Source organism: Bufo gargarizans, chromosome 8 (genome assembly GCF_014858855.1).
Source record: "Bufo gargarizans isolate SCDJY-AF-19 chromosome 8, ASM1485885v1, whole genome shotgun sequence".
Taxonomy (NCBI): domain Eukaryota; kingdom Metazoa; phylum Chordata; class Amphibia; order Anura; family Bufonidae; genus Bufo; species Bufo gargarizans.
The window spans coordinates 33917433-34199388 of NC_058087.1; the positions used below are offsets into that span (position 1 = coordinate 33917433).

The following is a 281956-nucleotide window of genomic DNA, read 5'->3' on the forward strand; positions in this document are numbered from 1 at the left end:
TCGGGCCGTGTAAACCCACCATAAGGGGATTTCCATAAGGAGATATAGTGTCCCCCGAATCTCTCATACTAATTATATATTATAATAGTGGTATCGTTATAATGCAGACAGCAAACAAAAACGTATGGCAGCACACCATGACACATGCAAACAATAGAACTAAGGATTAGGGATTATTCTGGATTAAAGTGCTACTATACCTACCAGGAAAAAAAAATGCAAGCTCTTTGGGCACATTTTTGATTAAATGTGTGTCGGGCCCATCTACCGTCAGCCAGCGCTTTACCACTTTAATCCAGAATAATCCCTAATCCTTAGGTCTATTGTTTGCATGTGTAATGTCGTGCTGTCATACGTTTTTGTTTGCTGTCTGCATGCTAGCTTTATGGATGTGCACCTGGGACTATGGATGTGCACCTGGGACTATGGATGTGCTAGTTACAATGTCATTATCCCCAATACATGAGGAGGGAGAGGGATTCTATAATGGGGGGGGGGGGGGGAAAGGTCTATCATAGGACCAGGGTCTATAAAGTCACCATCTCCAATGATGAACGAGGATGGAGAGGGGCTGTATAATGGGGTAGGGGTCTATAATAGGGGAGGGGCTTTTAAATGAGAGTGGGGTCTATAATTGAAAAATCATTTGATAATGGCATAAGGGGGGCTCGATAATCGGGTAGGGGGTCTATAATCAAAAGGGGTCTATAACGGAGTGGCTCCTTCTCTGGATATGATTCTATCATGGGAGAGGCGTCTATAAAGGAGTGGGGGTTTAGATTTAGGGAAGGCACCCTAGTAGGAAGGTGCTCTATACTGGGAAGGGGATCAAGGGAGGGCAGCAGTATAATAGGGGAGGGGCTCTATAATGAACACAATGACAGAACACATGAGTGATCTGCTAGGACCTGATGACTGTGACTTGTTACATTGTATCTGCTCTCCTTCCACTTGAGACAGTTAATTAACCAGTTAATTACTATTGAGTTGGTGACTGGTCCTCATGAGGGTCCATTCACACATCCGTGTGTTTTGCAGATCCACGGATCCGCAAAACACAGACAGCGGCAATGTGCGTTCCGCATTTTGCGGACGGCACATTGCCGGCACTAAGAGAATATGCCTATTCTATAGGACATGTTCTATTTTTTGGGGGATCGGAATTGCGGACCTGGAAGTGCGGGTCCGCAGGTCCAGATCGGGGATGACGTCGTGCGGCCCCATAGAAATGTATGATCCGCAATTCCGTTCCACAAAATGCATAATGGAATTGAGGATGTGTGAATGGAGCCTAAAGGTGATGAGGATTGGTGACTTCATATCGGTTGGAGGACAATGGATTCCAGGGACTGATTCTCTGTGTTCGCTCTTCTTAAGGTTAATTGTATGTAAAAATACCATTAATTAGTAGTGTCAGTATTTACTGTCCCCCGTGGCTCCTTTCTTTACCGTAGACTAGGGATCAGCAACCTTTGGCACTCCAGTCTCCAGCTGTTGTGAAGCTACAACTCCCAGCATGCTCCTTTCACTTCTCTGGGAGTTCAGAGAACAGCCAAGCAAGTGTGCATGATGGGAGATGTAGTTTCACCACACCTGGAGTGCCAGAGGTTGCAGTCCCGTGCCGCAGACCCAATAAGACACATAACTGCTGCCAAGGGAACGCCAGTGCTAAGTGTATAATACACTGAAAGATACCTAAATACCGCCATACAATGCCAAATAACACAAGCCCCTTCCAAGACCACCAATCAAAGGCCAAATATAATGCTGAAGTACTACTTCCACAAAGTATAGTAATACTACTGCAATATAGTGTCTGCCTGTATTTCATAGTATCCTGCCATTCACTTTCCAAATAATGTCGCCATACAATTCCTAAAAAGTGAAGAGGGCAATGCAAAAGACTATTGCTGCTACTGGTCCAGTCCTTGGGGTCCTTAGGACTCTGCAGTCCTCAATGCATGGCATGGGCGGCACACGTTCTTGTGCATGAGCACTTAGGAAGAGGCACCTAGGCAATGCGTCTGTTTGCCATTTGCAGGTTTCTGAATAATCAGGTAGAATGCGGGCAGCTGCCCAGTAACAATCCAGGAATGAACGGGTGACAACCACAAACCCTTCATATTCTGCTGTGGTCCTTGTATCTCCTCCTGGCTGCTTCTCATTTTCTGTCGGCGGTCTAATACTAAGGCCTATCCAATCATCGTCTGGGCTGAAGTTGCATGTGACCTGCAGGATGCTGCACAGGGCACAGTCTGCGGCCTCTCCTGTGCTTTATACAGCTCCTGAGCTCCCCCTGGTGGTGACTGCAGGAAGATAGAATGTTACCATGCAATTTTGGAGATGGAGGATCTGGAGATGTTGAAGTGACCTTGAGGACCCCCAGTGATTAAAGACCACTTTTTACATAAGGCCCTGTCACATCACAGAGGAGATACAAAGAGGCTGTTTGTGATTGTGTTTTGTGCTGATCTATGGCCGCAAATTGCAATGACGCCCTTAAATCGAGTATAAATTGGATTTCTCCACACACCGCCACAGATATATCCCAGCGCCTCATGCACAGAGCAGATTTATACACAGCACATCCAGTAAACTCTCTTATTTAATGCGATTTATGATCTCAGCCAGAACATAAATTACACAGAGAGAAAATACACAACCCAGACGAAGATACATCCAGAGAGGGAGATAAATCCTGACACTGAGGGGTTACAGCTTCTGCTAATGAACTGGGTCTGGAGGAAATGTAAAGCATGGCGTCTTAAAGGGAAATTGACACTGGAAATAAAAGAGAAGGAAAACATGTGATCTCAGTTTGCAAATTGCTGGTGGCTCTTCACCTTCAATGGGGGTAAGGGGGTCCCTGCTCCAGAAATCTGCCCCCAAACCGGAAATATTGCATGCGACATTCTGAACAGTTCGAATATACTTTGATTCTCAATTTTTCACTATTTTCAAGATCTCTGCTGGCTGTCAGCAAATGTGGACATTCTAGTTTGCATTCGGAGGCTGAAAACTCGATTCCCATACGTTACAATGTGTCAGGTTGGTCAGTGCTATCTGGATTGCAGGACAGGAGAGAGATGTGTGCGGCTGCTCTGATTGGCTCACAGACGATTGTTTACAATACATTGATACATTGTAACAAACTCAAATAGTAGTAAATTATATATAAGAAAATACCAAGAGTATGGCCGCTCACCTGGGAGATCCCTACAAGAAGGTGCGCTCCTCAAGGTTCACCCAATTCCAAAAGTGATAGCAGATAAAAGAAAAGGAGGGGCACGCAAATATCCAGGAGCTCTGGACAACCTATGTATAGAAGTGCAATATTTATTAAACACCAATGTATCTCATGAGACACCATTTAGCTAAAATAAATAAAATAGCATAAAATACCATAAAATGCACATAGGGGGTAAATGCAACGTGAATACTACGCCGTACTGGTGAACAAAGTCTCTGGCTCCAATGGTGACCTGATGAAGTCGTTTGGCCAGTTTGAACAGAGTAGCAAGCCAGGACTTACATGGACATTGCCGCGAGCGACTTCCTTAATCTAGGGTAGTCTATAGCTCTTGAATTCGCATAGGAATGTTGACTATCTCCATATCATACCATCTCTTTGGAAGAGCGGAACCAACAAGCGCTACCTTTTTAATACGCGACTGCCTGGTTACGTGGAATAACCGCCAAGTCACGAGAACACTGCGAGACTACACGGGACGCCGCTAGTCAGTCTCGGCGGTGAAACAGAGAGGATCCTGAGCAACCAATCTGCCTCTCGGCGGTAAGATTAAAATTACCAGCGCTAACCAGGATCGGCCTACCATCTGGTGGTGACGTATATTGCTCCAGTTGATGCATGGATAACATTCCACGAGCGTCTTCCTTTATCTACAAGAGCTGTATTACCCACACGTACAGTTTACCAGCTCTACTAGGAACGCTAACACGTCGTACCCACAGTACATTTGGTTCCATTGAAGTATACAAGAGACTTCATCTGGTCACCATTGGAGCCAGAGACTTTGTTCACCAGTACGGCGCAGTATTCACGTTGCATTTACCCCCTATGCGCATTTTATGGAATTTTATTTATTTTAGCTAAATGGTGTCTCATGAGATACATTGGTGTTTAATAAATATTGTACTTCTATACATATGTTGTCCAGAGCTCCTGGATATTTGAGTGCCCCTCCTGGTGTGCTTGCTCGGTGACTTGAATGGCTCTCCATCCACCAGATACAACCAAAGACAGGATCTCATTCACGTCAAGGGGTCGGCATCCGAGCTATGGAGTGCACGTGGCCGTGCTCGTGTGCATGAGCCCTAATAACTGTGCACATACATCATCACTGTCTTGGTGTGAGAAGCCTCTGCTCTGGTTTCCAGTCCTAGTTTTGGGAGAATATTACATTATTTGGTAGTTTTCGTGCTGCTACCGCTCTCTTGTGTATCTGATCTCCTCCATGGGTCACAGGGGTCAGGGGTGCACCGCCAATGAGGCCAGGTGAGGCGATTGCCTCAGGCAGCGCCAGGTAGGGGCAAGAGGGGGATTATCTGCCTCATCTGCAGTATAGTATTGGGAGGCGCAGGGGGCGCAGTATGTGGCGCTGGAATCTCCTGCATGTTTTGTAACGCTAGGTAGGTAGTGTTTTCCAGTACAGCCAGAGGGAAGGGGTTAGGTTAAGAAATTGTCATTGGGGGTCGGAGCGCCGTTTCAGTTTTCACCTCAAGCAGTAGAAAGGCTAGGTGCACCCCTGGTCACAGTGCGCTGCCCCAGCGTAGGTGTAATACAGGGTAGAAGACATTGCAGCTGCTATGGGGCCCAACACTAATCTATGGTCTATTGAAGGACCCCATTCCAAGATTGCTCATGAAGCCCCGTAGTTGCCCGTCCCGTCCCTGCTGTATGCATTCATACTTCCTGTACTGTAACATAGCAATTTGTTTTTGCTCTACTGTGATGTCACTGTGTGCGTTATTGTTGGAACTCTGACATCACTATGTAAAGTATGCTTGTACTGTGACATCACTATGTGCATGATTGATGTGACATCACTGTGTACAATTTTTGAATGCAGTGGCTAATGTGTGCATTTTTCTATGCTGTGATGCCACTGTGTGCGCTATTTCTATGCAGTGACATCAGTATGTGCATTAGTTCCATGCTATAACATCACTGTGTGCATTATTTCTATGTGATGACATAACTGTGTGCATTATTTCTATGCAGTGATAGCTGTGTATTATGTCTATGCAGTAACATCAGTATGTGCATTAGCTCCATGCTATAACATCACTGTGTGCATTATTTCTATGTGATGACATAACTGTGTGCATTATTTCTATGCAGTGATAGCTGTGTATTATGTCTATGCAGTAACATCAGTATGTGCATTAGCTCCATGCTATAACATCACTGTGTGCATTATTTCTATGCAGTGATAGCTGTGTATTATGTCTATGCAGTAACATCAGTATGTGCATTAGCTCCATGCTATAACATCGCTGTGTGTATTATTTCTATGCAGTGATATCACTGTGTGCATTAGTTCTATCACTGTGTGTATTATTTCTATGCAGTGATATCACTGTGTGCATTATTTCTATGCAGTGATATCACTGTGTGCATTATTTCTATGCAGTGACATTAGTATGTGCATTAGCTCCATGCTATAACATCACTGTGTGTATTATTTCTATGCAGTGATGTCACTGTGTGCATTTTTTGTGGTGACATCACTGTGTGCGTTATTTCTATGTAGTGACAACTGTGTATTATTTGTGTTGTGATGTCACTGTGTGCATTATTTCTATGCAGTGATGTCACAGTGTGAATTATTTCTATGTGGTGGGGAAGAAAAGAAAGAACTGAGACATCTCAGCCCATGTGCGACAACTGATTCGATATGTCAGTGCGGCCATGATGGATTCATGTGCCCAGCGCGGCGGAATGATGGGATGGATCTGTTACATGCCCAGATGAGTAATCAGCGGCTCCACAGGCATCAATAGCCGGGATGAGAGCAATTGGCTGATTCGGATTGACAATGTACAGAGAGCACTGGCGTGTGATAAATATCTGGCTGCTCGCTTGTTAAAGGGCCGGCGCACTCAATGTCACAGCGAGATGATTAAAGAGGATTTATAGCCTGTAATCTGGGGCTGACTTCATACATGACATCAGTCTACAGGCTGTGTACACCAATATAACAGGAGGCTCGGGGATCGGGGGAGAATATTGGGGCCCCCCTTAACCCTTCTGTTAGATCCTTGCACTACTATACCATAGATAGATTTTGTCAATTTTTTTAAAGTTCAAGTTAAATATTGAAAAATTCCTTTGACTGCATTCTTAGTGATGTCACCGCTTATCTCTAGTGATAGGATAGGCGGCATTCTCAGTGATGTCACCACTGATCTCTAGTGAGAGGATAGGCGGCATTCTCAGTGATGTCACCGCTGATCTCTAGTAATGGATAGGCTGCATTCTCAGTGATGTCACCGCTGATCTCTAGTGAGTGGATAGGCGGCATTCTCAGTGATGTCACTGCTGATCTCTAGTGAGTGGATAGGCAGCATTCTGAGTGATGTCACCGCTGATCTCTAGTAATGGATAGGCTGCATTCTCAGTGATGTCACCGCTGATCTCTAGTGAATGGATAGGCAGCATTCTGAGTGATGTCACTGCTGATCTCTAGTAAATGGATAGGCGGCATTCTCAGTGATGTCACTGCTGATCTCTAGTGATTGGATAGGCAGCATTCTGAGTGATGTCACCGCTGATCTCTAGTAATGGATAGGCTGCATTCTCAGTGATGTCACTGCTGATCTCTAGTGAGAGGATAGGCGGCATTCTCAGTGATGTCACAGCTGATCTCTAGTGAGTGGATAGGCGGCATTCTCAGTGATGTCACTGCTGATCTCTAGTGATTGGATAGGCGGCATTCTCAGTAATGTCACCGCTGATCTCTAGTGAATGGATAGGCAGCATTCTGCAGTGATGTCACCGCTGATCTCTAGTAAATGGATAGGCGGCATTCTCAGTGATGTCACTGCTGATCTCTAGTGATTGGATAGGCAGCATTCTGAGTGATGTCACCGCTGATCTCTAGTAATGGATAGGCTGCATTCTCAGTGATGTCACTGCTGATCTCTAGTGAGAGGATAGGCGGCATTCTCAGTGATGTCACAGCTGATCTCTAGTGAGTGGATAGGCGGCATTCTCAGTGATGTCACTGCTGATCTCTAGTGATTGGATAGGCGGCATTCTCAGTAATGTCACCGCTGATCTCTAGTGAGTGGATAGGCGGCATTCTCAGTTATGTCACCACTGATCTCTAGTGAGTGGATAGGCGGCATTCTCAGTTATGTCACCACTGATCTCTAGTGAGAGGATAGGCGGCATTCTCAGTGATGTCACTGCTGATCTCTAGTAATGGATAGGCTGCATTCTCAGTGATGTCACTGCTGATCTCTAGTGATTGGATAGGCGGCATTCTCAGTGATGTCACCGCTGATCTCTAGTGAGTGGATAGGCGGCATTCTCAGTGATGTCACCGCTGAACTCTAGTAATGGATAGGCTGCATTCTCAGTGATGTCACTAATAATCTCTAGTGATTGGATAGGCGGCATTCTCAGTGATGTCACTGCTGATCTCTAGTGAGTGGATAGGCGGCATTCTCAGTGATGTCACCGCTGATCTCTAGTAATGGATAGGCTGCATTCTCAGTGATGTCACTGCTGATCTCTAGTGATTGGATAGGCGGCATTCTCAGTGATGTCACCGCTGATCTCTAGTGAGTGGATAGGCGGCATTCTCAGTGATGTCACCGCTGATCTCTAGTAATGGATAGGCTGCATTCTCAGTGATGTCACTAATAATCTCTAGTGATTGGATAGGCGGCATTCTCAGTGATGTCACCACTGATCTCTAGTGAGAGGATAGGCAGCATTCTCAGTGATGTCACCGCTGATCTCTAGTGAGAGGATAGGCAGCATTCTCAGTGATGTCACCGCTGATCCATTCGTTCACTTTAGGTTCATTTACTACCTCTGGGTCTCTTGTTGTCTCTAGCAGCCTGCGGCTGACTGGACATGCTGGGAGTTGTAGTATCGCTATAATGGCAGGGCCAAAGGTTACCAGAATTTTTAACATTATGATTTTCTGATTTCTTCGCTAAGAGGAGACATTTCCACCGCGGTTTATGGGATGCGCCCAGCGGCTGCTGCAGTAAATAACGTGTCGCCTCCGCAAGTTCATTTCGCTTCTCACCTTAGGCCATTTGCTGGATGATTCATTCTGCCGTCTACCGTGTCTCCCCCGCCCCCGATCATTGCTCCACTCAGATGACACGAGTCTGGGGCGACGTGTCACTGCCATGCCTGCCGGGAAGAACATTGGGCTGGATGTGAAGGTAATAGCTGCCATTTAACCTCTTGTGTGTATGAAGGATGCGACCGCCGGGGGATGTTCAACCACTTTTAATAATAGGTTAAATCTGCATCAAAGTCTCAGCAACATTGTAAAAAGTGCGCTTCTGAGTTGTCTTATGCTCCAGTCACCTCCAAAGCTGCATTCAATTGTGGTAGTTGATTTTCAGTGGGCAATGGCCTTTACCCTCAGTACCTATACTGCCCTATCTGTCTACAGCAGTGGGATCTGACAGCAATGCCCTGCACATCAGCAGAACTGTGACTGCAGATCTGGATGTAAAACAGGATATCACTCGTCTGTGTACTTGCTTTATGACCGATTTAGGTCTAAAATTATGTGCTGTTTAATCTCATAATATATCAGTATAAGAGCACAGCCTATTTTTTCTGATGCAGAGCTCCCAATCCCCTAGACCTGGGTCCATGCGTTAATTCTCTACGCCTGCAGTCACCCCTAGGGGGAGCTGAGGAGCTTACTGAAGACAACAGGAGCTGTATAAATAACAGTGCCCCCTAGTGGTGGCTTACACCTTGTTATACAGTGGTAGGTGTACAATATATTAATAAGCATGCAGTTATAGCCCCACCCATCAGTGGTGGCTGTATAATCTTTATATAGAGAGCTCCCTCTAGTGGTAGCATAGTGGCTCAGTGATTACTGGTGACTCAGTGGTTAGTGGTGATTCAGTAGTTAGCAGCTGGTTCTTTGCAGCGCTGGGGTCCTAGGTTTAAATCCGACCAAGGACAAAATCTGCATGGAGTTTGTATGTTCTCCCCTTGTTTGCACGGGTTTCCTCCAGATTTTCCAGTTATCTCCCACACTCCAAAGACATCCTGATAGGGAACTTAGATTGTGAGCCCCATTGGGGACAGTTTGATGCTAATGTCTATAAAGTGCTGCGGAATATGTCAGCCCTATATAAGTGCATAAAATAAATGTAATCTGTATGCAGTGAGCTCCCTCTAGTGGTAGGCTGTATAATCTGTATGTAGCGAGCTCCCTCTAGTGGCGGCTGTATAATCTGTATGTAGCGAGCTCCCTCTAGTGGTGGCTGTATAATCTGGATGTAGCGAGCTCCCTCTAGTGGTGGCTGTATAATCTGTATGCAGCGAGCTCCCTCTAGTGGTGGCTGTATAATCTGTATGCAGCGAGCTCCCTCTAGTGGTGGCTGTATAATCTGTATGCAGTGAGCTCCCTCTAGTGGTGGCTGTATAATCTGTATGCAGTGAGCTCCCTCTAGTGCTGGCTGTATAATCTGTATGTAGTGAGCTCCCTCTAGTGGTGGCTGTATATTCTGTATGCAGTGAGCTTCCTCTAGTGGTGGCTGTATATTCTGTATGCAGTGAGCTCCCTCTAGTGGTGGCTGTATAATCTGTATGTAGTGAGCTCCCTCTAGTGGTGGCTGTATATTCTGTATGTAGTGAGCTCCCTCTAGTGGTGGCTGTATATTCTGTATGTAGTGAGCTCCCTCTAGTGGTGGCTGTATAATCTGTATGTAGTGAGCTCCCTCTAGTGGTGGCTGTATAATCTGTATGTAGTGAGCTCCCTCTAGTGGTGGCTGTATAATCTGTATGCAGTGAGCTTCCTCTAGTGGTGGCTGTATATTCTGTATGCAGTGAGCTCCCTCTAGTGGTGACTGTATATGTATGTAGTGAACTCCCTCTAGTGGTGGCTGTATAATCTGTATGTAGTGAGCTCCCTCTAGTGGTAACTGTATAATCTGGATGTAGTGAGCTCCCTTTAGTGGTGGCTGTATAATCTGTATGCAGTGAGCTCCCTCTAAGGGTGGCTGTATAATCTGTATGCAGTGAGCTCCCTCTAGTGGTGGCTGTATAATCTGTATGCAGTGAGCTCCCTCTAGTGGTAACTGTATAATCTGTATGTAGTGAGCTTCCTCTAGTGGTGGCTGTATAATCTCTATGCAGTGAGCTCCCTCTAGTGGTGGCTGTATAATCTGTATGCAGTGAGCTCCCTCTAGTGGTAACTGTATAATCTGTATGTAGTGAGCTTCCTCTAGTGGTGGCTGTATAATCTCTATGCAGTGAGCTCCCTCTAGTGGTGGCTGTATAACCTGTATGTAGTGAACTCCCTCTAGTGGTGGCTGTATAATCTGTATGTAGTGAGCTCCCTCTAGTGGTGGCTGTATAATCTGTATGCAGGACGCAAAAAATGCAACTAAAGAAAAAAAAATCCCCACAGTAAAAACACATAAAGCTAGTATCTGGCCACAAATGTTTTTGGCTGCAAGAAAACTCAGTGTTTTGTGTATAACGCTGCACCAAAACTTCCACTCGTCAGTAGTGAACGCGCCTGCCGCTCGCCTGTATTCGCCGCTGCGCTGGGACTTCCTGGTCACTGAACGCTTTCAAAAGATACCGTGAATTAAAATCTTACATTTTGCGCCGAGGCTCGGAGCTGATTAGGATTCTGCTGCGCTCGTGAACAGTAATCACATCTGCCAGGATCGGCTCAGTAATTATAATGGGCTTTGTCTGTGCTTACGCTCATAATTCGCTACGGAAACAATTCTTTTCTTCCCGCGTTCATCTCGCATGTGAAAATCAAATCATTACAAGTGACCCAAACGGCCCAATTACCCAGCGGCAGCGCACAAGCCCCCAACGAGAGAAAGATGAAACACGGCTTCCACAGAGCCACAAGCGTATGGCTAGATGCGCATCAAGACAATCCTTTTAACAGGCATCTGATAGTCTGGAATCAAAGCTAATCCAGCAACACTGCTGCAGAGACAGTGTATCTAAACTGATCATATTATACTGGCTGGTGTATCTAAGCTTATCATGTGTGATACTACCTGGACCAAGGCCTACCTTATGTCTGGGACCAAAGAGACACATAGGTCTGCATAGGAACTGTATACGCCAAACGGTCAGAGATTTTTCTTCAAGATTATTTAGAAAATAATGTCGATCAGGAGACTACAAGGTATTGCTCCCTGATTTCAGCCATTTCAGACCGGGTGACATTACATCACATGTGACTGATATCAGCCGCTCCTCTTAAAACGCTCCAGTACTGATATAACCTCCAGACATTACATCACATGTGACTGATATCAGCCGCTCCTCTTATAACGCTCCAGTACTGATATAACCTCCAGACATTACATCACATGTGACTGATATCAGCCGCTCCTCTTATAACGCTCCAGTACTGATATAACCTCCAGACATTTCATCACATGTGACTGATATCAGCCGCTCCTCTTATAACGCTCCAGTACTGATACAACCTCCAGAGACATTACATCACATGTGACTGATATCAGCCGCTCCTCTTATAAACGCTCCAGTACTGATACAACCTCCAGAGACATTACATCACATATGACTGATATCAGCCGCTCCTCTTAAAACGCTCCAGTACTGATATAACCTCCAGAGACATTACATCACATATGACTGATATCAGCCGCTCCTCTTATAACGCTCCAGTGCTGATATAACCTCCAGAGACATTACATCACATATGACTGATATCAGCCGCTCCTCTTATAACGCTCCAGCACTGATATAACCTCCAGAGACATTACATCCCATGTGACTGATATCAGCCGCTCCTCTTATAACGCTCCAGCACTGATATAACCTCCAGACATTACATCACATGTGACTGATATCAGCCGCTCCTCTTATAACGCTCCAGCACTGATATAACCTCCAGAGACATTACATCACATGTGACTGATATCAGCCGCTCCTCTTAAAACGCTCCAGTACTGATATAACCTCCAGAGACATTACATCACATATGACTGATATCAGCCGCTCCTCTTATAACGCTCCAGCGCTGATATAACCTCCAGAGACATTACATCACATGTGACTGATATCAGCCGCTCCTCTTATAACGCTCCAGCACTGATATAACCTCCAGAGACATTACATCACATATGACTGATATCAGCCGCTCCTCTTATAACGCTCCAGTACTGATATAACCTCCAGAGACATTACATCACATATGACTGATATCAGCCGCTCCTCTTATAACGCTCCAGCGCTGATATAACCTCCAGAGACATTACATCACATGTGACTGATATCAGCCGCTCCTCTTATAACGCTCCAGCACTGATATAACCTCCAGACATTACATCACATGTGACTGATATCAGCCGCTCCTCTTATAACGCTCCAGCACTGATATAACCTCCAGAGACATTACATCATATGTGACTGATATCAGCCGCTCCTCTTATAACGCTCCAGCACTGATATAACCTCCAGAGACATGGAGAACAAACATGTCTTCTGCACATCAGCTGCAGTTCTTTCTTACACATTTGGATTCGCGCTCCTCCAGGCCGTTCTGTGTGCGTCATTTCATGGAGTAAACACGACCTATAGCAGCCGGCAGAGCGATGTCACCAGCCGGCAGAGCGATGTCACCAGCCGGCAGAGCGATGTCACCAGCCGGCAGCCGCACGCCCGGACCCCACTGATGTTTATTCGTGGCTGCTCTTAAGCTGCAGAGTAAAAATCTGGTGACATTTTGAAAATCTTCATTAAGCCAAAGATTTTCACGTGATATGGCTGATAACAGCGAGCAGCAGACTGCATTCAGCCTTACATGAACTAATATAGGCCCTTACGTCTAAGCACACAGCCCCCCCCCCCCCCCCCCCCCCCCCCCTCCCAGTGTCATCCAGGCTGTGGGCGGAGAGTTGGGGTACAGTCCCAACATTCGTGACCCCGATAAGCTTCTGTGACTCACAGACGGTCAGGAGCGGCAGCCGCGCAGTATAATCCGTCCTCGGACAATGGGGAATTGCGCTCTGGCAGATGTGACGGTAACATGGGGAACAAAACTCCACGTCCTGAGCCTCCATCTGTTACTGTAAACCTGGCAGACGCCGCACGGAGCGATTCACCGGCAGCAGGAGCCCCCCCGTGCCATCCTCCGCTCTCTGGCGGCACTCCACCCGCCGTTCATGTGCAGTACCCCAGGGAGAAGCGTCACTCTGGGTACGTAAAGTATGTGCACCCCGTACCTGTGCTGAACATAAGCGCTGCCTACATCCCTGGAGACACATAGATCTGCACCAGGGACTGTATACACAAAAGTCTATGGCAGCGATGTCACCCCATAAACATACAGGAGAAATGAAACGCTGACTGCGCGAGCGTCACCGGCGGGAGCAACAATCACAAGGGCGACGTCACTGTTGATTGTGATAATTTATATCTCATTGTAGTAGAAAAATCACATTATTAATCAAAAGGCACAAAACTGGAAAAACTCCCCCGAAATGTAAGGGCAAGCGGCTGATAACTGAGGACAACAGCTCTCAATACGGGAATGTGTTTGGTTTAACTGTAAAAAACGGGTGATGTCAGCATCAGCCGGGCCGAAAAATGGGCGATAACAGAATACAATACGTCTGCTACCCCCCCCCCCCAGTGCACGTCCATCCTTTCATCAGTCCACTGACCAACAGGCAGAACAATGTATTCTACTCTAGTCACATCCACAGCTGCAGTCACAATTCTGCTAAATGATGCATACAGGTCTGTGAGCCGGTGCTGCCAGACATGAGATCTTATAAGGCACTATGTAAACTGCTGCAGTGCAAGAAGAGGTCAGGATTGTGAGCGCAGCTCTGAATGTAACTAATGGACGATGTCAATAAGGAGGAGTGCGACATAAGAAAACAAAAGTGCTCTGAAATCTAACTACCCCCATCATCTCATGTCTACACTGCAACTAGTGAAACCCAGCAAGTAGTGGGGTGGCGGGTCTGAGCGGCAGAAGGTAGCGGCACCCCCTCTCCATAAGTGCCATAACCTGCACACAGGGTGAAGACAGCGGAGATCTAACCAAATTACATTTCTATCGATATCTGAACAGTCACTTGTCAGCAGCCGACGACCCCGCGGGATATAACCTCCAAAAATCTTCTCAATGGATAGAAAGATCCCGAGAACAGAAGAAGATGCAATATACACAGGAAACTTTGGTCTTTACTTCTGATGTTCGGGGACACTTCTCCATTATATCATATCCAGCTGCAGGGAAAAGGAAATGGGTTATATTCACTGATCCTGAGTTACATCCTGTATTATACTCCAGAGCTGCACTCACTATTCTGCTGGTGCAGTCACTGTGTACATACATTACTTATCCTGTACTGATCCCGAGTTACATCCTGTATTATACTCCAGAGCTGCACTCACTATTCTGCTGGTGCAGTCACTGTGTACATACATTACTTATCCTGTACTGATCCTGAGTTGCATCCTGTATTATACTCCAGAGCTGCACTCACTATTCTGCTGGTGCAGTCACTGTGTACATACATTACTTATCCTGTACTGATCCTGAGTTACATCCTGTATCATACTCCAGAGCTGCACTCACTATTCTGCTGGAGCAGTCACTGTGTACATACATTACTTATCCTGTACTGATCCTGAGTTACATCCTGTATTATACTCCAGAGCTGCACTCACTATTCTGCTGGTGCAGTCACTGTGTACATACATTACTTATCCTGTACTGATCCTGAGTTACATCCTGTATTATACTTCAGAGCTGCACTCACTAGTCTGCTGGTGCAGTCGCTGTGTACATACATTACATTACTTATCCTGTACTGATCCTGAGTTACATCCTGTATTATACTTCAGAGCTGCACTCACTATTCTGCTGGTGCAGTCACTGTGTACATACCTTACTTATCCTGTACTGATCCTGAGTTACATCCTGTACATACATTACTTATCCTGTACTGATCCTGAGGTCTCATACTGCAGAGCTACAGGCACAGCTGGCTTCAGAGCTGAAATGGCTTGGCGTTCCCTGCTTGCTCAGTGCCTGCTCTAGTGATTTGTGCTCTGGGAGGTGGCGTCTTTACACCTGGCACGTTACAGTCATCTGACTTCTGCTAAGCTGTTAGGGGATGTAAATCCATAAGCTTGCTGACGGTTTCCTATACTAACCAGCAACATTGTGTCGGCAGCTTGCTTCATAATAAGTTGGGCACTAATGCATCAAACAGCTGAGAAATATAAGATCACAACAGCTTTCAGTCAACAGAAACAATAAGGTTTCCATTCACTGACAGGAGAAGATACTAAGGAACTGGGTAGATAACCAGGTCTTAGAACTTCATATTTTACAAGCCTGACTTACAGAACCCATTACTCCCTCTGCTCATCTCGGGTATCATCCAGCGTCTTACCAGATCGTCGACATCGCCGCCCTCATCCGTCATGGACGTGTCCTCCACCTTCTCCTCACTTGGGGCCAAGAACTGCACGAGATGAATAGGTCATTAGAGGTCATGCAGGTTCAGCACAGCAGGCGATGGGTTAAACTGACCACAGCACAGAGGAAGTGAAGGTATATACCATGTAACCAGCTTATGCTTCCCTCCCCCGCACCTTCCTCACAAGGCTCATGTTCCGGGGTGTCAGGTTTAGGGGGGGACACTCTGTTGTCAGAGAGGACGTGGGGGAGACCTGTGTGTTATTGAGGAGGAGGCGCTCGTACCTGTTTGGCCTCAGCGGAGGTGACGGCGCTGTCTGCAGATTCGTCACCAGTGATCAGGGAGACGTCATCTGCAAAATATAAAATACAGATGACGGGGCGCCCGAAGCAGCGACCACAGCAGAGGCATGAGAATAACATGAGCGCGTTACAGGGCCGGTCATATGGAATCATAGAATACAAAGTTCTGCAACTTTATAATACACTTGGTGTTTCCTGACCAAGACCTCTGCTTGCTATTACTGAATAGAACATTCTCACCGAGATCTAAAGCACCTAATACTTCTCAGAGCTGAGGGGCTGATTCAGTGTGCAGGGGACACTATCAAAGTCTGATACAATGTATCCGTACTGGAAAAATGTATCAGGTTGTTCAACTCCCAGTCTGGATGCAATAGTAACAAACCCTCAGCTGTGAGAAGCATTAGATCTGTACAGATTCAGCCTATGGATGCAAATATGAATGTTCCCGGCCACCTAAAGCAAGCAGAGGTCTTGAAAATAAAAAAAAAGTTACAGAACTTTTGATTACTAAACTTTATTTAGATAGGACTGGACAAGCGCTGCGGACTGACCGAGACCGACCGGAATGACAAGGTGACCAAATGATTATGAGGGGGGGGGGGGGGGGGGGTCGTGTGCCGGCTATGGTGGTTCATGAGAGCCCCCTATTCACAATGAACCTATTACAAACATAAACGTACCCTGAACAACGATTTCCCAGAATTCCTTGAACACGCTACTCGCCGTCCTCTCTTTCAAAGACAGGAGGAAGTCATTGAAGTCTCGGGCATGAGACAGCTGCAGGTAAAATAACAGAGGATGAGACCCCCACATCCATCACACTGAGTGTGTGTGCGGCAGCTCCCGTCCTGAACTCCCAGCACTGACGGGGTCACATAGCATTAGATTGATTTATGATGCTCTGTAACCCTTAGTTCCGGAAATTATTGTAGAATACTGACATAATGCTGTCAGTGTTATCCAATACATTCCAGACCTCTAAGGGTTACATAGCATCATAAATCAATATAATGTTATGCGACCCCGTCAGTGCTGGGAGGTCAGGACAGGCGCTGCTGCATACTCACACTGCGAGTCCGGAGAGTGACACTCGCTCGTCAGAAAGTGGCCTTAAAGAGGTAACACCTACCCGAACAGCTTCGGCTCGGAAACACTTAATGCAGTCCATGCTCTTCATGTAATACGAGGTTTGTTTGATGTCCAGACATTCGTGGATTCGCTGAATCAGCTGTTTACTCACTGAAAAAGGAGGAGAAATGGGGGGTGAGGGACAGATGCTGGAGGGGGCGAAATAAGAAGTATTCAAATAACTGTCAGTGAAACCTGGATAAAAAGTCACAATTATATCCTACACTGCAGTTCACAACCCTCCTGGCTGCTACTGGAAACACATACACTCTTAATAATAATTCAAAGGGCATTCTGTTTTCCATCCTCAAGTTGAAGTGGCATTCCCAAACATCAGGGAAAATATGATGTAAGTGACAAGCAGAATAGTGAGTGCAGCTCTGGAGTATAATACAGGATGTAACTCAGGATCAGTACAGGATAAGTAATGTATGTACACAGTGACTGCACCAGCAGAATAGTGAGTGCAGCTCTGGAGTATAATACAGGATGTAACTCAGGATCAGTAAAGGATAAGTCATGTATGTACACAGTGACTGCACCAGCAGAATAGTGAGTGCAGCTCTGGAGTATAATACAGGATGTAACTCAGGATCAGTACAGGATAAGTAATGTATGTACACAGTGACTGCACCAGCAGAATAGTGAGTGCAGCTCTGGAGTATAATACAGGATGTAACTGAGGATCAGTACAGGATAAGTAATGTATGTACACAGTGACTGCACCAGCAGAATAGTGAGTGCAGCTCTGGAGTATAATACAGGATGTAACTCAGGATCAGTACAGGATAAGAAATGCATGTACACAGTGACTGCACCAGCAGAATAGTGAGTGCAGCTCTGGAGTATAATACAGGATGTAACTGAGGATCAGTACAGGATAAGTAATGTAATGTATGTGCACAGTGACTGCACCAGCAGAATAGTAAGTGCAGCTCTGGAGTATAATACAGGATGTAACTCAGGATCAGTACAGGATAAGTAATGTATGTACACAGTGACTGCACCAGCAGAATAGTGAGTGCAGCTCTGGAGTATAATACCGGATGTAACTGAGGACTGGTATAAGAGAAGCTTTGCAAGTTTGGATGTAAACTTCTTTTAACAATATAGCACCCTTCCTGGTTGCAGAGTTATCCACTGAGTTTATTGGACATGGACTGATATACAGTTAGGGTCCATTCACACAGCCGTAGTGTGTTTTGCGGATCCACAGATCCGCAAAACACGGACACCGGCAATGTGCGTTCCGCATTTTGTGGACTGCACATTGACGGCACTAATAGAATATGCCTATTCTTGTCTGCAATTGCGGACAAGAAAAGGACATGTTCTATTTTTTTTTTCGGGAATGGAAATGCAGCCCCATAGAAATGAATGGGTCCGCAATTCTGTTCCCTTAAAATGTGGAACGAAATTGCGGACGTGTGAATGGGGCCTTATAATGGACAGATGCGAGGTAGCAGTATACGGGGTCGCACATCCTGACACACAGAACACCATGAACTTACAATCCTGGAAGTTTGCGGTTTTCTTCCTGACCAGCACACGGAAGTCCTCGGCCGGGCTCACACTTCCCACCTGAAACAAGGTCACATCGCTGGTCACACAGGACAGGGCACAGCAATACTGCATGCACAGGTTCACTGCTCAGGGCTCTGAGAAAGCTGGGTGATACTCCTGTGAAGGCATTTTTGGGGTGTCACTCATCTTTCTTGGGGCTCCTTTCCCTTTTTTGGACCACACATAAAGTAGCTTTATTATTTGCACAAAGGGGACGTCACTTGTGTGGCCCTCAGGCCGCTGTGTCTGCGGAGAGGATGAGGATCCTGTGTACTCCAGCATCGTCGGGCCGGTCTGCACCAGAGCTCGCTGCACGAGCCTGGCAAGAGGGGCAGCGCCAGGAATACCCCAGCGGGCACAGTATGTTCACCACCCGACCCTGTCTGCGCCCTCAGAGCTCCCACTACCTCTGTCATGAAGAGATGCAGGTTTGAGCTCCGTCTGCAGCTGAAAATTAATTAGTATTAGGGGGGAATGCAACTCATTTTTAGACACTGTAACCTACCCAGATGCCACCGACACCCAGCACCACCACCGATCAGCCGCCAGTGCTGGAACCAATACAGTGGATGAAGCCGGAAGCAGGTGTAGCGGCCATGCTAGTGTGCGGCAGCTCAGCTCCCACTATTAAACATTTTCAAGAACACTGCTTGCTGCCAGTGAAAGAAGAAAAAAAACACCTTGTTTACATTCAAAGGCTGAAAAGGTGCCCAGAATCGTGCACACAGCTGATGGGCTTGTTACAATGTATCAATGTAAAGCCTGGATTACACCACCCGATTCTTCGGCCGATAATCGATAACGCTTGTTAGCGATCATCTTGCAGTGTAATGGTATCGTTTGCAGGCTGCAGATCGTGGTGTCTAATAACAATGTGTCGCTGGCGAACCACTATACAGCATGGAGACGAGCGATGGCAATGCAACAGCAGTGGTCTCCTCTGTTAGTGAGCAGGCCATTGCCGGGAGGGGAACGCTTACCTCCTGAAAACCAGTGTAATGCAGCCTTGAGGTCCAGGACTGGGAGATACATCAGCTGTATGTACTAGATAAGGGCAGGTTTTAACCCTTAAAGTAAATTTGACTGCTTCAATTTACTGACTGCAAGCAGAGAACGTGAACACAGGAAATATTAGAAAGCTGCAGAACCTTTCAGTTCAGTGACTGGGCGTCATTCACACTGGTCTAGAGGAGCCTTTTACGGCAGGATCTTCACATCCACAATCCTATAAATACATTTGCGGGATTTCCGAGCGTCGGTTATCTGGAGGTCTCAGCATATCCGCCTCATTAATGGCACCCCCCACGGATATTCAGCGACTCGTTATGCTCATTAGGAAATCTGCTAGAGCCGTCTATTCAATGCAGAAAACCCATTCACTGATCCCATGCTGGCTCCACATAGGAGAGGAGAGGCGCACATGTGAGGAAAGCTCTCACGTAAAGTGAAACGAACATCATTATATTAGGGAATTGCACTATTAGCGATTCATCATCAGATCCTGTCACACACAGCAGGAGCCTATGACAGCTCGCACTCTGCAAGAGGTCTATTCACACAGTACAGGCTGCCATAGACGGCACAGTCCTTACCTGAACGGAATCCCTGGAGACAAAGAAACTAATCTCCACCAACCCAACCCCCAGGTCTATGCACATTACCACCATGACAGCCATTGTCCAACTGCTTCTGGCTTCATAGCTGGAGCCCTGTTCTCTTCAGGGGTGTACAGTATACAGAATGTATTCCTTGGTCCCTCTTCATTGGTGGATACCATGACACTACCTACCACGCCTTTACGGGCGGAGCCTCCCCGCCCCACACCCTTCATGGGCGGAGCCTCCCCGCCCCACACTCTTCACGGGCGGAGCCTCCCCACTCAGTATCTGCTGGCCTCAATATAAATTAATGCCAGTGACTAGACAGGAATCAGAAACCTCGTTTACGCCAGACATTTCTGAAACTAGAACTCCTAGAATTCTCCTTTGAGAACAGCTGAGTAAGTGTGCATGCTGGGAGTTGTATTTTAAAAGCAACTTAAGTGCTGAAGGTTGCGGATCCCTGGACTAGACTCCGATCGTGTAGAAAAAGATGCCTGAGACTTAATGCAGCAGAATGGAAATCAGACCAAGAAAATGACAGCAATCATGTAAAACGTCAGGTTGTAGCAGTTACGAGGCTTAGGCTACTTTCACACTAGCGTTCGATCGGATCCGTTCTGAACGGATCCGATCATATTAATGCAGACGGAGGCTCCGTTCAGTACGGATCTGTCTGCATTAATAACTTAGAAAAAATTCTAAGTGTGAAAGTAGCCTGAGCGGATCCGTTCAGACTTTCAATGTAAAGTCAATGGGGGACGGATCCGCTTGAAGATTGAGCCATATGGTGTCATCTTCAAGCGGATCCGTTCCCATTGACTTACATTGTAAGTCTGAACGGATCCGCTCGCCTCCGCACAGCCAGGCGGACAGCTGAACGCTGTCCGTGCGGAGGCTGAACGCCGCCAGACTGATGCAGTCTGAGCGGATCCGCTCCATTCAGACTGCATCAGGGCTGGACGGAGGCGTTCGGGTCCGCTCGTGAGCCCCTTCAAACGGAGCTCACGAGCGGACAGCAGAACGCTAGTGTGAAAGTAGCCTTATTATGTCACTGAACGTTAATCAATGTGTCATATAAAGTTCTGCAACATTTTACTATATTTAGGGCGTAATTTGCAAAGACCTTCATTTCATACACAGGTCTTAAAAGTTTGATGGCGTAATATGTGCCAAAATGACAAAGCTAAGCACGCCTCAATCATTCTGGAGCAATGTAACAGGTCCGCGCACCAGAAGCTGAAATCTACACCAGTGGGAGCTGCAGAGATTTCACGTACACCAGTTTCCTGTTTCACTGCTTGATATCAGTGAATGGAAACGCTGTTAATAAGATGAGAACAAAGTGGGAACGAATTCAGATTTTACATTTTTACAAAAACTTCTGCAGGCCAGCCTTCAGCAGCCTGACCTCGCTCCTGTTCTGGACTCCAGGCTCTGTGCTGATACACTGCAGCAAACCCTCATGAGAGGGAGGGATTTCTATTGATGCATGCAGGTTAATGAGGACTGCTGTATTAACAGGACTAAATCGGGGGGGGGGGGATATTTCCATTCACTGACAGAAAACATAGTGAACATTTTGAGGAATTGAAAATACAAAGGCCTATGAATTGTGCAAACACTGGCGCTTACAGATGTGATGTTCCCATCAGCCAACTGCGAGATGCTGAAATCCTCGGCCTCCGTCTTCATTCTCTTGGACTCGGGTTCCTGGTTACTGAAACACAAGAGAAGAAAAGAAAGTAACTAAAGTACAAAGATCGGACTCCAAGAAGAGGCAAAATATAAAAGTCCTTAAATCTCAAGAGACCAGAACATGGAATATTGAGTCTATGAAGATGCGCAGCACAAACATCCAGCACACAAAGAGTAAAGCAGCGGCATCAGCTTTCTCTGCATGAAAAGACCCAATAACTCATCCTGACATGAAACTCTGAGCTTAATAAAGTGTGAACCATTCATTCAGACATTCCTGCTCCTGACCACAAGCCATGACCACGTCGCCCCTTCTGGAGAAAGGCAGACACCGGAGCGGAACCTGCAGGAGCCAGAAAGATCATCTGGACGCAGAGCGTAAATGTACAAACAGTAACTAAAAACCATCTCCACTGCCGTGAACACTGCTCGACCGGAGAACGGAAAAAATGTCATCAATATACCTAATAACAGATACAGCAAGCAGAGGATAAAACCAAAGAAACCTGATGATGAACCACAGTCCAGTCACATAGTCAAAGCATCCAAACAGGTGTTCACTCACCAACACCATTCAACGAAGCTGAATATCTTCGCCATGCCAATTCTTCCAATAATACTATAATACTGCCTCCTATGTACAAGAATATAACTACTATAATACTGCTCCTATGTACAAGAATATAACTCCTATAATACTGCTTCTATGTACAAGAATATAACTACTATAATACTGCCTCCTATGTACAAGAATATAACTCCTATAATACTGCCCCTATGTACAAGAATATAACTCCTATAATACTGCCTCCTATGTAAAAGAATATAACTCCTATAATACTGCCTCCTATGTACAAGAATATAACTACTATAATACTGCTCCTATGTACAAGAATATAACTACTATAATACTGCTCCTATGTACCAGAATATAACTACTATAATACTGCTCCTATGTACCAGAATATAACTACTATAATACTGCTCCTATGTACCAGAATATAACTACTATAATACTGTCTCCTATGTACAAGAATATAACTACTATAATACTGCTCCTATGTACAAGAATATAACTACTATAATACTGCCTCCTATGTACAAGAATATAACTACTATAATACTGCTCCTATGTACAAGAATATTACTACTATAATACTGCTCCTATGTACAAGAATATAACTACTATAATACTTCCTCCTATGTACGAGAATATAACTACTATAATACTGTCTCCTATGTGCAAGAATATAACTACTATAATACTGCTCCTATGTACAAGAATATAACTACTATAATACTGCTCCTATGTAAAAGAATATAACTCCTATAATACTGCTCCTATGTACAAGAATATAACTACTATAATACTGCTCCTATGTACCAGAATATAACTACTATAATACTGCTCCTATGTACCAGAATATAACTACTATAATACTGTCTCCTATGTACAAGAATATAACTACTATAATACTGCTCCTATGTACAAGAATATAACTACTATAATACTGCCCCTATGTACAAGAATATAACTACTATAATACTGCCCCTATGTACAAGAATATAACTACTATAATACTACTCCTATGTATAAGAATATACCTACTATAATACTGCCTCCTATGTACAAGAATATAACTACTATAATACTGCCTCCTATGTACAAGAATATAACTACTATAATACTGCTCCTATGTACAAGAATATAACTACTATAATACTGCTCCTATGTACAAGAATATACCTACTATAATACTGCCTCCTATGTACAAGAATATAACTACTATAATACTGCCTCCTATGTACAAGAATATAACTACTATAATACTGCTCCTATGTACAAGAATATAACTACTATAATACTGCCTCCTATGTACAAGAATATAACTACTATAATACTGCCTCCTATGTACAAGAATATAACTACTATAATACTGCTCCTATGTACAAGAATATAACTACTATAATACTGCTCCTATGTGCAAGAATATAACTACTATAATACTGCTCCTATGTACAAGAATATAACTACTATAATACTGCACCTATGTACAAGAATATAACTACTATAATACTGCCTCCTATGTACAGGAATATAACTACTATAATACTGCCTCCTATGTACAAGGATATAACTACTATAATACCGCTCCTATGTACAAGAATATAACTGCTATAATACTGCTCCTATGTACAAGAATATAACTACTATGGGGGGCGGAGCCTAACAGCCGACCGGGACAGACGCATGTGAGAGAGCTCCTCTCCATGTGGGTCAGCAAACCAGTAAATTCTGCTATCTAGCCGCAAGAAAATGGGCAAAGTGGGTAGATTCATCCCCAGAGACAAGCCAGAACCCTTCAGAGCGGACAAACCCCCGCAAGAAATGGACAAATTCTTTAATAAGAGGCCTCCGGCTGCAAGCGCCGCTAAAATGGCGCCGCCGGAACAAGATGAGTGGCCACAAGATGCGGAGGGAGCAGATGGCGCCTCTTCAGATATGGACTCCCGGGTCCGCACTAACTCGTCGGCACCCATTTCTCGCCAGTTTATTCAGCAAGCGCTGACATCAGCTCTGGCACCGGTGCTACAAGATCTTATGGAAATTAAGGGCGACCTGAAGCACATCGGGCATCGAGTGGAGCGGCTAGAGCAAGACCAAGCGGCCATGTTATCCTTCGCTCACACCCTGGGCGGAAACAGCACAGCAATCACCGCTTCGCTAGATAATGCCTTCGCCTTAAATAGAAGACCAAGAAAACCGTAGCCGACGGAAAAACATCAGGCTACGTGGTCTCCCAGAGCTGGTGCCTCATGACGCACTACCAGAAGCAGCGGCCGCCATCTTTTCCGGCCTACTAGGTGAGGAGAGGGCTGCGGAGATTTGCGTGGAACGAATCCACAGAGCGTTGCGGCCGAGACCAAAAGATACAGACCCGCCGAGAGATGTGGTTTGCGGTTTGCTGCGATACGTAGACACGGCGGCTATTCTTAAAGCTGCCAGAGAGCAGAAGGAGCTGGTCTACGAAGGCGCCAAAATCCTAACGTATCAGGACCTTGCACCCTTGACCCTAAACAAGCGGAGAATTCTGAGGCCGCTCACGGACCATCTCAGGGCAATCAAGATGCCTTACAAATGGCTTTTCCCTTTTGGACTAACTTTTTCGTCTGAGGGCAAGAGATGCACGATACGCACACCAGCGGACTTGCCAGCAGCCTGGTCCCTTCTCCAGACAACTCCACTGGACATTCCATCCTGGCTACCATCAGCTGATACTGGTATCCCCTTGCCTGAACTACCAGAGGAACAGAGGTGGATTACAGCAGCAAGGAAGAAGAAATTTAATCCCAGGCCTTGAAGTCGCTAGCCTTGCTAAGGGAGCCACTTTGCAGAGAGACTGCGATTATCAGAAGCGGAAGGGTCGCACTAGGCCACACAATGGACGCTATGCTGATCCGAGATGCAAGTATACTACAAGTTGTATTTGTTTGCTGTTTGGGTGTCTGTTTTGTGGACGCTCAGCCGCCGCCTCGCGGTCAGGTCCCAGTTGGGCCTGGGCTGCGACGCTGCGTATGGGCCGCCACGGGACGGGCGGTACCAGCTTACTGTTAACTACAGGTTGCGACAGCTCACCCCCTTTAGGGAGCAGGTCTAGACCAAGTATACACCCGTAAGAATAAGTGTCATATCTAGCAGAGGCCTGTGCTCTGTGGTGTTGTTAACTTGCTAGAGGACATCTCAATAGCCTTTTTTCATGGCTGATTGCGACTGAGGGTGGTCTTGGAGCCGACCGGGCTAGATCGTACGCTATTTGTTACACCTATGCCGTTTGCGATGACCCAGGAGATGTGCAGGTTATCCCCCCTGGATTGACATGACCCCTCAATCCCACATGACACTCACCAGGGACTCAATGGCGCAACCCTGGTGCAAGCGCCTCAGTACGGGTGGGCTTGGGCCGTTTGCGCTTTGCCTCATTGTGATAGGCTGCGCGATGGGCACAAGTTACCTGTCTTTCATGTTGGAGTCATACTCCATTTTACACTGGTTCTTACTGTTTTTTCCGTTATTGTGTTTCTCTGGTCACACATGTGATTCTGTATCATTGCTCGCTCTACTGACACTAACTAATACGTATAATGGCACTGATTAAATGCTCATCACTCAATGTCAGAGGGTTTAACACCCCGCAGAAGAGGTCACAAGTTGTATCTACAAGGAGGAAGTTGCACACTGATATCTGCTTCCTACAGGAATTGCACTTTAAGTCAGGGCGTGTTCCTACCCTCCCCAAAACATATTTTCGGCACTGGTTTACCAGTAAATTTAACAAAGCAGCCAGAGGGGTGGGCATTGCTATATCGAGGAATGTCCCTTTTCAATTGACGTGTAAGCAAGAAGACCCAGAGGGGCGCTATATATTTATAAAAGGCTCAATTGGTACCCAGGTAGTGACACTTGCCAGTTTATATTGCCCTAACAGGGGACAAGCAAAATGGCTCATCAACACCCTAAAGAAGTTTACTTCCTTTGCAGAGGGGATAAGATTAATAGGAGGGGATTTGAACATGACACTTAACCCCTTAGTAGATGCCTCTGATAGCACCTCACAATTAACTCAGGCAGTCTTAGGCAGGGTTAATAGCTACCTGGCAGATGCTAACCTGGTGGATTCGTGGAGACTGCTTCACCCTGTCGATAAGGATTTCTCTTTCTTTTCAGCACCACATAACACCTATAAGAGGCTGGATTATATCCTGATTTCTGGCAGTTGTGCGGACAGGCTGGAGCGGTCCACCATTGAACCCATTACGGTTTCTGACCATGCCCCGGTGACTGCCTCACTCCGATTCCCAACCCTACCAACTCAGGATAAGGGTCCATTCACACGTCCGTTTTTTCTTTCCTGATCTGTTCCGTTTTTTCAGGAACAGATCAGGACCAGATCTGGACCCATTCATTTTCAATGGGTCCTGGAAAAAATCGGACAGCACAATGTGTGCTGTCCGTTTCCGTTGTTCCGTTCCGCATGTCCGTTTAAATATAAAACATGTCCTATTCTTGTCCTGAAAAATCGGATCCTGGTACAATACAAAGTCAATGGATCCGCAAAAAACGGATGACATTCGGATGTCATTCCGTATGCCATCCGTTTTTTGCGGATTCCGTTCCTGGAAACACATAACAAATTTTTTTTTTTTTTTTTTTTTTTTTTTTTTTTCAATTTTTTTTCAAAGAAATCCAAACAACTTTATTTGATTATTGAAATGTATACATGCTCCCGTTTTTTGCGGATCCGCAAAAAACGGATGACATACGGATGACATACGGAAACATTTTCAGGAACAACGGATCCGCAAAAAACGGACCGTTTTTCAGGATGAAAAAAAACAGGACGTGTGAATGGACCCTAAACAGTGGCGTCTAAATGAGACACTCTTAGATAAACACTCAGACCTAGATAACCTGAGCCAGAAATTGACTTTATTTAAAACTGCACAGAAGAAATGCCACTCACAACCGTTTGGGAGACGCATAAACAGGTCATGAGGGGGGAGCTCATTGCGCTGGGCAGCAGAGTTAAAAGGGATAGGCAGGAGCACCTAAACAATCTACTTAAACAAATTGCTGATATTGAGACGTTACACAAAAGATCTAAAGCCATAGAAGCCAGAGATAAGCTAACCGTTTTACGGAAGCAACTGACTGATCACTTAAACATAGGCTATGCGAAAACGTATCAATATTCGCAGTTCCGCTTTTATTCACACGGAGATAAGGGCACTAAACTTATGGCCTCTCTGCTTAAGCAAAAGAAAGACTCCATGTACATTGCAGGAATAGACACTAAGGATGGCAATACCCTACACAAAACGTCGGACATAGCCACTGAGTTCCAAAAATTCTATAAAGACCTATATGGCCTTCCAGAGGAAGTGGTTGGATCCTCGGAGGGAAGAGACTCCCTCATGGATAAGTTTCTTAGCCATATACATTTACCCACCCTGACTGAGGAAGAGAGCCAGGCGCTACTGTCCCCTGTCACTGAGGAAGAGGTTGCTAAACTGTTAGGTTCCATGCCACAAGGGAAGAGCCCGGGTCCAGACTGCTTCCCGGTGGGATATTATAAAAAATTCTCAAACATACTGACTCCCCACTTGGCTGCCTGGTGCAATGAGCTTCTGACAGGTTCCCAGTTGCATAAGCAGTCCTTGGAAGCCACAGTTACTATCCTTCCCAAACCGGGGAAAGACCCCAAGCAATGTGGCAGCTATCGGCCAATCTCGTTGCTAAACGTCGACATTAAGGTCTGGGCGAAACTCTTAGCAACTAGAATTAGTGTTCTTCTACCCAAACTCATAAATCCTGAGCAAAGAGGTTTTGTCCCCGGTAGAGAGGGCAGTCACAACTCATGTAGAATCCTGTCCATTATGCAGTTAGCTCTTAAAAGGAAAACCCCACTGGTTATGTTGGGCGTGGACGCGGAGAAGGCCTTCGACCGGGTTAATTGGTCCTATATGATGCGTACGCTGCAAAAATTTGGTTTTCCCCGGCAGTTCAGAAGTGCTATTATGTCACTTTATGGCGACCCAAGCGCCCGGATCCGAGTTAATGGCACGCTGTCGCCCCCTTTTCCCATAAGAAATGGGACGCGGCAGGGTTGCCCGTTATCACCTGCTTTGTACATTCTTGTAATGGAAACATTGTTACAAGCTATTAGGGAACATCCTGACATTAAAGGTGTTAAATTGGAAAATAGCTCCACCGAACACCTCACTGTGGCATATGCTGACGACCTTCTGGTCATGGTATCTAACCCGGTCGAGGCCTTCCCGCGTCTGTTGGCTTTGTTCGAGCAATACGGTCAAGTGTCTAACTTCAAGGTAAACCACACAAAGTCAGAGGCTATGAACGTATCCGCTCCAACCCACCAAATTAACCGTCTCAAATCCTCTACCCCTTTTATATGGCAAACATCTCACCTGTCCTACCTGGGTATCAAACTTCCTTATAGATTGGATAAATTATTCCAACTAAACTATGCGACATTGATAAGGGACATCCAACAACAGCTACACACCCTGCGGATTCCATATGTATCGTGGATGGGCCGGAAGAATATGCTAAAGGCATTCATTATGCCTAGACTGTTATATGTGATGCAGATGTTGCCTGTCTTTCTCCCCTCTTCCTTCTTTACGCAAATCAGACGACTTTTTAGCACGTTTCTTTGGAGGGGGAGGGGAGCGAGACTGGCACACCGCGTGTTGGTATTGAGGAGGACACAGGGAGGCATGGCTCTGCCGGATGCTCAATTATATTATCATGCCACACATCTGAAGAGATGGTTACAAATCCACGCCCCGTGGTCCAACATTTTAGGTAGAGAATTGGAAATTGCACAACTAGACAAGAAGCAGAGAGCCGGTCTGTGGGGTCTGAACTCCTCTTCACTACACTCCCATGTGCTGCTCAAAGGTACAGCTGCCGTTATTAGGCAATTGAACAAAGACAAAAGTTTATTATCTGCTCCGTCACCCTTGATGCCAGCTGACCTTGCCCCGTTCCTAACTAGACCTAAGGCAGACACTATATCACAGACGTGGAACAAAATACGCCCTTATACAGTAACAGAATTCCTGGAAGGGGCATCAGGGGCTCTCTGTGATCAACACCCCATAAATAGTGTCCTGTCAACCTGTAACTTTTTGGACGCCATTGAATTTAACTCTGTTAGCAAGTCCCTTCTAAAAGACAGACAAGGCAAAACTGAACCCACTTGGTTCGAGAAGCTGATGCATTTGAAGTCCCCTCCTACGAAACTGGTCTCCAAACTGTATCTAGCACTTAACACACAAAACCCGGTAGGGATTCCTCATTATCTAAAAACCTGGGCTACAGAGCTAGATTTAGAATTCTCCGAAACTGATATCTTGCGCATACATGCGCACTCACACGGGTTCTCTAGATGCGTGAGAGTACAAGAGCATTCATACAAGTTATTGACACAGTGGTATCACACCCCGAAACAATTATTCACTAAAGGCCTCAGCAACTCTGACTTGTGCTGGAGGTGCGGTGAGGGGAGCGGATCACAAACACATATATTCTGGTCCTGTCCGAAGCTGCGCGAGTACTGGGAGGGAGTGTCTGCATCGATAGATAGAATTATGCATAAACATTAGGGATCGACCGATTATCGGATTTACCGATATTATCGGCCGATATTCAGGATTTTAAACACTATCGGTATCGGCATCTATTTTGCCGATATTCCGATAGTGTATGGGGAACACAGATCGCGCTGCTGACAGCGCTCTCCGTGTTCCCCTCAGCAGCACAGGGGAGAAGGAAGCAGTGTCTCCTCCCCCTGTGCTGCTGCTGCCGCTGCCGCCAATGAGAGGACAGGGGACAGGAGGAGGGGAGGAGCTATGGCCACTGCGCCACCAATGAAGATTAATCTATCATTCATATACAGGAGGCGGGAGCTGCAGGATCACATAGCCGGCTCCCGACCTCTATGAGCTGTAGCTGCGATCTGCGGTAGTTAACTCCTCAGGTGCCGCGGATCGCAGCTACTGCTCATAGAGGTCGGGAGCCGGCTATGTGATACTGCAGCCAGCTCCCGCCTCCTGTATATGAAATTAAGCTTCATTGGTGGCGCAGTGCGCCCCCCCAAGCCCCCCAGTATCAGACATTGGTGGCGCAGTGCGCCCCCCCTCCCCCCCAGTATTAAGCAGTGGTGGCCCACCCCAGTCGCAGTGCGCCCCTCCACAGGATCCCCTCTCCCTTGCTCCTCCGATCGGAGCCCCAGCAGTGTAATGCTGGGGCTCCGATCGGTTACCATGGCAGCCAGGACGCTATTGAAGCCCTGGTTGCCATGGTAAGCTCCATGCTGCTGTGTGCACAGAGCACACAGCAGCAGGGACAGTGTGAGCTCCTATTCACCCTGATAGATCTCTATCAGGGTGAATAGGACAAGGGTTCTAGTCCCTAAGGGGGCTAAAAGTTAGTTAAAAAAAAAAAAGTTACAAAAAAAATAAAAACACCAAAATATAAATGAAAAAACGAGATTTTTGTATAACTTACCAGTAAAATCTCTTTCTCGCTCTTTCCTTGGGGGACACAGAAGACCTTGGGTATAGCTCATCTCCATAGGAGGCGTGACACTAAGTGAGAACTGTTAAGCCCCTCCTCCACAGCTATACCCTCAGCCTGGAGAGAGAGACTGCCAGTTGCGTGTCCAAATAGTGAAAAAAGGCAAAGTCCAAAAGTGGAACCAACAAGCCAACTACCCAACGGGTAACACAAACTCGGAAACCGTGTAGAGAAAAACAAATGAATGGGTGGGTGCTGTGTCCCCCAAGGAAAGAGCGAGAAAGAGATTTTACTGGTAAGTTATACAAAAATCTCGTTTTCTCGCCCAGTTTCCTTGGGGGACACAGAAGACCTTGGGACGTTCAAAAGCAGTCCAAAAGGGGAGGGACCACAGCACCAAGGCGAAGCACACGAAGGCATCCAGGAACCGCCGCCCGCACACCCAGGCGGGCCAAGGCAGCATCCGCCGAAGCCAGAGTAAGCCCCCTGCAGAACTCGGTAAGGCGTGCAAGGAAGACCAGTGGCCGCCTTGCCCAAATGCATGGCCGAAGCCCAATGCCTCCGGCCCAGGAGGCACCGACCGCTCTGGTGAAATGAATGGTGACATCAAAGGCAGACCCCTGCCCCTGGTGCGGCAACCTCAGCAATAGCCAAACTGATAAAGCTGAGAAAAGCCATCCCGGAGGCAGTCAACCCTAAGCACGGACCGCCTGGAAACACAAGAGACCGAACGTCGACAAGAGTCGGAGATCTCCAACCAAAACTGCAAAGCCCAAACAACATATAGGCAAACACCACCTTCAGAAGGAAGGAAGACATGGGATGTAGAACAGCCCTGACCTGGGGAAAGACAGAAGGCTCGGAACAAGAAGGGCCGCCATTCAGGCACCCGTCCGAGACACGACGGCTACGGAAACAACCGTACAGGACAGAAGAGGTAGAGAGAACTTCTGTAACGGCTCCAAGGGAAAGATCGGAGCGCCGAGAACTCAGCATGCAGCTCCCAGGGCGGTACCGGAGGACAGTACAGAGGAACCAAAGAGCCACTCCGAGGAAGAAGGTCTGGACAGGCCCCGAGGGCCGGGGAACGCTGGAAGAGGAAGGACAGCGCCGACACTTGACACTTCAAGCAAAAGAGTCCTAGTCCCAGGTCCAGGCCGGACTGGAGAAAGACAGAACCATGGGGGGGGGGGGGGGGGAGAAGGGCAGAGTGGGGAATGCCCAGCTACCCACAGACACCCAGACAAAAAAACCCTAAGTCCAACGACAGATCCTGGACGAAACCCAGCCAGGAGCGAACAGTAGCGAGCCCGCTGGAGTCACCTGGGCAAGCTGGTAAAAACCCAATGTGACCAGGCGCAGACCAGTAACACGGGCAGAAGGGTCGGCAAAACTGGTCCCGTCGGCCTCCGAGCAACGTTGTCCCGTATCCACCCGGAGTGGGGGAGCAGAAGGACAGATGGAAGGGAACCGAAGGGTCCGCCCAGCATCCGCCAGATGCCAGGACAAGACAGGCTAAAGTCCATGCTGATGTAGCCATCACAGGAAGACTATCTACAGTCCTGGTGTGGGAGATCTAAGGACGATCTGGACCGAAGGGCAGTCCCCCCAAGTTACCAGAAGGTAAGTCTACAGCAGGACCATAGCCTAGAATGGAAAGCGCAATCTGCACCCAGCGGGAGGACAGAACGCGGTAGACCCAGCAAGAGGCACACAGCTAATACAGCCAGTGTGAACAAGGGAGACAGTACGAGACCAAAGGAACACCGGAACCATCCACATGAACAACCATGCTCCCCCCAGAGGGGAGGACAGTGAAGGAACAGCCTCTGAAGCCTGGCCGGGGCAGAAGCCACATCGGAGTGATCTGTACCGAACGGGGAGCCAAACAGAGCCGGCGAGACAAGGTAGTCGAGACAGAGGCCGGCATCACACCCTCCAACCGAAAGGAGGAGTGGGCAGCAGGGAAGCCATAGGACAGCCCAAAAGCAGAACCCTGCTACACTGTGAGACGCCCGGTTCACCGCCTCGCAGAAGGCAAATACCCTGAAGAACCCAAGGTGGAGGTCCTCCGGACCTGGGTAATCGAGCATCCAAGAGAAGTTGGGTGATCTTCCCGAGAAGAGTGGCCCGAACCTGGTAGCAGATCAGACCGAAGCGTAGAGGGCGCCAAGAGGAAGGACTCATACCACACTGCATCCGAAGAGGAGGAAATGGTAGTAGGCGAAGGAACCATAGTCCCGACAGAGCCAACGAAGAATCCGAGGGCGCTGCAGACAACAGCACGCATCTAGGAACCACGAACACTTCCCGGGGGGAAGGGCCAACGAAATGAATGAGTACCACCCAGCTCGGTGCAGTAGAGAGCATAGAGCCCTCCGGGTCAGGTGGACAGAACGATCTCTGTAGAGACGAGTGCAAGGCTTGCGGCAAGTAACCCAAGAGAACAAAGGGATGTCGCAGGAAGGAGGGGAGGCATACGTACGAGCAGCCCCGTAAGCAGTGAGAAGGCCAACCCACCTACGGGAGGAGAAGGCATAAACGGCCCAAACAACGCACAAGAACGGCCGCTCCCTGCAAAAAAGCCACTCAGAGAAGAGGGCCAGCCACAGAGTGCCCCAGCATCTATGGAAGTGCAAAGTGCAACCTGAAAGGGAGTTATGCACAAGCCTAGCATGGCACGCGATGGAACGTAAGCAGTCCGCCCCGAAAGGGGGGAATGTACCTGGCAAACTGCAGTCGGCAAGAGTGCAAAGGCCCACCCCAAAAAGGGGATGACGCCTAAGGCCGTACCTACTCCAGAGACATAGGACATACCATATAATCCAGCAGGAACGCAGGAGGTCCACCTAGTGGAAGGGGGACATGCACAGGGTGATCCTAGCATTAAGAGAGCGTGCAATAATTCCCCCAACACCGAACTTTGTGAGAGTGCAACCACTCCGCCAATGAAGGGGACATGTACAAGTCCAGCACAGCACGTACAAGGACAGCCGTGAATCTCATGAGCGTGCAAAAGTCCGCCCATGGAATGGGGTGGTCACGCACAAGGCCAGCACCGAATCCAATGGGAGTGCAAGCGTTCCACCCATGTTAGAGGCCATGCTCATGGCCAGCAACGTATCCGGCTAGAGTGCAGTATGCCGCCCGGAAAAAAAAAAAGGGGGGGGGGCAGCATCTCATCCAGGGAGAGTGAGAGCACCCTGCCATGTACGGGAATCATGCACATAGCCAGCAACGTACTGGCGAGAGACAAACACAGTCAGTGAGAATGTGTGTATGTCGCCTGAGGAAGGGAGGCATGCCCATGGCCGGCAGCGAATCCAGTGAGAGTGCGTACACCGCCCACGGAAGAGGGGCCATGCATATGGCCGACAGCGGATCCAGCGAGAGTGCAAGCACCCCGCCATGGAAGGGGTTCATGCACATGGCCAGCAACGCACCGGCGAGAGAACAACCACAGACAGAGGGACTGTATGTATGCCGCCTGAGGGAAGGAGGCGTGCCCAAGGCCGGCAGCGAATCCAATGAGAGTGCAGCATACCACCTATGGAAGGGGGTCATGCCCATGGCCAGCCGCGAATCCAGTGAAAGTGCAGCGTTCCGCCTATGGAAGCGTGTCGTGCACCTGGCCAGCACCGCATCCGGTGAGAGTGCAGATTTCCGCCTAAGAAAAAGGGGGACATGCACATGATCGGCAACAAATCCAGTGAGAGTATAGCGTTCCGCCAATGGAAGGGGGTCACGCAAATGGTCGACCGCGAATCCAGCGAGAGTGCTGCGTTCCGCCAATGGAAGGGGGACGTGCACATGGCCAGTACCGTATCCGGTGAGGGTGCAGTATTCCGCCTATGGAAGGGGGTCACGCACACGGCCGGCAGCGAATCCAGTGAGAATGCAGCGTTCCGCCTATGGAAGGGGGACGTGCACATGGCCAGCACCGTATCCGGTGAGAGTGCAGTATTCCGCCTATGGAAGGGGGTCACGCACACGGCTGGCAGCGAATCCAGTGAGAGTGCAGCGTTCCGCCTATGGAAGGGGGTCGTGCACATGGCCAGCACCGTATCCGGTGAAACTGCGCAGCCCACAAGAATCTGTTAGACATCTGTTTATTCATTATTATTTCATATTTTATCTATTTCTTTATTTTATTTTTTATTTATTATTTATTTTTTATTTTTTTAAACAGCCTCTCTGAGGCTAAAGGGGAACCACCAAATAGGGGCACAGATTCTCTTGAGGCAAGAAAAAAAGGGGTGGCCAACCATACAGGCCCATTGGGAGCCGGCCTGCACCCAAAGTGTTAACAGGGAGCCGGCCTGGGGGCCGGCGCTGCGATCCACTGGGGGCGGAGGAAGCCCCAGGCGGGAAGAATTCGCGCCGGGAGAAGTACCCGCCCCCTCCAACAAAGGCCAGAATTTCGCGGCCTAGTAGGCCGTAAAGCCGGGGGCCTAAATTTGTGCGGCGCCCGGCCGACCGGGGCCGCATAGTATTATATACCGCCGGGACTGAGGCGGAGCGGCGCATTAAACCGGCCGCGGGAGGCCACCCCGCAGGCCGGAAGAGTCAGGGGCCCAAATGGAGTGCCGGGACTGAGGCGGAGCGGCGCATTAAACCGGCCGCGGGAGGCCACCCCGCAGGCCGGAAGAGTCAGGGGCCCAAATGGAGTGCCGGAATTGCGGCCCCGCAGGTCATTGCGGCGCCCGGCCGCACCGGACTGTCCATGCCGGCCGGAGGCGAGGTCTGTCAGGAGCGGGCCCCCAGGCCCTGAGCAACGCTCCGGTAAGGAGATGGGGGGACCCTGAGATCGGGTGCCCGCGCAGTATTATATACCGGCGGGACATCAAAAGATAAAGGGGGACAGCAGCTGCCTGTCCTATGGGGGCCAGGGGGGGGGGGGGAAGCAGGGAGCAGATTGCCGCCCTGCGACACCCCAGGGGCCAGCCTAGATCCAGCAGTGGAAGGGTTAAGGTTTGTCCAGGGATTCGAACTCATGACCTCTGCCATCAGAGGCAAGGCATTCACCCTCACAGCTATGAAAGCTGTTCAGAGAGGCACAGTATGGGGGTCAGGCCCGCAGGAGACCGGGTGGTGGTGGTGGAAAGGGGGGGGGGACGTAGGGCTGGAGAAGCCAATCTCTCACCATAGCCGTCTTCACCCTCGGTCCATTCCAGCAGGGTCGCCCCTTCAGCTACTGGCACCGTAGTGGCAGGACGCTGGAAGAGGGGCTTGGCGTGCGGGCGACCCTTGCGCTGGCGGGATACAGGGGAGCTGGGCTGCCCTGGTCCTCCTTGCCTTCTGTGGGGGAGGCAGCAGTGCGGGTGACCGGCACTGGCGCAGCTCGACCCCGGGAGAAACAGAGAGGTCAAGTGCGTCTCTGTTGTCCCTGATTATCTGGAACAAAAAGAAAAAGTAAAAATCAAAAATTAAACAAGGAGAAAAGAGCCCTGCAGAGCAGGGAGTGTCTTGCCTCCTTGGACACTAAGCAAAAACTGGCAGTCTCTCTCTCCAGGCTGAGGGTATAGCTGTGGAGGAGGGGCTTAACAGTTCTCACTTAGTGTCACGCCTCCTATGGAGATGAGCTATACCCAAGGTCTTCTGTGTCCCCCAAGGAAACTGGGCGAGAAAGAAAGATTTAAAAAAAAAAAATACACATTAACAATAAACATTAATTTTGAGCAGATTTGTGGGAATTTTTATTTTTTTTTCAAAAATGAAAATTCCCAGAATATCGGTATAAATTATCGGCTATCGGCCTGAAAGTTCACAAATTATCGGTATCGGCCCTAAAAAATCAATATCGGTCGATCCCTAATAAACATATTCAACTATCCCCAGAACTGGTGCTTCTCTGGCTTCCCACGCCTAGCTTGTCTCCATCCAAATCAAACTTACCTACGCATCTAATTCAAGCTGCAAGGCTTCTAATTCCACAGAAATGGCTCAGTGACGAACCCCCTACGCTGCCACATTGGGAAGCAAAGGTGGACCAGATATGCAGAATGGAGGAGCTGGCTGGCTGGGAGGTCAGACGACACGACAAATATCTCAAATTATGGACCCCATGGTTGACCTATAGGAAACAAGAGATTGACCCCCAGACCCCTGGGACGCGGGGATAGCAGATTAGTCAGTAGCCTGATTTCTGTTACAACTAAAATCTTGCAAGGCCTAGTAGAGTGTACACAGCCAGAGCTGATAGGAAAACATGTGTAACTCGTGTGTGCAGGAGGGTCTCTCTAGGGAGACCTCATCATCCCAACCCCCTTATACTCCAAGTTGTTGGACTATTGTCCGGTTCAGTTAGGAACTTTGTGTTTTCTGACATTATAATGTCTGGTGGATATTTGCATTTCACCTACCTGCGCAGGACAAGGGCGCAATGTACATGCAGGACATTTTGCACGTAGAGAGCAGAGCGTAAAAGCCTCCGCAAACAGTCAACACTGGATATCACTTAATGACGTGACCTCATGTATTTTGTATACTTCTGCTTGTATCCCATTCCACTGTATAATTTGAATGTGTAAAGCTCTGTCTTGCGTGGCAGAATGGACACTCAACTGATGTGTTGATACCTTTTGCTTTACTTGCCAATAAAAAGAAATTTGACAAAGAATATAACTACTATAATACTGCTCCTATGTACAAGAATATACTATAATACTGCCCCATATTGGCAGGAATATCGGATATTAATCTTTCCTGGAGATTTCAGTGTTTCGGAGGGTGTTCTCAGGTAGATAATATAATTATTACGCTCCTCTCCCCCGGTTATTCGAGGTACTATTTTGGGGGGTACCGCACAGTGTCACTTCTATTGTATTCCACAGGTTCCTATTATCTCCTCATCTGCAGGTATCAATCTTCCTGGACGCAGCCGCCACTTGAACCACAGTAATGTGCGGTCTCCCGGTATCTCGCCGCGCTGCCTGCCGCGGTCTGGAGGGGAGGGGGGCGCTCACGCCACAAGTCAGACAGCAGCAGGACCCTCCTTTGTGCTCCAGGGCAGAAATCAATAATTTGCAATCAGCTAATCACAGCGCTTGTCAGGGATCTGGGCTGTAATCAAACAGGGACATCTGCAAATGAGAAATCCAGCCCGCCACGTAATGGACGAGCCTGGCCTCAGTGGCAGAGCACCATTAACCAGTCATCTGCTGGAGAGGCACGTACGGCTGATGCCCGGGACGCGTCTCGCCTGCCAATTACTGTGACTTTTTATCTCGGAGACGGACGTCACTGAGATTAACAAGAGACAGCGAGCAGCATTTTGTAATACAAGTGCCAGACCCGTGTAATTGGTCTGTGACATTTTCCCAAGTGGCGGCTAATTATACGCCCGCCGCTCACGCTGCCAAATGCCTGGATGTCAACAGCGGCTGCAGAACGCCAGAGACGGATGATCTGGAGCTGCCGAAGAAAAAGCACCCTGCAGATGGACCCGTCAGATCTCACGCACCAGCGCTAATGGGACGCACTGAGGCTCGGTTCACATGGCGCTTTGTAATTCCCAGCTTATACCGCTGTACACCTATATGGTGGCATATGTCTGATGTTTATAACGGGGGAACGTGAACAGAGACTAAGCACAGATCCGGCCTACAAGGTCTAAGCTCGGGCACTGACCTATGATGTGATAGAAGACGTACAGAGCCCCCTTAAAGGGACAGTACACATTATATGTTATAGAATTGTTCTATCACACCTCTGAAGTTTTGGCCGCCTTGACGACTCCTGTTCTATCCTCTCTTCAATCAGATCTCCCCCCAGTGCAGTGAACCCAGTATAATCTGAATAGAGACATTCAGTAAAAGCGACGTGGCTGTGACAACCTGACAATCATCCAGAAAAAACAAGAAGGGTGTCGGAGGCGAGGACTTACTTGTCTGTGAAGACATGCTGGGCTGTTATCTGCTCCTTCTTCTTGCTGGACTCCTGCAGTGTGAAGCAGCCCTTCACCTTCGCTAGTGCGGCTTTACAGCGGGCCTTCACTGGTGCCGGGGTCTGCAGCAGGTCCAGGAAGTGCTGCTCTATGGCTGGGAGGGGGTCATCCGGATGGAAGGCCTTGTGTTGTAGGCACTGTCATACAGGAGGAGACAGATCAGGCGCTGCAGCTGCTACAGGTGTAGAGACAATAGAAAGGCAGCTCCACTTAGTGTAATACCTGTGACAGCCAGCAGGGGGCACTGTCACCTCTCCTCATACACCGACTGCCGCAAATATCTACCCCTCAAAGATGTCAACAATATTAAGTACGCCTTGTGGTAGATCACACCGTGTCTGTAACATGGGGTCAGGTACATAGCTGCGCAGCTGATCTGTTCTGTAGACTGGGGTCAGGAACATAGCTGCGCAGCTGATCTGGTCTATAGACTGCAGTCAGGCACACAGCTGCGCAGCTGATCTGGTCTATAGACTGCAGTCAGGCACACAGCTGCACAGCAGATCTGGTCTGTAGACTGGGGTCAGGCACACAGCTGCCCAGCAGATCTGGTCTGTAGACTGGGGTCAGGCACACAGCTGCGCAGCTGATCTGGTCTGTAGACTGGGGTCAGGCACACAGCTGCACAGCAGATCTGGTCTGTAGACTGGGGTCAGGCACACAGCTGCACAGCAGATCTGGTCTGTAGACTGGGGTCAGGCACACAGCTGCACAGCAGATCTGGTCTGTAGACTGGGGTCAGGCACACAGCTGCGCAGCTGATCTGGTCTGTAGACTGAGGTCAGGCACACAGCTGCACAGCAGATCTGGTCTGTAGACTGGGGTCAGGCACACAGCTGCGCAGCTGATCTGGTCTGTAGACTGGGGTCAGGCACATACCTGCGCAGCAGATCTGGTCTGTAGACTGGGGCCAGGCACACAGCTGCACAGCAGATTTGGTTGCAGACTGGGGTCAGGCACACAGCTGTGCGGCAGATCTGTTCTGTAGACTGGGGTCAGGCACATAGCTGCGCAGCAGATCTGGTCTGTAGACTGGGGTCAGGCACATGCTGCGCGGCAGATCTGGTCTGTAGACTGGGGTCAGGCACACAACTGCGCAGCTGATCTGGTCTGTAGACTGGGGCCAGGCACACAGCTGCACAGCAGATTTGGTTGTAGACTGGGGTCAGGCACACAGCTGTGCGGCAGATCTGTTCTGTAGACTGGGGTCAGGCACATAGCTGCGCAGCAGATCTGGTCTGTAGACTGGGGCCAGGCACACAGCTGCGCGGCAGATCTGTTCTGTAGACTGGGGTCAGGCACACAGCTGCACAGCAGATCTGGTCTGTAGACTGGGGTCAGGCACATACCTGCGCAGCAGATCTGGTCTGTAGACTGGGGCCAGGCACATAGCTGCGCGGCAGATCAGTTCTGTAGACTGAGGTCAGGCACACAGCTGCGCAGCAGATCTGTTCTGTAGACTGAGGTCAGGCACACAGCTGCGCAGCAGATCTGTTCTGTAGACTGAGGTCAGGCACACAGCTGCGCGGCAGATCTGTTCTGTAGACTGGGGTCAGGCACGTAGCTGCGCGGCAGATCTGATCTGCAGACTTGCTCATCTGCATGAAATACTCACCTCTCAGCAGATATTCATCATCCGTCCTGTGTCATGTGACTCGTATCAATCCCAGATAATTCCCATATATCATTCAGTTCCCCTCTTCAACTACACACATTACCAGCGTAACCCTTCACCCTATTGCTCCGAATCCCTCACTTCCCTTCACACAATCAGAGAAATAAATAATAAACCACTAGGAGGAGTCGAGGAAAAAACTGAAGATGGATTCACCAACATCAATGGGAACTGCACACAGCTGGATACTGAGAGCTCCCCCTAGTGGTGGCTGCAGTTTTCCAGGACTTACATTTTGACCACCTATCCTGAGGGTAGGTCATCAGGATCAAAGTCCTGGAAAACTCCTTAAATAAAAGGATAATAGATTTTTGTGCCATAGATTTTACCTGGAATAACCTTTGGAACTGAGGATTTGGGATTTTGCTTGGTTTGAATAAATCTTCGACGCCCTCGTCATCTTCATGAACCAAACTCATGCTGTCAATCAAAGAGTCCACCGCTGACAGCTGGGTGTCTGCAAAGAAAGGAAGTAGGAATATGAGCAGAGCATACAACAGAATGACAGACAGGGGCGTCCAGAGGTAAGAAACGCCCTACCGGTGGGCCTGAACTTCTTGTTGTTGTTGAGTGAGGAGAAGAGATATTGCCGCAAATCCTCCATGTACGGCAGCTGCACATAAACCAGACACTGGAAGGAGAAGAGCGTAACAGTGTGTCAGCGCAGAGAAGACATAACATAAGAGACTGTTTTATATTCCAGAGCTGCACTCACTATTCTGCTGGCGCAGTCACTGTGTACATACATTACATTACTTATCCTGTACTGATGCTGAGTTGTATCCTGTATTATACTCCAGAGCTGCACTCACTATTCTGCTTGTGCAGTCACTGTGTACATACATTACTTATCCTGTACTGATCCTGAGTTACATCCTGTATTATACTCCAGAGCTGCACTCACTATTCTGCTGGTGGAGTCACTGTGTACATACATTACTTCTCCTGTACTGATCCTGAGTATCATCCTGTATTATACTCCAGAGCTGCACTCACTATTCTGCTGGTGCAGTCACTGTGTACATACATTACTTATCCTGTACTGATCCTGAGTTACATCCTGTATTATACTCCAGAGCTGCACTCACTATTCTGCTGGTGGAGTCACTGTGTACATACATTACTTATCCTGTACTGATCCTGAGTTACATCCTGTATTATACTCCAGAGCTGCACTCACTATTCTGCTGGTGGAGTCACTGTGTACATACATTACTTCTCCTGTACTGATCCTGAGCATCATCCTGTATTATACTCCAGAGCTGCACTCACTATTCTGCTGGTGCAGTCACTGTGTACATACATTGCTTACCTCGTATTTTTCCTTGATGTGTGGGAATGCCACCCCAACCTGAGGATTGGACCGTCTGTCGTAGGCGTACCGCACAATGGCGACCATCTCCATGTCATGAAGTGCGTGGATTAATGCAGAGAGCGCAATGGTAGCAGACTAGAGGACAGAGCCAGAAATGTGTAAGAGAAGTGGTTTCAGTACAGGGGAGCTCAGCTGCTGCAGAGGAAAGCTTCGGGCTGCACCATTATATCTCATGCCCAATTGCTGCCAGCTCCTGCACTATTGTAATCTGCCCGCTTTAGGTTTACATCCCCTTTAAGCAGCTGGACACTTACTTCATCATCTTTTGGAGCAAAGACCTTCAGAACCTGGTTCCCCATGAAGTGAGTCCTCTCAATCTGAAAGTAACATCACAGATAGGTGATTATCGAATACAGACCACATGGAGCCTACTGGACGGTATAAGGTCCTGGACTGATCTCTCTCATCCTCCACTAACATCCAGAGCTGTATTCAGAATTCTGCTGATTGGCACTCAGGCCTCAGGACCTCGTATCTCTGGCTCTGCCTGTGTTCAGTGCACAATGTGTGGGAGGTTTCAAAATGGCCCCTTCAGAGCAGTGTATTGTGAGATATGAGAATAAATGCAGCTCTGGATGTGATTGGAGTACATTGGATAAGGTCAGGCGTCCATTCAAGTGACGGTAACAACAGACGCACCTGCGACGCCTTTGTGAACCCCAGAACGGAGAAACATTTGGACTCTGTTTTGTATTTCATCTGATCCTGATCCACTTTTGAGAACGGAATAATGTCACTTCCGTATCTGAAACCTGTTCCGGGAAAAAGGGAGAACACGTGTTACGAGATATAACAGAGGTGGAAAGCTGTGTCGAACTATCACCCCCCGCATGCTCTGCCAGCGGCAGTCAGGTGGAGCCCACCGTTGCTGGGTGTGACCTCATTTAAAGTAAAGATGTGCCACCTCTATTTAAAGCAACAGCACCCTGTTTCTATAGCTGCAAATATCTTAGAGCGTGTATGGCCCTTTAATTCTCATTACAGATGGCCGCCTTCCTCCCTCACCTTGTATGGTGTCGTCTTTCTGAACTTCAGTTTCCTCGTCGTTATTCAGGCAGAAAACCGTTTCCTTCTGAACATCGTCCTTTTTCAGGGATTTGGAGTCCACGGTCGTCCAGGTCTTCTTCACCTTCTCCTCCGTGACCTGAGACGGCATGTAAAGGGTTAAATCATTCACGTGACAAAGGGTCAATGGGGAGGAAGCTCTGGAACTTACTGACATCCTTTGTGTTACTATTCCTCATCCTTTTAAAGGGTCCTCTCACTTCAGCAAGTGGCATTTATCTTGTAGAGAAAGTTAATACAAGCCACTTACTAATGTATTGTGATTGTCCATATTGCTTCCTTTGCTGGCAGGATTCATTTTTCCATCACATTATACACTTCTCGTTTCCATGGTTACAGACCATCCTGCAATCCATCAGTGGAGGTCGTGCTTTCACACTATAGGAAAAAGTAAAAGTCTCTCTGGTGGCCCGGACCACGGGAGCGCAGATAGGCCAGTGCTTTTTCCTATAGTGTGCAAGCACGACCACCACTGATGGATTGCAGGGTGGTCTGTAACCATGGAAACGAGAAGTGTATAATGTGATGGAAAAATGAATCCTGCCAGCAAAGGAAGCAATATGGACAATCACAATACATTAGTAAGTGGCTTGTATTAACTTTCTCTACTAGATAAATGCTACTAAGGGTACTTTCACACTTGCGGCAGGACGGATCCGACAGGCTGTTCACCATGTCGGATCCGTCCTGCGGCTATTTCGCCGTGCCCGCGGACCGCCGCTCCGTCCCCATTGACTATAATGGGGACAGGGGCGGAGCTCCAGCGCAGCACGGCAGTGCACGGAGAAAGCCCGCCGGACTAAAATTACTGCATGTCAGGCTTTTTAGTCCGGCGGCTTTCTCCGTGCACCGCCGTGCTGCGCAGGAGCTCCGCCCCCGTCCCCATTATAGTCAATGCGGACGGAGCAGCGGTCCGGCGGCACGGTGAAATAGCCGCAGGACGGATCCGACATGGTGAACAGCCTGTTGGATCCGTCCTGCCGCAAGTGTGAAAGTAGCCTTACTGAAGTGAGGCAACCCCTTTGAGGATCTCTGCTTGCTGTCAATAAAAGGAAACATTATATACACAATTATTGATTGAAAACAGAACTAGTACTTCTCACAGCTGAGGGTTTGTTACAATTGTCTCCAGTCCAGACAGTCCTTGGTGAGCTAAACACATCATTAGCACACAGCATGTCCCAATAGTTTGTTACAATGTAGCAGTCTGTAACAGGATGTTTATCTTACAGGAATTTGCATAATTTGGATACAATTGTAACAAACCAGTTTTTATAAACATTAGTTCTGTGCAGGGAATCGGTATCTGGATGTAAGAGTGCACCTATTCACTCACAGCAAACAGAGATCTTGAAAACAGTTAAAGTTCTTTATTTTCACAGCCATGGCGCGTTCCACATGGGCAGTGATTCTGTAGAACTGTAATTCCCAGCATGCCCTGAACACTGCAGTTGAGGGAAACAGGGTGGATTCTGATCCTTCCTAGAAGGTGGTCAGGGAGGTTAACAGCTGTCGGCAACAGACGGGCGCCGTTCACACGCAGAACCCGTCTATGGCGCTGGAAAGGAGCCGATACTTACAGACTTGTATCCCACGATGCGTATGGAAATGTTAGACCCGATGGTCAGCATGCACGGCCAGGCCATGGGTCTCCTCTCAATCTTCTTAAACATGGAGAGCTTCTCCAGACTGTCCCTGAAGCCCAAAACAAGAGACAGAGAAACATCACTGAACTGTACGCAACGTCTCCTTCAAGCTCGGTGACTCCAGCTCAGCCGCACTGTCTACTGCAGTCTCATCAGAGCTTCAGGCTGCGGCTCTGTCCATTATGCTTTACACTGCAGCACTGCTTGATCAGATTGACTGCTGTGTGTAAGCACAAGCAGCGAGTCTGAAAACGGCTACACACATACTGTGGGCGGGGCCTCAATAAAGGGGCAGAGCTGGGAGATCAGTGACTACAATGTGTCATTACCTGAATGTGTACACTTCGTCCAGGCCGCCTTCACCCTCCAGAGAGACCATGATCTGCCTCACCATCTGGACGCCAGCCTTCTGCTGATCGGAGAGTCCTTTGCCCAGACCATGCCCTCTTCCACCATCTTGTCTATCTCCGGCTCCGCCCTCATCATCATCATCATCAACGGGAAAGGGCAAACTGCAGACAGTGAGATGGGATTACAATGTATCATTCTTTATAATGTACATCATTATTATTAGCTTGTGTCATAGCCGTGCGCTGATCTGACAAGCCATACACTTTTTGATTCCCATAAAAATACAATCTGTAAATGCTTGCTGTCAGTGAATGGAAACTTTGCGGGCTTAAAAACTGGTCTTTACATGCAGGTGCTAGGGTTTCTACAATGTAGAAATCTGACGGTGAGCCGTGTGCCACCGATTTGCCGGTGTAATTGCTGTGGGCCAGCATGCGCCATTCAAAGTGGAAACTGCATCAAAAGGTTCCTATACTGCAGGGATCAGCAACCTCCAACACTCCGGCTTTGGTGAAACTACAACTCTCAGCATGCACGCTTGCTTGGCTGTTCTCGGAACTCCCATAGAAGTGAATGGAACATGCTTGGAGTTGTAGTTTCACCACAGCTGGAGTACCTGAGGTTGCTAACCCCTGCTACATTGCAAAACTATGCAGATTGTCTATCAGGATGGTTCTATTCACTGAGGGCAATCAGAGTCAATGAAAACAAGGTATCTTATACAGTTGCAGAATTTTCATTGTAGGATGATTTAGGGTACTTTCACACTTGCGTTGTGAGGATCCGGCAGGCAGTTCCGGCGACGGAACTGCCTGCCGGATGCGAAAATCCGTATGCAAACGGATATCATTTGTAGACGGATCCGGATCCATCTGACAAATGCATTGAAATACCAGATACGTCTCTCCGGTGTTATCCGGAAAAAGGGATCCGGTATTTATTATTTTTAATTTTTTTAAAGGTCTGCGCATACGCAGACCGGATCTGTCAATGCGGCAATTTTAACTAATACATTTCAATGGAAATTAATGCCGTATCCGGCATTCCGGCAAGTGTTCCGGAATTTTGGCCGGAGAAAATACTGCAGTATTTTCTCCGGCCAAATACCGTAAGAGGGACTGAACTGATGCATCCTGAACAAATCGCTCTCCATTCAGAATGCATTAGGATAAAACTGATCAGTTATTGTCCGGTATAGCGCCCCTAGGACGGAACTTAATACCGGAAAAGAATAACGCTAGTGTGAAGGTATCCTTAGATGGAAACAACGCCTGCTAATGTTTTGTGTATGGAAGTGCTGGGAGATGTAGTTCCCCAGCATCTGCAGTCTCTGGGGGACGTACAAGAACTGCAGGGTGATGCCGGCTTTCTTCAGGTTGGCGATGATGATCTCCAGCTGGTCCTCGGTGAAGGGGCTGCTCAGGTCTGTCAGCACCGCAATGTGCAGCTTCTCGTATTTCTTCCCTCTATAATAAAAAGAAGGTGATTTCTCAGACTCCTGAAGGTCATTATATACATACATATACACAGAAGGGGTGGGTAATACCGTCATATACATGTACTGGTCACTTACAGCGTCTCCTTCTGGAGGATATCCATGCAGACAATCAGGGCATCCAGGACTGGGGCAGATAAGGAAAACATGGAGGAGAGTGGTCACAGGAAGACACAGCCCCACGCCGCCCCGCACAGGAGGGCGCGGCCCCACGCCGCCCCGCACAGGAGGGCACGGCCCCACGCCGCCCCGCACAGGGCGGGGAGGGCCAGACAGATTAAAGGATACAGTCGGCTTGCTGGGCACCGGGCTGAATAACACTCTGAATCTCCTCCAGCAGCTGGAAGTCTGGGAGCATGAGATGTCTCTGCACCGTGATGTTCTGATACTGATCCTTAGAAGCCAGGGCATTGTCTGTGCCGTCTGTGCCAAACAAAACCACCGCAATCTCATCCTTAGATTCGGCAAACACCTGAAACAGTGAAACATCGGGTTAGGGTACGTGTGTATGTGCGGCAGAAGATCCGGCATTAACAGATTCAACAATTCATCGCCAGATCCCCATTGACTATAATGGGGGCATGTGGTGATCCGGCTGCTTTCCTGCATACGTGCCGGATCAGAGATGCTGCAGATGCGACCGTACTCATACATACGTCAATGTCCAGTGGCTCACCTCAACCTATAATAATAGAATGGGGGTGCTCTACAAGTGACCTACCCAGTGTCAGAGAGCATATATAATACAGGAAATAGTAGACCCCCCCCCCCCCCCCCCACCACCACCAGTAACCAGATGCAAACACCAGTGGAGTATTTTGAACCATATATTTACTAGTCACTAAAATAACTGTAAGAGGAGGGCCCTTGCTCTACCTTAAAAGTAAAAGTAAAAAATGTACAATAACACTGCAACAAATTGGAGTATAGAAGGAGTTACAAACAATCAAGACCATATAATCTCGTCTGTGTACCGGCACTATGTGCACATCAGTCCTCCGCGCATTCATATAAGATCAATGTCGTTGAATCAGAAACAAACAGTCATAATGTTGCCAAATGTATCGGTGCCAGCAAACTAGTGCCGCTTCTTACCACCCTACTCGTGCACTTGGACTTAGGAGAGATCACAGTCACGATCCAACTTGTATGTCCACTTTATGTCCGTTAGTTCCTCTGCTGGGTGGCGGCCGGTAAGTGGTCCGGTATTAGCCGCGGTTTGAGCAGCGTCTCCTGCCGGTGAAGTGTCACAAATATAGATTCCTCGTGAGGATTCACTGATAGGAATGATGTGCACAGTGGAGATTATCTGGTCTCATATGAAGGACACTGATTGTTTTTAACTCCTTCGATATTCAATACTTTATTGGGGTGTCATTATACATTTTTTACTTTTTTCATTTTCCTATTTTCATTTGTTCCTCATCGTTTCAAGATCTCTGCTGGCTGTCAGTCAAAACAAATGTTCTAGTTGACACCCAGAGCCTCAAAAACCAGAGCTGAGGGTTTGTTACAGTTGTATCCAGTGCAAAGAATCCTCTGTATTTAAACACATCAGCAGCAAAAACCTCACTCCTGCCCTGATAGATTGTTACAATGTATCAGCGCAGGTAAAAAGTATCAGTCTGGAATACAGGATGATGTTTAAAGGGGTATTCTGGCTGTTTAAAGTTATCTCCTACCCACGGATAGGGGATAACTATCAGATCGGTGGGGGACCTACATCTGGGACCCCCACGATCACAGGAACAGGGCCCCGTACCCCCCTGAAAGGACCAGGATGGCAGGTTGCAATTGCACAGCCGCCACATTCATTTCTATGGGAGTTCCGGAGATGGAGATGTTCTTGTGATTGCGGTGGTCCTAGCGGTAGGACCCCACCAATCTATAATAATAATAATAAAAATGTTAACCAACTGGAATACCCCTTTAACTCAGAAGGGATTCTCTACACTAGATACAATTGTAACAAACCCTCAGCTGGAAGAAGATTCTTCCCATTAAAACTAACAATGGAAAATGGTGAAAAACGAAGACACAAAGTGTCGCCTCTTCTGCAGTCTCTTCTCTGGTGACCTCTGCTGCTCGGGCTCCAGACGTCTCCTGCCTTCAGGCTCTGGAAGTAGATCCCTTTAATTGATCCCCCCCCCCCCTCCTTGTAGTCAGTCACATCGGGGCCTCTCCACAATACCTGTCTTTGCACGAAGAGCGTCAAGACTTTCTTCGCCTGTTCGTACGCACTCTCCTCGCCCTGATTGGAGTGACTCATGGCGAGCCCCACGTCCATACACAGGACGACCGCAGTCTGCGGAGACAACAGGATGACACGTTATCCAGCCCACCTCCATGTAAGACTGAAAACCCTCAGATTGTTCTCAATCCCCGTCGACCAGCGGTATAAAGAGGTGGCGGCGCTCTGTAAGCCACTGACGTCCCGTTTGTTGGTCACATGAAAGCTGTGCTTTCTGCTGCAGCTCTCTCCATGTAACTGCCACAGCTTCTAACAGAAGATATGTAAAAGTCGCCTTATTTGCACTAGAAGTGATGAATGAAATGCTAGCAGTCTGCAGTAAGGGTACAGAGGGGCGGTAACCAGTTGGGGGTGTGTCCCTGCACTGACTGGAAATGTCAGCACTGATTGGATAGAGCCAGACTGTGCAGGGACACGCCCCCAACTGGTTACCACCCCTCTGTACCCTTACTGCAGACTGCTAGCCATTCATTCACAACTTCTAGTAGAAATAATAGAGGAACGGCACAACATAGACATATAAGAATAGAGGCTCCAGAATTGTTATTACACGGGGAATGCATGAAGCTATTAACACTGGAATGTCAGGAGCGGGGAGAGGTCCCCTTTAATGACCCGTCGGGAAACCCCTTGAAACGTGAACATGGATCTGGCAGATTTCCTTCGTAGAGAAGGCTCTACTAGTGCATCCATCAATGTTACAGCGACTGAAGCCTCCACGTAGCGTCTTCCTACCCAACGCAAGTGACAATAGTCTCCAGAGGGAATTTTATAAACTTCACAGAGTAAACCAGTTCTAAGACAACTTCATGGCCCCGGATTTTATTTTTCATATTACATTTTTAAATGACAATGGATAAAAAGAAAAAAAAAACATGAGCGTGAACGCAGCCTTTTAGTGACACTGTAGAATAGTGGGGTGACAGGAAGCCGCGGCGCTAGCAGTTGTCACCCAGCTTTTCCAAATAAGGATAAGGGTACTTTCACACTTGAGGGAAAAGGATTCCGGCAATCCGGACGCAAACTGATGGCATTTCTCAGACGGATCCGTCTGACAAATGCATTGAAATATCGGATCCGTCTCTACGGTGTCATCCGGAAAAATGGATCCGGTATTATTTTTTTGCATTTTTAAAGGTCTGCACATTCGCTGACCGGAAAGCCGGATCAGTTTTGCCGGAACACTTAATGCCAGATCTGGCACTAATACACTTCAATGTAAGGGCACTTTCACACTGGCGTTTTGACTTTTCGTTTCTGAGATCCGTTCAGGGCTCAGCGGTCCAAAACGGATCAGTTTGGCCCTAATGCATTCTGAATGGATAAAGATCCGCTCAGACGCATCAGTTTGCCTCCGTTCAGTCTCCATTCCGCTCTGGAGGCCGCCTTCAGCGTTTTGATATCCGCCTGACGTTGCGGAGCCAAACGGATCCGTCCTGACACACAATGTAAGTCAAAGGGGACGGATCCGTTTTCACTGACACAATATAGCACAATAGAAAACGGATCCGTCCCCCATTGACCTTCAATGGTGTTCAAAACTGATTTATTTTGGCTATGTTACAGAAAATACAACCGGATCCGTTCTGAACGGATGCATGCGGTTGTATTATCTGAACGGATGCGTTTGTGCAGATCCATGACGGATCTGCACCAAATGCAAGTGTGAAAGTAGCCTAAATTAATTCCGGATCTGGCAAGTGATCAGTATTTTTGGCCAGAGAGAAAACTGCAGCACGCTGCGGTATTTTCTCCGTCCCAAAAACGTAAGTGGGACTGAACCGATGCATCCTGAACGGATCGCTCTCCATTCAGAATGCATGGGGATAAAACTGATCAGTTCTTTCCGGTATTGAGCCCCTAGGACGGAACTCAATACCGGAAAAGAAAAACGATAGTGTGAAAGTAACCTACATATTGAGCCCCATCTAGTGGCATCTTGAGAAGGTAGACCGATCCTCTAGGTGCTAATGACGCCCCCATAGCACCTAGAGGGTCATTAGCATATTAATAAAAGTTCTTTTTTTAGGTAAACGGCTGCCCCAGTATCAGGAACTGCATGGACACAACTTATAATGGAAATCAGACACACTAGCCATCTAGTGGAGAAAAGCGGAACTGCACCCTGAGAGAACTGCCCGGACTTGTCAGTGTCACCTACGTAATATCTACCTCCAAAGCGCCTGCCACCTACACAGCATGATCAGCTTTGTCACACATGCATATCAGTATTATATGTGGAGGTGTGACCTGCTCCACACGTATAACAATAATACACCGTGTGAATACGTGCGATAATGCATAGTCGGGCTGTGCTCCACGCCCTCTGCAGCCGGTAAGCTCATATTGCCGCTTCTCATACCTTTGCCGCCCGCGCCATGTTTCTCCTTTATTTTTCTGGTTGTGTCTCTTCTTATTCTTCCCCTCCGCTACAGTGGACGGAACTTTAGGTTCCGGGTCTATGAAAGGCGGTCAAACAGCGGCCCCTAGTGGCCAGTCTGGGAATGTCTACATTTATCTCACACTATTCAGATTGCTCCCAGCAGGAGGTGATCCACACTGACAACTCTCAGCTAAGGGCAGGGATCTGAAACTGCTGGGGTGTCAGATTTAGGCCTCATGCACACGACCGTTGTGTGCATCCTTGGCCGTTGTGCCGTTTTCCGTTTTTTTCTGCGGTCCCATTGACTTTCAATGGGTCAGTGGAAAAATCGGAAACTGCACCGTTTGGCAGCCGCATCCGTGATCCGTGTTTCCTGGCCGTGAAAAAAATATGACCTGTCCTATTTTTTTCACGGCCAACGGTTCACGGACCCATTCAAGTCAATGGGTCCGTGAAAATCACGGATGCACACAAGATTGTCATCCGTGTCCGTGATCCGTGTCCGTTTTTTCCTATGATTTCAATGGCAAACTTGACTTAGATTTTTATTTCATTTTTCATGTCCGTGAATCCTCCAAAAATCACGGAAGACCCATGGAAGAAAAAACGGACACGGATCACGGTACAACGGAACCACGTTTTGCGGGACGTTAAAAAATACTGTCGTGTGCAGGAGGCCTTACTAACAGTTACTGATCCTGCACCATCAGAGCTCCTTCACACGTGTATCAGTCCCTACTGAGAGGATAGTTATTGTGGATACAATGTAGCATACACAGGATCTATCAACCTTAGGCCCCATGCACACGGCCGTTGTTCACAGCCGTGTGCGGGCCGTGGAACCGCGGCCTGGATCCCTCCTGAGAGCAGGAGCGCACGGCGTCACTGGTTGCTATGACGCTGTGCGCCCCCTGCTGCCGGCACAGTACAGTAATACACTGGTATAGATCGTACCAGTGTATTACTGTACTGTGCCGGCAGCAGGGAGCGCACGGCGTCATAGCAACCAGTGACGCCGTGCGCTCCTGCTCTCAGGAGGGATCCAGGCCGCGGTTCCACGGCCCGCACATGGCTGTGAACAACGGCCGTGTGCATGGGGCCTTAAAGGGTTTCTACCACTTGGATTTCACATAATTAGGTGTCAGACACTAGCGCTCCGATGACGTCATCGGCGCAGGCGCAGTGGAGATGTCTGAGCAGGGAAGCGGTCGGACATTCACTGCGCATGCGCCGAATACAGCCGCGCATGGCGCATGCGCGTGAAGTCGTCCGTTTGATGCATTCCGAAGCAGATGGGCGGGCTGGAGGGAGGCGCTGAGCGGCGGCATCTTGAGAAGGTAGACCAATCCTCTAGGTGCTAATGACGCCCCCATAGCACCTAGAGGGTCATTAGCATATTAATAAAAGTTCTTTTTTTAGGTAAACGGCTGCCCCAAAATCTATTATAGCAGGATAGTTTGGCAGAGCAGACACTAGCGGAGCGCTAGTGTCTGACACCTAATTATGTGAAATCCAAGTGGTAGAAACCCTTTAAACCTCCAGGACTAACATACTGATGGTCTCTCAGGTACTTTCACACTAGCGTTTTTCTTTTCCAGCGCTGAGTTCTGTCCTAGGGGCTCAATACCGGAAAAGAACTGATCAGTTTTATCCCCATGCATTCTGAATGGAGAGCGATCCGCTCAGGATGCATCGGTTCAGTCCCTCTTAAGTTTTTTTGACCAGAGAAAATTCCGCAGCATGCTGAAGTTTTCTCTCCGGCCAAAAATCCTGAACACTTGCCGGATCCAGCTTTAAACTTATATTGAAATGTATTAGTGCCGGATCCGTTCTTCCGATCGGCGCATGCGCAGATCTTTAAATCTGTGAAAAAAATAAACACCGAATCCGTTTTTCCAGATGACACCTGAGAGACAGATCCGGTATTTCAATGCCTTACATAAGCACAACCTCGAGCACCAATGTAAACTCTCTACCGCCGCCTACCATGTGCCATTTATAATGCTGGTGCCTTTGGGCCCCTCGGGGACCGGAGTCAGATGTAACTGCTACAGAAAGCTATGTCCCCATTGTCTTGGTTTCTTTACAAGGTTCATAGAGGTCATCACCCCATTGTCTACCGTCCATGTGTGGGATATTATCTGCATTGTTCACATTCAGCATTCCTCTGCGCAGCTGTACCCGTATACTCCAATCACCTCCAGAGCTGAATTCAAAATTCCACCCTCTCCAAGCATTCCGAATAGGTTTAGTGTCTGCCCAAAGCTTGCTCTGGTAATTGGCTTTGGAAGTTTTGTCTTCACTGAGTGCTCTGTATGTGTCTGGAAACAAGCTTGCTGTTGTTCTGAATCCCCGTCGACCAGCGGTATAAAGAGGTGGCGGCGCTCTGTAAGCCCCTGACGTCCCGTTTGTTGGTCACATGAAAGCTGTGCTTTCTGCTGCAGCTCTCTCCATGTAACTACCACAGCTTTTAACAGAAGATATGTAAAAGTCGCCTTATTTGCACTAGAAGTGATGAATGAATTGCTAGCAGTCTGCAGTAAGGGTACAGAGGGGCGGTAACCAGTTGGGGGTGTGTCCCTGCACTGACTGAAAATGTCAGCACTGATTGGATAGAGCCAGACTGTGCAGAGACACGCCCCCAACTGGTTACCACCCCTCTGTACCCTTACTGCAGACTGCATTCCGAATAGGTTTAGTGTCTGCCCAAAGCTTGCTCTGGTAATTGGCTTTGGAAGTTTTGTCTTCACTGAGTGCTCTGTATGTGTCTGGAAACAAGCTTGCTGACTGTTTCCAGCAACAACTGCCAATCATGTGGCTTTACCAGCAGAATAGTGAGTGCAGCTCCGGAGAATAATACAGGATGTAACTCAGGATCAGTACAGGATTAGTAATGTAATGTATGTACACAGTGACTGCACCAGCAGAATAGTGAGTGCAGCTCTGGAGTATATTACAGGATGTAACTCAGGATCAGTACAGAATAAGTAATGTATGTACACAGTGACTGCACCAGCAGAATAGTGAGTGCAGCTCTGGGGTATAATACAGGATGTAACTCAGGATCAGTTCAGGATAAGTAATGTACAGGATAAGGCCTCGTGCACACGACCATATGTATTTTACGGTCCGCAAAAAAATATGGATAACGTCTGTGTGCATTCCATATTTTGCGGAACGGAACAGCTGGCTTCTAATAGAACAGTACTGTCCTTGTCCGTGATACGGAAACGGAATGCACATGGGGTAACCACCTTTTTTTTTTTTCTTTGCAGACCCTTTGAAATTAATGGTTCCGCATACGGTCCGCAAGAAAAATAAATAAAACAACAACAGAACAGACATGGAAAGAAAATACGTTCGTGTGCATGAGGCCTAAGTAGAATAGTACGTAAAAAAGTGAAATAAAAATGTGTTCATGGTCCATTTTAACAGTTTTAATCGTAAAAAATGGATGCCGAAAAGGAATTTTATACATTATATATTCTAATTTATCAGCATCTTTAAAATGGTCGAATCAATGGCCTCTTTATTCTTGGAATGAAAGCTACAAAAAGCAACTATGGAATTTAGCCAAACGTGCGCTCACAGAGGCTGCGGCTCCTCTGTGCAGGGACTGACTATTTACCTCCTGTTCACCCGCCTAGTAGCAAATGCAACTGAACAGGAAAAGAAGCGGCCACATGCGGTCGGGAGCCCGCAGCCTGTGTCAGTGCAACGGAGACGACGGCATCACGGAAGAGACGGACGGGTTAGCTCTAGACTGTGTAAAACATCTTTCTTCCGCAGGTTATTACAAAGTGCTAATTAAGTTACGTGGCCGGAGACCCTCTTTAACTTGTGTCCGTTGATTTCAGGTTGGAAGATGAAGTATCTTTCTGAATACTTTCAAATATTGCAGCAATTTTGGGATGCGAGCTGATCTCGGACTGGAAGACACCCATGAAGGGGCTCTCGGCTGCCTCAGGAATGGTTAAAACTTCTTCTGCGGTCTTGTGCTGTATTCCGAGACATCAGATTTGTAATGGGGCGAAGGTTAGGACTGGAGCACTGGGGATGGGGTTAGGACTGGAGCACTGGGGTTCCTAGGCTGGACAACCCCTTTAACTAAATGTTAGGTATGGGGCCGTTCTACCTCTAGCAATATCAGGAGAGCCCAGGTGGTGGCACAGGTAGGGTATGCGGACGATAGACAGTGGGCCTTGGCATCCCTAGACATTGCCAAGGCATTTGATTCCATTGAATGGGAGTTCCTGTTACACACCCTAAAATGTTTTGGATTTGGCCCCATTTTTATCAAATGGATTAAAGTGCTTCATCACCGTCCTACAGCTAATATTATGATTAATGGATCCCGGTCCCCCACATTTCCTCTACACCGCGGTACCTGGCAGGGATGTCCCTTATCCCCATTGCTATTCGCGGTGGCGATTGAACATCTAGCCATTAGAATACGCCAAGACAATATCTTCAAGGGTGTGTCAGTGGGAGGATACACTAGGGTTGTATGCCGATGATCTTATTCTATTCATGGATGATGTAGATTCGTCCCTGCCGCGGGCGATTGAATTGATCGATCAATTTGGTTATTTTTCCAGCCTACGCATTAACTGGTCCAAATCGCCCCTTATGCCCTTGTGGTCCCCGCAATGGCCTCCGGTTTATCACAATCTTATGGTGGTGGAACATTTTAAATATTTGGGAGTCATCATTACTAAGACCCCTACGAAGTCACATCAGCTTAACATTACCCCCATTTAAGTCATGGGCCACACTGCCTCCATCAGTTATGGGCAGATTGAATCTTGTCAAGATGGTTCTCCTACCCAAAGCATTATACCTACTGGGACACGCATGCACCCCAGTTCCGAGGAGATTCTTTGTACGGCTGCACTCCGCTATAGCGAGATTTGTCTGGGGTAAAGAAAGGAGGAAGCTGGCTATTGATAATCTGCAGAGGGGTTGGCAGCAGGGAGGAGCGGCTATGCCGAATTTATTTTTGTACTTCTTAGGTCAGCTTAGATTCTTAACTACATGGGTTTCGCAGTCTGCCATACCGAATTCTGAATTTTAATTAAGAAATCATTTGGGTCTCTCAACTTTGTAGCCGGTTCTAGAAAACATACAGTCAATGGAGGGCCGACTTTTGCCTTTACACAGGTTAGCTCACCAGGTCTGGAGAGCTGCCAAGCTCCAACAATACCAAGACCTACCTGATGATATCGTAGTGTGGAACAATCCCATGTTTCCCCACCTGCGGCACTGCGAAGGCAGGGCTGTTTGGGAAAGTTACGGCATTTTCACTTTAAGGGATCTGTACGAGAAGGGTGTTCTTTACTCATTCTCTCAGCTCCAGGAGAAGTTTGGGGTACTGAGGCCCCATTTTTACAGGTACCTACAGCTAAGACATGCTCTCCAGGCTCAATTTCATGGGGAGATAAGGAACATTTCCAAATACCCACTGATAGGCATACTCAGGACGCAGGGGCAAAAGGGGATGGTCTCGACTTTATACACGCATCTTCTAGATCTAAAAGTACGCTCCAAACCCCTGCTGGTGGAGACTAGGTGGAAAGAGAGGGTGCCTCAGCTTACTGATGAGGAATGGGCTGAGGCTTTGTGTGCGCCATCAACTGTATCGCCTTCTCTCAACAATAGGCTTACTCAGTTATTCATTCTCCACAGGAGTTATTTAACACCTACCAGGTTGCGCAGAATGGGTAGGCTAGACCACACGAGATGCCACAGATGCGCTCAGGATATTGCGGATTTCTGGCATCTTATCTGGGACTGCCGGTGCGTACAACCCTTTTGGAGGAAAGTAGTGGATATATTGTCTACTCTGATCACGAGGCGATTCCCTGCTGAAAAAAGATCTGCCTTTTGGGGATAGTGGATAGTGACTCACGCTCCCTGTATATCTGTACCTTCCTAAGAGAGTCCCTATTCCTAGCTAGAAAAGCTATAGCCTTGCGGTGGATGGTGGACAGGCCGCCGACAATAGGCCAGTGGAAGGCGCTGGTGAACCAAATTTTGCCCTATGAAAAAGTAATGTATGATAATAGGAAGTGCCCTCAGAAATTTGAGAAAATATGGGGTTCTTGGTGTTCACCAGCTACTGCCATGCCATCTCATGTGCACTCAGTGCAACCCACATAATAATGCATATTTAAATATGTCATGGTGTATGCTGGATGGGGGGTGAGGAGAAAGGGTACTTTACCAGTAGGTTCCTTTTTTTTTTTTGTTGCTGCTTTTACTGCCTTCAAGACGACACTCTGACTGCATTGTACTATTTCATGGCAATGTATGTAAGTAATCATGTATGATTCAAGATAATGTCATATGTATAAATGTACCAATTTCGGTTGATATTCTCAATAAAACGAGTTTAAAAAAAGAAATAAAAAAAAATATTAGGTATGGAAAGGATCTACTGTGTTAAGGAAGTATATCACACACACACGGAAGCTACAATAAATTTTATGAAAAGGAAACACAGAAATGTGAAGAAAAGTAAAACAAGAAAAATATATATATATATATATATGTTTAAGAAATAACATAAAAAGACAACTGTGTTCATCCCAAGATTGTCTGAAAGGATTGGCATGGTTCAAAGTATCTGGAATGCAGTTATGCATTATGTGGCAGCATATCAGGATGAAATTTCTTCATACATTACATAATACGTATAGTACAAATACATTTGTGTGAAATGTTTTATCTGTGCATGTGATCCCAGTTAAAATCTAAAAAATAATATTTATATATATTTATGTATAAACCATCTAGCTGTTAGAGCCAGGTTTGGTCCAGGTATTACCATTGATATATGGAAGGCTTTAGCTTAAGTCTCTCTCCCTCCCTCTATATATATATACACACATATATGTATATACACAACTCGACTTCCAAAAAAAAAGTTGAGACACTGTGTAAAATATACATAAATGTAAAATAAAACAGATTTCGATGATTTGTAAATCCCTTAGACCCATATTATATTCATAGATCACATGATGAAAGTAAAACATTTTACCATTTCATAAAAAATATAACTTTAGTTAGAACTTGATGGCAACAACGCATTCCAAAAAAGTTGGGCCAGGGCCTTGTCTCCCATTGTGTAGTGTCCCCTCTTCTTCTAACAACAGTCTGTAAATGTCTGGGAACTAGGGAGACCTAGCGTTTTGGGAGAGGAATGTTGCTCCATTCTTCTGTGAAGTAGGGTTCTCCATGCTCTATGGTCCGAGGTCTTCTTTTGCCAGATTTTCAATTTTCTATTAATGAAAGGTCTGGATGCAGCCGACCGGTTCACCACCCGGACTCTCTTTCTGTGAAGCCATGCTGCTGTGATGGTTGCAGTATGTAGTTTAGTCTTGCTGAAATATGCAAGGCCTTCCCTGAAAGTCTGGATGCAGCATATGTTGTTCTATAACCTCTAGATACTGCTCAGCCTTCATAGAGGCTTTCTAGATGTGTAAGCTGCCCACGCCATAGGCACTAATGCAGCCCCATACCATCAGAGGTGCAGTACGCTGATAACACGCTGTACTCTGGATGGTTCCTCTCCTATTGTGTCCTCAGAACACCGCTTGAACACAGAACAGTTTTCCATTTTGCCTCTGTCCATTTGAAATAAGTTTTCACCCAGAGAGGATGGTGGCATTTCTGGATCCTGTTGACATATGACTTCTTTACATGATACAAAGTTTTCCTGAGCCCATGCAGTGATTTCCAGCACAGACTCAGCCTGTTTATACTGCGGTGTCACCTGAGGGCCTGTAGGTCACAAGCATCCAATATTGACCGTCTGCCTTGTCCCTTGTGCACATGGATTCCTCCAGATTCTCTGAATCTTTTGATGATATTATGTCCTGTAGATGGTGGGATATTCAAAGCCGTCACACTTTTACTTTGAGGAACATTTTTCTGAAATTGGTCCATCAGTTTTTCACAGGTTGGTGAACCTCTGCCCATCTTTGCTTCTGAAAAATTCTTCCTCTGCAAGTTGCTCTTCCAGCTGTTTTTTTTTTATTAGTACCACTTACTTTTCAACCTTTTGTTGCCTCAGTCCCAACTTTTTTGAGATACTTTGTTGCGATCAAGATCAAAAGGAGTTCATTTTTTTTTCATGAAAAAACATCTGATATGTGAATTAAATATGGGCCTATGAGATTTGCAGATTTCTGAATTCTGTTCTTATTTACATTTTACACGGTGCCCCAACTTTTTTGGAATAGGAGTTGTATATATACATATATATTCAGCTTATACATTGCCTTAAGTGCTTCATGTTTGCTTATAGTTAACACATAGTTATGCTAGCAGAAATGTATTCCTTTATATTATTCTGTTAAGCACTCCCGCAGCTTTTCTAAAGTGTCGTTCTACTGTATTTACATATATTTCCATTTAATACATATTTGCTACTGATGAATTCTAGAAAATATAAAGGATATCGGACTTCTAATGAATACTGCATTGCATTTATAAACAAAATAAAAAAATTACATTTTCAACGCTGACTCTTAGCAGGGTGAAACATTATTTTTTTTAAAACATTGATTTTCTTTTTTCTCTCCTAAACATATTTCCTCTTGTAAAGATTTTAGAGTGTTACTTTGTTTTATAGCAGGTTATAACAAAGCCTGCTCTCATTATGAACTATATATAGTGTAGCAATGATTGTCAGACAGTTTGTTTCGAATCTGAGTGTATTTAGCAGATAACGGGTACTCCATCGGTATTGAAGATCATTCCTGTGGTGGGTTCATAGGTCCCTGCCAGGTAGTAGAGATCTTCGCTGTCCTGATACTTCTTTTTCCTTAGCATCTGTTCATACTGATCGAGAGCTACGACCAGACACTTGTGAGAAACAGTCTGCACATCGTTTTCATCCACATGCGAGGACTGGTACAAAGCACGCTGCCGCAAAAGATAGACAAGATAGTGTTAGGTTTTAGAATTTAACCCCTTCAGGACCCTGCCATTTTTCACCTTAAGGACCAGGCCATTTTTTGCAAATCTGACACGTGTCACTTTATGTGGTGATAACTTTAAAATGCTTTTACTCATCCAGCCCATTCTGAGATTGTTTTCTCGCCACATATTGTACTTCATGACACTGGTAAATTTGAGTCAAAATATTTCATTTTTATTTATAAAAAAAGACCAAATTTACAAAAAAAAATGAAAAATTTGCAATCTTCAAAATTTCAATTTCTCTGCTTTTAAGGGTCCATTCACACGTTGCGGATCCACAAAACACGGACAGCAGAAATGTGCGTTACGCATTTTGCGGACCGCACATTGCCGGCACTAATAGAATATGCCTATTTTTGTACGGACAAGAATAGGACATGTTCTATTCTTTTCGGGAACGGAATTGCGGACCTGGGAGTGCGGGTCCGCAATTCCGTGTCCGGGTAAGCACATCGTGCTGCCCATAGAAATGAATGGGTCCGCAATTCCGTTCCGCAAAATGCGATACTTCCTAAAATAGTTATTACTTTACATTTCCCATATGTCTACTTCATGTTTGGATCATTTTGTGAATGACATTTAATTTTTTGGGGGATGCTTAGAAGTTTAGAAGCAAATCTTTACATCTTTCAGAAAATTTCCAAAACCCACTTTTTAAGGACCAGTTCAGGTCTGAAGTCACTTTGTGGGGCTTACATAATAGAATCCACCCAAAAATGGCCCCATTTTAGAAACTACACCCCTCAAGGTATTCAAAACTGATTTTACAAACTTTGTTAACCCTTTAGGTGTTCCACAAGAATTAAAAGGAAAATGGAGATGAAATTTCTGAATTTCACTTTTTTCGCAGATTTTCCATTGTAATAAATTTTTTCCAGCAACAAAGCAGGGGTTAACAGCCAAACAAAAGTCTATATTTATGGCCCTGATTCTTACAGAATCAGGTTTACAGAAACACCCCATATGTGGTCGTAAACTGCTGTACGGGCACACGGCAGGGCACAGAAGGAAAGGAACGCCATATGGTTTTTGGAAGGCAGATTTCACTGGGATAATTTTAGGTTGCCATGTCACATTTGAAGCTCCCCTGATACACCCCTAGAGTAGAAACTCCCCCAAAAATTACCCCATTTTGGAAACTATGGGATAAGGTGGCAGTTTTGTTGGTACATAAGATTTTTGGTTGCTCTGTATTACACTTTTTGTGAGGCAAGGTAACAAAAAATAGCTGTTTTGGCACAGTTTTTATTTTTTGTCATTTACAATGTTCATCTGACAGATTAGATCATGTGGTATTTTTATAGAGCAGGTTGTTATGGATGGGAAAATACCAAATATCAACTTTTTTTGGTTGTTTCAGATTTACATATTTTTTGGGCGACTTATGTAGGGGCTCATTTTTTTCGGTATGAGATGACAGTTTGGTACTATTTTAGGGTGCATATGAATTTTTGATCGCTTGGTATTACACTTTTTGTGATGTAAGGTGCCAAAAAATGGCTTTTTTGACACCCCCTTATTTTTATTTTATTTTTTTTACAGTGTTCACCTGAGGGGTTAGGTCATGTGATATTTTTATAGAGCAGGTTGTTACGGACACAGCAATACCCAATATGTGTACTTTTTTACATTTTAAACAATAGAAGTATTTTTGAAACAAAAAAAAAATCATATTTTAGTGTCTGAGAGCCATACTTTGTTTATTTTTAGGGCGATTGTCGTAGGTAGGGGCTCATTTTTTTGCGGGGTGTGATGACGGTTTGATTGGTACTATTTTAGGGTACATACTACTTTTTGATCACTTGGTATTACATTTTTTGTTATGAAAGGTGACAAAAAAATTTTTTAGCACAGTTTTTATTTTTATTTTTTTACAGTGTTGAGCAGACAGGATGGATTATGTGATATTTTTATAGAGCAGGTTGTTACGCACGTGGTGATACCTAATATGTCAGATTTTTTTTTTCTTTCTATTTTTACAAATGTCTCTTTTTCATAGGAAAGGGGCTTTTTTTTATTTATTTTTTTACTGTTAAAAACACTTTTATTTCACTCTTAATATTTTTTATTTTTGTCCCACTATGGGACTTCAACATTATAGGGTCTGATCCCTGTTTCAATGCAGCACAATAATGCATTGACTATCAGTGTATTACACAGTGTAATACATTGATAGTTTGCCTATGAGACCTAGGCCTTGGAATGGCTTGGGGCTGCCATGGCAACCATCGGGTCCCCACCACCGCAGCATAGGGACCCGAAGGCTAAGGAGAGGAAGTGCAAACCTCCCATATGACGGGTTAATCCACCGGCATCGGTGATAACGTCAGTAACTGCCGAATCCGTGCGGCCGATTGTCGGACCGCTCATGGGGGGGGGAGGAAGGACCGCAGGATGAGAATGCTCATCCTGGGGCGCAAAGTACTGGCCATTTAGGATGAGCATTCTTGTCCTGGGTCCTTAAGGTGTTAAAGTTCTGGTGCATGTAATTTCATTTAGTATATAGCGCTGACATATTCCGCAGCACTTTACAGACATTTGCATCACTTGTTGTCCCACAGAGGAGCTCACAATATAAGTTTCCTATTCGTACGTCTTTGGAGTCATGGGAAAAATCTACAGACTAGTTATTTATAAATGTATATTTAAATTCTTGTAAATATGATACATGACATCCACATGTCCTCCACATTTTCATGCACTATTATGCCTCAAAGAGCATCTGTCAGCAGTTTTGTACCTATGACACTGGCTAACCTGTTACATGTGCACTTGGCAGCTGTGTTGGTCCCATGTTCATATGTGCCCGCATTGCTGAGAAAAATTATGTTTTAATGTATGCAAATGAGTCTCTAGGAGCAACGAGGGCGTTACCATTACACCTAGAGGCTCTGCTCTCTCTGCAACTGCCGCATCCTCTGCACTTTGATTGACAGGGCCAGGCATGATCACATTTAATATGGACACATGTGGCAACAATTAAAGGGGTTGTCTCACCAGCAAGTGGCATTTACAAGACACTTACTAATGTATTGAGATTGTCCATATTGCCTCCTTTGCTGGCTGGATTCATTTTTCCATCACATTATACACGGCTCTTTTCCAGGGGTTATGGACGCCATTGCAGTGCAGTTACGAGGTGGTCGGGACAGCAGCTGCTTACCTATGCACTCGTCTCGGCCACCAGAGATGCCGGCACTTTTTCCTACAGTGCGCAGACATGACCACCTCTGCTGAATTACAGGGTGGTCGTAACCTGGGTCGGAGCAGTGTATAATGTGAATGATGAAAACCATTTTATTTCTCATCTATATCTTACCTCCATAAAATCTTTCCTCTGGACGGAGATCTGCAGACAAGGCGTTCTATTTTTACTTAGTTGCGAATCCCAATTCTATGGAGAAAAAAAAAAAAAAAAGACAATTTATGTTTATTTAGCGGTCAATGTATTTTTATGACAAAGTGTTTGAATGTACCAGATGTGGTTTGTGGTTTGACGACCAACACTGTATTACAGCACAGAGACGTCCAGAGCTGAATATGTCATTTAGAGGGGTTTTCTGGGATTTTTATACTGATGAACTATCCTCAGGATATGTCATCAGTATCTGATCGGTGGGCGGCCGACACCCGGGAAGTAATTTATTAATTCTGAAGCAGGAGACCATACACATTGCCTATGCAGTAGAGATAACTCTTGGTCTGGCGTTTCTGTGGAAATCCTCACCTACGGCTATGGCCTATGCCCACTGCTCCTCACCTGCTCCTCCACCCATGGGGTCCAGTGGTTTGGGACCCGCTGTCCTCTCTGCTTAAAGGGCCAGTGCCCATCTTACTCTTTGCAGCTGTCTGGACCAAATAAGATAGGGCATAAGTGGGGTACTGTCATGGTGGTGGTCCGTGCATGCCACCACACTCCACTTTCCGCAGCAGATACAGCCACTGCTTTTCTCTTCCGCTCCTCCACTCGGCGGTCCGGACCTTCTAGCTTCCCTTCCCTACTGTCCAGCGGGCCCACCTGCCGGAGTAGCTGTGTGTTCCTCGCATGCAGGCTGCTGCCTGCTTCCTGCCGGCAGTGCCTCTCCATGCCCTTGGGGTAGGGGTGCGCATGCTCCCTCTGGTTCTTGACACCGTCACACATTTTTTCGCGCTCTGGAGATCAGACAGAGCCTGAAATAAGGCATGACCCCCTCTGTGCCTCTGATGCCTCAATTGTGCCTCCTGCAGCCCTTTGTACAGTCCCGTCTCTCTACTCTTTACTTAATTTGATGGCAGCGGCTCAGAAACGGAGCCACAGTCATCTTGAACATTTCAAAAATTGGTTCCAAAATTCTAAACCTTCTAAAAAAAATGTAATTAAATTTACAAAATGATGCCAACACAGAGTAGACATATGGGGAATGTTAATTAATAACTATTTTGCGAGGAATTACTATTTGTCTTAGGGCTCATTGCACACAAACATATTTTCTTTCTGTGTCCGTTCCGTTTTTTTTGCGGACCGTATACGGAACCATTCATTTCAATGGGTCCAGAAAAAAAAACGGAAGTTACTCCGTGTGCATTCCGTTTCTTTATGTCCGAATTTCTGTTCCGCAAAAAAATTGAACATGTCCTATTATTGTCTGCATTACTGACAAGGATAAGACTGTTCTATTAGGGGCCGGCTGTTCCGTTCCACAAAATACGGAATGCACATGGACGTCATGCGTATTTTTGGCAGGTCCGTTTTTTGCCGACCGCAAATCACATACGGTCGTGTGCATGAGGCCTTACAATCGGAGAAATTCAAATTTTGAAAATTGCAAATTTTTCTAAGTTTTCTGCAAATTTGGTATTTTTTTTATAAACAAAGGTAAAACATATCAACTTAAAGTCACCTCTAACATGAAGTATGATGTGTCATGAGAAAACGTTCGAATCGGATCAGTAAAATCATTCCAGAGTTATTACCAGATAAAGTGACACGGCAGATTTGAAAAATGGGGCTCCGGCATTTGTTCCAAACTGGCTTTTACTTGAAGGGGTTAAAAGGCCAGCAGGCGTGTCCTAATCTTCTCCAGCCAATGACTGGCTACCTTGAGGGAGGGTGCCTGAGCGGGAGGTTCTAGCTCGCTAGTGTCCTGCAAAGGTGTGCCGTTTCTACATTCGTCTGCCCGTGTACTGACTTTTGCCTGATCACCACAGCTGTTGCAGTTTTCCAGACTCTCTGAGCTGCATCTCTTACAGTGATGCACGGTTTTCTTTCTTTGCTTAGGTAAGTTGTTCTAGTCATATTGTGGCCTACTAGGACCAGAAAGATCCAAACAGGACTATTTATGAGCCTCCCAACTTGTTGACAGTGTTAGGCTACTTTCACATATGCGATTTTCTAATTTTTAATAAAGACCAATTGAAAAAAAAAAAAGAAAGATTTTTAGCTCAAAATGAGTACAATGTGCAGTGTATACAGTGTTAGGAAATATTTTTACACTGAAAGAGTAGTTGAGGGTTGGAACAAACTCATCAGATATGGTTGGGAAGTATCTACAGTAAGTGAATGTAAACCTGCCTGCTATAAACATGAGGGCAGGTTTACATTCTAAGGTAAAAAGAAAAAGAAAATCCTGCAATATAAGGGCAGACGAGACGGACCGCGCAGGGTTTTCTGCTGTCATGGTACCACAAATAAGCTTGTGGTGGATTAATATACAGGATTGTAATTGTGAGATTTTGTCGCAGCTTACCCTGGGCTCATTAAGCTTCTTTCCTGGACTGGTCTCCTCTGGATGGTAAAACCATTTGACTCTCACAACCATGTTGTTTCCCCAGGACTCCCACATGCTCTGAATGCATCCAATGTATGGTAAATTTGGGCGTCCTGCTGACAAGAACACTGCGCAGTCCCCAATCCGTATTATTTCTTTTCCACGGACAATTGCTTTGTAAAATAGCTTCCGGGCTTTACCTTTCATTCCTCTTCTCTGAAAAAACAATAAAAAAACAATTATGTAACTACTCCCCAAAGCAAATATACATACATACAAAATGTATTCTGTAAGGCTACTTTCACACTAGCGTTAACGGATCCGCTCATATTAATGCAGACGGTGGCTCCGTTCAGAACGGATCCGTCTGCATTATAACTTAGAAAAATTTTCTAAGTGTGAAAGTAGCCTGAGCGGATCCGTTCAGACTTTACATTGAAAGTCAATGGGGGACGGATCCGCCTGAAGATTGAGCCATATGGTGTCATCTTCAAACGGATCCGTCCCCATTGACTTCCATTATAAGTCGGAACGGATCCGCTCGCCTCCGCACGGCCAGGCGGACACCCGAACGCTGCTTGCAGCGTTCAGGTGTCCACTCACTGAGCGGAGCGGAGGCTGAGCGCTGGCAGGCGGATGCATTCTCAGTGGATCCGCCTCCACTGAGAATGCATTAGGGCCAGACGGCTGCGTTCAGGGCCGCTCGTGAGCCCCTTCAAACGGAGCTCACGAGCGGACACCTGAACGCAGGTGTGAAAGTAGCCTTAAAGGGGTTGTTGCACCAAAAATATTCTACGGGTTTCAAACCAGCAGCTGGATCTGAATACTTTTATAATTGCATAGCCAGTGAGTTATTCAATATAATGTATCCGTATAGCGCCACCTGCTGTTTGCTCTTTTTCTTATTTCTTTGTCCGTCTCACTGAGATGGTCGCACATGCTCAGTTTCATTCTTCAACTGCCTGCTTAGCTGTGATAGGGAGAGAACTCCAGGATACAAGACACGCCCCCTGAGCTGTGATAGGGAGAATTGAGACACGCCCCCCTGAGCTTCAGCAGAAAGAACACACCCCTGAGCTGTGATAGGGAGAGCATGGACACGCCCCCTGAGCTGCAGCAGAAAGGACACACCCGAGCTGTCAGCGTGATATAAATCTAGCAGAGCAATGGATGGGGAGATCTCTGGATCCATGTGAGGTACAGGGCTGGTTCTGGCTTTGTTAGATAATGATAGCCATGTCCTATACGATGTCTTATTTTTCATTTTAAACATTAATCATGGGAGAACCCCTTTAAGTTATTATACTTCATTAGGGCTGTCCTCTTATCAGTGAAATGAATCTTGACTCCAAGATGTGCACCTGGCTGTTTCTCCTAACAGAGAATGGCCAGGCATACATTGCCACTTCTCAGTCCCAGCAGAGAACCACCACCTTCTCAGAAACTAGTTGACATGGGCAGATTGGCCATAGACCCTACATGGAAATTTCCCAGTGGGCCGCTGACCAGGGGCCACTCAAGCCTTCTTGATGGCCGCAGACCAGGTACATAATGATCTGATGCTCAACAGCCACAGCTGCCCTCCTGAACTCAACTGCGATACAGATGAATACTGTGGTTGGGGCGGCAGTATTTTGTGCTGTTCTTTGGTTCTGCGGGGGGTGGTATTCTGTGCTGCACTACGGTATTGCAGGCCACGCCTACTTCGGTTGTCTCTGCCTACTTGTTTTGTCCCGTCTACTGTCAATTTGGACCCACCTACAACATGGGGCCACTTTTAGTTTTTTTTCCAGGGCCACTTTAAGTTCCCAATTCGCCCCTGCTAGTTGATATGCCATAAAAAATAAATAATAATTAAAAAACATTTTAATGTCCTCACCCTTTAAACTTCGGCACTATTACGCCATTGTAGGTATTGTGATCTCTGACTGTGTCTTGTCATCATAGCACGATAACATGTGGACTCTAAGGGGTCAGAAAACCCATTTAACTAAAATATCCACCCTATAATTAACACCTTTAAAGGAGTTATCAGTATTCAGGTAGGATATTATGGTATTCTGAGATAAATGAAAGGGGTCCATCATTTAAGACCCCCATGTGTCAGCCGGAGAGTACAAACAGTGGCTTTTGCTCTGAAGGACATGGTTACACATGGACGTTATTTCTCCTGTGGAAACTCTGCTGGAAAATGGTGCCTTGCTGGCAGTTTCCCCAGCAGAAAACAGCTGATTACTGGGGGTTCCAGCAGCCGACAACATGTGTTATGTTAATCAAAAGGGCCCTCCTACTCTTCTTAACAATGGTATTGCCCAAAGAGGACAATTTTAAGGAAAGAACAATTGAAGGAACTGGATGATTTTTCAGTGCAATTTAAAACGAGTTTTAAAAACCTCATTCACATGTAGCAGTCTTTTTGTTCTGGGTCTAAAACACAAGCTGCACATTTTAAAATCCTTGGCGTGCCTAACCTCCTGCAGGTTTCCCACAAATTTCACACTTTCCGTCTGCAGCAAATTCAAAGAGTAAGTTGTGGCAAATGTGATGTCACCCTTAGGGTTTGTGCGTGTTTATACATTGTAATAATTCAACTGTAATGTTCCATAGTTCTGAAATAAAACTGTTGATACTAGTTTTATCAATTTTAATATAAAAACATAAAATAAACAATTGTCTAAAGGAAACATTCCCTTTTATACATATGTAAAGCAGCCCCAACAAAGCATTTACAAAAGGAAGACGATAACAGATCGTATATTTTATACCAATATCTTGAGGGATGATTCCTCTGGATGCAGAGGCCTGTCTCTCGTACTAAAAATAAAGAATTCTGCTTGCTTTTTAAATTTCTTTATTGTTGTGTTATTATTATTATCACATTATATGATTATATATTATTATTATTTATAGTCTGTATTACATTTATTTAAATTCAAAACTAATTTGAAAATCATGGTAAAGAAGCACTCCCACAAACGTTTTTATTCTCTGACCTGTTAGATTACATGATGTAAATTGTAGTGAAGGCAGGGGCGCACCGCCAAGGAAGCGAGGTGAGGCGATTGCCTTAGGCAGCATCAGGTAGGGGCGATAGGGGGGCAGTAGAAAGGTCATGGGCAATGAGCGCTTTCATTGTGGAAATGCTCATCTCTACATATTCATCTGCATCTCTGTATTCAGGACAGCAATACAGTTGAATGCTGCGACGGGGCACTGGAGCGATGTCTCCCTGGCCCACCGATTCCTCTAATAGGCTTTAGTCCTAGTTCCTGTATCCCATCAGAGGCCGGTGTCATCATTATCGCGCTGCCTTTGCCGGGCTGCATAGAGCTCGGGGCACAGACTAGAAGAGGTCCGTGTCCTGCACTGCATCGCTGACCGCAGAATGGAGGTAAGTATTTGAGTTTATTATTTTTATTCGGAAGCATGGTGTTGGGCCACAATGGGCCAGGGGTCATTATTTTGTAACTGAACAAAGTACTATGGGAACATTGTGGCTGTAAAAAGCAGCATTTTTGTACTGGCATACATTCTAAGGGGGCCACTATGGGGACATTTGTTCTACAGGGGGCACTAAAAGTTTTTTTTTCTGTACTGGCACATGTTATAAGGGAGCATTTTTTGTATTGGCACACATAAGGGGGTATTTTTGTTTGTGTCACTTCTTTCAGAGATCAGTTATTTTTGACGGGAGAAAAGCATGCAGGACTTTTTCTTCTGTCTAAAATAACTGATCTTTGATAGAAGTGACACTGATCATAACTGATGCTCAAAAAGAGACGGATCAGTTATTTTAAAGGCAAACTGAAGCTAACTCAGCATAACTGATACTCAAAATAACAGATCAGTTTTTTCCTTTATTTTTATGTTCAGAAGAACGGAAAGCTAGACGCTGATATGAACTCAGTCTTAAAGGGAACCTGTCATCATGATCTTGGACTATTATCTGCAGTACTACATGAGTAGTACTACACTGCGGTGCGGAGGCACGGAGAGAAACTCCACAGTGCTTCCGTGCCTCCGTTCTGCACCGGCCTTCCGGATGCAGACCCATTCAAGTGCCCGTATAATGTGGACCCACTGTTTGAGGGCCGCAAGAACAACGGTCGTGTGAATGAGCCCTTACTCGGATTCCGATAAACCCATAGAAATTAATGAGCACACTACGCCAGCTCTCCTTCACTTCGGCGGCCCTGTTCTCTAGATAGCAGTGGGTCCCAGAGGTGGGGCCCACACGAATCTGACATTGGTAGCATATCCTAGGAATATGCCACCACTGTCTGAGGTTACACAACCCAAGGCTAGTTTCAAACATGCAGCACAGCAATCTGTCAGGCTGTCCCGGCAGAGTTCTCCGAATCCGGCATAGCTGAATAGTGCCACATGCCCGCTATAATGGGATCCGGCTGCTCCCCCTGCATAAATGCATGCAGAAGTTTTTATCTGGCTGATTCCCAGCATTTATGCCGGGGAGTGGCCGGATCGCCACTGGTTCCCATTATAGTCAATGGGTCCAGCCACAGGTGTGAAAGTAGACGAAGTCAAAGTATATAAAATAGTTACCTGTGTAGGTTTACCAAACCACTTCCAGAGCTGTCTGGCATGCAGGAACGCAGCAATTTTTGGCCTATTCTCCACAGAAGGTAGCCTTTGCCTTTTGGCTAGTTCCTTGGTTGTAGGCAGATGAATGCCCTCTCTCTTTTTTGGTTTGCATTTACTGCCTCTTTGCTGCTCTTGCTTTTGTTGTTTAACCTGCATGATAGGCTTCGTTGTACTGCAAGATTTCACACATTTGCGCAGCTTCTTTTGAGTGTCTGAAGGGATGGAAGCAACATTTGGAGCATCATCTTCTGAGCTGCTTGAGGAGGCATCATCTGTTAAGGAAGAAGATGACGAGGAGGAGCTGGAACTAGAAGAGGAAGATGTTGAAGATGAAGAATGTGAGGAAGATGAGGACGAAGAGGAAGAAGAAGATGAACCAGAATAAGAAGAGCTGCTGCTACTGCTGCTGGTAGAGGCTGAAGACTTAGATTTTGAAGATCTTGAACTATTAGAGCCGTGTTGTGCTTTGTTCTTCCTTTCCTTAGTCTCCACATCTTCCTCTGACTCTGAACTGCTGTTGTTGGTCTCTGTCTGACCTTCATTTTTTTTCCTTCCCTGTTTCTGTTCAGAAATTATTTTTGAGGCATTGCCTGCAATTTTTATTGAGTCAGAGCTATAAAACGTCTCACTAGTCTCAGACTTCAGTCCAGAACGTTTCTCTTTCTCCCTGCTGGGACCTCTCTTAGAGTAACATCCACCAGTTGTTTTCTTGCGAACTTTCCTTCCTGTATTCTTAGAAGATTCAAGTCTCAGCATTGCCTCTTTCGTTTCCTTAGTCTTTGGAGACATAACACCTTCATGGTCCAATTTTACCATCAGCTGTCCATCATTTTTCCGATAAACGTCATCCATTGGCATAGACTCTTTCTTTTCTTCTTGCTTCTGTCTCGGCTTTGCTTTTATTTTCCTTTTTAAGGTAGTTTGGTTGATTCCATTATCAGCTGGTTCACCATATAGATCCCCACTTCCCACATCTATAAAAGGGGGATTAGGGTAAAGTTTTTTTGTAATTTTCAGTGTTTGCTGCTTTCTTACATTTGCTGATGTAGACACCTCTGACTCAGTTTGACTACTATCTCGATCTGTTATTTTGTTTGCATATGTCACATCCACGTGGTCGTCATCGATGGCGCTAGCTGTCTCCACAGTCTCTTCTTTTGTCTTTTCTTTTGCTGATACTTCTTCTGAAAAAAATAAATAAAAAAAAGTGATTTGTCATATCATAAGCGAACCCTCTGGTATTGCCTGAATTTCTTAATTGATTAATAAAAAAATGTGGCCTGGTTCTTACCCAAGTCACTATTAGGCTAGGGCTACACGGTAACATGTGTTGTCGTGCCATTTCTTGTCGCAGAGAACTCGCAAAACTTTTTTTTTATTATAGTCAATGGTGTTGCTGCGATAATCCATCCAAGTTGGATTTCTATGCAACTGTCATGTCGCAATGCGACACCATTGACTATCATTACAAAAAGTGTCATGCCACATATGTTGCAATGTAGTTGTGCCCCTTTAGTCACGTGACACATGTCGCCGAGTAGCCCAAGCATTATAGGTGAATGCAAACAGCTGTACTCTTCATGCCTTTCATTATTCACAATGAGTAAACATCCACAGTGCAGATACAAAATGTAAGTGAACCTCTAGATTGTCATCAATATCAGGAAAGTGGGGATCCAACTCCCAGCTCTCCAACCGATCAGCTGATTAATGGGCTTCTCCAGAGTTACTTTCAGGGGCACGGCTGGGGAACAGTAGGAGGAGGCAGGACTGACTTCACCCTGATATGGGAAGAAAGGGAGTCCCAGGAGGAGCAAGGTCGCTGCACTGATTCAGGGGGAGGGGTAACTGCAACAGGGCCCACTCATGAGATCTTTGCACTAGGCCCACCAATGTGTTAAAATGGCCCCGCACATGGGGATGACTGAGCAGACATGGACATAAATCCACAGTCTGAGAAGCCTAGGAGTCGGAGCTCTGGATGGGAGAGAGGCCCTGCACAAAAGCCAAATCTCACAGAGCTCAGGAGCAGCCTTCAGTCCGTCTAGCTCTACTTGCTGCTAAGGATGAGATTTACTTAAGGGCCCTTTACACGGGCCGAGAATCCTATAATAGGAACGCTCGTCGACAACTATCTGGCGGTCTAAATATAGCGATCTGCTGCCGGCAAACAACTAGTCAGTATGGGGAACAGACATTGCATTAGTATTCACTACTCCCCATACTGTGGATGTAAACACAGCGGTCTACTCTGCAAGCGATCAGCAGATTGTCAAAAAGGATTTTAGGGTGCATTACCTGAAAATGTTCAGTCAATGTAACCTGCAGATTTGTTCAGGATCACATAAAGTAAGTGACCAGTGGGAATAAGTTTGAAAAGTTATTAAAAGTTTAAATGTATATCTGAATCACAGTGGGATAGCATTTATGGAAATGTCAAACATTGTACTCCAATTAATTCTAACCATTGTCTTATACAATTCAATACTATTCACAGATTGTACTGGAAGGCTATTTTTAAGGAAATTATACAAAAATTTGGTGTGAATTCTAACAATGCTAATGCAGTACTGGATCCACAATATAGGCAGCCAATAGGCTGAAACTAATGAACGGCATTTACCTGAAATCTGCTTGATACTTGGTTTACGCCCCCTGGGTTTTCTGTTTACTATAATTTCTTCACAAACAGGTTTACAGTCTTCCTTTACACCATTTTTCTCTTTGCTTGGCTTACGAATTTTTCTTTTCACACTAGGCACCAACAAAGCAGGCGAAGGTTCTGCACCTGAAAGATTACAAAAGGCATAATTATGTCTTGTTTTGTGTGTGTGTGTGTGTGTGTGTGTGTACATATATATTTTAAATATTCAAAGCAATCACTGCACTGACTTTAAAGGGAACCTGTCACACTGAACATGGTGTCTCAGATTCAGGCAGCATGTTATAGAGCAGAAGAAGCGGAGCAGATCGATATATAGGTAGTGGGAAAAGATTCAGTAAAACTTTTATTTTGTTAATTTAGATCTGTGCTTATTTTGGAATATGAGGTCCAGGAGACGGTCCTATCAGTGACTGACAGCATTCCCTCTATAAGGAGGAGGTCCTATCAGTGATTGATGGCCTTCCCTTTATGAGGAGGTCCCATCAGTGATTGACGGCCTTCCCTCTATAAGGAGGAGGTCCTATCAGTGATTGACAGCCTTCCCTCTATGAGGAGGTCCTATCAGTGATTGACAGCCTTCCCTCTATGAGGAGGTCCTATCAGTGATTGACAGCCTTCCCTCTATGAGGAGGTCCTATCAGTGATTGACAGCCTTCCCTCTATGAGGAGGTCCTATCAGTGATCGACAGCCTTCCCTCTATGAGGAGGTCCTATCAGTGATCGACAGCCTTCCCTCTATGAGGAGGAGGTCCTATCAGTGACTGACAGCCTTCCCTCTATGAGGAGGAGGTCCTATCAGTGACTGACAGCCTTCCCTCTATGAGGAGGAGGTCCTATCAGTGACTGACAGCCTTCCCTCTATAAAGAGGAGGTCCTATCAGTGATTGACAGCCTTCCCTCTATAAGGAGGAGGTCCTATCAGTGATTGACAGCCTTCCCTCTATGAGGAGGAGGTCCTATCAGTGATTGACAGCCTTCCCTCTATGAGGAGGTCCTATCAGTGATTGACAGCCTTCCCTCTATGAGGAGACGGACCTATCAGGGACTGACAGCCTTCCCTCTATGAGGAGGTCCTATCAGTGATTGACAGTATTCCCTGAGTGTGTAAAAAAAGAGAGCTGTCAATCGCTGATAGGACCCTCCTGGACCTCAAATCCCCAAATCAGCACAGATATAAATTAACAAAATACAAGTTTTACTGAATCTTTTCCCACTAACTATATATCGATCTGCTCCGCTCCTCCTGCTCTTTAACATGCTGCCTGCAGATTATTTTGTGTTTTCATGATGACAGCTTCCCTATAAGCATGAGCGTTACTTACACTGTATTGTATAATCTGGAGGTAACAGCCTGATATGAGACAATGGAATTCGCCCGGTATCACCATCATCAAACTCTACAGACACAAGATCCGTATCGTCATCCTCATCTAAATTTCCTAAAAAATAAAAAAATAAAACTTTAGATAAAAATGTTTATACTTGAAGCCAGTCTCCAGGCATTCATTAACCCTTTGTTGCAGCCTATTTTGGCTCCCAGGCCAAAGCATGTTTTTTTCATCCATTTATTCTTTCTTTTGCTTCAACGTACAGATAGCCACGAGGCCTTGTTTTGAGTTGTATTTTTTTTATGGCCCCATTCTGGGGTACATAAAATATAATGTACTGAAACGCATTTTCTTTTTTTTTTTTGGGGGGGGGGGGGGGGGGTTTGTTGTTATAAGAATGATGATACTAATTATAAATGTTTATTCTTTTTACAATAATAATTTTTTAAGTTTTGAGTTATTTTATTTCACTTTTTGTTCTACATGTGCAGTCCATTAGGGGACTTGACCATGTATGAGCCTGATCGCTCATATAATACACTGCAATAATTCTGTATTGCCGTGTATTATGCCAGTCGGCTTAATGCTGATATGCATCTTATTGGGGTTTGTGGTAGGACTTAATAGGTGTATAAAGATTGTAGACTTAGGGGCCTTCATTACACCCTTGGATGCAGTGCCAACCCATCAGCAACCTGCAATCGCATTGGAAGAGGCAACGTCTTATCACTTAGATGCCATGGTTGACATTGACTGTGGTATCTGAGTGAAAAACTGCCGTGTGATGGCTGTTTGGTAACGCCCATCGCACGGCCATTTTTAGAAATTAACTAAAATCTATGAGGCTATTCACATGGCTATTTATTAATGGCCATTGATTAGTGGCCATCCAAAAAACGAGATTTTTGTATAACTTACCAGTAAAATCTCTTTCTCGCTCTTTCCTTGGGGGACACAGAAGACCTTGGGTATAGCTCATCTCCATAGGAGGCGTGACACTAAGTGAAGACTGTTAAGCCCCTCCTCCACAGCTATACCCTCAGCCTGGAGAGAGAGACTGCCAGTTGCGTGTCCAAGTAGTGTAAAAAGGCAAAGTCCAAAAGTGGAACCAACAAGCCAACTACCCAACGGGTAAAACAAACTCGGAAACCGTGTAAAGAAAAAACAAGAATGGGTGGGTGCTGTGTCCCCCAAGGAAAGAGCGAGAAAGAGATTTTACTGGTAAGTTATACAAAAATCTCGTTTTCTCGCCCAGTTTCCTTGGGGGACACAGAAGACCTTGGGACGTTCAATAGCAGTCCAAGAGGGGAGGGACCACAGCACCAAGGCGAAGCACCCGAAGGAATCAAGAAACCACCGCCTGCAGACCAGGCGGCCCAAGGCAGCATACGCCGAAGCCCGAGTATGCACCCTGTAGAACTCGGTAAGGTGCGCAAGGAAAAAGTGACCGCCTTGCACAAATGAATGGCCGAAACCTAACGCCTCCGCCCCAGGAGGCACCGACCGCTCTGGTGAAATGAACGGTGACACCGAAAGCAGAACCCTGCCATTGGTGCGATAACCACAGCAAAGGCCACTCTGAGAAAGCGGAGGAAGCCACCCTGGAGGCCATCAACCTTTGCACTGACCTCCTGGAAACACAAGAGACCGAACGCCGACCAGTGTCGGAGATCTCCAAGCAAACAACCGCAAGGCCCCACAACCTCCAAACGATAAGCGACCGTTCCCGGCGATGGGAGGAAAAGGACGAAAGCCTCGTTGACAAGAAGGCAGATACCACCGTCAGAAGGAAGGAAGGGACAGGACGGAGAACAGCCCTGTCCTGGAAAAGGACAGAAGGCACAGAACACGAAGGGCCGCCAATCAGGCACCCGTCAGACATGATGACAACAGAAACACAACTGTACAGGACAGAAGGAGTAGGGAGAACTTCCGCAACGGCTCCAAGGGAAAGATTGGAGCGCCGAGAGTTCAGTATGTAGGTCCCAGGGTGGAACCAGGAAACGAGAAAGAGGAACCAAAGAGCCACTCTGTGGAAGAAGGTCATGACAAGGCCCAGGAAACGCTGGAAGGGGAAGGACAGCGCCGACACTTGACACTTCAAGTAACAGAGTCCCAGTCCCAGGGTCAGGCTGGACTAGAGAAAGACAGAACCAAGGGCGAGAAAGGCAGAGTGGGGGAATGCCCCGCTACCCACAAAACCCCAGGTAAGAACCCTAAGTCCGACAACCAAACCTGGACTAAGCAGTCGGGAGCGAACACTAGCGTGCTCGCAGGAATCACCCAGCAAGCGGGAGAAAACCCAAAGCGATCAGGCGCAGACCAGCAACACGGCCGAAGGATCGGAAACCACGGTCCTGTCGGCCCCCGAACAACACAGCCCCGCATCCAACCGGCGTGGGGGAGCAGAAGGACAGACGGAAGAACCCAGAAGGGTCTGCCCAGCATCAGACAGATGCCCAGACAAGACAGGCCAAATCTAAGTCGATGTAGCCACCAAAGAAGGAGTTCTACAGCCCCGTGTGGGAGATCCAAGGACAATCTTGACCGAAGGGCAGTCCTCCCAAGTCACCGAGAAAGTAAGTCCCACAGGACCACACGCCCAGACGGAAAAGCAATCTGCACCCAGTGGGAGGACAAAACGCGGTAGGCCCGGCAAACAGCTAGCACTACCAGCGAGAACGAGGGAGATGGTACGAGACCGCAAGTAACACCGGAACCATCCAATTGAACAACCATTCCCACCCCAGAGGAGGGGGGGGCAACGACGGAACAGCCTCTGAGGCCTGGCCGGGGCAGAAGCCACATTGGAGCGACAAACCCAGAGCAGAAGCCCAAAAACCGAGCCGGCGAGGAAAGGCAGAGTCGAATCCCCTCTACTCTGTGAGACGACCTGCACACCGCCTCGCAGCAGGCGAATACCCTGAAGAAACCAAAGTGGAGGTCCCCAGGACCTGGATAATCAAGCACCCAAGAAGAGTTGGGCGATCTACCCGAGAGGAGCAGTGTGAACCTGGTAGCAACAGACTGGAGCGAAAAGGGCGCCAATAGGAAGGACCCACACCACACTGCATCCGAGAGGAGGAAATGGTAGTAGGCAAGGTAGTCCCGCCAGAGCCAACGTAGAGGTCGAGCGGCACTGCAGACAACACTCTCGACCCCGACCGGTTGCGTAGGGAAACAATGTCACGAGATGACGAATGGGTACGCATCAAGGAACCCCGAACACTCCCCAGGTGGAAAGGCCAACGAACATGGTGGGTGCCGACAACAACGGGACCACACCGGAGAATGGGTACCACTCAGCTCAGTGCAGTAGCGAGCCAGCAGAGCTCGTCTACGTATATACAAGATATACAGCTGTGAATACATTGAGCATTCATTGTTGCGTGTTGGACAACAACACCTTAGGCTCACAAGTGGACAGAAGATCTCCACAGAGAAGAGTGCAAAGCTTGCGACAAGCAACCCCACCCCAGAGAGAAAAACGTATGTCGCAGGAAGAAGGGAGGCATACGTACTAGCAACCCTGCAGGCAGCGAGAAGGCCAACCCACCCACGGGAGGAGAAGGCATACACGGCCCAAACAACGCACAGAGCGCAAAAATCAAAAAGTGAAACAAAAGGAGAAAACAGCCCTGCAGTAGCAGGGAGTGTCTTGCCTCCTTGGACACTAAGCAAAAACTGGCAGTCTCTCTCTCCAGGCTGAGGGTATAGCTGTGGAGGAGGGGCTTAACAGTCTTCACTTAGTGTCATGCCTCCTATGGAGATGAGCTATACCCAAGGTCTTCTGTGTCCCCCAAGGAAACTGGGCGAGAAATAGGACATGTCCTATTTTGCAGTTTTTTAAATCAATGGGACCATTTTTAAAGGGCATTTAGACAGGAGTGCACTAGTCTATTAACTGTAGCCTTTCAGGGGTTAAAATAAAAATAATACTCACCTCATGCACTTACATGTGTGGGGACACTAGCTACTCATGGGATACAGCAGGATCTGTGCTCCAAGCATGATGACATAACCACGCTGGCAGCATCTCCAATGAAGAGCGAGTGTCCCCACTCAGTAAGGTCTCATGCACACGACAGTTGTTTTTCTCCCCCTACGGTCCGTTTTTTTGTGTGGATAGGTTGGGGACCCATTCATTTCAATGGGTCAGCAGAAAAAATGCTGATAGTTCATCCGTTTGTGTTCCGCGTCCGTTGTCCGTGTTTTCCTTCAGCAAAAAAAATTGTGCATGTTCTGCTTTTTCACATTTGCGGACAAGGATAGGCATTTATTACAAGGGATCTGTGGAAAAAAATGATCCTCCCCAAAAAACGGATGCCGCATCCGTGCATGAGGCCTAGAGTGGTCGAGGGGAGTATTATTTTTTTCCACATAAACAGAATGGGGACTACTACAAGGGGGGCATTATTCTTACTGGAAAGCACTAAGAGCGGGTATTATTCCTAGTGAGGAGAACAAAGTAAGCCATTAATCATACTGGGGGCACTGTGGCGGTCATTTGATGTTGGGGCGCACTATGTATACTGTGAGGTTACTGCAGGGGTTGGGATGTTAAAAAAAAAAAAAAACAACAACCCAAAACAATGAAATTAATATGTTTTTAATTGCTGTTTTGAACAGGCGTTAAAAAGGATATAAAAGGCCATTAAAAACATATAGACAACAGGAAAGGGGATGCACACACGGTTACAATATGGCCATGAAAAACTGTTGTGTGAATGTAGCCTAGCAGTATTTTCTACCTGAAGATTGACATTACTACTAATTACATTGGTCAGGACCTCTGGGTGCCTTTCACTGAGCCACGTCATTAGTTTCAGCCTCATATTTTTTCAAATATCAAAAACGCATCTTATTTAAATAAAAAAATAAAATAAAAAAAAGGCTGCAAACCCTTGCTCTGCAGTTATCAGTTCACTTATTTGGTAAGAAATCCTGTAGAAGGATGAAACAGATGTAATTTACACCGATATGTCCCTCCATTTACCTTGCACAATGGTGCCTGGATACAAACAGCGATATTGCTGACTCCAGTACGCTGCAATTCTTGTTCCTTCAGAAAGATAGCGGACAGAGGGCGGCCTTACATCTATGATCTAGTAATAACCAAAAACAGCAACAATAGTATCAGTCTCCGCATGTGAGCAATCAGAATCCAGAACTTTCTAATGTTTTACCTTTTGTAATTTTCAATACTTCTACACTACCTGTACTATACTACTTCTTATTCAGAAGTATGTGGGCCAAAAACTGGATAATACTCTTTATACACAATGTATCTGTTAATGTAACAAATTTTTAGCTGGTCATGTGACTGAAGAGCTGCTCCATAGAAAGGTCCATTTACATGTGCTGATTGGGTATGAATGTTCGTACTAATACTAACTTCACAGTCATCGGCCACAGTATCTGATGGCGCTGCACCTACAGCGTAGGGTGGCGCTAGTTATACGTACAGTGTATGGTGGTGTTAATTATACGTACAGTGTATAGCGGCGTTATACGTACAGTATATGGTGGTGGTAGTTATATGTACAGTGTATGGTGGCGTTGATGAAGCCTGGCCTTGTCAATCAGTGAGGAACAGAAAGTGACTAAGACTGAAATGTGGACACCTCAGATGACACGTCCTTTCTGCTGCAGCTCTCTCCCCCTATAACTGTCACAGCTTTTAACAGAAGATAGGGCTGGTGGCAGTTAAAGGATGGAACTGAGGATGTTCGTCCACATCAACGAGTTGGACAGAGAAATAAGAAAAAAAAACAGCAGGTGGTGCTATAACTGATATATAACTGTGCTTGTGGGAAAGAAGCGCGGCCGACACCCAAGACACATTTATCTTCATTTACAGGAGTTTTCTGGTGCAAAGGAACCAGAGATCTATGGCAGCTCTGAGCTTTCCTAGATTTCTGGTTAAGAGCATGGACTTCGCCTTACCAGAAAGAAGAGAAATTAGCTGATGTAGCCAGTGCTGAGGAGCTGATGTAGGTGGTGCCAGTGCTGAGGAGCTGATGTAGGGGGTGTCAGTGCTGAGGAGCTGATGTAGGGGGTGTCCAGTGCTGAGGAGCTGATGTAGGGGGTGCCAGTGCTGAGGAGCTGATGTAGGGGGTGCCAGTGCTGAGGAGCTGATGTAGGTGGTGCCAGTGCTGAGGAGCTGATGTAGGGGGTGTCAGTGCTGAGGAGATGGTGTAGGTGGTGCCAGTGCTGAGGAGCTGATGTAGGGGGTGTCAGTGCTGAGGAGCTGATGTAGGGGTGCCAGTGCTGAGGAGCTGATGTAGGGGGTGCCAGTGCTGAGGAGATGGTGTAGGGGGTGCCAGTGCTGAGGAGATGGTGTAGGGGGTGCCAGTGCTGAGGAGCTGGTGTAGGGGGTGCCAGTGCTGAGGAGCTGATGTAGGGGGTGTCAGTGCTGAGGAGCTGCTGTAGGTGGTGCCAGTGCTGAGGAGCTGATGTAGGGGGTGTCAGTGCTGAGGAGATGATGTAGGGGGTGCCAGTGCTGAGGAGCTGATGTAGGGGGTGCCAGTGCTGAGGAGATGTGTAGGTGGTGCCAGTGCTGAGGAGATGGTGTAGGGGGCCAGTGCTGAGGATGGTGTAGGGGTGCCAGTGCTGAGGAGCTGATGTAGGGGTGCCAGTGCTGAGGAGCTGATGTAGGGGGTGCCAGTGCTGAGAGCTGATGTAGGGGGTGCCAGTGCTGAGGAGCTGATGTAGGGGGTGCCAGTGCTGAGGAGCTGATGTAGGGGGTGCCAGTGCTGAGGAGCTGATGTAGGGGGTGACAGTGCTGAGGAGCTGATGTAGGGGGTGCCAGTGCTGAGGAGCTGATGTAGGGGTGCCAGTGCTGAGGAGCTGATGTAGGGGGTGCCAGTGCTGAGGAGCTGCTGTAGGGGGTGCCAGTGCTGAGGAGCTGCTGTAGGGGGTGCCAGTGCTGAGGAGCTGCTGTAGGGGGTGCCAGTGCTGAGGAGCTGCTGTAGGGGGTGCCAGTGCTGAGGAGCTGCTGTAGGGGTGCCAGTGCTGGGAGCTGCTGTAGGGTGACAGTGCTTAGAGCTGCTGTAGGGGGGTGCCAGTGCTGATGAGCTGATGTAGGGGGTGCCAGTGCTGAGGCAGCTGATGTAGGGGTTGCCAGTGCTTGAGGAGCTGAGGTAGGGGTTGCCATGCTGATGAGGCAGAATGTAGGGGGTGCCAGTGCTGAGGAGCTGATGTAGGGGTGCCAGTGCTGAAAGGAGCTGAAAATGGAGGGGGTGCCAGTGCTGAGGAGCTGATGTAGGAGGGTGCCAGTGCTGAGGAGCTGATGTAAGGGGGTGCCAGTGCTGGGAGCTGATGTAAGGGGGTGGCCAGTGCTGGAGGAAGCTGATGTAGGGGGTGCCAGTGCTGAGGGGAGCTGAATGTAGGGGGTGCCAGTTGCTGGAGTAGCTGATGTACGGGGTGCCAGTGCGTGAGGAGCTTGATGTATGGGGTGCCAGTGCTGAGGACTGATGTAGGGGGTGCCAGTGCGGAGGAGCTGAATGTAGGGGGTGCCAGTGCTGAGGAGCTGATGTAGGGGGGTGCCAGTGCTGAGGAGCTGATGTAGGGGGTGCCAGTGCTGAGGAGCTGATGTAGGGGGTGCCAGTGCTGAGGAGCTGATGTAGGGGGTGCCAGTGCTGAGGAGCTGATGTAGGGGGTGCCAGTGCTGAGGAGCTGATGTAGGGGGTGCCAGTGCTGAGGAGCTGATGTAGGGGGTGCCAGTGCTGAGGAGCTGATGTAGGGGGTGCCAGTGCTGAGGAGCTGATGTAGGGGTGCCAGTGCTGAGGAGCTGATGTAGGGGGTGCCAGTGCTGAGGAGCTGATGTAGGGGGTGCCAGTGCTGAGGAGCTGATGTAGGGGGTGCCAGTGCTGAGGAGCTGATGTAGGGGGTGCCAGTGCTGAGGAGCTGATGTAGGGGGTGCCAGTGCTGAGGAGATGGTGTAGGTAATGCCAGTGCTGAGGAGCTGATGTAGGTAATGCCAGTGCTGAGGATCTGATGTAGGTAACGCCAGTGCTGAGGAGCTGATGTAGGTAATGCCAGTGCTGAGGAGCTGATGTAGGTAATGCCAGTGCTGAGGAGCTGATGTAGGGGGTGCCAGTGCTGAGGAGATGGTGTAGGGGGGTGCCAGTGCTGAGGAGATGGTGTAGGGGGGTGCCAGTGCTGAGGAGATGGTGTAGGGGGGTGCCAGTGCTGAGGAGATGGTGTAGGGGGGTGCCAGTGCTGAGGAGATGGTGTAGGGGGGTGCCAGTGCTGAGGAGATGGTGTAGGGGGGTGCCAGTGCTGAGGAGATGGTGTAGGGGGGTGCCAGTGCTGAGGAGATGGTGTAGGGGGGTGCCAGTGCTGAGGAGATGGTGTAGGGGGGTGCCAGTGCTGAGGAGATGGTGTAGGGGGGTGCCAGTGCTGAGGAGATGGTGTAGGGGGGTGCCAGTGCTGAGGAGATGGTGTAGGGGGGTGCCAGTGCTGAGGAGATGGTGTAGGGGGGTGCCAGTGCTGAGGAGATGGTGTAGGGGGGTGCCAGTGCTGAGGAGATGGTGTAGGGGGGTGCCAGTGCTGAGGAGATGGTGTAGGGGGGTGCCAGTGCTGAGGAGATGGTGTAGGGGGGTGCCAGTGCTGAGGAGATGGTGTAGGGGGGGTGCCAGTGCTGAGGAGATGGTGTAGGGGGGTGCCAGTGCTGAGGAGATGGTGTAGGGGGGTGCCAGTGCTGAGGAGATGGTGTAGGGGGGGTGCCAGTGCTGAGGAGATGGTGTAGGGGGTGCCAGTGCTGAGGAGATGGTTGTAGGGGGGTGCCAGTGCTGAGGAGATGGTGTAGGGGGGTGCCAGTGCTGAGGAGATGGTGTAGGGGGGTGCCAGTGCTGAGGAGATGGTGTAGGGGGGTTGCCAGTGCTGAGGAGATGGTGTAGGGGGTGCCAGTGCTGAGGAGATGGTGTAGGGGGGTGCCAGTGCTGAGGAGATGGTGTAGGGGGGTGCCAGTGCTGAGGAGATAGTGTAGGTGGTGCCAGTGCTGAGGAGATAGTGTAGGTGGTGCCAGTGCTGAGGAGATAGTGTAGGTGGTGCCAGTGCTGAGGAGCTGATGTAGGTGGTGCCAGTGCTGAGGAGCTGATGTAGGTGGTGCCAGTGCTGAGGAGCTGATGTAGGTGGTGCCAGTAATATCCTAAATTAGCAGAATGTAGATATGGTCCAAGCCAAGTTAAATAAAGTAATGTGAACAAGGCTCTGGGTCTAGATGGATTAGACACAAATTCTTTAAGAATTCAGTTCAGTTATTATTGTGCTTATGTTCATAAGGTTTACAGATTCTCTAGGGACTGGCACAAGGCAAATGTGGTTCCCATATTCAGAAAGGGCTATAGGTCTTCCTCGAGTAATTATAGACCCGTAACCTTAACTTCAGTTTTTGGAAAAATATTTGACGGACTCTTAAGGGACTTTATACAGGAGTACATGGACATAAATAATATAATTGATAGGCAGCATAGGCTTAGCAAGAACAGAAGTTGTCAGAATGAGCTGATTTGTTCTAATGAGGAGGTGAGTAAAATCCTGGAAAGAGGAGATATAGTGAGAAATAGAAGCCTGGACAGAGGAGCGGCTGTGGATGTAGTGAGAAATAGAAGCCTGGACAGAGGGGTGGCTGTGGATGTAGTGAGGTGAGTAGTAGCCTGGACAGAGGGGCGGCTGTGGATGTAGTGAGGTGAGTAGTAGCCTAGACAGAGGGGCGGCTGTGGATGTAGTGAGGTGAGTAGTAGCCTGGACAGAGGGGCGGCTGTGGATGTAGTGAGGTAAGTAGAAGCCTGGACAGAAGGGTGGCTGTGGATGTAGTGAGGTATGTAGAAGCCTGGACAGAAGGGTGGCTGTGGATGTAGTGAGGTATGTAGAAGCCTGGACAGAGGGGCGGCTGTGGATGTAGTGAGGTATGTAGAAGCCTGGACAGAGGGGCGGCTGTGGATACAGTGAGGTAAATAGAAGCATGGAATGTGCTTCCTAGCTCTGAATACTATTTGCGGGAATTCCTGCAGCTCCCCACCCTATGGCCTGTACTCGAGGGCCGATCATCTGTATCAGGCTCGCTCCTTCCGATCCATAAATTGGCGCATCAGGTGTGGGGAGCTGCAAAGTTGCAGCAGTACAAGGATCTACCGGAGGATATTCCATTGTGGAACAACCCATTGTTTCCGCATCTAATGCAGAGTGAATGGGAGGTGGTATGGAAGGGATATGGTGTATGCTATCTGAGGGATCTGTATGAAAATGGTACCCTATTTTCCTTCCCCCAACTGCAAACTAAGGCTAGTTTCACACTAGCGTTCGTCGGTCCGCTCGTGAGCTCCGTTTGAAGGAGCTCACGAGCGGACCCGAACGCCTCCGTCCAGCCCTGATGCAGTCTGAATGGATGCGGAGCCGCTCAGACTGCATCAGTCTGGCGGCGTTCAGCCTCCGCTCCGCTCGCCTCCGCACGGACAGGCGGACAGCTGAACGCTGCTTGCAGCGTTCAGCTGTCCGCCTGGCCGTGCGGAGGCAAGCGGATCCGTTCAGACTTACAATGTAAGTCAATGGGAACGGATCCGCTTGAAGATGTCACCATATGGCTCAATCTTCAAGCGGATCCGTCCCCCATTGACTTTACATTGAAAGTGTGAACGGATCCGCTCAGGCTACTTTCACACTTAGAATTTTTTCTAAGTTATTAATGCAGACGGATCCGTACTGAACGGAGCCTCCGTCTGCATTAATATGATCGGATCCGTTCAGAACGGATCCGATCGAACGCTAGTGTGAAAGTAGCCTAAAGTGGGTGTTCTGAGACCGCATTTTTTCAGGTATCTGCAATTGAGACATGCCCTCCAGGCCCAGTTAAGGGATCTGAACAGGCCTGTGTCAGCCTATCCTCTGATAGGGGTCTTCAGGACACAAGGTCCGAAGGGATTGATATCCGCCATTTATACGCATTTACTTAACCTTAAGATTTCAGCTTCTCCATTGGGTGCGGAACGTAAATGGAGAGGGAATATACCTACTTTGACGAATGAGGAATGGGGAGAGGCTCTGGAGGCTCCAGTGGCTGTATCTCCGTCTCTCAATAACAGATTGACACAGCTCTTCATTTTGAATAGGTGCTACTTGACCCCGACCAGGCTTTTTAAAATGGGTAGGAGGCAGCACACGGAGTGCCATAGGTGTTCACAGTTGAATGCGGATTTTTGGCACCTGATGTGGGATTGTAGTCACATACAGTCGTTTTGGAAAGAAGTGGTAGAAGTAGTCTCCTCCCTGATTCCGGACTCATTGGTGGTTTGCCCTAAATCTTGCCTTCTGGGAAGCTCACGTTATACACTTACCTTCATTAGGGAGGCCCTATTTATGGCCAGGAAGGCCATTGCCCTTAGATGGATGGCGGACAGACCTCCTACGGTTGGCCAGTGGAAAACCATGGTTAACAACATTATTCCCTTTGAGAGGATTATTTACTCTCGCAGGGGTTGTCCTCAGAAATTCCAGAAAATTTGGGGGCCTTGGTGTGCTTCCCCTCTGACTGCTACGGCGGCCCATCTACATTCGGTGGCTTAATCAGTATGCTCAACCTGTTGCGTGTTCTCAGGTTCTATTGATGTGACTTGATTGATAAAGATGAATCACAGTATGCACTGTATTGAATTGACTAATGATGTTTATTTGCATGATGTACTAAGGCTATTGGGTCTTGTTTACTGCTTTCTGTAATGATACGGATTGTTCACTCTTTCATTACATTCTTTACAGTATTGTACGACTCTGCTCACTGTAACACTCTTTGAATGTACTGTTACATGTCTTGCTTGCCATTCTTCAATAAAGCGAGTTTAAAAAATAGAAGCCTGGACAGAGGGGCGGCTGTGGATACAGTGAGGTAAATAGAAGCCTGGACAGAGGGGCGGCTGTGGATACAGTGAGGTAAATAGAAGCCTGGACAGAGGGGCGGCTGTGGATGTAGTGAGGTAAATAGAAGCCTGGACAGAGGGGCGGCTGTGGATACAGTGAGGTATGTAGAAGCCTGGACAGAGGGGCGGCTGTGGATACAGTGAGGTAAATAGAAGCCTGGACAGGGGGGCGGCTGTGGATACAGTGAGGTAAATAGAAGCCTGGACAGAGGGGCGGCTGTGGATACAGTGAGGTAAATAGAAGCCTGGACAGAGGGGCGACTGTGGATACAGTGAGGTAAATAGAAGCCTGGACAGGGGGGCGGCTGTGGATACAGTGAGGTAAATAGAAGCATGGACAGAGGGGCGGCTGTGGATACAGTGAGGTATGTAGAAGCCTGGACAGGGGGGCGGCTGTGGATACAGTGAGGTAAATAGAAGCCTGGACAGAGGGGCGGCTGTGGATACAGTGAGGTAAATAGAAGCCTGGACAGGGGGGCGGCTGTGGATACAGTGAGGTAAATAGAAGCCTGGACAGAGGGGTGGCTGAAGATGTAGTGAGGTAAATAGAAGCATGGACAGAGGGGCGGCTGTGGATGTAGTGAGGTATGTAGAAGCCTGGACAGAGGGGCGGCTGTGGATACAGTGAGGTAAATAGAAGCCTGGACAGGGGGGCGGCTGTGGATACAGTGAGGTAAATAGAAGCATGGACAGAGGGGCGGCTGTGGATGTAGTGAGGTATGTAGAAGCCTGGACAGAGGGGCGGCTGTGGATACAGTGAGGTAAATAGAAGCATGGACATACAGGTGGCTGTGGATACAGTGAGGTAAGTAGACGTCTGTACAGAGGAACGGCTGCATCTTTCTATCACAGCTAACCTTGTGCTACAGTAGCTCTTCTATGGGTTAGCCTTCACTCCCTATGTGCATCAGTAAGTATGGGGCACCCATGGCCCTGCTGGCTGTCCTTCCTTTGACCACAGTTTGTAGGTACTAGCCACTGTATACTGAGAGCACTGCACAAGATCTGCAGTTTTGGAGATGCTCTCACGCAGTTGTCTAGATGTTACAATTTGACTAATATCAAAGGCCTTCAGATACTTCATACCCATTCAATTGTTCAAAACTGGCAATAGCTTTGCTGCTGACATTCCTTACACATTCCCAGAGTGACAACTATCCACTGGATATGTGATAAGCGTCTGATTGGCGGTGGTCTGACTTTTGGGACCCCCAGCGATTATGAGAAAAGGAAAGCTGCAGGGCACATCTGCAATCATGCCCGCCTCTCCATTCAAACAGGGGACATGGGCCCTCATCCTCCATGACTAGTGGCAGTCCCAGCGGTCAGACCTACACCGATCAAACACTTGTCACCTATCCTGTGGAGGAGTGGTAAGTTTTTGTTTCAGAACAACCCATTGAAGGCATCTTCACAAAATTGTTAATCATCTCTTCAGTTGCTACTTCTTGTGTAACACCCCAGAGTGGTGTTACTACTTCTGCACCTTGCTACAGTCTTTATTGGTCTAACCTCATGTCATCTTATGTATTTATTCCAGGTCCTCCACACTGTGCATTTCTAATGTTATGTAACTGTTCAAATTTAATGTGCCTGGTTCACCAGCAGGTGGCAGCAAACCCGGCAGATCTATACTTCGATAGAATGGAACTTACCATTCCATTCTAACCCCCCCTCTGTGGAGAAGTGGGCTAGTCCCACTTCCTGCAGGAAGGGTGGGGACCAGTTTCTTGTTTAGTCTAGCTTACCCCCTGCTAGGGGAAGGGTGTATCGGGGCACGTCTCTGCTGGACATGCACAAGCCAGCCAGAGCACCCCAAGCTCTGCAGTGCCATGGAGGCCAAAGCCTGCAGCCTCAGGAGCCAGAAGGAAAGTTCCCTGGCATAACAGAGTCAGACTACAGAGAGAAAGTGCAGCATACAGAGGAAGCCAAGTTACCTATTCAGCTTATCAGTACAGCAGAGAGAGAGAAAGCAAGCAGAGTTATTGAAGAAGCCTGCCAGTTAAATGCTAAAGCCTGCTGGGACTAAGACAAAGCTTGAAGACTGTTTCTGATGAACGTTTATTCAAGTAAAGCTGCTGTTCAACATTATCTCAAGGTCTGGACTCAAGTTATTCTACTATCCCTCAATTATTCCCCCTATTTACTGCTTTGGAGCCAAAGCCTCGGGTCCAGCCGTATGCAGGTAGGAGCACCGTGACACACAGAGAGACATTTTAGGCCGCACTATACCACTCGGCATTCCTATACCTGGGTCGCATTACATAGAGGGCCCTAGGAGGAGGCGCCCGTTGCACTTGTTTATGGGGAACTTACAGCTTCCTGTAGAAGTTGCTCCTGGCTGTAGATATGCGGACGGTTTCCTCGCTCGCCCTCTATAATCACACGATATCTTGAAAATTATACAGAGAGAAAAATAGGATTAACAACATGAAAAGGTGAATTATATAACTGGATTCTTTATTACCTGCATTAGCTTTAAAAATCCTGCTGCTAATTATTCATGCTGCCATAAATCATCATATTAATGGGGTTGTGCGAGTCATGGAGAAATGTGGCAAAAGCAGGACTGGTCTGTAATAACGTAATGAAGGAACCAATACTCACTCGCTGGACACCCTGCTAGAGACCCCACTCCTCTGCCTCCCTGCGGTCTTTCTTTACCTGGCTTCAGCAGTGACACATCTGTATATAAACATGACTGCTGCAGCCAATCACTGACCTAAGTGATATATGGCACACGGTCATATATTTATATAGACACAACACCATGCTGTGGGTAAGGAATGGGCATTTGACCTTCATTAACTCGAATACCCTAAGGCCAGTTTCACACGAGCATGGGCGGTCTGGTAGATATGGTCTGTGTCAGGCATCCTCAACCTGCGACCCTCCAGCTGTTGAAAAACTACAACTCCCAGCATGCCCGAACAGCCTACAGCTATCAGCCTACAGCAGGGCATTGTGGTAGTTGTAGTTTTACAACAGCTGGAGGGCCGCAGGTTGAGCATGCCTGGTCTGTGTGACGACCGCATTTCCTGGATTGACCCGAGTTCAGACTTCAGTTCCTTGCATCATAGCAATCATCACATCAGGACCACATTTCCTGGACCGCACATGTGTGAAACTGGTTGAACAGGGAGCATGATAAGGCATTTTGTAAATTGGACAATTAACTCTTTATTACGACTCCAGCCAGACTGAGGTGTAAAATGAGCAGGAACACTAATGCTGGATTTACACACCTTGTCGGACTGAAGTCCGTTGGGCCCACCAGATGATTGAGGGTCCATTCACAGGTCCGGAAAACACGGACACCTGCTATGTGTGTTCCGCATTTTGTGGACCACTATAATAGAAATGCATTTTCTTGTCCGTGTCTGCGGACAAGAATAGGACATGTTCTATTTTTTTGTGAGTAAGTGTGGATGCGGACAGCACGCTGTGTGCTGTTCTCATCTTTTGTGTTCCGCAAAATTGGATGTGGATACGGACCCATTTTGCGGATGTGTGAATGGACCCTGATTCTGAGGTTCCACCCTCTGAGTATATAGGACCTTAAGGGGCCTGTTTTATTAGGGGTCCAATACTGTCAGAGTTTGGGCCCATCGGAGGAGCCTCTGGTTCGCCAGTCCAACCCTGTTTACATGGCCCAATTTTCGATCCAATTATCAGACATTCCTACGAACATTTGTTCCTGATAATCTGCCCGTCTAAAGGTGCCGCAGATCATATTGCGCGGGCACCTCAACTTTTTGTGCTTGCAGCTCAATCATCATTTCTGGGCAGCAGATCATGCAGTGTGAATAGCGCTCTGCTGCCCAGAAACAATGCAGCTGTATGAGGATGAGCGATCACAGTAGCCATCGTTTGTCATCATACTGTGGAGGTGATTGCTGCATGTAAATCACTTCACCTCCACTAACGAGCAGACAATAGTCAGGAAGGAACGCTTCCCTCCCAACAATCGTCTGCTGATCAGTGCAGTGTAATTACACCTTTTTTGCAGATTCCACACAGACCCACTCTTTTATACAGGTACCCCCCCCCCCCCCCAAAAAAAAGCTAATTATAGAACCTGTTCTATTCGTGTCTGTTTTGCAAACAAAAATAGGCTTTTTACAATGGTTCCTGTAAAAATTGCGGGATGCACACGAACCACATGCATATTTTGCAGATCCGCTTGCAAAACATATGAGGTCATGCGCGTTCCTGGGAGCCGTCCTACTCACAGAGCTAGAGACAAGTGACTGGGCAGGGAGCTACTGCACATGTCCTAGCAATGCGCAGTCCCAAGATCCCGGCCACCCTCATAGTAAAATGCACAGAGCAGTGCGCAAGCGCGGCCACCACTGCTGGACTGCGGTGGTGGCTGTAACCATAGAAGACAGTGGATATCTAAAGAGTGGGGAGAAGGGGGGACTGAATCCAATCTCCATAACAGTACACAAACGAAAAATAAGGGTCGGGCTACACAGCGACAAGAAAATTGTGCAACATTTAGTGTAATGTATTTCAATGGTGCTGAAATACCACAGGTCAGATTTATTTTAATTTTTTTAGTGACTGCCGTGTCGCAGTCACAGCATGTCACATTGTGACCCCACTAAAATACATTACATGAAATGTCACCATGTAGCTGTACCCTTTTGTATCATGCGACTTTTCTCCGACTTGCTGTCACATGTCGCCATGTAGCTGTAACCTAAAGGCATTTGAAAAATCCATATATTTACATTAGTCAGGCTATTTACCTAGGATTACTATGACGGGATACCCCTTTAACTTAAGAATGCAAGAACACTGACTCACATATCTGGGGAGTGAACGGTTTGTACATGGCCCGCATACAGTAGTTTGTCATCCATTGGAATCAGAACGCGGAGGCCATCTTTTAATTCATCCTTGTCAATTATACAAGAACGAGGTGCTGAAAACAAAGGGAAAAATGTATGACCAGTCAGTAAACAAAAGCCTTGTAAGAATCATTACATACAAAGCATTAAATGGACTAGATTATGATATGACATGGATACTCACCTGGTGTAAGCGGTCTTTCTGGGTTCACAGGAAGGGAAAAATTCTCATCCTCCGAGAAACTGCTGTCCTGACTAGGTTCAAAGTCTTCTTCAGCAGCCATACTCTCCATCAGCTTGCTGACAGCTCCACACTTAGTCTGATATTAAAGTATTAATAAACAATATTTAAGCAATCATTTTTTGGTGTTAAGGGCCCAGCAGACTTTTATCACTTATTACTTTACACCTTATATTGTTTTTCTGTCCTCGCCATTTCCAAATTCCAGAAAAGGTGTATTGTGTTTGGGGACTGACTACCAAGCCGCATGCCAGACAATTGTCTAGGATTTAGGGAGTCTTGAAATTTAAAAGGGATGCTTCCATGAGAAAGGGATATTTTTTTAAATGGCAAACAATTTTTGTCTGTCCTTCTCTTTCATTTTGCAAGTATCTATGACAATTACAGTATTTTTTGGGACTATTATATACTTTTTTCAGTTAGAAACTGTACTACCATCTTCTGATGCGTCTCATAGTCAAAATCCTGGCATTAGAAGCAGGCGAGCTCCAATTAGTAACTGAAAAGATACTAACTATAAAATGATCTTCTCCTGACGGACCGCACTGACTATAAAATGATCTCCTCCTGACGGACCGCACTCACTATAAAATGATCTCCTCCTGACGGACCGCACGGACTATAAAATGATCTCCTCCTGACGGACCGCACGGACTATAAAATGATCTCCTCCTGACGGACCGCACTCACTATAAAATGATCTCCTCCTGACGGACCGCACTGACTATAAAATGATCTCCTCCTGACGGACCGCACTGACTATAAAATGATCTCCTCCTGACGGACCGCACTGACTATAAAATGATCTCCTCCTGACGGACCGCACTCACTATAAAATGATCTCCTCCTGACGGACCGCACTCACTATAAAATGATCTCCTCCTGACGGACCGCACAGACTATAAAATTATCTCCTCCTGACGGACCGCACGGACTATAAAATGATCTCCTCCTGACGCACCGCACTCACTATACAATAATCTCCTCCTGACGGACCGCACTAACTATACAATAATCTTCTCCTGACGGACCGCACGGACTATAAAATGATCTCCTCCTGACGGACCACACTCACTATAAAATGATCTTCTCCTGACGGACCGCACTAACTATACAATAATCTCCTCCTGACGGACCGCACTAACTATACAATAATCTCCTCCTGACGGACCGCACTAACTATACAATAATCTCCTCCTGACGGACCGCACTCACTATAAAATGATCTCCTCCTGACGGACCACACTCACTATAAAATGATCTTCTCCTGACGGACCACTCTCACTATAAAATGATCTCCTCCTGACGGACCGCACTCACTATACAATAATCTCCTCCTGACGGACCACACTCACTACAAAATGATCTTCTCCTGACAGAACACCCTGACTATAAAATGATCTCCTCCTGACGGACCGCACTCACTATACAATAATCTCCTCCTGACGGACCGCACTAACTATACAATAATCTTCTCCTGACGGACCGCACGGACTATAAAATGATCTCCTCCTGACGGACCGCACTCACTATAAAATGATCTTCTCCTGACGGACCGCACTAACTATAAAATGATCTTCTCCTGACGGACCACACTCACTATAAAATGATCTCCTCCTGACGGACCGCACTCACTACAAAATGATCTTCTCCTGACTGACCGCACGGACTATAAAATGATCTTCTCCTGACGGACCGCACTCACTATAAAATGATCTCCTCCTGACGGACCGCACTCACTATAAAATGATCTCCTCCTGACGGACCGCACTGACTATAAAATGGATCCTCCAGTACAGATGTGATTCACTGTGTAGGAGCTGTATAGGGAATTTTATTGTGTGGGGGCGCTAAGGGGGCATAACTACCATGTGGGGGCACAAGGAGGACTTGGAAGGATTGGGTGTGTATAGACAGGCATTGAGCGCTATGCGTGCAACTGCTGTCCTCCCTTGGAGGGAGTTATGATCATTGGGAGTGTTGCTATAGATGTTCATTCCTGATCATTGCCTGCTCGTTAGTTGTATCTATATACAGTGATCATTGGGCCTTTAGGCTACTTTCACACTTGTGGCAGAGTGATTCAGCAAGCAGTTCCGTCGCCGGAACTGCCTGCCGGATCAGACAATCTGCATGCAAACTGACAGCATTTGTTGTAGACGGATCCGGATACGAATCCGTCTCACAAATGCATTGCAAGAACGGATCTGTCTCTCCGTCTTTCATACAGACAAACGGAACAGTTTAAAAAAAAAAAAAAATCCACATTTTTATCAGTGTGCGCATGCGCAGACCGGAGGGACGAATCCGGCATTCCGGTATTTTTAATGTCAGATCCGGCACGAATACATTTCAATGTAAATTAATGCTGGATCCGGCATTCCAGCAACTGATCCGGAATTTTGGACGGAGAGAATACTGCAGCATGCTGCCGTATTCTCTCCGTCCAAAATGCCGTTCAGTGACTGAACTGAAGACATCCTGAACGAATCGCTCTCCATTCAGAATGCATAGGGATAAAACTGATCAGTTCTTTTCCGGTATTGAGCCCCTAGGACAGAACTCTATGCCGGAAAAGAAAAACGCCAGTGTGAAAGTACCCTTATGGGGATGAAAGATTGTTACTACAGTTGTTCGTCCCAAAAGAGTTTTGTCAGTGGCAAGCAAGAACAGAACTGAGTCTTCATACAAATGTTCTTTCCCAACAATTTCCCTGTATTAATGGGCCTTTAGGCACTAGTTATATTACATATCTGCCCTCTGTCTATCTTTCCAGATCAAAGGGATCAGAGCATGGCGCAGGGGTGGGGGAGGGAAATATTCCCTAAACTAATATCTTAGGCACTTTCCTTTTATCCATCTTTCAATTATGATTTAAAAAGATATAGAGGAGATTGGATCTCCTGTATGTGATTTGGTTGCAGCTGTTGCTTTCACCCCTAGGAATGATAAAAGTAGAATTTGATGGGCATCTGTAATTTCCCCAAACTACATAACCACAATTGATTTTACACAAATCCTACCCAATTCAATCAGTAGCTGAAAATAATATTTGACTTCCCCACACCTTTCCTCTTCCTAATGTATTTATTTGCATTCTTACCTCTTCTTTCAAACCTTTAGGCTTTAGCTTCAGTTTATTTTTTCGACTATAAGACATGGAGTTGTTTCCACCGAGCTGATTCTGAGACAAAGAACCACCTGTATCTGAGGAGGCCAAGATGGAAGTCTCCTTAAAGTTTTTCTTCTGAAGAATAATTGGAGAAAACGCTACATTAGTAACATACACATTCAGACCATCAGTTAAAGGGATTCTGTCATCAGAAAAAAAACAATTAAACTAGCGCTGATGTGCTAATGTCGGCTGAACCTAACTAGCCTATTGCTACTTGTATCTATGCCCCGGTTACGCCAGAAATCTAACTTTTATAATATGCTAATTAGCCTCTAGGACCGGGGGGGGGGGGGGGGGGCGTTGTTCCTAGAGGCTTCGTTCTCTCACCTCTGGACTGGACGCGCCCCGCTGCACTTGATTGACAGGGCCAGGCAGCTCGTCCTTCAGTCACTGTGCCGAAAACTAAACAAGACGGCGCAGGCGCAAGATACATGGCAGACAGGGCCGGCAGGAGGAGACCAAGGCTGGCTAGCCCTGTCAATCAAGTGCAGCGGGGCACGTCCAGAGGTGAGAGAACGGAGTATCTAGGAGCAGGAACAACGCCCCCCCCCCCCCCCCCCCAAAGAGGATAATTAGCATATTATAAAAGTTAGATTTCTGGTGTAACGGGGGCATAGATACAAGTAGGAATAGGCTAGTTAGGTTCAGCCGACATTTGCACATCGCTAATGTCTGCTAGCTTAATAGGGTTAATTCTGATGACAGAATCCCTTTAAGTTGACATTGCATCACAGTGAGTTTTCTCATGTTTGTACTGGCACAGCCGCTTCTACTGTGATTTCTTTATCCAGCTAAATAACAATTGTTACATAGTTTAACAAGACTTTCTTTATACCCACTGCCAAGCAAAAGGGGTTGGGGCTGTGTCCCAACCTGCCAACGGATGCAGTGGCACACCAAATGGCACAGGGACCCACTTAAACAAAGTTGCTGTACACTTGGCAAATGGATTTATAAAGCTCAATCAAAATGAATACTTAAAAAATAAAAAAATAAAAAATATGATGTTATAAGTTTTTTTGGGGGATAAAAGTATAAAAGATATGTGATCCATGGCCTTTTGTCTACAGTTTAATACGGTTGTCACCCCCCCCCCCCCCCCCAACAATTATAAACTAAGCCATGCCTCTATCTATACACACCTAGTCCCCACACAGTAATAATCTCCTCTTAGTGCCCCATTAGAATAGTGTTGTCCCCTCACAACAGTGCTGCCCCCTTAGTGCTCCCCTCACAACAGTGCTGCCCCCTTAGTGCTCCCCTCACAACAGTGCTGCCCCCTTAGTGCTCCCCTCACAACAGTGCTGCCCCCTTAGTGCTCCCCTCACAACAGTGCTGCCCCCTTAGTGCTCCCCTCACAACAGTGCTGCCCCCTTAGTGCTCCCCTCACAACAGTGCTGCCCCCTTAGTGCTCCCCTCACAACAGTGCTGCCCCCTTAGTGCTCCCCTCACAACAGTGCTGCCCCCTTAGTGCTCCCCTCACAACAGTGCTGCCCCCTTAGTGCTCCCCTCACAACAGTGCTGCCCCCTTAGTGCTCCCCTCACAACAGTGCTGCCCCCTTAGTGCTCCCCTCACAACAGTGCTGCCCCCTTAGTGCTCCCCTCACAACAGTGCTGCCCCCTTAGTGCTCCCCTCACAACAGTGCTGCCCCCTTAGTGCTCCCCTCACAACAGTGCTGCCCCCTTAGTGCTCCCCTCACAACAGTGCTGCCCCCTTAGTGCTCCCCTCACAACAGTGCTGCTCCCTTAGTGCTCCCCTCACAACAGTGCTGCCCCCTTAGTGCTCCCCTCACAACAGTGCTGCCCCCTTAGTGCTCCCCTCACAACAGTGCTGCCCCCTTAGTGCTCCCCTCACAACAGTGCTGCCCCCTTCGTGCTCCACTCACAACAGTGCTGCCCTCTTCATGCTCCCCTCACAACAGTGCTGCCCTCTTCGTGCTCCCCTCACAACAGTGCTGCCCTCTTCGTGCTCCCCTCATAATAGCGCTGCTCCCTTAGTGCCTCCTCAAAATAGTACAATAGTGCTGCCCCATTACAATAGTGAACGCTCTGTAGTTTAAATAAAATGAAACAGTAATACTGTCGATGAATGGAGCGCATTACTTCATGGCCTGTGTGCGCTAGTGTTGAGTGCAGAAGGCGTGAAGAGGTTACTGCATTCCACCAGCGAAGGAGAGCACAGGCTGGGGATGGTGGAGCTGACTGCTCCCTGCTTTACCATTGTATTCAGTACATCTGTGTCCTCAGGATGCAGATACAGTTGAAATCAGGACATACCACAGCCCTCCCAGGACCGTAGGACAAATGCTGAAATCCATGATTGTCCCACCAAATCCAGGATGGTTAGGAGATATGTGGAAGTGCAGAAAAAGGGGGGACTTTATCAAGCCCTGCATTCCAAAATTTTGGCTTCAAAAAGTCACAAAATAGGCTCCTAAAAAACAGGATCCGTCACCATTGACTTACATTATTTTCAGTGACGGATTAGTTTTTATGATCGGACACAAAACCGCAGTTTGCAGTGGTTTTGTTTCCAGTCACAAAACTGAATGCTGATGGAACGCAAGACATCCTGAACATATCTCTTTCCATTCAGAATGCATGAAGACTAAGGCCCCTTTTACACGAGCAAGTTTTCCGCGCGGGTGTAAAGCGTGACATGAACGCATAGCACCCGCACTGAATCCTGACCCATTAATTTCAATGGGTCTGTGTACATGAGAGTGTTTTTTCACGTGTTGCGTGAAAAACGCAGCATGTTCTATGTTCAGCGTTTTTTACACAGCCCTGGCCCCATTGAAGTGAATGGGGCTTCAGTGAAAAACGCATTGTATCCAGAAGCAAGTGCGGATGCAATGCGTTTTTCACTAATGGTTGTTAGGAGATGTTGTTTGTAAACCTTCAGTTTTTTATCACGCGCGTGAAAAACGTATCAAAACGCATTGCACCTGCGCGGAAAAAAAAATGAACAACTGAACGCAATTGCAAACAAAACTGACTGAACTTGCTTGCAAAATGGTGCGAGTTTCACTGAACGCACCCTGAACGCATCCGGAGCCAATCCGTCACGCTCATTTGAAAGAGGCCTAAAGAAAAATATTTTTTCCGGTATTGAGGTCCTCTGCTGAATCTCAATACTGGAAAACAACAACGCAAGTGTGAAAGTAGCCTTAAAGGGGTATTCTCATCTTTCCTTTTTATACTTACCTTCCTTGAGCGCGACGTTCACTTCCTGGATTCTTCTCCCGGCCGGGCCGCGCTTGTGCAGAAGACTGAAGATTTTCTTCAGTCTTCTGCGCAAACGCGGCCCGGCAGGATCCGACAGGAGAGGTGGCCGTAACCAGGGGAGATCAAAGATAACATCAGGTAAGAGGGGACTTATTTTCTAAAACAAGGGTGGGAATTAAGTAATAAAATGTATTTAGAAAAATGATCACTGTCAAATCATTAACAGATTTAACAGTGATCATTAAGAGGAGAATACCCCTTTAAGGAAAGCCACCATCTTCCTTAGGCAATACCTGGAAACAGTTTTTAATAGATGATGGGAGAGATCTCTGTACTGCCCCTGATATATGTGCCATGGTCGGCTAATAACTTAATAGAATAAGAGAGTTTTGATAAATGGTGGTACTTGAGGAAAGGGATAAGCAGGGATATCTGCTGGGCAGGATACATTTATATTAGTGGCACAACCCCTTTAACCATTGCCTGATTGGTCCAGTTATACTGTATTTATTGGTTCTTCATTTGGAGAAACACTAAGACGAGGCGTTGACCGGGACCGCCCGCGGGCACCACAGACCGGTGATACTGGCAGGATTCAGTGATGTGTATGGACAGCTTTAGTAGGTGAACGTACCTTACAGTTATCTCTTGGTTCCCTTCCCTTCTTGGGACTTGTCATCTTGCTGTAGCGAACAGTTTTAGACACAGAGGTTTTACTTGTGGTGACATCAGTCAATGCGGATGGAGAAGTGATCGCCCCATGGAGAAAGATCCGTTCGCTTCTGCGCCGACTCCAGAGATCGTCATCGCTTCCTTCTGCTTCATATTCTTGGCTGTGGTCTTTTGTTGGCTTAGTTTTATTTAATTTCTGTGCTTGATCCATTATTTTTTCATTTTCTGACTGAACAAGAATAGTGTCCACGTCCATCGTATCTACGGCCAGTTTAGAATCCCCTACTTTCTTGGAGTTCGTGAACTTTCGGTCAAGTAAAGACATGGCTTGATCATTTTCTTCCATTTCCGATTCTGTTTCCTCAGACTCTGTACCTTCATATAGGAAAACATGCAAAGGAACACATTACATACATGTAGCATTAGTTGCACATAAAAATTATGGGGGACATTTACGAAGACTGGCGATATAACCAGACTTTCAGTTTACCTTGCAATCCATTTGTCTAGCTCCTATGTGGGCCTGCAACACTCAGAGTATCATGGCGCCTGATCTTCCCTCACAAAACTTCAAAGACTACAATCCCCACCATCCCTCGCTTTCCTGCTGTGAGTGTTGATGTTTATTGATTGGCTGCCTGATGTACAGTCCGGCCACGCCGCAGAACACTGGAGAATCGATAGCAACGCACTGAGCATGCTCGACCTCACAGAGGCTCCGAACTACAGGTCGATGCCATGTAATTTATGAGGAAACACAGTGGGCGGCCGAGGAAGAAAACTACTTTTATAACTACTGAACGGTAAATATGTGAAATTTACATTATATTAGCTAATTATTGACGAATAATTAGTCTAAAGCATAAGTTATATTTATCGTAACCGGAATACCCTTATAAGTCATTTTCTAAAAACAGGCACGGAGAGTGATAAATGAGACGGGTTGGCCGACCAGCCCCCTTTTCCCACCACCTTGGAAAAGTGTTGCAAGCAAGGAAAAGTCAAAGATTTGCCCACAAATGTGACCGAATCTGCGAAAAAAAGTATTCCAAAAAGCTGCGTACTTCGCATCATAAATTACTCCCTATGTTTCAAATTAGGCTACTTTCACGCTGGCGTTTTGAATTCCGTTTGTGAGATCCGTTTCAGGGATCTCACAAACTATTCCAAACGGATCAGTTCAGCCCCAATGCATTCTGAATGGATAAGGATCCGCTCAGAGTGCATGTTTGGCTCCGTTCCGCCTCCATTCCGCTCTGGATGCGGAGCAGCGTTTTGGTGTCCACCTGATGATGCGGCACCAAACGGATCCGTCCTGACTTACAATGTAAGTCAATGGGAGCGGATCAGTTTTCACTGACACAATATGGTGCAATCGAAAATGGATCCGTCCCCCATTGACTTTCAATGCAAGTCAGGACAGATCAGTTTGGACTTTGTTCTTCATAATGCAAACAGATCAGTTCTGAACAGGTACAAGCGTTTGCATTATAGGTGCGGATCAGTCTGTGCAGATACCAGATGGATCCGCACCCAACGCAGGTGTGAAAGTAGCCTTAGAAGTTCAAGGTAAGCAAGAACATGTTTCTAACGTGGAATGAAAAACTACAACCATATAGTGTCTAATGAAATTACTTAAGATATTTGAAGGGGTTGTCTGAGATGATAAAATTCGGACAAGCCGCTTAATTACCTAAAAAATCTGGTTATACTCACTCCTTTTCTCCAGTGCCGTCCTTTAGTCCAATGTCCCTGCAGGTTGTGTGTGTGTGTGTATGTATGTATGTGTATATAGGACAACTCCTTCAAAAGGGATTTTGTAGGGTCACAATATTGCTAACTTATTCTCAGGATAGGCCATCAATACATTGGTGAGGGTCTGACTCTGGGCACCCCTGCCGAACAGCTGATTGAAGGTGCTCTGTAGCGGCTCTGCAAGGTATGGCAGCGTTGTCTGAATCCCGTGAATATTGTAAACCTGGGAAAGCCCTATAACACATCCTTGTTTCCTCTAGAATTCATGCATATAGTTTCTAGTCCATTACAAACTCTTCGGAAAATACTCTAAATTCCACAAAATGTTCTACAATATGTGGATTTTTTTTTAAACTGAATAGGAAAAATCCTGATTATTTATAAGTGAAATGTTAAAGGGGTTGTCCGAGTGTTTTATACTGATGACCTAGCCCCAGGACCTGATTGCTGGTGGTCCAACACCTGGCAGATCAGCTGTCCTAGGTCAGTAATATCACATTAATCCATTACATGAACTAGGCGCAGCTCAGTCCTGAAGTGATGGGGCTGAGCTGTGGTACCAAGCACAACCGCTATACAATGTACGGCACTGTGCTCGGTAAACTACGAGGAGGCTGCAGAGCTCACTGGAGCAACATGGCCTTTTCACACAGATGGTCGGTGGGAGTGTCAAGAATCGGACCCCCACTGATCACAAACTAATGAACTATCCTGAGGATAGGTCATCAGTATAAAACACTCAGAAAACCCCTTTAATGCCAATTTCACTTAAAAGGAACTTGGTGGCTACAAGTAAATATGTTTAATCCCTTGCTCTTGTCAGAATGACTGATCGGGTTTACACAAAATACAAAGACCGCTACTTTCACTTGTCCATTTGTATCAACCTCCATGAACCATCATTTCTATAGATCTGTCCTAGTAACATGTTGTATCCAATAGGTCTGTTTTCACATTCTACAAGGATACTAAAATGTTTATGCCAAAGAATGAAAAGAATTTGTTCGGACGATCAAGCATGCAAAACGTCGGAGAGGAACTACAAGAAGTGAATCCTTGAAAGAGCATCATATATTTCTTTAAATATCTTCCAGTGTTGTACTGAGATGAGAAATTACGGTACGTTTTGGAGGAAGGGTGTGAATGTGCAGCTAAAAAAAGGAAAGCCCTTCGGCAGGGTTTTATCACCTTGTCTGTTCAGATCGTCACAACAACAGAACTAAACATGGTTATCGCAGACCGGATTTTCTCCTTGCGGTTACAGGCGCTGCAATGTTTGTAAATATATTTCTTTTTTTTTTACATAAAACATATACAATCAAATGATTTTTTAATTGGGACTCTAATCAGGAAGATTGTTCACTGTACAAAATGTTCTCTTTTTTTATGTGGGTTTTTACCAACTGAAACTTCAATAGCCCAACAGATTAGCTATGGGAGTAAAAATCAAGTAAATGCCTCTGGTGTTCCATATAAATTGTATGCTGTGATTAAGCGCCGATTATGCGAAACATGTTGATTTTGGGACCTTTAGGTCCCTTTCACACGGGCGAGTATTCCGCGCGGGTGCAATGCGTGATGTGAACGCATTGCACCCGCACTGAATCTGGACCTATTCATTTCTATGGGGCTGTGCACACGAGCGGTGATTTTCACGCATCACTTATGCGTTGCGTGAAAATCGCAGCATCTTCTATATTGTGCGTTGCGGTGCGATAATCCACGCAATGCAGGCCCTATAGAAGTGAATGGGGCTGCGTGAAAATCGGGATGGAGACCCGATCATTTTATTATTTTCCCTTATAACATGGTTATAAAGGAAAATAATAGCATTCTCAATACAGAATGCATAGTAAAATAGCACTGGAGGGGTTATAAAAAATAAAATAAAAATGTAACTCGCCTTAATCCACTTGATCGCGCAGCCGGCATCTCTTCTGGCTTCTTTCTTTGCTGTGTGGAGGAAAAGGACCTGTGGTGACGTCACTCCGGTCATCACATGATCCATCACCATGGTAAAAGATCATGTGACAGACCATGTGATGACTGGAGTGACATTACCACAGGTCCTTTTCCTCCACACAGCACAGAAGACAGACAGAAGAGATGCCGGCTGCGCGATCAAGCTAATTAATCCATACCCCCTGAGCAAAGATTGTGACTTTGGGGTTTCATAAACTGTAAGCCATAATCATCCAAATTATACCAAATAAAGGCTTGAAATATCTCGCTTTGCCTGTAATGAGTCTCATATGTTAGTTTCACCTTTTAAGTTGCATTACTGAAATAAATGAACTTTGCACAATATTCTAATTTTCCGAGTTTCGCCTGTATATCTGCACACAGCATTGTCTTCGGTGAATGACTAGTCAGAGGACTGGAATGAAATATCGCAGTATGAATACTTGAATGAACGTTACGTGAGCAGGATGAGTGAACTGAACACCAGTACAGTAATTACACATGGGAGCCCAGATAAAATCCTTTAAAGGGAACCCGTCACCTGGATTTTGGGTATAGAGCTGAGGACATGGGTTGCTAGATGGCTGCTAGCACATCCGCAATACCCAGTCCCCATAGCTCTGTGTGCTTTTATTGTGTATAAAAACCGATTTGATACATATGCAAATTAACCTGAGATGAGTCAGAGCTTGAAAATATGACTCTTCTCTGGTCACACAAGTAAGATATGACTCTTATGTTAATTTGCAGATGTATCAAATCGGTTTTTTTTACACAATAAAAGCACACAGAGCTATGGGGACTGGGTATTGCGGATGTGCTAGTGGCCATCTAGCAACCCATGTCCTTAGCTCTATACCCAAAATCCCAGTGACAGGTTCCCTTTAACCTTTAAAATCTCCACACACCAGCAATTAAATATAATCACAACTCACCCATTAGATTTTCTTTATCCTCCATTTGTTTTTCATCCAAATGAACGGTGGATACAGGTGGAGACAAGATAGGATTGGACGGTTCATTGGCTGCGAAGCGCGCAAGAAGACCCAGCCCGCTATCTTCTACATACGGACAAGGCAGGCGATCGATATCATAGCTGATATAATCTTCCTCGCCTTCAGAGCTAACATCTAAAAATGTAAGTAAAGATATGACATGGAAGATTACGCTGCTTCAAGCATTTTAATATAACAGATAGAAATGATATATTATTACCACCTATTCACTATTTCTACTGGTGGAAAAAGGGAATGTTGTATACGAAGCGCAGGGGTCAGCAGTTACAGGCGTCTAAGGCCTTAGCATAAAATAGGCTTAAAGGCTATGGACCTCCGTCAGGGTAATTATTTATGATTGCATTTTACTAATTTTGGGCTAAAAATATATATTTTTCATTTGGTCTTTATTAAAAGAGGTTCTGCACTTTGTTTAGGCTACATTCACACGACCGTATTTTTGGTTCCGCAATTTTGCGGAACGGGTGCGGACCTATTCATTTCAATGGGGCCGCAAAAGATGCGGGCAGCACACAATGTGCTGTCCGCATCCGTAGATCCGTTCCGCGGCCCCACAAAAAAGATAGAGCATGTCCTATCCTTGTCCGCAATCGTAGATAAGAATAGGCATATCTATCATAGGGCCGGCTACATTCACACGGCCGGTATCCGTGTTTTGCAGATCCACAATTTGCGGACCGCAAAACACATACGGTAGTGTGAATGTAGCCTTAAACTGATGATCTATGCTCTGGATAGATCATCAGCTTCTGATCGGAGGGGGTCTGACACCCAGGACCCCCGCCGATCAGCTGTTTGAGAAGGCAGCGGCGCTCCAGCAGCGCTGTGGCCTTCTCACTGTTTACCGCTGGCTGCTGGAGCGCCGCTGCCTTCTCAAACAGCTGATTGACGGGGGTCGCGGGTGTCGGACCCCCGCCGATCAGAAGCTGATGATCTATCCAGTTTAAACAAAGTGCAGAACCCCTTTACTTTAAAACATTTTCAGCAGTTTTTGTGATCTATGGGGTTAAAAATCTGTCTATTTGCAGACTGTCCTTTCTGGGTTCCTTCAGCTGGCTTATGTGAAGTCTTATCTCTGGTCCCCTGTCCTTATTAGCCATATTCTTATCAGTTTGATAAGAGTTTAGGGAGGTCAAGAGATCAGAGATAAGGCTTCACATAAGCCAGCTGAAGGAACTCAGGAGGGACAGTCTGCAAATAGACAGATTTTTAACCACATGTATCCCAAAACCTGCTGCAAATTTTTAATAAAGACCAATTGAAAAAAATTATTTTTAAACCAAAGTGAGTAAAATGCAAATCATAAAAGGTGTCCATAGCCTTTAAAGGACTAAATAATTAAGGCATAATATGACCAAAAATAAACAAAGCTGAACGGGACCGTTCTATATCTTAACTGGTGAATTATTTTGAATTTTAAAACTTAAAAAATAAATGACAGAAGAGTAAATCGCACAATGGTGCATATATAGTATTGCACAGGCCTAGGGCATACAAGTATGTGAAAGTAAAAAAAATGACTGTATAAGCTACGATACGCGCTATAAAACATGATCATGCTGTCTCCTCACAATACAGGCCTGCAAAATGGTGATTTCCACGATGCCCCACTGAGGTCGCACATGTAGGCTATATTCTGTTATCAGTTTCAATCACTCCCTGGGAGCACAGTTTTCTGCTTTTAGCAAAAAATTAAAAAGAAGAATGTTCATATCTCTGACAATAAAGCATTGATTGTTCCTGCTTTAACAGGGACCGAATGTGCACGGATAGCTAGCAATTTAGCAGCCACACATAAGTGTACATATGGGAAATAGTTTATATGTGAAGGATCTGTCAGCGTACTAAAGGTATCCAAAGAAATGAGAGCTTGCCAGGAACAAAAACAAAAAGAGACAAAAAAGGTTAGCTCATGCTGAATTGTAGCACAGTTAATCAATACAAGCGGTGAGGATGTTATATGCTAAACGATGGAATTATCAGAATGTAATAAGTTATCAAACACGGACAAACAGGATGATTTTTGAAGCGCTCTAGCGAGGGAATCAAAGATATACAGACAATGAGCACACAGACCCATTAAAAACCGTGGTACATGTTCTATCACAATGTCAGGCAGAGCATACAAAGCAGGCTAGATGAAGGCAGACCATAGACAGCTGCAGGGTCGTCTCTCATATCCCTACCCTTCATCATAAGAAACAGCTCAAGCCCACGGAGGGTACACCGACGGCGCTAAAACAGGAACTATATACTACACAGGAATCTGAATGTGCTTCTTACCGCTGACCTTCTGCATTGAGTATATCCATGCCTTCCCTGTTCCTACTTAACGTAATTGGTTGTAACAGAATTAACTGTTTCTGAATATAAGCATCTCTCTCGTTAATAGGAAGGTGTCATCAGGAGATTACCTATTGTTTAAATCAAGGTTTTTTTTTATGGTTAAAAATATTTTTAAAGAATTGTTGGTGAATTTATCTTAAAATATTTCCATGTCACTGTCTACTGTACATTTTAAAAAGTCCTAAAATCCTGCAGTTTTTGCGCTAAGTCTAATAATAGGTGCCACTTCTTGGTCTGTAAAGATCACTATTCATCATTATCATCATAGGCAAGATTACAATGACAGGTAACACCTATATATATATATATATTGATAACATGGGAGCCACCTTTCACAATAAGTGATTGCACAGATCACAAAACATGCCTAGAGAATTAAAGGAGGTCCCCTCCAGTCTATTGTCTATGGTGACTGCAGTAAAGCAGATGTCTAAATGCTGTTAAAAAGAGCTCAGGCAAGATGGCTGCCCCCATAATATAGTTCAGGAAATGGAATTTAAAAAAAATCTACAAATCAGGAAATAAAAACAGCTTAGAAAAAAACATGCGTCTCTATCTGGTCTTAACTAGCAGAAAAAAAAACCATAGATGACAAATTCCCTTTAAAGCGGTTGTCTGAGATTTATAAATTGATGACCCGTCCTTAGGATAGGTCATTAATATCAGATTGGCGGGGGTCCGGCACCCGGCACCTCTGCTGATCAGCTGGTTGAAGAGACTGCGCTCGCCGTGCCAGCACTGCCGTCTCTTAATTGTTTACCTGCTCGCCATCACAACAGCAGTGAGCGGCATAATTACAAGGAGCCGTCCCATTCACCACAATGCAATACAAGTGTATAGGAAGGAGCCGTCCCATTTACCACAATGCAATACAAGTGTATAGGAAGGAGCCGTCCCATTTACAATAATGCAATACAAGTGTATAGGAAGGAGCCGTCCCATACACCACAATGCAATACAAGTGTATAGGAAGGAGCCGTCCCATACACCACAATGCAATACAAGTGTATAGGAAGGAGCCGTCCCATCACAGCAATGTAATACAAGTGTATAGGAAGGAGCCGTCCCATTCACCACAATGCAATACAAGTGTACAGGAAGGAGCCGTCCCATTCATAACAATGCAATACAAGTGTATAGGAAGAAGCCGTCCTATTCACAGCAATGTAATACAAGTGTACAGGAAGGAGCCGTCCCATTTATAACAATGTAATACAAGTGTATAGGAAGGAGCCGTCCCATTCAAAGCATTGTAATACAAGTGTATAGGAAGGAGCTGTCCCATTGACAACAATGTAATACAAGTGTATAGGAAGGAGCTGTCCCATTCACCACAATGCAATACAAAGTGTATAGGAAGGAGCCGTTCCATTACAAGTATATAGGAAGGAGCTGTTCCATTCATAACAATGCAATACAAGTGTATAGGAAGGAGCCGTTCCATTTACAACAACGCAATACAAGTGTATAGGAAGGAGCTGTCCCATTCACCACAATGCAATACAAGTGTATAGGAAGGAGCTGTCCCATTCACCACAATGCAATACAAAGTGTATAGGAAGGAGCCGTTCCATTACAAGTATATAGGAAGGAGCTGTTCCATTCATAACAATGCAATACAAGTGTATAGGAAGGAGCCGTTCCATTTACAACAACGCAATACAAGTGTATAGGAAGGAGCTGTCCCATTCACCACAATGCAATACAAGTGTATAGGAAGGAGCCGTCCCATTTACAACAATGCAATACAAGTGTATAGGAGGAGCCGTCCCATTACAAGTATACAGGAAGGAGCCGTCCCATTCATAACAATGCAATACAAGTGTATAGGAGGAGCCGTCCCATTACAAGTATATAGGAAGGAGCTGTTCCATTCATAACAATGCAATACAAGTGTATAGGAAGGAGCCGTCCCATTCACCACAATGCAATACAAGTGTATAGGAAGGAGCCGTCCCATCACAGCAATGTAATACAAGTGATTAGGAAGGAGCCGTCCCATCACAGCAATGTAATACAAGTGTACAGGAAGGAGCCGTCCCATTCACAACAATGTAATACAAGTGTATAGGAAGGAGCCGTCCCACTGAAATGAATGGGAAGCCTTAGTTGTAGCTACAGCTGCCCAAAGCTGCTGTTGCGATGGTGAGCAGGTGAACAATGAAGAGAAGGCAGCGCTGGCATGGAGTGCTGGGAGTCAGAACCCCGCCGATCTGATATTGATGACCTATCCTGAGAATATATCATCAATAATAAAATAACTGACAGCCCCTTTAAGAATGCTCACATATTTCATTATCTAGTGTTTTTTTTGGACTTAACAAAGACTCCTGCCATTACTAATAAAAAAAAACAAAAAAAAACCTGCATTTAATATCTAAATTCAGATGCTGTAATTACTGCACACAAAACTGATGCTATTCTATGGGGACAATAATCTTGAAATTGTGGAACTTAAAAAATAAATGTATTTTTCCATTGTTCTTGCCTTGATAATTGTCTCAGAGGTCGATGCCTTATGGCTGGTCGTTCAGCTACTGGACTGGATGCAATGAATCATATTCAGAGACGCAGATACTACGTAATCCAGTAATATGCTAACGGAACAGAGGATTAACGGTAAGGCTGGAAGGTTTACTGATAAAGAGGTGGATGTTCGGAAGTTACCTACTTTACAGAGATCAAGGTTCTGATGGCTTGCAATCTGACCCACGCTGTGCGTTGTCTGCCCTACTCCAGCCAATCACTTTGCTTCCTTAGAGCAGCGTAAGAGCAAATGCAAGAAACCGATACAGACATTCAAAGCATCATGGGTAAGGGTCAGGGGTGAAGGAATGCTCAAGCAGCTGCAAGGAAAAAGCAAGCATTCTAGAAAAGTTTGGTTAATTTCTGCACATTTTTAGTATTACAGCGAGTCTTGGCACTATCCACTTCTCAAATATCCCCCAGGTTTAGTAAAAACGTATGACTCCAGGAAGTTTACTGCTCTCTGGTAATAGGGAGGTATCTTGTCATTGTTTTATCATGCGCTGTATAAAGAACATTGGATAGGTTCATATTTCTCTATATTATGTTTTTCAGAATGAGTTAAAGGGCAACTACCCCTTAAGACAAGTTTATTTAAAAGTGTTCTAAATGCCCTGAAATTAACTGTTCTAATATACTTTTACAGATTTTAATGTTTTACTAAGGAAATAGGCACCCGACGCTCTGGATGTGTATCACGCTTTGGAATCAGTACAGTCGTACATGGCTGACATGTCAGTGGTGTACAGATATACAGATCCCACTGTACTGCTGGAATAGAGGCTGCAGCACATCGCTGTGCCCGCTGCGCTCAGCTCACATCCGTGCAGGGTCTCCTGTACCCATGTGCTGTGCCAGGATTTAGGTGAACATAGTGGGGTCCCAAGTGTGCCCACTCCGCTCAATGCTCTGCATTGCACATCGTTGCAAGTGCCAGAGTCTCCTGTACTGAGTGGTCATACCAGGATGTAGCTAAACGGAGCAGGGTCCTGCCTGTGCCCGCTTCACTCAATGCTCTGCAGAGCACATTGTTGCAGGTGCCATGGTCTCTGGTTTAGTTGAACGTAGTGGGGTCCGGCCTGTACCCGTGATTTGTGCTCCTGCCGGTTCAGCGCTTGCTGCAGCCCCTATTCCAGCAGTCAGCGGTGCACGAGTGTACTGATTCCAAAGCACCATAGACACACAGAACGTCAGGTGCTTATTTGTTTAGTAATACAGTAAAATCTACAGTAAAAAAGTATATTAGAAAAAACAATTTCAGGGCATTTAGAATATTTTTTTATAAACTTGTCTAAAGGGTTAGTTGCCCTATAAAGGAAACATGCAGCAGTGCAATCAGTCCTTACAGAAATATAAAGTAAAGAACAGCTTTACAAACAGTCTTCATCTGAAAACACTGGATCAGATTTACTAATCCTATAGTTGCTGTAAACATAGCCCGGCTGTCTAGCCCTGAACCAGATTTATCACAGTGGCTCATGCTGGATGATAAATTTACTGCAGGGCTAGACACCTCTGTCCGACTCTATACTGAGGGGTGTTTGGCTTAGGGCTCATGCACAAAACTGTTGCCCGATTTGCGGTCTGCAAATTGCAGATCCGCAAAACACGGATACCGATCGTGTGAATTCTGCATTTAGCGGAACAGAACGTCCTGGCCTCTACAGAACAGTCCAATCTTGTCCGTAATGCAGACAATAATAGGATATTCTATTTTTTTGCAGAACGGCCGTGCAGACATATCGACATAGAATGCACACATTCAATGTTTTTGCGGTCCCATTAAAGTGAATGATTCTGCACATGGGCCGCAAAAAAAAAAAAAAAAACAGAGCGGAAACAGAAAAAAAAACATGTTAATGTATACACCAGAATTGTGGCTTATTTTGGGCACTATATCCACTATATGTTGCCTATTAGGCTGCACCTCCTTTCCCATAAGCCACACCCTCTTGTCGGATTTCTCAGTGACCGCTTATGCCCAAAATGAGCCAAATTAGACTAAATTTTAGAGCAGTTTACAACAACGTCTAGATATTAGTAAATATGGGCCATTACTTTTTTTTCAGTCTACGGTTTCTATACGGACTTGTGTTCCCAAGATTACAGAGTAGAAACGAACTCTGTGTGTAATCTTTTCCTGAAGTCGTGTGTTTCTCCACTCCTTTTGCCTGATCTTTTAAATTAATTATTTTTGGTCTGTGTCCGATCCGCATTGTTTGCCGATTGTACGCAGACACTTTCATTTCTAAGATGCGGATAGCCCATGGACATTATCCGCCTGCCGTGTTATCCATTCTTGTATGTTTTGACAAAGGGATGCAGGACGCACGCGGCCAGTGACCACATTGTACAGACCGCAAAATGGATAAGGCCGTGGCAATGTAGCCTTACAGACAAAGGACAAAGGGAAAATGGACCCGAGCAACATATGACTGCAGGACCTGACCACATACTGTACAAGGCTTGTTGGGATCTGTGACCATGGACAAGTCTGCATAGGAGCTGTAGATGAAAAGCAGTAATCAGTCTTATTTTAGATGCATTACAGCAATGGTTGACATACCCTATAAATTTGATTATTAGAATCAACTATACAATAAGATATGTTTTCTTGTACCCTTGTAGCAAGGAGGGATATTTGAAACATGAACACTGCAGGACCTTGTAAGCAACGTGATTATCCTTGGAGTGATGCAGAGGGAAGGAGGAAACGGAAAATAGGCAGAACAAAGAAAAAAAAGAAAGCGAAAACTATATTAACAATTTAGAATGCATTGCAAGAGACACAAAGTACACTGGCATTATTAAAAAATAAAATTGGTATGTTTAATAAGACGTTATAATACAAACAAATCACACACTCACACTTTCTCCAAATACAAAGACTGTTTCTCAGATGGAACCTTCATGCCAAGATTAAAAGGAAAAGGCGGACTGATGAAGACTAAAAGAGCTCGCACAACGAGCCAAATAGAGAAACACTATCAACTGCAAAGGAAAATAGTTGAAACTGCAGAACAGACAGATAGCCAAAAAGAGATCACCGTGAACAGCGGAATTCCCTGTCTGGGGCTGAACGTTTGCTTTGTAAAACTAGTAACCTTGGTCCATTGAGTCCTCCGTTGAATCACTGAAAGAAGACTCGGCCTCCTGATCAGGTAGCAGTAAACAGAGGTGTCTATTTCTGTGTGTCTGCTTAGGTTTGGGAGTCCTATAGAATGAAGACATGCGATGAGGCGACGGGGATCTTCCAAGGGTCTTCATATTTTGTGTCAGCATATTGCACATGCTGTAATGCAATGGTTTGGGTTGGGACAGCCACTCATTTCTTATTATGTTGTCGTCATCTTCAGAGTCTGTATCTGTAATTAAAACAGAGGTAAAAAAACATTGTACTTTCTATAGTTGTACAGGACGTGCACTGATGAGGTTTCCTCTACAATTCTACTGGCTCATGTTTTCCCTAAAAAAAAAACCAAGGTATAAATAATAATTGCTTAAAGGGGTTTTTCAAAACTTTAATACTGATGACCTATATTCTGGATAGGTAATAGTAATATTCAGAGCAGCACTCGAAATCGTGGAGACATAAGCTGGAATGCATCAGCACATCACGACCTCAGATCCACTTTGGTCCTCCGATCAATGAGAAAAAGCAAATTGACGCCAGCATCTCCAAATTGATTAACAGTGGGTCCGTAAAAAAAGGTGCAACGTTTCAACTAGCAAGTAGTCTTTATCATGCTTGATAAAGACTACTTGTTAGTCGAAACGTTGCACCTTTTTGGCGATTTTTGCATGTTTTTTATGGACCCTGTGAATCAATTTCACTTCTGGAGATGCTGCCGTCAATTTGCTTTTTTTCATCTATATTCTGGATAGGTCATCAGTATCCGATCAGTGGGGAACCAACGCCCCTGACCCCTGTCGATCAGCTGCTTGACATGGCACTGGCACTAACAGTACCGCTGCGGCCTTCTCCAGCTTTTCCTACGCTGTGTGACATCACATTCATCAGTCACATAGTCTAGGAGCAGCTCAGCCCTATTGAAGTGAATGTGGCTGAGCTGCGATACCAAGCACAGCCGCTATACAATACGGAGAAGGCCGCAGCGCTCACAGGAACACCGCGCTCACAGCTGACTGGCAGAAGACCCGGTGTCAGACCCCCCACCAATCATATACTGATGACCTATCGAGAGACTAGGTCATCAGTAAAAAAAAGCCCTGGAAAACCCTTTTAAATCAGACATAGAATGTCCTAATTCACCTTGTCTGTATTGGGGGCTCATAATCTAAATTCCAAGTTGGAATATCCTGGGAGCAGGGAAGTCAAGGCCAGGAAGAGAAGGAACCAGGAGCCAGCACCTGGAAGCGGGTAAGGCTAGCTTCATACCTGCGGTTTCATGGGATCCTGCACTGCCAGATGCTGAGGGAATGCCCACCGGCCCTATTAAGTATAATGGGGTCAGGAGGAGATCCGGCCACATTCTGGCAGACAATGTGGAGGATCGGCTGGACACAAACCGCTGTATGCTGTGATTTGTGTACAGGCGATTCCCAGCATCATCTGCCAGAACAGCCCGACGGAATTTACAGTGGATGTGTGAGACTAGCCTAAGTATGCTTCCCTTAAAAGGTCTGCCAAAGAGAGGGGGTTTACTAAAACGCCCCCCAATGGTGCACAACCTCTTTAATGCCCATTCACTTTTATATAGTGAGATTATTTAAATATAATAAAATCTTGAATATACCTGGGTTGCAATATTTGGTATAAAAATTAGATGGCTACACATGGGATGTCATGCATTTAGACATAGGCTTTCCTGTTTTGTTTTCCCGCCTGGAGTATCCTGATTGGGTCCAGATGCATACTATGAGGATATATAAGTCACTCTTTGCTAAAACACGTCACAATCCTATTGGCTCCTTTTCATTTTTCGATTGCAAGGGTGACACCCAGGGCTTTGCTAATAAAGAGGGTCTTCTGCGGTTTGGCGTTTAAAGAGGCGTTTGAAGACTTAAATACCACCATGAGTCCTGTCTTCTCATTCTTTTACCCCTAGACTGACTTAAGATGTAAAGCACTTGTTCAGGGATCATACAAAAATTCTACTGTGACAGTTTTTGCGGGCTGTGTCTGGGACTCCAATGGCTGTCCAGAGGGATGACTTCAAATAGACACCCAGAGCGCTCTGAAACTGCAAGATTTCAAAAGCTTCTTTCAAACACTCCCCAGAAAGTGTGATGCTATATTATTCAGTACCAGGGCACTGACACTAAAGAAAGTGCTGCCCAGCTTTTCCAGGTGCCTGAATGTCAAGTTTGCCTATATAACCAGGAGGGATTTCTCACTGTCTGGTTAGGCAAATATGGCATTTTATCAGTTTGGGAAAGCCGGATTACTGTAGCCATACACACAGCCCATATAATGTTACCCTTACATTGTGCAGGTTACCTTTCCTAGATTCCTAAAAGGCATATCTGCCTAGCTATGACACTATTTAGGAGTGGTGAGGGGGATTTATCTTCGTAGATTTAGTATTCCACTGTCTCTTTTATAGTTCCACTTGGTTTTAACCCAGCTTTCCCAGGGTTGTGAAAGGCAAATCTGCCTAGCTATGACACTAGAAGTGAGAAGGGGACTTTATCTTGGTAGATTTAATATTCCTCAGTCTCTGCTACAACTTCATGGCTTTGACCCAGCTTTCTGGGGACTCTGAAAGCCAAATCTGCTTAGCTATGGCGCTCATTGGGAGTGAGAAGGATTTATTTAGATAGACTTAGTGTTTAGCAGTCCCTATTAGCGTTGAGTGAAGCAAGCTTCAGATGTTACATCCAAAGTCGCTTCGTTCAAAACTTTGGATTAATACTGTACTGGGAGACCCATCGCCATACAGTATTAGAATGTATGGTCTCCGAAGAGCCAGTTAGTTATTCGCAAAGTCACGCGAGACTTAGTTGAATAACTTTCATAAGAGATTTTTAAAGTGGAAAAACACTTTCAAACTTGAAACTAAACTCTGGTTCGGTTCCGACTGGTACCTCTACTTTCACACTGGCATTGTGCTGTCTGGTTTGGCACCTACGTTTTGTCCCTATTCGTCGTCAATGGGGACAAAACTGAACAAACCGGAACAGAGTGCATCAGAATGCATTCCGCTCTGGTTTGTGAAGCTCAAAACCGGACAGCAAAAGAGCAGATATGAAAGTAGCCTAAAACTTTGCACTGTATATACTTTAGATCGCAGATGTGAAGGATAGTTGCTTGGTTGAAATGCATCTCCAAAGCCGGCCTAACACTTCTGAGAGTGGTTTCTCTTGATTCCCATATACATGTATGCTCAGCCAAGTGTGCATGTATACTGAATGGGATAGGATCAGAGGAAAACAGGAAATGATGGTGTACCAGACCCAGTGCAGGACCGTCATCAACTGTTAGAACAGGCAACAGGGCGCTGCAGCTCCTTCATTGATTTCCCCTGCTGTGCAGGGAAGGACGATTGGGGAAATATTTTCAACCTCTCTCTTTAGCAAATAAAAAAATTAATAAAAATGTTGTAAGTTAAAAGGTAATTTTTTTGGTTTAGCTACTTTGCACAACATTTTGATCTACCTTCTTTGGAAACAATCCGGGAAAGCTGAATTCTATGCATCTGCCGGAAATCTGATTTTCTTCTTCGGCTTCTTAAATTTCTCTGCTTTTCTTGACAATGGTCTGTGAACTTATAAAAAAAAAATAAAAAATATGATAGTCAACCTTTATCAATTACAAAACCAACTATCAAACAGTTCTTAAAAAGAATCTGCCGCCACAAAATGCAATACAATCTGAAATCACCATGTTAGAGAGCAGGAGGAGCGGGGCAGATTAATATATAGTTTTGTGGGAAAAGATTCAGTAAAACCTGTAAATTATAAATGTATATCTTTGCTTTTACTATCTCCTGTGAACAGCTATTGGTACAGGGAGGATGTGTTATCAGCGACTGATAGCACTGTGTGTATAAGTAGGTATACAGCCAGTGGCGTACATAGAGAAGTAAGGGCCCCATGGCAAGGATCAAACCAGGCCCCCCACACAGGACAGAAGGGTTTCCGCCTAAAACCCTTTCAATAAACCTTGGACCATTTTTCCACTGCCTCATTTGCTAAAAGTTGTTCCTTTAGAGCAGGGGTGCACAACGTTTTCTGGGTGGGGGCCACATTGTCAGACTGAAGGAATAACAAGGGCCGAAAATAAAAGTTAAAGGGGTATTAACAAGTGAAATACTGTATTTATTGCGTATTGTACACACAGTTATATATCATAAATGTCTAGTTACACCTCCAGGACTCCCATCTAATGGAAGAATACATGAAAAATGCATGTGAGCAGCCACAAGACATAGGCATACATGTCTGTTACCAGATGGCTGGGGGCCGCACAAAATGGTATCAAGGGCCGCATGTGGCCCCCGGGCCGCAGGTTGTGCACCCCTGCTTTAGAGGGTCCTGACCAAGTTTTCACCTCCAGTAGAAGAGGAGATGATCCCAACTAAGACTGGGCCCCATAGCAGTCGCCTGGTCTGCCGCAGTGGTAGTTATGATAGCTGTCGCTGATGACACCTCCTCCCTGTACTGATAGATCTTCACGGGAAGTGGAAAAAGCAAAGGTATAAATGTATTAGTTTTACTGACTCCCACAAAACTATATATCAATCTGCTCAGCTCCTCCTGCTCTATAACATGGTGTCTGCATTGCATTGCATTTTGTGGTGATAGGTCCTCTTTAAAGATACACGTCGACAACCAAATTTTCATTTTTAGTGACCCAAAGTATCTACAAAAAAAAACAAAACAAATGAATCAACTTTGCAAATAGGTTTGATTTACATGTTCTACTGTTTTTATTTCTACAGCTCCTATGCAGACCCAGGTATCTCATAGGTTAGGGCATGTTCAGATCTGCATTGGAGGCTCCGTTCAGGGTCTCCATCGCAGATTCCACCAAAAAGAGTGGATAAAAAAGTCCTGCATGCAGGACTTTTTTTAATGCCAAAAAAGTGGGTACCCAAATGGAAACCGAACTAGCCCCATTAGAGTCAGTGAGGTCTGTTTGACTCCATTTGCGTCAGTTATGTGTCAGTTTTTTTCATTGTTCAGCCACTCACAGAAATAACTAGTGCTAATGTGAATGTGCCCTTAGGCAGAGTTCAGAAGCGACTGATTAGCTCGGATTTCCGTGCAGCAAATCAGCAGCGTTGAACAGTACCAGCAAAATGAATGAGCTTTTAGCAATTCTCAGTAACAAATGGCAGAAAAAGAATTTGCAGCAGAAACCCAGCTGTGGTCACATCAATAGTAAGTCAATTTACACCACAGATTTCATTGCGGATTTCACCGTTTCCAGTGCAAAGAATTAAATCTTTGTCTAATCTGCAGCATTCCTGCAACAAAATCAGCAACAAAAATGCACCATGTGATGCAGTTTTTTTGCTGCAGAAAATCCACAGCTGTGAACTAGCCTTAGGCAGTCATACTCCGTTTCTATCTGTCCCCCATTTCTTGCTTACCTAATGAATGTATGTAGTGGACAGATAGAAGGGCATCAGACCACACAGGGTTTGTTGCATAGAAGCTGTGGAAAAAAATGGGAGGATTTGTTTTTGATCAACACCTACTGCAAAGTCTATTTATTACCAAAAATTACTGCAAAATGTGCATAGCCATTATTTATTTTCTTTCCAAAATTACTTTTAGCCTGTGAGAAACAATTCAGATGTTTTTATCAAGAAACTAGAAATTATCAGTGCCTTTTCCTTATGTTAGAAATCTATCCTTGATAGATCCTGACTGTTAAATAATGAATGATACAATGTATTTATTTTATATATGACATTTTATTTACCTCATGCAAGTAACTTGATGCACTGCTGTGATCCCCCCAATCATCTATTCCACTTTTTCTCTCATTTGCCAACTCCTCAACTTCTGATATGTTGAGTAGTGTAGTTTGCAGACAGTCACCCGCCTTAGTCTTCTCAGAGAGTAAAATACACTTGCTAAGCCTGCAAAGGGTAAACCAAAAAACAAGAAAATAAATGGCAAGTTGTGGTGACCGCTCAATAACCAAGACATTTTGCGTGGGTTAGATGCGGACCCATTCACTTCCATAGGGCCGCATCCATATGTCCGTTCCATTGCACCCACAAAAAAATAGATACAGGATAGAACTGTTCTATAGAGGGCAGAATGTTCCATTCCGCAAAAAGAGGAACGCACACGGCTGGTACCGTGCTTTGCAGATCGGCAATTAGCGGACAGCAAAACAGTCCGCAGTTGTGTGCATGAGACCCAAGCGACAGAGCAGATATCGAATATGGAAGCTGGAAAGTCCACCAGAATTAACAGAATAAGCTTATTTCACGTGGCAGATTCATATCACCCTATATGCCTATTGAACCGTGATACTGAACAATTAATAGTAATACATCATCTAATTAAAATTAATTCACTACTTAACAAATTTAGCACCAAGTTTGCTAAGGGGTACAGCCCAAAAAAGTCCTCTGAGTAAAATTCACCCAATACCTGTCCAGCAAAAGGGCAACGTATGATATTATTAATTCTCATGTACTAGCTGTGCAAAAGGTACCTCTGGTTAGAGCCACAGGTTCCGAGATTACGAAGGGAAGGACACCCAGATTGAACCCCCTGAATGTCCCTATTCTAGGAGTTAGTGGGAAAATAGCATGGGACTTAGTGCACCCACTGCTGGACAAGGGTTACCACCCCTCTGTGGATAACTAGTACACCACTATTTAAGTCCCTGAGATACTGTAGCTTGTGGGTTACCACTTAATTTGTCTCTTCAAATGCAACATAGCACCTGGAAACCATTTCCACAAACTGTGCCCTCCAAAAGCCATATAGCGCTCCTTCCCTTCTGAACCCTGCGGTGTGCCCATACAGCAGTTTATGATCACTTATAGGGTTGTTGTCATATTCAGGAGAAAACTGGTAAAAAGTTGTGTGGTGCTATTTTACTTGTTACCCCTCGTGAAAATGCAAACAAATTGGGTTAAAGCAACATTTTCTTCAATAAAAAATAAATAAAAAGTGTTTCTAAATGATATGAAGAATCTCTGGGGTCAAAGTGCTCACTACACCTCTTGTAAAATTCCTTGAGGGGTGTAGTTTCCAAAATGGGATCACTTTTTGGGGGTTTCCAATGTAGGGGTATCTCATGATCTCTTTAAATGTGACATGGTGCCTGAAGACCAATCCAGAAAAATCTACCCTTGAGTTATAAACACCAATCATAGTATACAGTCCATGTGGCAAATTTATTAAGAGCAACTGGCCTTTTACTAAATTTGGTGCATTTCCAGGCAGTCCGTGTGCAAGACTTTCAAATCTACAGCAGCTATGAGGTGTAGGTTAATTATCTCTGTCATTATAATCAGAATACAAAAAGACACCAAAAATCAATTTTCAATTTTCCCCATGAAAAAATAGACATAACTGGTATTTTACCATGTCCATGACGATCATGAATATAAAATTATGAACACTACGTTCGAGAGAGAGAGGGGAAAAAAAAAAGAAGCTTTTTTTCATTCAGCATCCCAAATAAATGTGATCAAAGCTTCTGTACTTTACGTTACATCCTTACTTCCTAATGTTACTGTTTTTCATCCTTTCTTGGTGATGAAAAGGAGGTTGTATTCCATGTTTCCTCTTCTTCGGTCGACCAGGACCCCTTCTTATTAAGGTTTTAATTTTCTCATCGGATTTTTCTCTACAAAGAATATTATGAACCTAACATGAATCTGTTTGCAGATTACATTAAAGGAAACCTGTCACCATGATTTTGCGCATAGAGCTGGGGACATGGGCTGCTAGATGGCCGCTAGCACATCTGCAGTACCCAGGTCCCATAGCTCTCTGCGCTTTTATTGAGTTAAAAAACTGTTTTGATTGATATGCAAATTACCTGATATGAGTCCTGTAGCTGGAGATGAGTCAAGCGGAAAGGAGCCCAGCACCGCCACGCGTCCTCCGAATCTCCTCCTTGCTGGCTGACGTCACTGAGCTGGAGCGCCGAAATCTCGCGATGCGCGAGCTAGCGCATGTGCAGTTCGTTCCCTGTGCTGATGCCAGCACAGGGAATGAACATGATGCCGACACTGCGCATGCGCTAGCTCGCGCATCGCGAGATTTCGGCGCTCCAGCTCTGTGACATCAGCCAGCAAGGAGGAGATTCGGAGGACGCGGGGCGGTGCTGGGCTCCTTTCCGCTTGACTCATCTCCGGCTGCAGGACTCATATCAGGTAATTTGCATATCACTCAAAACAGTTTTTTAACTCAATAAAAGCGCAGAGAGCTATGGGACCTGGGTACTGCAGATGTGCTAGCGGCCATCTAGCAGCCCATGTCCCCAGCTCTATGCGCAAAATCATGGTGACAGGTTTCCTTTAATAAGAATGCAATAATAGGACACAATGAAAATACTTTGTATGTTAGAGAGCAGAAAATGGCAAAAATAAGAGGGCTACCAAAGCGAGAGGACGCTCATAGGGTAATTATATCAGAACAATAGGTACATGGTGATATCTGATGAACAGATCCTCTCCTCTCATAGTAGTGCAAGCTCAGGCACAACACTAGTGGACTGCATGCGATAAATGAACATGATGTCCGGAGACCCTCTTTGGGATGGTGCCAGCTGCTTGGAGGGAATGTCCTGTACAGACAACCTGGAAGTACAGAAACTCAATGTAGGATATTTGCATATGAGGGGCAATCGTGGCAGCGCAAGAACCATCACAATGGAAAGATTAAGAGAACTGTATCCTTTATTTAAGTTTTGCAGCGCTCAGGCTCCAATTTTAAGTTGACAAGACAGGGCCTGCTGGTTCAGAGCTGACACTCAAAAGTGCAACAAACGGTGCCAAAAGAACACTTAAGCCACCCCAAGGGACGGGGTTACATTATGTACATTACATATGTGAAATCAGTTAGAACAAATAAACAGGGGTGTGAACGTTGTGAAAACTGTAAAACCAGAGGTGTGGACCTCTGATCCCCGACGTGCTCTTACTTTTCTTCCCGCTCCGAACTCTGACAGGAATAAGCCGGTTGTAGAGACAGAGTCGGAGCAGGGAGCGCGCCAGTGGCAGGGGCAGACTGGGCATGCGCTGCTCTTACTAGGAAAAGCAGAGCATGTGCAGTTAGAATAAAGCCATGGACAAGCTTTCTCTAAAGCTCCTCCATGTCGCCTGCAGCCATGGACAAACTGGCTGCACGCAGAACGGGGCGGGGGTCATTATAAAGACATTATTATTCAGATTTTTTGTGGAAAGTACTTATGTAGTGGCCAACCCCTTTAATTTATCAAATAATAAGAAAGATATTTTGTTCACAGTAAGATGCTCTCATCATTCTGTTTCTATTCTGCTAATGCAATCATCTGGCAGACACCGCTCGCATGTCTGCATCATAGTGGCAACAGTAAAAAAAAAAATCTGCAAGCCAAGTCCATCTTTGGGCAGATTTAACACATTAGCATCTCCACAAGCAAATTTAATTCTATTCTGAAATTGGGTGGTCAATCTGTGCATGAAAGTCCATTGCTTAGATTGGGAGCCCCATTGGGGACAGCCCGATGCTAATGTCTGTAAAGCGCTGCGGAATATGTCAGCGCTATAGAAGGGAGTATAATGAATAAATACTCACTCAGAGTCCCTCTTCCTCTGTAGCTTTGCCAGCTCCTTTTGCTTCTCTTTGTATCGTCTCTGCAGCTCGGCAAGTCTTACCCTACAGTCCATCTCCACTGAGTCCATGTCCTCAAGGGCAGATGCGATTGAAAAATGCTGCACAAAAAAAGTTCAGAAACTTTGTTTTTCAAACTGAGAAAAATATTTGTGTATTTTAAGGGAAATGTGTCACAATAACAAATTTTTCTGCCAGTTTATACACCAGTGAGACATTACTTTTTTCTAACTGTACATGTTTTAAATTATTTTTCCTGGAAATGATTATGGGGGCAGCCATCTCACCTGAGCTGTTCTTAAGGCTCCTTTCACACGAGTTTTCCGCACGGGTGCAATGCGTGACGTGAACGCATAGCATCTGTACTGAATCCTGACCCATTCATTTCCATGGGTCTGTGTACATGAGCTGTTTTTTTTTTCACATATCAGTTCTGCGTTGCATGAAAATCGCAGCATGTTCTATATTCTGCGTTTTTCACGCAGCCCTGGCCCCACAGACGTGAATGGGACTTCAGTGAAAAACACATCGCATGCGGAAGCAAGTGCAGATGCGATGCGTTTTTCACTGATGGTTTTAGCAGATGTTTGTAAACCTTCAGGTTTTTTATCACGTGCGTGAAAAACGCATCAAAACGCATTGCACCCGCGTGGAAAAAACTGAACGCAATCGCAGACAAAACTGACTGAACTTGCTTGCAAAATAGTGCGAGTTTCACTGAACGCATCCGGAGCCAATCCGTATCGTTCGTGTGAAAGAGGCCTAACGGCATTTAGAGATATGCTTGATAGCAGCCCCATGGGCCATAGACACAATGGACACATTGACTTCTTTGAAAGCTTTCTAGGCATGACTGTGGCCTGTGCTGAGGTCAGGAGGGAGCAGACTTTGAATGGTGGACCCTGTGTTATTTTCACATATAGGTGATATCGGTCATAATAATCCTGTCTGTAATGATAAGCAGATGACTGCAGGAAAGTGATCTGCAAAGACCAAGAGTGCAGTGTGAAAATTGTAGGATTTTATTTTTTTATATTGATAATGACATGGAAAATTAAACAATTATAAATTACCCAAAATTTTAGAAAAATATATTTAACAAAAATATGATTTAAACAATAGGGCATTTTCTCATGACACTCCCTTTAAGGGCTCACGCATACGAACAAGCTGCGTTTTTTGGTCAGCAAATTGCAGAACGGGCGGACCATTATAAAAGTGCCTATTCTTGTCTGCAAAATCGACAAGAATAGGAGATCTATAATTTTTGCGGGGCCACGGAACAGAGCAACAGATGCGGGTCCGCATAAGATGCGTCTCGGATGTGGAACAAAGTGTTATGGCCATATTGATATGTGTGATATAAAGAGAAAAAAAAGTGTTATGGCATCAGCTAAACAAGTCATACAATTGTGCCAACTTTGCAATTAACAGGGTAGGCTGCAGGTTTTTAATTCCTACGATAAAATCTGCAATGTGCATAGGGTTGCCCCCTGCCGGGTAAACCAACGGCCTAGCTGGTATTCCCATCAGGAGGCTGATGCTGGTGTTTAATTTCTACCAGCTACATTAACTGCCAGTAATATTCCCTCCAGTAGCCAAGCAGGTATGAAATATTTCCTTGCTACAAATGGCACTCTCTCAGACTGTATGAGGTCTTGTTTTAAAGCGGATATCAGAGTTAAAACAAGACCAGGATTGCAGTGCTTGTTGCCGTACACCCAAAGCTAGTCTGGAATGGTATTACCTGCAGATCTCACTCCTCATCTGGTTTCTAAACGTTCTACCTCTAACTGCTCTACAGCCTAAGGGCTCATTCAGATGGCCATATGCTATCTGCAAAAATGTAGATAATTTTATTTGCAGATTAGATGCTGACCTATTCATGGGGCCCTTTTCTATTCCATGGTTCCGCAAAACATATGAAACATGTCTTATACTTGCCAGTGAAAATCAGAACATGGCCCTATTAAAGTCTATGGGTCGGCAAAAATACTGAATGCCATCCGTTTTTTTGCGGATCCACAAAAAAAAAAAAAAAAAAGGATAGCATTCAGTATTATTGCGGACAGCATACGGCTGTCTGAATGAGCCCTTAGAGCAGGTTGAAGTATGGCTATGAGGAGGGCAGTGGGGGACGTGCTGACAGGCTGCAGGGAGAGGTATAGATCATCCTGTCCCCGTATAAGTGTACATGACTTCAGGTGGAGGTAACATGGACTTATGTGCATGTTATCAATCCTCCCATCAATCATAGGTAAGAGAGAAAAAAAGGGAGGCAGCGCCTCATGTGTATTATCATAAGGCTAACACTGTTTGCATATTAGTTGGTAATGTGTTTACCTTTTCTTGTTGTGAATGTCACAACACCTTAATGGCGTGAGGTTTCTCCACCGCACAGCAAGTGCGTGTTCGGGGCTGCAGCCTAGGTTCTACACTGGCCGAGTTACAGGAGTCATCAGCTGGGAATTCAAGGATAGAGTTTCAGTTACAAAAGAAGAGCCATGTTCCAGGCGCTATCACCATACAGGCAGGCATACATCTAAACAACAAATCCTTTATTTATGCAACGCATTTCAAGGGCAGATAGCCCTCTTCAGCTTCCACAGTATATGACATAAATAAAGGATTCTTTTTTTAGATATATGCCCGACTTTGAGTCTATGGTGGAAGTGGCTGGAACACTGTTCCTCTTTTGTAACTTAAACCTCTGACCCATTAATTAGAGCATAATTGCTCTCTAATTGTCACATATGTCAGTGTTACATTTTCTGTTCTTGTGTTTTATTGTATGCCGTGTGGGCTGGTTGCCAGATGCTGGTGGTGTGTATCTGGGGCCATGTGTCAGTGTGGCAGTGCGCTGCTGCCTCTGTCTCGTGCAAAATGGCCGCAGATACTTTGTGGGGTGAACAGGACTATTGTGTACTGTAGGTCTCTCCACTCTGTTCATTTCAGCAAGGCATGGGTTAATTGCCCTTGCTTGCTGTGTGTTTTAGGCTAATGAGCTCAGCTACATGTTGTGTGTGTGTATCCCACTCCTTGGCTGAGCAACAGCAATAGTTCCTGTATCCGAGTCTGCAGTTCTGTTTTCTGTCCAGTCCTTGCCAGTCTGTATGTCTGACCTGTTCCTGCCGTGATCTGTCTGTGTTCCCTGCTCGACCGGTCTCGTTTCATTTCTCTCCATGTTTTATTATCCTGTTTGGTGTTTATGCCCTTGTTCCAGTTTGCCTGTTGTGTTGTCCAGAGACCTGTGTTTTAGTCTTCGTTCCTGTTCAGACTGTGCCTGTGGTTTTGTGCGTTTCCTGATCCTGCCTGTGCTCCTGAGTCCGAGGGTCAGCTGCCAAGTACACCAAGACCATCCTAGGAGGTAGTGGTCTGGTCGCCAAACCGCAGCAAAGTCTACATCCCTGTATAGGGGTTAAAGGGTGAATACCAGGGAGGCGCCAGAATAACACCCTTAGGGTTTGGCCTAACGGCAAACTGGTTACTGGGCACAGCGGTTCCACATTACCACTGATCCGTCTTGATCCATAATCAGTGGGTCTTTTATTGCAGAAAATAAAATCCCCTCTGTGCCAATGTAGTGGGAAGCTGGAAAAAAAATTCTAATTGGAAAAATAACTCAGTTCCGCCACAGTTTTATGGGTTTTGTTTTTACCACGTTCCTTATGTGGTAGAACTGATCCTTGCTCTTCATTCTTTGGATCAGTACGATTACAGCAATACTGAAAAAAAAAATGACTTTCGAAGAAATACATTTTTTCTTTCTATCTCTAACTTTTTGGTATTTACATCTGTGTAACTGTTTGAGTGCTATTTTTTTTTTTCGGGACGATCTGTAGTTTTTACTGATACCATGGGATGTGTATGACTTTAATAATTTTTTATTCAAATTAATTTTTTACTTTTTTTTTCTGTTATGTCATTTGCCCTATGGGATAAATATTTTTATATTTTAGAAGTACGGGCATTTTTGGACACGGCGACACCAAAGATGTTTATTTTTATTAATTTGAGGGAAAGGGGTATGATTGGAATTTTTTTTTTTTACTTTTTTAAACTTTTTGTTGAGGCAGCGGCCTAACAACATGCAATCATCAGGTTTCTGTTTCTAGTCAGGCAATTTATTAGGCCATGCTTGTGGCACAGCGCCTAAGGCCTCGTTCACACTTCAGTGTTTGGTCAGTGATTTCCATCAGTGATTTGTGAGCCAAAACCAGAAGTGGAGCCTCCACAGACATGAGGTAGAAGGGAAAGATCTGCTCCTGTTCTGTGTTTAGAGCCGCACCAGGTTTTGGCTCACAAATCACTGATGGAAATCACTGACTAAACACTGAAGTGTGAACGAGGCCTAAGGCTGCTATGGCAATGCATCGGCACTGTGTGAACTTGTTAGCAGGAGGCCGATGGCAACAACCCTCTAAGTGCCTAGGTGCCGTGGTTGCTATAGTCATAAATCAAAAGTAGGACAGTTTGTAGTTCTTCTCTCCTTTCCCTGCCTGCAGCCTATGTGTAAATGTTCACAAATCTCTGTCTCTAAAACTTATCCAATTCTGGCCTTTCCACAAGATAACTGATATGCCAAGAACTGTGCACTGATTTTTTTCGGATTTTTTTTCTGTCACGTGTATTGCATAGAATTTTCAGTGAGTGACTAATTCACCATTTGGCGTTAACCCTGCAATAGATGGGCACTGTCTTTTCTTAAAAAACTGCATAGGTCAACACTACATGTGAATATAAGAAACATTGTAATATATCTTAAAGATAAATGCCTTTCTCCACTTACGAGCCTTTTCTACTTCTCCCCCTGCCCTGATCACTCACCCTCAATTCACTGCTAAAATCCATCTTGAGAGAGGAGATGGATTATGAACTCACTGAGTGATCAGGTTACATGCAGGACACAGAAGCCTATGGAGAGGAGAGGGGTATGAGGAAGCAACTTTAGAGAGAGAAAGGGAGAGAAACACACACAGACAAGGCTGAAGGCTACTGTAAGTTTTCTGCCTCACCCCAATGCTTGATTTACAACTACACTGCTCATTTCTGATAAATAATGTACTCTATTCTCACTGTTTGTAAGATAATGGAGCAGAATCTCCTGGTTTCTCTGTGTGCTGTTTAGGGGAGACATCGTAACAGCCAGCCTCCACCCTTCCCCTGGGAAAACTGACAGCTAGAGATGGAACTTTCAGAAGGGAAAACGGATTATAAATGTCATATACACTACAAGTCATATGATGGCCACAAATAGTGCTACTGCTCACATACAAAAAGCTTTTTCTGAAAAACCCTTGAAATGACAGGGACGCTCTAAATACAGAAGTAAAATAACGTAATATCTAGAATGTCATAGCGTTCTTTCCCAGCACAAGGCAATATATTGTGCAAGTAACATTTTCCGGTCACCAATTCACCCTGCTGTAATACAACCATATGTCAAAGGGGATTTCACAAAATAACATTGGCCCAGGCTGTGTACGCCTGAGCAACAGATGCTCTTTGTTAGAGGCTCTCCATGGTGGCACACAGAGGACGTACCCGGCGGGGGACAATTTTCTATTATGTCATAGGCAATAATAAAGCATATAGATGGTGGATGTCTTTGTGAGACAATCCCTTTAAGCAGCAATGACCAAAAACAAACATTATAACAAGATTTGTAAATTGCGATTGTAAATACTTTACTATTTATAAGATAAGAATATGCAGGTTATTGTGCTCACACCATATAAATATATGACCATTTAACCATTGCTGCATCCTACAAATACCCACTCACCTGTGCGCTTGCGTCTAGTTTCCAGCTATATTTTTTATTCGGGGTTAGTTCTCGCGGCAGTTTAATAGATTCGGCTTTCAGGCGATCCAAAGTTGGTCTAGAAAGCACCTCCATTAACATTTGAGAGCTAGCAGCCAACAGGCTTTCAAGGGAAGGTCTAATGTGGCAGCTCTGCAAATCTGGTGAGTGAAGACAAAGAAAGACTGACATTGACATATGCTTCCAAGTCTTATCTTTAGGCCACATTCACACGACGAGCGCACTGTCAGGTCTTCATGGCCATTTTTCAACCATTTGTACATCTATTTTCTGGCCGTCTGGCTGTTAAAAACGGACATTAAAAATTGATGAATTTGATGACAGCTTTTTTTTTTTATCCCAACCCCTGCAGTGCCCTCATAATGCCCCCGGACATCAAATGCCTCCCCACCGTGCTCCCAGTGCAAGAATGCTCCCCTTTGGCACCCATTCTGCTGGTATAAAAACATTAAATAAAAAAATACTCACCTGAACCACCTGCACATATGGGACATTTGCCCCACATTGAATGCAGCAGGACCTGTGCACCCAGAGTGGTGATGTCATCACACTAGGCATGCAGGTCCTGCTGCATTTAATGAGGAGTGAGTGTCCTGCTCGTCCAAGTGGTTGAGGTGAATATTTAATTTTTACCATCTTAACCACTGAATGCCTTAAAAAAAAAAAAAAAAACTGTGGCAGCCATTTATTATTTTTTACGCCGCTTTGTGGCGTATTAAGGTCGCAGATTTTGTTGCAAAGGTGTTTTGCGACAAAATCGGTGCCTTTACACAAGTCACTCCACTTTTCTGAAGTGGCAGAAAAAGGGGGCATGGCGTGGGTAGGGATGAGGGCAGGACGACCGACACATTTCAGTCATTATTTTCCACAAAAGTTTATGGCGTGAAAAATAGACTTAAACAGCTCCAGCAAAGGAGCCGGTGTAGATTAAAGCGCATCGTACGGCCTGCGCTTCTACATAACGTTGGCGCATCTGCCGGCAGCACAGAGAGATTAAGACTGGTGTATAAATTGTCGGTCTTAATAAATGTCCCCAGTTTTCAATGGCCGCACTCCTGTCCCTTCCGATTTCAATGGGGCCTGTCTGGCCATGAAAACAGCCAAAATAGGCCATTAAAAACTGCCATATGAATAGCCCCATAGATTTCAGTTGGTCCTAACCAATGGCCGCCTGACGGCTTTTACTTAACTGGTCCTCACACGGCCATTTTTCCCGTTCGTGTGAATGCAGTGTGTGTGTGAGTCACCGGTCATTGCAGCCTTTATCCAAACTTATTAAACACACAGAAACTCACCGTCCGTCTGCGTTCTTCTCTCGAGCTCGGTCTCAGCCATTTCACTCAGCAGCACAATGCCTTGGAATAGTGAGCTGTCCGCTGCTATATCAGGCACGAGGACTGCGCTGCTTCTGGGCGGCAGACAGCAAGCTTGAGGCATTTCCGATGCGGCAATTAACACATTCATCCCGGCCAGTGGATCATTAATGAATCGGACATCAGACGGTTGAAAACACATGTCCTCCTCCTTACAGGTAGCAGGTTCAGAAGGTGCACTGCCTGCGCATGCTCGTCTAGTCATCATACTTAAATCCTGGACCTCGTCTGTTCTGGGGGATTGCTCAACGTTTTGAGGTTTTGTTACCAAATCAATTTCATTATTTTGAGACTCGAACGTGTTGAAGTCCGTCTGAGTTGAACATGTTCCTTTTCCAAAGCCGAGATTAATTTCAGAAATGCAAGGGGAAAGACTTTCCATTTCTCCTTCATTTTCTATCTCACCTACGTTTGGAGGTTCTGTTTCTGGAAACGAAAACTGTTGGCATTCCACGGGCGCTGTACAAACGTCTCGGGCATAAGAGATCTTACAACTTGCAACGATAGGTACATTTTCCGTTTTAATTGAGTCAGTCGGCGATTCTGCAGCCTCGAGATCCTCAGATACATGGACGGATTTAAGGTTCAAGGGGGCTTCAATGTGACAAGCCTTTGATTCAGAAACAAAACTTTCTGCATTTTCAACTTTTGTTGATTGAGTCACATAAGAGAGCTGGTGCTGCACCGAGGGTGAGAGACACTGCATGGAGTATCCATGTGCGGGATCTAAAATGAGAAATACATTGTGATCAGCATGGACCCGTCCAACAGATGATCAGCAGTGGTGGCACAAGTTGGAACACCACCGATCTAGTATTGATGACCCATCTGATGATCTGATTGGTGAGGGTCCAACACCCAGGACCCTTGCCGATCAGCTGTTTAGGTAGGCACTGGTGCTTTCTCGCAGCTTAGCCTGACGTCCGATGTGGCCTAGGCACAGCTCAGTGAAATGGGCTGAGCTCTGATACCAAGCATGGCCACTATACAATCTACGGGGCTGTGCTTGGTAAGCTGTGAGAAGGCAGCGGTGCTCACAGGGGCGTCGGTACCTTCTCAATTAGCTGATCGGCGGGGGTTCTGGGTGTCGGACCTGCAATGATCAGATACTGATGACTTATCCATAGAATAAGGTCATTAGTATAAAAGTCTCCTAAAACCCCTTTAAATTCACAGAAATCTCCTTTAGCTCCTCGTTGCAGCAACTTTTTGTGTTTGATTTTTATTTTTATCCTTGCCTTCTTAAGGGCTTCTTATTTTTCTGTCTATGAAACCATATGAAGGCTTGTTCTTTTTTTTTTTCAGGACAAGTTGTATAGTTTAATGACACCATTTTGGGGCAACTATAATTTATTTCATTTTCACAACATTTTTGGAGGGGTGGAATGGAAAAATAATAAAATTCTGCCGTTGTTTTTTGGGTTTCATTTTTACAGTAAAAATGATGTTAACCGTTTTACTACTTTAACAATACTTTGTGTCACCATATTCTTCCACCCATAACTTTTTTTTATTAATTTTTTATTTGGAGGATGAGCCATTGCTTTTACAGGTACAATTTTGAGGTACATATGACTTTGTTATGTCATTTTATTAAATTTATTACATTTTTGTAAAGCCATAATGACCGAAATACTTTTTTTTTTTATCAGCGAAGATCATGCAGGATAAATAACGTGATATTTAATTATTATGTTTACATTTTTCATGTAGCAAATGGAAAAAAGGGCGTTAAACTTTGAACTTTTTTTTTTTTTTTAAGAATGTTACTAAATTTGAATATTTGATGACATGATTGCTTGAATAATACACTGCAATACTTCTGTACTGCTGTGTATTGTGCTGGCACCTCACCTCTGGAACAGTACGTTGACAATCATGGGGGACTGACAACTGTCAGCACCCCAGAACTACATTGCTGGAAGAACGAGGGGGGGCGAAATCAGTTGACACGGGGAGCCCCTTTCCTCTGTCTACCTGCTTAGAAGCCGCAGTCACTATTGACTGGGACATCTAAGGAGTTAATACTGGGATCGGATTTATCTCTGACCTCTGCCATTGCAGACAGATATCTGCTGTGCAAGACAGAAGGCAACTGACTTGTATGGGAAGGGGTTAATATTATGTAGGTGGAAATATGGGTTTATCCCAAAAGTTGTCAGGTGATTTTATTCACCTCTCTGGAAGGAGTAAAGAAATGTTTCCTGTACTTCACAGAAAACAGCAGTGACTTGGGCCTGCCCTCAGTGCACTTAACTGTTTATTTGCACATGGACTTAAAACACTTTTTCTCCAGAATGAAGCAATGGATCACTAAGTGATGAGCTTGTGCTACAGGACACTATGTCTGGTGTAAGTGAATTGCCTGCTGACAGGTTCCCTTTAATACATTAGCACTCAGCAATTTACAGCAAAGCTCAATATCTAGACACCAACCTTGAAGTGGAGACGTGTCGCCCTCCATCATGTCTGCATCTTTCACAGACCCCACAATAACTTCTACTTTTGCTGGTAATGCTGAGGCAGGTGTCACGCTGCTGAACGATGGCTCCTCGGAGGCGCGCTTATCGGACTCGTCCTCCAATTTGTTTGTTGCAGAGAAGGAGTTGAGATGGAGAGGCGAAGAGCCGAACCCTTTACTGCAGGAATCGGATGGCGAGCTGCACAGAGAGCTTTCCTTACACAAATGTGGAGACAGAGGCACAACTTTTTCTTGCCCTGGTTTTATCTGCTCGTAAAGACATAAACAGACACAAGGTCTTCAGATTAGAAAAAATATAATAGTATTGCTGAAAAGACAAAAATGTTTAAAAGCATTTCTATAATTCTAAAAGAGTAATGAAAATCCTGCAGGTAGTACTTTTTCTGATCTCTGACAGAAGTGACAAAAACTGACGCAAACTGATCATTACTGAAGCTCAAAATAAATGTTTTTTTTTTTGTTTTTTTTTTCAGTTTTTCTGATAGATCAGGAGAATAGAAAGCTAAATGGTGATCTGAATTCAGCCTTAGGCTTACATCACGTTATGAGCCCCACGGCGGAGGCATATGCCGAGAGGACTCCTAAGGCCTACCTCATATAGAAGGCTGCAAACAGCTTCTTTCCCAATCGTCTTTCCCCATGGTCTTCACCGGGGCCTGCTACTTATCAGCTTGTGGCCAGATTGTGACGTATTGCGTTTTCTTGTTAGACTGAATTGTAATAAATTGCAGTCTTCATAGTAGCTCTCGACAGGGGGCTACTGGGCGGCTTTCTATCTTCTTAGGGAATATCCACTGATGTAAGAGCCCATGTTGTGTGGGGGCACATAGGGCGACTAGAGCTTGTCCGGAATAGATAAAAGCAGCCGGGGTTCCCCTCTGTCCAAATAGTCCAACTGCATTGAAGACTGCAATTTATTACATTGTAATCTAACAAGAAAGTGCAACGCTGCCTCTGGACACAATGGAGTTTAAAGGTTTTACCCAATATCTAAAATATCCCCCCAATGCCCGTGCCCCTTGTATGGATCACTTATCTGCTTCCCGGCATCTGCGTGGCTCCGGATCCCCGTCTCTTGGATCAAAATATCCGGCGACAGGGGAGCAGCCAATAGCAGGCCGTGATGGGGACGAGCCTCAAGGGGGATGCAGCTGCGGCTATGCAGGGATCCGGAGCCACACAGGTGCTGGGGAGCAGGTAAGTATAATCCATACAAGGGGCCTGGGAATTTGGGGGGAGATTTTAGATATTGGATGACCCCATTAACTGGACTCATTGAAGACGTCAGAAGGGAGCTGATAAGCTGTGATATCACCTACTCTGAATGGAAGAACCTGAGCGAAAAAGGCCTCTTTCGTTGGCACTGTCAAAAGATCTTTGAACGTGCCCCTTTACTCTTTTATCCATTTGCATCGAGCTACAGACCCTTCAACTATTTCTCTTGGTGCCTGACTCCAGTAGGACCCATCTAATCGTTTTACATGTACGTATGTATGTTGTGCCCTGGTGCATAACAGAATAAGGTGAGCAGTAGTGTATTCTGTATTACTGGCAATCCCACACATTGGCCCTCTCCATCCTTTTTCCTTTTCCTTTTGTTGTATTGGATGGTGGAACCTGTGTTATCTATATATAGGTGTTTGTTGTCATTGTAGCCGGTGGCAATGATGATAATGGCTGCTGAAAAGTTACCTGTATAGATAAGGAAGTCATGACCTGTTATTAGGCCTAGTGTGAAAATTGCAGAATTCTAAACGTTTAAATACAGATACTAATATATATATATTACTATGCAACTACAAAATCCTGACAGTACATGAATGGAAAAGAAAATATATGTATATATAAATATCTAAGGCCTCACCAGACGCCGTTCATTTCTGTGACATTCTTGGGTCTGGTGCTGGGTTTTCCTTTGGAATTCTTTTGCTTCCAGTTGAGCAGTTCTCTGTAGTTCCAAGATGTCAACATTTCTCTGTAAATCTAGAAGATCTGGCTGTTCAGTTCTCGGTGGCTCAGCACCATCTAGGTGTGCGCCCCTATGTAGATTTGTAGAATGAGCTGCTTCCTGTTGCAGTAACATATATAGTTCATGTTGTCGCATTAAATGCTGCTGAGAGAACAGCTGAAGCTGGTGTGCGTGCTGCATCGAAGTATGTGCCGAAGAATACATGGACGGCCAGAGGGGAGAAGTCAGGTCCAGTAATTCTGCTGTGAACCACCAAAAAAACAAAGTCTGAACACACCTCACAGCAATTAAACACAGAATGCAGTAAATGTGCTCTTGTCATTGCTATACAGTCTGACTAAAATCTATCAAAACCATAAATTATTACTAATTATTTTATTATAACTGTACACTAAGCGGCTTTTAATAATTTTTGCTATGATGGGTCTCAGATATAGAAACATAATTGATCACACCTAATCGGAGCATAAGCTACAATGATAGCTATATCATTTTGTGTGTGTGTGTGTGTGTGTGTGTGTGTGTGTATGTGTGTGTATATAACGAGATTTTTGTGAACTCACCTTGTAAAATCTCTTTCTCGCTTTATTCATTGGGGGAGACAGGACCATGGGTATAGCTTGCTGCTGCCACTAGGAGGCGACACTAGGCTGAAAGCTGTTTGCTCCTCCCCTGCAGGCTATACCCCCTCCAGCCTGGAGAGAGCATATCAGTTTGTGCTTCAGCAGTAGGAGAAAACATACCGAAACAAAACAAAACAGGAAGACCACAGTCCAACAAAACAACCGAACCTGACCTCAGTCCCAACCGGCAACTTGGACCACTGGTCTCAGTAGAAACCAACAACAATGGGTGGGTGCTGTGTCCCCCAATGAATAAAGCGAGAAAGAGATTTTACAAGGTGAGTTCACAAAAATCTCGTTTTCTCGCTCATATCATTGGGGGACACAGGACCATGGGACGTCCTAAAGCAGTCCCCAGGGTGGGAAAACCGCTGGCTCCACCTCCACAGTCGAGCCACTACACTGCGGCCTGTAAGATCCTACGGCCAAGAGCAGCATCCGCCGATGCGAACGAATGCACTTTGTAAAACTTGGTGAAGGTGTGCAACGAAGACCAAGTCGCTGCCTTACACAGTTGAGACGCCGAAGCGTGGTGAAAGTGTGCCCAAGAAGCCCCGACCGCCCTGGTAGAGTGAGCCGTGATACCAGGCGGAGGAACCCTGCCTTTGGAGTGGTAGGCCTCGTGAATGGCCAATCTAATCCACCGAGCAATCGCCACCTTGGATGCCGCCAAACCCTTCCGAGGACCCTCCGGAACTAGGAACAGAGAGTCCGCTCGCCTAAAGGAGGCTACCGCGGCCAGGTAGATCCGTAAGGCCCGCACCACATCCAGACGATGAAGCGCCACTTCCCTAGGATGGGAAGGTTTAGGGCAAAGCGAAGGGAGGACAATGTCCTCATTGACATGGAACGCCGACACCACCTTCGGCAGAAACGACGGCACCGTCCGGAGCACCACCATATCCTGATGGAACACCAAGAAGGGCTCCTTGCACGACAGTGCTGCCAGTTCCGACACCCGACGTATGGACGTAATGGCAACTAGGAATGCGACCTTCCATGACAACATGCGGAGGGAGACTTCTCGCAGGGGTTCAAACGGCTGGGACTGAAGTGCCACCAGCACCAAATTCAGGTCCCAGGAATGCAACGGTGGCCGATATGGAACCGCGGTGTGCGCAACACCCTGCATGAAGGTCTTGACGGGCCCCAGCACCGCCAGTGTACGGTGGAAAAATATGGAAAGGGCCGAAACCTGCCCTTTCAACGAACTTAGGGCCAGACCCAGCTCCAAACCCGCCTGAAGAAAGGCCAACACCGTAGGGAGGGAAAACCTCCTAGAGGGGAGGTCCCTGTCCTCACAGAATTTCAAGAACGACTTCCACGTACGATAGTAGATCCTCGCGGAGGAGGGCTTCCGAGCCCTGATCATCATGCGAACGACCGCATCCGAGAAACCCCTTTTCTTCAGCAGGAAGGTTTCAATAGCCACGCCGTCAAACGCAGTGTATGTAAATCCTGGTGGAAGACTGGGCCCTGTGAGAGTAGGTCGGGCCTGAGTGGAAGAGGCCACGGCACGTCCCCCAGGAGCAGAACGAGCTCCGAGTACCAAGCTCGGCGCGGCCAGTCTGGGGCAATCAGGAGCGTTTGAACACCCTCCATCCTGATTCTGCGAAGAATCCGCGGTAGGAGCGGCAGCGGCGGGAATACGTACAGAAAACTGAAGTCGTCCCACGGTGCCACGAGTGCGTCTACGTCGTAGGCCATCGGATCCCTTGCGCGAGACAGGAAGCACGGGAGTTTGTGGTTCAACCGAGATGCCATTAGGTCCACTTCCGGGCGACCCCACCGGAGACAAAAGGTCCTCGAACACCTCCGGGTGGAGAGCCCACTCCCCCGAGTCCACCGTCGTTCGGCTGAGGAAATCTGCCGTCCAATTGTCCACGCCCGGGATGAAGATCGCCGAGACCACCGGGACATGGGCTTCCGCCCACTGCAGAATCCTCGCGGCCTCGTCCATCACCGGTCCGCTGCGCGTCCCCCCCTGGTGATTGACGTAGGCAACCGCTGTGGCGTTGTCCGACTGTATCCTGACCGGACGGCCCTGCAAATCGGTGGTCCAATGGCAAAGGGAGAGGTAGATGGCCCGGAGCTCCAGGATATTGATAGGTAGTTTGGACTCCGACAGAGACCAGACACCTTGGGCTGTCCGAGTACCGAAGACCCCTCCCCAACCGCGGAGGCTGGCGTTGGTCGTAATCACCGTCCATGACACCGGCAGGAACGACTTCCCTGACGACAGGTGGTCCGGAACCATCCACCAGGCGAGAGCCTCGCGAACGGACTGAGACAGCGAGATCCTGAGGTCCAGTGAATCCCGGGACTTGTCCCAGGATGACAGGATGAGCCGCTGAAACTCCCTGGTGTGGAACTGGGCGAACGGTACCGCCTCGAATGAGGCCACCATCAGCCCCAGAACTCGCATGCAGTTGCGAATCGATACCTTGCGACGCCGGGTGAGCAGAACCACTGCATTCTGAATGCCCGATCTCTTGTCCAGAGGGAGACGCAGCACGGCAGCCTCGGAATCCAAGGTCATACCCAGGAACCTGATCCGAGTGGTCGGAGACAGGCATGACTTCCTGCGGTTGAGAATCCAACCGAAGCGAGTGAGCGTGCTCATCGTAATCCGAAGGCTGTCTGCGCATTGCGACGCTGACGGGGCTTTGACTAAGATATCGTCCAGGTATGGGAGAAGGGTAATGCCTCTGGACCGCAGAATCCCCAGAAGGGGTGCCAGAACCTTCGTGAACACCCGCGGGGCCGTCGCCAGACCGAATGGCAGAGCGACGAACTGGAAGTGATCCGACTGGATGGCAAATCGGAGGAAACGTTGGTGCGTGGTAGCGATAGGTATGTGGAGATACGCATCTTGCACGTCCAAAGACGCCATGTGCTCCCCCTGCACCAATGAGGCCACAACGGAGCGAAGAGATTCCATTCTGAACCTCTGAACCCGTAGATAGCGGTTCAGGAGTTTGAGGTCCAGCACCGGTCTCACATCGCCCTCCTTCTTGGGGACCACAAACAGGTTGGAATAAAAACCTGTGAAACGCTCTTCTGGAGGTACCGGAGAAATCACCCCCCGCAGAAGTAGGGACTGGACGGCGTTCAAGAAATCCGCGGCCCGGACGGGATCCCTGGGAGGCTGGGAAAGGAAGAAACGGTTGGGGGGGAAGGGACCTGAATTCTATTTTGTAGCCCGAAGAAACTACCTCGAGCGTCCATGCGTCCGGAATGTGGGCGTGCCAAATGTCCTGGAACAGGAGAAGACGCCCCCCCACCTGAGAGGGTGGGGACAAACCTTCATGCGGAAGGCTGCTTACTTGGCGCAGTGCGAGGTTGCTGGGCACGCGGACGCCAAGCCTGCTGGGGCTTAAAGGACGGGCCCTTCCGCCGATCCTGGTTGGGTGGTCCCGCCGTGGAGGTGGGAACTGAACGGGTGCCCGAGAAACGGCGAAAGGACTGGAAGCGTGAAGACGCAGATCTGGACTGAAAAGGCCGCTTCGCTTTGGGTTGGGGCAGATGGGTGCTTTTGCCACCCGTAGCTTCTGAGATTACGACATCCAGTTTCGGCCCAAAAAGCCGAGCCCCAGAAAACGGAAGTTTTAAGAGAGAGCGTTTAGAGGAAGAATCAGCCTTCCAGGCCTTGAGCCACAACTCCCTGCGGACAGAAGTGGTGAGAGCTGAGGCACGGGCAACCATCGACCCAGCATCCAGTGCCGCTTCACAGATATATTTCCCCGCATGGGAAATTTGGAGCGCAGACAACTCGAGCTCAGCCGGCGGGAGGTTGGACAAAATGTCCTGGCTTAACCGGAGGGACCACTCCGAAACCGCCTTGGCTACCCAGGCGGATGCGAAAATCGGACGCAGTGCCGAACCGCTCGCCGTAAAGATTGACTTGGAGAGCGACTCTACGCGACGGTCCACCGGATCCTGGAGTGAAGAACCATCCGCTACCGGAATGGTCGTAGATTTCGCCAGGCGAGCCACCGGCGGATCCACCTTCGGCGGGGAGGACCATAGTTCCACGGACTCGCGTGGAAAGGGGTAGAGAAGGTCCAGACGTTTTGGGATAACAAAACGCAAACCCGGCTGGTCCCAAGCCTTGTTAACCACAATAGAAAAATCTTCGTGCAACGGGAACGCCTTGGGGGCCTGTTTCGCACGCAGAAACGACACCCCTTGTTGGCTAGTGGAGGGAAGATCCTCCTGAACCCGGAAGGTGTCCCTTATCGCCGAAATCAGGCTATCCACCATGGAAGCAATCTGAGAAGAGTGCTCCAGATCCATATCCGCATCCGAATCCCCAAGCTCACCCTCTGACAGTGCGTCGCCTAACAGGGAGGACGCCTGTGACTGGGATCCAGGAGCAGGGGGGGATGCTGAGGCGTCAGAGGAGGAACGGTTGCTTGCTCTGGGGCGCTTACCAGGAGGTCTGCCTCTGGTTTGCGTGCAATGCGGTTGTGCGGATTGCACTGGTGGCGATTTCTCCACTAAACGACCCAACAGTGAAAGGGTGGAATGGGAGATTTTAGAGAGGTCCTCCACTGCCCGTGACAGAGACCTTGCCCAGTCTGGTTCCCCCTGAACAGGGTGATCTAAGGCTTCTGCGGGCTGCAGTGTTCTAGGGGGATTGCCCTGCGCAGGCTTCTGACAAGCCGAGCACAGTGATAGTGACTGGCCCCGAGGGAATTTAGCTGAACACACGGAACAGGCATAGTAAGTGGTCCTACAGGTAGTCTGAGGTGGGTCAGTGGCCGGGTCAGACATGGTCAGAACTTTCCTGCTGGACGGGGTATCTATCGCCTACCAGAAAAAACGGAGAGGGATCCCAGGTCCTGTGTCCTACCCACGCTGCGCTGGAAGGAACAGGAAGATGTAGCAGGGCGGGAGAATAAACCACGCCCCCTCAAGCCCGGGAACGGCAGTCTGAATGAAGAGGGAACACCGCGGCCCGCCCCCCTCCGTGCACGTGACCGCAGCTGCGGCCAGCGCGCCTAATGCTCCTCCCCACAATGTCCGATCGTGGAGGCCCCCTTCCTGATCATCGCGTATGATGTGCCTGAATGCCGACTGCAACCGCACCGAAAAATGTGCGCGGCGCAGTGGCGAGGTAAGCGGCGGAATCGGGAGCGGACGGCGGACAGCAGGAGGCGCTGGACCGCCCGATGTGGCGGAGGCTGACAAGCCTAAGTTGCGCGAATAAAGCCGCGCGGTGGAGGGGACGGAGTTGGGAGGTCGCCCTGGGAGGCTGGTCGGCTTACTGCAAAAGTCCGTTGTAAGCACTCCTCCCGTGAACGATAACTGAGAGGGGGGGACTGGATAGAGGGGGGCGCTGAGGGCGAAGATCCACTCACCTGTCTTCATCTGTGATCTTCACCCTCAGTTGAATCGCCAGCAGGGTCACCCTTAAACCGCTGGCACCAGGCGACAGGGGTCCGGGCAGAGGAGGGCTGAAGGGAGGATGACCCTGTAGCAGGAAGCAGGGGAAGCAGGCTGCCCTGGTCCACATTACCTTCTTGGGGGGGGGGCAAGGTGGTGAACGAGGTACACCGGCCAGCCTCCCGGGGATGCAGGGACGCAAGCGACCCTGAACCCCCATCCGGAATCTGAAAAAATAAAAATAAAAAATAAAAAATTGAAATGCCACCCTGCACAGCAGGGAGGTCTGCCTCCTACGACACTAAGCTAAAAACTGATATGCTCTCTCCAGGCTGGAGGGGGTATAGCCTGCAGGGGAGGAGCAAACAGCTTTCAGCCTAGTGTCGCCTCCTAGTGGCAGCAGCAAGCTATACCCATGGTCCTGTGTCCCCCAATGATATGAGCGAGAAATTATATATCTATCTATATACACATACATACACACACAGTCCATATAAGACCACTTGAAAAATGGCAAAAAAAATCCTATTTAGCATGGCTGGATCTTAACAAGGTTCCAAGTAGAGCTTCAACATGCAACAAGAAGAAATGGGAGCGAGACAAAACATTTTTTGAGCATTCAATTTAATGAAAACAACGAATAAACTGAAACAGGCTGTTTTTCAGATGATCAAAAGTTTCGGACCACACCTCCAAAAAAAAACGAAACCCCCCCCCCAAAACAGAAATCCAACTTCCAAACATGAACTCAGTAATGAGTAGCTCCGCCGTTATTGTTTATCACTTCAAAAAATTGTTTCAGCATGCTTGATGCAAGCGTTTCCATGAGGTGAGTGGGAACATTTCTCCAAGTGGTGAAGATGGCCGCACAAAGGCCATCTACTGTCTGGAACTGTTGTCCATTTTTGTAAACTTCCCTTGCCATCCATCCCCAAAGGTTTTAAATTGGATTTAGATCAGGGGAACACGCAGGATGGGCCAAAAGAGTGATGTTGTTCTCCTGGAAGAAGTCCCTTGTCCTGTGGGCATTGTGTGCTGTAACGTTGTCCTGTTGAAAAACCCAGTCGTTACCACACAGACGAGGGCCCTCAGTCATGAGGAATGCTCTCTGCAACATCTGGACATAGCCAGCGGCCATTTGACGCCCCTGCACTTCCTGAAGCTCCATTGTTCCACTGAAGAAAAAAGCACCCCAGACCATTATGGCGCCCCCTCCACTGTGGCGCGTAGAAAACATCTCAGGTGGGATCTGCTTGTCATGCCAGTAACGTTGGAAACCATCAAGGTTACATTTTTTCTCATCAGAGAATAAAACTTTCTTCCACCTTTGAATGTCCCATGTTTGGTGCTCTCTTGCAAAGTCCAAACGAGCAGTTCTGTGGCGTTCAAGGAGACGAGGTCTTTGAAGACGTTTTTTGCTTTTGAAGCCCTTCAGTCTCAGATGCCGTCTGATGGTTATGGGGCTGCAGTCAGCACCAGTAAGGGCCTTAATTTGGGTCGAGGATCGTCCAGTGTATTGACGGACAGCCAATTGGATTCTACGGCTCAGTGCTGGTGAAATTTTTTTGGGTCTTCCACTTGACTTTTTTGTTCCATAACCCTCAGGATCAGTTAAGAAATTCCAAATGACTGTCTTACTGCGTCCCACCTCAGCAGCGATGGCGCGCTGTGAGAGATCCTGCTTATGCAGTTCTACAACCCGACCACGTTCAAAAAGGGAGAGTTTTTTGGCCTTTTCCATCACAACGTGTGACTACCTGACAGAGAATGACAATGAATCCACATCTTTGCACAGATTTGGGCTTTTAAAGGCATGTGGTCCTAAACTTTTGATCAGCTGAAAAACAGCCTCTTTCAGTTTATTTGTTGTTTTTATTAAATTGAATACTCAAAAAATGTTTTGTCTCACTCCCATTTCTTCTTGTTGCATGTTGAAGCTCTACTTGGAACCTTGTTAAGATCCAGCCGTGCTAAATAGGATTTTTTGCCATTTTTCAAGTGGTCTTAAACTTTTGATCAGGACTGATATATATATTTTATATACATAAATTTTTTACCACATACAGTGTACACTAAATATATTCGGGTACTTTCACACTTGCGGCAGAGGATTCCAGCAGGCAGTTCCCTCGCCGGATGTGTCAAAACGTATGCAAACTGATGGCATTTGTCAGACGGATCAGGATCCTGATCCATCTGACAAATACATTGAAATGCCAGATTTGTCCCTCCGGTGTCATCCGGAAAAACGGAACCGGCATTTATTTATTTTTACATTTTTTGCGGTCTGAGCATGCGCAGACCACAAAAAAGGATCCGTTTTGCCGGAATACACTGGGCCAGATCCAGCATTAATGCATTTCAATGGGAAAAAATGCCGGATCCGGCATTCCGGCAAGTATTCCGGAATTTTGGACGGAGATAAAAAGACTGAACTGAAGACAGTTCAGAATGCAGGGGGATATGCCTGATCAGTTAATTTCCGGTATTAAGTCAGAATGCAGGGGGATATGCCTGATCAGTTCTTTTCCGGTATTGGGCCCCTAGGACGGAACTCAATGCCGGAAAGAAAAACGCTAGTGTGAAAGTACCCTGAGCTTTGTCAAAAAGATCAGGCCGGCCCTGCGCTTGCACACTGCGACTTCAGGAAGGGGCGCACTGCCTGTGAGCTGCTGCTACACCTCAGAGACCATTGGAGCTCCGGTACTACAGGGGAAAGCTGTCGGGAGGTCCCTCTGAATTGCTGTCTCTCCAACATTCAATACTGGGGACCGAGCTGGGCACGTGGCCGCCGCCATCGTGAACCCCCCTGTTAGAGGAGAGGGGAGTTACTGCACTGCTGCATATGCTGGATGTCTGGAACGGTGACTAAAAGAAAGGTGAGAGACACCCTTGAGATCTACTGTAATTTAAGGCAAAGGGGAAAGGGAAGTGGACCCCCTACAACTTTATATCTCAGACCTCAAATACATGGGCCGCAAGACAGGCACTTCCACTACTACCTCTAAAGAGCTGGTGGATGTCATGAGCCAAACAGAAGAGATAGGGGAGGGTGGTTCGATTGACCAAGTGTAGATAGATCTGAGTAAAATAATGTCAGCCATTACGAATTGCCAGTTCGCACTTAGAGCTAAAATAGATCACCTTCAAGCAGATCTAAGCTGCCTCCGCCATGATACTGATAAGGTACGAGGCAGAACAGCAGAGGTGGAGAGGCGACTGGGAGACGAGGAAGATGTGGCGCACGGAGTAGAAAACCATGTAAGGGGAGGGCCAGCAGGTGAAAACATTGCAGGCGAAGGTGGAAGATGCAGAAAACCGAAATAGGCGCAATAACATACGCATTTTGGGTCTTCCGGAAAGGGCTGAGGGTCAATCACCTGAGGACTTTGCGGAGCAACTCATTACACAAAGTCTGGACCGATCAACCCGTCCCCCAATTTTGTTGTGGAGCGGGCACACAGAATACCCACCAGGCCCTTACCACCAGGGGCTCCTGCAGGCCCGTTTATTATGAAGGTTCTGAATTATCGGGATCGAGACACTATACTAGCAGCAGCTCGCCAGATGAAAGAGATAATGTTTGAAAACACTAGAATCTCATTATACCCAGATATCTCATCAGAGGTCCAGAGGCGGAAGTTTACAGCGGTGAGATCACGTCTACGAGAGACGGGCTTCAAGTATGCTATGCTATATCCTTCGTGTCTCAGAGTTCAGGATGGGGAATCTGCAAAATTATTTTCTACCCCTGAAGAGGCATCCGACTGGCTGCACGAGAGAGGCCGATTATCCGTGGGTTCCCAAGTACCTGTGACACTACACACCCTACGGATGGCCGATTTATGGGCGAGGAGCTTCAGATGGACTGGACACCTTCGTTGACCCTTCGATTCATTCGACAATACCGAGGACTTGGTGACTGTCCATGTTCTATGTGTCTCCCTGTGTTTCTAAGGGAAGGTTAGCGTATGGACGGTTTGGGATGCCAGGCTCAGATAAGTTGGGGGGGGTCTGGGCAGGGTGCGGGGTTATTTCAAATACTGATATGGGTTAATCTGTTATGTTCGTCTATGTCCTGTGTCTTGCGGAGTGAATGTGGGTATGATTGGCCTGGGCACTCTGGGGTCCTCTTGTGTCGCTTCATAGGGTTCCTCTTTTGGAATGGCCACCTGTAGGTTTGTCTCCTGGAATGTCCGGGGGCTTAATGACAAAGTGAAAGGATCCCTTGTCTTCAACTATCTGAAGAGATACAACCCAGATGTGGTTATCCTGCAGGAGACTCACCTAAGAGGGCGGAAAATATTACCTCTAAAACGACCGTGGGTGGGTTCTGCCTACTACAAAGTATATAGCAACTATGCTAGAGGGGTCTCCGTGATTATAGCTAAAGTGCTCCCTTTCCAGTTCCTCCTCTGGCCGATACGTCATTGTTTCTGCTGCGGTGCGGGGAACAGATTATGTTATAGTGGGGCTAGATATCCCTCCCCCATTTCAGCAAGGCGTATTAGACGACATAATGGGAAAAGTGGCGATCCTACCGACTGCCCCGCTAATTATGTTGGGTGATTATAACGCTGTCTTAGATCCGATTGCAGATATACTCCAACCCAAGGCAACCCATAATAGATCCCTCAATAGCTGGGCAGAGGCCCATGGAGAGATGGAGACACATACATCCTAGGGATCGTCAGTATTCATGTTACTCAGCATCATTTGTTACACTCTCTCGTATAGACCTTGTCTTTGTTATTAGAGACCTCTTGCCAATGATGACTAAGGTGGAATACCTGCCAAGGGGTATTTTGGATCATGCCCCCTTGCTTGTGATCCTGACCCAACCGATTGCACCCCCAAATAGACAGTGACCATCAGACCCTAGTGTTGAATGGGAGGCTTTCAATGCGGTTTTGCGGGGCACGCTTATTCACGCTATAGCGACACATAGAAAAGAACTTGGGATTACTAGAGCTAGATTGTAAGCAGAACTAGTGCTTGCGGAAGAAGTTTACACTCAGTACCCGAGCGATGATGCACGCAGGGATTGGGTGGAAGCACAAAGACGCCTCAACCTCCATTTAGTGGAATATACGCAGAAAAAGCTTTTATTCCAAAAATAGGTTGTTTTCTTGGAGGGTGACAAGAATGGGAGAGCACTAGCCTATTTAGCAAAAACTGAAACGCCGCAAACAGTGGTTTCATATATTACTAGTATAGAGAGAATTCAGATAAATGAGCCCGGAGAAATATGTGATCAGTTTGCCCGATATTACTCTGATCTATATGAATCCAAAACATCCCCTACCATTAGTGGCCTGCAGAGTTTCCTGAAGGCCATTCCGCTCACACCGCTATTCCCAGTCGGACAGGAACTACTTGGCCTCCCCAGTGACGGTGGGAGAGATGAAGACTGCAATAGAGAGCATGGCAGTCGGGAGATCCCCTGGTCCGGACGGCTTCCCTCTGGAGTGGTACAAGCTAGTTGAGGACATGCAATGTGCGCGGCTCATTAAACTGTTTGAATATGCTTTTGAATACAATAGGCTCCCCCCCATCTTTCATGGAGGCGACTATTGTAGTGATCCACAAACCTGGGAAGCCCCACGGACCAGTGCAGTTCATATAGACCAATTCCCCTTCTGAACATTGATACAAAAATTTTAGCGAAAGTTCTGGCTGTTATACTCTCGGTGATAGACCCCGATCAATCCGGCTTTATGCGGGGTAAGACCACGGATATAAATCTCAGGAGGTTATTCACAAATCTGCAGGTTAGACACGAGAATGTGGGAGCCCGGGCGATAGCCTCCCTTGACAATGAGAAAGCGTTCGATTCTGTTGAATGGCAGTTCATGTGGGAGACACTGAACTGGTTAAAATTTCCCCTGCGTTTCAAACGGCGGGTGCAGTTACTATAGCAGGCCCCAAAGGCGAGAGTAAGGGTAAATGGCTACCTGTCACGTCCCTTTAGGCTACATAGGGGTACCAGACAAGGGTGCCCCCTGTCGCTTATGCCATTTGCCCTAATCATGGAACCTCTTGCCCAATTGATCAATAACAGTATGCGGATAGAGGGATGGACAATAGCAGGAATACAAGAGAAGTTATCGTTGTATGCAGACGATATGTTTGGCAGATCCTGGTCCCTCCCTAGAGGCACTCCTGGTTACGGTAGACAGCTTTGGAAACCTACTCGGGACTCCGGGTTAATTGGGCGAAGTCCAGCCTGTGCCTTGTCGACAAAGTGGAAAGAACAGACGTCTCCCCACTTTCTCGATTAGAGGTGGTTGATAGCTTTGTATACTTGGGGATTCGGATACACAGAGACCCCAGTCAGTTTTATCCATTGAATGTGGTTCCTACCATGGAGTATATCACCCGTAGAATCGAGGCCTGGGAAAACCTGCCACTGTCACTGGTGGGCCGAATAAATATTGTCAAGTATGACGGAACTCAATACTGGAAAAGAATAACGCTAGTGTGAAAGTACCTTGAGCTTTGTCAAAAATGTACTGCAAATATTGTCACAGATTTGGTTCCTTCCTTGAAGGAACAGATGAAAGATGTGATTAGGCAGGAGATGCGGTCAGCATTGGCAGATTTTGCAATCTCTGAGTCTATACCATCTGCCTCTAAATGTAAGGGGAGCAAAGTAGTTCTGCATCTTTTTTTCTCCGATTCTAAACTTTTGCTTCAGGAGTCGCATTCTGACTCTGAATATAAAAAATATTTAGTTTCATCCATGGCTGGTTGTAAAAAGTTGGTTCAGGATCTTTGAAGGCGCTGCTGGGACTCCGATAAGTAAAACATCAGGAGTGATGCCAGTAATAAAGGATGATATTTTATTGTAGTTTAGTCTACGCGTTTCGAGGGCTGGATTAGCCTCTTCGTCAGGACTTGATACAAAACGCGTAGACTAAACTACAATAAAATACCATCCTTTATTACTGGCATCACTCCTGATGTTTTACTTATCTAAGTGCCGGCAGCGCCTTCAAAGATCCTGAACCAACTTTTTACAACCAGCTATTTAACCTGTCGATTGCTTCAAGCATCGCAGAGGACCGCGGCCACAGCCCTGGATAACCGCCCACTGGTCGGGATTTTAAATAACCAGCAGTGCAATTTACAATTGTTGTGACTCCTCACAATACGATCTGGTAACTCTTGCCTCTTAAACTCGCATCTAAACAACTGATACCAGACATGTGGCGTCCCACTCTTCCTATTTTTATCTCTACATAGTTTCATCCATGGACACGAAAGAGTTAATTAAAGCTGTACATACTGATATGAATTTATTGGATGAAAGGTTTAGTGGCCTAGAAAAAAAAGAAAGAATGATTTTTATTTTTATGTGGAGGAAAAAACTAAATTTTTTCCATTAAAAGGGAATGCAAGGTTCCAGACAGAAAGCTATAAAGAGCAGACGGTGGGGACGACTCCATTCTTATTAGTTGTCCTATAGTTGATCTATCTCTTGCAGAGTCAAGAGTTATAATGCTCTTCCTTTTGAGGTTATGGGGGGTCTTTAAAAAAAGACCCAATGGATCTTGAAAAAGGCCTCCGATTCAAAAAGTATTTTCTAGGTTTCTAGGTAGACAGAAAGAGAAAATGTCCTTTTCAGAAATATAAGAAGGGGTGTTTCTTTCTGTCCAAATCCCAGAAAGAAGGGAAAAGTAGAAGGTTTTTGTTCAACACAAAGACCTCTGAAACCCCTAAACAATGGCAGCAAAATTCAAGTGGTAGGAAGGCTCAGAAATGTCATTGTACAATGGGGAAAATCACATTAAATCGGTTGATTCTAAGATCTGTCCTCCCCTACCACTGCAGAGTTCTCCATTTCTTTAACTATAGGCATTTTGGATTTATTGTCAATAATGGTAATAACTCAAGTCCTGCGAGATCAATGGGGACAGGGTTATTACTCTCTGGTGTTTTTGGTAAAAAACAAACAAAAAAAAAAAAAAAAAAACAAAGAAGCCCAACGGAACCTGAAAGAACTAAACAAATCCATATAATACGAGAGGTTCAAGATGGAATCAGTGAAAGGAGACTTCATGACATCTCTGGAATTACAGGATGCCGTCATGTTCCTCTTTGCCAGAGAGACCAGACATCCCTGACGTTGGTGGTGCATCACTTCCAGTTTCAGGTCCTTCCATTTTGAATCACTTCAAAACCCAGGGTATATACAAAAGTTCTTCTGGAAGTGGTGGCTCACTGGAGGAGACTGAATGTAGTTATAATTCCCTACTTAGATAATCTCCTCATAAGTGGGCAACTCTGAAAAACAATGTGCTTCTGACCTGCCAGTTATTATAGCATCTGGGATGGATAATAAATGAGAAAAAATCCAGTCCTTAACCCTCTCGAGAGATTGTGTTCCTAGCAATCATCTTGGATTCCAAAAGTCAAAAATATTCAGGTGAAGAAGTTTTTTTGGGCCAGCAGTCTTGTTCAATCAGACAGGCAATGCCCCTTTTAGAGTCCTTTATAGCATTTATCCTGGCAGTGAAGTGGGCTCCATTTCACTCATGAACCCTTAAGTAACCAAAGGGTTAAAGACCTGGAGATAGTCACCATGGATGTGAGTTTTTGAGGTTGGACCCCCACTGGTATCATCTCTTGTTTCAGGGAGAATGGTCAAAAATCCACACAATAATGTTCTCGAATCGGAGAGAACTAACCGCAGTCTGGGAAGCCCTAAAATCTTTCTTGGCAGAATTGACAGGGAAGGATGTTCAAGTAAAGTCGGAGAGTATGACGGCAGTTGCATATTTGAACCACCACAGGGAGGCAATGAATCTTCTGTTACAGGAAGGGAATCTTCTGTTCCCTGGGCAGGGAATCATGTAAGGTCTCTGTCTGCTGTTTATTTAAAATGAGGTGTGAAAAGAAAAGCGGACTTCCTCAGCAGAGCGACGTTATGCCCAGGTGAGTGGAGTCTAAATACTCAAGTATTCAGTCAGCCAACAGACAAGTAGGGCGTCCTGCAGATAGATTTGTTTGCCTCGGTAAAAAATACAAAACTTACACCAATTTATCTGGTATATCTCAGCATAATGCCGCCGTGGAGGAAAACAGGATTACACTTACCAGTAATTTCCTTTTCATGAGTCCTCCACGAATTCCCACCCGATGCGGTTGACTCTCTAGGCGGTCTGCATCCAGTAAGAAACTTAAGAGCTGGAGGAGGCTACAATTTATTCTTCCTCTCCCTACTTGGTTGGAGGAGAGTCATCTCAGCACAGCAACATCATGGAGGACTCATGAACAGTAAATGATCATTAATAGTAATCAAGTTTTTTTCCCCAACCCATGCCCAATGTTTTAGATCTCAGAAATCCAATAAAGACAAAACAAAAGATTTGCTTCAATCTAAAGATTTGCTTTTTAAGAAAATAACAAGGAGAAGCAGTGTATTTCTGAAAATAGAATATGGGTACAACAGTCAAACGTGTCTCTTCACAGTTTTCTTCTTTTACATACCAAAATGTGATATATGTTCGGCTGGAATGACCACAATTTGGCCACTGCGGGGTTCTCTTGCAAAACTGTAAGCGGATGGCAATGATGCAGCTATTCCTGGTGGAATTGAAGGGTTTATTCCCTCGTGAAGAGTGGGATGAGCTAAACCTGGAAAAAAAAAATACAGAAGAAAGTCAATTGTTTAGAACACCATACTACACAGATTATTGACACGATTGGAGTCTCCTTTGCCATAATTTGTGCAAAATTTATCAAATGTTGCACAATGTTTAAAGGGGATGTGGAAGAGTTTCGCAAACCCGCCATTCTGCTGGACCTGCAAAAGGGACAATAACATACTTCTGGGTGCCGGCTCACCACTCCTTCTCCTACAGACCTGCAATGCTCGCTGGGCTCCAGCGATGTCAGCATCCGGTTAGACATTGCCATAGCAAATCACTGGCTGCAGCAGAGTCCGGCTCCCCTTGCATCATGACAAATGGTAACATGATGCAAGGGGAGCCAGACACCGCCACACAGCAGGTAAGTTGTCTTCCCTTTGCAGGTCTGGCAGAATGGAGGAGGCGGGTTTCACCCCCCTCCCCCTCCATTCTTGTACAATCCCTTTAAGTCTAAAGCTTTTGTCCTGAGATGTCCCTATATACAACCCTTTACTAGAGCACAATCACAACTTTTGGCGACTTTAAAAAAAATCTTGCTTTAATCAGCTCAACAGTCTTCTACTTTTCAAAACTGGAGAGATTGGTGTAAACATGCTAAATTTAGCAATTCTTTTTGTTGCAAATGATGTAAAAAAGACAAAATAAAAAAAGTTGCAACTTTTTGAAGCCATTATTCTAGAGCGCAGACCTTGATAAAAGTACCCACATGGTGTATGATTAATCTGGTGATGACATGGGATGAGTATGCTCGTCCTCAGCAGCAATCCCCAAAAAGAGGCCTACAATTCTCTTTCCAAGTAAGCATTGCAAGATTTCACAGACTTAGCAGTTCCTATTATTAGCATGTAAATGGCAGGGTTTTTATCCCTCCTCCAAAAAAAATCTACTTTAATTGCCTTTCCCAGACTTTGAAGTTCCTATATACTAGACTGATAAGTGCATTTCACCAATTCCATAAATGGGGTTGTCTCACTTCAGAAAATAGCATTTATTGTGTAGAGAAAGTTACTACTTCCTAATGTATTGTGATTGTCCATATTGCTTCCTTTGCTGGCTTGATTAATTTTTCGTATGCACTCTCCCGCAGTCCCGGCCACCAGAGAGGCCTTTTCCTATAATGTGTAAGCACAACCACTGCTGCTGGATTACAGGGTGGTCGTATCCCCTGGAAAAGAGCAGTGTATAATGTGATGGAAAAATTAATCAAGCCAGTAAAGGAAGCAATATGGAGAATCGCAATACATTAAGAAGTGCCTTGTAGTAACTTTCTCTCATAATAGATGCCATTTGCTGAAGTGAAACAATCCCTTGACGTCTCACGTAACGATCTGGTGGGAGGTGGTCATCCTTGAAAATTATCTGAGGCTAGGCTTGGTGTATAATGGTCGCTTGAATTTCAGTTCTACCAAATACACATTGGGAGGATAATAAGTTTATGTTCTGTCAGTATTCTGTGCCCACCATTGCTCCTCTCCTTCTGGTGCGAATGGCTGGTTTAGGGTTGGGTCCCAGAAGCTCGGACCATTCGGCGTTTCCCTCCTCCTAACTTGAGGGTCTGGCCGCTGGAATATTGCTGCCAGCTTCCCTCTCCTCCATGCAGGCTTAGGCCTGCTTCTGCTATGCTCACAGGGCGTGCATACACCCCAATCTTTCCCAGCCAATGGATGGCCACCTTGGGGTACTTAAGGCACCTTCCCCTGTGGGAATGTGCCTGAGCAATCTGCAAAGTTCTACCGTTTCTACTTTTGCCTGCCCGTGTACCGACTTCTAACTGTTTCCAAGACTTGAACCTTCGCTGTCTGACCTGAACTCTGCCTGATCACAGTTCTGATCCTGAACTGCCTATTCTGACCTCGGACAGTTTATTGGATCGCTCTGTGCTCCACACCAGTGTCTCTTGACCTTCACTTGAACAGAGATTACTATAAGGGGTAGTGGTCTGGTGGTTCCCCTGCACCTGAGTCCTGATCCCTGTATAGGGGTTAAAGGATAAAGAAAAGGGGAGAAAGGCAATTAGAAAATGACCTCAAGAGTGGCCCGAAGCCAAATCTATTCAAGTGACACAGCGGCTCCATATCCGCTTCGTAACAAGAGGCAGTGAGAAGCTCTTAACTGAAAACTTTAACACTGTAATTCATGTCTCAATATATTTAAATGTGAACCATTAAATTATGAGAGGTGAGCAGAAACTGACGGCAAACAGCCACCCCCAGTCTTTCACGTACACATATCTTGGCAGACACCCCTGTGTCTCTTGCAGGGATGGATAAGACACAATGATTGATAAGACTCTTACTCTTCAATGATTGTGATACATAATTAAACATAAGAGACCATTAGGAACAAACCAGGAGGGAAGCTCATCTGAACAGATGTTGTAGAACCATACTGCTCTCCTTACCCTTCTACAGCTGGGCGATTACTGAATCTGTTCATTGTACTTTGCTGCGCTGTGCTACTTATGTATTTTATGTACTGCTTTATTTTTACATATAATAAAGTTACATTATTAATCACTTAGCTATTGTGTTTGACATCTTTATAATTTATGTAATTGTCTTTTTTGTTTACCCGTGATCGCAGGGTTCCAAAGGGTTACCATGTTTGCCATCGATATCTGCCCATAATGACTGATTTACACGCTCTGACCTGCAGCTAATTATTGGGAAGGAAGTGTTTTTCCCGATAATTACCTGCTCGTTAGTGGAGATGAAGGGCAGCTCTTACATGCACCGATCTCCTCCACAGTATGAGGATGAGCGATGGCTAATAGGATTCCTCGTCCTCATACAGCTGCATTGTTTCTGCCCAGTAACAATGACTGGGGAATCTGCACTAACGATCATTTCACCACATTTTGCTTCTTCATCGGATGATCAGCGGCACCTTTAATCGAGCACTATTAAATACTATGTATTATAGGATTATGCATTACATGTGCTAGAAAAAAAAAAAAGAGCTGCAGCAAGGAATTAGAAAAAAAATAAAATACAGTAAATCCCTTTTTCATTAAGAATGTTTAATTTTATTTATTTTAAAACCGTTCACCAGTACATAAAAAAAAAAAAAAAAAAATGATATATATATACACACACACACACACACACATACACATTTGTAATGATCTGTACAATGAAAATAAAATTTTATTTATAGTGCACATCATATGGCATAAAAAGATAACATCAGAATTAGTTTTTTTTTCCATACCACACAAAAAAAAATATATTACATATAACAAGCCCTCACAAAGCTACAGCGATGGGAAAATACAGACGTTATGACTCTTAAGAGTGTGACAAGACTAAGGGGGTCATTTACTAAACAAATACGGGGTATTTCTGGCGCAGATTGCGGCGCAATGGTCTTCTGCGGTGTAATCTTTTCCCCACTCATGTCAGATGTAAAAAAGGGGGTACGGCGTAGGCGGGGACGGGCCAGCAGGCCTGTCTCATTTACCATTTTCTATGCCTGTTTTAGGCGTAGAAAATTGTGCCTCTTCATAACTCTGGCGTATCCAATGCCAGCTATAGGGGATATTCAGACCGGCATCTAAAACGCCGGTCCTAATAAATGACCCCCTAAACGTTGAAAAAACGGCAACCATGAAAATGCAGTGCAACCTGCAGGCAGCAAACAGACCACAGTTTTGTGAGAAAAGATTCAGTGCAACTTGTATTTTATTCACTATAATCTCAGCAGATTCTGAGCTCAGCAGCGGGAGGTCTCATCACTGACTGACCGCTATCTATTTATACACGCTTAGGCCTCACGCACACGACCGTATACATTTTGCGGCCAGGAAATTGTGTATCCACAAAATACGGACACCGTCGTCGTTGCTTCTGCATTTTTGGCAGACCCATTTACAATGGGTCCACAGTTCTATCTTTTTGCAGAAAGGACACAAATCATCCATGTGCTTTCCGCATACATATGTCTGTTCCTTCATTAAAGGTGAAACCTCTGAAAAATATTACTAAGCAACAATTTTGCTATAATACTTGGACGAAAATCACAGCCATCCAGTGCACTATATACTGTAGTTATAACATGACTCTAGAATGATTGCTCCACATTTTGGCGACAGATGCTCTTTAACTTACCATAGGGGTGATCAGCATGCCACATACAAGGCATAATTCCACTAGATAACCAGGGATGTGCAGCCAAATGTGAAGTGGAGTCTGGAACCCAAGGTCTGGACAGTGCAGTCCCTCCAGTTACCATCAGGTTAGGGCTCAATCCAATGGCAGCACATCCCGACGAGTGCATCTGAGAGAGATCTGCAAGTTCTTTGTTTTCTCTGAAAGACAAATGTGAAATAATTACATTGGGACCGTAATACAGTTGAAAAAAAGACACAAGTCCAAGAAGTTCAACCAAGAGATGGACGGGGATGTGAATTTTAGAGAAGGAGGGCGAGACTTCTACACATTTACATTAATCCTATCTCATTTTAAGCCATTCATCTAAGCCTTTTTTAAATAACGTTCCCAGTTCCTGCCGTCCTGAGGAGACTATGGCACAGATTACCAGCTCTTAGGCTACATGGCCATGAAACGCTCTTTTCACAAGCATTTTGCGTCCATTTTCTGGTCGTCTGGCTGTTTTTAATGGCCATTAAAAAATGGATCATTAAGGTATATAGTGCTAATCTTAAATTAGATCCCAAACTGTGCATATTAGGCTTGATACCAGAAAATAATCTGCAATCTGTTCTAGTTACTGGAAAAGGGAGGATGTTATATCAAGCTAGGAAAACATTGGCAGCAAAGTGGATCCAATCCATACCCCCTGATATATCAGAGTATGTTGCTAGATTAAATGTGGTGATTAGATTAGAAAGGGAAGTCTATCAAAAAAGAAAGTGCCTGGCCAAATTTGAAGCGATCTGGGGTAGCTGGATCGATAATTACTGTGTACTAGGTGAGTGTAGTGAAGATGGAGGATACATATGATACTGAAGAGAATCCGAGAATGTAGGAGAGAGGGGGGAGGCCGCAGTTGGTAGTGTGTGTGTGAGATATATACTGAAGCCTGCTGGTGACTGGATTACTTGGAAATCGAGGTGTGGCTGTATGTGTAGCTGGATGGTGATGCTCTATGGATATATAGGGAACTGGAAATTGATGCTGGAGGATGGTTTACTAATAAGTAGTATGGTGCCGACACCCCAGGAGTGTTGATGGAGAAAGGCTGGTATAAATATGTCCTGCTCTGGTAGGGTTTGGATGGTTTTTGTGATCACATTGAAGGTGTCTTTGATACCGGTGTTTCTATGTAGATTCATGTCATGGTAGATATGTGTTGTATAATGCATATAATATATATGACTGATAATGTATATGTCTTCTGTCTACAAAATAATGTCATGTTGTGGTTATGAAAAATGACTAAAAAACTGATAATAAAAGATATCCGATAAAAAAAATAAAAAAAATGGATCATTCTCACACAATGTCCCCCATCATTAATAATGCCCCCCCATAGCGGCCCCCATCATTAATAATGTCCCCCATAGCAGCCCCCAGCATTAATAATGCCCCCCATAGTGGTCTCCAGCATTAATAATGCCCCCCATAGTGGCCCCCAGCATTAATAATGCCCCCCCATAGCGGCCCCCATCATTAATAATGTCCCCCATAGCGGCCCCCAGCATTAATAATGCCCCCATAGCAGCCCGCAGCATTAATAATGCCCCCACAGCAGCCCCAGCATTAATAATGCCCCCACAGCAGCCCCAGCATTAATAATGCCCCCACAGCAGCCCCAGCATTAATAATGCCCCCCATAGTGGTCTCCAGCATTAATAATGTCCCCACAGCAGCCCCAGCATTAATAATGTCCCCACAGCAGCCCCCAGCATTAATAATGCCCCCACAGCAGCCCCCAGCATTAATAATGTCCCCCACAGCAGCCCCCAGCATTAATAATGCCCCCACAGCAGCCCCCAGCATTAATAATGCCCCCACAGCAGCCCCCAGCATTAATAATGCCCCCACAGCAGCCCCCAGCATTAATAATGCCCCCACAGCAGCCCCCAGCATTAATAATGCCCCCACAGCAGCCCCCAGCATTAATAATGCCCCCACAGCAGCCCCCAGCATTAATAATGCCCCCACAGCAGCCCCCAGCATTAATAATGCCCCCACAGCAGCCCCCAGCATTAATAATGCCCCCACAGCAGCCCCCAGCATTAATAATGTCCCCCACAGCAGCCCGAGCATTAATAATGGCCCCACAGCAGCCCCCAGCATTAATAATGGCCCCACAGCAGCCCCCAGCATTAATAATGTCCCCCACAGCAGCCCCAGCATTAATAATGTCCCCCACAGCAGCCCCAGCATTAATAATGTCCCCCACAGCAGCCCCAGCATTAATAATGTCCCCCACAGCAGCCCCAGCATTAATAATGTCCCCCACAGCAGCCCCAGCATTAATAATGTCCCCCACAGCAGTCCCAGCATTAATAATGTCCCCCACAGCAGCCCGAGCATTAATAATGGCCCCACAGCAGCCCCCAGCATTAATAATGGCCCCACAGCAGCCCCCAGCATTAATAATGTCCCCCACAGCAGCCCCAGCATTAATAATGTCCCCCACAGCAGCCCCAGCATTAATAATGTCCCCCACAGCAGCCCCAGCATTAATAATGTCCCCCACAGCAGCCCCAGCATTAATAATGTCCCCCACAGCAGCCCCAGCATTAATAATGTCCCCCACAGCAGTCCCAGCATTAATAATGTCCCCCACAGCAGCCCCAGCATTAATAATGTCCCCCACAGCAGCCCCAGCATTAATAATGTCCCCCACAGCAGCCCCAGCATTAATAATGTCCCCCACAGCAGCCCCAGCATTAATAATGTCCCCCACAGCAGTCCCAGCATTAATAATGTCCCCCACAGCAGCCCCAGCATTAATAATGTCCCCCACAGCAGCCCCAGCATTAATAATGTCCCCCACAGCAGCGCCAGCATTAATAATGTCCCCCACAGCAGCCCAAGCATTAATAATGTCCCCCACAGCAGCCCCAGCATTAATAATGCCCCCATAGCAGCCCCCAGCATTAATAATGCCCCCCATCATTAATAATGTCCCCCATAACAGCCCCCAGCATTAATAATGCCCCCCACAGCAGCCGCCATCATTAATAATGTCCCCTATAGTGGCCCCTAGCATTAATAATGCCCCCCATAGTGGTCTCCAGCATTAATAATGCCCCCCATAGTGGCCCCCAGCATTAATAACGTCCCCCATAGTGGCCACTAGCATTAATAACATGCAAACTGCGCTCATGCTGGTGACGTAATCACGCTAGGAATGCAGGTCCTCTAGGATTTAAGGGGAGCACTGCCTGTGTGTGTGTGCGCAAGTAAATGAGGCGAGTACATTTTTTTTTTAACCCCGAAACAGCCATTTTTCACTAGTGTACCTATTTTTAAAGGCCATTAGACAAGTTCACTCATGCCTAACAGCCGTTCTAACCGATGCCATTTATTTTAGTGAGGTCGGTCTGGCTGTGAAAATGGACAAAAATAGAACATGTCCTATTTTCTGACAGCCCCTATTCACGGGCCATTAGAAAAACAGCCATTTGAATAGCCCCATTGACTTCAATTGGTTCTAAAAGCGTTTGTGTGACGGTTGTAGCCTTACAGTAAAAGCTTTGACACTTCTGGAGACTGAACTTTTTCTTCTCCAGTCGGAGGCAGCGCCCCCTTGTCTTTTGAGGGGATTTCTCATGGAACGGGTTTTCACCATATTTTTTTGTACGGCCGATTTATATATTTACACAGGTTAATCACGTCCCCCTTTAGAGCCTCTTCTTAAGACTAAATAAATGTAATTCTTTTAATCTTTCCTTATAACAGACCCTCCAGGCCGACGTGCAGGACCAAGCAACGACCGGAAATGTTTAGCTGCAGGCGTCAAACCAGATACTGAAAGCAAGGGTTCACATACTTTTACCACTCACAGATATCTGATATTGGATCATTTTTCTCAATAAATAAATGACCAAGTCTAACATTTTTTACTCGCTTGTTTGATTTTTAGGACTTGGGTGACAATCTGTCATTTTAGGTCAAATTTATGCAGAAATATAGAACAATTTTAAGGATTCATAAATTTTCTAGCACTATTGTATATAGTTAAAATGGTTGTCCGGGTTCAGAGCTGAACCCGGACATATCCCCATTTTCACCCCGGCAGCCCCCCTGACTGGCAGTTCATGCTCCGATGCTCTCCTTTGCCCTGCGCTAAATTGCGCAGGGCAAAGGCATTTTCTGGCGTTCCGGTGACGTACCGGGGTTCTTCATGGGGCTGCCAGGAAGCCCGGTGATGTCACCGGCACTGATAGGCAGGCTTTAGCGCTGCCCTAGCCAGTACAAAACAGCTAGAGCCGGTGACGTCACTGAACACACTGTGTGTGATTATAAACAAAAGAGCTCTTGACCTGCGCGATTTAGCTCAGGGCAAAGGAGAGCATCGGAGCATGAACTGCTCCGGTGCTCAAGTCAGGGGGGCTGCCTGGGTGAAAATGGAGGGATGTCCGGGTTCAGCTCCGAACCCAGACAACCCCTTTAACGAAGATATCCAGACACACTGGAAAACTCAGCCTTAAGCTGGATATACACAGCCAATACCTTGTTTGGCCGACAGCTATTTTACCAGTATGAATCAACCATAACCATGAACACTGCATTGGCTCTCAGTACATATGTATTGCAATGGGGAGAGGGGAATAAGCTGCTGACAGACTTCTGCCTTAACCAAGGGAACAGGACTTAACAATCTATGTTTTTGCAGCCAATTTCCTTACAGCCAGACAAGACTGGGAAAAGGAAGAATGGAAAGGAGACGATCTCCTGGGACACAGATAATTCTACATATATTTTCATTTTGCTTGCAATGTGAGGCAGGGCCGCATCAACCCAGAGGCCAGTTGAGACTCTGGCCTCAGGCAACAGAAAAGCAAGGTGCAGCTCTGATGTGAACAAATTAAGACGAAAGTAACTGGTGGAGGAACTGATAGGATTGTTAATTTTGAGAATGTTCTGTTTCATATTCCTTCAAGGGAAAGCGAATGGCAATCATATCTTTTTACAAATGCTTTTACAATCCTTAAAATGGCTTTTTAAAACTAGTCTGAAAGCAGAAAACATGTTAAAATAACTATTACTTACCTAGTAAACCCCCCACCACTCCAGCACGGCTGCTTCGGTGCCCCCACCAGTCTATACTTACATGGCTGAAGCAGTCAGGCACTGCCCTAAGTGTTGATGCCTGCACAAGACTACTGGGGTGTAACATACAGGACTTACCAGGGATGTATCAGGTGAGTAATTGTTACTTTGTTACTTTATTACATTCTTTGTTTTCAGACTATTTAAAAAAAAAATCCTGGACAACTCTTTTAAAGAGGTTGCCCCATTAAGACACCTCATCTCCAATCCAAAGGATAGGGGATAAACATCTGAACGGCGGGGGTCAGTCTGCCAATCGCAAAAACAGGGGCCATTTCTTCCGTTTGAATGGAGCAGTTGTAACGCATGCGCGCTGCCGCTCCATTCAGCGCTATTGGGCTGCTGGAGAGCCAAGCCTTGCTTGTCTGGTGCTTCAATCAAACATGGAGCATGGGCCTCCATTGGTCGGACCCTCACCGATAAACTTCCTGTGGATAATAAGTTGTCTTAGGCTAGGGCTACATGGCGACATGTGTCGCACAACATTTCATGTGCTGTGACTGCAATGCAACAATTGCTAAAAAATACAGTAATGTTGGATTTTGCTTTGCTAGTGGCATGCCACATTTTCTCCATTGGGGCCTGGGCTACACTGTGAATTTTTGTAGCGCAACTACAGTCCACGGGATTGCATTCAGCTGAATACTTTCATTTGGACTGCAGCTGTAGTTCAATAGTTAAAGTCAATCAGTTGTGCTACAGATAGTCGCAGTGTAGCCCCATTCTGCCTTCAATATAAGTTGCACACAACACACGACTCACTTGTGACTTGGCTCTCATGGCTCAAACTGTTACGCAACAAAAAGTTGCAGACAAGTCGCACACAGTTTTGTGCTGCTGCGGACATATGCCACTATGTAGCCCTAGCCTAAATGGGACATCCCCTTTAACTGCCATCAGAACATTGCCTTATTGAAGATTCAAGCAGCATCATAATGAAGGTGCACAGTACAAATGAAGGACACGAATACCAAAGGATAAAACAGACATCATAATTCTATAGAGACATTAAAAAAAAAAAAATCTTTCAAAAGCTCACCGAAGAAGCTTTGCATGCTCCCTGTCAAGTCTCTCCAACAGCAATCTCTCATTGCAATGTCGGATCCTTTCATCCACACTCTCCTCCCTTGTATGACCTATTAATTAAAATAAGGTGAAATATTCATGGTAAATACATTTATTTATTTTTTTATGTTTCTTCCGGTTTACAAAGTCAAGTATTTACAACCGACTGTAAGAAACTTTTTAACCCTTCACCCTCTTTTTTTTTTTTTTTTTTTAACGATTTTGTTTTTGAAATTTATGAAAAGTTTACCTTGGTGAGACCAGGACAGCTGTCTGCTCACTGAAGGATCATGTTACATCATCCCATACAAGTGTATGGGGATGGGAGCAGGGAGCAAGAGATGAGTGAGACAGCAATCAACCAGAAACACCAGAGACTGCTGCTAAAATAGGAAGTTTATATCCCAGCCCAAGTGTTTTATTCATATCCTTACAAGTAAATACTTCTGTCATGTCCTTCATGATCCTAACCTGGCTTATGAGTTAATGTGAAAAAGCAGATACTTCTCTACTTGGATACCAATTATGTATATTTTTTGTTAATTTATTTGTAAAATGTGGAAAAGGGGGGGGGGGGGGGGGGGTGATCCGAATTTTTATACTTTTAAAAACTTTTTTTTTTTTTTACTTTTATTTTTAGTTCCCTTATTGGACTTCAACATATGATCAGCTTATCACATCTACTATAGACTTCAATGATTTACCACTGCAGTGTATGGGAGAATTACTCCTTATCAAGCGCAGCCAGGGGCAAACCTTGATAGGAACTTCTAAATAGCAGGCCTCGAAGCCTTCAGAGGCCCCAGGCTACCATACCAAAGTGAACTGTTCCTGCAATATCCTGGTAATTGCCAATGGCCTCGGGGGTTAAAAGTCATTGATGAGCGATGTCACAGATCATGGACTCTGGGCAAACTGGCAGGCACTTTGCAGCTATGGTGCCCGCTCGACTCCTTAGAGGGCACCATTTTTCATGACCCGAGATCCGCCATACATGTTCGGCAGATGTAGGAAAGGAGTTACTCTTTGCTCCGGAATTGGCGCTTCATAAACATACTAATCAGGACGTTGGGCAGGTTCAGCGACATGAGCAGAATGCTATTAATTTTTTGGAATAACTAGAAGAAGAGAATGAAGTGAGTGCAATAAGGAGGTGTTCCCCTGCCTTTAGCCCGCGGAGACCTCGCTGCTTCCCCTATAGCTATGCCCCTGACAATAATTCATTAGTTCACAGTAACCTTACATCCATAGACAAAATTGCCTTAGATCAATTATGTTCATATCATTGTGAAATCCTTGGAAAATGGGGGCAATGTGGTTGTGAAGGATTGTAAGGAATGCATCCAGAGGGTCATGAGATTACCAGATGATCGAAATACGTATCAAATATAGGAGCAACATCTCTCTGAACTAAAAATTATACTACAACCCCCAACCTACACTGGCAGCCTTTTAGGCTTTGCCAAAGATTCATATGAAGAGTCACTCTGTGCCCGGCCGACCCTATTGTGCCAGGCGATGAAAATCTCACACAGACTATAAGCATAATACATTGACACCTTTTAGTCTCTCCTGGCATGTTTGGGGGAGGGGTGATGCCACTGCAGACAATTGCTGGCGGTGACCTGTTCCCCTTGCATCTCGTGACCATTTGACATGATGCAAGGGGAGCAGGTCAATGCTGCAACCAGCAATAGGCTGCAGAAGGGTCAAACTGGAAGTTTACATCCAGGGACCTGAGCGGCCAGAGAGCACAGGAGCCAGCATCAGGAAGCAGGTAGGTATGGTTCCTTTCGCAGGTCTAAAAACAACCCCTTTAATGGCAAATTTTAGCATCAAGTTAACCGTTTGTGCACCCACGTTTGCCCATTTATTTTTCGGGAGATGTGTTTTTTCAGAAGTCCTTTGTCTTTATACTAGTCACATTTTGTTTTGGGACAGATACATTGATGATATTCTAATCCTGTGGGATGGAGATATGCCCGTCCTTCACGATTTTGTCACCCAATACACTGGCATGAAATTCACCTTTGGCCTTACCACTATTACTTTTCTTGATTTAATGATTTCATTGGAGCCTAGCAGCGGTGTCCATACAGAAATATATTGCAAACCTATGGCAACAAATAACTTTTTACATTGGCACGGCTATCACCTTAAGGGTTTCTACCACCAGAAATACTGTTATGTAGCTGACTGACATTAGCGATGCGCCCATGTCAGCACTACATAACAGTATGTTTCTAACGTTAGTCCCTGCAGCCGTTTTTGTTAAAAAAGCACTTTTATTATATGCTAATGAGCCTCTAGGTGCTATGTGGGCGTAAAATCAGCACCTAGAGGCTCCGTCCACTCAGCCTGTATTCCGCCCAGCTCCTCTTGATTAATGCCACTGTTCCCTGCATCGTTGGCGAAATCCCGCACCTGAGCCGTTCACTTCCGTCTTCGGCGCAGGCGCAGAGAGTGAAGGCCGCTCTCCTGATGCCAGCTTCCTCACTGTGACGTAGTCGGCGCAGGCGCAGTGAGGAAGCCGGCAACAGGATCGCATCATTCACTCACTGCGCCGAAGACAGAAGTGAATGGCGCAGGCGTGGGATTCCGCCAACGATGCAGGGAACAGTGGCATCAATCAAGAGGAGCTGGGCGGGCACAACACTGGACCTGGGCGGAATACAGGGCGAGTGGACGGAGCCTCTAGGCAGGGCTGTGGAGTCGGTAGATAAATGCTCCGACTCCGACTCCTCAGTTTTTTGTACTTCCGACTCCGACTCCTCTGTATTTAATATGCGAATGTATTTTATACATTCCTTGAAGGAAAGAAAGAAGTTCTTCTAAGCTCTTCTAGCACAGAGAGGTAGTTGGGCAGAAGCTGCTGCCTTCTCCTTTGTGTGCTGATCTTCTGCTGAAGACAGGGCAGTGGGAGGATCCAAGAAGGGACATTTATTGTAAAACATGATTTCCCTAGAAGAATCCCATAGTCATGTTTAAAGTTTAAGATAATATTCTGAGTTTACACGTTTTATAGCCTTAGCTGAATGACAGCAGTTTTTCCAATGGTTTACAGCAGGGATGTCAAACTCGTGGCCCTCCAGCTGTTGCAAAACTACAACTCCCATCATGCCTGGGCATACTACAGCTATCAGGGAATGATGGGAGTTGTAGTTTTGCAACATCTGGAGGGCCATGAGTTTGACATCCATGGTTTACAGCTTCAGTCTTGAACTATTGACCCTCCATTCCCTTCACTTATACAAGTGTCTCTAGTCCTGCAAAACACATATTTACTTAATCCCTTATCAGTGAGAGGCAGGTAAACCATGGGCATTGTGTTCCCTGTAACATCAGAACACGACACAATGGAAAGTATATGTATTGCCACTCCTAATTGTGCATTGCGTGCCATATAGTGAAGCATATGAAAAGCATGCTTCTTCACATCACTGAACGCGTTTGTTTTGCGGTTACGTGAGGCACTGCATGCATTGGCCTTTATTCTTACAGTAGAGAAGTCATTAATTATAACCGTTTATGAATTCGGACATTTAAACTTGCTTTTTTATTCCAATTTAAATTTAGTAGGAGTCGGAGTCGGTTCATTTTTTGCCGACTCCGACTCCAGGTACCCAAAATTGACTCCGACTCCACAGCCCTGCCTCTAGGTGCTGATTTTACGTCCACATAGCACCTAGAGACTCATTAGCATATAATAAAAGTGCTTTTTTTTAACAAAAACGGCTGCAGGGACCAACGTTAGAAACATACTGTTATGTAGTGCTGACGGGCGCATCGCTAATGTCAGTCAGCTACATAACAGTATTTCTGGTGGTAGAAACCCTTTAAGGGTCCATTCACACGTCAGTATTTTTACCTTTCCAGATAAACTTTCTTTTTTTTGCGGATCCGTTTTTCAGTACAACCTTCTGTTTTTTTACTAAAGTGCTTCCGAATCCGTTCAGCGTTTCCGTTATTCAGTTGTTTTTTTTTCATCCATTTTCCTGTCAACGGATCCGCAAAATCAGATGACATTCGGATGGTTTTGTGCATGTCATCCGCGATTTTGCGGATCCATTGACTTGAATGGACAACGGACCCGAAAAACGGACAGAAAGTAGGACAAGCTTAATTTTTTTTCAGGATCCGCATACTCGAAAATAGGAAAACGGAACGGATTCAGTGATTCGGACAGCACTATGATTGACTATGCAAAAATGCGGACACCAATTGAAATTAATGGATCCGAAAAAACGTTCCGAATAAAATCGGAACGGAAACGGAGTGTTATGACGGACATGTGAATGGACCCTAACTTGCGTGCTAGAAGAAACTGTTGAGATACATCTTCTTTCCACCTTCTATACTGACGTTTTCGTGACGGAGGACACCATAAAATCGTCCTACACAGGGCCTATACCATTGCATTTACTACACCTTGGTTATGGTTAGACTTAAGTTTTTCTTTAATGTGGCAGTCATCACATTGGCTGCAAATATGCAGCACCCACACAACACATTGAGAGACAATAAATCATGTGCAATTGTAAAATAAAATATGTTATTACAGTAGAACAACTCCTGGACTGTCAGACAAGGCGCCTACTAAAAACCAGTGACAAAAATGCAGAATACACGATTTAAAATAACAATAGTGCAACTATGCCACAGAGGGGGGAAGGCAAACTGCATAGGTGGTGCACGTATTAAGTACTGATCGTACAATAAGTGGGTTATGGCAGATTTTGTGGTTTACTGTACTGCCTTCTGGAGGATGGGAATAAGCAGTGGGTTTGGTGACCCGCTGGTCTGCCTCCTCACCATGGGGGCTTCTGCCTCCTGTATACCCAGTAAAAACAGGAAATAAAGATAAAAAGTACAAATGTCTGCCTCCTACAGACACTAAGCTAAAACTGATGAGCTCAGTATCTGCAGGAGGGGTATAGCTTGTAGGAGGAGCTAACACTTTCTTTTTTGTCTTAACGTCGCCTCCTAGTGGCAGAATGGTCTGCCGTGTCCCACATGTGTCAATCTGAAATCTCAAGCACAAATTCTTGACAAGTGCTTATAGGACTTGTGGCTCAATTTGCACAGGCTTAATAGATGAATATGGTAAAATGAATCGCCTTCCTAATGTAACTACCATCACATAATACCAAACATGCGCCATTTCAAGTTTTATTATTGTGCTTCTTCATGGAACAGAATTGGGCAAAATGTATCAATGTAATTGTGCCTGCTTTGTATAGAAGTCATAGAGGAAAAGAAATTCCCAAAATTATAGTTATAGTACTGTGTATAACAAAAAAAAAAAAAAAAAAAAAAAAAAAAAAAAAAAAACACACCAGTTCATAGCACAAGTTTCTTATCCCCTCCGGTAGTTATGGATAAAGAGTGCAAATAATTAAAGGGGTTCTCCAGGCTCTCCTATATTGATGATCTATCCTCAGGAAAGGTCATCAATATCAGATCGGCGGGGGTCTGACGGCACAGTGTCTATCGCAAAGCAGCAGCGAGCAGGAAGAGATAATGGGGACGCCATGTACATACTGCACGCACCGTCTCCTCATCTAGCTGATCAGATGTCGGACCCCTACCGATCTAATATTCATGACCTATCCTGACGATAGGTCATCAATATAGAAGACCCCGAAGAACCCCTTTAAATTAAGTGGAATTGGAGCTACAGAGAAAATAATCCAAAAGTTAACCCTGATGAACACAGAACTATAAAAAATAAATAAAAAAACGTAGCAGTGGAGGCAGCGGAGGCCAATCCTTTCCCAGAGATGCTCTCAGCTACATCCAATTTCTGGGAAAAGATTGTACAAAGCAGCAACAAAGTGCAGCAGATTCCAGAGAACTGCAGCTGAAAACATCTCTACGTAGTCACTGGATCATGTGCTGGACGGCGGCAGGTCACCGCTGAGATCAGTTACTGGCCACAGCGATCATGTCGGTCAACGGGTTGTTGATTCCCAGAGAACCAGGACCTGCGGATGCACGATGCAGCCGTATTCCAGCGGCAGGGACCCACAGTGGGTCCAGCCACTCTGAAGAGGTCAGTTTAGTCTTGGATAACCCCTTTAAGGTGGCCATACATGATAGTTGATCAAAGTGGACAATGCCAATGAAAACAAAACGTTCCCCAGTTGAAATTTAAAAACAAGCAATAGTTTTGGCCGACAGATGATAGACCATTATCGTTTGAAAAAGTCGGCCATGTTTAATATTTGCGTCGGACAAAAGATCCTTCATGAATGAAAGATCTTTCTTTGAAAGAACATTCCCAGAAAGATCTTTCATTCATCGTCAGTTTGAGCAGTTTGAATAACGGTAACGGCCGATATGAACTGACGTGTGTCTGCAAAAGGAAGAGGTTTGTTCAACTAGTGTTCAACCATCAACCAACTTGTATCTAATTGAAAGACAACCGTGCTGTTCTTCTACAGGCCTCTCTTTCCTACACTTACCTTTAGAGGAGAGCATTTTATTTCCACCACTGTCCTTTTGTCGAGCCACAGCCACAGCTATGCCAACTGGTGGATTCCGGACTTCCATTTCCCCCTGAAAGCTTAAGGAATCTTTAGCCACTGTTTTGGCACTATCGGGTGTATCAGGATCTCTTTTGACCTCTGCCTGTGACAAACCATGGACTTTACCATCTTTTAATGAAGCCTCATCCAACCTCATGTTGCCAAGACCACCAAAAGGACTCTTTTTGCCGCTACTTTGCCAAGCAGTCGTCTCCTTCTCAAAGTTTCCACTATACTTAAGAAGATTCTGCATGGCAGAGCGCTCACAATGGCCGGATGGATGTTTGGATTCCATGTTGTGTTTTCTAGAACCCATATTTTTTGATTCAATACAAATTTTAGATCCTTCCTCTTCCTCGTGGATTTGGGAGTGTTGTGTCGCTAAAACAGGCATCTGCGATTTGTTTTCTAATTGTATAGGTTTCTCTTCCGGGTGCTTTACAAAGTTATTCCCTGGGTTTTGTCGATGAAAATCAATTAATCCAGACATCTTGCATGTCTCTTTGACACAGTCTTCCTGCGCACAATGGATAGGTTCGGCACTAGAAGAAAAGATCTTTTTCTCCGTAGGTACATGGTCATGATTGCTCAAGAAAGAGTCGGATACACCTTGGCTTTTTAGGGAGGAATTACAACAGATTACAGATCCTTGCTCTCGAGTTACCTCACGTTTTGTTTCATTTACTGAAAATTCCTGAGGACCAAGAGAATGAGAGAACTGTGCCTTTTCTTCAGGCCTCCTCAATTCTTTGCCATTCAGATTACATGCTTGAGAACCAACTTTAACATGGTCTCGGTGTTCATCAGAAGTTTCGATAGTCGACACAAAATTTGGTGCTAACGTTTTTAGGTCATTGGTACGTTCCTTGGATTGTTGGGCGATGCTGTACATGGAAGAGTGGAGAGGCTGTGTAGAAACGGGCGTAGTGGAGGCTACTTTACAGAAAAAGTTTACAGGGTGAGAGGACGGACATGTGCATTGTGTAGTCAAATTTTTTTGTGGTGTCACAACAGAATCCCCAAGTTTATTTTGAGTTGAGTTTGTGTGGCACAAAGGCCTTATATTCTCCTCATGTCTACTTGGTTGCTTATTATACCCATGATTAAGAGAGGTCTGTAGATGTTTGGACTTTGTTTCAATGTTTCCCGACCAGCGGTTTGGCATAAACTCAGATGACATAAAGGACGAGTGATGTTGCCCCTGTTTAGGTACCCTATAAAGGCCAATTTTCTTCCTCTCCTTTTCAGCTTTACTGTCCAGCTCACGGTCACTTAAGTCTACAGAATGTGTCTCTTCCGAAAACCTCCTATCTTTTTTGGCTGTGCTCAGAAAGGAAGGCGTAAGCAAGATTTCACTTCTGAAAACTTTTTCCTTAGAGTCTTTGGAAGTCTCTTTGGAATTCTTAAATGAATGACACACCGAATCATTTTCATGCAAGCTTTGTGGCTGGTTAGCGGATGTCTTTAGAGCTGATGTCTGTGGATAATATGCTGACTGTTGACCGGCATAGCAATATCCATCTGGAAAAAAGAAGGGAGATGTAAGCCGGATTGCAATATGTTACACTTTATGTTTATTTAGGCAGTCTAAATAGTCTTTGAGTATGTCTGCAAATAAAGTGATCCAGCACCCACATCAGCAAGGTGGTAACGGCATGTTCACATGTGTCACAATGTGCAGACTATCAAAGATCCACCAAATTCTATGGGGCTAATCCATTGGCTTTTCCGTGCAGGATCCTGGAGAAAAAAAAGTAGCATGCTACATATGTTCATAAAACTTCCTTTTGCAGTGCTTGTGAATGGGAATACAAAAACCTCATCCACATGCATTAGATGTGGATTTTTAGCTAATTTTTTTCAGGATTTCAGAGCTGAATCCACATGAAAAATCTTCACTCACCAAATCCTGAATGGGTGAAAAAAAAGTACATCTATAGAAACAGATATGGGGAGAGAAAGAAAATTAAGTAGTGTACAAAATTGTGGTCAACTTGCCACATTACATGGGCCATTGACTACATCAGAAAGACCCCCATTACATTTAGCCAGGACTGGGATGCACATATGCAGGGCTTCTTTACATCATATTTGCTGTCTGCATTTCCTCCATATATTTTAAGATGATAAGATCTGTTCTGTTTATACATTAAATTACTGATCCCCAAATTCAGCAATGCAGATCATCCAACAAGCTTGATAGTAAGTGATCATTTCCCCCAAACATCACTCATCTTTGCAGAGTTTGCTGTCCGGACATATGTGACTTCTCAATTTTCCAGCACCTTCCCCACCTATACCCACCCTCTACACAAACATCCCATATTTCAGCCTCATTAACTGTACCACCCTAGTATCACAGATTGGGAACCAGGAATACGAAGTAAAGGAGAGAGATGTGGCGGCGCTGTTGGAAAAGAGAAGTCTTCAGATGGTGTACATCCAAGGGGCAGCACACCATCTGAAGACTGCTCTCTTCCAGCCGCCCGGTCAAATCCCTCTCCTTCTCACGCTCCCCAATGCTTGGAAAGTCACGCAGCAGCTCGGTTGACTTATCCCTGCTTTCTCTAGTGTTGTGCATATGGTTAGCACAATCACTGAAGGCGAGCACCATCCCACCCACGATTGTGAGATCCTATATGTCCGTCATGTTCCGCCTATTACCCTGCAAAGTTATCCAGAAGGCGGCAAAAACACACGAGGAAGAAGAAGCCAGTTTTTTCTCATCTTAGGGGGAAAATCTTTCCCGACTCCAAATCAGAATAACTCCCTGGATCAACAACCCATCTCTTTTAGTGAATTCACCATCACCACCTCCTCAGGCAGAGCACTCCACAGTCTCACTGCTCTTACAGTAAAGAATCCTCTTCTATGTTTGTATAGAAACCCTCTTCCCTCTAGAGGCATGATGTCTCCTTGTTACAGACCTAGGTATCAATAGATCATGGGAGAAATTTCTATATTGACCGTTGATATACATACCTATCAGGCCACCACTCATCTTTTTTTTCCAACACTTACATAACCCTAATTTTGATAGTCTTTCTAGGTACTGTAGTCCACCCAAGCCATAAATCACTTTAGTTGCCCGTCTTTGAACCCGCTCACCCTCTCCTACCTCTTTCTTGTGCACTGATGTACAGAACTGTAAATACTTCATGTGCACTCTTACCTTTTAAAGTTTTAATGCACACCTTGATCTTGTTAGCCTTGGCTGCAGCAGTCTAACTTGCTAAAGTTACATTCACTGTCAACTAAAATTCCTGGGGCCTTTTCCTTGTCAGTTTTACCCAGTGTCTTCCACTTAGTATGTACTATTGTGTGTGCATTGCACACTGAAGACCTTTAGGACGGGCTAAGAGAGGCCAGGAAACTAGAAAACTTCTAGGCATGCATCAAAGAGCTCAGCTCCACTGAGGACATCAACAGGGTAAGATGTGTCTTGTGATTACCACCTCTCTTTGTATCATACAGGCATCAGCCAGACACCATGTTGGAAACTGGTCAATGAGGATCTCGCTCATTTGTTCACGGCTTAGGTGGCTGTTATTTACTTCACTCCATATGTTATTTTCTGTACATATCTTTTATGTATTATACTGTAGTTTGATAAACTTTGTATGCATCCAAGCATGGTTAAACCTATCTTATTCCCAGATCTGGTGACATATTATGGCGATATCTGTTCATGTGTTCCATTGTATGCTGTGTGGGCTGGTTCGCAGATACTGGTGGTGTGTATCTAGGGCCATGTGTCGGTGTGGCAGTGCGCATCTGCTGCTGTGTTGTGCGTACTGGTCATGGATACTTTGTGGTGTGAACATGACCACTCTGTAGGTCTCTCCTCTCTGCTCAGTGAGGCAGGGGTTAATTGCCCTTGTTTGCAGTGTATTCTGTTTCATGTAGAGGTTAATTCCCCTTTTCTGTTTGTTTGCACAAGTTGAAGCTTTGGGCTAATGAGCTAAGCTACATGTTCTGTATGTGTATCCCACTCCTTGGCTGAGCAACAGCAATAGTTCCTGTATCCGAGTCTGTAGTTCTGTTTTCTGTCCAGTCCTTGCCAGTCTGTATGTCTAACCTGTGTCCGTTGCCATGTCTGACTTGTTCCTGCCGTGATCTGTCTGCGTTTCCCTTTTTGTTTGGTCTCCGTTTAGTTCTCTCCATGTGTTGTCATCCAGTCCGGTGTTTTGCTCTTGTTTCAGTCCGCCTGTTGTGGTGTTGCAGAGCCCTCTGTTCTAGTCTTCGTTCCAGTTCAGACTATGCCTGTGGTTTCATGCACTTTCTGATCCTGCCTGTGTTTCTGAGTCCTAGGGTAATCTGCCAAGTACACTGGGACTATCCCAGGAGTTAGCAGTCTGGTCGCTAACCCACAGCAAAGTCTACATTCCTGTATAGGGGTTAAAGGGTAAATACCAAGGAGGCAACAGAATAACACCCATAGGGTTTGGCCCTAAGAGCGTAGCAGTATACTCACCACCTTGACCGTGTTAATTACACAGTTTAGTATTGTCTACCAAATTGATAGCTTACTGTGCAGTCTCTAGTGCATCCTCTAATACTGTGCCTGTTGCTGAACCTACTGTCCCTGTAAGTTAGTGCCCTGCACCATAGAAAACCCCTTTGTGACCTATACTGTTATAGTGCCCCCAACTGTGTCCACACACAGCAAAAACCTCGCCTAAGTGCCCTAATCTCAAAGTCACTGTGTCACTGTACCAAACCAATCTGAATTCCGTTCCCAGAGCCTTGTAGGCCTATCAGTGACCCTCAGTCTACAGGAGGCTATGCTGGAGCAGAGAGCCAATGGCTTCCCCATCCACCATAGTACTCTGCTGCGTTTGCATCATACTCGACAATACAATTATGGGTCACGGGGGTCAAAGGGATGGTTTAAAACCGTGTAACTCTTCCCTTCTGTATTAGCCTAAATGCTCCATGGTCATTTTGACAAGCAATTTAAGGATGGTTTTTACATGATTTATTCTGTTTCCTGTGTAAAGAACAAATTACAAAAAAAGAGGAATGTACCTTTCTGATGGTCAATCACACTATGCTGTCCCATACGTGTTAACAATGGGGTAACACCACCACTGGGCTCCAGGTGACTCACTGGAATATAGGAATGATAGACACTTCTGGACAGATGGGGAAAGCCTAAAAACAGACAATAAAGCATTGTTTTACTGCACCACAATTAAAATATGAATAATAATATTTAATTTAAAAGAGAAAAAAAATTGCATTACACTATTAAATCATGTACAACGGGCAGATACTGTATGCAGGGGCATATGCAGCTGCTATGGGGCCACAGCAGGAGGACTGTTTACTACAGGACCTGCCATGGTGGACTCTGCAGGAAACACCTGCCCGCTGGCAAATGCTGCTGCCTGTCGATCTATAGAATATACGTAAGCAGCACAACACTCACCACAGGCTGACATTGGATGAAGGCCGCAGCAAGGGACAAGATAATCTTGATATTACAGTCATCTCGCCCCTTGTCTCATATCACTGTGGCAGCACCTCGGGGCCCATCTTCTTCCACTGTGGGCCCTGCCTCATTTACAAGCTGTGATAGTTGCCAAAGGGGGTGCTACTAGGTACTAATCATGCAGGGTGCCCAAACTTTTGCTTCGGGACCTCTTACTTTTTTGTTATTTTGAAAATGTAATAGATGAAATTAAATTAAAAAAAATGTATTTTCTTAAAATACAAAGGAAACGTGTCATCTTTAACTTTATGCCTTTTGGAGATCATTTCATTTTCAACTTGCTTAACTGTTCACAGTAACAGTAATTTTGACCAGGGGTGCCCAAACTTTTACATGTCACTGTATACTTGTATAGAAACTGCCATTTTCTTACACTATTGGCCTGTCCTACCGATACATGCCATTAGTTTATAAAAGCAATACAGAGATAAGCCGCACTCCATAGCTGGCATACAGTGTACAGTATCAGAGTGTTAAAGAGGTTATCCAATCCCTATAATGCCCAGGCCCCTCATATAGGTTATACTTACCCCATTCCCAGGCACCCGCGTCGCTCCTGATGCCCGCCGCTGCATCTCTCCATCGCGTGGATCAAAACATCCGGCGATTGGGGGAGCAGCCAATAGCAGGTCGTAATGGGGACGAGCCTCCCTAGTGTCACGGGTGAGACTAGGGAGGCTCGCCCCAGTCGCTGCCCGCTATTGGCTGCTCCCCCAGTCGCCGGATGTTTTGATCTGTGCGATGGGGAGATGCGGTGGCCATGCGGGTATCATGAGCGACGTGGGTGCCTGGGAACTGGGTAAGTATGACCTATATGAGGGGCCCGGGCATTTTAGGTGGAAAACTCCTTTAAAGAACATCTGTCTGCAGAATTGACCCCATTAAACCAGGCATAAATCCTAGTAGAGTTGATCTTGATGAGTAAACCTTCCTCATCTACGTTCCTCCGTCATAACAATTGCTTGCTCTGGTCGTCTGTTAAAAGGATTTCTGAACATTTCTGTGCAACTGCTTAGTGATTCGAGGTGCTGCAGGCTGGTGAGGCCTGATCTGGATGTTTCACATATGATCAGCGCAATGCAAGTGGTATATACTGAAATGCATCAATAGCTCTGCCACCTCCAAAGAATAGAGACGGCAAGATGCCACTTACTGTCGGCAATGAGAGGATACCTAGGCAAGCGCTTATTTTAGCTTTTTAGAGGGCAAACTCCTAGGTGGGCAGAGGAGGGAACCCTGCTGGAGTACTTGAGGTTACTTATTATCATATGTATAGCAACTGATATTCAGCAGCACATTTGTCCAAACCTCAATCTTCCAGTAAAGGTTGACCTTTGCCTAGAGATAAATATTCTATTCTTCTTCTTCCTTCTGCACTGAGAGATTACGGAACTACCAAATGTAATTGTGCCAACTCCCATAAATCCTCAAAAATGTTTTACCTGACTGTGAATGCAGTCCTAGAGGCGACGGGTAACACTTTGCTGTGCAGAATGGTGGTAACTGCCCTGTAGATGGCATAAGGCGCCCACCAGTATTTCTAGTCGAAATACGCCCAGCGTCCAGGGTCAGACCCGACAACCCCAAGGGTGGCATATTTACAAATTCACGGCCATCCATCTTTATACAGGATACTTGTATCGCACCATAGTCCAGAGACCCACTGAGGGAAAAAAAAGGGGGGGAAAAAAGATTAGGCCATTTCAGTAAGATAGAGGTAAAGGTGCCAGCTAAGGTTATTACTACACAGCTGGGCTGCAAGACTTTGCTGCCTAATCAGCAATATGGGAGTGTGAAACAATGTGCCTACATCACATGACAAGGCCACAAGCACTTATACATATTTTATGACAAAACTATCGTAAAGAAATAAGTAAAATATATCACCAGACATAAAAAACATAAGGAATACACAGAAAACAAAGACAGCAGCCATGTAGTGTAAAAAACAACAACACTATTTTATAAACACTAGTAATATATAAATTAAATAAACCCCTTCTACTCCAGGCGATTTTCTGTTTTTTGACTGTCTGCCGTCCCAGAGCCATAACCTTTTTATTTTTCAGTTCACATAGATGATTGAGGGCTTGTTTTTTGTAGAACTGGTTGCATTTTCTAATGGCTGGGTTTCTTCAGACAGACCCAGGCTATTACCAGAAATGAATGGCGCCCCAATCTCTGTGCGGGGGAAGCCGTTCAGGCCTTGGGATTGCAGTGCTCTAGGGGGAAAGCCGCCTCAAATGCTGTGGTCATAACTGACCACGGCATGAGGGGTTAAAAGTTTGCAGTTGGTGTTATCGCCAATCTCAGACATTAGCCCCAGGTGTATGGAATATAATAGGCGACTGACATCAAGGGAGAGGCGCTGGAATCGGCTTGAAGCAGCGGGGTTTGAGCACTTCGGAAGCGCAAACCTGTTCACATGAGCACTTTGTGCCTAACCTGCATATAGATTAAATTTGTATCTGGAAGATAAAGACCGGATTTCAACTGTACATGCACAGCGGAGGTCAGAAAAGGGTAAAAAAAAAAAAAAAAAAAAAAAATAAATCACTGTACTTTCATATAATCTAATTTCATTTAATAGAGAGCATGGTGTAATTAGCAAATTTCTAAAATCACTTCATTTAAAAAAAAAATCTGCCTGTGTCCACCTGAAAAAAAAGCTGTAAAGTCCTGGCCACTAGGGGTCTCACTTCCCCCTAATTTGCAGTCCGCTGCCTGTTGTCAGGCAAGATTCCTCCCAATTAAGGGCTGTATTACACCAACAGATTTTCTGACCAATCATTGGTTACATGGCCATTTACAGATCCTTTGTTATATACACCAACTATTGGTCTGATTGGACAGAAACTGGTCAAATAATCTGTTGGTGTAACAGAGCCCTAACCGAGACTCAGAAGTCGGCAGAGAGGAAGGGGGGGGGGGGGGATTATAGGAGTTTCCTGTGTGTCTCTAAGTGTGATGTCTCCCTCCTTATCTGTTCTGAGCTCCAGAGCGGAAGACAAGCATAGTGGGAAGTAAAGGACAGAATGTCACAGCAGTACAGTGTTTCTCAGAAGGCAGATGCCCCTGCTTTGAGAAATGCATTTAGCTGTGCAGCTGAAAGTGAATAATATGGCTGAAACTTAGATTGTGAGCCCCATTGGGGACAGCTCAATGCTAATGTATGTAAAGCACTGCAGAATATGTCAGTGTTATATAGATAAGTAAAATAAAATAAACAAAAAGACATTATGGAATCCCCAAAAGGACACATACCTTCCCAGTAATAACTATACAAAGAAGCACAGCCATTCTGCAATATATTTATTTTTTATCAGGTATGCTTTAAAGCCTTGTCAGGGCATTTATGCTATCTTATAGCAGTATAGGATACAAGTGGAGATGATGAACTTGGGGATATTATCTTTTCAATAACTTAAGGGGAACCTGTCACCTCCAAAAAACAGCCAAAGCCGCCAGCAGTACCTGACAGTAGCCAGCAGCGTGTTTCCGACGATAATTTTCTTCTTAAAGGCTGATGCAGCTAAAGCTAAGAAAACGTTCTTTTACCCCCTGCCGGCGTGCTTCTCTAGTCATGCTTGAAGTCAAGGGGGCAGCGGCCTCCTTGCTTCAAGTCAAGATAACCACGCCCCCTTCCCTGCCCCTTTGCTGTGTGTGCGACAGTGTGTGTGAGTCTGGTGGCTCAGCGCCGGGTGGAGAGGGTATGGGTGGGCTCAGGACGGTATGGGTCTGCCCCCCCCCCCACTCCCGCCGGTCGCACCCTCTGCGACCGCGATAGTTACGCCCCTGGTGCTAAATGTTTTACACTGCAGACACCATGAGGCAGAGTCCATGATTGGAGACACCGAAAAGCACTGACTTTTAACCCATCAGATAGCGTTGTCGGGCAGAAGCGCTGCCTGATGCATTCTGAAGGCTCTGAGGCCTGCCATAACAAAGTGCCTATCACAAGACTGGCTTCTTCTATAGGCTGCAGTGGTAAATCATTGCAGTCTATGGTAGAACCGATCAGACGATCACATGTTACATTTATTTATAGTCCCCCTAGGAGACTGTATCACCCCTTCCCCATAAAAAACTTAAATAATAAAAAATAAACATCACTGGTATCACCATATCCAAAATGGCCAAGTAATTAAAATATGAAAGTGTTTTGAACTGTCGCTAGAGTAATGGAAAAAAATGAATCACTTCCCCCCCCAAAAAAAAATTATAAAAAGGTGATCAAAAATTCACACACCCGAAAATGGTTTAAATGAAAAATGTGGCATCTCTGTAATTGTACTGACCTACAGAATGAAGTTAACATTTTTACTGCATAGGGAATACCATAAAAATGAAACCCATAAAACTGTGGTGGAATTTTTATTTTATTTTAATTCCCCACCATTTAGAATGTTTTCCCAGCTACAGTACAACTTGTCCCACAAACAGCTATGTGAACAGAAAAACATAAGCAGTTATGTATCCTAGAGTAAAAAAAAAAAAAAAAAAAAAAAAAAAAATGTGCTGCATCAAGAAGCGGTTAATCTGCCCACATGTTTATTTTTACATAGAGAGCCATCAATGCAGAAGTCACATTTGGTCACTATCTGTACACAATCTTACATGTGCCAAGCACTGACAGGTTGTAAAATCTTTGCATAATAAATATCTGACTTTCATTCTTGTGCAGTTCTGGAGACAAATATCAGGACCAGATGGCGCTCAATAAGGCACTGGTTTCCTAAGGACTGAAACCGCTCTCATGGAAGTGGTTTGTCCACATCCAAACCCAAAAAATATAAATACTATGACCAGCTGATGTTTTTAGCACCTTCCAGAAATTTGAGACAATAACATAACTACCTAGGTATTATTAATCTTTTTAAACCTATTGATGTAATTTTTCAGCGTCCAATCAAATTTGGATTTTACTGTAGATGATGCACATGCCGATTCTGAAATGACAACCAATGCTGTATCTAGCAATGACCAAATACACTTCGCTGGAAAGGACTAGGATCCAGAAGTTGAAGGTCCAGAAGAGTCCAGTGAATCTGACTGCAAGGCACACAATTCGGGACATTTATTAACTGTTTTACTCCACTATTGACATAAAACAAGTCGCCAATCGTGGCGCACTCTATTTTACGAGCTCACCACGTTTTAAAGGGAGCCTGTCACCAGGATTTTGTGTATATTGCTGAGGACATGGGTTGCTAGATTGCCGCTAGCACATCCGTAATACCCAGCCCCCATAGCTCTGTGTGCTTTTACCGTGTCAAAAAAAACAATTTAATCCATATGCAAATTACCCTGAGATGAGTCCTGTGTGGGAGATGAGTCAGGGACAGGACTCATCTCAGGGTAATATGCATATGGATTAAATTGTTTTTTTGACACAGTAAAAGCACACAGAGCTATGGGGACTGGGTATTGCGGATGTGCTAGCGGCCATCTAGCAGCCCATGTCCTCAGCTCTATACACAAAATCCTGGTGACAGGTTCCCTTTAACCCCTTCCCACACCATGCCATAAATGCACAGCATGGCAAGTATTACTTTCCCACACCATGTAATACATTCACGACATAACGATGGTGCCGACTGAGGGACTGAGCTGCAGCCATCAGCAATGGGTATCAGCTGTAACATACAGCAGACACCCTGCTGCAATGGCCGAGATCAGAGCTAGTGTCAATCCAAACTGATTAACGCCTTAGATGTCACTGTCAGTAGTGACTGTGGCATCTATGGGGTTTACAGAGGGAATGGGCTCCCTCTCTCGCTCATCAGGCCCCACCACGACACTCTCCTATTCCGGTTCCTCAGGGAAAACAACAGAGGATTAAAGCGGTCAAGATTAATAAGTCCTAAGTTGACATCTTATATAGGAAACACTGCCCAACTCCGGAATATACCCAAGGAATATAAAATGTTACAATAGCCCATGTGTCGGCAACCCGCGGCTCTTTTAAAACCTTTGCCGCGGCTCCGGCATGGGCGTAGGAAGCGGGTGGGACGGATCCCCCCCCAGGAAATAATGCGGGGGGGACAGGTTTGATCAAATCCCCCCCAAGCCAGCGGCAGTGTGTGAGCGGCGGCGGCTGGGCAGGCACCGAGATGAGCGCTTCCATTGTGGAAGCGAAGCGCTCATCTCCATAGTGATCTGTTTGTATCGCCGTCCTCAGGACAGCGATACAAACAGAAGGCTATGCGGAGGAGTGTCCCTTTCCTGTTCCTCTGATAGGCTGCCGGCACTAATAGGCCGGCAGCCTATCAGAGGCCGGCGTAGGCGGCACGATGACGTCATTGCGCCGCCTGAGCCGCACAGCGCTGGAGTCGAGACACAGGCCGGAAGAGGCCTGCATCGCATCGCTCCAAAGAGGTAAGTATAAGTGTTAATTATATATATTTTTTTTAACTGGCAGTCTGGCACATGATTGGAGGGGGGGTCTGGTATTACTGGCACATGATTGGAGGGGGGGTCTGGTATTACTGGCACATGATTGGAGGGGGGGGTCTGGTATTACTGGCACATGATTGGAGGGGGGTCTGGTATTACTGGCACATGATTGGAGGGGGGTCTGGTATTACTGGCACATGATTGGAGGGGGTCTGGTATTACTGGCACATGATTGGAGGGGGTCTAGTATTACTGGCACATGATTGGAGGGGGTCTAGTATTACTGGCACATGATTGGAGGAGGTCTAGTATTACTGGCACATGATTGGAGGGGGTCTAGTATTACTGGCACATGATTGGAGGGGGTCTGGTATTACTGGCACATGATTGGAGGGTGGTCTGGTATTACTGGCACATGATTGGGGGGGGTGGCTGGTATTACTGGCACATGATTGGGGGGGGGTCTGGTATTACTGTCTGATGAGGAGGTTCAGGAGCAAAAATTCCATTAACCAGGTAAATTAAATATTTTAATTAGCTATTAATTTGCAAAAATATATTTTACACTGTTAAGTGAAAAAGTCCTTTTTTTCTTCAGATTGACAGCTGACTGCACGATCCTGTATATAGCATTAAGGTAAGAAACAATATATGCAGTGTTATATTTGTTTTAAATGTCGCAATGGTTTTGCGGCTCCCAGGTTTTTTTTTCCTACGGAAACGGGTCCAAGTGGCTCTTTATGTCTTAAAGGTTGCAGACCCCTGCAATAGCCGATATATAAAAAATTGCAGCTAATACCCTAGGGTGTAAGTACCACTAATGATAAGCAATTCATAATCCATATCCACGTAGGCAACAGAGACCAATACTCACCATGTCCAGCGACTGGGATGGAGGTATGGTAGTGAACCCCAAAAATAAAAAAACATTTACAGAATTGCAATTTTTTCCTTCCTCACCTCCCCAAAAATTTAATAAAAAGCAATCAAAAAGCCAAATGTACTCTAAAATGATACCAATAAAAACAACGGTTTGTCCTGCAAAAAAAGCAAGCTCTCACAGAACTCAACAAAAAAAAAAGTCAAAAAGTTATGGCTCCTAAATCCATTTCATCAAATTCCCAGATGCGGTTCCTTCCCCTCTGAGCGCTGCCGAGTTCCCAAACAGCAGTTATGACCATATTTAGGGTATTTTCGTACTCCGGAGAAACAGCATAAAAAATTTGTGGTGCTTTTTCTCCTTTTAAACCTTGCAAAAAAAAAGAAAAGTTTGGTGCTAAAGCAACGTACTGTTAGAAAAAAACAGATTTTTTCAATGTTAATAAATTCTATGAAACACCTGTGGGTTAGACTGACATGCAGTTAGAATGCAGTTTTGTACTGTAGCTAGCTGACATTAATTAAATTATTTCCACTATGCAGAACACTAGGGGTTAAACGAGGCTGCTAAACTGGCTAAATTGAAAATCGCATCCTGAATGCATGTCAGAACTGCACTGTGTGCATGAGGCCTTAGGGCTGTTTCACATGAGCGAGTCCATTGCGGGAATCGCGCTCCGTGTGGGTGTGATCCTCCGCTCTGGACTTGCAGGAGCGCACGGCATCATCATGATTTATAATGCTATGCGTCTCAGCATGGCCTTTTTTCCACAGAATCATAGTGACATAAAGCTGTCAGTATGATTCTGTGGAAATAAGGTCAAGCAGAGGCACATAGCATTATAAATCATGATGATGCTGTGCGCTCCTGCATGTCCAGAGCGGAGGATCACACCCACACACGGAGCACGATTCCCGCAATGGACTAGACTCGCTCGTGTGAAACAACAGGCGTTGCGGGAAAATGGTCGGGTGCGTTGTGGGAACACCCGCGATTTTTCCGCGCGAGTGCAAAACATTGTAATTCGTTTTGCACGCGCGTGAGAAGTTCGGGTCTGGGATCGGTGTTCTGTAGATTGTATTATTTTCCCTTATAACATGGTTATAAGGGAAAATAATAGCATTCTGAATACATAATGCATAGTACAATAGCGCTGGAGGGGTTAAAAAAAATTATAATAATTTAACTCACCTTAGTCCACTTGCTCGCGTAGCCGGCATCTCCTTCTGTCTTTATCTTAGCTTTGTGTAGCAACAGGACCTGTGGTGACGTCACTCCGGTCATCACATGATCCATCACCATGGTAAAAGATTATGTGATGGATCATGTGATGACTGACGTCACCAAAAGGTTCTTGTTACTACACAGAGCTAAAATCAAGACAGAAGGAGATGCCGGCTACGCGAGCAAGTGGACTAAGGCGAGTTAAAAAAAAAAAAAAATAATTTTATCCCTCCAGCGCTATTGTACTATGCATTCTGTATTCAGAATGCTATTATTTTCCCTTATAACCATGTTATAAGGCAGGGCTCGACAAATCCCGGGCGCCAGGTCGCCATGGCGACCAGGAATTTGGTCCTGGCGCCTTGGGTATTTGCCATGGCATGAAAAGATAATGCAAAATAGGCCCAGCACTCCAGCAGCCAGACGGGCGCAGTATCTCTTTAAGTTCACAGTAGACGCGGCGTCACGCACGAGTCCGCGTCTGGTAGGTCCGCCCCTCCCGCTTCCCGCCACAGACAACAGTAAAGAGGATCGCTACTGCCTCAGGCTCACTGCAGTTAAGAGGACCGCTACTCGCACAGTCTGTCCTGGTCCTTCCTTACCGCTTCCCCTGTGTTCTAATGGGCCCCTTACACAGTCCATGTTCCGCTGGCAGTCACAGTCCCTGCTTGCAGCCTAGAGCGCTTCTGTCCGCTGGGTGCTGGTTGATTTGCTAGCTAGCCGTGCACCCAGCAGAGGAACTTGAGCCGGCTGTGCTGCGGGACTATTGTTGCTGCTGGCCTTGCTGTGACCTGACCTGACTGCCGTGACCACGAACCATCATCACCCTCCAGACACCAGTCATCCTGCAGAGAGAGTGACTTATCGTCTCCTCCAGGATTCAGTTTGTTTGAAGATCTACTCTGCCTGCCGCTATGCCACACAGTGACAGCAACAGCAAGTGCACAGTAAGTTAGCAGCAGTGTGCACTGAAATGCCAAAGTTCAGAGTTGGGGGCAGACAGCAGGCACAGTCCATATGGAGGGGCTAAGGTGGCACTGGCACAGTTCATAAAGGGGGGCTATGGTGGCACCTCCTTATGAACTGTGCTTGCTGTCTGCTTATGTGCACCAAGCCACCACTATTTTGAACTGTGCTTGCCGCTGTGCTGCCTATTATATAGTGTGACACCATAGCCGCCTTCCCTCCCATACAGCTTTAGGCTCCATTCACACGTCCGCAAAATGTGTCCGCATCCGTTCCGCAATTTTGAGGAACAGGTGCAGACCCATTCATTCTTTATGGGGACGGAATGGATGCGGACAGCACACAGTGTGCTGTCCGCATCCGAATTTGCGGTCTGCAACTCCGCAAAAAGATAGAGCATGTCCTATTCTTGTCCGTAGCTTGCGGACAAGAATAGGCATTTCTATGGGGGTGACGGGCTGGTGCGTTGCGGACCTGCAATTCGCTGGTCCGCAACACACCACGGACGTGTGAATGCAGCCTTATGAGGTTAAAAAAAAAAACTGGCTCCTAACCTTTTTAGCTGGCTCCTAGATTCAAAGGAAATTTGTCGAGCCCTGTTATAAGGGAAAATAATAATGATCGGGTCTCTATCCCGATCGTCTCCTAGCAACAGTGCGTGAAAATAGCACCGCATCCGCACTTGTTTGCGGATGCTTGCGATTTTCACGCAACACTATTCACTTCTATGGGGCCTGCGTTGCGTGAAAAAACGCACAAAGAGGAGCATGCTGCGATTTTCAAGCAACACACAAGTGATGCGTGAAAATCGCCGCTCATGTGAACAGCCCCATAGAAATGAACGGGTCAGGATTCAGTGGGGGTGCAATGCGTTCACTTCACGCATTGCACCCGCGCGGAATACTCGCCCGTGTGAAAGGGGCCTTAGGGTTTCTGTTGCATTGGTACCTCAGGGGTGACATGGCACCGAAACCCATACCAGGAAAATCCAAATGCTACTTCCCTTCTGAGCCCTGTTGTTTCTCATGTTAACCCTTGTTAAAAAAAAAAAAAAACTGAGCTAAAACTACATATCAATATTAACATGCAATTTTTGATTTTTATGCCCCAACCCTAGTAAACTATGAAACACCAGTAGGGTCGAAATGCTGACTGCACCGCTATAATACTTCCTTGAGGGGTATAGTTTCCAAAATGGGACCTTTTTGGGGGTGTTTCTTATGTTCTGGCACCAAAAGGCCACTGCAAACCTAAAATAGTGCAGGAAAAACTCCCTAAAAACAGAGACCCCAACATCTACAAAAAAAAAAAAAATGTATAAAAATTTTGGAAATATGCAAAAAATATAAAAATGGAATTTTTAAAATTCACTTCTATTCTGCATTAATTCCTGTGAAACACCTAAAGCAGGGATGTCAAACTAGTGGCTCCTCCATCTGTTGCAAAACTATAAACTTCCATAATGCCTGGACACCCTACAGCAAGGATGCTCAACCTGTGGCCTTCCAGCTGTTGCAAAACTACAACTCTCATCAGGCCTGGACACCCTACAGCAAGGATGCTCAACCTGTGGCCCTCCACCTGTTGTAAAACTACAACTCCCATCATGCCCTGCTGTAAGCTGATAGGTGTAGGCTGTCCGAGCATGCTGGGAGTTGTAGTTTTGCAACAACAGGAGGGCCGCAGGTTGGGCATCCCTGCCCTACAGCTATCAGGGCATGCTGAAAGTTGTAGTTTTGTAACAAGCTTGAAATCTGTGACCCAAAGGGTCAAACTTCCTAAATACCATTTTGAGAATGTATAAAATTGCTGCTAACCTTGTAAGCCTTTTAACCTCTCCAAAAAAATAAAAAATAACATGATTGAAAAATGAGGCCAACACAAAGTGGACATATGGTAAATTCTAATTTGGACATTTTCCAAATTTTCATTCAATTTTGGATTTTTTTTTATAATAAAACACTATGTTGACTGAAATTTACCACTATGGGGGGGAATTTATTATAAGGGTCATTTTTTAAGCCAATTTTCCTTGAATCTGCACTGGAATACTCTGCGCCAGATTTATCAAATGGTGCACGTGGTTTATTAAATTTGGCTTAGCTTTAAACTTAAAGGCTATGTAAACCTTTGGTGGCATTTCCTTTTATTTTTGCATTATACTCATTTTGAGCCAAAAAATCTTTTTTTCCCGTTGGTCTTTATTAAAAATGACGAGCCGTTTTCCCTGCACAGCTTTGAGTTTATCTACTAGCAGCATCTGTATTTTCTCTCTGCTCTTTCAGGCAGGGAGCTGACGGGCTCCTTATCTCTGCTCTCTGACCTTATAAACACTCAATATAGCTCAGTCCTTATCTTACTTAGGCCTCCTGCACACGAACGTGTGCTGCCCGTTGCCATATTGCGGACTGCATTTGCGGATCTGCAATATACGGGCACAGTTTCGTGGGCATTCCGCATCACGGATGAGGACCAATTCACTTCAATGGGTCCGCAAATCCAGAGATGCGGAATGGTGCCGAAAGGAAGCACGGAACAGAAACCCACGGAAGCACTACGGAGTGCTTCCGTGAGGGTTTCGTCCCGTACTTCCGTTCCGCAAAAAGATACATGTCCTATCTTTTTGCGGAACGGCCGGATCGCGGATCCATTAAAGTGCGGCTGCCCCACGGTCAGTGTTTGTGTGCAGGCGGCCTTATACGAATGTGGCTTAAATAAGTGTTTATGACCTTTTAGCAATTTAGAGATAAGGTTTATTAGATGACCGGCGCAAAGTAAAAGTGAAACACCAATTGAAAAGACTATTTTTAGCCCAAAATGATTAAAATGCATCATAGGAAAAAATAAAATAAAAAATCCCCAAAAGGTGTACATAACCTTTAACACTTTTTTCTAGAAATGCTAGGCCAGTTTTCTACACCACCCCCTATTGGAGTGGCTTTGAGACTTTTTTTGCATCTTTTAAAAAAAGTTTAAATCTGGAGTAAAACTTATACAAAAAGAGCCACAAAAGTTTTGTGCAAATGACTGTGCTTTGCGACTATTTGAATACAGAATTCTGGATTGCTGGGTGTGATTAATTTGCCCCTCCCCCAATACGTCCCAAAAATATATTTTTAAATTGCTTGGATATGAAGTAAAAGCATTCCAAAGTTATTAGCACATAAAGTGACACGTCAGATTTGAAAATTGGGGCTGCATCCTAAGGACCAAAATAGGCTTTAAAAGTGGTGAGAAAAGGGTCAGGGTTTAGCGGGAGGAGTGTGGTCTCATACAGTCCATCAGATTTAGGGTACCCTGACAGGTGGTAGTTGCAGATTTTTTAGTGTGAATTATGGTGCGGATTTTGTTGAGACTTCCTTTATGAGAATATCTCCATTAAATTTGATGGGAAGTCTGCAACAAAGTCCACATGGATTTTACTGCAGCGTTTTCCACTGCAGAATCAATTTCCCATTGAAGTGAATGCAGAGACTGTCATACAGGAAATTCACGACACAGCATTATTTACAATGTAGAATGTAAATTCCGCAGCGGAACACAATACAGGGAGAGGGAAATGTCAGCCCTTAGGAGAACATGAGGAATGTCTTGATGTTGCGGATTTTCTGGCAGACTTTTCTGCCACATGTGAGAGCACCCTTACTATAACTATCAGAAGCTGGCTCCTAGCTCCTGTAGATTTCAGTTTCTTGCACACGGAAAGCCAGAAGATGCAGCAAATGTATTAAGAGGCCCGAACCAATCTTAGTAAATCTGCCCAAATGTCTCTGGTTCCATGTTACCTCGTGTTACCAGGCAAGCTACACTGATTGTGACACTGTCCACAAGTCATGATACAACTCAAGACGAGGCAAATATCACATAATATGTTACCAAATTGAGAAAGTCAGAGTACATTCAGGACTCGGACATCCAGAATGTCAGGACTCTTGAGCGTCAAGCTCAAACAGAGCAAGACATCAAAGTTCAGAAGATGTGGTTGATGCTCTTACCAGAACAGTGTTACCACCATATCATTCACCTTCTGCTCCACTGCTTCTAAGTGTAATAGAGGACCAAACCGCGGTCCGCAATACGGCAATGGGCAGCACACGTTCATGTGAATGAGCCCGTAGGCAGAGAGATGTGGCTCCCTCTGTCTTCCGTTTGGAGCCACCGCAGTGAAATTGTGGGGCTCCAATTGGTTACAATGGCAGCCTGGACGCTTCTGAAGCTTCCCAGGATGCCATGGTAAACTCCCTGCTAAGCTCTGCACGAAGCTTAGCAGGGAGCATGTCAAAAATCATATTCACTCTAATACATCTCAATTAGGGCTCAGGCATCTCTTTTTTGGGGTCCGCAAAAAAAAAAAAAAAAAAAAAAAAAACTCGGAAGTTACTCTGTGTGCATTCCATATTTCCGTTCCGCACAAAAATAGAACATGTCCTATTATAGTTTGAATTACGGACAGATAGGACTTTTCTATTAGGGGCCAGCGTTTCAATTCCGCAAAATACGAAATGCACACAGATGTCATCAGTTTTTTTGCGGATCAGTTTATGCGGACCGCAAAATACATACAGTCGTGTGCATGAGGCCTTACACTGACATTTTGAGTGTTAGACCCTGCTCTGTCACCCAAATATGGCAGACCGAGAGGCCTTAGGCCCCTTTCACACGGGCGAGTATTCCGCGCGGGTGCAATGCGCGAGTTGAACGCATTGCACCCGCACTGAATCTGGACCCATTCATTTCTATGCGGCTGTGCACATGAGCGGTGATTTTCACGCATCACTTGTGCGTTGCGTGAAAATCGCAGCAAGCTCCTCTTTGTGCGTTTTTTACGTAACGCAGGCCCCATAGAAATGAATGGGGTTGCGTGAAAATCGCAAGAATCCGCAAGCAAGTGCGGATGCGGTGCGATTTTCACGCACAGTTGCTAGGAGACTATGGGGTGGGGACCCGATCGTTATTATTTTCCCTTATAACATGGTTATAAAGGGAAAAAAATTGCATTCTGAATACAGAATGCATAGTACAATAGCGCTGGAGGAGTAAAAAAAAAATTACAATTTTTTTTTAACTCGCCTTAATCCACTTGTTCGCGCAGCCGGCATCTCTTCTGTCTTCATCTGTGAGCAATAGGACCTTTGACGTCGCTGCTTTCATCACATGGTCCATCACCATGGACCATGTGATGAAAGCAGCGACGTCAAAGGTCCTATTGCTCACAGATGAAGACAGAAGAGATGCCGGCTGCGCGAACAAGTGGATTAAGGCGAGTAAAAAAAAAAATATATATATATATTTTTAACCCCTTCAGCGCTATTGTACTATGCATTCTGTATTCAGAATGCTATTATTTTCCCTTATAACCATGTTATAAGGGGAAATAATACAATCTACACTACAACTAACCCAAACCTGAATTTCTGTGAAGAAGTTCAGGTCTGGGTACCAGAGTCTGTTTTTTATCACGCGCGTGCAAAACACATTGCACCTGCGCGATAAAAACTGATGCATCTTGAAATGATTGCTCTCCACCCAGAATGCATGGGGATAAAACTGATCAGTTCTTTTCCGGTATTGAGCCCCTAGGACGGAACTCTATGCCGGAAAAGAAAAACACTAGTGTGAAAGTACCCTAAGGGGTTAAAAAGCCACAAGGTGAGTTATCCAGACAGAAGCCTGGTTGTCAGTCACAGCAAGTCCCCTGCAGTGTTCATGCAAGCACAGCTGTGCCGATCAGATCCCTGCAGCGTACGAGTATGGCGTTTTCTGTGAACATATAATAAAATGTTGTAACAAGCAAGTGTGGTTTTAAACTTCCTGACCTTAGGGCATTTTTTTCACGTGTCACAATTGCAGCACTTTGTTGATTGGCATGCCATGGACATAAATAGATCTCTCATAGGTTAAAGGAATGGGAATAATATTTTTTTACTTTATTGGAATCTGGGGTGTTTAAAGGGCATCTGTCACCAGTTACATAAAGACATCTGTGTTAGTCCCATGTACATATGTGCCCACATTACTGAGAAAAATTATGTTTTTATTGTATGCAAATAAGCCTCTAGGGGCAACGAGGGCGCTGTCATTACACCTAGAGACTCTGTTCTCTCTGCAACTGCTGCGCCCTCTGCACTTTATTGACAGGGTCAGGTGTGAGAACGTTTTCATTGCCGGGTCCTGTCAGAGTTACAGGTCAGCCAGTGCGATAGGTAAATCTGCTGACGGATGGTAGACTGATGCAATTTGAAAATACATCACGTAAAAGATAAATCCCTCAGCCTCTTGGAACTGTGAAGAATGGAGCAAGTGAGAAGGTTTTTTCAATTTTGTTTAGTTTTCCTCCAGCACGGCTTTTGGGTTTAGGATGGGGATAAGGGATAATTCTTATGTATTGCATTTTACTATATTGTAAATTTGCATATTTTTTTTATATTGTAAATTTGTATATTTTTTTACTTTAATAAAGAGTTAAAAAAAAAGACTAACAAGCAAAATGTAGCAGGACTGTCATTTGTATGTGATTTGTTGAGTGATTTTTCCGCGCGAGTGCAAAACATTGTAATGCGTTTTGCACGCGCGTGAGAAAAATCGGCATGTTTGGTAGTTCGGGCTTGGGATCGGTGTTCTGTAGATTGTATTATTTTCCCTTATAACATGGTTATAAGGGAAAATAATAGCATTCTGAATACAGAATGCATAGTACAATAGCGCTGGAGGGGTTAAAAAAATTATTATAATAATTTAACTCGCCTTAATCCACTTGCTCACGCAACCTGGCATCTCTTCTGTGCTGTGTACAGGAAAAGGACCTGTGGTGATGTCACTCCGGTCATCACATGGTCCATCACCACAGGTCCTTTTCCTGTACACAGCACAGAAGAGATGCCGGGCGAGTTAAATTATTTTATTTATTTTTTTAACCCCTCCAGCGCTATTGTACTATGCATTCTATATTCAGAATGCTATTATTTTCACTTCTAACCATGTTATAAGGGAAAATAATAATGATCGGGTCCCCATCCCGATCGTCCCCTAGCAACCGCGCGTGAAAATCGCACCGCATCCGCACTTGCTTGCGGATGCTTGCGATTTTCACGCAGCCCCATTCACTTCTATGGGGCCTGCGTTGTGTGAAAAACGCACAAAAAATAGAGCTTGCTGCGATTTTTACGCAACGCACAAGTGATGCGTGAAAATCACCGCTCATGTGAACAGCCCCATAGAAATGAATGGGTCCTGATTCAGTGCGGGTGCAATGCGTTCAACTAACGCATTGCACCCGCGCGGAAAACTCGCCAGTGTGAAAGGGGCCTAAGGCTAGTGGTGTTCTTCTGTCCAATTCTCTGCATTTTTGCCGGGTTGCGGCCGGATCTCCGCCGATCCCCATTATAGTTAAAGGGGCTGGACGGAGACATTCAAGCTTCCGGCAATGCAGAGAGATCCAGCAGGCTGTTTGCCGGATCTCTAGAGCTAGGGTGAAATAGTACATTTCATTGCCAGCTGACCATCTCTGTTAGGTCACGTTCACATCTGCGTTGCGAATAGTCTGTTCAGCATAGCCGGATACCATTTTGACTATAATGGCATCTGGCTCTCCGGCATATTTTCTGGCTTTCGGCTTTACAAAAAATTAAGCATGTAGGGCTAGATATATCATTAGGCAAAGTCACTTTTGTGGAGTGGAAAAGTCGCAAAAAAGTCCCAAAGGCTAAAACTGCGCACAAATTTGCGACTTTTTTCTGCTCTGCACTATGCTCGCCAGTTTTCTGAAAGTGGGCGTGTTTTCTTATGAAAATGAATCTCTAGACAGATTTACTATTGGGACTTTTTTAAAAAGTCGCAAAAAAGTCGCAACTTCACTCCAGTGAGGACCATGCTTATCTTATGAGACTTTCTAATAGAACATGCGACTTTTTCATAAAAACGTGCGACTTTTGTAAAGCTGCTTACTGACGGATAAACTGCTACCGTCAAACCACATTTATTACAGTCTTAAAGGGGCGATCATAAATCTGACTTGGCTAAAACTGACTTTAGCCATATGTGAAAGTGGAGTGAACTGTCAGAGTCGTGATAAATCTGGCCCGTAGTATTTTTGTCTGTCCGACAGCTGACATATATTCTGGATAACAGAGTGCTGGAGTTTACAACGCAGATGTGAATTTGGTCTTACCTGGCAGGAGATGGCGCACAGCGTCTCCTTGCTGGCAATTGACCTTTGCAGACTGAGCAATCGCAGCCCAGAAGACGTGGGAGACGGGGAGATTCCTCACTTAACAGTTCTGATCTCATTTAATAAAATACCAAAAATAAAGTTAAAAAAATAGTTATAGTTTGTAATTTAGATTGGCGCATAAGCGTTGCATGGCAGTTGGCTCTAAAAAAAAAAAAAACATTTTAGTTAGCAATTTAGGAACTGGGTTAGGGTTGGCATGTCTGTTGGCACCGTTAGGCCTCATGCACACGACGGCCTTTTAACACCAATGAAAGTCTATGGGGCAATTCACATGACCGTTTTTTTAACGGCCAGTGAATAGCGTCCGTCCAAAAATAGGACATGTCCTATTTTTGTCCGTTTTCACTGTCAGACAAACCCATTTAAACGCCCGATTGACGTCTAACGGCTGTTAAACGGGTACACTTTACCTAGGAGGGATAAAAAATAAAAAAAAATGGACATGCAAAATGGACATTAAAAACGGACACATGACCAGAAAAAAAAAACTGATGTTTTTTTTCACTGTTGTCTGCATGTAGCCTTAGAGAGATTTATATATACAGTACAGACCAAAAGTTTGGACACACCGTCTCATTCAAAGAGATTTCTTTATTTTCATGACTATGAAGGCATCAAAACTATGAATTAACAAATGTGGAATTATATACATAACAAAAAAAGTGTGAAACAACTGAAAATATGCCATATTCTAGGTTCTTCAAAGTAGCCACCTTTTGCTTTGATTACTGCTTTGCACACTCTTGGCATTCTCTTGATGAGCTTCAAGAGGTAGTCACCTGAAATGGTCTTCACTTCACAGGTGTGCCCTGTCAGGTTTAATAAGTGGGATTTCTTGCCTTATAAATGGGGTTGGGACCATCAGTTGCGTTGTGGAGAAGTCAGGTGGATACACAGCTGATAGTCCTACTGAATAGACTGTTAGAATTTGTATTATGGCAAGAAAAAAGCAGCTAAGTAAAGAAAAACGAGTGGCCATCATTACTTTAAGAAATGAAGGTCAGTCAGTCCGAAAAATTGGGAAAACTTTGAAAGTGTCCCCAAGTGCAGTCACAAAAACCATCAAGAGCTACAAAGAAACTGGCTCGCATGTGGACCGCCCCAGGAAAGGAAGACCAAGAGTCACCTCTGCTGCGGAGGATAAGTTCATCCGAGTCACCAGCCTCAGAAATCGCAGGTTAACAGCAGCTCAGATTAGAGACCAGGTCAATGCCACACAGAGTTCTAGCAGCAGACACATCTCTAGAACAACTGTTAGGCCTATTGCACAAGGCCGTTTTTTTTTCCCGTTTACTGGCCGTTTTTTGCGTTCCGTATACGGAACCATTCATTTCAATGGTTCCGCAAAAAAAACGGAATGTACTCCGTATGCATTCCGTTTCCGTATTTCCGTTCCGTTTTAACATAGAACATGTCCTATTATTGCCCGCAAATCACAGTCCGTGGCTCCATTCAAGTCAATGGATCCGCAAAAAAAACGGAACACATACGGAAATGCATCCGTATGTCTTCCGTTTCCGTTCCGTTTTTTCCTGAACCATCTATTGAAAATGTTATGGCCAACCCAATTTCATCTATGTAATTACTGTATACTGTATATGCCATACGGAAAAACGGAACAGAAACGGACACACCACGGAAACAAAAAACGGAACAGCGGATCCATGAAAAACGGACCGCAAAACACTGAAAAAGCCATACGGTCGTGTGCAATAGGCCTTAAGAGAAGACTGTGTGAATCAGGCCTTCATGGTAGAATATCTGCTAGGAAACCACTGCTAAGGACAGGCAACAAGCAGAAGAGACTTGTTTGGGCTAAAGAACACAAGGAATGGACATTAGACCAGTGGAAATCTGTGCTTTGGTCTGATGAGTCCAAATTTGAGATCTTTGGTTCCAACCACCGTGTCTTTGTGTGACGCAGAAAAGGTGAACGGATGGACTCTACATGCCTGGTTCCCACCGTGAAGCATGGAGGAGGAGGTGTGATGGTGTGGGGGTGCTTTGCTGGTGACACTGTTGGGGATTTATTCAAAATTGAAGGCATACTGAACCAGCATGGCTACCACAGCATCTTGCAGCGGCATGCTATTCCATCCGGTTTGCGTTTAGTTGGACCATCATTTATTTTTCAACAGGACAATGACCCCAAACACACCTCCAGGCTCTGTAAGGGCTATTTGACTATGAAGGAGAGTGATGGGGTGCTACGCCAGATGACCTGGCCTCCACAGTCACCGGACCTGAACCCAATCGAGATGGTTTGGGGTGAGCTGGACCGCAGAGTGAAGGCCAAAGGGCCAACAAGTGCCAAGCATCTCTGGGAACTCCTTCAAGACTGTTGGAAAACCATTTCAGGTGACTACCTCTTGGAGCTCATCAAGAGAATGGCAAGAGTGTGCAAAGCAGTAATCAAAGCAAAAGGTGGCTACTTTGAAGAACCTAGAATATGACATATTTTCAGTTGTTTCACACTTTTTTGTTATGTATATAATTCCACATATGATAATTCATAGTTTTGATGCCTTCAGTGTGAATCTACAATTTTCATAGTCATGAAAATAAAGAAAACTCTTTGAATGAGAAGGTGTGTCCAAACTTTTGGTCTGTACTAATATATATAATATATTATACATACATATACACACACACACACACACACATACACACTACGTGCAGAATTATTAGGCAAATGAGTATTTTGACCACATCATCCTCTTTATGCATGTTGTCTTACTCCAAGCTGTATAGGCTGGAAAGCCTACTACCAATTAAGCATATTAGGTGATGTGCATCTCTGTAATGAGAAGGGGTGTGGTCTAATGACATCAACACCCTATATCAGGTGTGCATAATTATTAGGCAACTTCCTTTCCTTTGGCAAAATGGGTCAAAAGAAGGACTTGACAGGCTCAGAAAAGTCACAAATAGTGAGATATCTTGCAGAGGGATGCAGCACTCTTAAAATTGCAAAGCTTCTGAAGCGTGATCATCGAACAATCAAGCGTTTCATTCAAAATAGTCAACAGGGTCGCAAGAAGCGTGTGGAAAAACCAAGGCGCAAAATAACTGCCCATGAACTGAGAAAAGTCAAGCGTGCAGCTGCCAAGATGCCACTTGCCACCAGTTTGGCCAGCTTGCCACCAGAGCTGCAACATCACTGGAGTACCCAAAAGCACAAGGTGTGCAATACTCAGAGACATGGCCAAGGTAAGAAAGGCTGAAAGACGACCACCACTGAACAAGACACACAAGCTGAAACGTCAAGACTGGGCCAAGAAATATCTCAAGACAGATTTTTCTAAGGTTTTATGGACTGATGAAATGAGAGTGAGTCTTGATGGGCCAGATGGCTGGATTGGTAAAGGGCAGAGAGCTCCAGTCCGACTCAGACGCCAGCAAGGAGGAGGTGGAGTACTGGTTTGGGCTGGTATCATCAAAGATGAGCTTGTGGGGCCTTTTTGGGTTGAGGATGGAGTCAAGCTCAACTCCCAGTCCTACTGCCAGTTTCTGGAAGACACCTTCTTCAAGCAGTGGTACAGGAAGAAGTCTGCATCCTTCAAGAAAAACATGATTTTCATGCAGGACAATGCTCCATCACACGCGTCCAAGTACTCCACAGCGTGGCTGGCAAGAAAGGGTATAAAAGAAGAAAATCTAATGACATGGCCTCCTTGTTCACCTGATCTGAACCCCATTGAGAACCTGTGGTCCATCATCAAATGTGAGATTTACAAGGAGGGAAAACAGTCCACCTCTCTGAACAGTGTCTGGGAGGCTGTGGTTGCTGCTGCACGCAATGTTGATGGTGAACAGATCAAAACACTGACAGAATCCATGGATGGCAGGCTTTTGAGTGTCCTTGCAAAGAAAGGTGGCTATATTGGTCACTGATTTGTTTTTGTTTTGTTTTTGAATGTCAGAAATGTATATTTGTGAATGTTGAGATGTTATATTGGTTTCACTGGTAAAAATAAATAATTGAAATGGGTATATATTTGTTTTTTGTTAAGTTGCCTAATAATTAGGCACAGTAATAGTCACCTGCACACACAGATATCCCCCTAAAATAGCTAAAACTAAAAACAAACTAAAAACTACTTCCAAAAATATTCAGCTTTGATATTAATGAGTTTTTTGGGTTCATTGAGAACATGGTTGTTGTTCAATAATAAAATTAATCCTCAAAAATACAACTTGCCTAATAATTCTGCACTCTATATATATATATATATATATATATATTTTTTTTTTTTCTTTTTTTATTATTATTATTTATTAATAAAAAATATATATCTTTCAGAAAATGGAAACAAAAAATATTTATTAAAAAAAATGTTTGTGTAAATCTAAAGTAAAATTAAAATATAGACTTATTAGGTATCGCCGCATCGTTACGACCTGCTCTATAAAAATATCACGTTATTTACTCTGTCAGGTGAACATTGTAAGCAAACAAATAATGAAAACTGTGCCAGAACAGCCATTTTTTGGTTACTTTCCTCATAAAAAAAGAGGAGAGATAGATTAATTATATATCTATCTATCCATCTATCTCTACTCTTTTTATGAGGTCATAAAAAAAAAATTTGGTAATAAACATGTATGGGCAGAAGAGAAAGCGCACCATGTGCATTCAGGCCTAGTGTGACGATTTCTACAGCACTGGCCGACAACTGCTTCAGAGGCTCTGAGGTTAAATAACGAAAAATAACCCTTCCACCCCCATTTTATAATCACACCCTTCACAGAATATACCAAGGAGAGTAGTGAGCATTTTGACCCCACAAAATGAATGCACAGAAGATGGAGCAAAGTGAAAATTTTAATTTTTCCACAGATCTGCCATTTCGGTGCCCAATACGTTATGCCCATTGTATTGTCTTGTGTGAGGGCTCTTTTTTTGCAGGATCAGTTGATGTTTTAATTGCTACTATTTTGGGGTACAAACCACTTTTTGATTGCTTGATATGATTTTTGGGAGGCAAAATGACCCAAAAATGGTTGTTCTGGCATTTATTTATTTTTTCATCTTGTTCACCCGACATGGTAGGTAATGTGACATTTTTATAGAGCCGGTCGTTTTAGACGCAGCAATACCTAACATGTCTTTTTACAATAGTAAATGGCTTGGAGGGGAAAGACTTTTTTTTATTACTTTTTCCTTTAGTCCTACTAGGCGCTTATACAATCCACAATGTATTGTAGTGACTGGCACTCACGCCCATCAGACCCTGCCTTTATAAGGCCTCCAGCTGCCACGGCAACCATCGCACCCCATCACATTGCAGGGAGCCGATGAAATGATGGAGTGAGGGACATTCCCCTCTCCCCCCCCCCCCCCCCCCCCCAGAAATCACTTAGATGCGAAGGTCAGCATTGAACGCTGCGTCTAAGGGGTTAATCTGCTGGCAGAGTGTTTTTGTCGATGCTGTCAGTAATTGCCAGCTCTTGTCCTGATCTAGCGAGCACTATATATGTACAGTGGAATGCCGGACCTCCATGCTTGTGGTTCATGCACAGCATGTGTTGAGAAGGGGTTACTCTTGCCTAAATAAAAAGGTACACTATATTTAGTTACATAATTTGTAACATTTGTTGGTGTATTTTACATATTATGTATGGAAAAATTAGTCTTTTTTTTTTATTTCAATAATTTTCTCATTTTTTTTAAACTAAACAAACCAAATCAACCAGAATTTAACAGCACCAGGAAGTACTATATTTCCACAAAAAATACATCAGGATTACTTGTATGCACTAAAGCATTACTAAGTTATTCCCACATAAAGTGACACTTGTCAAAAAGGAAAAATCTGGCTGGGTCCACAAGGCCAAAATTTGATAGGTCTCGAAGTGGTTAAAGGGGATATTTTGGTTGCTATGACAACCTCAGGGCTCTGAAGGCTCCTGTCATAGCAAAGTACCTATCAACCCCTCACACAGCTCTGTGTGGTGATTAGAATCTGGAAATGCAAAAATTTTTTAATATATATAATATATAAACCCCTTAGAGACGCATGACGTACCGATACGGCATGTTTCCCGAGTCCTAAAGGACCCATGACGTACCGATACGTCATGAGTTTAAAACGGCATCGCGGAAAGGCAGGAAGTAAACAACCAAAACAAAAAAAAATAAAAAATGTGGTCATAAATATCCGATTGGTGGGGGTCTAACACCCAGCACCCCTGATGATCTGCCATTGCAAAGAGGCTGCGGCCTCCTCGCAGCTTACCATGCACAGCGCTGTCTATTTTATAGTGGCCGTGCTTGGTACTGCAGCTCAAGCCCGTTTACTTAGGCCACGTGACCGATGAATGTGACATCACAGGCCAAGAAAGAGGCCACGGCACTCAAGGAGCGCCACAGTTGATAAGAGTGGTTTGTTGGGAGTTGGACCCCCACCGATCAGATATTGATGCTCTATCCTCAGGACAGGACATCAATCCTAAACTAAAAAAAAACCTTTAACCATTTCAGGACCCTGCCATATTTCACCTTAAGGACCAGGCTGTTTTTTGGAAATTTGTCCTGTGTCACTTTATGTGGTAATATCTTTGGAACGCTTTTAGGCTACTTTCACACTTGCGTTCGGGGCTCCGCTTGCGAGTTCCGTTTGAAGGCTCTCACAAGCGGCCCCGAACGGATCCGTCCAGCCCTAATGCATTCTGAGTGGATGCGGATCCGCTCAGAATGCATCAGTCTTGCACCGTTTGTCCTTGCTTGCAGCGTTCGGGTGTCCGCCTGGCCGTGCGGAGGCAAACGGATCCGTCCAGACTTACAATGTAAGTCAATGGGGACGGATCCGTTTGAAGTTGACACAGTATGGCTCAATTTTCAAACGGATCCATCCCCCATTGACTTTTAATGTAAAGTCAAAACGGATCCGTTTGCACTATCATGAACATTTTTTGTTCATGGTAATGCAAACGGATCCGTTCTGAACGGATCTAAGCGTTTGCATTATAGGTGCGGATCCGTCTGTGCAGACACCAGACGGATCCGCTCCGAACGCAAGTGTGAAAGTAGCCTTACTTATCCAAGCCATTCTGAGATTGTTTTCTCGTGACACATTGTACTTTATAACAGTGGTAAATTTTAGTTAATATATTTCGTTCTTATTTAAATAAAAAAAAATCCCAAATTTACATTTTTTTTTAAAAAACTTGCAACTTTCCAAATTTCAATTTCTTTGCTTTTAAGGCTACTTTCACACTAGCGGTCGGGCGGATCCGTTCAGAACGGATCCGTCTGCATTAAAATGGAAAAAAAAAAGCTAAGTGTGAAAATAGCCTCGGATGGATCCGTCCAGACTTTCAATGTAAAGTCAATGGGGGACGGATCCGCTTGAAGATTGAGCCACATTGTGGCATCTTCTAACGGATCCGTCCCCATTGACTTACATTGTAAGTCTGGACGGATCCGCACGGATCCGCACGGCCAGGCGGACACCCGAACGCTGCAAGCAGCGTTCAGCTGTCCGTGCGGAGGCGAGCGGAGCGGAGGCTGAACGCCGCCAGACTGATGCAGTCTGAGCGGATCCGCTCCATTCAGACTGCATCAGGGCTGGACGGCTGCGTTCGGGTCCGCTCGTGAGCTCCTTCAAACGGAGCTCACGAGCGGACCGACGAACGCTAGTGTGAAAGGAGCCTAAAACAGATAGTGATACCTCATATAGTTATTACTTTACATTTCCCATATGTCTACCTTATGTTTGGATCATTTTGTAAATACCATTTTATTTTTTGTTTGACGTTAGTTGGGCTTAGAATTTTAGAAGCAATTCTTACATTTTTTAGGGACCAATTCAGTTATGAAGTCACTGTTGGGCTTACATAATAGAAACCATACATAAACGGCCCCATTTTAGAAACTATACCCCTCAAGGTATTGAAAACAGATTTTACAAACTTTGTTAACCCTTTAGGTATTCCACAAGAATTAAAAGAAAATGTAAATGAAATTTCAATTCCACTTTATTGGCATATTTTTCCATTTTAATCCATTTTTTTCCTGTAACACAGCAAGGGTTAACAGCTAAACAAAACTCTATATTATCCAATTCTGTAGTTTACAGAAACACCCCAAATGTGGTCGTAAATTGCTGTACGAGCACATGGCAGGGCGCATAAGAGAAGGAGCAATATATGGTTTTTGGAGGGCAGATTTTACTGGGATAATTTCAAGCTGTCCATGTCACATTCGAAGACCCCCTGATGCACCCTTACGGTATAAACTCCCAAAAAGTGAAATCATTTTGGAAACTACGGGATACGGTGGCTTTTTTGTTGGTACTATTTTGGGGTACATATGATTTTTGATTGTTCTTTATTATGCTTTTTGTGAGGTAAAGTAACAAAAAAATGGCTGTTCTGGCACTGTTGTCATGTCCACCTGACAGATTATAGAGCAGATTGCTAGGGACGCAAAAGAACCAAATGACTCCTTTTTTGTTTCCGTTTTACATAATAAAGCATTTTTGAGAAAAAATAAATAAATCATGTTTTTATATCTCCACTTTCTAAAATACATATTAATTTATTTTTTCAGGCGATTGTCTAATACAGGGACTAACATTTTGCGGAATGAGGTGATGGTTTGATTGACTATTTGATCACTTGGTATTACAACTTTTGTGATGTAAGGTGACAAAAAATGGTTGTTTTAGCAGAGTTTATTTTTTTTTTTACAGTGTTGGGGTGAGGATCACGTGAGATATATAATATATATATATATATATATATATATATATATATATCTCTATCTATCTATCTATATATACACATACACACACACGTCTGTTTTTCTATTTTCAATTTTTTTTATTATGGAAAGGGGCTTTTTTTTCTTGAAATTTTTTTATTGTGAAAAACACTTTTTAATTTTTGTCCCACTCTGGGACTTTCAACTTCTGAGGGTCTCTGATCCCCTCTGCAATGCATTACAATACATGACTGACAGGGAGCCTATGAAGCCCAGCCTAAGGGGCTGGATGTCACAGGCTTCCGTAGCATGGAGCTGCTATCTCAGCCATTGGGTCCCCGTCACTGCAGCGCAGGGACCCAATAGTGGACGAGGAAGCAACCCGCACCCTCTGCAAACCCCCTGCATGCGGCGGTCAGCTTTGACTGCGACATACAGGGGGTTAATATGCCGGCATCTGTGTTTTTATTGATGCTAGCGTATGCAGCAGGGGCCCGTCTGTCAGTGACTGGCGAGTCTGTACTGCTGATCGGCACTCGCCTGATCACTTAGCCATAACTGTACGGCGCTGGTCCTTAAGTCAAGTGCACCAGTGCCGTACATGTATGGTGGGGGTCCTCTACAGGTAATATAAGTTTTTAGAAATTCAAGACAATGGGGTTAGCTGAGAGGAGATGCAAAAAGCACAAAATGGGTTAATAAGGTCTCTGCTATATGAAGTACTTGTGACTGTCAAGAATCATCAGATGACTTCAACGGCACACAACAGACATGCACGGTCATTGATGCCTATTATTCATTTATACAAAATCCCCAAGCCAAGGCCAGGCAAGACAAGTGACAGGCACGGCAGAACATAGCCACTAGAAAAAAAACAACTGGATGTTTTGGTCACCAAGGACCTTTCCCAACGGTGTGCTTTGTGGCAAATGCAGTGGGACTTGAGACACGGGACCCGACCACTGCATTGGCCACAGACACACACTGCTGAGAAAGGTCCGTTTAGTTTGTTTCCTTGTTTGTCCGTCCACATAACACGTCTCGCCCTTTCCCGGCTCCGATTTACGCTTGTGTAAATAAATAACACATTGTTACTGTGTGCTGTGAATTCCATCTGACGACTCTTGACTGTCACGAGCCCTAAACAGAGCACCACATGATGAACAGAGCAGATGGCATCGCTACATATATACACTGTATAATGTATATCAACCATAGGGGAGCACAAGTAGGAGAAATGTGTATTACGAGTTGCACCATATTTATCATGCCACATGCACCCTTCTGCTAAATTCGTTTGTTAAATCTGGAGTCTCTTTAAACCCATCACTTCTGTCTAGAAAAGCCTTATTTTGCGCCTTTTTGAAGACAGAATTCTGAAGCGCAGGGCTTCAAAAATCCCCTCCATTAGTTCCATTCCCAGGTGTGTTTTGCCAGTCAAAATGACTTCAGTCAAAGAACTCAGAAAACATCCACGCAAGTCACAAAATACAGTATAAAGCATTGCGCACACTGCTGCCTTACACCTCTCTACAACCTACAAGTGCAGACGTGTCCTTCATCACCTTTCCTCTTGGCCACTGATGTCCCAAGATAAAGGGTGCAAAACGGCCAGCTTTGGAGCAAAAAGGTGCATTACTCACAATGTGCAACAGAGTAAATTAATTTGTTTTAAAGCTGCTCATCCCACGCCGCTTAGGGTACTTTCACACTTGCGGCAGAGGATTCCGGCAGGCAGTTCCGTTGCCAGAACTGCCTGCCGGATCCGTCAAAACGCATGCAAACTGATGGCATTTGACAGACTGATCAGGATCCTGATCTGTATGACAAATGCATTGAAATGCCGGATCCGTCTCTCCGGTGTCATCCGGGAAAAATGGATCCGGCATTTTTTAATTCACATTTTTTGCAGTCTGAGCATGTGCAGACTGCAATGCCGGATCCGTTTTACGGCATTAATGCATATCAATGGCATTCTGGCGGGTGTTCTGGATTTTTGGCCGGAGATAAAACCGCAGCATTATGCAGTATTATCTCCGTCCTGAAAAGGCAAAAAGACTGAACTGAAGACATCCTGAACGGATTGCTCTCCATTCAGAATGCATGGGGATAAAACTGATCAGTTATTTTCCGGTATTGAGCCCCTAGGACGGAACTCTATGCCGGAAAAGAATAACGCAAGTGTGAAAGTAGCCTTATCTCAAAATATATTAAGCGATTATGAAAGGTACGCTGACTTCAGTAAGACCAGAAACCTTCTAATGTGTAAGGGGTGCAGACTTCACCCCAATAGCAGATCTATAGGGAAAGAAGGATCGGGTAGATGGATTTCAACATGCACAGTCTTTTTGTTCCCAGGGAGATAAGCCGCACAGATTATGGCTCCCTAGACCCGATGTGCATGAGGGGCGCCGGAAAAGATAGCTGTAGGCTAAAACGCACAGCCAGTTTAAGTAAGGACACACAGTATATATGGGGCCGATCAGCGCCTCTGCATAATGTCAGTTTTATACAAAGACATACAGAGAGGTTTTTGTCCTATCCATACAGAATACTATATTACATAATGATAGGTCTCCCTGCCCTTGACCGCCTGTCTGCGTATACTGTAAGAAACCTAAATCAATATCAGCCCCTCCAGCCTCGGGTTACTGAATGAACCAGAAACTTAAAGGGGAGCTTCATCTACCCCATATACCAGTTTTCCAGGGTAAAAAAAAAATGCTAAATGTAGTCCCAATTGCTGTTTCTACACCACTTTTGCGGCATTCCAAATAAGTGGGTATGGAGAGGGCAGAACGTGGGCATCAGCCCTGGCACATTTATCACCAGTTTTCTAGCTGAAGTCTATGCCAGCTACAAGCCGGTGTAGATTTCAATCAGGAGCATGGACTACCAGAGGACGACGAGGAGTGCGCCTCGTCATACACGTAATGAATCCTCTGGAGGTGTAGCACGTCCCAGTCTTGAGAAATCGCCCCATTGTTTACAACTCTGTGACCTACTTTTTTTTTTTTTTTATTTCAAGCACCTGCAATAAAAAAAACATTAAGTAATTGACCTGATTAACCCATTCCCAATGCAGCCATTTTCCATTTTTGTGCTTTAGTTGTTTGTTTTTTACTCTGTCTTCTAAAAGCCAAAGCTTTTTTTTTTTTTTTTCTCTTCACATAGCTTGTTTTCTTGCAAGACAATTTGTACTTTCCAATGGCATCATTTAAAGGGGTTCTCTGGGATTTTCATATTGATGGCTTATACTCTGGATAGGTCATCAATATAAGACTGGTGGGGGCCCAGGAGTCACCCATGCCAATCTGGGGAGCGCGTGGCCTCCTCAAAGCTTAAAGGGGTTGTCCAGGTTCAGAGCTGAACCTGGACATCCCTCCATTTTCACCCCGGCAGCCCCCCTGACATGAGCATCGGAGCAGTTCATGCTCCGATGCTCTCCTTTGCCCTGCGCTAAATCGCGCAGGGCAAAGGCATTTTTCTGAGTTCCGGTGACGTACCGGGGCTCTCTATGGGGCTGACAGGCAGCCCGGTGACGTCTCCGGCACTGATGGGCGGGATTTGGCTCTGCCCTAGCCAGTAAAACGGCTAGGGCAGAGCTAAAGCCCGCCCCTCAGAGCCAGTGACGTCACCGAACACACTGCTGGGCGGAAGTTACCGCCCGGCAGTGTGTTATTGTAAACACAAGAGCCTGTGTCCTGCGCGATCTAGCGCAGGGCACTGGAGTGCATCGGAGCATGAGATGCTCCGATGCCAGGCTCAGGAGGGCTGCCGGGGTGAAAATAAGGGTATTGAACCCGGACAACCCCTTTAATCAAGCACAGCCAGGGACCCAGGAGGCAGGTGAATGCTTTTTCCCCTTAGGTACAGCAGGTGGGGTTTCAAATCTAAAAAAGGACCCAAAGCTGGAAGAACCCTTAATGCAAAATCATGTGCATGTACATCATTATCATTTAGGGGGATGCATAGAATGGGCTCGTGAGCTGAGCTTGCTTCATACATGGCAGGTGCCGGCTGTATAATCGGGACTGCATCAGCCATGAGGCGGGGTGAGACCCTCGCCTCAGGCGGCAGCCAACCAGCTTCTGCGGGGGCGGCAATTTCCAGTGTGGCGAGAGGACCCTATGGCTCCCATCTCCGCTGTTCTGTCTCATAGGCCGCAGGGCACTAGGCCTGAAGCCTATGAGGCAGGAGGCAGTATAATGGCACACAATGTCTCAATAACATTATGCTACCTCCTGCAACGGGTCTGGAGTGGCCTGACACAGGTGTTTGAGACCATCTCATCACACCACCCCAGATTTGGTGCAGGAGGTCACAATTTAATATATTTATGCTGAAACTACTGGTGGCACTAGTGTGGGAGGGAGAGAATTATACAGGGGCACAATATACTAAGTGGGGGACTACAGGGATGCAGCATACTACAGGACACATTATATATAGGGGCACTGCAGGGTGCATTATATTACAGGGGTGATAGAGTTGAGAGAATGCTACAAACTAGGACTACAGGGGGGAAAATAATACTGGGGGCACTGGGGGGGGGGGGGGGACATTATCCATACTGGCACTACACACGGTAAGAGGGGACATTATAATACAGGCTGGAGCACTACAGGGGGCATTACAGGGTTGAGCATTATAATTAAGGCCAGAGGACTACAGGGGGCATTATGCTACAGGGGGGCTCTACAGCAGGATTTTATAAATACTGGAACTACTATAGGGGGCATTCTAAAAAGGTCTGAAATTACTACAGGGGGCATAACTAAAGGGGTGCCCTATATAGGGGCCTTTTTCCTATAGGTGGGCTTTATTTCCACTGGGGGCACTATGGAGGCATTATTACTACTGGGGGTACTGTGGAGAAATTATTACTATGGGCCACATAATTGAGGGTATTACTACTAATGGGGTAGTTTTGAGGAGCATTTATGCTTTTAGGGGCACTGTAAGGGGCACCATTACTAACGAAGGCGCTATGGGAGAGAATTATTACTATTGGTAGTACTTTAGGAATTACTATTGAAGGCAGTCTGGGAGCACTATTACTATGGGTAGTATATTGGGGTAGCAGCAGGATAACAATTTTGGGCATCAGGAGGAGAGGATGACAGAAAAGTGAGATGTCTGTGAGGCAAACTCTGCAGGGATGAGATGCGGCTGAAAGAAGTGATCAAGGCGGTCAGGTCCGAATAGAGAAGATAAGGAAAGAGAGTCTACATAAGAGGAGACATCACTGGATGGAGGAGGTATGTAGTGCTGTATTTTCCTGCATGTTTCATAGCACATGTATGTTATGTCCATCCACATATGTTTGTAAGAGGAGGGCTGGTATGAGAATTTGGCTGGGGGCGGATAAGAAGCACCAATTTTCGTCTCATGCAAAAGGCTAGGCGCATGTATGGTGTGAATCGGAGACAACGCCAATCCCGACCATTTAATCCCATAGATGTCACAGTCTATAGTGACTGCAGCATCTGAGCAGATAAGATAAAGAGTTGTAATTGAAGCCCGGGCTGCCATTTTACCCCTCCTATTACATCCTGCTAGAAGCAAGGTTTAATAGGATAAAGCTGAAATCACAATACACTGCAGTACAATACTAAATTGTATTATACAAGCAAACAAGTGATCACATAGTAAACTTCCCTAGTAGGACTAAAAAAGTATAAGTAGAAACAAAAAGTTTTTAGTAAGAGTTCGGAGAAGAGCTACTAAACTAGTACATGGATTGCAGGATAAAACTTACCAGGAAAGATTAAGGCCCCTTTCACACGAGCGAGTATTCCGCGCGGATGCGATGTGCGAGTTGAACGCATTGCACCCGCACTGAATCCGGACCAATTAATTTCTATGGGGCTGTTCACATGAACGGTGATTTTCATGCATCACTTGTGCGTTGCGTGAAAATCGCAGCATGCTCCTCTTTGTGCGTTTTTCACGTAACGCAGGCCCCATAGAAATGAATGGGGTTGCGTAAAAAATCGCAAGCAAGTGCGGATGCGTTGCGATTTTCACGCACGGTTGCTAGGTGACGATCGGGGTGGGGACCCGATCATTATTATTTTCCCTTATAACATGGTTATAAGGGAAAATAACATAATTCTGAATACAAAATGCATAGTACAATAGGGCTGAAGGGGTTAAAAAATAAATAAAAATAATATTATTATTATTATTATTATTTTAACTCACCTTAATCCACTTGCTCGCGCAGCCCTGCTTCTCTTCTGTCTTCATCTTTGCTGTGTGCAGGAAAAGGACCTGTGGTGACGTCACTCCGGTCATCACATTATCCATCACCATGGTAAAAGATCATGTGACGGACCATGTGATGACAGGAGTGACGTCACCACAGGTCCTTTTCCTGCACACAGCAAAGAAGACAGAAGAGATGCCGGGCTGTGCGAGCAAGTGGATTAAGGGGAGTTAAAAAATTTATTTAATTTTTTTAACCCCTCCAGCGCTATTGTACTATGCATTCTGTATTCAGAATGCTATTATTTTCCCTTATAACCATGTTATAAGGGAAAATAATACCATCTACAGAACACTGATCACAAGCCTGAACTTTTGTGAAGAAGTTCGGATTTGGGTACCAAACATGACGATTTTTCTCACGTGCGTGCAAAACGCATTACATTGTTTTGCACTTGCGCTGAAAAATCGTGCATGCTCCCGCAATGCACCCGCACCTTTTCCCGCAACGCCCGTGTGAAAGAGGCCTAAGGGACCTTATCATGTAGAGCTTGGAAGAAAGAAGAGGCAGAGGGGAGATGAGAGAAACTGCTAAATACATAAAGGGAATCAACAAGGTAAAAGAGGAGAGAATATTTAAAAGAAAATCTGCTACAAGAGGACATAGTTTTAAATTAGAGGGGCAAAGGTTTAATAGTAATATCAGGAAGTATTACTTTACTGAGAGAGTAGTGGATGCATGGAATAGCCTTCCTGCAGAAGTGGTAGCTGCAAATACAGCGGAGGAGTTTAAGCATGCATGGGATAGGCATAAGGCCATCCTTCATATAGGATAGGGCCAGGGGTAGAGATGAGCGAACTTCTGTTTTAAGTTCGGCGTCTAAAGTTCGGGGGCGGGTTAGCGGAGAATCCCGATCTGGAACCGGATATGGATTCCGACTTCCGTTGTGGTCCGTGGTAGCGGAATCAATAATCGGCCATTATTGATTCCGCTACCACGGACCACAACGGAAGTCGGAATCCATATCCGGTTCCAGATCGGGATTCTCCGCTAACCCGCCCCCGAACTTTAGACGCCGAACTTAAAACAGAAGTTCGCTCATCTCTAGCCAGGGGCTATCCATAGTATTTAGTATATTGGGCAGACTAGATGGGCCACATGGTTCCTATCTGCCGACACATTCTATGTTTCTATTAAATGTTTTACCCATTTTTTTGTAAATTTTTTTTAAACATAACTGATTTAGCAATTTCCATAAAAGTACAAACTACTAAAACATAACATTATTAATGTTGCATAATAAAAACTGTAAAAATAAATAAATACCTATCTGCTTCAAAAATGGAAAAAAAAAAAAAAAAAAAAAAAAAATTGTATATAGGACGTGCTGATAAAAACTACATCTCACTCTGCAAACAAGCCCTCACACTGCTCTGCAGATGGAAATATAAAAAGGTTACGGCGTAATAAAACATAAAAATGATATATACATTTGCTATTGCTGTAATCATACTGACCTGTAGAATAAACATCATTTGCTCCTGCACAGAGCATGCTGTAAAAACAATGACGGAATTGCAATTTTTTACCATTCAACCTGCCAATTTTTTACGTTTCTTAATATATTACATGGTATAATACATGTCACCGTTAAAAAAAAAATGGTATAATACGTCACAAAAAAAAAAAAAAAAAAGCCCTCTATACAGCCAAGTTGACAAAAAAAAAAAAAAAAAAAAAAAAAAAAAAAAAAGAAGAAGGATGGCTCCTAAATGATAGTGAGGAAAAAAAAAAAATATGAAAAAGGTCTCCACCAAAACTTTGTCAGAAAGGGGTTAAAAATTTTGCAGAGAGGTCTGGCAGCAGCTTACTTCACTCTCTGCACTGAGCAAGGCATGCATGTGTGCGGGGCCACGGAGGATAGCAGCTGGCCAAATGGGTGACCGGCCAACAGCTATTGAACGTGTATGGGCACCTTCATAACCACCGCCCCAACGATTCTGTGGCTCCTCGCTGCTGAGGACAGACTTCTAGACCTCCTATAGAGCCCGTCCTCAGCAGCGAGAAGAGAGAGCGCCCTGCGTAAGCGTTGGGGCCTCGGCACTCAGACCTTCGATGTGTCACCAGAAGTTTTCTTATTTCAGAATTTTTAACATTACCTTTTTAACTTTTTGTAGCGCGCGACTTGATTGATTTTAACTATTTAATGACAGCGGCAGTCCACAAGATCGCATTCAACTGAATTCATTCATTTTAGACGCAGATTCAGTTTAATAGTTAAAAAATCAAATCAAAAAGCCCGGGCCTGAAGGCCGACGACGTCCATCAGACACCCAGGCAAGCTTACCGGTGTCAAAAAGTTTTTTTTGCAATATTTGCCACTTTCCCTGAGTGTGTGTGGAATGGGTCGGTGCAGGGTCAGGCCTAGAATTTACATGACAAGATTGTCCTATATTCTACCTTGATCGACGCCAGCTGGCATAGATTTCCGTTCTGATGCTGGCACTTGCCAGGCTGCACCACAATCGGTGAGAGCCGGGCACCTTTAATAATTGTGTTAATTATTAACACCTATGAAAAATAAGGGCCAACAAATAACCGCGGTCAATACCGCACCAAGAAAAGCAAAAATAGCAACAACAATAATTGTGGCACATTTTAATTTTTTATTTTTTTTTGCATTAGCGCAGAGGGGGGGGGGGGGAGACATTTGACTATTTGCCTCAGGCAGCATAAAGGCTAGGTACTGATCAACTGACAGAAAAACCTCCTAAAACACCGGGGCATCGATACCAAGGAATCACTGTCGCCGACAGAACTTTTCCCGTCCCCGCACATTACTGAGAAAAAGGAACATTTTACAATCGTTAAAACGTCCCATTCAGATACAAGCGACAAAGAAGCCGCAACAATTATTTCCAATTTAAAAAAAACAACAAAAAAACATTCTGCAAAGAGCTCTGATACTACGCCGCCTCTGCAGCAACTATTTATTTATTTTTTATTTATCCATTTTTTTTAAATAAATTATAAAGACAAAAACATCATGTATTTTGCCCAGCCCCCACAAGCTGGCACCTGTGACTTCCAGGGGCTGAAGGCTGAACTGCTCTATTCGGGGATGGCAATCTGGGCAGCAGGGAGCAAAAATGGCTGCGTTTCTTGAAGCGGTAAAAACCTCCCCTGTCACGGCTTCTCCTCCACAGTGCACGTACGCGGATAGGCAGAGGCGGCTTTCCTCCTCCACCAGCCATCATACACGGACATAATACGGACGAGCATTTACCTTCAGATGATTCCTGCGGTTTCTTTCTCCCGTTATTAGACGCACCGCCCCGGCTGACGGTGAGGCCTCCCGCTCCTCACACGGAGGACGTCACATTGTCATTTACAATCCACAAATCCCCGCAATGTACGAGCGAAGGCAGAAAAGACGCATCTTGCGCACGACGAGAGGCTGCGCCAAAGCCCTGAGGAGACTGACTAGAACTGAAACCAGCATTGTGTGCAGCCCCGTGACGCGCCCGCAGCCGCCCCGCCATTGGTCCGCGCCGCTGTCAATCACCGCCGTGTCAACACTTTGGCTCGCAGCCATTTGCATCGAGCCAGTTATGGAGTAAGAGCCGCTTCTGTTTCAAGGCCTCCCCAACGTGACTGAATGGTTCAAACGGGTGGTGAGAATTTCTGGAGGAAGGTTTCAAGGCCCCCCCGGGCCCGGACAAACTCTCGTCAGATAAAATGCAATTCTTTGCTGCTGCTGTCAGGCTGTGAGGGCATTGCCCCCTCTCTGGGCCGGTCTGAGGCTTTGTGTGGAGCTCTGCTTCCCAGGGAGGTTGAAATGAGTTGTGCTAACTAATGGGAACATTAACAGCCTCTCAGGAGGCCTAAAAAAGAGCGCCCTTCAAAATAGTCATCCCTCCGCGTCACGCGCGCAAAACAGCCACACCAGTTCAGCGTAAACCGCGTTATTTTCTGTTGCCAATTATCGCCCTGAGCGAAAAGTAACGTTTATTTTATAGTAAACGAATTTGAGTTAACAGTAGTTTCAAGTCGCCCCTCGACCAAACCCATAATGGCGGTTTCAAGACACCCAGTCGACTGCGGACTGAAAGCTGGGGATGCATGAAACGCGTCATATACGTGGAAGGATATCGGGTGTGTGACGTATGCAGAACATACACACGTGGTGTGGAGCATACAGCAGGGAAGTGCGGCCCCACACTCGGACAGCGCCACATCGGAACCCGTCCACGGTGGGACATATTCAGTCTTGGGGGATACAATATAATGTTATATAGGAAGAAAGTGTCCAAACGAACAGCGTCAAACTAGAATACAGAGCTGGAGGGCAGGGGGTGAAGAACTGGTGACCGGCTACGGAATGGGGCCTGAAATGCGTCAGAGCAACGTGTACATCACATACGTGGGAGCAACGCCTTACCCTATAGATAAAGCCAGAGACAGGTCAATCGGGATGAACTACACGCTTTATTAAAACCTGTTCTAAATGTGATGGAAATGATTTTTGTAATATACTTTCATTATTAATATTATATTTTTTTTCCTAGGTCTGAAGTTTAGGTGCTTATTGCACTTTAGAATCCGTGCTGTCGGACACCGTTGCACCAGAGCTGCTCCTCTAAAGGCTCGCTGGCGCGGATGGGTCTGGAGGTGTTCGACCGGTCACCTCCGCCGGCTCCCTGGGGATAACCATAGCATCTGAGGCTTTAGCAGAGAGATATGGGAGCGCCTGTGCTGGCTCTGCTCATACACTGCACTGATGTGGGCTGCAGGCTGTTATCAGAGCGAGCGCAGTGCAGGAGCTCCCATGTAAGGGTCCATTCACACATCTGTAGTGCATTGCAGATAGAAACATAGATTGTGTCGGCAGATAAGAACCATTTGGCCCATCTAGTCTGCCCAATACACAATCCGCAATACACCCGGCCGGCGCCCCCATAGAAATGCCTATTCTTGTCCGGACAAGAATAGGACATGTTCTATTTTTTCCGGAGCTGCGGACCGGAAGATCGGGGGCTCGCTCCGGAAATGCCGATGCGGACAGCACACCTATAATCAATGGGTCTGCACGCGTTCCACAATTTGCGGACCCATTCTGCGGACGTGTGAATGGACCCTAACATTGTTGCTCTGCCTGCGCCCGTTCTGCTAAAGCCTCATTTTACCTTCATCGTGCTCCTCACTTTCTCAATACAAACTTCCTATCCTGGTGCCCCAATATTGTCATCCTGCTGCTACCCCCAATACTGTGCCCGCTGTGCTCCCGAATGTCCCCAGACACTATACTGCAGAAAAAACAGTGCCATACAGACAGTCCCCGCATAGAAACAGTGCTCCCCACCAATAGTAATGATTCACCCCGAGAGTACCCTCAGTACTAAATAGTGCCCCAACAAGTGATAATGCCCCCAAAGAGTGTCCCCCCTGAAATGAGAGTAAAAAACAAACAAAAACATACTCCCCTCATCCATTTGCTCGCACAGAGGCCGTCACAGCAGTGTTGGACTGGGAATCCTAGGGCCCACCAGTGGAAGTGACTTTGGGGGCCCAACCTACAGTTGCTTGCAAATATTGCTAGTTCATTGTTAGGCCTTTATGACACAGGAATTGTACACAGAATTCCAGGACACATAACTTTTTAAATAGTTAAACCGCTATCATTACATGGCTTTTCTATTGCATTAACAGTGCAGTATAAATAACATTATTAAAAAAAGATTTGTAGAGATTATTTCATATTTTTACTAATTTTGGACTGTAAAAGCATGTTTTGTGGAGAAAGAGTCATTTTTAGGTCTTTGTATTCCAAGAGCCATAACCTTATTTTTCTAGCAGTGTAGCTGAACGAGGCTTGTTACGGTTTTTGTTACCACCATTTTGAGGTCCATAGAAGTTATTGTCCTTGGAGTACGTGTTAGTAAAGTTAATGCCGGGCAACATATCCATATGATATATACACAAAATGATCTATATTATCCTAAGCTGCTACTTAGATATGCTAACCGGACTAGGTTCAGCAATAAGATATGGTAACAGAAATAAGCTTTAAACATGGATATGGCAGAAGAGCCAAGTACTTAGACCCAGTAATAGAACCAAGCTCAGTACTAACATACAATATCAGAACCAAGCTGAACACTAAGGCCCCTTTCACACGGGCGAGATTTCCGCGTGGGTGCGATGCGTGAGTTAAACGCATTGCACCCGCACTGAATCCGGACCCATTCATTTCTGTGGGACTGTTCACATGAGCGGTGATTTTCACGCATCACTTCGATAGAAACTGAATAATGAAACGCAATCGCAGTCAAAACTGACTGTAATTGCGTACCTACTCGCGCGTGTTTGCCGCAACGCATCCGAACCTTATCCGGACACGCTCGTGTGAAAGAGGCCTAAGAAATGCTAACAGAACCATGCTCAGAACTATCATACACTAACAGATGGCATCATAATAAGCTTTGTACTTGGATAAGTCAACAGAACCGAGCTCTGTGCAAAGATACAGTAACAGAACCAAGCTCTGTGCAAAGATACAGTAACAGAACCGAGCTCTGTGCATAGATACAGTAACAGAACCGAGCTCTGTGCATAGATACAATAACAGAACCGAGCTCTGTGCATAGATACAGTAACAGAACCGAGCTCTGTGCATAGAGACGATAACAGAACCGAGCTTTGTGCATAGATACGATAACAGAACCGAGCTCTGTGCATAGATACAGTAACAGAACCGAGCTCTGTGCATAGAGACGATAACAGAACCGAGCTCTGTGCATAGATACAGTAACAGAACCGAGCTCTGTGCAAAGATACAGTAACAGAACCGAGCTCTGTGCATAGATACAATAACAGAACCGAGCTCTGCGCATAGATACAGTAACAGAACCGAGCTCTGTGCATAGATACAGTAACAGAACCGAGCTCTGTGCATAGATACAGTAACAGAACCGAGCTCTGTGCATAGATACAATAACAGAACCGAGCTCTGTGCATAGAGACGATAACAGAACCGAGCTCTGTGCATAGATACAGTAACAGAACCAAGCTCTGTGCATAGAGACGATAACAGAACCAAGCTCTGTGCATAGAGACAGTAACAGAACCGAGCTCTGTGCATAGATACAATAACAGAACCGAGCTCTGTGCATAGAGACGATAACAGAACCGAGCTCTGTGCATAGAGACGATAACAGAACCGAGCTCTGTGCATAGATACAGTAACAGAACCGAGCTCTGTGCATAGATACAGTAACAGAACCGAGCTCTGTGCATAGATACAGTAACAGAACCGAGCTCTGTGCATAGATACAGTAACAGAACCGAGCTCTGTGCATAGAGACGATAACAGAACCGAGCTCTGTGCATAGATACAGTAACAGAACCGAGGTCTGTGCATAGATACAGTAACAGAACCGAGCTCTGCCCATAGATACGGTAACAGAACCAAGCTCTGTGCATAGATACAGTAACAGAACCGAGCTCTGTGCATAGATACAGTAACAGAACCGAGCTCTGCGCATAGAGACGATAACAGAACCGAGCTCTATGCGTAGATACAGTAACAGAACCGAGCTCTGCGCATAGAGACGATAACAGAACCGAGCTCTGTGCATAGATACAGTAACAGAACCGAGCTCTGTGCATAGATACAATAACAGAACCGAGCTCTGTGCATAGATACAGTAACAGAACCGAGCTCTGTGCATAGATACAGTAACAGAACCGAGCTCTGTGCATAGATACAGTAACAGAACCGAGCTCTGTGCAGAGACGATAACAGAACCGAGCTCTGTGCATAGATACAATAACAGAACCGAGCTCTGTGCAAAGATACAGTAACAGAACCGAGCTCTGCGCATAGATACAGTAACAGAACCGAGCTCTGTGCATAGATACAATAACAGAACCGAGCTCTGTGCATAGATACAGTAACAGAACCGAGCTCTGTGCATAGATACAGTAACAGAACCGAGCTCTGCGCATAGATACAGTAACAGAACCGAGCTCTGTGCATAGAGACGATAACAGAACCGAGCTCTGTGCATAGAGACGATAACAGAACCGAGCTCTGTGCATAGATACAGTAACAGAACCGAGCTCTGTGCATAGATACAGTAACAGAACCAAGCTCTGTGCATAGAGACGATAACAGAACTGAGCTCTGTGCATAGATACAGTAACAGAACCGAGCTCTGTGCATAGAGACGATAACAGAACCGAGCTCTGTGCATAGAGACGATAACAGAACCGAGCTCTGTGCATAGAGACGATAACAGAACCGAGCTCTGTGCATAGATACAGTAACAGAACCAAGATCTGTGCATAGATACAGTAACAGAACCGAGCTCTGTGCATAGAGACGATAACAGAACCGAGCTCTGTGCATAGATACAGTAACAGAACCGAGCTCTGTGCATAGATACAGTAACAGAACCGAGCTCTGTGCATAGATACAGTAACAGAACCGAGCTCTGTGCATAGATACAGTAACAGAACCGAGCTCTGTGCATAGATACAGTAACAGAACCGAGCTCTGTGCATAGATACAGTAACAGAACCGAGGTCTGTGCATAGATACAGTAACAGAACCGAGGTCTGTGCATAGATACAGTAATAGAACCGAGCTCTGCGCATAGATACAGTAACAGATCCGAGCTCTGTGCATAGATACAGTAACAGAACCCGAGCTCTGTGCATAGATACAGTAACAGAACCGAGCTCTGTGCATAGATACAATAACAGAACCGAGCTCTGTGCATAGAGACGATAACAGAACCGAGCTCTGTGCATAAATACAGTAACAGAACCGAGCTCTGTGCATAGATACAGTAACAGAACCGAAGTCTGTGTATAGAGACGGTAACAGAACCGAGCTCTGCTCATAGATACAGTAACAGAACCAAGCTCTGTGCATAGATACAATAACAGAACCGAAGTCTGTGTATAGAGACGGTAACAGAACCGAGCTCTGTGCATAGATACAGTAACAGGACCGAGGTCTGTCCATAGATACAGTAACAGAACCGAGCTCTGTGCATAGAGACGATAACAGAACCAAGCTCTGCGCATAGATACAGTAACAGATCCGAGCTCTGTGCATAGATACAGTAACAGAACCCGAGCTCTGTGCATAGATACAGTAACAGAACCGAGCTCTGTGCATAGATACAGTAACAGAACCGAGATCTGTGCATAGATACAGTAACAGAACCGAGCTCTGCGCATAGAGACAGTAACAGAACCGAGCTCTGTGTATAGATACAGTAACAGAACCGAGCTCTGCGCATAGATACAGTAACAGATCCGAGCTCTGTGCATAGATACAGTAACAGAACCCGAGCTCTGTGCATAGATACAGTAACAGAACCGAGATCTGTGCATAGATACAGTAACAGAACCGAGCTCTGTGCATAGATACAGTAACAGAACCAAGCTCTGTGCATAGATACAGTAACAGAACCAAGCTCTGTGCATAGATACAGTAACAGAACCGAGATCTGTCCATAGATACAGTAACAGAACCGAGCTCTGTGCATAGATACAGTAACAGAACCGAGCCCTGTGCATAGATACAGTAACAGAACCGAAGTCTGTGTATAGAGAAGGTAACAGAACCGAGGTCTGTGCATAGATACAATAACAGAACCGAAGTCTGTGCATAGAGACGATAACAGAACCGAGCTCTGTGCATAGATACAGTAACAGAACCGAGCTCTGTGCATAGATACAGTAACAGAACCGAGCTCTGTGCAGAGACGATAACAGAACCGAAGTCTGTGCATAGAGACGATAACAGAACCGAGCTCTGTGCATAGATACAGCAACAGAACCAAGATCTGTGCATAGATACAGTAACAGAACCGAGCTCTGTGCATAGATACAGTAACAGAACCGAGGTCTGTGCATAGAGACGGTAACAGAACCGAGCTCTGCGCATAGATACAGTAACAGAACCGAGCTCTGTGCATAGAGACGATAACAGAACCGAGCTCTGTGCATAGAGACGATAACAGAACCGAGCTCTGTGCATAGATACAGTAACAGAACCGAGCTCTGTGCATAGATACAATAACAGAACCAAGCTCTGTGCATAGATACAGTAACAGAACCGAGATCTGTCCATAGATACAGTAACAGAACCGAGCTCTGTGCATAGATACAGTAACAGAACCGAGCCCTGTGCATAGATACAGTAACAGAACCGAAGTCTGTGTATAGAGACGGTAACAGAACCGAGGTCTGTGCATAGATACAGTAACAGAACCGAGCTCTGTGCATAGATACAGTAACAGAACCGAGGTCTGTGCATAGATACAGTAACAGAACCGAAGTCTGTGTATAGAGACAGTAACAGAACCGAGCTCTGTGCATAGATACAATAACAGAACCGAGCTCTGTGCATAGATACAGTAACAGAACCGAGCTCTGTGCATAGAGACGATAACAGAACCGAGCTCTGTGCATAGATACAATAACAGAACCGAGCTCTGCGCATAGATACAATAACAGAACCGAGCTCTGTGCATACATACAATAACAGAACCGAAGTCTGTGCATAGAGACGATAACAGAACCGAGCTCTGTGCATAGATACAATAACAGAACCGAGCTCTGCGCATAGATACAATAACAGAACCGAGCTCTGTGCATAGATACAGTAACAGAACCGAGGTCTGTGCATAGATACAGCAACAGAACCAAGATCTGTGCATAGATACAGTAACAGAACCGAGCTCTGTGCATAGATACAGTAACAGAACCGAGGTCTGTGCATAGATACAGTAACAGAACCGAGCTCTGTGCATAGATACAATAACAGAACCAAGCTCTGTGCATAGATACAGTAACAGAACCGAGCTCTGTGCATAGAGACGATAACAGAACCGAGCTCTGTGCATAGAGACGATAACAGAACCGAGCTCTGTGCATAGATACAGTAACAGAACCGAGCTCTGCGCATAGATACAGTAACAGAACCGAGCTCTGTGCATAGATACAATAACAGAACCGAGCTCTGTGCATAGATACAGTAACAGAACCGAGCTCTGTGCATAGATACAGTAACAGAACCGAGCTCTGTGCATAGATACAGTAACAGAACCGAGCTCTGTGCATAGATACAGTAACAGAACCGAGCTCTGTGCATAGAGACGGTAACAGAACCGAGCTCTGTGCATAGATACAGTAACAGAACCGAGCTCTGTGCATAGATACAGTAACAGAACCGAAGTCTGTGCATAGAGACGATAACAGAACCGAGCTCTGTGCATAGATACAATAACAGAACCGAGCTCTGCGCATAGATACAATAACAGAACCGAGCTCTGTGCATAGATACAGTAACAGAACCGAGGTCTGTGCATAGATACAGTAACAGAACCGAGCTCTGTGCATAGAGACGATAACAGAACCGAGCTCTGTGCATAGATACAGTAACAGAACCGAGCTCTGTGCATAGATACAGTAACAGAACCGAGGTCTGTGCATAGATACAGTAACAGAACCGAGCTCTGTGCATAGATACAGTAACAGAACCGAGCTCTGTGCATAGATACAGTAACAGAACCGAGCTCTGTGCATAGATACAGTAACAGAACCGAGCTCTGTGCATAGAGACGATAACAGAACCGAGCTCTGTGCATTGATACAGTAACAGAACCGAGCTCTGTGCATAGATACAGCAACAGAACCAAGATCTGTGCATAGATACAATAACAGAACCAAGCTCTGTGCATAGATACAGTAACAGAACCGAGCTCTGTGCATAGAGACGATAACAGAACCGAGCTCTGTGCATAGAGACGATAACAGAACCGAGCTCTGTGCATAGATACAATAACAGAACCGAAGTCTGTGTATAGAGACGGTAACAGAACCGAGCTCTGTGCATAGATACAGTAACAGAACCGAAGTCTGTGTATAGATACAGTAACAGAACCGAGCTCTGCGCATAGATACAGTAACAGAACCGAGCTCTGCGCATAGATACAGTAACAGAACCGAGCTCTGCGCATAGATACAGTAACAGAACCGAGCTCTGTGCATAGATACAGTAACAGAACCGAGCTCTGTGCATAGATACAGTAACAGAACCGAGCTCTGTGCATAGATACAGTAACAGAACCGAGCTCTGTGCATAGAGACGATTACAGAACCGAGCTCTGTGCATAGAGACGATAACAGAACCGAGCTCTGTGCATAGATACAATAACAGAACCGAGCTCTGTGCATAGAGACGATAACAGAACCGAGCTCTGTGCATAGATACAGTAACAGAACCAAGCTCTGTGCATAGAGACGATAACAGAACCGAGCTCTGTGCATAGAGACGATAACAGAACCGAGCTCTGTGCATTGATACAGTAACAGAACCGAGCTCTGTGCATAGATACAGTAACAGAACCGAGCTCTGTGCATAGATACAGTAACAGAACCGAAGTCTGTGCATAGAGACGGTAACAGAACCGAGCTCTGCGCATAGATACAGTAACAGAACCGATCTCTGTGCATAGATACAGTAACAGAACCGAGCTCTGTGCATAGATACAATAACAGAACCGAAGTCTGTGTATAGAGACGGTAACAGAACCGAGCTCTGCGCATAGATACAATAACAGAACCAAGCTCTGTGCATAGATACAGTAACAGAACCGAGCTCTGTGCATAGATACAGTAACAGAACCGAGCTCTGTGCATAGATACAGTAACAGAACCGAGCTCTGTGCATAGATACAGTAACAGAACCGAGCTCTGTGCATAGATACAGTAACAGAACCGAGCTCTGTGCAAAGATACAGTAACAGAACCGAGCTCTGTGCATAGATACAATAACAGAACCAAGCTCTGTGCATAGATACAGTAACAGAACCGAGCTCTGTGCATAGATACAGTAACAGAACCGAGCTCTGTGCATAGATACAGTAACAGAACCGAGCTCTGTGCATAGATACAGTAACAGAACCGAGCTCTGTGCAAAGATACAGTAACAGAACCGAGCTCTGTGCATAGATACAATAACAGAACCAAGCTCTGTGCATAGATACAGTAACAGAACCGAGCTCTGTGCATAGATACAGTAACAGAACCGAGCTCTGTGCATAGATACAGTAACAGAACCGAGCTCTGTGCATAGATACAGCAACAGAACCAAGATCTGTGCATAGATACAGTAACAGAACCGAGCTCTGTGCATAGATACAGTAACAGAACCGAGGTCTGTGCATAGATACAGTAACAGAACTGAGCTCTGTGCATAGATACAATAACAGAACCAAGCTCTGTGCATAGATACAGTAACAGAACCGAGCTCTGTGCATAGAGACGATAACAGAACCGAGCTCTGTGCATAGAGACGATAACAGAACCGAGCTTTGTGCATAGATACAATAACAGAACCGAAGTCTGTGTATAGATACAGTAACAGAACCGAGCTCTGCGCATAGATACAGTAACAGAACCGAAGTCTGTGTATAGATACAGTAACAGAACCGAGCTCTGCGCATAGATACAGTAACAGAACCGAGCTCTGTGCATAGATACAGTAACAGAACCGAGCTCTGTGCATAGATACAATAACAGAACCGAGCTCTGCGCATAGATACAGTAACAGAACCGAAGTCTGTGTATAGATACAGTAACAGAACCGAGCTCTGCGCATAGATACAGTAACAGAACCGAGCTCTGCGCATAGATACAGTAACAGAACCGAGCTCTGCGCATAGATACAGTAACAGAACCGAGCTCTGTGCATAGATACAGTAACAGAACCGAGCTCTGTGCATAGATACAGTAACAGAACCGAGCTCTGTGCATAGATACAGTAACAGAACCGAGCTCTGTACATAGAGACGATAACAGAACCGAGCTCTGTGCATAGATACAGTAACAGAACCAAGCTCTGTGCATAGAGACGATAACAGAACCGAGCTCAGTGCATTGATACAGTAACAGAACCGAGCTCTGTGCATAGATACAGTAACAGAACCGAGCTCTGTGCATAGATACAATAACAGAACCGAAGTCTGTGTATAGAGACGGTAACAGAACCGAGCTCTGTGCATAGAGACGGTAACAGAACCGAGCTCTGTGCATAGATACAGTAACAGAACCGAAGTCTGTGTATAGAGACGGTAACAGAACCGAGCTCTGTGCATAGAGACGGTAACAGAACCGAGCTCTGCGCATAGATACAGTAACAGAACCGAGCTCTGTGCATAGATACAGTAACAGAACCGAGCTCTGTACATAGAGACGATAACAGAACCGAGCTCTGTGCATAGATACAGTAACAGAACCAAGCTCTGTGCATAGAGACGATAACAGAACCGAGCTCTGTGCATAGAGACGATAACAGAACCGAGCTCAGTGCATTGATACAGTAACAGAACCGAGCTCTGTGCATAGATACAGTAACAGAACCGAGCTCTGTGCATAGATACAATAACAGAACCGAAGTCTGTGTATAGAGACGGTAACAGAACCGAGCTCTGTGCATAGAGACGGTAACAGAACCGAGCTCTGTGCATAGATACAGTAACAGAACCGAGGTCTGTGCATAGATACAGTAACAGAACCGAGCTCTGTGCATAGAGACGGTAACAGAACCGAGCTCTGTGCATAGATACAGTAACAGAACCGAGCTCTGTGCATAGATACAGTAACAGAACCGAGCTCTGTACATAGAGACGATAACAGAACCGAGCTCTGTGCATAGATACAGTAACAGAACCAAGCTCTGTGCATAGAGACGATAACAGAACCGAGCTCTGTGCATAGAGACGATAACAGAACCGAGCTCAGTGCATTGATACAGTAACAGAACCGAGCTCTGTGCATAGATACAGTAACAGAACCGAGCTCTGTGCATAGATACAATAACAGAACCGAAGTCTGTGTATAGAGACGGTAACAGAACCGAGCTCTGTGCATAGAGACGGTAACAGAACCGAGCTCTGTGCATAGATACAGTAACAGAACCGAGGTCTGTGCATAGATACAGTAACAGAACCGAGCTCTGTGCATAGAGACGGTAACAGAACCGAGCTCTGTGCATAGATACAGTAACAGAACCGAGCTCTGTGCATAGATACAGTAACAGAACCGAAGTCTGTGTATAGAGACGGTAACAGAACCGAGCTCTGTGCATAGAGACGGTAACAGAACCGAGCTCTGTGCATAGATACAGTAACAGAACCGAAGTCTGTGTATAGAGACGGTAACAGAACCGAGCTCTGTGCATAGAGACGGTAACAGAACCGATCTCTGTGCATAGATACAGTAACAGAACCGAGCTCTGTGCATAGATACAATAACAGAACCGAAGTCTGTGTATAGAGACGGTAACAGAACCGAGCTCTGTGCATAGATACAGTAACAGAACCAAGCTCTGTGCATAGAGACGATAACAGAACCGAGGTCTGCGCATAGATACAATAACAGAACCGAGGTCTGCGCATAGATACAGTAACAGAACCGAAGTCTGTGTATAGAGACGGTAACAGAACCGAGCTCTGTGCATAGATACAGTAACAGAACCGAGGTCTGTGTATAGATACAGTAACAGAACCGAGCTCTGTGCATAGATACAGTAACAGAACCGAGCTCTGTGCATAGATACAGTAACAGAACCGAGCTCTGTGCATAGAGACGGTAACAGAACCGAGCTCTGTGCATAGATACAGTAACAGAACCGAGGTCTGTGCATAGATACAGTAACAGAACCGAGGTCTGTGCATAGATACAATAACAGAACCGAGGTCTGTGCATAGATACAGTAACAGAACCGAGCTCTGTGCATAGATACAGTAACAGAACCGAGGTCTGTGCATAGATACAGTAACAGAACCGAGCTCTGTGCATAGATACAGTAACAGAACCGAGCTCTGTGCATAGATACAATAACAGAACCGAGCTCTGTGCATAGATACAATAACAGAACCGAGCTCTGTGCATAGATACAATAACAGAACCGAGCTCTGTGCATAGAGACGGTAACAGAACCGAGCTCTGTGCATAGATACAGTAACAGAACAAATCTCATTTAGATAAAGCAACAGAAGTCTTAAATATGAACACAATCAGACCAACCAGCACATAAAAATAGTGATACTGCAGTGAGTACATGTGTTCTAGTAAATTGCATGCAACTGCCACAGAAACTTCTCATTTTGATGCAAAATTTGTCAGCTGTTCCATACAACTCATATATTGTTTCTTATGAAATCACATTTGGGAGATTGTTTTCTCTTAAATGTTTTTAGATTAAAAGGGGGACTGGAGTGCATGAAATGTGGCTAGCACATGAATGAAAAATACGGCCGCTCGGATGTGGACCCATTTACTTGAATGGGTCCGCAATTCAGGAGATGCGGAACGGAGTCACCCGGAAGCACTACGGAAAGCTTCTATGGTGTTTCTTTCCATTTTTCCGCACCGCGGACAGACTACGGACCCATTCAAGTTCAATGGGTCTGGCCTGCTGCACGGATGTTGCCTGTTTATTGGGGACTGCAATTGCGGCCGCCCAACAGCCATGTGCATGAGGCCTAAGATGCATGTTTTCACACACACATAAGCAACTTGCTCTGTTTTTACACACAAGCATACGTTTATATGCAATAATTAGTATTTTTCCCCAGGCTGCAATAGTGACGTATTGTTGTGGTTGCAGCTGTCAAATGGCATACACCACTGAGTCCAGTGATTGGCTGCAGCGGTATATGGGACATCACCACTGCAACCACAACAGTATCTCAGTGTTGTAGCCTGGGGAAGAACAGGACGCGGTAGTGCTGGATTGGAGAGCAGTGGGAGGGTGAGTTTATTTTATTATTTTATTAATGTTCCTGCCATTGCCCCCAAAAGAAATATAACTTGGAAAACCAGTGTAGCACGCTACTTACTATTTTATGGTAGTGCATTTATGTTTCTACACATAAAGGCACACTTTTATATACAACATGCACAGGCAGGCGTTTTTACCCACATAGACACACATTAAAGCTTGGGCTACACAGCATCATTGGCCTGTGACACATGTTGTACAGCAAAGCGGAGCTACAGTTAAGTGAATTGGCTGACTGTCAAGTCACAACACCATTCACCTTCATTAGTTGCAATGTAGCTTTGTGTTGCTGCAATTTTTGGCAGCACAGTGTTTGTTGTGAGCCAAAGTTGGTGTGTAGCACAAGCCCTAACGCACTTTAGAGGCAGGCACACTTTTACACAAGAAGGCATGGTTTTATACCCACTTTTAGGCCTCTTTCACACTTGCGTTGTCCGGATCCGGCGTGTACTCCACTTGCCGGAATTACACGCCGGATCCGGAGAAACGCAAGTGTACTGAAAGCATTTGAAGACGGATCCGTCTTCAAAATGCGTTCAGTGTTACTATGGCACCCAGGACGCTATTAAAGTCCTGGTTGCCATAGTAGTAGTGGGGAGCGGGGGAGCAGCATACTTACAGTCCGTGCGGCTCCCGGGGCGCTCCAGAATGACGTCAGAGCGCCCCATGCGCATGGATGACGTGTCCATGCGATCACGTCATCCATGCGCTTGGGGCGCCCTGACGTCACTCTGGAGCGCCCCGGGAGCCGCACGGATAGTAAGTATGCTGCTCCCCACTGCACTTTACCATGGCTGCCAGGACTTTAGCGTCCCGGCAGCCATGGTAACCATTGAGAAAAAGCTAAACGTCGCATCCGGCAATGCGCCAAAACGACGTTTAGCTTAAGGCCAGATCCGGATCAATGCCTTTCAATGGGCATTCATTCCGGATCCGGCCTTGCGGCAAGTGTTCCGGATTTTTGGCCGGAGCAAAAAGCGCAGCATGCTGCGCTATTTGCTGCGGCCAAAAAACGTTCCGGTCCAGAACTGAAGACATCCTGATGCATCCTGAAGGACGGACTGTCCATTCAGAATGCATTAGGAAAATCCTGATCAGTATTCTTCCGGCATAGAGCCCCGACGACGGAACTCTATGCCGGAAGAAAAGAACGCAGATGTGAAAGAGCCCTTACATATGAAGGCACCCTTTAACACTGCACTACATACTGGACAGTATAGATTTCCCTTACCTACTTCATATGGTGGCCCTCTCTGGCATGTGTATTGTGGCTGCAGCATCCTGTTGTCTCCTCCTCTCATAGCAGCAGGGCTCCACAGTGGTGTCAGCAGTGCCTCTATACTGAATAGGAAGGCTGATAAAGCGGAGGAGAGCCTGTGAGTACTTTTAATTAAGGCTACTTTCACACTGGCGTTTTGGCTTTACGTTTCTGAGATCCGTTCAGGGCTCAGCGGTCCAAAACAGATCAGTTTTGCCCTAATGCATTCTGAATGGAAAAGGATCCGCTCAGAATGCATCAGTTTGCCTCCGTTCCGTCTCTATTCCACCTTGGAGGCTGCCTGCAGCGTTTTTCTGTCCGCGATGTGGTGCAGAGCTGACACACAATGTAAGTCAATGGGGACGGATCATTTTTTTCTGACACAACGCATTGCAGCAGCGCGATAAAAACTGAACAACACAATCGCAGTCAAAACTGACTGAAATTGCGTGCGCCCTCTCGCGGGTTTTCCGCGATGCATCTAGAGCAAATCTGGGACGCCCGTGTGAAAGAGGCCTAAGAGCTGTTTCACATGAGTGGATGCCGTGCATGTCATCCGCAGCGTGAATGACAGCCAAGCCCCGCACTGGACAGCAGAGACACACAGCAGTAACATGATTGGTTTTGCTCCGTTCCTCTCTGTGATCTTTTTACTACAAAATCACAGTGAGATAAAGTTGTCACCGTGATTTTGTAGTAAAAAGATCACAGAGAGGCAAAGAGCAAAATCAATCATGTCCAGTGCGGAGCTTGGCTGTCATTCATGCTGCGGATGACACGCACGGCATCCGCTCGTGTGAAAAAGCCCTAAGGCCTTATGCACACGGCCGTTGCCTGGTCGTTGCCGCATTGTGGCCCGCAAACAGCAGATCCGCAATATGCGGGCATCGGGTGTGTGCTCCCCACATCACAGATGCGAACCCATTCACTCCGTTGTGGAACAGAGGCACGGAAGCACTACGGAGTGCTTTCGTAGTGTTTCAGTCCGTGCCTCCGCACCGTAAAAAAAATAGAACATGTTCTATTTTTTTACGTTGCAGAATGTTCACGGACCCATTCAAGTTGAATGGATCTCGATCCGTCCTGGCCACCGCATGAATGTTGCCTGTGCATTGGGGACCGCAAGTTGCGGTCCCCAATGCACTGAATGGCCGCACAACGGCCCTGTGCATGAGCCCTAAGGCTGCTTTCAGACGAACGGGTGTCACACTCCAGATTCGCAGCACCGCACCCATCCTGACCTTCCAGCACCAACGGAGTCACATAGCATTATATTGAGTTATGATGCTATGTAACCCTTAGGCCCCTGTCACGCATTGCACCCGCACTTAATCTGGACCCATTCATTTCTATGGGGTTGTGCACATGAGCGGTGATTTTCACGCATCACTTGTGCGTTGCGTGAAAATCGCAGCATGCTCTATATTCTGTGTTTTTCACGCAACGCAGTCCCCAAGCAAGTGCGGATGCGGTGCGATTTTCACGCATGGTTGCTAGGAGACGATCGGGATGGGGACCCGATCTTTATTATTTTCCCTTATAACATGGTTATAAGGGAAAATAATAGCATTCTTAATACAGAATGCTAAGTAAAATAGGGCTGGAGGGGTTAAAAAAATAAAATAAAAATTTAACTCACCTCATCCACTTGTTCGCACAGCCCGGCTTCTCTTCTGTCTTCTTCTTTGATGATCTGTGAGGAAAAGGACCTGTGTTGACGTCACTACGCTCATCACATGGTCCTTCACATGATCCTTCCCCCAATGACTCATTATCAACAAAGTCCTCCTGTATAACGCTATGGCCATTTATTCAAACATATGTGGGATGACGGGGATTGTAATGCATTGCCTGTTAGTGTATTACACTGAGTCATACACTAAAGGCTCATGCGCACGACCGTATGCTGTGCGCATCGGGCTGCCCACGGGACTATTGTCCCGCCCTCATATGATATTATGAGTGCGGGACAATAGTCCCGCGGGCGGCCTGATGCGCACAGCATCATAGTAACCTATGATGCTGTGCGCTCCCGTGCACACGATGTATACCGCTCCAGGACATATGGCCCGCTCACGGACCGTATGTCTCGGAGGGCAAGAATAGGACATGTTCTATTTTTTTGCGGGGCCGCGTAACATGCGGACCCATTCTGCGGACATGTGAATGGACCCTAACAGTTTGCCTAGGAGACCGGGCCTGGATCCCCTCGGCCCCCGTAGAAGGCTGGTCCTGTTGCCGTGCAAGGCATTGGGCAGCCTGTGCATGGCATCGGGCTGCCTTGTCACCCATCGGGTCCCCGCCACAGCAGCGCGGGACCCGATGGGCTCCCTCACCCGACGCATGCCCCTTCTATGCCGGGGTCACCGCTGACCGCGGCATAGAAGGGGTTAATCCGCCAGCATCACTGTATAGCAGGGACCTGGCTATCAAGGACTGCTGGGCCCCTGCAGTAATCGGGCACACCCCGCTCTGGTGCCCGCCCGATTACCATGAAGTAATAGTACTTCAAAATGCGGCAAGTCACTTGCCATCATGATGTACTATTACGTCATGTGTCGGTAATGGGTTAATGAGAAAAAGCACCTCCAAAATTGGAACACAGAAGGGAAGGAGCCACATTTGGATTTTGTAATATGGAATATTATCTGAGGTCTAATGAATTTTTTTTTTTTTCTTATTCTCCGCTTCTAAAACCGAGGTGCTAGTGTTGAGCGAAGCGAACTAAGGATGCTTCATCCGAAGTCGCTTTGTTCCAGTCTTGATGAGATTCGTCTCCGTACAGTATTAGAATGTATGGGCTCCGATGAGTCAAAGTTAGCGATTCACAAAGTCGTGCGTGACTTCGTTGAATAACTTCGGTAATTGATTTTAAAAGTAGAAAACCACTTTAAAACTTGAAACTGAATTCGGCTCGTACAATACACTGCAATAGTCATCATTTGGATGTACTTACCTGAGGAAGAGGTCCAACCCCGAAACACGCTGTATTCTCATCAATAAAATTGCGTTCTTCTCTGAACAAGGATTCCTTGCGATTACCGGAACCTTGAGTACCGGCAGGAGGGCTTCCAGCGGCAAGCATCCATTCAGCGATAGGCCATTGTGGTTGTTGTGCATCGAGCACAACGTTTCCAGGTGAGACGCTCATCCCTTCCTGTCTCACCCCCCGTTACCCCGGTCCTACACACCCGGCTCTCCTGTGTTCTATTAGTGTATTGTGATCTGTCAGTTTTAAGCCTCATGCACACAAGTGTATGTTCAGTCCGCATCCAATCCACATTTTTTTCACATTGCACGCAGACCCATTAATTTCTGTGGAAACCTCTGGCAGGCCCTGGTCGGTTTCAGAACATGGCAGGCCTTTATGAGGCCCGCGTCTGTCATAGCAAACATCGGGACACTGTGGTCACATCGCGGGGGCCCGATGGGGGGAAAGAGGGAGATCGCTTCCTCTGTAAACCCGGGGTAGCTGCCTCAGTCCCTTCTGATGCTGCGATCAGTAGAGACCGAGGCAGCTGCCCCGGGTTTACAGAGGAAGCGAGCTCCCTCTTTCTCCCATCGGGCCCCCGCAATGTGACCACAGTGTCCCGAACACACACGGCTAGTATCTGTATTTGCGGACCACAAAACACTTACAGATGTCTGAATATAGCCTAATAGAGATCTATAGGGGTGAAATGGATTCTGACACTGTCCCTGCTGAGCTGTGCCTCATGCGCAGAGCAGTAGGGGGCTTACCATGGCAGGCCTGGAAGGCTTCAGAAGCGTCTAGGCCAGGGATGGCCAACCTGCGGCTCTCCAGCTGTTGCAAAACTACAACTCCCAGCATGCCCAGACTACCTACAGCTATCAGCCTACAGCAGGGCATGGTGGGAGTTGTAGTTTTACAACAGCTGGAGAGCCGCAGGTTGGCCATGCCTGGTCTAGGCTGTCCTGCAATTTCATTTCGGAGACACTTATACATATGGAGCAGTAGGAGATGAGCGCTTCCATATTCATCTGTATCGCTGTCCTTAGGACAGTGATACAGATGCCTGTGCTGCGGCAGGGGATGGAGAGGCGTGTCCCTCCCCTGTTCTTCTGATAGGCTGCAGCCATAATCGCGCCGCCTGAGCCGGGCAGCACACAGCAGGGACACAGGCCGGAAGAGGCCTGCATCGCATCGCTGCTGATGGAGGTAAGTATCAGTGTTTTCTTTATTTTTATTTTTTTTGGAGAGGGGGGAGCTGGCACTATGGGGGCATCTGACAATTCTTACAGCCCAATTTTTTTGGGGGGGTGGCACTCTGGGGGCATTTCTTACTGGCACATTATTGGGGGGGCACCATGGGGGAGAGGAGCATTATGGGGGCATCTGGGGGCTCTGAAGGGGCTTTTTTTTTGACACATTATTGGGGGGCACTATAAGGGAGAATGTGCCGTTCAACATTAGAATGTCAGCTGTACAGTGTTTGTTGGGAGTGGCCTATTATATGTAGGAGGGGCTTTTAATAATGGGCAGGGCTAAAAAAATTGCGGCGCGCTGCATTGTTCTGTTCCTACAGGGCTTTTAGAATGGCCAAGTAAAAGAATCAGCGTTGCCCCCCCCCCCCCCCCGCGCATTTTTAAATATAAGAGGGGCTTTGAAAAATGGGCAGGCAAAAGAATTGGCACAGCGCACTACACGTGCCACATTTTTTTTGCCTTTCGGACCCCCCCTCCGAAGACAAAATTTCTGGGTGCTCCCCTGCCTGCACACGAACGTATTTTCTTTCTGTGTCCGTTCCTTTTTTTTGAGGATCGTATACGGAACCATTCATTTCAATGGGTCCACACAAAAAAAACAGAAGTTACTCCGTGTGTATTTGGCTTCGGTATGTCTGTTCCGCAAAAAAATAGAACATGTCCTATTATTGTCTACATTCCGGACAAGGATAGGACTGTTCTGTTAGGGGCCAGCTGTTCCGTTCTGGAAAATAAAGAATGGACATCATCCGTGTTTTTTGTGGACTTAAAGCTTTGCCTGCAATTCTACAAAAAATAAAATAAAAAATACTAAACATATTTGGAGCAGTCTGTAAGCCTGGAGTTAAAGCTTCTCCTGCCCCTGACTGGAGTCACTCCGCTTTTAGGCTAGGTCTACACGACGACATTTGTCGCGCAACAAAAAGTCGCGCAACAGTTGTCGCGCGACATTTTGTTGCACTAATGTTGCGCGACAATTTTTATAATGGCAGTCTATGGTGTCGCACTGAAACATGCGACATGTTGCGACTGCGACGCGACAGTCGCAGAAAAATCCATCTTGAATGGATTTTCTGCGACTGTCGCGTCGCAGTCGCTGCATGTCGCATGTTGCAGTGCGACACCATAGACTGCTATTATAAAAATTGTTGCGCGACATTGGTGCAACAAAATGTCGCGCGACAAATGTCGTCGTGTAGACTTAGCCTTACACCTGCTCTCTGTAAAAGTGCCGGCCTGATGTCCCGCTCCCATCACTCCTAACTGGTGAACGCAGCGCAAAAACACATGTGCGACATCATATTGTCACATAGGCTTTTGAAAAATTGCAAAATGGGTTCTTATGGCTTTTTTTTTTGTACCAGAAAACTGGCATAGCAGGCTTAGTAATGACCCCCATTGTGTGAGGTAAAATTCACCTGATAAACCTCATTTACAGCAAACGCCTCCCTCACAAATATGCCTCTTACAATAAGATGTATAATGTAATGCAGAGGTAACATTCTGCTGCTAGGTAATGGTGCCCAAATGCACAATAACAAGTTTTTCTGCCCGGCTAAAGGTACTTTCACACTAGCGTTTTTGTTTTCCGGTATTGAGTTCCGTCACAGGAGCTCAATACCGGGGAAAAAACGGATCAGTTTTACCCCAATGTATTCTGAATGGAGAGCAATCCGTTCAGGATGCATCAGTTCAGTTCCGCTTACGTTTTTTGGCCGGAGAAAATACCTCAGCTTTCTCTCCGGCCAAAAATTCGGATCACTTGCCGGAATGCCGGATCCGACATTAATTATCATTGAAATGTATTAGTGCTGGATCCGGCATTAAAATTTCCGCATTGACAGATCCGTTCTTCCAGTCCGCGCATGTGCGGTAAAAAAATAAATACCGGATCCGTTTTTCCGGATGACACCGAAGAGACGGATCCGGTATTTCACTGCATTTGTCAGACGGATTTGCATCCGGATCCATCTAACAAATGCCATCCGTTTGCGTCCGGCTTGATGGAACTGCCTGCCGGAATCCTCTGCCGCAAGTGTGAAAGTACCCTAAAGCGCCCACAAAGTTCTAAGGGAAGGTTCACACTGAGTTTTTTGGAGGAAGTTTTGAGGCAGATTTTTCAGCCAAAGCCAGAAGTGGATATAACAGGAAGGGGCAGTCTAAGTCCTGCCTTTATATTTCCAGTTCCTTTTTAACCCACTTCTGGCTTTAGGTAAAAATCCTGCAGGAAAATGTGCCTCAAAACCTTCTTCAAAAACGCTCCATGAAAACCTTCCCTAAGAGCCTCCTTCACTTCACAGCTCACAAAATGGCGCTGAACCAGTGAGACAGCACAGAGAACAGAGCAGACGTCAGAGCGCAGGAGCCTAGCGGCACCTAGTGGTGGGACGACTGCACTGTGTACGTCTGAGGAGGGCGGTGACTGGAATGGAAATGGTCCTGGTAGGTAATGATGTCACAGGAAAAGGCGGAGATTCCCGTCTAATGGGCGGGGCTTCCCAGGTCCGAAGGAACGTCAGTTTAGGTTGGTGAAGAGGGGGCAGTGTGCGCTGCAGGTCGGAGCGGAGCCTGCATTCCGAGGGGAGGGATGTTATTTACATGGGACTGTATGTTAGAGAAGACTGAAGGGAGGGAAGGGAGGTAATTTACATGGGACTGCATGTTAGAGAACACTGGAGGGAGGCGAGTGGTGCTTTTTACATGGAACTGTATGTGGGAGGAGGCTGAAGGGAGGGGAGGGATGTTATTTACATGGGACTGCATGTTAGAGAAGACTGGAGGGAGGCGAGTGGTGCTTTTTACATGGAACTGTATGTGGGAGGAGGCTGAAGGGAGGGGAGGGATGTTATTTACATGGGACTGCATGTTAGAGAAGACTGGAGGGAGGCGAGTGGTGCTTTTTACATGGAACTGTATGTGGGAGGAGGCTGAAGGGAGGGGAGGGATGTTATTTACATAGGACTGTATGTGGGAGGAGGCTGAAGGGAGGGGAGGGATGTTATTTACATGGGACTGTATGTGGGAAGAGGCTGAAGGGAGGGGAGGGATGTTATTTACATGGGACTGTGTGGGAGGAGGATGAAGGGAGGGGAGTGATGTTATTTACATGGGACTGTACGTTGGGGGTGGAGCTGTTCTGCAGAATGTATGTCGGTCCGTTGCTCCGGATGCCGAGCTCGCAGGGTCGCTGATGATTGTGACTTTTCCCGGTTTTCTCTTCCCTCTTGTCTCTTCCGCCCACTCTATAATCCCCCTCTATCATCCCGCTCTATCGATCAATCATCCCGCTCTATCATCCCGCTGCGCCGTTACTTGAAGATGAGGTCGGTGAGCCTGATAATCGCTGACGTACTCGCTGGACGGCGGCCCCCAGCGTCCTCCCTGTATTTATACTGTTAGAGCGTCTGTCGCCCTGATCTTCCCCATTAAAGGGGCTCTCTGGGATTTTCATATTTATATTAGTATTTGATCAGAGGGGGTCTGACTCCCAGCACCCCGATAATCAGCAGTCTGAGGGGTCCGGGGAGCTTTGGTCAGCACTGTGGCCGCCTCGCTACTTACTAAGCACAGGGCCGTCCATGTGATAGCTATTTTTGTTTTCCTACTGCCCCCTGTTCGTCCGCTGTCAGCGCTCAGAGTACACCGCCCGCGCGGCCGTGACTGCTGATGGGAGTCTGCTCCGTTACGTAAGCACGGGGCCACACTGTATCTCGGCACCTCTGTGCTGACAGTGGGGCAATGGAGAGGGCAGCATTAGGGAATAAAAGTGATCTGCAGTATTATATGTAGTGCTGCACATAATAGCGCCAGATCGTGCTGATAGGTTCCCTTTACAGCAGGCATACTGCCTGGTAGGGCTGATCATAGTGCGTTAAATGAGCCCACTATTACCACCATATGTATTTTCTATTCTTATTCAGATGAGGTGCTCGGAGCACTGAGGGCGGGCCTAGCCCCTCGGAGCACCACTTCACCTCCTCTTGCTCCGTCGCCATTCCCATGATGTCATAGGCGCTTGCACAGCACAGATCGCGGCGAGAAGAGCCTAGGAAGCTGAACTGCAAGTGTCGAAGAAGTCTTGCTGATCCAAGTGAGATTTGTGGGGCAGGGATCTAAGCAGTGAGGATGCCTGGCCCTGTTAATCAGGCCATGAGAGGAATGGCAATTGGGAAGAGGAGGTAAAGCGGTGCTCCGAGGGGCTAGGCCAGCCCCCCGGTGCTCTGAGCACCTTATTTGAACAAGAATATAAGTAAAGATTTTGCTGCAACCGCACATCACTTTGCAGTAATAGAGGGCTCGTTTAATTCTCCAGGCAGTATGCCCGCTTTAATACGCTTGATCAAGGTGACAGATATTTATACATATTTCTATTTTACCAATATGTGGTTTGTGGTAATGTAGTTCAATAAAATAGTTTGACGAGAAAGTTTTGTTTTGTTTTTTGCAATAAAGCTGGAATGAAAATGAAAGAGGTTCTCCGGGATTTTAATAATGATGGCCTATCATCAGGATAGATGAGATTGGTGGGGGGGGGGGGGGGTCTGACTCCTGGCACCTCGCTGATCAGCTGTTTGAGGAGGCTGCAAAGCACAGCACCGTACGTTGTATAGTGGTCGTGCTTGGTATTGCGCTCGGCTCCATTCACTTGAATGACCTGCACCTGGGCCACATGACCGATGAACTTGACGTGACATGGCTTAGGAAGAGCCCAAAGCACTCATGGAGCACGGTGGCCTCTTCATACAGCTGATCGGGGGGTTCTGGACGTCTATCCTGAGGACAGACCATCAGTATAAAATGAGCTTGATAGGCCCCCCTTCCTCCGCACTGACTGACGGTCTTGAGCTTGATCCATCGTTGTTACAATGTTTGCATACACCAATACACTGTGCAGTTTTAAAGGGGGTGTCCAAGTGTTTAATGCTGCTGACCTATCAGTATAGGACATCAGTATGTGATCGGTGGGGGTCCGACTCCTGGCCCCTCTGGTAAGCAGTGCAGCCTCCTCGCAGCTCACTGAGCACAGCGCCATACATTGGATAGTGGCTGTGCTTGATATTGCAGCTCAGCCCCATTCACTTCTGTGGGACTGAGCTGTGCCTAGGCCATGGGACTGATGAGTGTGACGTCACTGGCCTAAGAAGAGGCCGCAGCACTCACAGGAGCACAGAAGTCTCTTCAAAAGACTGATCAGCAGGGGTGTCTAGGGTTGGACCCCCACCGATCTAATACTGATAACAGGTCATCAGTATTAAGCCTCATTCACACAGTCAGTGTTCGGTCAGTGATTTTGAGCCAAAACCAGGTGCGGCTCTAAACACAGAACAGGTGCAGATCTTTCCCTCATACCTTATGTCTGTGGAGGCTCCAGTCCTGGTTTTGGCTCACAGTCACTGATGGAAATCACTGACGTGTGAATGAGGCTTTAAACACCCGGACAACCCCTTTAACGCAGTCAATCAGGGGAAAGGACCAAGTCCTGATGACCACGTTCCCCATTGCCAAGGCAAATAAGAATGGACTTCCTTGGCGAGTTCCCTCTTGCGGAAAGGAGGAGGAGGACAGAATGCAATTTACAAAGACGCTGCAGCTTTGAGAGGCTTTTATTAGAGCAAATCTCCAAGGCTTATTAAAATTAAGAAAAAAAGAAAATTTACCTTTAAAATATCCCGCAGCTTCAGAGCCATCACTCTGATCCCTGTTGGACTTGTACTGATGACGTCAGGTTCCTTAGTCCCATGAGCATCACTGGCCTCAGTTGCGTCCTAGGACCGATGAACAGGACGTGACTGCTGTCGGCCCAGCACAGGACATGTCAAAGGGAATCTGTCACCTCCTGCAACCTTTATGATTGCATTTTGGGCTAAAACCAATTTTTTCAATTGGTCTTTATTAAAAATATTAAGCCAGGTTACCTGTTTTACTAGCTGTGTGACTGATACTTTTACATCTAATAATCCTTATCTCTAAGTTACTACAAGGTCATAAACACTTATGGAAGCCACAATATTATCAGTTAGATAAGAATTGACCTATAATAAGTGTTTAGAAGATCAGAGCTAAGGAGCCATCAGCTGAGCTGTCCGACAGAACACAGTAAAAATACAGATCCTGCTACTAGAGAATCTAAAGTCTGCACAGAGACAGGGGTTCAAAATGTTCAATAAAGACCAATTGAAATAATTATTTTTAGCTCAAAATGAGTACAATGCAATAATAAAATATATATATATTGCCCCCAAAAGTGTACATAGCCTTTAAAGAGGACCTTTCACGGGTCCTGACATTACAGAATAAGTACCTTGCACTATTAGATGTCATGGCTGTCATATTTTTTTCAGATCGGCTGCTCTGTTGCCCTGCTGTGCCTCCCATTCTGGTTTTGCGACCTGTGTGCTAATAGATAACATTGGTACAGGGATGAGGAGAAGCCGCCATCTTTTCTCAGGGGGCGTCTCCTCCTCTCTGGCTGTTATCTGTCCAGTCGCAGCAGAGCCTGTCACAGCCAATTTTTACCTAAGAAAATGGGTATATTTCCACTGGACCGGGGGTCGAATGGAGGGGTGGACCGTAGGCGCAAAGACGCAACCAGAGTGTTTTTTTATTGTTATAGTGACAACGCGTTTCGGGGTTCTGCGGACCCCTTTTTCAAGTCTGTGGAAGGAACCGCTGGTGGAGAGAGCGCTGCTTCCAGCTCCTGGCACGTGTGGCGTTCAGAGGCTGTACTTACAGGTCACTATAACAATTAAAAAAAATATATTGGTTTATAAAAATACTCTGGTTGCGTCTTTGCGCCTACGGTCCACCCCTCCATTCGACCCCCGATCCAGTGGAAATATACCCTATTCATCAACCCAGACGGCGGCTTGGCCCCCGCCAAAGGGGAACGCGGACCAGTGAGACGTAATCACTCCTATTCACCTCCAGCTCAGTTGCACCGAACAATAGGTGCAACAACAACAGGTGAGCAGTACCACTCTTCCTGTTACTTTGGAGGCTCGGCTTTTAACTTATTTACCCTATGAGCGCCTTTTTCTTTCCTTGGCCATTTTTTTACCTAAGAAAATGGTAAGAGCAACTGATTTTAAAGGGAACCTGTCACCTAGAAAATGCATATTATACCGCCAGCAGTACCTTATTGCAGCCTGCAGTCTGATCATACAGGTGTCTGTGTCTTTTCTGTGCAATGTGGCAAAAGTAAAAAAAAAAGACTTTTATTCAACGGACCACGCTTTGTGAACGATAGTACTGAAGTCAAGCTTCCCCGGTCCCCTTTGCCTCCCCATAGCATTTGATAGGATTTCCTTCACTACTGGACGCTTGAATGTAGTCTTGCGCGTGCGCTGTGTCCCTGCAATGCCTGGCGCCTGCGCTGTGCCTGTTCCATTCCGCTATGAGGTATTGTTGAAAAGCTCAATGCTCAGGCACTCGCACACGAGAGGCTGCGCATGCGCGAGACTACATTCAAGCAACCGGCAGTGAAGGAATCGGGCATCCTATCATGCGAGAAGGCCGCTGCCCCCTTGACTTCAAGACTATTGTTCACATACCGCGGCCTATTGAATAAAAGTCTTTTTTTTTACTTTTGCCACATTGCACAGAAAAGACACCTGTATAATCAGACTGCAGGCTGCAATAAGCGACTGCTGGCGGTATAATAAGCATTTTCTAGGTGACAGGTTCCCTTTAAAGGGTTATTTCCATCTGGACAATTGATGGCATATCACTAGGATATGCCATCAATGTCAGATAGATGCGGGTCCCCATGTCTGGGACAGGACCCCCAGAGGGGATGAAGAGCAGCCGTCCATGTGCAGCCACCCTTCGTTCACCAAAAATGTTTGGTGCTATATTAGTGTGAACAGGTTCTTGCCGTATCTGTGCGGCTTCCTGTCGCTCCTGTTGTATCTGAACAATCTCCTGAAGTCGGTCTTGCTAAGTTATTGCACATGTGTTTTTTTATGTCTGTCCTGCTTTTATCCATTTGGAGTCTGTCGGTGCTTTGGATGTTCTTGTAACTCTCATACAAGTGAAAGGAGGATTCTAGGAGTTGTAGTTTCAGAACAGCCTGAGTGCCGGAGGTTGCGGATCCCTGCTATACACAGTCCAGTAGTGAGGAGGCTAGAATGGAGCGGCTGGAGGGAGGACCTGCCAGGACCAACTTCATTCTAGATGAAACCTTAGTTTTTCCGGTTGGGTCTCGTCTTATTCTTCCCCTTCGTCTACAGAAAGTGGACATTTAGGTTGCGGCTCTATGAAAGACGGTCAAACAGCGGCCCCTAGTGGCCAGTCTGGGGATGTCTACATTTGTATCACACTATTCAGGAGATTGAGATCCACACTGACAACTCTCAGCTACGGGCAGGGGTCTGACAATGAGGCTCCCAGACTGGGGTGTCAGATTTACTGACCGTTACTGATCCTGCAGCATCAGATCCCCTTCACATGTGTATCAGTCCCTACTGAGAGGATGGCTATTGTGGATACAATGTAGCAAACACGGGATGTTTAACACCAAACCTCTTAAAGTGTATCTGCCATTTCTTTTTTTTAAAAAGTACTTTATGTATTGATTTTGCACTTTTTAATCAAAACACTGACCCTATATTTGACTGTGAGCTGTGCTGAACAGTGAAGAGGCTCCTCGTTCGCTGCCCATAAATACTATATGTATATATCTCTGTCCTGCCCCGTCTGTCATCAGTACGGTCAGCAGTGAGCACTGACACCGGCCGCGTCATCCGTCTGCCCAGCGCTCACAAGATGCAGGAGATTGCCGCTGACGGTGCACTGATGTCCGGGTATATAGGTACACACAGAGCCGTATATATAAGGCATGTCACCTACACATTTAACAAATATAAAGAAATGGCAGATACACTTTTAAAGGGATTTTCTGGGACTGAATTGCTGATGGCCTCTCCTCAGCAATGGCTATTATCAGACCAGTCTGGTCCTAATCCGGGCACCCCCGCTGGTCAGCTGCTGGAAGGACATGTGGTAGGTTTCCTGTGACAGAGGGACAGGATAAGTAATGTATGTACACAGTGACTGCACCAGCAGAATAGTGAGTGCAGCTCTGGAGTATAATACAGGATGTAACTCAGGATCAGTACAGGATAAGTAATGTATGTACACAGTGACTGCACCAGCAGAATAGTGAGTGCAGCTCTGGAGTATAATACAGGATGTAACTCAGGATCAGTACAGGATAAGTAATGTATGTACACAGTGACTGCACCAGCAGAATAGTGAGTGCAGCTCTGGTGTATAATACAGGATGTAACTCAGGATCAGTACAGGATAAGTAATGTATGTACACAATGACTGCACCAGCAGAATAGTGAGTGCAGCTCTGGAGTATAATGCAGGATGTAATGTATGTACACAGTGACTGCACCAGCAGAATAGTGAGTGCAGCTCTGGTGTATAATGCAGGATGTAATGTATGTACACAGTGACTCCACCAGCAGAATAGTGAGTGCAGCTCTGGTGTATAATACAGGATGTAACTCAGGATCAGTACAGGATAAGTAATGTATGTACACAGTGACTACACCAGCAGAATAGTGAGTGCAGCTCTGGAGTATAATACAGGATGTAACTCAGGATCAGTACAGGATAAGTAATGAGTGTACACAGTGACTGCACCAGCAGAATAGTGAGTGCAGCTCTGGTGTATAATGCAGGATGTAATGTATGTACACAGTGACTCCACCAGCAGAAGAGTGAGTGCAGCTCTGGTGTATAATACAGGATGTAACTCAGGATCAGTACAGGATAAGTAATGTATGTACACAGTGACTACACCAGCAGAATAGTGAGTGCAGCTCTGGAGTATAATACAGGATGTAACTCAGGATCAGTACAGGATAAGTAATGTATGTACACAGTGACTGCACCAGCAGAATAGTGAATGCAGCTCTGGTGTATAATACAGGATGTAACTCAGGATCAGTACAGAATAAGAAATGTTTGTGGTCGTGGCAACCAAGAACGTACCGAGTCCTACCTGAGATACCCTATTCATAAGCGGTTAGAGTTGTGCCGCAACCGCGTCATGGAGGGACGCCTGAAAGAGGGCAAAAAGACATACCGATTGGTAGGAGTAATTTTATTACAACGTAATTACAAAACCAGACTCTGGAAAGCCATTGACATCTCAGTTTCAGGGTGAGGTATATAACGGTTAAAACACGTGGAGCTCCAACGCCCTAATTTCTGAATAACATGCGCTGGCACCTGGTTCTTGGAGGCCGTGGATGCTGCACCTATGCGGAATGAATGTCCCGAGATCGTGGCGGGGTCGACGCCCAAGCTGGCCACTAGGGAGCGTATGTGGGACACAAACTGATGGGTGGTGAGTGGTGCCACCCCAAAGGGCAACAGTGGACTATTTGGCCCGGACCCCGACAAGGCTTATAGTAGCTGACGGAGAACTGTGACGGGGCACCATTGATGAGACGTAGGGAAATAGGACACCGGGACTGGGGGGCCCATCTGTGAGGTTTTGGACGTCCTTAGCAGCAGCACGTAACCTTCGGCGTTTTGGACCAGCTGGCCGACTGTGAGAAACCTGCTGCTGCTAGGAGAACAAGTGAACTCCCCAGGCCTCAAGAAGCCATAGAAAGCTAGATAGATGGCGGATTTGAGCACCAGGCTAGGTAGAACCCCAAAAGGATTTCTATCCAGGACGTCAGATAGTCTACGGAAAAGGAGCCCGGTGACAGCCTGCCCACGCACTTGGCCTTGGGGCCCGCATTTGCTCAAACCCTTAAGTGCGGATTTGACGGCATGCATGGAGAACACCGATGCCCGTTCGGGATGACTGACGGAAAAGAAATGTTGCACTCCCGACAAGTATGACCTCACCGTGTTGTGGGAGAGCTTGAGTTCTGAGTGGCAGTAGCCATTGAACGCCAGGATGTACTCTACAAAACTGGACTCTCCCTGAGGACATTCCCCCTGAAACTTGCAAAACGCCTTCCACCCGGTGGTATATGCCCTGGTGGTGTTAGGGGAAAGGGACTTGGATATCAAAGCGTGGGCCATCTCTAGGTGATTGGTTACGCTAGGATTAAGGATTCGTGAGGAGGGACGGTAGCGCCCGCTACATCTGCCTCTGGCATGACCTGCAAGAAAAGGGAGAAATTAGCCCTCGATAAGGCGTCAGCAGCCACATTTTGCGAACCTGGCACATGCGCACTATGGACATAGAAATGGTAATGTAGGGAGAGTTGCACTAATCATCTTAAGAGACACATGACATGAGATGACTTAGACGATCCACTATTTACAATGTCTACCACTGCTGTATTGTCAGACACAAACAAAACAGACCGATTTACCCAATGATTGCCCCATATGTGGGCAGCTACCACAATGGGGTACAGTTCGAACAGTGCCGAGGTGTGGAGGAAACCTGGGATCTGTCTCACCTCGGCAGGCCATTCACCTGCGAACCAAAAATGGCGGCAAAGCCTGAGCTCGCAGCCGCATCTGAGAAGACTACAGGAGATTGACATGACAACTCGGGAATGAACAAGGATACCCCATTCCACTGACAAAGAAATTGGTCCCACATGTGGAGATCAGCTAAGGCCTGACTATCCAGACACACTGGGCTGTCCTGCTCCGGGGCCGTCACCAGGAGCGCCAGCAGGCGGGATATGAACGATCTGCCTTGCGGGATGATGCGCTTGGCGAAATTCAACATACCCAGTAGTGACTGTAAATCAGCCTTAGTGACCACGGTCGTGACTGCAAACCTATGGATGACTTCTCTAATTCTCACTAGTTTGTCCGAAGGTAACCTGGCTAACATGTCCTGCGAGTTTTGTTCAATGCCCAGAAAGGTGATAACTGTGGACGGGCCCTCTACTTTCTTGGGGGAGACCGGGACACCTAACTGGAAAAAACACCTAAACAACTTCCCCAACCCTAGGGGGGCTGCCCTTGGCCTCTCGATCAGCAGAAAGTCATCCAAGTAGTGGATGACAAATTCACAGTGGATCTTGTGTTCCAGAACCCAGTGGAGGGCCTGAGCCAACTGATCAAAGAGCCACGGGCTGCTCTTGGAACCGAAGGTGAGTTTGGTGAAAAAATAGTAAAGATCCTTCCATTTGATGCCGTGCCATTGCCAGAGCGCTGGCATGATGGGAAGCAACTTAAAGGCATCCGATATGTCGGCCTTGGACAACATCGACCCGGGACCTGACTGCATGATGATGGCAATAGCCTGGTCAATCGAAGAATATCTCATGCCCACTTCTTCTGAAGGAATAAGGGAGTTGAGGCTGGGGACCTGGGAACCATGTGGGGCTGACAAGTCGATGATGAGTCTCTCCTTTTTGCTAAATTTGCCCGTGACCACCCCCACGGGACTGACTCTCCACCGTTGGAAAGGAGGCACTTTGAAAGGACCGATCAGGAAACCTTTGTTCAACTCGGCCTCTATAAGTGTATCTACAGAATTAGGGTTCCTCTCGGCAGACTGAAGGTTCTTGCACTCATACGTGAATTCTGTAGTCATGATTAACCCTGTATGGAAGCCCTCGTGAAACCCTGAGACCAGGAACTGCACGAACCCTGGATTGTGGTGACCTCGCAAGAACTCCTGTAAGCAGCTGGTATTGACCACACTCATGTAATTTTTCACTGACTTTAATGAGCACGCGACTCTGGGATGGGCCCTAAAACAGTTGGTGCAGATGTGCAACAGACAGCATTGCCCGAAATTACAAGACGAGTAATTGTAGTTGTTACAGATCTGGGCCCTACCTAGCTGAACAATGGGCCAGCCTAGCTTATCCACAGAACTAGGGGGTCTGAAAACATTGAGTGGCCCAGCTGACGAGCTGGAAAGGTATGATGAAGTACTGGCGGCTGACTTGTGGCACCACTCTACAGAGTGGAAGATGGACTGACAGGCGGAACAGGAGAGAGCTTTCAGGCCTGCAAAGTGCCTGCAGAACAGTTCTGTATCTAGGTTGGACCAATCTGTAACATGTTGGAACTGAGAGAGAGCAGCTGCTGCCTTGGCTGAAAACGAACAATGATAGTCGTAAAACGAATTTCCTCCATACTTGTAACCCAACTCTGTAACCCGAAAGAGGTACAGATCGAGTTCCTCCCTCCTGTCCGGCCTGGCAGAACATACGACATCCCTAAAAAGGCTAAACGCCATGACGAACTCCGGGATGGTTAACTTGCGGTTAAGCCTGTGGTCACGGCCTCTCAGCACCACCAAGACTTCCCCGCAAGCTATGACTTTGTTGTCAGACAAGTCTCTGGAGGCTATCAGCAACGAAGCGAGGTTAACATCCCTACCCTCTAGGATGTCTTTCCTGATGCTGATTGGGACGAAATGAGATGGAGCCACATTGGGGATGGCCTGGACAGTACGGGTATCCCCTACAGCAGAGGTGGTAGCGACCGGGACCTCAGGGGCAGAAACCGGAATGACCGAGCCGTGAGACTCTATTAACTCCAACCTCGCCTGTATCGAAGTGACAGCAGATGTCAGACTGTTCAGCATAACGTGCAACTGAGCAAGTGACGTTTGCACCGTGGTCATGGGGGGATCGTCACTACTGGGTACCAAGGAGTCTTTCCATAGCCAATACAATTCCGCCTCCTGGCGGAAGCCGGGAAAGGGACGCCCTTCTTCGTCAGCTCCGACATGAGCTTGGGGATGGTCCATGCTTGTAGGGACGGTATACTGCCCCCCTCAGACATCCCTGCTACGTTCTCGTCCACAGACGCCTCGACGATGTCTGATGCGTGTGACATCACAGCTGTGGAAACAGTAACGTAAGTGACCAGCTAAACTGGGCGACCACCAGCACCCGTGAAAACTGTTTGGCAACATGAAGAAAGGTGCACTGCCCCCGTGTAGCTACGCACACAAACACCAGAGGAACCGTGAGGGAGGGCCAGGAACCGCCACCCAGAAAAGCATACAGGGGAAACATGATATACTTACCTACTCAGAAATCTACACACTGACCACCGCAGAAAGCTTGTGAAACAGCACAACCTGGACGTGAGATAGTGCATGAGACAAATACCCAGGGCCGCCATCAAGGGGGTACAGCCAATACCCCAGTAAAAAAATAAAAAAATTTCCCCCCCCCCCTCCCATTTGTCAGTGACTTGAGTTGAACTTTATTGCATCGCTAGAGGGGGGCAATTGATTATTCCTTGCTAGTGATGTCCGGTTTATGAACGAATCGTTCATTTGAACCAATTCAGTTCACTGAACCGGAGGAGTCGATTCCCCTGACTGAGCCGATCCGAGTGAAACAGCTCCGTCTGACCCAGCACACATTAGCAGAGCCGCTGGGCGGCAGGGAGGGGAGGGGTGTAATCTGATCCTAGAGTGGAAGCTGCTTCTGCCAGCCCCTCCCCTCCCCGCCCACCAACCAATCAGAGCTGAGTCAGTGAGTCACAGCACACAACAGCAGAGCCGCTGGCAGCAGGGAGGGGAGGGGCTCGGGAGGAGTGTAATCTGATCCTAGAGTGTGTCATGGTCTTACCTTCTCACTGTTCTCCTTCGTTTGACATGTGCTGGCGGCCATCTTGGTTTCTGGGTTTCTTGTAGCCTCCCACCCTGCGGCTCCTCCTTCCCACTGGGAGGAGCTGGATGCCTAGCTCATATATATAGAAGGTCTGTGGCTTCAGTTCCTTGCTTGGTCCTCCTGTGTGCACATGCTTCAAAGACTGCTGCTGCTTTTGGTTCCTGATCCTGGCCTCGTCTGACTACCCCGTTGGTTCCCGATCCTGGCTTCGTCTGACTACCCCGTTGGTTCCTGATCCTGGCTACGTCTGACTACCCTCCTGGTTCCTGACCTCCGTCTACGCAAGACCCTGCTTCAGTTTAGCCATCCGTTTGGACTTTAGCTACGGCTTGATTTTCAATAAAGCCTTCTTATTCCACCTATCTCTGTTGTACGTCTGGTTCATGGTTCCATGACATTAGGACCAAGCCATGAATTCTGACGGTACAGGGCCATCCTCGCTACCTACGCTGGTTGCCAGACTTGATCAGCAGGATCACCTGTTGGGTCGGTTCGCTGTGGCGTTACAAACCCTGCTTGAACGCACGGCTCATTTAGCTTCCGTTGCCGATGGGTCGGTTGTCGCTCCTGGGCCCGCTCCTACTGCCGCTCCGGTTGTTGCGCCAGAGTCTACCCCGACACCTGTTGCTGCACCTGCGGTGTTTCGGGGTATGACCGGTTCTGCCCCCCTTCCACAGCGCTTTGGGGGAGAGCCAACTCAGTGCCGAGGTTTCCTTAACCAGGTGGCCATTTATTTCGAGTTGCTGCCACATGCCTTTCCTACTGAGAGATCAAAGGTGGGCTTCTTGATCTCGCTGCTCTCGGACAAGGCCTTGGCCTGGGCCAGCCCTTTATGGGAGAACAACAATCCGGTGGTTGCCGAGTTTTCCGGTTTTGTTGCTTCTCTTCGGAAGGTATTCGATGTGCCGGCTCGTGCTGCCTCTGCTGCGAAGCTCCTTATGTCCATCAGACAGGGTTCACGATCCGTAGCTGAATACGCCATTGAGTTTCGTACCCTGGCAGCAGAGGTGGGCTGGAATAATGAGGCTCTGGTCGCTGCTTTCTCTCATGGTCTCTCGGATGCCTTGAAGGATGAGATTGCAGCCAAGGACCTACCAGTGGAGCTCGAGTCCCTTATTTCTTTCCTGATTTTGATTGACACCAGACTCAGGGAGAGACCTTCCTTTAAGGAGAGCCTGCGGAGGCCTTCTAACAGATTGGCGCCTACGTTTGCTGTCCCACCCGTGCCTCCCTCTCCTCCCACGCCTCCTGGGGATGACTGGTCTGGGGGTCAACCCATGCAGCTGGGGGTTGCTCGCCTGTCCGAGGGGGAGAGGGTACTCCGGAGACGCGAGGGCCGATGCATGTACTGTGGTCTCGGTGGGCATTTTCGGTTGGCATGCCCGAACCGTCCGGGAAACGCTCGCACCTGAGATCCTGTCGGGGGCAGATCTTGGGTGGAGTCTCCTCGTCCCCGGTTTCCCGTGTTGACAAACCACTGATTACTGTTGTCCTCTCCTGGGTCGGGGGCTCGGTGACGACCCAGGCGTTGGTGGACTCTGGTGCTGGTGGCTTGTTCATTGATAGTGTGTTCGCCGCCGCCAATTCCATTCCTCTGCAGCCTCGAGGTTCCCCACTGGCTCTTGAGGCGATAGACGGCAGACCCCTTCTGCCGCCACACGTGACTCAGGAGACCCTTCCAGTGGGGATGGCCATTGGTGCCGTTCACAGAGAGTCGGTCTGTCTCCAGGTTATTTCGTCTCCACACTACTCGGTGGTCTTGGGGTACCCCTGGCTCCAGAAGCATAATCCGACTTTCGATTGGAGATCGGCCGAGATCCTCTCGTGGTCACCGCAGTGTGGGGCTAGTTGCATCCATGGGCCTGTCAAGTTGCTGTGTACTTCCTCGGACTCTCTGTTGCCTCCTGAATACGAGGAGTACCGGGATGTATTCGATAAGGTGCGTGCGGTTGCCCTACCTCCGCACCGCCCATACGATTGTGCCATAGAGTTACAATCTGGTGCCGTTCCTCCTCGTGGCAAAGTCTATCCACTGTCGGTAGCGGAGAATGAGGCCATGGAGGAGTACGTGAGGGAGGCGCTTTCACGCGGACACATTCGCAAATCCTCGTCCCCGGCAGGGGCTGGATTTTTCTTTGTGAAAAAGAAGGGCGGTGAGTTGAGGCCTTGCATCGACTACAGGGGTCTCAATCGCATCACGATCAAGAACGCTTACCCGATACCCTTGATTTCCGAGCTGTTCGATCGCCTCAAAGGGGCCACGGTCTTTACCAAACTCGACCTGAGGGCGGCATATAACCTGGTAAGGATCAAGGCGGGCGATGAGTGGAAGACCGCGTTTAACACCAGGACCGGTCATTATGAATCCTTGGTTATGCCCTTTGGGTTGTGCAATGCGCCCGCAGTCTTCCAGGAATTCATCAACGATGTTTTCCGTGACCTGTTGCAGCAGTGTGTGGTGGTCTATTTGGATGACATCTTGGTATATTCTGCATCCATGGAGGCCCACATTCTGGATGTCAGACGAGTGTTGCAACGCTTACGAGAGAACAAGCTGTTCGGTAAGCTTGAGAAATGCGAATTTCACCGATCCCAGGTAACCTTCTTAGGTTACATCATTTCCGCTGAGGGGTTCTCCATGGATCCTGAGAAGGTTTCGGCTGTCTTACAGTGGCCCCAGCCCAGTGGGCTTCGTGCCCTGCAGCGCTTTTTGGGCTTCGCCAATTATTATCGGAAGTTCATCAGGGACTTTTCCATGCTAGCCAAGCCTCTCACGGATCTGACCAGGAAGGGCAGTAATCCTCAGGTCTGGCCGCTCGAGGCCATCCGAGCTTTTGAGGCTCTAAAGTCCGCCTTTGTGTCGGCTCCGATTCTGTCGCATCCCAACCCTGGGTTGCCTTTTGTCCTCGAGGTGGACGCGTCTGAGACGGGAGTAGGCGCCCTCCTGTCTCAGCGTAGAACACCAGAGGGTCCTCTGCTTCCTTGTGGGTTTTACTCCCGGAAACTGTCTTCCGCGGAGTGCAACTATCAGATTGGTGACAGGGAGTTATTGGCCATCGTGCAGGCCCTTAAAGAATGGAGGCACTTGCTCGAGGGCTCGGTGGTTCCGGTTCTCATCCTGACGGACCACAAGAATCTGACCTACCTCTCTGAGGCCAAGAGATTGACACCACGTCAGGCCAGATGGGCTCTGTTCTTGTCACGTTTTAATTACGTGGTCTCCTACCTACCCGGCTTCCAAGAACATCAGAGCGGATGCCTTATCACGGCAGTACTCCGAGCTGTCCGGGGAGGAGTCGATTCCGACTACGGTCATACCCCCGAATCAGATCCTGGCTGCTATTCGCACCAGCCTGACCTCTCCTCTGGGTGAGCAGATTTTGGCGGCTCAATCTGGTGCTCCCTCTGGGAGACCCAACGGCAGATGTTTTGTGCCTGAGGAGTTGCGCACTCGGTTGTTGCGAACCTACCATAACTCCAAGGCCGCGGGGCACCCTGGAAAGAATCAGCTGTCCTGGGCGGTTTCACGTCTGTTCTGGTGGCCTTCTCTACGTTCCGACATCGCCGCATATGTAGCGGCATGCTCCGTTTGTGCCCAGAGTAAGTCCCCTCGGCACCTTCCGTTGGGCCTTTTGCAACCCATAGCCACCGGGGAGCGTCCATGGTCACACCTGGGGATGGATTTCATTGTGGACCTTCCTGCATCCCGAGGCCATACGGTCATTCTCATGATTGTGGATCGGTTTTCCAAAATGTGCCACTGTGTTCCTCTCAAGAAGTTACCCTCTGCACAAGAGTTGGCCTCGATTTTTGCCAGGGAGGTCTTCCGGTTGCACGGTTTGCCCAAGGAGATTGTGTCGGATCGGGGGAGTCAGTTTGTGTCCAGGTTCTGGCGCGCCTTTTGCTCCCAGTTGGGGATTCATCTCTCTTTCTCCTCGGCCTACCACCCTCAGTCCAATGGGGCCGCAGAACGATCCAATCAGGCCTTGGAGCAATTCCTTCGTTGCTATGTCTCCGATCACCAAGACAATTGGGTTGACCTCCTGCCTTGGGCTGAGTTTGCCAGGAACACGGCGGTGAACTCTTCCTCTGGGACGTCTCCCTTCATGGCCAATTATGGGTTCCAACCTGCCGTGTTACCGGAGGTATTCTCTCCCCAGGATACTCCGGCTGTGGAGGATCACCTTTCCGTCCTACGTACTTCTTGGGTACAGATCCAGAGGTCCCTTGAGGTCTCTGCGCAACGCCAGAGACTCCAGGCTAATCGCAGACGAGCGCCCGCTCCTTCCTACCAGGTCGGAGACCGTGTATGGTTGTCCACCCGCAACCTCAACCTTCGAGTGCCCACTCCCAAGCTGGCGCCTCGCTTTGTTGGTCCCTTCCGAGTGCTTCACAGGGTAAACCCGGTAGCCTATGCCCTTGCGCTTCCTCCTGGCATGCGGATCTCCAACGTGTTTCATGTCTCCCTGTTGAAGCCATTGGTGTGTAATCGTTTCACTTCCTCGGTTCCTCGGCCCCGTCCGGTCCAAGTGGGCAATCGTGAGGAATATGAGGTGAGCAATATCCTGGACTCACGCCTGGTCCGCGGTCGGTTGCAGTTTTTGGTCCATTGGCGTGGTTATGGTCCAGAGGAGCGTTCCTGGGTTCCCTCCACAGATGTCCATGCTCCTGCGTTGCTCCGAGCCTTCCACGCACGCTTCCCTCTGAAACCGTTCCTTACTCCGCGGAGGAGGGGCCCTTGAGGGGGAGGTACTGTCATGGTCTTACCTTCTCACTGTTCTCCTTCGTTTGACATGTGCTGGCGGCCATCTTGGTTTCTGGGTTTCTTGTAGCCTCCCACCCTGCGGCTCCTCCTTCCCACTGGGAGGAGCTGGATGCCTAGCTCATATATATAGAAGGTCTGTGGCTTCAGTTCCTTGCTTGGTCCTCCTGTGTGCACATGCTTCAAAGACTGCTGCTGCTTCTGGTTCCTGATCCTGGCCTCGTCTGACTACCCCGTTGGTTCCCGATCCTGGCTTCGTCTGACTACCCCGTTGGTTCCTGATCCTGGCTACGTCTGACTACCCTCCTGGTTCCTGACCTCCGTCTACGCAAGACCCTGCTTCAGTTTAGCCATCCGTTTGGACTTTAGCTACGGCTTGATTTTCAATAAAGCCTTCTTATTCCACCTATCTCTGTTGTACGTCTGGTTCATGGTTCCATGACAGAGTGGAAGCTGCTGCCAGCCCCTCCCCTCCCTGCCCACCAACCAATCAGAGCTGAGGCAAGGCAAGCACTAGCAGCTCTGAGTCTGAGTCACACACTGTATACGGACTCTAAGAATTGAATGAGTCACAGGTTAAAAGAATCTAAAGATCCGACTGCAGGCAGCGTTTTGGTGTACGCCTCCAGGCGGAATGGAGGCGGAACGGAGCCAAACGGATGCATTCTAAACAGATCCTTATCCATTCTGAATGCATTGGAGCTGAACTGATCTGTTTTGGTGCCGCTTGTGAGATCCCTGAAACAGATCTCACAGGTGGACCCAGAAACGGCAGTGTGACAGTAGCCCGTGCCGCATGCTGAGCTGAGCTATTTCAAAGGCTCCAAATTATTTATTTTCATATTGATCCTTATGTTGTCTCCTTGGCTCAGCAGCTCTATGTTGTGTGGTCTTTGCTCGGGGGTAAAATGCAAAGCTGTTTTCTGGATTATCCCACAGGGCCAGGATCCTCCATCATTTATTGTTATTAACCCCTCCCTTGCCAGCCCACCCAGCTCTATTTAGCTTTGGGTTCTGCTTTGAAAAAAATGTTTAGGCCATGAAGGGGTTAATTAAGTGTTGGAGGGGGTGGGGGGTGTTATTGTGCATATTGTGTTTGGGATTCATTTAACAAGTTTGACCAGTTGGGTTTGAGAGTGGTTGAGTGTCATCCACAGATCCCCCATAAAAGTGTAATCCACAGATCCCCCATAACAGTGTGTCATCCACAGATCCCCCATAACAGTGTGTCATCCACAGTATCCCATAACAGTGTCATCCACAGATCCCCCATAACAGTGTGTCATCCACAGATCCCCCATAACAGTGTGTCATCCACAGATCCCCATAACAGTGTGTCATCCACAGATCCCCATAACAGTGTCATCCACAGATCCCCATAACAGTGTGTCATCCACAGATCCCCCATAACAGTGTCATCCACAGATCCCCCATAACAGTGTGTCATCCACAGATCCCCCATAACAGTGTCATCCACAGATCCCCCATAACAGTGTGTCATCCACAGATCCCCCATAACAGTGTGTCATCCACAGATCCCCCATAACAGTGTGTCATCCACAGATCCCCAATAACAGTGCATCATCCACAGATCCCCCATAACAGTGTCATCCACAGATCCCCCATAACAGTGTCATCCACAGATCCCCCATAACAGTGTCATCCACAGATCCCTCATAACAGTGCGTCATCCTCAGATCCCCCATAACAGTGTGTCATCCACAGATCCCCCATAACAGTGTGTCATCCACAGATCCCCCATAACAGTGTGTCATCCACAGATCCCCCGTAATAGTGTCATCCACAGATCCCCATAACAGTGTTCGTCATCCACAGATCCCCATAACAGTGTCATCCACAGTATCCCATAGCAGTGTCATCCACAGATTCCCCCTATAACAGTGTGTCATCCACAGATCCCCCCCATAACAGTGTGTCATTCACAGATTCCCCCCATAACAGTAAGTCCTCCACAGATTCCCCCCATAACAGTAAGTCATCCACAGATCCCCCCATGACACTGTAACAGTAAACCTTGTGCTTTTAAGGTGTTTTTTTCTTAAATGTGCCAGGGGAAGATTGCTAGGGCAGATTAGAACAGGTAGTGCAGTTAGTGTTAGTGGAGGGTCCTGCTTAAAAGAGTCTACCTTGTCGTGGTAGCAGGCTTCATATTATTTGGTCAAAAATTAATTCCTTACTGAAATCGCTGATTATCACTTTTTACTGTCTTTGTAGTTGTAAAAAAAATAATGAAATTGGGGGTAGGTGCTTGGGGGTGGAGGGGAGGTGGAGTCAGGACGGATTCTAAATCGGCGGGGTAGGAGGGGGGGCCCAGGCCTTGAGCTGTGTAAGGGGCCCCAGAATTTCTGATGGCAGGCCTGCACATACCCCACTGGTGGGCACTACCTCCCCCCTCCCTCAACGTGTACCCCTACTACCTTACCGACAAGCCACAATCACGGAATGAGATCAAGACAAAACTTGGACCTGGAAGCAAAACAATTAAGGTGTCAATTGTGGATCGTGCATATGCCGTAAGGAACCATGCAGGTAAAACATGAAAAGACTGGACGTGAGCTGCAAGCTGAAGGGCGACCGGTAGAAGGGAGTTAGTCGCTGGCTAACATTGTTCCCCCCCCGACCGTTCCTAGCGTTGTCACGGATCCCTGCCTATCTATGCGGCACGGCGGCCCGTGCCAGACTTTAGTGAAGATGCAGAGCGTGGCCAATGCGTCCCCCGCATCCCTCCACGATAACCGCGTGGGGAGCGCGGAGCTCCCTGGCACCGTGGACCCGAATGGGGGGACCCCTCCGCGCAATGGCCTCCGCCCCACATCAACACGGTACGTGAGCCACGTGGAGAGCTTGCGCAGCTCCCTGGTAGTGCTCCCAGTGCAGGGGTGCCCCCCTTTGCTTGAGGGGCCGACCCGCCGCCGGCTGGGCACACCCACCACGTGGGGAAACGGTGCAGCCCCCTGGCATCTGGGAGCCGGGAGAGGGGAGAGGCCTTATGTGACACAGCCCCCCCTTTCACCGGTTGAAGACATGCCCCATGGGGGGTCGTGCTGCTCCCTGGCAGGGCGCCCAGTGCAGGGGTGCCCCCCTTTGCTTAAGGTGCCGACCCGCCGCCGGCTGGGCACACCCACCACGTGGGGAAATGGCGCAGCCCCCTGGCATCTGGGAGCCGGGACAGGGGGGAGGCCTTATGTGACACGGCCCCCACCCTTCACCGGTCAAAATATATGATACGCAAAAAATATGCTCTCGAGCGCTGCCCTCCTCCGTCGTGGCTCCGCCCCCCCCCCCCCCCCCGCTGGAGGAGGGCAGCGCTCGAGAGCCCTGTAGATGGGGGAGGAGGGGAGCGCAGTCTCCGTCGCGGCTCCGCCCCCCGCCGCCGGTGAACGACGGCAAGAACACAGCCCTGTGGATGAGGGAGCCTACCTTCCGTCATGGTCCTGCCCCCAGCCGGTTTGGAAGAAGGAAGCGATGCGGTCCGGAGCGTGAGGCCCCCACTAACCTAGGGGCCAGCCGCCGACCAGACTTCAACTTACCCTGCCTGCTGGGGGAAATGCCAGGTACGAGCGCACGCTTCCTGCGAAACTCTGCACGTTGTACGATTTGTGGGAGGGCGCTGGCCGTTGAAGTAGGCAGCCAAGGCCCTCCCACAAATACAGGCCAATGAATCGGCCTTACACATGTACACAGTGACTCCACCAGCAGAATAGTGAGTGCAGCTCTGGAGTATAATACAGGATGTAACACAGGATAAGTAATGTAATGTATGCACACAGTGACTGCACCAGCAGAATAGTGAGTGCAGCTCTGGAGTATAATACAGGATGTAACTCAGGATCAGTACAGGATAAGTAATGTATGTACACAGTGACTGCACCAGCAGAATAATGAGTGCAGCTCTGGAGTATAATACAGGATGTAACTCTGGATCAGTACAGGCTAAGTAATGTAATGTATGTACACAGTGATTGCACCAGCAGAATAGTGAGTGCAGCTCTGGAATATAATACAGAATGTAACTCTGGATCAGTACAGGATAAGTAATGTAATGTATGTATACAGTGACTGCACCAGCAGAATAGTGAGTGCAGCTCTGGAGTAAAATACAGGATGTTACGCAGGATAAGTACAGTAGTCCCTCAAGTTTCTCCCGTGCATCCCCCATACTCTGGAACTCGCTACCCCAACATATCAGACTCTCACCTACAGTGGAATCCTTCAAAAGAAACCTGAAAACCCTCCTCTTCAGACAAGCCTACAACCAGTGACCCTGCTGCCTCTATACCACCATGACCAACTTCACCCGCACCTACTGTGTCCTTCTCCCATACCATGTAGAGTGTAAGCCCTCACGGGCAGAGCCCTCTCTCCTTCTGTACCAGTTTGTAACTCATCTTGTTTATGATTAGTGCAATTGTCTGTATTATGTATGTGCACCCCTTATCATATGTACAGCGCTATGGAATGAATGGCGCTTTAATAATAAATAATAATAAAAAAAAAAGTTACAATATTAATTGGTTCCAGGACGACCATTGTATATTGAAACCATTATAAGCTGAGTAATTTGTTCCAAAGTCTCATCCAAGATAAGAGAAAATGAAGATAAGAAAAATAAGCAGATAACTAAGACGGATAAAACAAGTCCTTATGTATAACAGTCAGGAATAGCTACTAACTAGCATCTAATCCAGCTATTTTACCAGAAAAGTGGCCTTGATTGGTTGGATCCGAGTCTGAGACATTGTATGTAGAGTCAACTTACGATGGGTCAGAAAAGACACTGTATGCTGGAAATATTGTATCCTGAGGCCATTGTATCTTGAGGGATCTCTATAATTGTCACAATGTAAGGGGAGGAACACCAGAAAGACAGCAGAAGAAAAATTACCAGGAACTAGGCCTCAAGGCTAGGGGCAGGGACTCCTGTCAGTATGAATAGACCCTGATGGTGGGAATAGTCATACACCGGAAACCTAGGCCCTAGAAACCAATAGGATTGGTGACAGGGTCTGAGACTAGTGGTTCCTTCCCAGATGAATGAACCAGCGTCTTCCTGAGGCCTAGTAACAACAAGCAAATGGGAGCAACAGAATACAAAGAGAAGTACACTTATCTTAAATAGAAAATGGATGAGCAGGAACTCAGATGAGGACAACACACCAGCTCTTCCAACTCCAGGCAGAGAATATCAACTGCACGGTAAGAAGTGTGAGTCCAGACTAAATAGAGGAGCAGTAATGACCACAAGCTGCACCTGAAACAACAGGTGTGGTCATACCAACAGCAACACTGCAAAGTGAAAACCGAGAGGCTGTCAAATAACCTAATGTGTAACCAATCTCTCAGATCTTCTAACCTCTGTCACGGGAGGGATCGTGACAGTAATGTATGTACACAGTGACTGCAGCAGCAGAATTGTGAGTGCAGCTCTGGAGTATAATACAGGATGTAACTCAGGATCAGTACAGGATAAGTAATGTATGTACACAGTGACTGCACCAGCAGAATAGTGAGTGCAGCTCTGGAACATAATACAGGATGTCACTCAAGATCAGTACAGGATAAGTAATGTGTGTACACAGTGACTGCACCAGCAGAATAGTGAGTGCAGCTCTGGAGTATAATACAGGATGTAACTCAGGATCAGTACAGGATAAGTAATGTATGTACACCGTGACTGCACCGGCTGAATAGTGAGTGCAGCTCTGGAGTATAATACAGGATGTAACTCAGGATCAGTACAGGATAAGTAATGTATGTACACAGTGACTGCACCAGCAGAATAGTGAGTGCAGCTCTGGAGTATAATGCAGGATGTAACTCAGGATCAGTGCAGGATAAGTAATGTATGTACACAGTGACTGCACCAGCAGAATAGTGAGTGCAGCTCTGGAGTATAATACAGGATGTAACTCAGGATCAGTACAGGATAAGTAATGTATGTACACCGTGACTGCACCAGCAGAATAGTGAGTGCAGCTCTGGAGTATAATACAGGATGTAACTCAGGATCAGTACAGGATAAGTAATGTATGTACACAGTGACTGCACCAGCAGAATAGTGAGTGCAGCTCTGGAGTATAATACAGGATGTAACTCAAGATCAGTACAGGATAAGTAATGTGTGTACACAGTGACTGCACCGGCTGAATAGTGAGTGCAGCTCAGGAGTATAATACAGGATGTAACTCAGGATCAGTACAGGATAAGTAATGTATGTACACAGTGACTGCACCAGCAGAATAGTGAGTGCAGCTCTGGAGTATAATACAGGATGTAACTCAGGATCAGTACAGGATAAGTAATGTATGTACACAGTGACTGCACCGGCTCAATAGTGAGTGCAGCTCAGGAGTATAATACAGGATGTAACTTATTGATTTTCCTAGTCTACGACGTAAAGTCATAGTTTTATTAAAGACACGGAGGCGAGTATTGCTATCTCTTCCTTTACTGTTCCACCAATAGCAGCAAAGAAAATTTACATACTGAACATTGTAACCATGACAACCGTAGTCCCACCCCCAGACAGCCCCTATAACAGGCAACTCCTCCTCTGGGTCTTCCTCTTTCTTTGGACCTGACACCAACATCGGACATCAACCGGAACCGTCCAACAAGCAACCGGAACTGGAAGCGAAACCGCACCGCTCCAAGCGAACTCCACAAACGAAGCCAACCGGGCTAACACTCCTGAGGAGAAAACAGAAGGACGTAGATCCCACACTTCAGTGGACGCTCAACCTAGAAGAAACAAAGAATATGGCAAGCGTAAATAACAGACCAGACCCACAAGGCGGCAGTCCGAAAATGGCAGAGAAACCGTCAAGAGAGCAATAAACATATCTGACAATAAGCACATTATCATGAATAATAAGCATATCAATAACAATAATAATAATAATAATGGCAATAAATAAGAGCAGACCACCCCTCCACCGAAAATAGAGAAACAAACCTGGGCGGGCAATACTCGCCTCCGTGTCTTTAATAAAACTATGACTTTACGTCGTAGACTAGGAAAATCAATAAGTTTTACATCAAGACACGGAGGCTCATATTGCTAGTTCAAAGCTGCGCAATCACGGAAGCGAACAAATGAGGAGGAGGGGCGAAAATAATACTCCCTGAAGGTCGTCACCCTAGACCAGTCCGCCAGACGCAAGATATCCTCCATACGAGCTCCTGAAATAGCCAAGGAGGTGGCAGATGCGCCCCTGGCCGAATGCGCCGTAAAAACAGAAGTATCGATCCCCGCAAGGGACATAACCCACTTCATCCAACGAGCCAAAGTCGGACTAGAGACCGGACCAAAGGGATGACGAATAGAGAGGAAAAGCTGCGGGACCGCAGGAGAGCGGTAGGCCCTAGTCCTAGATTCGTATTCCCGTAAACAAGCCACGGGACAAAGAGCCGGAGAGGACGGGAAACAAGGATAAGACACAGTCGTGATATGGGTCTTGGTGCGTCTTGAAATATTAAAGGAGACCCCCTCAGGCGTGAAGGACCTGGCGTCGTGATCCAACGCCCGCACATCCGAAACCCGCTTACAAGAAATCAGACAGAAGAGCACTAGCAACTTAGCAGACAGCTGACGCAAAGAAAGATCCGAATTGTCGGGCCAGGCCGCCAAGAATGACAAGACCAAAGAGACGTCCCAAGTGGTAGTAAACCTAGGGCGCGGAGGGCGAGTAAGGCGAGAGCCACGCAGGAGGCGGCAAACCAAAGGGTGCTGGCCCGCAGGGGCACCATCGAACCCCTGGTGAGTAGAGGAAATGGCCGAACGAAAAAGATTGATCGTCCTGTAAGCCTTACCGGCCTCAAACAAAGAGGTAAGAAATTGCAAAAGATCACTCACAGGTGCCGAAATGGGATCCAAGTCCCGTGCCATGCACCAACTAGACCAAGATTCCAAGCTGCCCGATAAGACTTTCTGGTGCCGGGAGCCCATGCATTGTCCAGGAGTCGTCTAGCTGAGTCCGAAATGCCCTCGACTTCTCCAGGGATCCGGAGACCCGACACGCCAGCAGCTGAAGAGTCCCGTCCAGAAGAAGGGGGTGGCACAACCCTCTGGGGTCGCAAAGAAGATCCGCGAGGTCCGGGAGAAGAAGTGGTACGTCCACCAGGAGCTCCAAGAGAGACGGGAACCAACTCTGAGTCCCCCAAAAGGGGACCACCACCACCAATTCGGCCATCTGGCGGCGAACCTGCAGAAGCATCCTCGGAATCATTGCGAACGGGGGAAACGCATACAGAAGTGATCTCGACCAATCCTGCAGAAAGGCATCCACTGCTTCCGCCCCCGGATCCGGGCGCCAGCTGAAGAAACGAGGGAGCTGGGCGTTGAGCCTCGAAGCAAATAGGTCCACTGCAAAGGGGCCCCAGACGTCTGAGATCGCGGAGAATATCCTCGGGGCCAACCTCCAATCGCTGCCGTCCGTGAAACAACGTGAACTCTGATCCGCTCGAGTGTTGTGGAGACCGGGAAGGTATTCCACCTGGACCACAATGTCCTTGGAGAGGCAGTAGGACCAAAACTCCTTCGCAAGACGAGCCAGCGCCGCCGACCGAGTACCACCCAAGCGGTTGACGTAGCGGACTGCCGAAACGTTGTCCATACGCAAAAGAATGCAAGCATGAGCCATCCCGTTGGTAAAACTCCGAATGGCAAAGGACCCCGCCAACAGTTCCAACGCGTTGATGTGCAATTTAGATTCCTCCGACGTCCAGCGACCGCCCGTGGAGACGCCATTGCAGTGGGCACCCCAGCCCTGCAGGCTCGCATCCGACTCCACCGTGAACTCCGGCTGGAGACCGAAGATCGCCTTGCCATTCCACGCCTCCAAGTTGGTGATCCACCAATGAAGCTCCTCCCTGGCTTCCGAATCCAGCGTCACTGTGTCCGCAAAGGCCGCACCGGAGCGGAGGTGCGCAATCTTGAGTCGCTGAAGGGCACGATAGTGCAACGGGGCCGGAAACACTGCCTGGATGGAAGAGGCCAGCAGGCCGATGATGCGGGCAAGGTGACGTAAGGTTAACTGAGGGGACGACAGGGCGTGTCTCAATTCCTTCCGAATGGCCCGCAGTTTGGCTGAAGGGAGGCTGAGGGACTCGGACACCGAGTCCACCGTGAATCCCAGAAAATCCATCCTCTGCAGAGGGGTCAAGCACGACTTCTCCTGATTCAGAAGAAAACCGAGGCGTGACAGCAGATCCGATGTCCAGCGTAGATGGTCCAGCAAGGTTGACCTGGAATGATGCATGATAAGGATGTCGTCCAGATATATGATTAGACGAACACCCCGACTGCGGAGCCAGGCCATGGCTGGTCGCATTAGTTTGGTGAAGCACCAGGGCGCCGAGGACAGACCGAATGGGAGGCAAGTGAAGCGCCACGTCTCCCCCCCCCCCCCCCCATAGAAAACAGAGAAGGTCCCTGGACGAAGGATCGATGGGAACCGTCAGGTAAGCGTCCTTTAGGTCCAATTTCACCATCCAATCTCTGGGAAGGAGCAGATCCCTGAGAAGGTGAATCCCCTCCATCTTGAAGTGGCGATAACGCACTATGGAGTTCAGTGACCGAAGATTTATCACTGGGCGCATCTGTCCGCCCTTCTTTTGGACGAGAAAGATATTGCTGACGACTCTCCCAGGGGACGGAGGAGCCCGTTCTACCGCACCCTTTTGGAAAAGCGACCTCAGTTCTAAATCCACCAGGGATCGATCCGGCCTGGAAAGCAGAAAAGGGGAGGGAGGGGGGAGTCGGAAAGGGGAGTCTACTAGTTCGATCCGGAAACCCCTGACGGTGGATAATATCCACAGGTCTGAAGTGATCTCCGCCCAGGCACGGAAAAAATGTCGGAGTCTGCCCCCTATGTAAAGGGGAAAAGAAACCCCCACTAGGGGAAAACTTACCGAAAAGGTCGTCTTGAGTTGGGGTTCCCACGGAAAGACCTGGAACGCCAATTGCCGCCTCTGGCCGGGAAGAAAGTCGAGGAGCCCCTCTGATCCTGGAAAGGAGGTCTTTGGTGAAAGGAGCCTCGGCCCGCGCCACGCGCGTGGAAGGTAGATCGGCCGGACAGGCGGCCCCTGGTACTGCCGGCCCTGTTGGAGACCCGTCCCTGAAACACTCGGCGCATAGAGGACTGGGCCTTGTCTAGTGCAGTGAATGCGCCAACATAACGGCCGAGATCCTTAATAAAGGAGTCGCCGAATAGCAGCCCCTGTGCCTCCTTGCCTGCCTCGGTCAGGGCAAGATTGGCCAGCTTAGGGTCAATCTTAAAGAGAATGGCCTTACGCCGTTCAATAGATAGGGACGTGTTGGCATTGCCAGCAACACAAATCGCTCTTTGAGCCCAACCCCGAAGTTCCTCGGGATCAATACTGGAGCCATCTGCTCTGGCAGACTCTGCCAATTCTAGCAACTTAGTGAGGGGCCCAAACACATCCAGGAGCTTGTTTTGGCAGCTCCTCAAGGCGGAGTCCAAACCCTTGCGTGGGTTCCAGCCCGTTTTGGCCAAAAACTGGGTCATCTTAGGGTCGACCACAGGTGTATCGCAGACCTTACTAGGGACCAAGGGTCTAGGGCATTCGGCACGAAGCTTATTGCGTGCCTCCTTACTTAACGGGTGGCGAACCCGAGCCTCCAGGTATTTACCCACATGGTCAGATGGGAGCCATTCCGCCGACCTAGGGTGATGGAGAGTATCCGGGTCGAACATAAGTTCGCCGGAAGGGTCCGTCAATGCAGACGTCAAATCGACCGCTGTAGGAGCAGTGCCGACCGCCGAGGAAGTGGAAGGGACGGGGGCCCTAGCAGTGGGAGCCTGATCCTGGGTTTCCTCATCAGAGGGATAATCCAGATCCTCCAACGCCTCTAAGTCTGAGCCGGGATCCGAGTCTGAATCGGCACCTGGTTGTGCTCTGGCACATTTCCACGTGCGCGCCTTTTCTGCCTGGCGCGGTAAGGCTCTCTTGCGTGATCGTTGCTTGCTCTCATGGGTGGCAGTACGCGCACCAATTCTATCATCCTGTGAAACAGGAATATCAATGGCATCAGACGGCGTCATTATAGCAGGGGCAGGCTGCAGGGACTCCCTAGGGGGGTGTGCAGCAAGGGCCTGTGAAATGGTTGTAGCCAGCATAGTGGACATGGATCCCATAGCGGCTAATATGGCACTAGATACCGACTGCTGAATTGCTAAAGTATGAGGGTCATCCCTCTCAACCTCCATCTCCTCAGTAGGTGCTGGGCAGGCCTGGCTGGAGGGCAAATCGGTAGACATCGTGTGGGACAATAATCACGCGAGGACCGGGGTAATGAGGGGTTAATATGGGCCAAAATACCTATGTGGAGCGCAAGGGTTAATCACCCAGGCGCGATGAGGCAGCAGCGAGCGCGGCAGAGGGAGCGCAGCGCAGAGAGAATGCGACCGATCCGGACGGAAACCAGGCGGGGACAAGATGGCCGCCGAGAATCCCGCGATATCAGAGGACCAAGATGGCCGCCGGGATCTCGCGAGACTACGCGATAACCCGGCCGAGCGCGAAAGAAGATCCGGCCGCGGGAAGCGCAAGGATCCCTGGCAAGATCGCAAGCCAAGGTAAACAAAGAGAGGGAGAAAAGGGGGGAAAAAGGCAACAACCCGGCGGGGTGGGGAAAGAAGCGCGACGGCGCAGACAAGGGAAACTAGGAAAAACCAAAGACAGAGAGGGGACGAACCCCCATAATGAGCACACCGGGTAAAATAAACCCCCCATAAAAACCATAAGGGCCGAAGCCCAGAGAAAACAGGTGCCAACAAACCCACTACATATGCAGAGGGAAACAAGTTACGAAAAACACCAGAAATAAACCAAAAACAGGAAAAAACCAATACAAAAGATGCAAAAAGCACACAAGGTAAAATTTGCAGCACTTATCTGGTGGCAGCAGCAAAGAAAGAGGAAGACCCAGAGGAGGAGTTGCCTGTTATAGGGGCTGTCTGGGGGTGGGACTACGGTTGTCATGGTTACAATGTTCAGTATGTAAATTTTCTTTGCTGCTATTGGTGGAACAGTAAAGGAAGAGATAGCAATAGGAGCCTCCGTGTCTTGATGTAAAACTCAGGATCAGTACAGGATAAGTAATGTAATGTATGTGCACAGTGACTCCATCAGCAGAATAGTGAGTGCAGCTCTGGAGTATAATACAGGATGTAACTCAGGATCAGTACAGGATAAGTAATGTAATGTATGTGCACAGTGACTCGATCAGCAGAATAGTGAGTGCAGCTCTGGAGTATAATACAGGATGTAACTCAGGATCAGTACAGGATAAGTAATGTATGTACACAGTGACTGCACCAGCAGAATAGTGAGTGCAGCTCTGGAGTATAATACAGGATGTAACTCAGGATCAGTACAGGATAAGTAATGTATGTACACAGTAACTGCACCAGCAGAATAGTGAGTGCAGCTCTGGAGTATAATACAGGCTGTAACTCAGGATCAGTACAGGATAAGTAATGTATGTACACAGTAACTGCACCAGCAGAATAGTGAGTGCAGCTCTGGAGAATAATACAGGCTGTAACTCAGGATCAGTACAGGATAAGTAATGTAATGTATGTGCACAGTGACTGCACCAGCAGAATAGTGAGTGCAGCTCTGGAGTATAATACAGGATGTAACTCAGGATCAGTACAGGATAAGTAATGTATGTACACAGTGACTTCACCAGCAGAATAGTGAGTGCAGCTCTGGAGTATAATACAGGATGTAACTCAGGATTAGTACAGAGTAAGGGCTCATTCAGACGGCCGTATGCTGTCCGCAAAATTACTGAATGCTATCCGCAAAAAAGCTGATCCGCAAAAAAACGGATAGCATTCAGTATTTTTGCTGACCCATAGACTTCAATAGGGCCATGTCCTGATTTTCACGGACAAGTATAGGACATGTTTCATTTATTTTGCGGAACCTTGGAATAGAAAAGGGCCCCATAGAAGTGAATAGGTCAGCATCTAATCCGCAAAAAAACGGATCCGCATTTTTGCGGATAGCATACGGCCGTCTGAATGAGCCCTAAGGCTGTATTCACACGTCCGCAATGTGTTTTGCGGATACACGGAGACACGGATCCGCAAAACACGGAAAGCGGCAATGTGCTTTCCGCATTTTGCGGACCGCATATTGCCAACATAATAGAATATGCCTGTTCTTGTCCGCAATTGCGGACAAGAATAGGACATGTTCTATTTTTTTGCGGAAACGGAAGCACGGATACGGAAGTGCGGATCCGCAAATGTGGATGCGGACAGCACATTCCGTCCCCATAGAGAATGAATGGGTCCGCACCCTTTCCGCAAAATTGCGGAAAGGATGCGGACCCATTTTGCGGACGTGTGAATGGAGCCTAAGTATGATGATTGGATTTATGCGTTGATATAGCCATTTCATGTGATATTTTGGCTCCTGATCTTTATTATCCAGTCTGATAACAGACGATTTCCATTTAGTATTACAATATGTGCTGTGGACGACCACAAGATACATTTCTCTGTCCATTAGGAACATTCATTTGCCATCAATCATTCATACGATGCATTCTCTCTGTGCTCAGGATGGGGCGACTTCTGTTTCATCAGATCTGCAAATCATTTTTCCAGAAAAGGAAAAGCATTTAAAGTGATCCTCCGGTTTCAGTGGCTTACCTATCGGTAACTATCGGATGTAGCGTCTGTATATTCCTACGCACTGTATATAACACACAAACCGTATATCTTTATCTTTTCAACTGTCTATTTTTGTATATAATGTCCCTTTTCCTATCTGGAAACAGTCAGCAAGCTGCTGCTGATAATGGAGTGTTAACTCTTTCTTAGCCTCATTCATTGGACTCTGTTCTCACATCCCATCTTAATGTGTTGCGTTTTTGGTTCTCACAGTTTCCTGTAGCTTAGAAGAAGTCTTCATAGGTTAATCAGATTCTGCAGATGTTTATGTGATAACGAGCTGAACTGCAACTCATTAACATATAGGATCCGTCAACAGCGGCTACTCTACTTGATGATTTACCTCACTGCAGATCAGCAGAGGGCAGCAAGGAGACAAAGTTTTGCAGCATGAAAGCTAAATCTGAATTTAAATGCAGCTTTGGATGTGAGTGGAGTATGACAAGAAACAGAAGTCTGTGTCTGCACACATACCCATCATCTTATAAAGACTGGAAATGAGTTATGTTGAGATGAGAGGCACAGGACAGAGAAGGGAATGTCCTGGAGAGGAGGCATCGGGGTGATATCTGTCATGAGGCGGCTCTCATTGTGCAGTCATCACATCCGCAGCCCTGTGCCTGGCTACAAAATCATTTTACAGGGTTTTTTTCTATATTTTTTTTCTCTGCATCCAGAGGCCGGCGAGCTGCAGAACAATGAGACATTGAGAGGAACAGACAGCGCAGGATGTGTGCCGGGAGGATATTGAGAGACTCGTCTGCAGATCTGACATTAGTGATATGTGGAGCCCATTGCTGTGCCGCTAAATACAGTCTATTGCCCCCTGTTATCAGCCATTTCAGGGGAGAGGATGACTGTAGGACAGGAGAATACAGTCTATTGCCCCCTGTTATCAGCCATTTCAGGGGAGAGGATGACTGTAGGACAGGAGAATACAGTCTATTGCCCCCTGTTATCAGCCATTTCAGGGGAGAGGATGACTGTAGGACAGGAGAATACAGTCTATTGCCCCCTGTTATCAGCCATTTCAGGGGGAGGCTGACTGTAGGACAGGAGAATACAGTGTATTGCCCCCTGTTATCAGCCATTTCAGGGGAGAGGATGACTGTAGGACAGGAGAATACAGTCTATTGCCCCCTGTTATCAGCCATTTCAGGGGAGAGGATGACTGTAGGACAGGAGGATACAGTCTATTGCCCCCTGTTATCAGCCATGTCAGGGGAGAGGATGACTGTAGGACAGGAGAATACAGTCTATTGCCCCCTGTTATCAGCCATTTCAGGGGGAAGCTGACTGTAGGACAGGAGAATACAGTCTATTGCCCCCTGTTATCAGCCATTTCAGGGGAGAGGATGACTGTAGGACAGGAGAATACAGTCTATTGCCCCCTGTTATCAGCCATTTCAGGGGGAGAGGATGACTGTAGGACAGGAGAATACAGTCTATTGCCCCCTGTTATCAGCCATTTCAGGGGAGAGGATGACTGTAGGACAGGAGAATACAGTCTATTTCCCCCTGTTATCAGCCATTTCAGGGGAGAGGATGACTGTAGGACAGGAGAATACAGTCTATTTCCCCCTGTTATCAGCCATTTCAGGGGAGAGGATGACTGTAGGACAGGAGAATACAGTCTATTGCCCCCTGTTATCAGCCATTTCAGGGGAGAGGATGACTGTAGGACAGGAGAATACAGTCTATTGCCCCCTGTTATCAGCCATTTCAGGGGGAGGCTGACTGTAGGACAGGAGAATACAGTCTATTGCCCCCTGTTATCAGCCATTTCAGGGGAGAGGATGACTGTAGGACAGGAGAATACAGTCTATTGCCCCCTGTTATCAGCCATTTCAGGGGGAGAGGATGACTGTAGGACAGGAGAATACAGTCTATTGCCCCCTGTTATCAGCCATTTCAGGGGAGAGGATGACTGTAGGACAGGAGAATACAGTCTATTTCCTCCTGTTATCAGCCATTTCAGGGGAGAGGATGACTGTAGGACAGGAGAATACAGTCTATTGCCCCCTGTTATCAGCCATTTCAGGGGAGAGGATGACTGTAGGACAGGAGAATACAGTCTATTTCCTCCTGTTATCAGCCATTTCAGGGGAGAGGATGACTGTAGGACAGGAGAATACAGTGTATTGCCCCCTGTTATCAGCCATTTCAGGGGAGAGGATGACTGTAGGACAGGAGAATACAGTCTATTGCCCCCTGTTATCAGCCATTTCAGGGGAGAGGATGACTGTAGGACAGGAGAATACAGTCTATTGCCCCCTGTTATCAGCCATTTCAGAGGAGAGGATGACTGTAGGACAGGAGAATACAATCTATTGCCCCCCTGTTATCAGCCATTTCAGGGGAGAGGATGACTGTAGGACAGGAGAATACAGTCTATTGCCCCCTGTTATCAGACATTTCAGGGGGGAGGATGACTGTAGGACAGGAGAATACAGTCTATTGCCCCCTGTTATCAGCCATTTCAGGGGAGAGGATGACTGTAGGACAGGAGAATACAGTCTATTGCCCCCTGTTATCAGCCATTTCAGGGGAGAGGATGACTGTAGGACAGGAGAATACAGTCTATTGCTCCCTGTTATCAGACATTTCAGGGGGGAGGATGACTGTAGGACAGGAGAATACAGTCTATTGCCCCCTGTTATCAGCCATTTCAGGGGAGAGGATGACTGTAGGACAGGAGAATACAGTCTATTGCCCCCTGTTATCAGCCATTTCAGGGGAGAGGATGACTGTAGGACAGGAGAATACAGTCTATTGCCCCCTGTTATCAGCCATTTCAGGGGAGAGGATGACTGTAGGACAGGAGAATACAGTCTATTGCCGCCTGTTATCAGCCATTTCAGGGGAGAGGATGACTGTAGGACAGGAGGATACAGTCTATTGCCCCCTGTTATCAGCCATTTCAGGGGAGAGGATGACTGTAGGACAGGAGAATACAGTCTATTGCCCCCTGTTATCAGCCATTTCAGCCTTGAATCCTGGATTCATGCACATGCATTACCTGCATGGGGATTAAACAGTACAGAGACCCCCTTCTCACTACACTAGAGAGACCCCCTATACAGTAACATGGGTCATTTGATATGATCTTGATGAGATGTTCTGCAGAGCGTTCTACATGATTTGTCCATTTGCACAGACTTTATCCAGACAGTCGGGACGTGTTTTTCCTCTGTCTAGTGATTACTGTAATCTACATCGTTGTGACGGTGAATGGCGCTCAGTCTGACCTACTTCCATGTGAAGAGATTTAACCCCTGGATACAAGCCGAGGCTCTTACCAACATTACAGAGCCATTTCCAGGGACATCATACAGCTGAGCCAGTGTATCATGGCCTATGTGCAGACCTCACAAATGTGCCTCTTTTGACCTTCACACCAGTGGCAGCTACAATCCGACGGGCAAGCGGAGGATCGGCTGGACACAAAAAGCAGCTTGCAGCGGTTCTCCACTTGCTAGCTCAATGCGGCAGAATGTCCGCCAGACCGCATTATACTTAATGGGGCCAGCGGTGCCGGATCCGGTGAATTCTGGCAGGCTGGTGTGAAACTTAATCCTATCACATGTGATACTGTCTTCTGGACCAAAGTATCTAATCCTATCATGTTTGATACTGACTGCTGAGCTTTTTCTAAGGTTATCATGTGTGACACTGATTGCCAAACTGAGCTGATCTGCTGTCTATTGAGCTGTTGTATCTAATCCTGTCCTGTGTGATACTGTCTGCTGAGCTGTGTATCTAATCCTATCCTGTGTGATACTGTCTGCTGAGCTGTGTATCTAATCCTATCCTGTGTGATACTGTCTGCTGAGCTGTGTATCTAATCCTATCCTGTGTGATACTGTCTGCTGAGCTGTTGTATCTAATTATGTGTGATACTGTCTGCTGAGCTGTGTATCTAATCCTATCCTGTGTGATACTGTCTATTGAGCTGTTGTATCTAATTATGTGTGATACTGTCTGCTGAGCTGTGTATCTAATCCTATCATGTGTAATACTGTCTGCTGAGCTGTGTATCTAATCCTATCATGTGTGATACTGTCTGCTGAGCCGTGTATCTAATCCTATCCTGTGTGATACTGTCTGCTGAGCCGTGTATCTAATCCTATCCTGTGTGATACTGTCTGCTGAGCCGTGTATCTAATCCTATCCTGTGTGATACTGTCTGCTGAGCTGTTGTATCTAATCCTCTCCTGTGTGATACAGTCTGCTGAGCTGTGTATCTAATCCTATCATGTGTGATACTGTCTGCTGAGCTGTGTATCTAATCCTATCCTGTGTGATACTGTCTGCTGAGCTGTGTATCTAATCCTATCCTGTGTGATACTGTCTGCTGAGCTGTGTATCTAATCCTATCCTGTGTGATACTGTCTGCTGAGCTGTGTATCTAATCCTACCATGTGTGATACTGTCTGCTGAGCTGTGTATCTAATCCTACCATGTGTGATACTGTCTGCTGAGCTGTGTATCTAATCCTATCCTGTGTGATACTGTCTGCTGAGCTGTGTATCTAATCCTATCATGTGTGATACTGTCTGCTGAGCCGTGTATCTAATCCTATCATGTGTGATACTGTCTATTGAGCTGTTGTATCTAATTATGTGTGATACTGTTTGCACGATTATCAACCAGTATAAAACCAATGAGGGATAGAGCTCATCCGACAATCAGTAGATTTCTCATTGGTTCCATAGTTTGTGCGGGCACAAAAATCATTGTTGGATTACAGACGATTACACTGTGGGTGTGTTTGAGGACCCCACTCAAATTTTGCATTGTTTAAGTGCAACAAACAGTCTGCTTTACAAAAGTTGGAGTATGTGATCGAAATTACGATTTTGTGAATAATAATCGGCGCATTTAAAGGGTCCTTATGGAAACAAATCACTACACCACGAAGCGACTCGTTCCTCGCTCAATCGTACTGATCATCGCCTCGTCTAAAGGTCCCTTAAAGGGGTATTTCTATCTCGTACATTGGGGAATATAGCTAGGATATCCCCCCCCCAGTGTCTGATAGTTGCAGGTCCCACTGGCAGTGGGCCATTTTCCCATGCATGTGCGGTGTGGCCTCCTACACTTTGTGGGCTCCATTTTTAAGATAGGTGCGGATCTCAGAGGTCCTAGCGATATGCCCCCAATCTCTGAGATAGGAATAACCCCTTTAATACTATCATGTGTATCCACTCAGTTGGCGTCTGTATCCTGTTCTAGGATGGAAAGCTGTGACGGCACACACTAGCACCAATACCAGCAGGGGGCACCATCTTCTTTGTATACATTACTGGGGGGGTAATGGAAGAGGCAGCTCCTCCAGTGGGTTTCACCTTCAATAAGACCAACTCTGCTTGTAACATTGTATCTAATTAGGAATTACATTTCTGTAAATAAATAAATAGAAATACAATCCTGAGGTCACAGAACGCGACCGCTCTCTGTGAGCCCCAAGCAGGACAGGAACCCCTGACCACTAGTCTCATCTCAGGGAGAACGTTCCTTCTTCAGGAGTCATGTACTTGTGTCTGGAATAGATCTGTATATTAAGCTGAGGACATCTCCCAAAAATACTGACGAGAACAGCTGAGGGACGACACAGGCGGCCAAAACCAGATCACTTAAAAAGCCGTCTGACCCAGTCACAGCGGGGCAGATTACTGGTGCCATTTTTCTAGATGTTACCTATATTCCCAAAAATGGTGCTCGTGTCTCACAACTTTTTCCTTAGGAGCAACTAGGGCATATGGATATTACAGAGGGGGGTGAATGGCTCAGAACCGCTTGAATCTGAGCTCTTGCTCTGGCGGACCTGGTCCATCTATTTAAATGGTCAGCTGTAATTCTCCATTTCCCCTGTAGTGGCCGCTGTAGGGAAATGTTTCACACGTGGGGCGATCAGTTGATCAGCCAGATTCATTGAAGGGCACGTTCACTTGTGGCTGACACGATGCAGGGCAATTTTTTTTTAAGTAGATTTTGTCGCTGGTGATGATTCAGACTCATCAGTGCACAGGGTAACATCCACAATGAAAATCTGCAGTATACTTTGACATGCTATGGCTTTAAAATTTTGCACCACTGGGCAATTTCTGCTACATATTGATTCTGCAGCGTATGGCTGAGAATTGATAAAAACTCCTTTATTTTGCTGGTACTGCACAACGCTATGGATTTGCCTCACAAAAATCCTACCGTGGACCTACCCTGAAGAGGTGGATGCTGTAATGAGACAACCCCCTTCCCCTAGCTGCCTTCCTCCTAAAGCTACGACCATGTAAGAATCAGTCTGCACGGGTATGATGGAAATCCATGCCTGAATCAGGGGGCGCAGTATAAGCAGCTCTGTAATTCCAAGCCAAATAGAAAAAGTGTAAAACTTGTAACAATGATTCTGGATCAGCTTCTTTCATCCTGACTGAGTCTGGGTCTCTAGAGAGCGATGGGCAGCCTCTCAGTACCAGGCCCGTCCAAAATGGCTCAAATTCAGGTGCTACCATGTGTAACGGATTCTACCCCCCGTGGGCACACATGAGGGTCTGCAGCAGGTATGTCAGAAAGACTCAGCCAATATTAACCCCCACAGTGCCAGCAATATAGTCACAGACACAATGTATTTCATTTATAGCAGTTTGTCATATTTGTTACCTTTAATTTTTTACCCTGAAGTCCTCCATTGTCCTTGCACCGGTACAGCCGGCTATAACAATATCACGCATCGCCGGCTTGTGATCACATCGAATTCCACCATTTCAAAATTACAGGGTAAAAAAAACAACCTGTCTGGTCTACATGATCGGTCACTGCAGAAATGTGCAAAGAAACATATGAAGGCTCCTTCCTGCTATGTCGCCTGAGTGTTCAGAGATTTTATAACAAAGCAATCATGTTAATTACAGAAAGAATAATTATAGCGACAGCAAATCGCACAAGAAATCCAGTGTATAGTACAGAACTCCTGCACCATTCCCCATACTGTGCAAGTAGAACGGGATGAGTAGTCTGATGCTTGTCAGTATCAGCTCAGTTTTGTTCCCATTACAAATTTATATATAGAATTTATCTACATAAAAAGTCAAGTGACTTTATACCTGCATTTCATCCTGTATTATACTCCAGAGCTGCACTCACTATTCTGCTGGTGCAGTCACTGTGTACATACATTACATTACTTATCCTGTACTGATCCTGAGTTACATCCTGTATTATACTCCAGAGCTGCACTCACTATTCTGCTGGTGGAGTCACTGTGTACATACATTACTTATCCTGTACTGATCCTGAGTTACATCCTGTATTATACTCCAGAGCTGCACTCACTATTCTGCTGGTGCAGTCACTGTGTACATACATTACTTATCCTGTACTGATCCTGAGTTACATCCTGTATTATACTCCAGAGCTGCACTCACTATTCTGCTGGTGGAGTCACTGTGTACATACATTACTTATCCTGTACTGATCCTGAGTTACATCCTGTATTATACTCCAGAGCTGCACTCGCTATTTTTCTGATTGTAACAGTCAGTACGCTGAAGGGGAAGGTATGTTTCCTAAATCATATGACTGCAGAGTGTTTGGTGTAAAGAGAACACTTCTCAGAATGCAAAAAAAATATAAAATAACAATTGTTCTTTTAAGAAACATGCAGGGAATTCCATGAGATTTCTGCTCTGAGGCAGGCAGAATTATGACTGCAGCTCTGCATCATGATAATTAATAATTGTATTTTCAAGAAGTTGATTGCAAACTTTTTTGCAAATGTAAAAGAGAAGCATACACATAGGACTAGGAATGAGTGAACTTGTGTTTTACAAGTTCAGGTTCGATTACAGTTCCGTTACCACAGGCCATAACGGAATTCTATGACAGAATGCATAATGGATTGCCTTTAAGAGGTATTCCATTTTGCATTCCGGACGGATTCGTTATGCGGCCCCATAGATTTCTAATATGACGAAATGCGTCTTAAAGGCAATCCATTATGCATTCTGTCATAGAATTCCGTTATGGCCTGTGGTAACGGAATTGTAATAAAACCTGGATCTGTAAATCACAAAGTTCGCTCATCCCTATTTATGACTCCTCCGAGGAGCTATTTGAGGGGGATGGGTCTCACTACTAGACAATTCCTAAAAATAAAAAATCACCCCTTCAATTAGAGTCCTTGAGTCATCCTCTTATATCCGATTACCAAAAATCCTGTCCCTGGAAGAAGTGGGGAAGCTGGGTGGCATCCAATATGGCCACCAGTGCTGTTCTTACTGTTGTCAGCCAGCGCTTCTATAGTCTTTGGATACGTAAGAGTCTATTCACACGCAGCAGATTCTATTCCAGTCATCTCAATGGGTTTGTTCAGTCAGGAAGGACATGGATTTCTACAAGTCTCGTTCCGAGGAATCCGCCCTGTGTCCATGGCCCCTAGAAGGTAAAACCCGCACAAATTTTCCAATGCGCCGACACTGCACGTTATAGGAATGGAGCAATGGGGTGGGGGGGGGGGGCTAGTGCTGCAACCAGTCGCCTCGCAGTCAGACAGATCTGATGTGACACTTATAAGAAGGAGGGGGATAGGGGGATGAATTGATGGAGCATCTGCAGAGGATTCTATGTATAAATATATATTTATATTCCCAGCGTCGACTATAATAAATTGTTTATTATTTTTCTGTATCTTCTATCGCTACATTATAGATATAAAAACCTCGCTGGAGGAGGACTAGGTCAGGTTTTCTGCCTCCAAATATAAACAAGAGCGTTCTCATTCATTGACAGTAAGCACAGATCCTGAGACATAGGAGGAAATATATTACAAAGCTGCAGAATGTTTCCTTATGTAGCGTTTACCATTCATTTACATAAAAACCTCTTTACTAGTAAATCTGCTCGATTTGGGTCAGCGATAAAAAGAGAGAAGATTTGCTATTAAGTACACTAGGAAAGCTGGGTGACGACCTCATTCGGAGCTTTGAAGGGGGGTTTCTAGGGGAGAGAACTGTAATAATAAAAAATAAAATAAATAAAATCAGAAAATGTTAAACAAATTAGGAAACAGCACTATTTCCCTAACATTGTGATCGGCGTGTTAACACAGGACCAGGAAGTGGAGAGAAGCACGGATCAGCGCAGCGTCAAAATGATAGCGGAACAGCAGAGGCGAGCGTCGTTTTTTGATTATTTTTTTTTTACTATTTTCAAGCCTTTTTTTATAAAAAAAATAAAATAAAAAAATAACATATCTCTCTGGAAAAAAACCCTAACAGCCGCCATATTGATGGTCTTGCAATGAAAAAACGTCTCCCGGGAATTTATAAGAATGTAACAGAAGTGGACGACTCATGGATTTTTTTTTTTATCGGGGGTATTTTTTATTTTGGGTCATTGCATCACATCACATTTTATAGAGCACTTCTGCGCCACAGAGAAGAAACTCAGCTTTGATAAAAAAAACCTTCCTTAATTTAGAAATAAAATAAAAAAATAGAAAAAAATAAAAAGTCTAACAAAATATGATCCACCTTGTAGCAGATAAATATAAAACCTCTGAATCATGCAGTGAACAACAATTATTGTGCTAAACGGAAAACAAACGCTTCATTAGTCAAATGACATAGCAGAGCCGGCTGCGTGATTGATGCAGTGATGAAAGGAGCATCATAAAAAAAAATATATATAATAATAATACATTTTTCAGTATATTTAAAGGGAACCTGTCACCATGGATAAGGGGTTCAACTTGACCCAATCATGAGCCCAAAGATCTAGCAATTAAATATCCACATTCCATCTGTGAACCCTCTCAACCATTCAGCAGAGTTAAAACGAGTCATGTGACTCTTCTCTGGAGAAACGGGAATAGTCATGTGCCTGATGAGTCAAGTGGGTGGAGTTCACTTCTGCTTAGAGGGTCATAGAGTAAATGCTATTTTGCCTACTAGACTGACTTTGATAGAACACTGAACAAACGCCTGATCTGAAGTGAGTCCTAGTGAGAGGTCCCCTTTAAGGCTGAACTTGAAAAGCTCTCAAGTTGTAGTATCTTAGGTCACAGTCCAAGACATGCAATAGGCAGTGGCACAGGTTCACTAATCACCAGTATTATCCACGAGGCACAGGACCTTCCACAGATCAGCATTCCATAATTACTTTAAATAAGGTAAAGAAAACAGATGAGAAACTAGGAATTCTTCTCGAAGTCACACGGCCGAGGTCTCCACGCCCTGCGCAGAGCCCTTCACCGACAAACTACCCGATATATTGTCAGAGTCCAGTAATTCTACAATGCTATAGGGAGAACAGTCTTCCAGACCAAGCTTGCTACAAAGCCACCCGCAAAAACCCTTCTCCATGTCCTTCACCGCGTGCCACCACTCACCAAATGACCAGGAGATCTGAGTCACTGCCGTGTACGTGGCCAGAGACAGAGACACGACCACTATGATGATAGGGTAAAAAATTATTAGGAAGGGGCAGAAGGTGATCTTGTGCCAGAAAGTCCTCTCCTCGTTGTAAACCAAGAAGATGTTGTACCAGGTAATGGTCACGTAATAGAACGAAACCACGAACGACAGAACAAATACGACCGGCAAGCAAAGAAGACTCCACAAGAGGACGTGAGGACCTTTATCTGGGCCTACCGAACAAATTTTCTTCCCCTCAATCGGCTCGTCTTGTAAAGGCTCCCTAGATCGTGTAAGTTCTTGAAGTTCCTTCTCGGTTAAAGTGACATGGATGTCCACCATCTGCCCCTTCTTCTTCCCACGGGTGATTGTTCCGGTTAAAGTGACATAGCGACTATCTGGAGGCATATTCCACCCACCTGGTAGACACAACAATTAGCTTACATTAGATCTGAGAGCGCAGACACAGATGGTACATGAGGTGGGCACAAGTGTAGAGGGCTCCACCAGTGGAAGCATATTATAGCGGTCATATTCTTGTACATAGGAGTAGTATTATAGTAGTTATATTCTTGTACATAGGAGCAGTATTATAGTAGTTATATTCTTGTACATAGAGGGCAGTATTATAGTAGTTATATTCTTGTACATAGGAGGCAGTATTATAGTAGTTATATTCTTGTACATAGAGGGCAGTATTATAGTAGTTATATTCTTGTACATAGGAGCAGTATTATAGTAGTTATATTCTTGTATATAGGAGCAGTATTATAGTAGTTATATTCTTGTACATAGGAGTAGTATTATAGTAGTTATATTCTTGTACATAGGAGCAGTATTATAGTAGTTATATTCTTGTATATAGGAGCAGTATTATAGTAGTTATATTCTTGTACATAGGAGTAGTATTATAGTAGTTATATTCTTGTACATAGGAGCAGTATTATAGTAGTTATATTCTTGTATATAGGAGCAGTATTATAGTAGTTATATTCTTGTACATAGGAGCAGTATTATAGTAGTTATATTCTTGTACATAGGAGCAGTATTATAATAGTTATATTCTTATACATAGGAGCAGTATTATAGTAGTTATATTCTTGTACATAGGAGCAGTACATAGTATAGTGAAACTACAATTCCCAGCATGCTTTATTCACTTCTGTGGGAGTTCTAAGAAGAGTTAAGCAAGTGTGCATGCTGGGAGTTGTAGTTTTACAACAGCTGGAGTGCCAGAGGTTGGGTACCCCTGATATAAGCATTAAATGGTAATTCTGATTAGGACATTATACTTTAGGATGTATTGTAATGACAAAATGAATATACATTGGTTACCATCACTTAGCGGAGTCCCCAGAAATCTGGATCCTTCCTCTGTACTTCTCTCCCCGGTTTCCTGATTGGCCGCTTCATCATCCAGGACCTTCTCATTATCCGAGCGATACACAATGATGGATTCTGGACGCGGCTCCTTTTTCTTTCTCTTCTTCCGTTCTATGGTCGCCTCTCCTGTTGCCCCCTCAAAAGACACAGCTGCCGCAGCTCTCCGGAGCGTGTTCCTTAGGGGACTATTTGGGGCACTCCTATTTGGTTTTGGGGCAGACTCCTCAATCCCAGCATCGCTGGGAACGACCTCGCTCTGCATGTTGTGGAGCTTCAGAAGATCCTGGATAGGTCAGTCATCCATGATATGTGCTGCATCCAACCTAAGGGGGGTGGGGGTGGGGGGGGAGATAAAGTTATCAAATGTTAAACATACAGCAAATTACAGAAACTCCACAATGCAGTGCACGGTCCTATGATCCATCCATCTACTCCAGTCACTTCCAGAGCTGCAGTCACTGTTCTGCTGGTTTCCGGTCATCACAACTCACTGCACTGTGAGAGCACACAGAGTATTAGTCAACATGACTGACAGTAAGCAGAAATGTGGATACAGCTCTGGATGTGACTGGAGCAGAGGACATATAGGGAACCTCCATGGGGCAATGTATTGGCCTCCCAGAAGCAAGTCCTCCAGTAGAGACAAGGGCAACTTTTTTAGTTTTTTCCCTGTTTCTTTCCACTTAAAAAAAAAACCCAGCAACTTCTTCACCGATCTGGAGGCGAACACTGGTAAGAAAAGCCCCACAGAGTTCCAATGGTGCGTATTACAGCTCCATCCAACTCTGAGCTTGTGTGGAGCCATGCAAGATGTCAGCCATTCCTCCCCACCCGCCATACACATGCACACTCAGCCAAGCCTGCATGTTCTCTGAACAGATAGGAATTTGCTGCTGGCACCAGCTGATCTATCTTACGAACAAATGGATTGGACATGTTGTAATTCGACTGATCAATCGTTCTCTGCCCCGACCTTTGCCGTTGGGGTAATGCTTCATTTACCATGCTGGACTGAGCAGGCAATTATTGGGAAGGAATCGTTCCTTCCCGATAACTGCCTGCTTGGACACCTCAGGATAGGTCATCGGTATCTGACCCGACACTCGGGGCCCCGCCAATCAGCTGTCCGAGAAGGCACCGGCGTTCCTCCGAGCTCTTCAGCCTTCTCCATGCTCGCCGAGCGCAGGGCAGTACGTTGAATTGTGGCTGTGCTTGGCATTGCACTCAGCCCCTAGCTGCTCACCTTGGTGTTGTGACCGATGAACGTGTCGTCACTGGTCTAGGAGAAGCTGAGAAGGCTGTCCCGCTAGAGCACGGCTGCCTTCTCAAACAGCTGATCGGCGGGGTACCAAGTGTCGGATCCCCATCCAGCCCTGGGGCAGACGGGGCCTTGTCGGGACAGGGCCGGACTGGGGATAAAAACCAGCCCTGGAGAAAGTTGCACACCAGCCCCACAGCTTTGCGTCATTATTTACTTGTTTATAATAGGAGAAAGCAGTCATTATAAAACACGTGTGTAAACACGAATATGAACTTTGCCCCACGATAGCTCTTTTGTAGAACCCCCATTGTTCATATTATCACAGTGTTTTCCCAACCAGGATGCCTCCAACTGTTGCAAAACTACAACTCTCAGCATGCTCAGACAGTGTTTTACCACGCCCTTTGACCCGCCCCTTTTTTGTTGTCCACCTATTTAATGATTGTTGCATGCAGCATTTTACTTGACCAGCTGTTTTAGATATTCTATGGCAGTCCTCTTACAATCCCCCCTCCCCCCAATGAGCCTTTGACCAAATAATAAAAATATTTATAAAATCTCACCCATATGCTGCAAAAAATAAATAAAAAAATCTGCAATGTAAAATCGATAATAAAGATCAACTACAAACAAACATACTCCACATGAACACTTACAGTTACTTGGCTCGGCCCTTGGGGATCTCGGACGCCACTTCCACACTTTGGCCGGGGGCTCGACGGAGCTGATGTTGTGTTTTATCCTAATGAGAAAGATTTTATAATAAGTATTTGGAGAAAGGGCAGCGGGATAGCAGAGCAGGGAGAGGCTGGTGCTGCTACTAGGGGGTCATACCATGGGGGAGTAATAAAGCCCACCATAATGCCCCCCCAGTAGAAATAATTCTCCTTATAATGTGCAAAACATACCCCTTTATAATGCCCCCAGTTGAGCTAATGTTCCCATATTGTGCCAATATAAAATACACCTTCTCAGTGCCCCCGTAGATGACCCAATAGTGCTCCCCCCCTTCACTATAGTACCCACCATAATGTGTCCCAGTATAAAATTTCCCTATACAGAGCCCCCCATATAAAATACCCCTTCTTTTTAGCCTCAGTAGATGCCCATATAGTGCCACCCAATAATCTGCCATTAATAAGTGCCCCAATAGATGCCCCCAATCATGTGCCAGTAATAGGAGCCCCCCCACCATCATGTGCCAGTAGCCCCCCTTATCATGTGCCAGTAGAAGCCCCCCTTATGTGCCAGTAGCCAGAGTAGTCCCCCTTATGTGCCAGTATCCCCCTTATTATGTGCCAAAAGCCCCCCTTATTATGTGCCAGTAGTCGTCCTTATGTGCCAGTAGCCCCCACTTATCATTATCCAGTATTGTACCTATATTTAAAAAACAAAACAAAAAAAAACACACTTATACTTACCTCCAGTGATGCGATGCAGGCCTCTACGGGCCTGTGTCCCTCGCTATACGGCTCAGGCGGCGCAATGACGTAATCGTGCTGCCTGCACCGGCCTCTGATAGGCTGCCAGCACTAGGCCGCCAGCCTATCAGAGGAACAGGAGGGGACACACCTCTCCCTCCCCTGCCGCAGCATAGACATTTGTATCGCCGTCCTGAGCATGGCGATACAGAGGACTATGGAGATGAGCGCTTCCACAATGAAAGCGCTCATCTCCTGCTGTGCCCTGCCGCCCCAACTTGTCACCAACTTGTCACCAGGGCAGCGGCCTTGCGGCACTCAGGCCTGCCGGCCTAACGGGAAATTTCCCGGTATCCCGGCAGGCCAGTCCGGCCCTGTGTCGGGACTCTGAACCTGGCAAATTTACTAACATTTATACCAGGAAACAGGTGTAAATGTTGTCGACAAACTACTTGAGCCAAGAGCTGGAGTCGTTTTTCTCTCCAATATGCTATAGGATTTATGGTCACTAGGACCTTAGCGTGACTTCTGCAACCTCTCTGACTAGTAGGTTATAAAATATATATTTTTATTATTTTCTCTTAAAATACATATACATCTTGGGAAATGGTTTAAAATTCCTCAGGGAGAATAGGATCCGGGTTCTGTCCCCTGTTTACTTTATAATGTGTATTCAGATTCGACTTGTATAGTGCAGGATATCTATCCACCTCTAAAGTCTCCGGGCTCGGCTCATTTGCCTTGTCTATCTGTGTACACTGTCCCACCTACTAGTCAGAGAGGTTGCAGAAGTCACGCTAAGGTCCTAGTGACCATAAATCCTGTAGCATATTAAATAGAGCGTCGCAACCTCCTGAGGGATTCTGTGTGTGTCAGATAAATGGTTTTCTCTCCAGGCTCGCGGACTACTTTAGATTCGAGCACGCCTTATTGTAAATTAGCAGAATCTTACGTCAGCTCAGGGGGGAATCTCCTAAGGCTACTTTCACACTAGCGTTTTTCTTTTCCGGCACCGAGTTCCGTCACAGGGGCTCTATACCGGAAAATAACTGATCAGACATATCCCCATGCATTCTGAATGGAGAGCAATCAGTTCAGGATGTCAACGGTTTTATCTCCGGCGAAAAAAACTGAAGACTTGCCGGAATGTCCCCATAGGAATGTATTAGTGCCGGATCCGTCCTTCCGGTCTGTGCATGCGCTGACCAGTAAAAATGTGATAAAAGATACAAGACGGATCCGTCTGTCCGCATGACAAGCGGAGAGACGGATTCGTTCTTGCAATGCATTTGTGAGACGGATCCGCATCCGAATTAGTCTCACAAGTGCTTTCAGCCACATCCAGATCGGCAGATCCAGCGGGCAGTTCCGACGACAGAACCGCCAGCCGGATCACACTGCCGCAAGTGTGAAAATAGCCTCACTACGGCTGTGCTCAGCACTGTACATATCATCAGAAGACAATCCCAGCCGATTTCCGTCCTTTCTTCAGCGCTCACAGCTGCAGAGGATGTGGCCGCTTCCATCGTCCTCCATCCCTTCCAGCTTCTCCAGTTTCCTAAGGACTTGCCAAAAGTTTATTAGGTGTTTAGCATCTTTGTTGCCCTTTATTACTGGAGTTTTTGCAGTGTTTTTTTTTTAGGCATTTCCAAAGTTCAAATATTGCAGGGAAGTCTACAGGAAATAGTAAACATAGTTTTTTAGGGTCAATGGCATGTTTTTTTTTTTTTAAATCATATCCCGTTCTGTTGTTTCTTGTCTCTATTTTTTAACCTCCTCTTGAAAAAATGTCAGCGAGTGTTGCTGGAGGGGGACCGAGGGGTCGGGCAGTAGATTTCTCCTCTTTCAGGATACAAGTTGAATGCGATTGTGTATGGAAGGGTCAGAGAGTCAGGCGTTTGGCCATCTCGAGTGTATGTCTACACGTCGGCGGATTTATAGCACAAGAAATGTAGATTGTGGTTTCAAAACCCATCCATGCAAAAATCTAAGCATGCGGCAGATCCACGACGTATTCACGTCAGGCATGGATTTCATGCAGTGGACTTATTCCACCGTGTCTGAACTTCCCTTATCCTGGGTCGATGGAGTTTATCTGGACGCAGATTTCATAGTAAATGTGCAATAAATCTGCACCAAAATGCACATGTCTTAGGACGCCTTCACACGCGGCAGAAGATTCTGCAACTGAAAACCAGTTCCATTCACCTTATTGGGGCTTGCAGAAATCCATGCGCTTGCTGCCCCAATCAACGAATGGAACCGATTTTTAGTCAAGAAATCTGCCGCATGTGGAGGCACCCTCACCTGCAGATTCTGACACTGGTTTTGGTGCAGATTTCATCCTATACATTGCAAAGGACTCAGGGGGGGTTTGCACTTTCAGCCCCTTCTCTAACCGGGAACAATACACAGAACAGGTTTCAGTGAGGAATAAATAGCAATAATCGTACTTTTCCAAACATTTTGATAATTATCGCAATGTGCGTGGGCTCTATGGGGGCTATTCTGATCCAGCAGATGAACATAACCCAACCGTTCCTTCATAGGAACATCTAGACCAGAAACATCAATTATTAGTGATGGTTTCTCTTTAAAGGAAGTCAACTGCTCTCCTATCTATAGACATGATGAATGCGGTTCTGGGAATTTGCATTCATTTCCACCACAGAAGAAGGTGACAATCACAGACCCAGCTGGGACCCCCAGGGCTGACTTTCACTGGAGGGTGGACATGTCTGGCTATTCAGATGGACAGGGAAGCAGAGTACGGGAAGGGTCCACACCTACCATAGAAATGCAATGAGGTCTGACCAAAGAGAAGGTTGAAGGGCGAATGAAAGAGAAATCCCTTTATAAATCTAAAGCCCCAGCTAACATCTGTTCACACTTTGGTTATTGGGCAGTTACTCCCATCAGTTCCAAGGATTTTTGGTGCCCCATGAAAGATGAGATCACCCGACAATCGAACATTACGCGGGGTAATTACTAGAAATGAGTGGTTATACTGTATGACGGGCGGATCTACTGAAAGACCCCAGATTGCTGTCCTCTACCAGAAATAAGGACTCATGGAACCCGACCCATAAACATAAGAACTCCTTGGAAATACAACCATCTTGGAGCCGCCCTCTTCTGTCACACTGGAAGCGCACATGTTCCTTGGAAGGTTGGGTGACAACCAGTATATCCATTGCTTCTGCCTTCAAAAGAGTGGTCATCCAGCTCTGCATCACCACAACACAGAATTTCTTTCCGGAGCCTGGGAAAACTTGATGACACTTTAAGGGCAGTTTTTTTTTTTAGGGGGTCTTGCAGTTTTTTGGGGCATTTAAGTTAAAAATTGCCATCTCCAGTCTATGAAAAATATGGAATGCAGGACACACATTTTTTTTGCTTCTGCTGTCTGTGTTCCTTAGGGTTCTATGGTTCTTACACATTTTGCACTGGCGTTCTTTTACCAGTAAAAAAAAAAATATAATGGCAGAATTACTGCAGTTTTTTTTTTTTTTTGCCAGTTGTGTTTTTTTGGGGGTATTTGTTGCACAAAGTGGGGATCATTTGCAGCAGTCTGCACCTGGAATGAAAACTGCTCCAGCCCTTGACTTCTGTAGTCTTAACTCCTCTTTTGCGCCCGTTTCCAGGCATAAACTTTACTAGATTTGTCGGGGCCTGGTCCGCCCAAACACAGGTGTTAGAAAAACAGGGTCTTGCAACTTTTTTTGCCAAAAATTGGCAGAGGCCTCTTAATAAATACCCCCAGCATCTCTTACCACTGGTGTTATTTTCAAGGTGACTATAGTCTACAGAGATGATGATGATGATGGGAAACTGCCTGATGCTGCGTTATTAAAAAAAAAAGAAGCATAAGACAAAAACCACCACCTAAAGTAGGAAAACCTCAGGAATAAAAAGCGCTTGTGTGTCCTGCGTCTCATACTTCCCTTCTAACATCTGGAGCCGGTGATTTCACTGCAAAAAACGTGCAGAGAAACTGCAGATCAAATGTATTTAGTGGTGAAAGTCTATGACAGAAGAGGACAAGTGAAGAACATTAGGCCTCATTCACACATCCGTGTCCGTGCTCAAATCTGTGAGCAGGTGGTCAGTGATGCATCCGTGAAGGATCCGTGTTGGGTCTGTGTGTCAGTTTTTTGCTGTCCGTGTTTCACTGACACAGAACAGCTGAAACATAATTTTCAAAGAATCTCTTCTTAATGGTCTGTGAAACACTGATGGCATCCGTGGTTTTCACAGACCCATAGACTCTAATGGGCGTGCATCCGTGCTAAAAACACGGATGTCTGAATACACACATTGAAGTGAAGGGGACGTGTGCTGTCCATGGAGAACACGTAAAGCACACATCCGTGAAACACTGACATGTGAATGAGGCTTTAGTGTTTTTTTTTTAGGACATTTTGGAAGGGGGGGGGGGTCCTATCTTAAATATCCAGGGGACTAAGTTTACCTTCACACAGTGCGTGTTACAGCGCTTGGATTTTCTGAGCAGACTGTGCGTAATACAGAACCTGCTATCGAAGATCTCCTGTGCACGGTGCAGATATGTTCTGTGCGGAAATTGACCTGCGGGGCTTGAAATCCACAGTGTAGGATTCGCCCTTCACAATGCAAAGTGTGAGATCTGGGCAAATCTGCAAGTAAGGCCTCCTGCACACAAATGTTTTTTTTATTTTTTAATCCTGTTTACGTTCCGTTTTTTGCATTCCGTAAACGGAACCAGTCATTTCAATGGATCCGCAACGCACAAAAAATGTAAGGTACTCCGTATGCCTTCCGTTTCCGTATTTTCATTCAAACATAGAACATGTCCTATTGCCCGCAAATCACGTTTCGTGGCTCCATTCAAGTCAATGGGTCCGCAAAAAAACAAAATGCATCCGTATGTCTTTCGTATCCGTTCCGTTTTTTCGGAACCATCTATTGAAAAAGTTATGCCCAGTCCAATTTTTTTTATGTACTTACTGTTTAAACATTATTGCATGCTTCCGTTTCTGCTTGCAATCCGCAAAAAAAAACGATCACAGACGTAAACCAAATGGAAAAACAGAACAGAAGCAGAATGGAAGTGGAAACACTACTGAAACAGAAAAAATTGAAAAACGGATCTGTTTAAAACAGACCTCAAAACCGAACGGTCGTGTGCAGGAGGCCTAACACATACGGATTTTGGTGCGAATTTGGTCCTCAGGCTACTTTCACACTTGCAGCAGTGTGATCCGGCGGGCAGTTACGTCGTCGGAGCTGCCCGCCGGATCTGCCGATCTGGATGTGACTGAAAGCATTTGTGATACTCATCCGGATGTGGATCCGTCTCACAAATGCATTGCAAGAACGAATCAGTTTCTCCGCTTGTCATGCGGACAGACGGATCCGTCTTGTATCTTCTTTCACATTTTTTACCGGTCTGCGCATGCGCAGACCGGAAGGACGGATCGGCACTAATACATTCCTATGGGGAAAAAATGCCAGATCCGGCATTCAGGCAAGTGTTTTATCTTGCTACGGTTTTATCTTTTGCCTGATCAGTCAAAAAGACGGAACGGAAGACATCCTGATGCCTCCTGAACTGATTACTCTCCATTCAGAATGCACAGGGATAAAACTGATCAGGTCATTTCCGGTATTGAGCCCCGGTGACGGAACTCTATGCCGGAAAAGAAAAACGCAGGTGTGAAAGTAGCCTAAAACAAAGCAAAAACCATGTTGAAAATCCAGCTAAACTACACTGCCGTGTGCATGTACCCTGAGGAATTCACACACAGCAAATGTCTTTGACGGTCCCTTTCATATGAACGGAGGTCACAGAGGCACCTGCCGCAGAAAACCCCCATTCACATCTACCAAAGGGATTTTTCAGTCAAAGTCATTTCAGACCCAAATCCGCCTTGTGTGAACAAAGCCCAACTCGAGCAATGAGTGCAAACCTAATCAATTTGTTCAAATGGATAACTCTGTGTCCATGGCAACGAGACGATTGCCTCCCACCAATGGAAAACCGCTCTACTGTTCTGATCACGCCGTGTATACGATTCATGAAGTTAAGGGGAGATGCATTATAACCGGCGTACGCGCTTGTCCTGTCAGCCTGCCCGAGCACCAGAACTGAGCCAGGAGCTGCAGTGGCTCTCTGGTGTAAAGCGCTCAAGTTTTCTTCCGCATGTGTTGCTTAATGGGGGGGGGGGGGGGGACCACTGAAGGCCACCGTCTCACAAACCAGGCCGTGCATCAAAATCTGTGACCGGCTGGCAAGCCTCGTCACAAAACAAAGAGCAGTACAACAAATGGGTTTTCTGGGTGTTCAAAGCCTCACGCACATGACCGTAGCCGGTGCCCACATTGCAGCCCGCAACAGTTCACTTGAATGGGTCCCCAACCAGGAGATACAGTGCGGAACGGAGGCACGGAGCGGAAACCCAAGGAAGCACTATGGAGTGCTTCAGTGAGTTTTCTGTCCATTCCTCCACACTGTGCATGCGCTACTTTTTAACAATGTAGATCGCGCACCCCATTCAAGTGAATGGGTCCGTGTCCTCAGATGGCAGGCACGTGTTCGCTGCCCGTGCATTGCACTGGCATGGCCGGCACACAGTCATGTGCATGAGGCCTAAGGCCTCATGCACACGACAGTATTTTTTCACGGTCCGCAAAACGGGGTTCCGTTGTTCCGTGATCCGTGTCCGTTTTTTCTTCCGTGTGTCTTCCTTGATTTTTGGAGGTTCACCGGACCAGAAAAGTGAAAAAAAAATCAAAGTCAAGTTTGCCTTGAAAATGATAGGAAAAAAACGGACATGGATCACGGACGCGGATGACAATCTTGTGTGCCTCCGTGTTTTTTTTACGGACCCATTGACTTGAATGGGTCCGCGAACCGTTGTCCGTCAAAAAAATAGGACAGGTTTTTTTGACTGACAGGAAACACGGATCACGGACGCGGATGGCAAACGGTGCATTTTCCGAGTTTTCAACGGACCCATTGAAAGTCTATGGGTCTGCAGAAAATCACGGAAAACGGAACAACGGACACGGATGCACACAACGGTCGTGTGCATGAGGCCTTATACTGATGACCTATTCTCACGATAGCCCATCAGTATCTGGGTGGGGGTCCAACGCCCAGGATGTCTCCATGGTTTTTCCACTGATATGTAATAAACACATTAAAATCAATGGGTACGTGTGGAAAACAAGGACGACAGCATTCATACACGAATCAGCACGGTGTGAAAGAGGAGAAAGTCTATGGAAATGATTTGCTGTACAAAGGTGCAGGGGGGGGGGGGGGGAATGCATGTACCAAAACACATGATGCCACAAATGCAACCACCTAAAAAAAAAACGTCACGGACAGATATCAATGCATGTATGGGAAGAAATGTAGTGTCTGCAGCCTGAAGTGGAGGAGGGGAGAGCTACTGTAGGGCTATATATAATAATAGATAGGAAATTCCCTCACTGGATGCCAGAACACAGGCTGAGCTGCTGCAGAAAACAGACGACTCCCTGTTCTGGTCAATAAAATTCCGGTGATTTTTTGGGGGGATTTAATTGTGAATTGGGAGAGCAGAAACATAAAGAGACCACAGTGAAGAGTTCTACAGCCCAGTTCACACAGCGTAATAAACACTGGTACACTGTACCATTCACAGTCTATAGCTACACTGAAACATTGTAACATTCAGTGTATAAACTACCAAACATTGTATCACATTCACTTGTATACTTATACACACTGAACCATTGTGACCTATCACCCATTGACATTGTATATATATATATATATATATATATATATATATATATATATATATATATATATATATTCACCAAATGAAGAGGCAGCACTTCCAGTCATGGGTGATAGGGTGACGACCCCAAACTTTATTCCCAGCTGGGAATAAAGTTTGGGGTCGTCACCCTATCACCCACTGACTGGAAGTGCTGCCTCTTCATTTGGTGAATATATATGTTGGAGGACAAGCCAGCCTCTCTGAGGATATTGCACCCAGCGCACAACGTCTGACTGTGCTGCTGCATCATCTGTTGTATATATATATATATATATACACACGCACACTGAGACAATGTGTAACCTTCTAGATCTGCACTGTATCACTATATTATATATTATATATATATATATATATAGCCCCAGGACCTTGTAGATTGTGACTATGGTGCATTAGCAGTCTATAAGATAAACAGCCCTTTGTACAACATATTAACCTCTTCCTGCCCATCATTATACACTCCTGAAATTTGATCATCTGCAATTAATAAGGCACATATTTAATGAGCTGCCTATAAAAGCTTCCTACTCCTCCTCCTGCCAATATAAAGCCATGGAGTCAGTGTGACAGTCTGCAGAGAGTCAGTGCAGTGATCTGCAGCAAGGCTTCTGTATGGGGAACAACCAGTACATAGATGGATGTGCTGCTCACCTGCTGCCATGTACAGGGGGTCCTGGGTGATGGTGAGGAGGGTGACCCTCAAATACGAGGTAAATCAGGATGTCACTGTGTCCATCCCAGGACTGCTGCTCCCTGCACAAAGCCCAGTGTGTAGACCCTATTCAGGCATAGCCACGCCCACAAGGCACATCCCTGGGCGGGGCCTGAGCTCTTACACATGACCTCATTCAGCACAGATGAGAGCTCCTTGTCTCTGTGTCATTAAAGGGGTATTCCCATCACAATGATCACAGCCTAATCTGGCAATGATGTGAC

At 46.1% G+C, this 281956-nt stretch overlaps 3 protein-coding genes across 5 annotated transcripts; all 3 read right to left on the minus strand.

The window, feature by feature from the left end:
* Window positions 1-13875: 13875 nt before the first annotated feature.
* XRCC5 (X-ray repair cross complementing 5) lies at window positions 13876-51305 on the minus strand. The gene is made up of 21 exons (XM_044303886.1): window positions 51239-51305; window positions 48817-48930; window positions 46914-47097; window positions 46704-46752; window positions 46474-46596; window positions 45109-45291; window positions 44714-44828; window positions 43074-43212; window positions 42708-42820; window positions 42323-42385; window positions 42006-42143; window positions 41234-41324; window positions 41023-41150; window positions 38959-39155; window positions 21908-21992; window positions 18623-18692; window positions 17113-17222; window positions 16664-16760; window positions 15963-16030; window positions 15652-15723; window positions 13876-14476 (listed from the first exon to the last, which is right to left on the minus strand). The coding sequence occupies exons 1-21, from the start codon at window positions 51254-51256 to the stop codon at window positions 14462-14464; spliced, it is 2172 nt and encodes a 723-aa protein (XP_044159821.1). The 5' UTR covers window positions 51257-51305; the 3' UTR covers window positions 13876-14461.
* A 6421-nt stretch (window positions 51306-57726) lies between these two features.
* TNRC18 (trinucleotide repeat containing 18) lies at window positions 57727-206803 on the minus strand. Of its 2 annotated transcripts, none has more exons than XM_044303212.1 (29): window positions 206590-206803; window positions 172132-172352; window positions 170224-170349; window positions 165133-166716; window positions 158643-158739; window positions 152462-152661; window positions 148195-148341; window positions 132587-132933; window positions 130677-130968; window positions 128163-128966; window positions 126829-127007; window positions 121008-121144; window positions 118945-119070; window positions 117178-117337; window positions 114904-115012; window positions 111389-111649; window positions 103332-103526; window positions 98642-99054; window positions 94708-94851; window positions 91548-91683; window positions 91320-91437; window positions 88824-88899; window positions 79586-79694; window positions 74584-74700; window positions 73220-73384; window positions 70558-71777; window positions 65974-66210; window positions 63567-63641; window positions 57727-60190 (listed from the first exon to the last, which is right to left on the minus strand). In XM_044303212.1, exons 2-29 carry the CDS (start codon window positions 172307-172309, stop codon window positions 59984-59986), a joined length of 7959 nt encoding a protein of 2652 aa, XP_044159147.1. In that variant the 5' UTR covers window positions 172310-172352; window positions 206590-206803; the 3' UTR covers window positions 57727-59983. The 2 variants fall into 2 exon arrangements, with proteins under 2 accessions (XP_044159147.1, XP_044159146.1); XM_044303211.1 differs by having other exon boundaries at window positions 70558-71780.
* Window positions 206804-251449: 44646 nt separating this feature from the next.
* TMEM169 (transmembrane protein 169) lies at window positions 251450-281799 on the minus strand. 2 transcript variants are annotated; one of them, XM_044303970.1, is made up of 4 exons: window positions 281672-281799; window positions 270480-270850; window positions 269382-269563; window positions 251450-251758 (listed from the first exon to the last, which is right to left on the minus strand). In XM_044303970.1, exons 2-4 carry the CDS (start codon window positions 270787-270789, stop codon window positions 251699-251701), a joined length of 552 nt encoding a protein of 183 aa, XP_044159905.1. In that variant the 5' UTR covers window positions 270790-270850; window positions 281672-281799; the 3' UTR covers window positions 251450-251698. The 2 variants fall into 2 exon arrangements, with proteins under 2 accessions (XP_044159905.1, XP_044159904.1); XM_044303969.1 differs by lacking the exon at window positions 251450-251758 and having other exon boundaries at window positions 268020-269563.
* Between the last annotated feature and the right edge of the window lie 157 nt (window positions 281800-281956).

Excerpts from the sequence above, each read along its gene's own strand:
- XRCC5 (XM_044303886.1), bottom strand. Across the intron at positions 45,292-46,473 it reads GGCATCACCCTGCAGTTCTT|TTTGCCCTTTCCCGTTGATG; the intron begins GTACGTCCCCCA and ends CACTGTCTGCAG. Across the intron at positions 42,386-42,707 it reads GGTTCACAAAGGCGTCGCAG|ATTGAGAGGACTCACTTCAT; the intron begins GTGCGTCTGTTG and ends TGTTACTTTCAG.
- TNRC18 (XM_044303211.1), bottom strand. The coding sequence starts at position 172,309 with ATGGATGGCCGTGAATTTGTAAATATGCCACCCTTGGGGTTGTCGGGT. Across the intron at positions 91,438-91,547 it reads AGAAAGACCGCTTACACCAG|CACCTCGTTCTTGTATAATT; the intron begins GTGAGTATCCAT and ends CTTTGTTTTCAG. Across the intron at positions 66,211-70,557 it reads GGTTTGGTAAACCTACACAG|AGAAGAGGAATGAAAGGTAA; the intron begins GTAACTATTTTA and ends TTGTTTTTTCAG.
- TMEM169 (XM_044303969.1), bottom strand. The coding sequence starts at position 270,789 with ATGCAGAGCGAGGTCGTTCCCAGCGATGCTGGGATTGAGGAGTCTGCC. Across the intron at positions 269,564-270,479 it reads GGGGACTCCGCTAAGTGATG|GTGGGTGGAATATGCCTCCA; the intron begins GTAACCAATGTA and ends TGTGTCTACCAG.